The sequence below is a fragment of the Candoia aspera genome, chromosome 7 (genome assembly GCF_035149785.1).
Source record: "Candoia aspera isolate rCanAsp1 chromosome 7, rCanAsp1.hap2, whole genome shotgun sequence".
In the NCBI taxonomy this organism is placed as follows: Eukaryota; Metazoa; Chordata; class Lepidosauria; order Squamata; family Boidae; genus Candoia; species Candoia aspera.
Genome location: NC_086159.1, coordinates 2,698,104 through 2,941,896, shown reverse-complemented (window position 1 = coordinate 2,941,896; position 243,793 = coordinate 2,698,104). Strand labels below are relative to the sequence as shown.

Here is a 243,793-nt window from a genome sequence, read left to right as displayed (position 1 = left end):
TCCTTCAGGATCTGCAGGCTATTATGAATTTAACTGTTGGAGTCTCTGTGCCTATTATATTATTTAAACTTTTGCTTCAAAGCAGTAACCTAGATAACTTTGATCTGGTTTTGAAACACAATGAGGGTGACAGACTATAATACTTCCTTAGGGAAAAACTAGAAAGATTCAGCCTATTTTGCATTTAGGTTTCCTTTGACAGCCTACTTAAAAATACCACTTTGAGACCGGCACAGAAGACACTTAATCATGATTTTTAACACGTTAAAAACGTAGCTCAGAAAAGAAGTAGGAAGGTGTTATTAAAAAACACTAGCAAAGATGACATAAGAAAAATAGCATATATATATTTTATGTATAAAAATCTACAGTATTTAATAATCTCAATACATATTTTCGCAGCTGCCACCTTTCTGCTGCTAGCATCCAGTAAATTGTACAGCTCAAATTTCATTATAATTATTACAAATCACAAAGCCAAAGTTTAAACTTTGAGATTATGACATAATCACATGGTTATATGCATACATTTCTACACTGCAGGAAATGAAACATGAAAGTAAAAGACAAAGTATTATTTGTCAGTTTAGAATAGGGTTAGGAAACATGTGGTCCTGAAGATATGGAGTGGTAAGTCCCATCATCCCTTTCTATTAGCCACAGGGGTTGGAGCTGATGGGACTTGGAGTCCAGTATCCCTTGGAGGGACACAGGTTGCGTAGCCCCTTTAGGACCTTTGCTAGAATGCAAAGCTGCATGCAGCAGGGTTTTTAAAAAAATATAAGGTGGTGAGTTCTCAAATTAATTTTAAAAATTACATCTGACTTGGTATACACACCAAATGTCCATCACGTAGGCTAAATGTTACTTTACCTTTTTTTTTTTTTTTTAAAAAGACCTCACTACCACAAATATGCCATTCTGCAGTAAATGTAGGCACTAAAGCAGAGTAGTTTGTTTAAGGCAGGTCTGTCCAGCTCATGACTCACAAAGCTCACACAGACCACAGACCAGGTTTGGTGGTTGGAGTATGGAAGGGACTCAGCAAACCTGTTGGTTGGTTGCCTGCGTGTGCAAAATTCAGGCTCAATTTGGTGGGTCATAAGCTGTACAAACCTGATGTAGCGTAGAGGGAAAACAATGTAGTTTGACCATTTTCACCATTCATGCAGTCAAGAGGAAGTCTAAGTATTTCGACACTGTTTTGTTTGGCATTTTTATCCTTGAGTGGACCAGTGTAGAACCTGGTGGGAGGGCTGTACTGTTTGGGGGGGGGGGGGGAATATTGCCCTGTAGTGGATCTTGCATCTCTGCAATTAGAGTTGGAAGGCCCTGAATGAAATCTCTGTGCATTTGCTGGCTTAACGTTGGATCTTTCAGTAGGCCTCCGGTCTTTGTGGTGATGTCACTGAGAATTTTAACTTGGAGAAAGGAAAGCGTAATTGACATGCAGCCCTAGGGCTTTGTTGAATAAACCACAGTGGTAGGGTTTACACACTGGACTGAGCTGCAAACTCTGTCTTAATGGAGCACAGAAGTGGTAAGGTTCAGAGAACACACTGAACCAAAAACCAAAATCAGCTATATTATGGCTTAGTTCATTTTGTGAACCCAGGAAGGGGGCCTGGAGGGAAGAGAATATGAATCTCCCATTAAACAGAGATGCAGCTGCTTGGCCAGCTGAAAAGTGTGACTAGATCAGCTTTCTCCAGCCTGGGCAGTCTTGTGATGTAGGAACATCAATGGCAGCTTCAAGCTCATGCATATCCCCATCCATTTCTATGTCACACCACTCATTCCTTCACAAGGAAGCTAAACAGCTGCTGTCCAAATAGAACTAACAAGGGTAACTGGAAACCCTGGGGGGAGAAGGGTTGGATGATGGTCTTTGGGACCACTGCGGGACTACCTGAAGTGGCTGCCCACCCCACCCCCCAAAATCAGTGGGACTAAGATCTCTAAATCCTTTTTCTGACTGCTTCTTCCAGCTACTTTTGCCCTACAAGTGGAAGTCAGAAGAGTGAACGCCAAGATGCAGTAAATTTGCCAGCTTCCGAACAACAACGAAGGAGCACTTCAGCACTAGACTTTATACCTATAATCATCTTTTAAGGGCCAAACAGTACAGCAGCACTAGTCCAATCAAGGGCATAACAGTCTATTGCTCTCAAGAAAAACAAGATGTTCAAGCTTGTTATGGGAATGGACAAGGATGCTCAAGAAGAGAGGAACAGACAAAATTATGAAACAAGAGAAAAGAAAGAGCTCATCATTCTGGAATCACAACAGACCCCTGCCAGGCTAGGGAGCCACTGTCTTTAGTGCTCATCAAATCAAGGCATCAAAAGGTTGAATTGTTATTTGAGCACAAAAGAACAGGCTGTACAGCAGCGTTTCTCAATCTTGGAAACTTTAAGATATGTGGACCTCACCTCCCAGAATTCCCCAGCTAGCATGGGAGTTGAAGTCCACACACACCTTAAGGTTCCCAAGGTTGAGAAACACTGCCGTAGAGCCCAGCTTGGGTCGCCGAGCACACTGTTGAGCTTGTGCAATTTCCCCTCACCAAGCTGAACTCAGCCAATCAGTGGTTTTGCTAGTTTTTAAGGATAGCCAGGAATATGAGGATGCTAGTGTGCAAATCTGTAACTAAGAGCCTGGCAAACCAAAATCGAATACGGCCTATGCCTCCTTGGATTTGTTGTTTTACGTGTTATGGAACAACAGTTTCAGCACTCCCACCAAACACCTTCCTGTTTCACTTCCCTTTCCGTGAAATGAGAGACACCCAGTCCTGGAAGACCGTGTCCACTGTGTCACCAAACCAGCCTGAATGCAACCCTTCAAAGGGCAACCCCAGCAGAAGCCTCCAAGACAATACTGCTGGCGCGTGTGACAGAGGGAGATCAACGTAACCTTGCTATCAAGGCCTTGTGTGAAAGCACCACATGCTTTTTTACAGAAGTGAGGAATGCTTTCAAGGGGTCATATCTTTTAGGATTTTTTTTTTTATTTGAAATGTCTATTTCTAGGGGGTTAACTTGCTCTTAAAAAGGCATCTTCTTTCATCTTTCTGGGCAGGTATGTAGTTGAGGTTGCTCTTCTGCACATTTCCAGAAAGACCGGCTACGCAACCGCTGTAGCCAAAAGAGGCTGCCCAACAGGAGGCACGCAGCCTTTTGTGAATGTACGGAACGCGCTCACAGGCCCCTTGCAGTTTGCCGGTGGGCGTTCATATGCCCGTTACAGGTCTTTGCACAGTGCCATAGCCACGCATACATTATGCGCTCAACAATGCTATCAAAACAAGGGATACGGACTGACGGTTTGGACCAAGGTAACCCATGCTCGGTCTTGGTGAACCCCAGGCAGATGCGTAACCCCACATGGAAAAGGCAGGAATGGGCCAGGCCAGTGCAAAACCAGCCCGGTAGCTCATCTCTTCTGAATCATCAACGGCCAAACCTTGTTAACCCCCTACACTACAAATGCATAAATTGCACCTGCTGCGCTTCTGACCTCCCTCCCCAAAACACACACGGGGCTTTCAAAACGAAAACGACTACAATGCATAGCTGGCTTTGGAGAGGTGAATGTGGAGGAGGGGTTCAGATACCCCGATACCCGATAATGTGCTACAATTCACATACAGTCCTGGTTACAGAAGCACCATTTATTGGCTATATCAGAACGCCATTGATTTGGACACCAAAGTCGTCGTTCTAGCTAGCAATATGCCGCAGCATCCCTCTCCAGAGATGGCCCCCCGATGACCCAGACTTCTCTTTCCTGCAGCTATTGAGGCAGTGTGTAAAAAAACATCCAGACATCCCACCCCCTCCCCACCCAAAATCCCTTCCTAAATAACAGATGATTTATAAATTAAATTAACCAAAAATTAAAAAAATTAAATTAAGAAGTACTTTGTGGGTGGAGTTCCAAAACATCCATGCCTCCATTTTCAGACTCTGTATCCTCCCCCAGCCAAGTGTCTCCTGGGTCGTACTGTCAAGTCAAAAAGCAGCTGACCGAGTTGGGGCGTTGCAAATTTTAGGCAGTGAGGTCATTCCCCAAAGAAGGGACTGAACCAAACAACTGCCACGAGAGCCACAGGGAAGGTATTGCTACATTTATGAGATTCTTTTTGCTCTGCTCATTTCTCGGTGTCAGTCTTTGTCAAAACTTAACACAGCTGTGAAATAGTGTTACTTTCTGCATACAGTTTGAACTGTCCTGTATAAAGAATACTAATCTTAGGTCACTGTCAACCACGCGTGTTCTCTTTCTGGCCTTTTGGGTGAGCACAAGTGACCTCTCAAAGCAGCACTGACTCATTCACAGACAACCCATCCGCTTGGTGTCCGTAGCGGCAGGTGGGGCCTGGGGAACCTGGATACTGATAGGAGGGCGGGCCAAGTTCCCCTGAGGCTGTCCTGTATCTCAGAGGCCTATCCACGGAAACGGTGAGAAGGTTGTGGTCTTCAAGAGGCGTAGGCTGAAATGCTGGATGTTTCTTCAAGTTACCCAAGTGACTTCGGCTACCATCGATACTCCAAGATGGCCCATATGCTCCGTGTTTGTATATTAAATTGGGATCTGACCATTTTTTATTATCCGGCAAATAATCTACTGGAGGAACTGCAAGATGGAGGCCTGTTGGTGACCTGGGATTGCTTGTGAATGTGTCATCTGGGAGAACCTCTATTCGACTAGAAGGAGTCACAACAAGGTTTTGGTGGTGGGCAGAGTAATTTCTATGTGACTTATCAGAGAGCACCTCGGTTGGAAAATCAGGGATATACAACTGAGTAGCGGAGCTGGTTTGAGTCCCATGATTGTACTGTGTGGCCATGAAGTTAGGATGACCTACTTTGGTAATGTGCTTTGGAGAATACCCATGGTAAATGGGTGGATTATTATAAGATGGTGGTGGTGGTGGTTTTATATGAGGTCCACCAACCGATCCATCAGACTGGGATGAGTATCTGGGGACTCTGGGTTGTGAGCTGAAGGCATAACTGTTGGGTATTTTTGGTGGACTAGATCCCTTCTGGACCTGCTTCCTTGAATTGCTGGCGTAAGCTGTGTTTCTTGGGCTTTGCAGAAGAACTCTTTCTGGTGCCTCCTCTACGGAGTTTTCATCCTCCAGGTCAGCATCAGGAACGTTGTCATACACTGATGCGTTGGACCCACGCTTACCTTCATCGACATCCCAAACCCTAATCTTTTGCTTTAGGTTGAGTACCTGAACTTCATCGACAGGAGCAGGGGGTGTTCCTGTATTGTCCTGGTTTGGCGACCTGCTCTTGATCTCCATGGTGATTTTTGTAGTTTTTTCAATTATCTTAATATCGGAAGGTTTAATCCACCTTGGTACAAATTCTTTCCCTGTAGTTAATACCGCATTGGAGTTTTGGTTAGCAGCTGCACTGTGTTTCTGCTTGGAATCAGCCTCTGTTTGGGTTTCAGGCTTTCTTCTGTGGGTCTCCCCATCATGCTTCGGCAACCCATTCTGCATGTTTAGTGTTACAGGCTTTTGCGGTCTCAGTGTATGCTTCTTTTCCAGAGAATTTTTTCTTCTTTGGGGGTTTGGTGAGCTTTGCCGGCCTCTCTCTGCAGGTGCTGTTGGTGAGCCTTGTCGCCCTCTCTTTGCACGCGCTGTAGGTGAGCTTTCTCGGCCTCCCTCTGCGTGTGTTCTTGGTGAGCCTCCTCGGCCTCCCTCTGTGTGTGTTCTTGGTGAGCCTTCTCCACCTCTCCCTGTGGGCACCCTGTGCCCTTGTCCAGTCCTCTGGCTGGCCCGGGCCCCCTTCGATACGCCAGTGCTTTTTTGTCCATTGACTAGATGGGTGAGATTCAGCATGGCAGGTTGACTGTCTGCCGGAATTTTCCCCAACTTCTTTGGAATTTCATCATCTTTACCTAGAAGAATAATGAATAATTAGCCTTTCATATTTATACCAATTAAATGTCTTATTGCTATGTGTTAGCTTTATAAGGCCTCCAACCATAGAGACTCAAGGCAGTTTGCAATTAAAAACTCAACAAATAACAGAATCTCACCATTGCCACATAGACTGGCCTATTTTTTACATAGTGTGTTATAGTGTATGAAATACAGAGAGAGAAAAGGAGAGTGCTGGAAGGTTCACAGATCAATTCAAACCTTAAAGGTCAGGTGTCACAGTTGGTTTTGTGCTCAAATGCAAACAACGCCCCCCCCCCGCCCCCCGATGGTAACAACAACTGCAGTCAGTATGTCTGATTATCAAAAGCTCTCATTCAAGCAAGCAAGGATTTTCCAGGAAATGCAAGCCGTGTTTCTAACCTTGCATGATCCAAAATATACCAACTGGATGTTTTCTATTAAGCGGACAAGTCTTGCTTTCCTGAAACTGCAGCAGATCAAGGCTTAATTTTAAAGACTACTGAACCCAGTTCTGAAACTCTGGCATACACAGCAATTACTTGGGAGATGGAGGTGAGAATGTTCAGTCTGCTGTGAATTCTATATACGTGCATCTTCTAACAGCCACAGGGATGAAACAGAATACTGTATGAACTGAATGGTATTATATTTACTAGAAAATCAAGACCAGTTTCAAATATCTCTCTCTCTCTCTCTCTCTCTCTCTGAGAGCAGACTGCACAGCCAACTAATTTTTTCCCAAAGAATTGCGCGTGGGGGGGGGGGGAAGCCCCTTCCCCATTTCTAGCAGAGTAGCTACACACACCCTGAAATCTTGGCTGCATACCTTAGGAGATCTCCAGTTACCACCAAATTGTCATTGTTAATACAAAACAAGGATAAATTATTAAAGACATAATAATGTCTTTAAAGACATAATAATTTACATTATTAAAGTGATCACATTGCAAATCATTTAATTTTAAGTGAATGGAAGCAGAATGAAATCAGACTCATTTTTATCCTGAACCTGCTTTGGGAAGGGCAGCCTCCAACATGCCTTTCCAAGACCTAACAGGACCGTTGCTTGCTGGAAAAAAAATGCTGCTCTGGAATCGTTCGGCAGGGACCTCCTGTTATCAGATGTGAACGCTCCATGTTCAAGCTATGCCAAGGTACTATCACGTGAAACAACAGCCTGGCAGCTTGCCTGAAAAAGCATTCCTACTGCAAATAATTTCAGTTAAGCTTTCAGCCCAAGTTATTTTCATTCTTCTGGCCACCTGTGCATTATACAGAAAGTCAGGGGGAACTCAGATCTTTATTCGCGTTCCATCAGGCTGCATAAGGGTCACCTCAAATATTTTTTGTATCCTAAAATAATCCCGCCTTAACAATACTAATGGGGGGGAAAGAGCCTTATGGAAATTTGCTCCCTTCCCCTTATTTGCAGGTGGCAGATACCCCATGAAGTCCAGTAACAAAAGACGAACACGGATGGTCTTTCCTGCAGCAGTTTTGTAGCGAGACAGCGGCTTATATTGACTAGCTTTGTACCACTCTGAAAAGAGTGCCAGTGCAAAGCAACCACCCCCAGTGTCCTGATGAATCAGGGATTAGAAAACAAGCAACAGGAAAACATTTCAACGGAATAACATGAAAGGAAGGGGGGTGGGGGGAATCCTGCCCTGATTGTCCGGTAGTTAGCTTTGCAGATGCTGTTGAGGCAAAAGATCTGTAGAATTGGCATAAGCTATGTTAAACAAACAAAACAAGGAGAGCTAGGGGAGAAAGCACGCGGATGGATGGATGGCTTGTGGAAGCTGCAGCCACAAAGGGGTGATGAAACTCACAGGGAACATAGTGCCATCAGCCCCAGTGGTCTGCAGCTTGGAGGCAGCACGCCACTGAATGCAAGCTACTGAGACCGCAATTGCAGGAGTGGCCCTCTCACCTTCAGACATCTAGTAACGCCAGAAGCTTCCTTCTGTGCAGTTGGTCCTGGGGATGTCGGAGGTCGAACCTAAGACCTTCCCACAGCCCAAAGTTATGGTCCTTTGCTAGCTGGCCACTGCGTGCAGGGGAGGGGGGGACATACTGAGCCAAATGTCCCACTGGCCTGTTTCAGGAAGGCCCTTTATGTGTTACAACCCTAGAGTTGGAAAGAGCCATTCAGACCATTGAGTCCAACCTGCCACCCAGTGCAGGAGTCCAGGTTCAAGCATTTGTGACAGTCGCTGACCCAGTCTCTGCGTAACCCCAACCAGCAAAGGATGCATTCTAATGTGCGTAGCCAGGCTTAAGGCACGCCGTTTGTCTGTACGTTTTGTGGGGAGCCCACAAGACTGCTTGAAAACACACACTGTGCCCTCTTATTCCCCCAACCAAAACACACCCATACCTTTCACTCCTATTTGTATCCAGATATCTGTATTTTCCAGGTTCCAGCTGCACCAAAGCTTCATTGTACAGTCAATCCAATTCTTCTCTCTCTCTCTCTCTCTCTCTCTCTTTTTGTTTGTTTAGATTCAATGCATACTTTCCCCAAAAAAGCTTTGAAATCTTCCTAGGTTGATTAATACGGCAGCTTTTATTCTTTTTTAATTTAGCACACTTACCATCTCTTAATTGCCATTAAGCTTTCAAGCCATCCAAGTGAGGATACTACAGACATTTTTACTGAATCCTTTCTTGCTTTGAAGATTGTTTTCTGTAATATCTCTCTCTCTCACATGCCAGAGCAAGAGAAAGTGCATTAGTTCTGGTGTGCATGGTTCAAAGCTGTTTAGATGTGGGAGGCTAACACCTGAATTTTGAACACTCGGAAGAGCAGGCAAGAACGAAGCTAGAATAACCTTGAACTACACCATCAGCTCTCCAATTAAGAAGCCAGTGTTACAATTGAAGTATTAACCATGTATTAACAGCCAAAGTCACAACTGTTGACTGCAAAGATCAAAGCCTGTGCAAGCAGCAGGGCTTGTGGGTTTCTATTAGATGTGCAAAATAATTGGACAGACATTGCACAAAGGCAGACCGATAGAAGGGATCCACATAAATAACACAGTTTAAGGTCCTCGTGGAGCTTCAACCTAACCAGGCTCAGATGTCAAAAGAGGAAGTCTGCCAATATCGTTGATACTTCAAACTTTGCACACACCCATACAATCAAAAGGATGCTTGACCAGATGCACAACCATCATCTTTTGCTTAAGCCCTTTTCCTCTGCAACCCTCTTCCTACAGGGTAAACAGCAATGCACAACTAGACCCTCATGAGGAAGAGGAAGGAAAGGGATGGCAGGAAGAAAATGGCCAGTTAATTAGTGAGTGAAGTCCCCCTTCTTTTTCTGCCTCTTTGCATCACAGCTCTCACTCCCACTGGTTTTACTCAACTTGGCTGCCTATTGTTGGTGTGACAAGGCTGGATTCCATGGATCCCGGTTTGTTGTTAGAACTTAACAAGTGAAAAGAAGACGACAACCTCTCTTGAGTGTTCTGCACTGTGACTCTGAAATTGGCAGCACGTTGCCTCTTCTTCAACGCTTGACAGAGATTGTTTGAAATGAAACTCCCTTGAAATCTGGGGGGCTTCCTTCCGTGACAATATGTTTACAGATACGGTGAAAAGCCAAGTTCCCATTGTGTATTTTGTACAAAAGCAAGCGCCCAATTTGCAGCCCTGTAATTACAAGCAGGATTGCTTTAAACAATAAGAAAATGACATTTATGTTCATACAGTATCTCTTCTTTTTTTAAAAAAACCAGCAACAGGCTTCAAGTGCAGGCTCCAGCTCAGGGTAAAACAAAACAGCCAGGACCTTGAAGGCAGCAGGAATTTTTGCTTGGTTGAGCTGGAAAGAAGCAGTAAGCAGGGATCCTGGGATTTCTACAGGCAACCAAGGAGTTTCATGATGCTCTGCAATTGTTGAAGGATGATTTTTTTTACTGTATTCTACAATGCCCAAAGAAGCCTCAAAGACTTAATACAAGCAGTTTTAGGCTGCTACCTAGCTTGCCACATTACTAACATGCTGTCCGGAACATGCATGATGTCCATGCATGAATAACGTAAGCCAGATGCCTTAACATAAAATATTCAGGATTCCTCACAGAACAAGGGCAAATTGGGTTGTGGGAATGACAATCCCTTTAAAAAGTTGATCCAGTGCCCGAAAATAGCCAAAAGAATAATTCCATCCCTTCACCAACACCACTAGCAATTCCGAACTAATTTCATTTACAAAGTTGGGCTCACCATAAAGAATACTGCTTTGGCAGTCAGATGCCCTGGGATTACAGAAGCAAAGCAAATGGCTTCTTCCATCATTGAGCCAAGGGCCCAACATGGCTCCTGGGAATTTATTCACTTATTAGTTGGATGTATTTGATTACAAAGCAAAGTACAGATACAGAAGCACATCAAGGCCTAGTAGAGAAGTGGGAAACCGATGTTCAACCAGTTACTGCTTTGAACTGAGCTGTCTACAACTCCCAGGCAGCGTGGCTAACAGTGAAGGACTGTAGCTCATAAACACATTGGAAAGCCACACATTTAGGAAAAATGTCCCCACTTAGCCACTAGGATGGGGGCGGGTTGGGGGGAACTGATGGCCCCTATTTCCCTTTTTTGCCCCAATGCAAAATGAGTGTCTTGCAAAAGCTTAAGGTACCACTGCACTCTTTAAACCTTCTCTGAACTCAGCTGATTACTCCCATGATGGTGTCTGTTACAGGGCAAAATTGCACTCAGGCATCTGCAATGTTTAAAGCATTAATTTTTCCCCTTAAAACTCCCTACTCCCAAAGGATAAGCCTTGGCCCCACCCACTCCAGCGACATCACCCAGTCCCCCTGCAGTCTTCCACAGTCAAACGGATTCCCATTCCTGTATAAGAGGCCCATTCTTCCTTAACAAGATAGTCAGGCAACTAGGCTTATAAAATCTTTCTTTCTCCCTTTGGTCCTTATAGGCTGCCTCAATAACAGCTTACGCAAAACGTAAGGGTAGACTGAAACTCTCCTCTGCACGTAGAGAATTCTTGCAAATATGGCCTAATGCAACACAGCGCCCAAGGGGAAAACAGATCTGCTGCCATTCTTGGATAGATGTCTTTATATAGGAGTGACGTAAGGGCTAAATCGTTGATTGAAAAGAACCAAGAATTAAGAACACATCACATTTTTCTAGTGACAAGGAATGAAACTGTAGACAAGCCCACAACTCATGCCTGTTAAGGAATAAAATCAATCCTTGCTTAAACCACAATCACCCCAGAAGTTACAAAGATGGTAAAGATGGGATACCAGGAGACACTTGGAGGATAGTAGCGAACAGGAAGACCACGGTATCGGGTGCTGGCAAATGAAAAAAGAAAACCTCCGTTATCAACTCAACAAAAGCCTCGATTTCAATTTTATTTATTACGACCATCAGCCAGCAAAAACAAAGCCCTCTTTCAGAGTTCAACTGAACCCTTCCAAACCAAACGAAGCCACGCATACAAAGTCAGCCAGGGCACACAAGACACAGAAAGGGGGGCGGGGGGGAGAGCCAAACGCCAAGCCTGCTTTAGAATGAAACTGTAGTATAACACGGCGGTTGCCACATTCTTAGTGATACTTCAGCTTGCCCAAAAATGCCACCATGCCATGTGGAGAAGTGTTCTAAGCTGGCTACATGCACAATGGTGGAGCACTTCCCCTTGTTCTTGGTTCTGCTGGTGCTGTTCTTCTCCATAGGCAGTTTAGACAGGGGCAAGCCCTTGGAGACTGCCCAGTTCAATTCTCTGCTTGGCACAGTAGATATGGGGCTGCAGCATCCAGAACAGATGGTCATCTAACTCAGTTCTAACTTAGAATTCCTTCTGCAGCAAAGCACCACCTTTGCTTCCCTTCCCTCAGCACCTGAAGTTCACACACAAAAAGTTTAATTGATTTGGCTTAGTTCAATAGAATACTTTGAGTCCTAAATGTTATTGCAGTTGGCTGTTTGGCAAAAACACAGCGCCTCTTTTAAAAAAAAAACCTAGTTCTGCTACTAAAGTTGCTCAGATTTGAAAAATACAGTTTGCTGGAGCCCTGCTGGTCAATGTAAAGGAAACAAAAGAAATCAACGGGCTCTTCGTTTCCATGATCATTCTGTGAATTCTATTTGAAGAAATGTTACTGATTTATTCTTGATCTCTGTCACCACCCAGTGGAAATTAATCTGAACTGCAAAACTTTTCAGGTTAATTGTCCCAAGACAGTCAATTGGTCTGAACAGATGCAACAGGAATTTTTAGCACGTAATTTTGTTCACAGCCTTGGCCTCTCATTTCAGAATGCTGAGCACTTATAGAGAGGATACCATGGCAAGAACACATGTCAGTAGAAAAAACATCATATATGGAAGTTGTCATTCAAATTGGTGGGGTTTTTTTACTTTTCAATGTAACCCTGATGTCAGTGAAAAGCATTATTACACTATTCAAATAACTTAAAACTGTATTGAAAATGGAATTTAGCTTTTCCTAGGCATCCATGCCACCGAGCAGATCAGTGTAGTCAGTGATGCGGAAGCAAGGAAGCATCACAGTGCAACATTAAAATAGATTCCACTGGACAGAAGGAAGACCTTATCTTCACAATAGCTATTGTTCCGATAAACCTCGAGTCTGTCCCTAAAACCAAGCCGCTTCTGCTTCTGCTTCTCTGTGTTATTTTCATCAGCAAGGAACGTGGAACTACCAGCTTGTAAAATAGGATACGCAGTGTGTACCATAATGCTTTTCATTGGGTTTAAAACGTTGATAGCAACAACTTGCTTTGGAAACTGCTCAACGGATTAAAAGAAAGACAGTGAAAGAAAACAAATAATGATATACAAGTTTCTGGGAAAACTACATCACTCTTCAGCACAGGCATACATTTAAAGCTGCATGCACTTATAACAAGTCTAAGCTGGTAGTCAGAAAAGTGAGTCGTTACGGTTTACAATTCTAAGAACACACTAAGAAACACAATGGCACAAGTCACACAGCTCAAATCATCCGGGAGAAGCAAAGATGCCATGACCACCTCCAATTTCCACCCATTTAGGAGCACTCCAGAAATCAGGAACAAACACATCAGCACAGAGACCTGTTTGAGGGTTAGTCGGTTAATGAAATAAAATGCAAAGCAAAGGAAAATAGGTACGTGTGGGTTCTCCAAACGTATAAGTGAAAAATCCCATATTCATCTGGAAAGGAAAAGCAAAACAAAAGAAGTCTGAGAAAAAGAACAGAGAACAGAAGAAAAAGTACGGGCTGAATTGAGGATATTACAGATTTGTCTTTAAAAATATTGGCACTTAGAAATCAGGCAGATCATTTAGCAAATGCAGGAATATCAGCAGAGAGAAACAGAGGGAAAAAGTCAGGAGCCGTATTCTGACTTCGCTGAGAAGTCTGAAAGAACAAAGGGCGCACCCACGACAAGCAGGTCTGATGTGATCTTGCAACATCCCAAGCGATGCGCTCCCCTTTCTCAAAACACTTGGGGGGAAAGAACCGTAACACTAGAGTGTCCTTTGCTGATCTGCCCGCAACACAAGAAGTGGGGTGAGTGCTTCTCCAGAGGCTGGGGGGTCCCTGGCTGGGCCCCCCGTTCACACTGCCCAGCATCCACATTTCAGTGCTGAAATGAGAAGGCTGGGGTTGCATACGAAAGTTCCTGCCAGCACCACCAATCCATGACGAAGGTTGCAGGTAGCTGCAGTTTGACAACTCCTGGGGAGCCCACAGATCCCAGGTCTGCTCTTCCCAAACATACGGTTGAGCTGTTGAGTTAGTTTTCTTCACTTCCATTTTTTTTTAAAGTCCGTTCAATCGTGTCAGATTCTCGGAGACCGCCTGGACGAGTCCCTGTGGTTTTCTTGGCCAGGTTTTTCAGAGGCGGTTTGCCATTGCCTGCTTCCCAGGGCTGAGAGGGAGTGACTGGCCCAAGATCCCCCAGCTGGCTTCATGCCTGAGGGGGGACTAGAACTCCCGGTCTCCCAGTTTCTTGCCTGGTGCCTTAACTGCCACATCAAACTGCCTCTCTCACCTCCTTAGCTGTTCTCTATAGCTAGTAGTCTCTCTTAACATCACAATGGTTTTGTTCAAATATAAGGCTGTCAAATGCCTTGGGTATTTTAAATGAAATCCAGTGGTATGTAAGAACATGGGTAAAATCCTGCCAGATTAAACTAAAGCCTCTGGGATCCAACATCCTGCTTCTCCAAGAGGCCAGGCAGATCCTTCAGCCACCAACAGCAATCTTTCCCACTGTCCCTTTTCGAAGACAAAGAATCCCCTTTTTTTTTAAAGCTAGGAAGGTTTGACTGTGAAGCAGATGCTGGGATTTTGTGCAAGTTTAAGAAGCTCTTCATTCACCTTTGTACCTAGGAGTGCAGTTTTGCTGGCGCAGGGAAGCAAACAGGAAAAAGCAAAAAGTTGCAATAGGAAAAATACCACAAGACTGCTACATTTCAAGGGCCTCCTTAAAGCTCTGACCTATGAAAAATAACCAGAGATCCATTAACCTGGTTGAAGTATATTTTTAAAAAAAAAGGGGGGGGGGAGGAAACAAAAGACCATCCTGATGTCTCCAGCAAAGCTTTCTACTTCTTCCTCAAATGTATCCGGCTGCAATCAGGCCATTAATGAAGCTTAAGGTCATGCTGACACACAGGTGGTAACAGATACCTGGCTTAAATCAGCTCTTCTTATTGAAAAAAAAATGGCCTTTTTTGCCCTGAATGCTACCATTTTCCTGTACTAGAACAGGGACGCTGGGGGTATATATCTTCTCCTACGACCCAGATGCTGTAAACTGAACAGTTTTTTCACCTCTCCCATGGACAAAGAGCAAATCCTCAGCAAACCAAGATTGAAGATCTTCCATTTCATTCTGAAGGAGAGCTTAAAAGATAAGAGGGCAAATATCCAACAAATTCCCTTCCAGATGGATTTCTGTTCCTCCCCCCCCCCACACCCCCAAACACTGTGCAAATGAGTTCTCTTTTTTGATAAGAAACCAAAGCCTACTCAGGCAGTTCCTGGTACTCAAAGCATCCTAAACAAAGCTCACCAGATGGAGAATTCCACCAAGCTTAATTAGCTTCCGGATATGTTCAGATGGGAGGGACCCAGCGTATGGGAGAAAGCTGAGGTTGGCAAGCTCTTTTCAAAAGAATTTCCACCCACAACACTGAATAGCAGCTTAGCCAAAGAGTAGGAAGGATTTCGTGCTAACTTTGTGTTGTGCTTCTTAGCTTCGAGCCCAGATTTGTTCAGATGCAAATACTGCTACGTTCAATGGGGTTACACTGGTAAACTGTCTATGGAACTGCCATCTAAGACAATCCTGTAAAAATCAGACTGATTTTTGTTGAGAAGAGGATTGCAAAAACTACCAGCCAGTATATATTCAGGCCATTATGATTTTAAAACAAAACACATACAATTTAAAGATGAATGTTAGGAAGAAGTTATGTGTCACTGCCTGATGACAAAAAGAAAGAAGCCAAATTCCATAATAGGGTTTTACAATGGAGAAGGCATTCCCTGGTAGCTCCCTATCTAATTTCATTTCGTAATTTCTCATGAATTCTTTTCTTCCAAGGAGTTTCAAACTTGCTGCCTGTTGAAGAAACAATGGCACACCTAGGAATTTGAAGATCAGTATATTTCCCAGATTTTCTACTCGATAGAGAGGTACGAGATGGAGGGTGCCTCCCAGGAAGAGCACCCTTTAAAATACCCCACCGTGTAAAAGAATCAGGATTTGGCTTTTTGAAATTTCAGGGCCAGTGCAATTTCTTCCTTGTGAACCAAGATTGTAAAGCAGCTTTCTCCAAAATGGCCTCCTCCAGAGGAGATATAAGTACCTCTCCCATCACTACCAGCCAATGAATCACTGTGGTAAGAGGATCACCTTGGTGTGAGGAGTCCTGCAATGGGCATGGGTTTGGACTAGAGCAGGGTTCCCCAACCTTGGCGACTCTAAGCTGTACGGACTTCAACTCCCAGAATTCCCCAGCCAGCAAAGCTGGGAGTTGAAGTCCGCACAGCTTAGAGTCGCCAAGGTTGAGGAACCCTGTTCTAGGTAACACAAGTGGTCTCAGTGATGCCAGATCAAGGAAAGCTGCACTCGTGCTTTCCTCAGAAAATACAGGAGTAACGTGACGACCGTGAGAGTTCTCGAGAACTCTACCTAGAAGAGAGAAATTTCCATTTAGGGACTCTTCATCCTACTAAAAAGAAGCTGTTCTTGTCTGTTTATCTGATGCATTCTTATTTAAACTTTTCTTGGAAAAGGTGTCAGAAGCACATACAGAAGGATCAGGATACTGAAGGCTCAACTTCCCCTGCCCAATTTCTCCTGCTGCCTGTCATTTTTTTTGGTTCTTCTCCCCTACCCCGAAAGCCCAAGACTTCCCTAAACTAAGACATCAGCTGTCCTTTTTGTGGGTGTGCAAAATGAAGGCCTGCCCTGCAGGACAGAACTTCCTGGTTGCCCTTGAGACAGGCGCCCTCCCCCCGCCCCAGACCTACCTGGGAGAACTTGTCTGTCCAAAACACAGCATCAAAGTGAGGCAATGTCTAAAAAAGGCAGAGCCCATACCTAGGGATGAATAGAATTGCTTGTAGATAATGATTAGAAAAAGATGAACCTGGGGTGGGAAGATAGGACTCAAGGACTGATGACATTTGGATAAAAAATAAAGAGAGGGCATCTACTTCCTGAATAAAATGAACAAGGCAAGAAATGTGCTGGATTTTCTGGGAGGGAGGCAAGGGTGTTTTTGTGACTGTATGCAGAGGAAGAGATTCTGGCAAGAAGGCTGGGCAAGAAACACCACCCACACAACCACCAAGTAGGGTGTGTCAATATGTCAATTTCCCGAAGATACAAACTCACACTTTGGCTGATGCTGATGCTTGGAACCAGAGGACAGCCAGTGTGCTTCTTTCCTGCTTATTCACTCCAGAATATGGATGGCCTTCCATTCCCTTTTAGTCCACCTCTGCCACTTGGGTTTTGGGAGCGATGGACCTCGTGTTCCAACTGAACGTAATGGATGTGACCAGAAGGGGAAGAGCCCAACTGCCTTTCTTTCCTGCCACTCAAGCTAGTTCTAGGCAGGAATCTTGGATGATATGTCTGCATTCCAAAGGCAAGAGAAGGATGGAGGAAAGTAACAACTGGGGGCGGGGGGGGGATGAGCAGGAGAAACTGAGAAGGAGGTTAAATGGAAGCAAGTGGGGAAACAGAAAGAAACTGAATGGAAGGGGGCAAAGGTCTGAATTGTTCTCTCCTCCCCCAAGAAAACATTTTTGCAGGTCCTAAGAAGCATAACGATGTTTATCTGTTTGCTATTAACGATACTCCAGGCATACCAGAACGTGTCATTATAGCACAGTTTGCAATAATCTCCTTATTTAAAATTCCCATTTCACAAGGAAAGGCAAGGACAGCTCCAGCAAAGACCTGAGAATAAGAAAACCATGTCCTTGCAAAGGTTGGCAAATAGATAGCAGTGGTTAAAGAAGAGATACATGAAAAATCTGTTGACGGGAAAAAGGCTGAAAAGGCCACCTGCCATTACCACGGGATTCCAAATTGGGACTGGTGTCTTTCTGATGGTCTTAAAATGCACTGCACCTTCAACAGTAATCACAGATGGGGTGTAAACCGATGGTAACTAGTAAAGCTAGGGGTCCTCAGGTCTTCATTGGAAATGTCAGCAACCTGACCATGAAAAAAAAGGTGCAATGCTAGAACTACACAGGGTGGAAAACAATATGAAACCTATGTGAACCTGCACGGTGCCACCATTCACAACAGTAGAGTGCCTGACACCCTGTGGTTTGACACACATTCTGCCAAATTTCTTCCCCATCTTTCAAAAGAAGTATCTGCACTTGCCATTTTTTACTCGCTTTCCTTGGCTACGTACACTGAAAGGCCCCCTGAAGGACCCTCTCTTGGTGAAAAACTGAAGCCTACCGTTCAATTCCCTCTCCCACCTTCTTCATTTTAGTGGCACAAAAACATCCTTACGAAGGCAAGGTATGCAGAATAAACAACTAAGGCAACGTCCTTCTCTTTCTGCAGAGACTGGCAAAAAGGGTCTCAGCTGTTTTCCCATCAGGGCTGAAAACTCTATTCCAGCGCCTGTTGCCTAGAAATTAACATGACCTTCATTCTAATTAAAAGGATGCAAGGCTGGCTTCAGAATGTGTCAAGATCCATGTCAGAACGTATGCTGTTTGGGGGAAACAGATGCCTCCTACGATGCAAATGATCAAACACGCTATTTTCTTTATCCTTATTCATGGAAAAAAAGGGGGGGATTATTGCTTTTTTCCATTTTCCCCCCATTTTAACATTTTGTTAATTTTTCCTGAGAAATTGGAAAAGTATTTGATTAAGAATTGATGGTATTCCCACCAAATTAAGAAATAAACAAATATGATGGCACAATACTGGGAAACATTCTGTTTCCAGAAATCCATAAAAATGAAGACATGATAAAAATAAGGGATTAGTAGAAATGGAAACCACTGATAGGTAAACGGGTTCAGAAAATGATTGATTAGATACCATTTAATGTTTCAAAATGGGTGTTCCCCCTTCTTTTCTGTGTTTTTTTTCCCCTGAACTTATGCACACTTTGAAGTATGGGCAGAAATGTGCAGAATACAAATTCTTTACTTTACTACAAAGTTGATGGTCTTTTGTTTGCAGAAGTAACTTTCTACCTGCCTGTTTTAACTGAACAGGCCAGAATGAAAAGATGTTACATTCCTTAGAGTCTGACAGACCCTTTTCATACAAAAACTAAACATAAATTGAATAAATGCCACTATACAACTGCACAGACCAAACACACATTTATGAAGAAATTAAGTGTCCATTAAGATTTCATTAACAATAAAGTTATAACTGTAAAGGATTCTAAACAATAAACATGCCTCCATTTCCCCCCAATTTCTATTTCCTTTCAGAGGGGGGAGGCAGGGAGGGAAAAAAAATAATGTCTTCCCCACAGCTTCAAAATTTGCAGAAACGCTCTACTGAGAAGAGGGCCTTCAACACCTTGAAGCAAGCTAGCAAAACCTACTGGACTGCCTTAGTTGCAGGCAAGATATAGTCCACGGGAGCAAAAGAGTTCCTGTTTCCAGGATCCTGTCAGAATATTGCCAAGTTTCGTGCACAAGTGATAATCACATGGATGTGACATTTTGGTAAACGATCAGGGTTTCCAAGGAGAGATATTGAAGTTCCTGCAGACTTCCTTTCCTGGTATTGTAATTTTACACTCCTGGCCAACAAGTGAGGAAATTTCAAAAGGGGTGCACATGAGACATATCAAAATGAGCTAACCGGTATCGCAAAGAGTTACTCACCCGCAACCGGAAGGTCCATCTTTGCTCGTCTCAGTTCCGCCATGGCGCTTTGGAGCTGTTCTATTACAAAATCATCCTCAAAGAAGAAATCTTTGGCAAGACTCTCCTGAAGAAACTGGACCAGTTCTTCCATCTGCAATTTCATCAAGTGTTCTAGGGTTATGGGGAAAAAACAAGTGTCAGACTGTAAAGGTGTGATTGCAATGTAAGAAAGTGTCCTTCTTTACGGAAGAAGGGGATACCTTTAAAAATGGAACCCAACCTACTTCTTAAATCAATAATCCTAGAATCCTGAGTCACCTGGGGTAGGAAGAAATGTACCAGAAACAGACAGCTGACTGTGCTGACCTTCCTCCCCTCCCTCTAATATTGACCGTGGGTGATGAGTGCCAACCAAGATGAGATCGTTGAGAAGCCAAGCATGAGAAGAACGTGCTCAGGAGACCCCATTTTTGCAAAGCTACAAGGAATCTTGTAGGATGAAGGAAGCTACAAGGAATCTTCATTTTCTATTTATATTTTAATGGTAAATTAGGTGAATATGTTTTTAGGGTCATTTGACTGTAAACCGCCCAGAGTCCCCCACTGGGGGAGATGGGCGGTGACATAAATTTAATTTAAAAAAATAAAAAAAGTATTGAGCATCTGAACCCAGGGATGCTGGAAGGTCCTCAGGAGCCATGGTATGCTCAGCCTACAGCGGAGAGAAGAACCGAAGCAACGGGGAAAGGTGGAATTTCCAGTTTGGAGAAAACAGGTAGCTGAGTAAAAGTTCCCAGGGAGGGGGAATACCAAGCTCTCTTTTGTTGCTGGTCCCATTAGGAACATGTCAAAATGGGGACAGCCTCCCCACCCTGCTACATTGGTGAAATAAACCGAAGAGTCAAGTAAAAGTAGGACTTTCAAAACACAACATACAAACTACAACTCCCGAGAACCAGAATGTTTGAAGAAAGATGGGCTTAGCATAGCTTCTAAAATCAGCAATAGTTGGGAGCTGCAGCCCCAACGTGTCTCGAAGGAAACAGACTGGGCTGGGGAACCGGGCCCTTCAGCAACTACAGCGTTTCTTCTCTCTATTGTTGGAATATAATGCAATTCATACACTACAGCTGTTTCTCAATAGCCACTTTATTTGGAGTTTTCAGCCAGCTAGATACAAGCCTGGCCAGTCAAAACAGGGACTGACCATGTCATGCGGCCAGTGAGCGTTTGAAGCCAGGGCAAAGCTCTTACTTCTGTGCAGCTTCAAAATGGTGTAAGCCATTGCAGTAAGAATTCGCTCTCCTTCAAGTATGTAGATATCCCAGATCCTGAGGGTTAACCTAAAGGGAGTCTGCAACGAAAGAAGCACGTGGGTGTGTCAGCAGTCAAACAAAAATCCACGTCTGCAACGGAGGGTCAGCTGGGGAGATAATGAAGCCGACAGCTAAGGCTACTCACACGGTCAAGGAAACACTGGAAGAACCACTTCATTGTGTAAAAGCTGGTGTTGACCTCCTGGGAATCCTGCCGAGAAGAAACAGTTCACCCACCTTAGAGGACAAACTGGCACACTGCCGAATGCAAACTATATTCAAAGTATATTCAAAGTGTGCTTCTCTTCCTCAGGGCTTCGTTTCAAGGCCCTTGTGTCGCCTTGCTGGATAACTACTAGTGGGTCCCTTGTGGGTTCCTCTGGGCCTTTTGGCAGCATTCAATACCACCAACTACGGAAGCTCCCGAGGTGCTTAGCTGGCAAAGCACCCGTTTACGGTAGCTCAAGTGACCAGAGTCAGGTGGCAGCGCTGGGAAATTACCATTCAGCTTCTAGATCAGTATGTTTTGTCTCCAAGCTTCTGAGAGGGTGTTTGCATCCCCCACCCTCTCTCTCTCTTAAGGCAAAACACAGATTTTTTGTGATTTCTCATCATAGATCAGCTTGACGTTACCTCCAATTTTGTGTTACTCTTTGTTGTTATGAGTATCCTGAGTCAACTCTGACTTGCAGTGACTACAGGGACAAGTCCCTGCCATTTCTTTGGCAACATTTTTTTAAAGGGGCTCACCAATACTTCCTACCTAGGGCTGAGAGAGTGACTAGCCCAAAGTTGCCCAGCTGGCATCTCTGCCTAAGGCAGAACTAGAACTCAACACTCTGTTACTTTAAAGAGCTGTTACTCTTTAAAAGGAACTTGCTTAACATAAAAAACAGTGCTCCTAATTATTAAGGGCCTTCAAAAAGCCAAGAACGCCAAAAAGGAGTTACTGTGTGCTTCATCGATCACAGAAAGGCCTTCAATTGTGTCAGTCACGTCAAGCTGTTAAAAGTGCTCAGAAAAATGGGAATCCCAGAACAACTCATTGCCCTCGTGAGAAACCCATGGACAGATCAGGAAGCCACAGTATGGACAGAACAAGGTGAAACAGACTGGCTCCAGGTTTGCAAAGGAGTGTGACCTATATACTGAAAATATATTAAGGGGAGATGAGTGTGGTTTTAAAAATGGAGGAGGAAACATCAACGATCTGCGCCATGCTGATGACTCTACTTTGATAGCCAAAAATGAAAAGGATCTGCAAGCCCTAGTAATAAAAGTCAAGAAGCACGGTGAAAGAAATGGAACGTTAATTAAATATAAAGAAGACCAAACTAATGACTACAGGTACAACAACCAGCCCTAGAATCGGTAATGAAGATATCAAAGTGGCGGAGAGCTTCTGCTTTTTTAGGATCAACCATCAACAGCAAAGGAACAAGCAGTCAAGAAATACGCCACAGATTAGCACTTAGTAGAGCAGCCACGAAGGCCTTGGAAAGTTATTCAGACGCCATGATGTGTCTGCATCTACAGAGATCTACAAAGCCATGGTATTCCCTGTGACACTCTATGGAAGCGCAAGTTGGACTTTGAAGAAGCAGGATAGGAGGTATATTGACGCCTTTGAACTTTGGTGTTGGAGAAGGCTCCTGGGAATGCTGTGGACAGCCAAGAAAACCACCAAAAGGGTCATCAAACCAACCAACCCAGAGCTCTCACTTGAGGCACAAAGGACAAGGCTCAAATTATCCTACTTTGGACACATTATGAGAAGACCCAGCTCTCTGGAGAAGGCTCATATTCATGTTGGCATTTACTTACAAAGTGATGCTTAAGCTTGGACAAAAATTTCTTCATGATTTTGTCATGATGCTCTTGAAATCTCAACAGCTTAGGAAAACCAGGAATAAAAAAACCTAAAATTGGGAAAGGTGGGGAGAGAAAGAACTCATCACGAACAAGTAACAAATCATCCTGCAATACCTTAATTAATAAGTAATGTTAAATTAAATTATAGCATTTTAATAGGATGTCATGCGCTGCCTCCCTCTGAATAACATTCAGACACTGGTTTGCGAATCAGGCTCTGGTTTATTGCAGGGCAGGTACAGCGTTGGTAGAAAAAAGCTGAGAGTGACAGGAGCGCGCCGGTGCGGGGTTTAAATACCCCGCGCCGGTCAGCGCCCCCTCGCTCACGGTCACGTCACCCCCCTTTGTCCCATGCGTTGCCCTGCCGGTGGGTGAGGGTTTCCAGGATCGCCCATCATCAGGTTTCCATTCTTCTGCTGATTGCTTTCAGCTGGGCGATCCCCGTTGTATTGCCGCTGATGGCTTGGGTGGCTCCGTGATCCGTTTAGCTATTGTTTGTTAGCCGTTAGTCGTTGTGGGTTGATGGCTACTTAACTTGTGCCCCTTCACTTATTTCCTTGTCATTGTCATGTGTGCCATTGCGCTGATGACTTTAGCTCAACGGCACTCATGACATACTGCCCCCTTTTCAAATAGTGTTCTCCCCCGGTTTTCTGGGTTTTCCCCGTGGAGCTGTCAAATCGCCACATTTTTTTTTTTTTTTTTTTCAAAGTTCCCGCCGGAGTAGTTGTCGCCCCTCCCTTTGCTCCTCCCTCTGCCACGTGTCTTCCCAGGGTGTGTCCATGGTGCGCATGCTCGGGTCCTGACCTGGCGTGCGCATGCTCCAGCCACACCCTGTTTGTTTGGCTCAGTTCAGCGAGGCGAGAGGCGTGGCTGGTCGGGTGCTTCTCAGCTCCAGGTAGGGCCCTTCTTTTCTTATTTAGAGTGCGTCGCCTTTGTTGTGGCTCCTGGGCGTTGCCCCCAGGTTGCCCTGTTGACTTGCTTGCCACTCCCCCGCGGCCGGGGGGCGGGGGGAGGGTGCTGGCGATCGTTTGTCACCACCCCGTGGGCCCGGGGCGGGGGGAGTGAGTCCCGGGGGGGGGAAGGTCCACCCAAGTCGCGGGCTTGGGGGGGCCCTTTCCCTTGGGGCACGGGAGGCGGGGGGGGGCCTGCGGGGGGGGGTTTGGTTTTGCTGACCTTGGTTGCGGTTTGTCGGGGTATGCCCGGTGAAATTCTCTGGTCAGGTCAGGCGCGTTAACGTTGTGCGCCGCCACCCATTCCGGGTGGGGGAAGTGTTTCCACCTGACCAGGTAGTGTAGAGTTCCTCGTTGCTTGCGGGAGTCGAGAATGTCCCTTATCTCGAAGTGGTGTTGCCCGTCGATCATTAGCGGTGCGGGCTGTGGCGTGCTTGGGTGCCATCGGGAGGTGGTTGCCGGTTTTAGGAGGCTGGTGTGGAACACCGGGTGGAATCTCCGGAGGTTGTGTGGCAGGTCCAGGCGTATCGCTACCGGGTTCACTATTTGCGTGACTCGGAACGGCCCGATGTACTTAGGCCCCAGTTTTTTCGAGGGTTGGGTTGACTTTAGGAACTTGGTGGATAGATAGGCCATATCCCCCGCCTGGAACGTCGGTTGTTGGCGCCGGTGCTTGTCGGCCTGCTCTTTGTAGGCAGCCTGTGCCTCCTTCAGCGCCGCCGTGATTACTGGCCATGCTTCTGCGATCTTCCGTCCCCAGTCGCTAGCGTCCACCTGGGGTTCCGGGGGTTGAGGTAGCTCCGGTATGGGGACGAAGTCGCGCCCCGAGACTACTTCGAACGGAGTTTTCCCCGTGCTCGTGTGGACGGCGTTGTTGTATGCGACTTCGGCGAACGGGAGCAGTTCAGCCCAGTCGTCTTGGTGGTAGTTGGTATAAGATCGTATAAATTGCTCTAAGGTGGCATTAAGAACCTCAGTGGCTCCGTCCGTCTGAGGGTGCCAAGCCGTAGATAGGGCCTGTTGGGTCCCCGTCAGCTTCAGGAAGGCCCGCCAGAATTTGGAGGTGAACTGTGTGCCCCTGTCGGTCACCACACGTGCGGGACATCCGTGTAGCCTGTACACGTGGATGAGGAAGAGTTTGGCTAGCTGTTGTGAGGATGGGACCGACGTGCAGGGGATGAAGTGGGCCTGCTTTGAGAAGTAGTCCTTCACCACCCAAATGGCCGTTTTCTTCTGGCTGGGTGGGAGGTCCACTATAAAATCCATAGAGATTTCCTCCCATGGGCGGGAGGGTTCTGCCACCCGTTGCAATAGCCCCGCGGGTTTGCCTGGTGCCCGTTTGGCCCTAGCGCACGTTGGGCAGGACGCCACGTAGGTTTTTACGTCTCGCCTGAGCGCGGGCCACCAGAATTGACGCCGTGTGAGGTGTAGGGTCTTGAGGAACCCAAAGTGTCCCGCTTGCTTGGCGTCGTGTGACCTATGCAAGATCGCCTGGCGTTGCGAGTCCGGGACGTAGATTCTGCCTTCCCCCCATGCCAGGTCTTGCGCCATTGTTACCTTGTTGGGGTTCGCCAGGAACCAGGGGTCGGTTTTGAGGGCGGCGGCGAGGTCCGTGCGCATTCCCCCTGGTAGTTGCGGTTGGCTTCTTTCCGTCGCCGGTTGTCCCGCCGTCGGCTGCGCCGTAGAGTCGAGCTGCCTCCGTGCGCCGCTTCGGGTGGTCACGGCCATCCCCAGTTGCGAGGCGGATAGGACCGTCCCAATGGTGTCTGGGGCGGGCTCTTCGTCTTGGGGCAGTCGGGAGAGGGCGTCGGCCAGGAAGTTCTTCTTGCCCGGCATGAACTTCAGCTGGAAATCAAAGCGGCTGAAGAATTGGGCCCATCGGACCTGTTTTGGGCTAAGGCGTCTAGGCGTTCGTAGGGCCGCGAGGTTCCGGTGGTCCGTCCAGACCTCGAATGGTTGGGTGGCTCCCTCGAGTAGGTGTCGCCAAGTCTCTAGTGCCGATTTCACCGCGAAGGCTTCTTTCTCCCAGACGTGCCATCGCCTCTCTGTCTCGGAGAACTTCCTTGACAGGTAGGCGCATGGTTTCAGGAGTCCCGTGGGGTCTTTCTGTAGCAGGATGGCTCCCAGGGAGAAGTCTGAGGCGTCGGCTTGGACCACGAACGGCCGTTCTGGGTCCGGGTGCGCGAGGATTGGCTCCGTAGTGAACAGCGCTTTCAGCTTGTCGAATGCGGTCTGGCACGCGGGAGTCCAATTCAGCACTGTGCCTGGGTTCTTGGCGCGTCGGGTGTCCCCCACCCCTTTGGTTTTGAGGAGGTCCGTTAAGGGGAGGGCTATCTCAGCGAACCCCCGGGCGAATGACCTGTAGAAATTCGCGAATCCCAGGAAGCTCTGTAGTTGCCGTCTGTTGCGGGGCCGCTCCCAGTTTAGCACCGCTTCGACTTTTGCGGGGTCCATTTCGATGCCGTCCCCGGAGATTCGATACCCCAGATAGTCTAGGCGCTCTTTGTGAAACTCGCACTTTGTAGGCTTTGCATAGAGCTGCGCCCTTCTGAGCTTGTCGAGGACTTGCCTGACTAGGGTTACATGTTCCTCGTGCGTTTTTGTGTAAATAAGGACGTCGTCGATGTAGACCAGGACCCCTTTAAACAGATGTTCATGCAGTACCTCATTGATGAGCTGCATGAACACCCCAGGGGCCCCCGCGAGTCCGAAAGGCAGTACCTTGTACTGGAAAGCGCCTAGGGGACAGTTAAAGGCCGTCTTCCATTCGTCCCCCTCCCTGATTCGGATGCGATAGTACGCCTCGCGAAGGTCCAATTTGGAAAAGACTTTGCCCGTGGACAGGTGGGCGAGCATGTCCTTCACCAGGGGTAAGGGGTATTTGTTGGACAGGGAAGCCGCGTTTAGGCCCCGGTAGTCGGTGCAGAGCCGTAGGGTCCCGTCTTTCTTCTCCCGGAATAAGACGGGGGCTCCGACCGGTGAGCATGCTGGCTCTATGAATCCCCTGTCTAGGTTTTTATCGATGAACTCCCGGAGGGTTGCCATCTCCTTCGGGGTCATCGAATAGATTTTTGGTCGAGGTAAGGGGACGTCGGGCAGTAGGTCGATCCGGCAATCCGTCTTGCGGTGGGGGGGTAATTGGTCAGCCTCTGCCTCTCCGAAGACCTCGGAGAAGTCGGCGTATTGTTCTGGTAGGTCTGCTGTGGTAGCGGCGTTGTCTTGTGTGGTCGCCTCCGCTCGTCCTACCGTGGGGTTGCTTTTGCCGGCTGGAACTGGTGCTCGATACTCGCCGTCGCCGAATGTGAAGGTGCGGGTCGCCCAGTTGATCCGCGGGTTGTTTGTCGCGAGCCATGGCATCCCCAGGACTGCAATGGGCCGTCCGATGTGCGTGACTACGAACGATGTGCGCTCGGTGTGAGTGCCCATTTGCAGGGTGACCGGCTCGGTTTGTAGCGTGGCTGGTTTCCCTCCCGCTGTAGAGCCGTCCAGCTGGTGGAATGCCAGCGGCGTGGGGAGGGGGAAGCAGCGGAGGTCGAGTTTGGCGACTAGGTCGGGGTGGATGAGGTTTTTTGAGCACCCCGAGTCCACTAGTGCCGCGGCCGTGGTGGCTCCGTTGCCGGTAGAGAGTTGAATTGCTGCCCATATTACGGAGCTTTTGTCGTTTCGTTGAGGTGGTCCGCGTTGCTGTCCCACCGCCTGCCTCGCCACGCGTCTCAGAGCAGGCGGGGAGCATTTCCCGCCGGCTGGTCGGGGTCGGTATTGTCCTCTTCCCCCCCGTAAGCGTCCCAGCCCTCTTCCGGTGTCGCTGTGGCCACGGTCATTCGGCGGTGAGGCGGCGGCCCCGGGTTGGGTGGTTTGGGGCTAATTTTCGGGGTGGGCTTGGGCGCGCTGGTCGGCGGTCGGTTGGCGAAGCAATCCGCCGTCTTGTGCCCTAATTTGCCACACCTCCCGCAGGGCTCCCGGTTGAACTTCTTTTTTGGGTATATGGGGCCGGCCATCCCCCCGTGTGGTGCGGGTACCTTTTTCCCGGCATCGTTTGTGTCTTCCGTGGTTGTCATGAGGAAGGTGCGGTGCGCGTGTTCGGCTTTCCCCGCGAGGTGGATCCACCCGTGTAACGTTTCTGGGTCGTCGCGGTAGAGGGCCCATTGGAGAACGTCGCGGTTGAGCCCCCTTTTGAAGATTTCCAGCAGGGTGGTCTCGGACCAGTCGCTGACCTTCCCCGCGAGGGCTTTGAACTCCAGGGCGTAGTCAGGGACCGTGCGGGTGCCCTGTTGAAGTCTTTGGAGTGCGCTTTTCGCCCGTACTTTGGCTAGGGGGTCTTCGAAGTAGTTTTTCATCTCTTTGATGAAAGCAGGGAAGGTGGCGAGGGCGGGGGAGCTGGCCTCGTACAGTTGGACGTACCAGTCCGCCGCCCTGTCTTGGAGTTTGATCGCCACGGCGGCGATCTTGTCGGCCTCGGAGTCATAGGAGTGTCCGTGCCTCCCCATGAACTCCCTAGCGTTGGTCACAAAAAACGAGAGTTTTGTGGGGGTCCCATCGAAGAAGATGGGGAAGTCCTTTGGGGCCCGGGCGTTTTGTGCGGCCCCGCCTCTCGCTTCTCGGGGTGTGGTGTCGGCCGCCTGTGCCGTCTGCTGGCCCTCCGCTGGCCCGTGTGAGTTCGATGCTTCGCTCGGGGTGTGGGCTTGTGCGGGGACGTCGTTGGGTGGCGCGGGGGGCATAAGCGCCTGGAGCATGGTCCGGAGTTCCGTCAGCTGAGCCCGCATGGCCGCGAGTTCAGCTCGTGCCTCCTCGTCCACAGCCCGCGCTGCCGCTGGGGCCGGTTCCGTTGGCGCGTCCTCGGGGGTGGGTTGCCGGCGGGGTTCATCGTCCCTCTGCCGCGGGTCCGCTTCCTCCGCCGTCTGATGGGTGTCTCCGTCGTCCTCCTCCGTGTTGAGCGCCGTGGGGCTGTCGCTCCACGCCCGTTGCTGGGGTGCGATGTGGGGCGCGGGGTCCTCCGCTGGTTTCGGAAGTCGTGCTGCTCCCTCCCGCGGTCGGGTTGCCTCCGTCGCCATCTCCCCTTGGGGTTGGAGCTGAGGCTCGGGTCGGGTGGGGTGGGCGTCCATGGCTCCGGGAGTCCGCGGTGCCTCTGGCCTTGGTCGGTCCTCCTCTGTCTTTTGCCGCGCGGCTCGCCCTCCTTGCCCGCGCCGTTCCGGCCTCATCTTGCTGGTCTTCTCGCCGTCTACTCCTCCCGCGGCTCGTTGTCGTCCGGTGGGGCTCGGCGAGGCTGAGTTTATGACTCTCAGCTTTATGTCATGCGCTGCCTCCCTCTGAATAACATTCAGACACTGGTTTGCGAATCAGGCTCTGGTTTATTGCAGGGCAGGTACAGCGTTGGTAGAAAAAAGCTGAGAGTGACAGGAGCGCGCCGGTGCGGGGTTTAAATACCCCGCGCCGGTCAGCGCCCCCTCGCTCACGGTCACGTCACCCCCCTTTGTCCCATGCGTTGCCCTGCCGGTGGGTGAGGGTTTCCAGGATCGCCCATCATCAGGTTTCCATTCTTCTGCTGATTGCTTTCAGCTGGGCGATCCCCGTTGTATTGCCGCTGATGGCTTGGGTGGCTCCGTGATCCGTTTAGCTATTGTTTGTTAGCCGTTAGTCGTTGTGGGTTGATGGCTACTTAACTTGTGCCCCTTCACTTATTTCCTTGTCATTGTCATGTGTGCCATTGCGCTGATGACTTTAGCTCAACGGCACTCATGACATAGGACTACTAATCCATACCTAGGCTAATGCAACAAACAAATCCGAGTTATAATGTTGGGAAAAGTGAGAAAGAAAGGGAAAGTGGAAGGAAATAGAAGAGGATGACCAGCAGCAAGGTGGGTTGTCCCAATTACAGCAGTGAAAGGTGCATTGCAGAAGACCTGAAGGCTAGGATGGGGACAGACCATCCTGGACAAGGTCTAGTTAAGAGGTCACTAAAAGCTGACACCAACTTGATGGCACATAATCGATCAATCATTCCAGGCTAAAATGCAGTTGGCCGTTCAGCATCTTTTGGAAGCATGTTATTCAGACTACTGCATGAAGCCGTAATACCATTTGTTTCAGCTTTATGTGATACCCAGACAAGTATCTGTGACTTGTCAACTTGGTTTAGTACAGTCGTGTGAACCCAGCCACAATATTGCAGAGCTGAAAAGCAAAATTCTAAATAGAGTTCTTGAGGAAGGTTTGCCGAGCATTGGTGTTTAAAGGGAAGAGGCCCAGTTTAACTATCATGGCACTGAATGAAGCCTTGGACACGTACCATGCATAGCATGCTTGGGCCCCGAGAGCAGTTTCACCAGAGCCCAGAAAGCATCTTCTTCATTCATATACATAAGGAGCAGTGCTGTTATGTGGCTCATCCCTTGACAGTATCCAACCTCCTGGGAAAAGAAGACAAGACAGTTACAAAATTTCTCAATACATGCAAATACCCCAAAGCAGTTGCACTCACTTTTCTGTAGCAAGGGTAGGAAACAGAGCGAGTTCTGAGATGTTTGGAGGAAGGGTATCCCCGGGGATTAGTTCTCTGTCTGACTTGGCACAGAGAATTGAAAAGAAAAGCTAGACTGGCATAAGCAGAGGTTCTACAGGACAAGCTACCATGGCCTAAATTTTTATCCTGAAGATGTGGAGAAGCCTCTAAGGCAGTGTCTCTCAACCTTGGCTACTTTAAGAGCATGCTGGCTGGGGAATTCTGGGAGTTGAAGTTCACATATCTTAAAGTAGCCAAGGTTGAGAAACACTACTCTAAGGACATGTTGACTATGAAGCTAGAAGAGGACAGGGGAGTCCCTTCTTCCCATCTTCTGCACTGGGGCCTGTCATTATTCCACATTGTTCTTTCTTTCCTTTCTTTCTTATTCACATTTCTATCACCGCTCATCTCCCCCTAAAAGGGGGACTCTGGGCAATTTACAATAAAATTCACCTTAAAACCTAACATCATAAAATCACCAATATTAAAATAGTAAAAATATAAATATAAAATCCATTCCGTTGGGAGAACTCTACATCACCAGCCACCCCCAGGAAGAGCTATTGCCCTTCCCATCCCAGGCGAGGCGGCAAAACCAGGTCTTCAAGCCCCTCCGGAAGGTTGGGAGCAAAGGGGCCTGCCTCACCTCAGGGGGTAGAATGTTCCACAGGGCGGGCGCCACTGCAGAGAAGGCCCACCTCCTGGACCCCGCCAGATGAAATTCTCTTACAGACGGGGTCCACAGCATGCCCTCTCTGCATGACCAGGTGGGATGGGTTGATGTTATGGGGATGAGGCGGTCCCTCAGGTAGCCTGGCCCCATGCCATGTAGGGCTTTAAGGGTGATAACCAACACCTTGAATTGGACCCGGAAGCAAACTGGAACCCAATGCAGCAGTAGAGGTGTTACATGTGCTGATCTTGGAGCACTCATCACTGTTCGCGCAGCTGCATTTTGGACCAACTGAAGCCTCCGAATACTCTTCAAGGGTAGCCCCATGTAGAGTGCATTGCAGTAGTCTATATGGGAGATGACCAGGGCATGAGTGACTGTCCGGAGGGCATCTCGATCCAGGAAAGGGCGTAACTGGAGCACAACCTGAAGTTGTGCAAAGGCCCTCCTAGCCACAACTGCCACCTGCTCTTTAAGCGGGAGTCATGAGTCCAGGAGGACCCCCAAGTTACGCACGGGTTCTGAATGGGGCAGTGCCACCCCATCCAGAACTAAAGATGACAACTTCCCGGATACCGAGAAGCCATCAATCCACAGCCACCCCGCCTTACCAGGGTTCAGCTGAAGTCTGTTGCTCCCCATCCAGGCCCCCACAGCCCCCAGGCACTGAGAAAGGGCATTGACCGCATCACTTACTTCACCCGGGATGGAGATATATATGAGTATCATCAGCATACTGATGGTACCTCATCCCATGGTGACGGATGACCTCACCCAGCGGTTTCATGTAGATGTTAAATAGGAGAGGGGAGAGAACCGAACCCTGTGGCACCCCGCAAAGCAGGGGTCGAGGGTCGGATCTCATCTCCTATCACCACCGACTGGGACCAGCCCTGGAGGAAGGAGGTGAACCAGCGCAGAACCACGCCACCCACCCCCAACTCCCTGAGTCATCCCAGAAGAATACCATGGTCAATGGTATCGAAAGCCGCTGAGAGATCAAGGAGAGCGAGGATGGATGCACTGCCTCCATCCCGCTCCCGCCAGAGATCATCCATAAGCGCGACCCATGCAGTCTCTGTCCCATATCCCAGCCTGAAACCTGACTGAAAGGGGTCCAGATAATCCGTTTCATCCAGAATCCTCTGAAGTTGTAAAACCACCACTTTTTCAACCACCTACCCCAAAAAGGGGAGGTGGGAAACTGGACGAAAGTTGTCCAGGACAGTAGGGTCCAGCTATGGCTTTTTGAGGAGGGGGTGTACCAGTGCCTCTTTAAAGGCAACCGGAACCACTCCCTCCCTCAACGATGCATTAACCATCGCCTGGACCCAACCACATGTCACCTCCTGGGCTGCTTTCACAAGCCAGGAAGGGCATGGGTCTAGATGACACGTGGTGGCGTTTACAATCCGGAGGATCCTGTCCACTTCCTCAGGCCCAACAGGATCAAACTGTTCCCAGATAACCGGGTAAGTACGTTCCCTCAGCATCTCCCCAGACTCTGCCCCACGCTTAGAGTCCAACTTGGACCGAATCTGAGCGATTTTACCCTGCAGATGCTCAGCAAATTCCTCCGCACGGCCCTGTAGGTGGGAGACACAGCTAATGTGCCCCTACCTAATAACGATTGTGTAATTTTAAACAGGGCCATTGGGCAGCATTCTGCGGATGCAATAAGAACGGAGAAATACTGACGTTTCGCCGCTCTTACTGCCACAAGGTAGGCCTTAATAGCAGCTCTAGCTTGTGTTCGGTCAGATTCAGTCTTTGTCTTTAGCTTGATTCACGTAATCTTTGATGCCTTTCCCCTGTTTAGATGACTGGTGACCCCATAAGGAAATACTGCTTAGTGCAAAACAGCCTTCAACACAGAACACTGGTACTTCAGAAGGAAGTCAATGCTACAATGCGCTCTCTCTGATTAAATTTCTTTCCCTTTCAAACTGAGTCACTTGAACATCTGCCCTACAAAGCATTTGGGCTTAGCCTTAACTGTCACATATAAATTTATTCCATTAACTTATTCCAAAATTAAGGCTATATCATCATTTAGGGGTTTATGCTAACTTAGAGTTTAGTTGTGAGTTTCATGGAATGCAATCTGACATTTCTGAGTAGGAAGCCACAGAATTATACACAAAGAGAGTAAGTGATGGATTTTAGCCCACTAACAGAGTTTTGCTTATCCTAATAATGCTATTGGGCACTTCACTTGTTCTGCTCAACAGATTAATATGGCTATCCCCTCTTCAAGTCTTCATACCAGAGACAAGGGGGAGAGAATTTTTGCAGTTTTAGAAACATTTATAACTGCCTGTTCCAGAATCCCACAACTATTTATTGGATTTGACCCACCCCAATAATGCTGTTAAAACTTCTTATGCATCTTAAAATATAGTATTTTATTGGCTCAGTGAGCTTTATTTACTACTGTTTTTACAGTTTCTGATCTTAATGTTTCCAGGCAAGCATTTGCAAACATGCTTTGATAGCATCTGGCCAAGAATCAGAAATATTTTCTTCTACATCCATGGGCAAAATGATCCAGTACAGAATTAGGTCTGTTCAAACTCACTGTTTTCTTGCTGCCCTTTAGAATTCTATTTCCATGAATTCAGTACAGTTTAAGAGTGACCTATGTAACTGACTATGAATAGATGCAGACAGATCTACATGGATGCACAGAGCATCTTACCGTGTTATAAACGGAATATGCAGCTAAGACGTGAAACAGAGACTGTTGCCTGGGGAGAAAAGACAGAACGTAACTACGCAAAATCTTAATGTGTTTTAGAGCCACATTAAAGGAAAAATTACTCTTGATGTAAAATGTTGCTGGCTTAATTACATATCAGTCCCATTTTGTACATCTGAACAGCCCTGCACAGTGGTAAGTATCTCTCAGATACAGAATACTGCATAATTTAATGCGCTGCAAGCCAGGGGGAATAAAGCAACCCAAAGATCACCAAATGTGTCCTGTCCCGTATTGGGAGGAGATCCAGATCTAGACTGCTACTTTGTGGGATTATGCAGATGATACTTAGTTACAGGTAGTCCTCAGTTAACGACGATCATTGGGACCAGACTTTCCATTGCTGAGTAATGCAGTCATGAGGTGCAACACCATGTGACGGCATTGCTTAGCGATGGTAATCCCGGCAGTCCTGGGTGCCGTCGTTAACCAAATCCCGCCCGGTTGTTAGGCGAGGACCCACCCTGATCCAAGCCAATCCCAGCTTGGTCCTTCCCAGCCCCGAGCCTCCTCCTCAGCTCCCCCCACCTGCCTATCTTCCCCCCTATCTCTGCCCATCTGGGTGCTCTGTGCACTTGGGACCGCCCTGCGCTTCAAAGCCTCACAAGGAGGCCACATGCGCTTTGGACAGGGGCAGCTAAGTCGGCGCAGGTCAGCTAAGGCCAGAGGAGGGCAGGGCAGCAAAGTGCAGGGTGGCCCCAAGGGCGGCGATATGGGGGGAAGGTCGGTGGGTGCAAGCAGCTGAAGCGCTTCTGTGTCCCCAGTGCAGGCACCCACATTTTGATGACCGGGGGGGGGGGGTTGTTTCACAGCAGTTCTCTCTCTCCGCTTGTCACAGGGAAAGTGGACACTCCTTATTGACCTGTATGTTGCCTTTCTGTTCAAACTGGACAGGGAAAGCAGCCTATCGCTTAAAGCGATTAACTACCTATCTATAATGTACATGCACGGGTGATAAAGGCAAGTACACCTGCATTCAGTTATACGGTGAAATACTTACAAAAGCTCTCTTTCAAGGGAAATCAAGGACCATGCAAGGTGTGCCTATCTGGAAAGAGCCCTGCTATATCCAAAGACAGTGGGCACTGGAGAAAGGGAAATGCCTTCACGTAGGGCAGTGGTTGTCAACCGTGGCAACTTTAAGACATGTGGACTTCAACTCCCAGAATTCCCCAGCCAGCCATGCTGGCTGGGGAATTCTGGAAGTTGAAGTCCACATGTCTTAGAAGTTGCCACGGTTGACAAACACTGATGTAGGGGAACTATCATCTTTCAGGGCTGAAACCTGGAAACCTGGGGGCACACGTTTCTAGCCATTCCCCCTCCATTCACTCACACCCACATTTTAGCCCCAGTCTGTATTCTGTGCCTGGCGAGTATGCCGAATCCTCACAACTCGTTTTGGCTTCCTTCCCCACTTGCTAACTAGGTTTCTTTATCCTTACCACATGATCCCTTTCCCTTCTGTGGGTAGGCAGGGTCACTCTGGCCATGGACCAACATTTGAAGCTGAAACCATCACCATCATCCTGACAACGTGTAGACGCTTTGCTTAACTACTGCTTAACTATTGTTATCTCCAAGTGATGAACGTTCTCTGACAAGTTTTATTGTAAACGTTTTCTCAAGTTATTGCCTCTCGTTAACTATTAACAATCTGTTGGCTTGATCATCACTGTTCTTGTCTTGTTCACTGTATTCGTTGTAAGCCATTCAAACACAAATTGTGTAAACAAACCAACCCGGGGGGTGGGGGGGGAATGCAATTTATGAAAAAGCATGGGCTTCACCTGCATACAGCTTTAGTCGTAGGAGGTTGCAATGCTAACCCATGATATGGTATTTCCTCTGAACCATCTCAAAGTGAATGAAAAATGTGTTCAGAAATTAGAACATGTAATTTAGATAGATCTAAGGGCTTGCATAATGCTTGGTGGAATTACTGACATTTTATTTTTCCCTGTTGCTATTTCACTAACTGTTCTGATAATTCCCCTGAGGTTAGAAAATGGTTTTAGAAATCGATTTGCAATTTTATCTGCTTGGTTGTCAGAGAGGGGGTTCAACTGTCTAAAATAATCACAGGCTAAAAGCTACTTAGAACACTCACAGAACTAATTAAACAATTCTTTGTACTTTGGGTTTTGCAGAACGGAGCTTAGGCAATACCATATAGTAAACACAGGTGGAATGTAATGCCTAGGAAGCCGTCTGCAACCTGGTGCCCTTCTGATGCTCTGGAACTACAACTGACAGAATTTCTGGTTGTGAATCTGGAGCGCTGTAATCCTACTGCATCTGAAGCTAACTCAGGAAAAAGTGTAACTGGCTTTCATAGCTTCCAAATATCTGTAACCTAAAAGAATATTAAAGGAAGTACTGAATTTTCTTCATAGGTATTTATTTATGTGGCTAAGGGAGGTTACCAAAGACCATCTTTAGATTAATGTAAGGGACTCTGAAAGACACTCCAAGCAGGTATCTGAACACAGCAATTTTGGAAAGCTTCCATTCAAGATAGTTTAGTAGTTCTTCCTGGCATTTCTGAAGTGCAGGGTTACAGCTTTTTTAGATTTGCTTGGACTGTTTTAAAACAAAAGTCAGCATTCAGGATTTAATATGGGAAAATATATCTCCATTTCAAATGTTCATATTTTAAAAACTTAAAACTCTTCTCTTCAGCAAAGGATCGTTACCTTGTCGTGGTGCTGGAGCTTGAGCACCTCAGTGATGCCATGAGCTAAACCGTGAAGGGCCACCCAAGACAGGAAGGTCATGACAGAGAGGTCAGACTAAATGAGATCCCTGGGGAAGGTAATGGCAACCCACCCCAGTATTCTTGCCGTGAAAACTAAATGGATCAGTACAACCAGAGATATGTCGGTATACCATCGGAAGATGAGACCCCCAGGTCGGAAGATGGTCAAAATGCTACTGGGGAGGAACAGAGGATGAGCTCAACTAGCCCCAGTCGTGATGACGCAGCTAGCTCAAAGCCAAAAGGATGGTTAGCGGCCGACGGTGCTGGTGGTGAACGGCGAATCCGATGTTCTAAGGATCAACACACCATTGGAACCTGGAATGTAAGATCTATGAGCCAGGGCAAATTGGATGTGGTTATGGGTGAGATGTCAAGATTGAAGATAGACATTTTGGGCGTCAGTGAACTAAAATGGACTGGAATGAGCCATCTCACATCAAATGACCACCAGATCTACTACTGTGGACAAGAGGACCACAGAAGAAATGGAGTAGCCTTCATAATTAATAGTAAAGCGGCTAAAGCAGTGCTTGGATACAATCCAAAAAACAACAGAATGATCTCAATTCGAATTCAGGCCAAGCCATCTAACATCACAGCGATCCAAATATACATCCCAACCACAGATGCTGAAGAAGCTGAAGTAGAGCATTTCTATAAGGATCAGCAGCACCTACTGGACAACACGCCTAAAAGAGATGTTATTTTAATCACGGGAGACTGGAATGCTAAGGTGGGCAGTCAAATGACACCTGGAATTACAGGTAAGCATGGCCTGGGAGAACAAAATGAAGCAGGACATAGGCTGATAGAATTTTGCCAAGACAACTCACTCTGCATAACAAACACTCTCTTCCAACAACCTAAGAGACGGCTTTATACATGGGCTTCCCCAGATGGACAACACCGAAATCAGATTGACTACATCCTTTGCAGCCAAAGGTGGCGGACATCTATACAGTCAGTAAAAACAAGACCTGGAGCTGACTGTAGTTCAGATCACAAACTTCTTCTGGCACAATTTAGGATCAGACTAAAGAGATTAGGGAAGACCCACAGATCAGCTCACTAATATTCCTAAGGAATATGCAGTGGAGGTGAAGAACAGATTTAAGGGACTGAACTTAGTAGAGAGGGTCCCGGAAGAACTATGGACAGAAGTTCGCGACATTGTTCAGGAGGCGGCAACAAAATACATCCCAAAGAAAGAGAAAACCAAGAAGGCAAAATGGCTGTCTGCTGAGACACTAGAAGTAGCCCAAGAAAGAAGGAAAGCAAAAGGCAACAGTGATAGGGGGAGATATGCCCAATTAAATGCAAAATTCCAGAGGTTAGCCAGAAGAGATAAGGAATTGTTTTTAAACAAGCAATGCGCGGAAGTGGAAGAAGACAATAGAATAGGAAGGACAAGAGACCTCTTCCAGAAAATTAGAAACATCGGAGGTAAATTCCAGGCCAAAATGGGTATGATCAAAAACAAAGATGGCAAGGACCTAACAGAAGAAGAAGAGATCAAGAAAAAGTGGCAAGAATATACGGAAGACCTGTATAGGAAGGATAACAATATCGGGGATAGCTTTGACGGTGTGGTCAGTGAGCTAGAGCCAGACATCCTGAAGAGTGAGGTTGAGTGGGCCTTAAGAAGCATTGCTAATAACAAGGCAGCAGGAGACGACGGCATCCCAGCTGAACTGTTCAAAATCTTGCAAGATGATGCTGTCAAGGTAATGCATGCTATGTGCCAGAAAATTTGGAAAACACAAGAATGGCCATCAGACTGGAAAAAATCAACTTATATCCCCATACCAAAAAAGGGAAACGCTAAAGAATGTTCAAACTATCGAACAGTGGCACTCATTTCACACACCAGTAAGGTAATGCTCAAGATCCTGCAAGGTAGACTTCAGCAATTCATGGAGCGAGAATTGCCAGATGTACAAGCTGGGTTTAGAAAAGGCAGAGGAACTAGGGACCAAATTGCCAATATCCACTGGATAATGGAAAAAGCCAGGGAGTTTCAGAAAAACATCTATTTCTGTTTCATTGACTAATCTAAAGCCTTTGACTGTGTGGACCATAACAAATTGTGGCCAGTTCTTAGCGGTATGGGGATACCAAGTCATCTTGTCTGCCTCCTGAAGAATCTGTATGACGACCAAGTAGCAACAGTAAGGACAGACCACGGAACAACGGACTGGTTTAAGATTGGGAAAGGAGTACAGCAGGGCTGTATACTCTCACCCTACCTATTCAACTTGTACGCAGAACACGTCATGCGACATGCTGGGCTTGAGGAATCCAACGCTGGAGTTAAAATCTCTGGAAGAAACATTAACAATCTCAGATATGCAGATGATACCACTCTGATGGCTGAAAGTGAAGAGGAACTGAGGAGCCTTATGATGAAGGTGAAAGAAGAAAGTGCAAAAGCTGGCTTGCAGCTAAACCTCAAAAAAACCAAGATTATGGCAACCAGCTTGATTGATAACTGGCAAATAGAGGGAGAAAATGTAGAAGCAGTGAAAGACTTTGTATTCCTAGGTGTGAATATTACTGCAGATGCTGACTGCAGTCAGGAAATCAGAAGACGCTTAATCCTTGGGAGAAGAGCAATGACCAATCTCGATAAAATAGTTAAGAGCAGAGACATCACACTGACAACAAAGGCCTGCATAGTTAAAGCAATGGTGTTCCCCGTAGTAACATATGGCTGCGAGAGCTGGACCATAAGGAAGGCTGAGAGAAGGAAGATCGATGCTTTTGAACTGTGGTGTTGGAGGAAAATTCTGAGAGCGCCTTGGACTGCAAGAAGATTAAACCAGTCCATCCTCCAGGAAATAAAGCCAGACTGCTCACTTGAGGGAACGATATTAAAGGCAAAACTGAAATACTTTGGCCACATAATGAGAAGACAGGACACCCTGGAGAAGGTGCTGATGCTGGGGAGAGTGGAGGGCAAAAGGAAGAGGGGCCGACCAAGGGCAAGGTGGATGGATGATATTCTAGAGGTGATGGGCTCGTCCCTGGGGGAGCTGGGGGTGGCAACAACCGACAGGAAGCTCTGGCGTGGGCTGGTCCATGAAGTCACGAAGAGTCGGAAGCAACTAAACGAATAAACAACAACAAAAACCCTTTTCCAGATAACTTGCTAATGATGCTTTTCCTATATGGACACCAACATTTAAATACCGAAGTGTATGGTTCTGCTTTGAATTCCAGAGTATCACATGGATTTCTGGGTCCAGATCTCCTACGGAAAAGAGAGGAACAATAAGCTGGAATCAAGGGGGTGGGAGGGAGGTTTTGATAGGCCTTTCCTATATAAATGCCATTGTTTGTAATGAGCAATGGCAGAGGAGGACCCAGAGTTTTGCTACCCTTCTGAACAGATTAAATCTCCTGTCGTTCTGGAAAAAAAAATAGCAATGAGAACCATATAAAAGGAGTGGATTTAACTTCACTCACTTTACTCCATATCTGTCTCTGAACATTATGTGATCCCGATAGGTCCGATTAACATCAAGATCAATTTGCCGGATATCTGGAGAGGTCCCTCTTGCTTGTGTTTTTAAAGTCTAGGGGGAAAGAGAGAGAAACAATCAACAAATATATATACCAAGGCTTCACAGCTCATCATAAATTCATCATCCTTTTTGATGGCACTCGACTTCTCACAAAGCTGGTAAACCTGTTCTGCTGTAGATGAGGGAAGCATAACAGATTTTCTCCCTTACAAAGTATCTTCTTCCGACAAGAGACAGGATTTCAAGTACAAGCAGTCAACCATAGCAAATATCCCTCTGAACTGCAACAACTGGGAAATTCAAGTGAGAAAGTGTACGGTATTCACGTCCTCCTGCTGGCTTCCATATTTACATCTGGGAGGAACCATGACACGGAATGCTGACGCTAGAGACCATTTTGGCCTGACCAAGCACACCTCCTGGTGAAAGGAATGAAAGGAACATCTTACATTTGTTCTATTTATCAGTGAATGCGGTGGAAAGCCAGAGGTGGCATGAGTTAAGAGAATTAGCTCTGAATTTTCTGCAGGTTGCAGAAGATTCTACACCTCAGTGAACATGCCTTTCCCAATCTGAAGCCCTCCAGATGTGTAAGGACTTCCAGAACCCTAGAGGTCACGTGCCTAGGAAATTCTGAGAGCTGCAGTCCCAGCACATGCAGAGGATGTCAGGTTAGGAAGAAGCATTATATGTACCTTCTGGTCCACAGGCTGTGTATCTGCCCTAAATTACAATTTTTCAACAGCACAATTTCCTGCCAATTCTCAATGAAGATGAAAGGAAATAGATACGCTGAGTCTCCAGTGAGTTTAACCTAATTATTAATCCCCCAAGCAAAACAGTAGCAGATAAATATTTCACTCCTGTATCCACCCCCACCGCCATGCACCACTGCCTCATTTCAAAACTTCCCTGGATTTCCAAGTTAAAAAGTAAAAATTTAAAACCGTGAAATGCATAAACATAACATGAAGACCAAATCTAAAAGCGAATTTAAAAATCAGAATAAAGCTGTCACAAGACTGTTTCTTAGCGTACCGACAACATTTGTTTGTTTTATTAACTAGATCTGTGAAGCCACCCAACCCAAACAATGTGACTCTGGATTGCGTACAACACACACACACACACACACACACACAAATAATAAGCCAGGGCAGGTGAGGGAAAATCATGTAAAAAGAACGAGACCTGGGAAACTGCACTGGTTGCAAGCATAGTGTAAACATGGATAAGCAATACTGAAATCTGCAATCTTTTCAGCAGAAAAAAGGAAAGCTACAAAAATCCCTAGGCATGAGAAATTAAGTTGGAGTTGTACTAAGGTTCTTGCCTAATGGGTAATTTTGATTTAGGGTTTATATACTGTGAGTCAGTACCTTTCCAGAAAAAAGAGATAAAACCTTGGAGACAATGGCATTTATGATAACGTTTTATCCCCCCTAATTGAATTACATGTATTGTTTGCTGCATTATATAAAATAAAAGCTCCACATTTCACTTTTGGGCTTGGAAACTCACGTTATAATAATCTCTCATTTCTTCTTTCATTTTCGGGACATCGAGCAACAAGGACCAGATCTCACCTCTCAGCTGTAATGGAATTCCTTTATAGATTCTTCTGTGAAACTGTGCCAGAAAAAGAAAAGCAAACGTAATAAGCACGTACAGAAATAAATCAGAGAGAAAGTATAACATGATGGCTACTGCAATGCCCAGAGCTATTACTGAAATTCTCTCGAGGCAGAGATGCCTCTTGGGACTGGGCGGAAGGCTACAGCCAATGCAAAATGCCATGATTGGGTTTATTTTAAAAGTACAGGTAGTCCTCGCTTAACGACCATTCATTTAGTGACTTACAACAGTGCTGGGAAACCAATTTGCAATCAGTCCTCGCACTTATGACCACTGCAGCATCCCCACACTCATGCGATTGCAATTCGGCCACTTAGCAACTGGTTCGTAGTTGCGACTGTCGCAGCGTCCCACAGTCACGTGATCACTGGCTTCCGGCAAGCAAAATCAACGGGGAACCACATATTCGCTTAACGACCACGTGCTTCGCTTAATGGCCATGGTTATTCGCTTGATGACCACCACAAAAATGGTAGTAAAATCAGATTGGATTCTCTTAACCAAAATACCAGTCCCAATTGTGGTTGTTAAGCGAGGACTACCTGTAAAGTCTTTCTCAAGTTGCGTTCAGTGCTTGGTGACTTCACAGACACTTCCATGAAATTTTATTGTCAACCAGACAGACATGGTTTGCCAATGCTTTCTTCCAGGGCGGTTCCCTCCCCCTCCCCACACCCCACCGATTTTCCAGACTAGTGGACAGCCCTGGGTTTTCCTGATAGTATCCCATTCAAGTATTAAGCAGGTCTGATCCTGCTCAGCTTTTCAAGGTCAGCCTAGCTCGGCTAGGTGTGTTACCACACACACACAATCTCTGCTTAAAAGATCTGCACCGTCAGCCACTAAGTCAGGATTGAGGCGTTAGTGTTAGTATCTAGTGCCCACTTACAACTGGTCTTTCAACCCCTTTGCTAGCCAGGTTGGAAAATATACCGGATTGTTTATTTTGTATGCCACCCTTCCTCTTAAAAGAAATAAAATGGGGTGGAAGAGAAGAATTAAGATGCTTCTCTTCCTATTCCTTTATTCAACTAGCAACATCTGAAAGAAAAATGAGAAATGAATCAGCTGTCTATTTATGCGCCTTCGGTATTACGTCTACCTTCACCCTGAAATGCACACCTGAAATGTATACATCAGGTAGGACCTTACTGAGATCAGGAATAGATGCTAGTTGAGATATCCTCATTGAATAAATTATGATTTGGGGAAAAAAACATTTAAACAAATCGATAAATGAATAGACCCTTAATCTTCTGGTTTTAGAGGATAATTCACAAATCAAACAGATTCCTAAAGGATTTCAGTTATAAACCTTTAACTACCATGTTAAATAGTACAGGGAAAATGGTGGCAGATTTTGTAAACCAGCCCAGTTCAATTCCAATATATGCCATGACTCTTATTTTTAACTTTGCAGTGAAAACTAAATCCTTCAGAACCATGCTATTTTTCACACCCATGCACGCGAGAATGAAAAAGATGTTGATCCTTCAAATACCAAATTGATAGGAGTTAATAAAGAGACATTGTATTTTCCATCAGCTGTTCCTAATGACATGCAGCCAGTGTACAGTTTTTATACTGTACATACAAATAGCATGTTCACAAGTCAGCTCAGATACTCAGTATATGTCCACTTCACCCTCCCTATTCAAATTTTTAATTCCCACCCCCATCACTACTTGGAAAATGGGAATACCACTTTACAGATGGTCGTGAAATGTATCCATCTTGATAGGAGATGGATAAAATTTAAGAAAAGATAATAGCCTTCACCTGGGATCATTGTAATTGATCAAGACCAATTGGCAGACTCTGGGCAGGGAAATCTACTTTGATTAAAGAACACTGAATGAGCAGATTCAGGGTGGTAGGTGGTGGTGGTGGTTGCTTTGTTTTCTGAAACAGATTTTTTAAATATTTTTCCTTTAATGTACAAAAAGAGAAAGAGAAGAACAAAAAACAAAATCATACAAGAAACAATTCAGCCTAGTGTTTAAACCAATCATTAAACCATGACCACGTAACAAAGCATTCATCAGTCTTTCTATTATGTTAATAATAACAAAATCCATCCACGTAAAACTCATAAACCGGTTTTGAAAAGGTCAAAGTGCCTTATATTCTCTGAATTTATTTACAGCAGTGTTTCGCAGCATGCTGGCTGGGGAATTTTGGGAGTTGAAGTCCACCCATCTTAAAGCGGCCAAGGTTGAGGAACACTAATTTACAGCCATTCTTTGGGGCAAGTTACCGTTATATCCATTTTCCATATATGAATTACAGCTGACATAGCGATTTGTCCGTATGACAAATCACTACCAAACCTAGAGAACAAGAGGAGAATTATAGCTGTTCCCAACCCAAGACTTAAGAAATTAGAATTGCAGAACTGTAGTGCTGCAACCACCCACTTTAAAAAAAAAAAAACCTGCATAATTCAGGACTTGAGTATTCTAATTACAGGAGTGTCAAAATTCAAGATGGCAGCCATGCCTACACAACTGACGCCCTGCCCCTTTGTAATGTGGGTGCAACACAAAAAAGATGCAGAGCTTTGATTGCATGGGCATGGCTACCTTGTCGACTTTCTTTACCCTGACGCCCCCGTGCCACTGGTCATAACTGAAGTGGGAGGGGGAAGTAGATCTGTATGATACACATGGGTTAAACATAAAACTTCAATTGGCAGATGTGTATTCAGGAAGTCAAACAAAAATGTATTGTGAAACATAAAGGCAATCCTATAAAACAAATGTACACATTTCCTGTCATATGGATTTTCCATGCTAACTTTTAAGACTTAAAGGGCTGGAAATAGCTGAAAAGATCCATCAAAGCTGGAAAATATACCAGTGAAGGGACTTTTATAATAAGACAATAAAATATGCGTATTTTATTAGTGATGAAAAGAGTCTGCATATACAAAAAATAACAACAGTAGAGATCAACAAGGAGTTCGCAAAACTCTGCAGTTGGGTTTTCTACTCTTCCCTGCAATTCAATTCAACCTGGTTTTTTTTTTCCATTAAAGCTGTTACAAGATGAAGGTGAAAAGTAAAATTTTGAATTCAATTAAGGACTCCCATTTTTCACCTCAGTTTACTCAGAGAATAACTTATAAACTGTCAAAAATAATGGGACGGTATCCTCTACATACTCATATTGCTCCTACCTGAAGAGTGCCTCTGACCCTGTATCATAAAATGAAGACCTTGCACCACTGTGTTTAGCTTACATTAATTTCCTTTATTACATCTTTTTTTTTTTTATGCCTTCAAGTCAGTGTGGACTCCTGGCTACTGCCTGGTCAAGCCCCTAAAGTTTTCTTGGCAAGCTTTTTCGGAAGTGGCTTGCCATTGCCTCCTTCCTAGGGCTGAGAGAGAGGGACTGGCCCAGGGCCACCCAGCTGGCTTGGTGCCTAAGGCGGGACTAGAACTCACCGTCTCCCGAATATATCCAAAGATTTCTCAATATACAAATAATAAACTGTAAATGCAAAAGCAAGGTCCACTATACGTATTTACTACTTATGAAGTTGGTATTGGTGGTATCTCTCTGCTGAACTCTGCAAAATCATGTTCATTGCCATAAACCCTATAAATCTGGTGCTTAGAATGCATTTGGAACCTGAGTAAGAAGGTAAATAAGAAGTTATTCAGTTGGGAGGATTCTAGCTTTACTATTAAGATTATGCTGATTTTAGTTCATTTATCAGTAACATTAACTAATTTATTAATGGAGGTTTAGCCTGTTTTTATGCTTTCTGCAACCTGTACTGTGTCCCTAGGTTACAGAAAAGTAAAACCACCTTTAAATACCGCTCAACTCCTGCTGATTTCATGGTGTGTATGTGTGTGCATGTGTGCGGGTGTTTATTTGGCAGCAGTACAGAAGCTGTGTGCAGTTCTTCTGGGATTTTGTCTAGTCTACAGACCTGGCCTCTCTTGGTGGTCTTCAATTTAAGTACTAACCAGAACCAAGCCTGCTTAGCTCCCAACCCCAGACAAGATTTAACAGATGCTGCCACCTGCACAGACCTGGCTATAGGGTGGTTTTTTGAAAAATGCAACCATTATCAGCCAACTTACCAACTCTGTAAATGGCTGGTTTTCCTAGCAAGTGTTGAAAACCAGGGCTTCTCTCGACACACAAGAACTTCCCTACTGTATGGTGTCCCGTGCCTGATCTCCTACTTGGAGCACAGTACTGCAGAAGAAAGGTATTGTTTTCTGAATCTGAGCTACTATTCACAGTTCAGATTCTGTGAACGACTGGTTGTTAATTACAATCAGATTCTGAAACAGCCTCAGACAGGCAATGTCTCTTTTGGGCTGCTCCTCCATCTGTAATGGCACTAGCTAGACCTACCACGGCAGACAGATATTTGAATGTGATTATAATCAATGACATTTTTATACCATGAATCCAGAAAGTTATGACCACATAAAGACAATGAGAGCTTTAACTTGCAAATTGACAGCTTGAATTGCCTTAGCATTATGCAAAATATAAATATGGTGGTGACAGGAGCCATAAAGCAGCAGGTGGAGAAGCAAAAAAGTTTCCATCTTCCCTGCTGATGTATTTATGCAATCTGCAAACCATTTTAAATTCTTAATTGTACACTTCTATCCCAAAATGCTATGAGGCTAAGCCAACTGCTTGTATCCTTTTGTTTGCACACAGGGAGCTAAAACTGAAAGAGCGCGCAAAAATCCTCATCAAAACCACCCAAATTATACAATAAATTATTTTAAAAGTATTCCACAGGGAACGGATTCCACAGGGAACAGATTTCACCATTGCTACATGCTTCTGCCGCTCTCTCTCCTCAGAATTTTAGAAAAGACCGGGCACTGAGGTGAAACTGTCAAACATATTCTATGATTAGCACTTCGAGACAGAAAGGGTCACCTCACAAATTGGCAAAAGGGGCTTCATTCCCGGAGCACTTTTCATAAAACATGAGGCACACTCATCCCCTAATCCAAAACTGTTCTAACAGCAGGAAAATAATTTTAAAATGTGACATTAAGAGATATCTGCAATGGAGCAACTGCATCTAGAGATAAAGCTTTGCCTTTTTTAAAGTGATTTAGTGGTAGTTAGGAGGATAAAGTCAAGCTACAAGAAACCCTGGATTTAGTCATTTATTTTTTAACAATGCAAATGGCCACCTTTGTGGAACTTGGGAAATACTTATTTAGTTGTTCATGTGTAGGTCCTGCACTGGAGACAAAGATCTCAGATCACTAGAAGCTGGAACTCAACTACGACCTAAAGGGACTGAATTTGGCCTACTTGCCATCTAAAATCATCCTCCATTTCATCATTAGCTCTTCCATATTTGTTTTACCTACCTACTTCGATGTTTTGCATAAACATGGAAAGAAGTTAACAACTGTGTTTTGATTTTAAAATATAAAGGTTTAGCCAATATTTGTTGTTTCAGTTTTATCTTATACCACCTCCCCACATTGATAGGTTTCAATCTGCATGTCTGCAAGCTAAATACCCTATATGAACAAAACCGGCACTGCCTGGAATCTAAGAGTAAAGACATTTTCTAACCAAGGTGCCTACTGTACTAGACATCCCAATCACTTCTGCAGGATGACTCTGTCACTCTAGTTATCTGCCTCCTTGACTCACTCCTTCGACTACTGTTAAACTGTGCTACTTCCCTTAGCTAACAAGTTTAAGCCACTTACACAGAAACATGTGCACTTCCTGAAAATCAAGCTTTCTTTTCAATCAAGCTTTCTTTTCATCATCTTACACTATTAACTTCATTATTGATTTTTCCAGCACCACCACGTTTTAGTAAGAAAAAAAAAACCTACCCCTTCAGCAGCCTCTATGTTATGCAAGCCTCGATTTGCATTAACGTGACTTTACGCAAAGGATTGTCATTTTATGCATGTTCTGACTTGCTTAGGCAAAGAATTCCAGAACAGACTTTCTTCATACATCGATGGAAACACAAAATTAAAAATAAAAGCCCACCAGTAACATTTACAAGTGTTAATAAAGACAACCTCAAGGTGATCAGTTAAATACCAAGTGCAAATTTCGTCTGCTTAATATTCTCTGATCCTTTTAGGCAGACGTGGGATTTTTTTCAAAGCACTTTTCAGGAGGTATGTGAGGTTGGACAATCCATAATCCATAGAAAGTCTCATGACACTTAATATGGTCCTTCAACAGCCTGAGATTCTGCTATCAAAAACAATGTTTGAACCTGTCTTGCTAAAGAAGCTATCGTTTAAAATAATCAGTTCCTTCTTTCCTTTCCGTTTCAAAGACAAAGATAACCCTTGAGAAGAAGGAAGGGGATTACAGCAAACAATTGTGCTTGTTTATATACCACTAAGCCACGATTCAGCATTCATTAAATCACAGGCTGGCATTATGGAAACAAGCCGGAATGGCATTTTCATTCTGGAGCATTCATAATCTAATTCTAGGTTCAGACACACTCATAAACCTCCACAGTCATATAAAAAGGTCCACTGGCTTGCCACAAAGAAAGATCAGATCCCGAATGAAGATGGGAAACCCAGCTTATTCTCTATGCCTGCACTAAGTTTTAGTGAAGATATGATGCTGATTTGTTCAGCTGCAGTAAGCACATGAAAAGCATTGTGTGCTCCATCTCTCCTGTGTACAGATTTTCCCCTTCTTTTTTGGAAGCAACGATGAGCATCATATCTGCACCAGTTTTAACGCTCCCTGTGGCTAGCTGAAAATTACACTCAACAGTACAGAATCAAGTTAGTGCAAATTTTTCCTCAAAGTAATATTGAACTATATAGCCACATATATAGGACTCTTGTCGGGAATTGCTTCAAGGGGAGAAAAACTAACTTTACATACCTTAGTAACTTTGTAAGAGTTCTCCACTCCTAATATCATATATTTCTAATATTCAGGAATACATTTTTATAGGTCATGAAATGGAAAGGTTTCTATAAAGGAAAAGAGTTTAAAGCAGGCTTGGAGTAGAGCAATGCTGGCAACACAGCACCCATGAGTAGCAGGATACTAACTCAAAATGCTTCGAACTGTGGTGCTGGAGAAGAATCTTAAGCGTCCCTTGGACTGCAAGGAGGTCAAATCAGCCAACCCTACAGGAAATCAACCCTGAAATCAACTGCTCATTGGAAGGACAGATCCTGAAGCTGAAGCTCACATACTTTGGCCACCTAACGCGAAGAGAGGACTCACGGGCAAAGACCCTGATGCTGGGAAAGACCGAAGGCGAAAGGAGAAGGGGACGGCAGAGGAGGAGATGGCTAGATAGCATCACCGATGCAATGAACATGAACCTGAGCAAACTCCGGGAGACAGCGGAGGACAGGAAGGCCTGGCGTGCTACGGTCCATGGGGTCACGAAGGGTTGGACACTTAACGACTGAACAACAACTCAAAATGCCCCACATCCCTGCCCCACAAAACAAACTACCAAGGGGTGAGATTGTAGCACTGTCCCATTAAATCTTGGCCAAATGATGTCATTTTTCAAAGAAGCACCTGAACCTTCAAATGAACCTCAGGAACTGCCAGCTTCTACAATGAAAGGAAGGAAGCAGGTGGATTTTGTAAGAGATTTTTTTAAAAAGTCTTTTTATCAAACCTTTAGGAGTTTTTTCACTCCTATTCCAACAATTAAAGGACAACATTTTCCAAATACATATACTTCAGAAATTCTGAAAGCCAGCTTCTTTGTACTTAGTCCTTATAACAAACATCACAGTAAATGGGTAAAAAAGGAAGTCCAATGCTATAGCACCCAATTTGTACTTTTGCATTCAGTAAATTGCTGAAGGAAATGCTCAACTTTACCTTATCTGTGTTCTTGTATTTCTCCCAGCTTTTTAACATTTTCAGCCATTTTGTAGTTCTTTCAATTTCAAGCTGCTTTTGCTGAAATAAAATCAGAGCCCATTATTCTCTTCACTTCAAATAGTCCAAGGATTCTTTTTCAACATTTATAAGCATTTAGGAACCAACGATGTGATGCTTTCAACAGCCCAAAATCACTAGTATTTTAAATCAAATGTAAAATATTTTAGCCTTTACGTAGTGTTTCTAAATTCTTCTGCTGGGGTAAACCATGGAACTCTGAAATTGGAGGGCCCACTCAACTCCTATGTTTTTGTCTTTAAGAGCATGGGAGTACACAATTTTAAGTGAGGTAATGATTATAGTTGAATTTGTGTATGTCTTACCATCCACTCCATTTTAAAGGCCTTTTTAAACTAAATTTTGTACAAAAGAATTTAATCTAAAATTAAGTATGCTTTTAACACTTTAATAATTTCTGTACCCTGGGCAATAATACATACATTTCCAAGAAACTTGCTGGGTCTCTCCAACTGAAGTATCTGGTGAAAGTGGATCTCCAGCCCAATGAAACTCTATTTTTAGATACTAATCACTGTATTTCCTATTCATGCCTTTTTTTTTTTAAGACTGCTTATGAGAGATCATGGCTCCACTTAGCACAACGAGACCTTTTCACTACTGCTTTTCTAATGATAGTACTCACATTGCTACTTGTATTATCACTTGTATGCTTCAAGGAACCAGTGTTCAGCCATTGACAGACTTTCAGATCCAGGGGGCTGGCAGTGAACTCAAGGAGATTTGATGAACTAGCAATGAGATATTGAAAACTATCTTTGTGCTACCATCTATCGGGTATCTGGATTCTTCCAGTCCAGATATGGGAATCCTAACCTTTAAGCCAGTGTTTTTTAAACTTGGCAACTTTAAGATGTATGGACTTCAACTCCCAGACTTCCCCAGGCAGTCTACACATCTTAAGGTTGCCAAGTTTGAAAAACACTGCTTGAAGCAATGGGGCCCAACAAGACAGGCTCTTTCCCACTGCCTTTCCCTGGTAAGCCAGCCAAAGACTGAAGATTCCTGCATGCTGTCTTTTGAAGAAGTGCCTTCACTGGACGCAGCTCAAAAGAGCATCATTTTAGACTTAGAACCTAACAATCCAACTGAATACAATAGTGTTTAAGAGTTAGGACACTTCTCCCTTGAAGCCTGCCAATTTTAGAAATACCCTTTCAAGGACACAGTTCGATAATTTAAGGCTTTGGGCACAAACTCCCATACAATAATTTCTAGATCCTAGCCATGGCAATAAAAAGTAAAAACGAAAATTATGCAGCTCTTCATCCGCACCCATCTGAGATATGTAATTTGGTTTAAATACTTCGGTATGGCTAGGATTGTGCAGAAGATATAATGGGTAGTGACTGTTGCAAGATAGACATCATTATCGTAATGTTAGAGCGCTTCACAACACTTCAATAAACTCAAACTATAGTGCACACAATGATCTTTTCTTCTGTTGAGAAATAACTGCGGAAAGCCTGCATTAGCTCATCAAACTTGGTAATAACAAGTTCCACGCAACTCAATCATTTTCAAAGCTATACAAGTCTTCCTAGAAACCCTACAGTTTTGAGGCAACCTTCTATTCTGTTAACTCCCATTCACATACACTCTTGATCAATGGGTACAGTGCGATGTGGTTAGAAGAGTTTGACCCCGTTGGTTGTCATGCAGTCCTTGAGGTACAACTAGATGCTGGTTGTGTTTGTGGCATACTGGTCAAATACACAAAACTGACCAGTAGTCTCCTGGCCATTATCAGGGAATGTTGTTTGTGGCATGGATGTGCCTAGGACTGTTGGCCCACCCAACCCCTTCTACGTCTTCCTAAAAAGCACTATGGGAAAGCCTCAACTGACCAAAGCCATAATGAGTCACCGAGATTGGTGAATCTAGGTTTTGCTGTATTTTCTTATCATATACCTTAATTTCTCTAGCTTATTAATTCTTATGACTTTCTGCACTTTGCATAATGCTGCAAAGCACAAGATGGATAAAAATAAAATAAGCTGAAAAGAGGGGATGCTTGTTAGACAGGTGCATAAGGCACTATGGGTTCCTAGCCTTACCATAAGTAACAAGCAGTAATTACAGACTCTCTTCATAAACTAGTATGTGGCAATGTTTTTGAGAAGAACCTGTAATTTACTACAGGAATTACAAAAATAACCTCCTAGAACCTTGATTAACTTAAGAAAAACATTTAAGCAATGCATATCCTCGAGGAGCAGGTGGCAGTCGTGGCCAGGAGGGCCTTTGCACAACTTCGTGTTGTGCACCAGTTACGCCCTTTCCTGGATCAGGAGGCCCTTCGGACAGTCACTCATGCCCTTGTTATCTCCCATATAGACTACTGCAATGCGCTGTACATGGGGCTACCCTTGAAGAGTATCCGGAAGCTTCAGCTGGTCCAGAATGCAGGTGCGCAGGCTATCTTTGGTGCCCCTAGAAGGGTGCATATAACTCCTCTACTACGTGAGCTGCACTGGGCACCAGTCTGCTTCCGGGTCCAATTCAAGGTTTTGGTTATCACCTTTAAAGCCCTACATGGCATGGAGCTAGGGTACCTGAGGGACCGTCTCATCCCCATTACATCAACCCATCCCACCTGGTCATGCAGAGAGGGCATGTTGTGGACCCCTTCTGTGAGAGAATTCCATCTGGCGGGGTCCAGGAAACGAGCCTTCTCTGCAGTGGCTCCCGCCCTCTAGCTCCATCCCTTTTGACCTTCAGGAAGTCCCTGAAGACTTGGTTCTGCCGCCGTGCTTGGGATGGGGAGCAGGGGGAGTCATTCTTGGAGATGGCTGGCACCTTAGAGTGCTCCCCTCATATTTATGATCTTCTACAGCCATCTGGATTTCTATTTTATTTTTTAATCTTGTATTATATTGTATTATATTGCATGTTCTATTATTGTTGTTGTTGTTTTAATGTTTTAATTGATTAATTTATTGTAATCCGCTCAGAGTCCCTCCTTGGGGGGAGATGGGCGGTAGTACAAATTTGAGACATAAATAAATAAATGTGTCATTGCATCTTTCCAGGAAAAAAAATCATACCTTTTTACGGTGATGTTTCATGTAAAAAGGCAAATGTCCTAGAATTGCAAAATGATTCTGCAGTCATATAGCAGTCAATTGCATATGGAATAGTCTTTTCTGTAATACACAGCAAGCTTTATATGAAATAAAGTTCCTATTTTTCCTAATAGTAACCAAAGTTTTTCTCTCTGGGTGTGTATATGTGGAGAAAGCTTCAGCGAATTAGACAACTCGATCCTGACTACAGAGCTTGGATCCTGACCTTTATTGCCCTTCCCTCTGAGTGTCAAATGGGTAAGAGATGCTCCAATCGCTCAGGTCACTGAATTGCTTTGCAAATACCAGTTGCTGACATGCTCATTCATCTCTCTGGCTCTAAGTTGGCAACACTCCACTGCATAATTACAGTCTCAGCATATTAGCCAGTAATTGAGCACAATAACATCTGGCATTTCAACATTTTAAAACAGAGCAGGCATTTCAAATGACTACCATCCCCCCTCAATTACCTCCTTTCTCAAATATTAACTACCGGCCGAAAAGCAATGTTTAATCCAGCAAGGAAGATTATAAACTGACAGGAAGGAATGCACTAAACTAAGGATGGTAATAGTTCGAAGTAGTTTTCTTTACAGGGACTAATATTCATCAAGTTGCATTTAACAGATCAGAAACCAAAGAAGAGGGAAAGCCTAGCTGGGCAGGAATCTGGCTAGTTCAGTGTTTCTCAACCTTGGCAAGTTTAAGATGCATGGACCAGCCAGCAAGACTGGCTGGGGAATTCTGGGAGTTGAAGTCCACGCATCATAAACTTGCCAAGGTTAAGAAACACTGGTCTCATTTAGCCTTGTTTAATGTAGACTAACTGTAACTGGGACTGAGGTTAACCAGCCTTATGAATTAGAAATGTCAATTAGAGGTGTTAAAGATGATCACTATACAGAAGGCCTCTTAGAACCAATTCAGAAAGGCTTAACATCCCCCCCGCCCCCAGCGCTATGTAGAAGCACAGAAGGTTTTAAAGTGGTGCTGGGCAACCACAATTGTGGGTTTCATCTCCTTTTGTCATTCATAGGGATGCTACTTATAAACAAATGAGGAGTAGGAACATTCCTATATGTAAGAAGCAGCAACCAACCACGTGGCTGCAACGGGCCAAGACTTTCTTCCTGCACATCAGTCTTCTCCAACGTGGTGCTCTAAAGAAATGCTGGACTACATTTCCATCACCTTCCAGGCAAACCGACACTATACAGTTAGAACCAAACAGAATGCAGGAATACTTGCAAAAATGCTCTTATCCACATGTGTGTTTGTTTGTTTAACAGAAAAGCAGCTTACATGAAGATTCAGCCAAGCCATTCCAATCCCCAGCATTTCTAGCGGATCCCACTCAGATAAACCAGTATTCCCAAATTACCACCTCTTCCCATCAAGATTTTGGCTTCTAGAAGTCTCAGACAGCACAGCCATACGAGGTGGTAATTTTGAGGGCGATCGCTCAATAAATTACCAAGGCTGGTGGAAGGCTGGTAATGGTGAACTCGATGGACCCATGATCCTGACTTGATAAGAAATTAGAATCCAATATCCCAGTGTCAATATCAAACATTCCAAATCTTGGATAAAAGAGCTGGGCTGGCTAGGCAGGCTCCCCTTTAGCATGATCAGTAGGTTCACTTTCTTTATGCAATTCTTAGCCACACAGGTACTGAGCAAATTTACACCGATTGCCTTCAGATGCCGTACTGTTCCAGGTGCTTCCAACACATGCATGGATGTACGCACCAGAGAGGGGCTCCTTACCTTCTCAGATGCTGCATCATGGACTGGTAACTCCTCTTGGCTGAGAAGGAAGAGGAAGAATGCTAATTACAATGACATCAGATTAAAGTGCAGAAACAACTAAATAACTGATTCCAGAATGGCACGTCATAGTTATTGCGGATGGAAGCACACACTGAGCTAAGCCACAAAATAAATTGGTTTTGGCTTGCTATGAAAGAGGTCACGGCAACCCTGATTTCTGAGTTGGCATTAAATATGAACCCAACCACCTGGGCTTTATTCTACAAATCACTCATAAGCAAGCCATAGCTAAGTATGATATGCAAATCTGGTCTGAAATCATTGGACTACATTTTCTCTATAGGAAATGAGCCTTATTGAAGGGAGAGGAAGCTACTCAGCCAACAGGCATAAGACTGAGCTTTCTGTACTGCAAAATAGTCTAGAAGGCATTTCAGGAGACTATTTCATGGGCCTACAAAAAGGGAGCACCTCCCAAGGCAGAGAAGTGCATATTCATTACATAAAATGATCAGATATTTATGGGGGATATATCCCAAAATTACTTGGCTTCAAGTTCAAAATGAACCATGCTTGAAAGCCTGATAACTATGTCAGATTGCAAGCTCAGTCGTTTGAAACATAGATCATTGCCCAATCAGATTAGCAAGGTGAGAACTTCTGTAATTGGAGAGGATGAAACTGCAATGAATAATAGTTAATCCATCTACTAATTATATTAGCAAGAAGTTCAGCATCTAAATACTGTATGCTTTATTATTTGCCTCCCCATTTGGGCTCCAACCCTACACTTATTTATTAGAAGCCAAGCTACGCTAAGCACAATGGGATTTTGTTCTGAGTAACTGGGACCCACTATAGTGTAATGATTAAGACATTGGGCAAGGACCAGGGAGACACAGTGTTGAAGTCCACCCTTAGCCATGGAAACTCACTGGGTGACTTTGACCCAGTCGCACTCTTTCAGCCCAATCCAGCTCATGTGGTTGCTGTTCTAGGGATAAAATGAAAGGAGGCACCATACAAGATGTCTGGAGTGGTTCACCGTGGAGACAACCCTGGAGAAGCCATTCAGAAGCCATTAAGACAACAACAGATGCAGAAGCATGTGTTGATCCCAGGGAGGCAGGGCAATATTAGAAAAAGACTCAGACTGGCTCCCCCCCCCCCCCCCGATTCCCTAGGATATAAAAGGGAAGAAGAGAAGGGAAGACACAGTATTCTGTTACTGCAGCCAATTCAACAAATTACAGTTCTAGTCTGCCTGTGGTGTGTTTCCTGATCTGGTCTACCTCACAGGGCTGACCAACTTTAGGTTTACATCTTTGGCCCAATTCACATACTCCGTGGTGGCCGTAAAAAGAACTCTTCTTCCTTCCTTGTAAATGTGTGGGCCGTTCCTCTCGGGAAAATTAACAAGGGGAAAGATTGCATCCTACTCTCATAATGGAAAACTCAGCTCCCAAAGTGGATACTTAATGGGGAGAAGCATCCAAAAGAAAACCCACTTTCTCAACTACTTGGCACTGATGTTGAGATTATATTTCATTCTGATAACTAAATATGCGAATCAGCTTTGCAGCATTGACTTTGTGCTATCCCTTCCCATTTCCTTTCTCAGGACTCTGCATTTCAACCATACCTCCAATTAATTGTAATCAATATAATTGATGAGTTGTGGATTTAGCTGGTCTGTCAAGAAAGCAGGAGGGAATGGGCACTATGAAAACTGAGTGTGTTCCTAATCATGCAGATCTCATAACCAAACGAAAATAATATTCTCCCGTGTTAAATTAGATTTTAGTTATTATATTATATTGCTGACTGGCTATTCATATGGTTTAAGTACTTCTAATGGATACATTCCAATGAGCATTCAAAAACTGTGGAAGTGGATTAGTCAGCCTTAATATTAGTCTCCCTCTGCTTCTACTATGTCATCAGTGGCCTTAAATATTTCAGTACCCTTATCTGGCTTTAAAAGCACTCGACTGGGCCAGAACTGATGTGCTGAAATCAGTAGAACTCACACTACCTACCAGTGGTTCTAACTTTAAGAATGGTTGAGGTCTGGACTCAGTCCCTTTCTAAAACAGGAGTGACCTGATTTCAACAACTATTATCAGTGGGATCAGGCATTCTGGCAAATTATAACCAACTGAGCTTATAAGAAGCTATTTGACTTGGGACAAAGCCCATCACACATCAGGCATTATCAAAGTGCCCTTCCAACTCTGCACACACATCTTCACTTCTCCGTTGCCCACTTCTTCTGCAATACAAGTATAAAGCTTCTACCTTATTAAGGTCATTGCTCAGAGGTAGGGCACTTATTTTATATGCAAAGGTCTCCAGTTCAATACCCACAATCTCCAGTTTAAAAGGCCCAGAGGAGAAAAGAGCTTTCTTTGGAGATCCTGCAAAAATGCTGCCAATCTCAGTTAAGACTTTCTGGGGGGAACTATGACCCTCCAGATCCCACTGGACCACAGTGCTGTCATCCTGATCAACAGCCATAACAGCAAAGGCTAAAGGCAACTGGAGATTCCACAGATTCTTAGCTTTAAGGGCTTGCTACACATCACAGCTTCGGGCTGTTAGTCAGCAAGAGGATTAGGATATATACATATGTACAGCCACTATACGTGGTGTTACGTGTGTCTATCAGTGTGTTCAGGACTGGAATCTGCAACGTATTTTGCACTGCAGCAGGGCAGCTTGATCAAATACAAAGCACGTGTATGAATGTGCAGAAAACTACAATATTACTATACTGTTCTAAGGACTGTGCTACAAAAGGGGGAAGCATAAACCTCCAAGGTTACCATGGCACAACAGCAACTTTTAAGAAAAAACTGAATTCCCCATAATACGTGCTTATTAGGGAAGCACATTTAAACTGAATGGGGTTGGGTCTTCAAATTTATTCAACATGCTGATGCAGCTGATTTCTGTGTCTCTTTCAGAAACAATGATATCAAAGGACACACATGTTGTTCATCAGCTGAGACTACTAACTCAAACCTTCCAACACCCAATTGTGCAACGGATCAAGCCATGTGGCTGCAACCATTATTTGCATGAGGCTATATATTGCAATTAAGGCACTTTGTCCTCAACAGTGAAGTTACCAATGGGGCTGCATTAAAAGGAAGACAAAGACTTGAAAGTCGTAGCACATGGTTATACTCCAGCTTTTATTTCAGGCTGAGCATTGCTCCTAATAGAGATCCGCATGCTGTCAAATATAGAAACAGATCTTCTCTATTTACTCCAGCAGATGGGCCAACTCCATGTAAATCCTTCAAAAATGATCAAAATGTGGCCCAGGGGAACATTTAATTCCATTTTACTCCATCCTCTTGGTTTAGGTACTGAAAAATCTACTATTATAGTAGGTTTATTAGAGAGCAGAAGTCTCTAATTAATGTTTATTACCTGGATAACTTCCAAGCGTGTAGACTTCAACTTCCAGAATTCCCCAGCCAACATAGTCATTGCTGAGAATTCTGGGAGTTGATGTCCTCACTTCTAAGAGTTGCCCAGTGGGGGAGCCCTGCTTTCACGCAGAACTAATGCAATCTATAACACAATACAGGTAGTCCTCGACTTATGACCACAAGACGGACCAGAAAACCCTGGTTAATCACTGTGGTAGTTAAACGAGGCATCACCTGACCACACCCAATTTTACGACTTGCTTTGCTGTGGCCACTATGTGAATCACTACGGTCATTAAGTGAATCACACGGTCCCCCATTTGGCTTGTCGGAAGCCAGCAGGGAAGGTTGCAAATGGCAATCACATGACCTCGGGACACTGCAACAATTGTAAATACATGCCAGTTGCCAAGTGCCCAAAATTTGATCACATGACTGCAGGGACACTGCAATGATCGTAAGTGCGAGGACTGGTTGCAAGTCACTTTTTTCCAGTGCTGTCGTAACTTCAAACAGTCACTAAATGAATGGTCGTAAGTCAAGGACTACCTGTACTCCAGTTCAAATTATCTCTTTAATACAAAAACTCCTACTGATAATTCATTAGGCAAAGACAGTAGGCTGGCACGCATAACTTGGAATGGCTTATTTATCCATTTATTTATTTTGGGCATTTCTACAAGTTGCCCAACTACGAATTCTCCAAGTGGCCTGTAAAAAAGAAAACATACAGCGTCATAAACAGCTGCAGCACGAAGATATTCTGAAGTTCAGCAGAGCAACTGGGATGCCATCTGGCTAGGAGAACATTCTGCTTTTCTAGGGAGGTGAGAGAACAGGTTGGAAGGAGACAGAGAGGACCGGGCTTTTCCAAGATGAAGGTTCCCCTGCGCGGCCTCAAGTAACAAAATATGTACCGAGAAGGAACTGCAAGGACATCAACTACTTAGTTTCATAATGAGTTCTGGAAATGGCTGGGAAACTCAGCACACTCAGGGGATTCAGAGCGGAACGTAAGATCTGTGCCCATGTACACAGTAAGAATTTAAAGATAGCGCTATGCTTGTGAAAACATTCTTTGCTAAAGTTATAATTTTAAAAAGAAAAGTCAATTACTTCACTTGGGCATTTAATGTACTTCGGATTGGGCTGAAATCTATTTGGGGGGGGGGGCTCACTCTTTTCATCTTCCCATCTGCTATGGCCACACATTACGTTTAAAAAATACAGACTTTTTTTTAGAAAGAGTATATGCCACCATGCTGGCAAGATAGGAAATACAGATTTCTATTGCCTGCAGTATATTAGAATAAAAGAATACATAATACAGCATTAGCACATGTCACGCAAGAGGGTCAGCAGCACTTCCACCGATGGTCGCAAAGGATAAAATTATGCTGTACACCTAACGGAGCAACAACTTCCAAAAAAAACCTCGCCAAGAAAACAGCAAGGACTCAAAAACTGACTCGAAGGCAGAAACCAATAGAATAAATAAACTGAAGAAAAGCAACAGAGCCCTGCCTAAATGAATGGAATGGACTTGTTGAAAGGAATCAAGAAGCAAGAGAAAGACAATATATTAGCAAGTATATGTAGATTAACTCAAATCATGGGGAAGGTCCCACATGTCCAGTAGAGCAGAGTTAAATTCTTATGCATTTCCTTTCATTCTTCAAAACGGGGGGTTTCATTTTCTTCCGGGCAAGGGATGCTGCATTGTTAAAATATTCTCTTCTGTTGAATTGTTTCTCATTGATTCCAGTGGATCGACCAAGATTCTTGATAGCTTATCCTCTAAGGACAAGTTCATATTTTGAAGGGCAGGTGCTTCTAAACCGAGGGAACAGGGAAAGAGAATCTCTTTGCCTTCCCAAGGGAGGGGGGGGGGGAATAAAAAATAATAATAATTATAACAGAGAAAATCGACTCCTTGAAAACAAAGCCTGGCCAAGAAACTTAGACTCATCAAGTGCTTCAGCATGGACTCAAGTGAGCTTGCATGTTGTTCTCTTCCGAACAGTTCCACGAGCTGCATTAGAAGGCTACTCCCAATGTTTTCCTGAACCCTGGAGGATTCTGATATCTGGAAGGGTACAATTTCAGAGCCTTTACATGCAGTATGTCAATCAATCAATCTTTATTTGGTCATAGACCAGCAAAGCCTTTGCATGTGTAGCGAACCATCCACTCGGACACTGTGTTACTCTTCAAGCAGATAAATCCAGCTCTAGAAGTCAATAAAACAACTAATAAAACACATCTTTACAGGCTACGGTGCTTTGATTTCGGCCTAGAGATTAAATGAAAGAAGAGCTGCTTAATCAGACCAAAATGACATCCAGTCCAGCCTTGTGTCTTCTAGGTAAAACAACCAAACAGGTACCTCCCCAAAGTCAATAAACAGGAAGAAAAAGCAGCAGCCCTCCTCTTCCTTCTGTTGGCTTACCTGCTGATTGACAGTCGGGGGCAAAAGAGAGCGCCTGAATGGTCTTGCAATAATGAATGCCATGTATGGAAAGTAGAACATTGTGTGAACTGGTGCTTTCTTTCATCTGCCCTGAATTGTCAATACCATTACCTGTTCCAGTTCCAGCACAAAAGAGGAGGTCATTTTTTCTCTACCTGCATGGTCTTAGTCAGCCAGATGAGTAAGTGAGAAAGCTTCCCTCTTATTCAAGTGTGCTCATTATTTACACTGACCAAAACATCCTGTAGTTTCACCAAGTGATAAGAAGAAAGGCACAATGATTCTTTATTGTCTTTGTGCATCACGCATGTGGCTGTGTGTATGCAACACATACCAATTTTCTGGAAACTTCCTGTTGAAGAAACAGTCCTCCTTCCTTACTTCACATGCACACAACACAGACTATTGCATCCTTAATGCTTTTGGGTCTACCACTGAAGGCACATCTCAGGAAGAGTTTCCATATTGCTGCACTGTCAGAGCTGAGGATCATTTCTCCCTTTGTTCATTGACAGACGAACAGATAGATTCAATTTATATGGCCACTGAACTCACAGATGTGCCTAGGGGTGGCTAGCATCACATTAAAATAATCACAGTATTATTTCAATACTAATATCATCATCAGCCTCCTCCCTAGTTCTTTGGCTCTCATCCTAGTTATCGTCTGGGGAAGAGTTGACTGCATAGCTTCCAAGTTCTGTGGACTCACTGGGCCCTCACCCGTCCGATAGGTGTTGATTTAGTAATTCTGGCAAGTGATGTTTTTGACTTGTTTATCTTTCTGTTCAACTTGCTCGCCATTGCAAGAACTGGGAGTCTATTGGAATCCTGGTCACAAACAGCGAGTTATGTAGTGAGGTTGCTTGCCTCTCTCACACTTCTGATTTCTGTTGTTCCTGGTCTTTGGCATATTACTAGAAAAGATACTGTCTTGCTCTGCAAAGATGCAACTGAGCAATGGTTTTCATTCTCAGTACTTTGATTTGATTAAACCTCAGCAATATTTAGTTGCTGAAAACACGCCTACTCCACTTCGAAATCTTTGTTTTCATTTATGGGCTGCCATGCATCACAATTCCTACGGAAGCTTGGAACAGCTTGGAATAGTTCCACAAATTATTCCTGAAAAGTGAAGCTATTTTTCGTGTACATTAATTCCTCCATGGGAAGGTGGGACAAAGTTCATTAAACAGAACATTATACAAAACAGAAGGCAGCTGGTTTACGGCTATTTAATTTTACTGTTTCAGAGTCACAGTTGTTAACTTTGCTACAGTGATACGCTATTAGGTTCTCCATTGATTATGCAGGTGTATCTGACCCACTTAACAGGCTGAGATTCAACAGTGCATTCCAGAAGGTCATTCTGAAATAAGAGTACAAGGAGGAATAACCCCTTTCCTCTGCACTGAACCAACTGCATATCCAAATGCAGAATTCTAAAATTGAATTTTAATAATTGATAACCCAGAGGCCATTTAGTTACAATAGCTAGGAACAAAATATTAGATGGTAAAACTTCTACAGTAATGTTCACACAAAGGAGAGAATTCTATAATCATCCTTTGAATGGAATTCCACCAACAGTCAGTTAAAACTAACAAAAGTTGACTCTTTTTCCAGCCCTTAATCCACAAATTTCACACATGGGGAGAATGGCATCAAACCAAGAAAATATTCCTACAATGCCAAAGTACCTCAAAAGTACTACCTATCATGTGCCTCCATACGCAACTACTAAATCCATTCCATTAAGGGACAGCTATTTGCCTAATTCATTAAGAATACATGCAGGGCAGGTTAAGAAAACAGGCTTAATGGTAAACTCACATTAACAAAAGACAGTTGTTCTGTTCGGGATACAAGCAGGAATCTGAACTTACATCAGTCTGGTCCTAATTTGATACTGGCACATGTTGTCTTTGCAACCAATTATTGTCAGTGTTCTGGTTTGGAAACAAGACCGTACACACACACACAGACACAAATACATGTGTGTGTTTAATATGACACCATAGCCAAGGCTTCTGTTGCAAAAACTTAAGATGCCTATCCCACTGTATAAGATGAACATATCCTCCTGGTCTACAGCTGTTTCTGAGCAAGTATATGTTTCAGAAAAACATCTGTTTCTGTTTCATTGACTATTCTAAAGCCTTTGACTGTGTGGACCATAACAAATTGTGGCAAGTTCTTAGTGGTATGGGGATACCAAGTCATCTTGTATGCCTCCTGAAGAATCTGTATAACGACCAAGTAGCAACAGTAAGAACAGACCACGGAACAACAGACTGGTTTAAGATTGGGAAAGGAGTATGGCAGGGCTGTATACTCTCACCCTACCTATTCAACTTGTACGCAGAACACATCATGCGACATGCTGGGCTTGAGGAATCCAAGGCTGGGGTTAAAATCGCTGGAAGAAACATTAACAATCTCAGATATGCAGATGATACCACTTTGATGGCTGAAAGTGAAGAGGAACTGAGGAGCCTTATGATGAAGGTGAAAGAAGAAAGTGCAAAAGCTGGTTTGCAGCTAAGCCTCAAAAAAACCAAGATTATGGCAACCAGCTTGATGGATAACTGGAAAATAGAGGGAGAAAATGTAGAAGCAGTGAAAGACTTTGTATTCCTAGGTGCGAAGATTACTGCAGATGCTGACTGCAGTCAGGAAATCAGAAGACGCTTAATCCTTGGGAGAAGAGCAATGACAAATCTTGATCAAATAGTCAAGAGCAGAGACATCACACTGACAACAAAGGTCCGCATAGTTAAAGCAATGGTGTTCCCCGTAGTAACATATGGCTGCGAGAGCTGGACCATAAGGAAGGCTGAGAGAAGGAAGATTGATGCTTTTGAACTGTGGTGTTGGAGGAAAATTCTGAGAGTGCCTTGGACTGCAAGATCATCAAACCAGTCCATCCTCCAGGAAATAAAGCCAGACTGCTCACTTGAGGGAATGATATTCAAGGCAAAACTGAAATACTTTGGCCTCATAATGAGAAGACAGGACACCCTGGAGAAGATGCTGATGCTGGGGAGAGTGGAGGGCAAAAGGAAGAGGGGCCGACCAAGGGCAAGGTGGATGGATGATATTCTAGAGGTGACGGACTCGTCCCTGGGGGAGCTGGGGGTGTTGATGGCTGACAGGAAGCTCTGGCGTGGGCTGGTCCATGAAGTCACGAAGAGTCAGAAGCGACTAAACGAATAAACAACAACAAATAAAAAGGGACTATAAACAACGCCAAACATCATGCTGCTCAGCCAACTTTGGCTGGAATACACACCTAGTGGGGAGAGTAGTTTTTTGAACAGCCGAGTGCGTCCTCTGCATGCAAATCTTGCCAGTGATGAGCAGAATGTCAGGGAGCTGGGCTGCGACAGACTTGAAGAATGCGTCAGAAGAGATATTGTTGGACCAGTTCAAAGAATAATCTGAATTTAAATTTTGCAGGTCTATCTAGAAGATTCGTTCCCCACAAGTTCTCTTATCCATTAAAGAACTTTCAGAAAGAGTTAAGGCCCCACATGATGGCCATGAAGTAATGGAGAACTTCCATAAGATACCTAGACCACTACTGATGGTTGCTGCTTTGCTGAGGCCTTGCTTATTGCCCTGGCCTGGCCTGTGCACGCAAATGTCCGAGCTGAATTGCCAGCTCCTGTTTTAGAAAACACAATCATTCTGACAGTGAAGTAAATTCCTATATTCTTCTGGGAGCAAACTGTGAATCTTGCCGTAGGTATTCTGAGGAACACCAGAGGCACTATCCAGTCAGAAATTCTGCTTTCTTTGTCAACTGTTCTAACTTCTTGCAATGAGTGATCCCAGATTTGTATCAGACTGTGCAATCTAGTTCATCGGGGACCAATGAAGCACTATTAATATTTCCCAACAATTATACGTAACTTGTATGTGCAAACAGTCCTCGCTTGCTCCTCCATTTCTCCCAAGGCAAATTCACCTCTCACCTCTATTCCTGCTTTGCAGGCTGCAAGAGCATGTGTGCGTCGGCATTCAACACAAAGTGAATGAGGATCATAAACCAGGGTTTGAACTGAGCCAGCAAACTTTGGGAATACACTGATCATTAACCATAAAGGGCATCAATGCAGAAGAGAAAAGGTGTGGCAGAATTAGAGGAAACCACAGAAGAGAGGGAGCTAAGCTGCACTAAAGAGACAAAATGGGAGCATATAAGCTTATAATATACCCCCAGTTATTTGATTTATATTAGACAATGGTGAATAAACATCATTTCAGAAAGTAATGACATTTTCTACCCCTCCTTTCTTATGTCTGATGCAAATTAAAATGTAGTCATATGTGCATATTTGATTACATACAGATGACTGTGATAAGTTAATATAGAATTAAACTCTTTTTCCATTGGAGGAAAAAAAAAGATCAAAGCCATCAGCAGAAACTGCAGCTTTTATCTTTTATTCTTTCAGGTGTTACCCAACATCTCACCAGTCTTCGTTTTGGACAAAGCTTCTCTAGTCATTTTACATACAGAAAGAGGCAAAGGCCAATACTTTTCAATTACCAGGTATGGATCAATTTTAAATCAGTAAGAAAAGTGCTGTGCATAAATAAATGAAAAGCACAGCGTGAGACCATTTAAATTTTATTTGCCAGATGGAATCCTATTCACAAAGCAATTTTTCTGTAAGGCACGCAATCAATACTCTGACCAAACAGGCATGCAAAAATCGAAACTGAAAATACAATGACGCCAACATCGAATGCCATGCCTTTGCCAAGCTATGAAACTTACTGCAAGAAACCGAATCTATCGGTGACTTTGTAAAGTAGGTAGTCTGCATCTTCCCAGGGCTCAATCTGGGCACCTTCACGTCCCTATAGAAAGCACAGAACAAAGATAGATTATTAATTTGTTTTATTAATTTATCTGCTTATGGTACCACATCACAATAGCTGCTGGCATGCTCAGAACCTCACAAGCAATTCCTTATTTTTACTGCTCTAGGAGAGATAATCCAGAAGAGCTTAAGGAGAACCCTAGGGGCAGCGAGTGGGGGAGACGGGCGGTAATAAAAACATGACAGATAAATAACTAAATAGGGGCAGCGAGTCTTTGCCACAGTTGCTACCACACCTATTCAAATCATATATGGATGTGCACAGGTATTCTCTGAATGGCTGCCCATGAGGAAGTTGTCTCCAAACAAACCGAGACTGTATCTGCACTATAATTTTCCCAATCAGCTCTGGTGCCAACTGTTCCTCCCTTTTCTCCAGCAGGAATTATCCCTCTCACATTCAGCTAAAAAAAGAAGCATTAAGGGACAACCACAGAACGACACAAATCAAAGGGGGAATAATTTTACTACATTATGGCTGTTAGCTAAAACTTGGAACCTCTAGGTGCAGGAATACTACAGCTTCATAGCCAGGCAATGGTTACAGACAGCAAGGCAATTAGTGGAATATTCTGCTCATGACGGTGAAGGCCACTTGCCTGACTAGTACTGGAAGGAGAATGCTGTTCTCGAGAGATTGTTAGTTTGAACCTTCACGGAATCTATTCTCTTCTCCTCAAGAGAAACCATTATCTGCTCCTCAAGAGATCCTAAAATACCATTTAAAGCTTATTATCACATCAAATGGTATTTTAGGACCCATTTAATGGGGAGGACAGGAAGAGTCCACCTGAGCAAGCTTCCGTGATGATTGTCACCTTCTTCCATCTCTATGTGGTTAGTTTAATTTATTTAACCATCATATTTTCTCATATTCAAATGTATTTTTCATCATATACTACTTGGAGTGTAGCGCATGGGAGATGAAGAGAAAATATTTTCAATAAATGGATCGATAGAAGACATGGTTTTTTCCTTTTTGTCCCCAGGCCTCCTGACCCTTGTAATATAGAAAATACTATAAAATAAGGTAGGCGCTACTTCCTATCTGGAATTGGAGTGAATCTTTTCACACACTCCTGCTCTTCCCTTATACAACTTGGTGGCACAACAGCTAGCAAGGGAAACGGAGGGCACCACAATGATTGGCTAAGAGTGGGATAATGGAGCAGGTGTTGATGTGCGTTTATTATTATTATTGTATTTATTATTCAAATTTTGCCACCACCCATCTCCCCCAAAAGGGGGACTCATGTTTGTTCATCATCTGATCATCTGAGCTAATCATTACTCAGTCCAGGAGAGTGGAATAGCCCATTACACAACTATTTAAGAATGACACAAACTTACTCGGTCATACTTGGCAACTATCTCAGCACGTTCTTGAGCAAGTTTGACAGCAGCATCCTGTTCAACATCAGAACCTGGAAAAAAGAGAAAATGGATACAGAAGGGCAGGTTCTATCAGCATTTGTTTTTTTATGATTGGTGTAATCGGTATTATATTTATAAAGAAGAAACACTTCTTTTTTATATATTTCTTTAAAATGTATTTTAAAAAGTGTTTCTTCTTTATAAACATAATACTGATGATTTCAAAAAGGGTCTCTGTTGGGCATTTAAACTTAAACAATTTTTCATCTACTTGCACAATATTTTTGCATACCTACTTGAGTATTGGAAAACTATAGTAAAAAGCATGTTTTCAAAATACTGTACAGTAAAGCTGGTACCAGTTAGCCCTTCTAAACTTAGAATCTGCAGTAAAATGCATCCTATTTAAAGAGTTCAAACAATGAAGCAAAATATTTTAATAACACTTCCCATAAAATATAAAGTTGATATATCATAAATAACAACCAAATCATTGTTTATTCTAAAGCCTTCATTTATATAGGACAGTATCTGGATTTGAACCTATTTACTGCTAACAACACAGGATTTATCACAAAGTTTCTTAATCCCAATTTCTGTATTAGAACTACCGTATGCAGAAAACTATTTGTAAGATCTTTTAAAAAATCAAGTTAAAGAGTAATAGTCCACATGTTATTATAGCTGTGTTTACATACTGTGCTAGGGACGCAGTGGCGCTGCGGGTTAAACCGCTGAGCTGTCGATCGGAAGGTCGGCGGTTCGAAACCGCGCGGCGGGGTGAGCTTCCGTTGCTCGTCCCAGCTTCTGCACACCAAGCAGTTCGAAAACATGCAAATGTGAGTAGATTAATTGGTACCGCTTCGGCGGGAAGGTAACGGCGTTCCGTGAGTCATGCTGGCCACATGACCCGGAAGTGTCCTATGGACAACGCCGGCTCCAAGGCTTTGAAACGGAGATGAGCACCGCCCCCTAGAGTTGGACACGACTGGACTTTACGTCAAGGGAAACCTTTACCTTTACCTTACATACTGTGCTAGTTCAGGAAAAAGAACTTGCAGCTGCGTTTATACAATGTACTAACAATGACTAGTTTTAAGGTTGCTTCATATTTACCATGCAAGGTACACAAGACACAACATACTCGCAGACAAATTAGCTTATCTGCGAACCCAAACTGTTCAGCTAGTTCATGCCTCAGTATGCCATGCAGACTCAGAAAATGGGTTAATCGGTCATTCGTAGCCAAGAAAGGGACAGAGCAGAACACAAGAAACCAGAATGTCGTATTTTTGCTATCTGCCCCCCCTCACACGTTTCCCAGACTCTCATTTGTAATCTCAACACTATTAAACTGTAAGAAAGCTTTCCTTCCTGATGCACTTGAACTACAACCAATTCCCAACCAGATGGAGGGCTCTAGTTTAGGAGAGGCTATTTAGATAAAATATGCCATTAAACCATCAACAAAACCTATCTATGCAATCTGGAATAAACAAGCACTCTACCGAAGGATAGAATTTGAAATGACTCTGGTTAGAGCTACAGCTTCCTGGCCACATTGGTGAGATCTCTGGTTCCCAGAGAAGGTCACACTGAGACCCTCTGTGAGATGGGTAGCAATGGTGGGGACCCTAGTCAATACCCATGCTCTTTCCCAAGACCTTGAGGAAGGATACTTTGGTCTGCTTCATTAAGAAGCATTTGGACTTTTGTCAAGCAACATTCAGACTGAGTAGGCCTCATAAATGTTCTAGAGGTGCAGGTCACTTTCCCAGAATCCACTGAGATGCAAAAAGCATTTTGTGACTAAGGTGCAAAGATCCCTTGGCCGACAAACTAGCAAGGCAAAGATTCCAACCATGCAGAAAGTTTGAGAGGGTCTCACTTTCACCAGCCCTATTATTTCTGCCAGAATTGATAGGCCTCACAGCTTTTCAGCAGCACGTGCTCTATTTTTAAATTCTCTCCGGGGTATAAACTGGGCGAGCTTACTGAGGTAGTTAACGAAACACATCTATTATCCATGCTGAGAAGCTGCTGCCCCTAAAGGCTGCAAACCAATCAGACCAGATTCAGAAACTGTGAAGATCAGAACATATTCAAACGGCTAAAGGTGCTCTGTTTTCTCCCTGGATCATTTGGGTCACCTCATGATCGCAGCATGTGCTGTGAGAGAAGACATTAGGTCATACCAAAAAAAAAGCAGTAGAGGCATATAAAAGCAAGTGACGGAAATAATGGTCTGACTCACCAACAGGGTCAACAGGGAAGTAAAATGAAGGAGACAGGGAGATCAGACTCAATGAATATTAATCAGAAGTTAAATAAATCACATTTCTCCAATTCCACTACCCCCTTGAGTAAAAAAGTAAACTCTGGGATCTGGCAAATTCGAGGTCTCTGGGCAAAGTTTGAATCCCTGAAGTTTTTCAATTTCCCACACAGAAATAAGAGTCTTTATGATAATAGGATTTTGCAGATCTCTGCAGGCTGGAATTAGGATTTGGTCCAGTGCATTTTAGGAAGTTGACGAGTATCTTTACCTCTGTATCCCACTCGCTCCAGTGAGCACTGGACAGAAGAGACTAAAGGCCAGTCCTTTCATTAGTAACTTCATCTGTGTAAGTCAAGCCCATTATGAGCTTCAAGGCACTGACCAGTCCATCTTCCTCAAGATGCTACCAACCAGATCGGTTGGAACTATCACTTTCAAAATTCCCAGCTGAACCAGCCAAATGTGATTCTGGATCCCAACATTTAAGAATGTACTAGATTTGGCTTAGGCACACCCCCAGTTTCAGGGAATATATTATACAATAACCAGAAATACTATATAACAACCAAAAGTTCAGGCAATTTTTCAACCTGCAAAATATACCTACCATAAGTTGCTGGGAAAAAGAGAAAGAAAGTGCTACTTCTAATAGTTACCGTACATGTACTGCACCATCTACTGATCTGACATAAAATCCTATACACTCATATAATAAACGATGATTAGTGTTAACAGTGATAGATGTAATCTTTTTGCTGAAGAGAGGGGAAAAAAACAAAGCAAAGGTTCAGTGATTCACTATTGTGGCCATATTATGCTCCCAAACTAAAAAACATGGAAAATCCAGTAGATCATGAACTGGGCTACCCCCAATATATTTATTTTATTTATTTATTCGATTTCTATAGCTGCCCATCTCAGCAAGTGACTCAGAGCGGCTTGCAATAAGAACAATAAAACCATTTGAATTAAAACAATTAAATTACAGAATAAATATACATGACCACCAAGTAAGCAGTGCATAGATGTTAATATAACCAAGAAACAGGACCATTCCCACGCTCAGGGCCCCAGGCCCAGGCACATAACTGGGTCTTCACAGCCTTCCGAAAGGCCAACAGGGTCGGGCACATCCTGATCTCTGAGGGGAGAACATCCCAGAGGGCAGGCGCTGCGACTGAGAAGGCCTGCCTTCTAGTTCCCGCCAACCCACACTCCTGGCTGACGGGACCCGCAGCATGCCCAGCCTACCAGACCGAATTGGACGGGCAGAAACAACTGGGAGAAGGCGGTCCCTTGGATAAAGGGCTTTAAAGGTGACAACCAGCACCTTGAATTGCACCCGGAAGGACACCAGCAACCAAGGCAGCTCCCGTAGCAGCGGTGTTACGTGCGTCGAATATCCGACTCCACTTACTACCCGTGCAGCCGCATTCTGCACCAGCTGAAGCTTCCAAATGCACTTCAAGGGCAGCCCCATCTGGAGCACATTGCAGTAATCAAGACAGGAGATCATGAGAGCATGAGTGACTGTGAGCAGAGCCTCTCGGTCCAGGAAAGGGCATAACTGGCGCACAACCCGAAGGTGTGCAAAGGCCCTCCTAGCCATGGCTGCCACCTGCTCTTCCAGCAGGAGCCGTGAGTCTCTGAGGACCCCCAGATTGCGCACCAGGTCCATCTGGGGCAGTGCCACCCCATCCAGGACCAGTGATGGAAAAACCTTGTCACTGGGAGGCCCACAAGCCCAAAGCCACTCAGTCTTGCTTGGGTTGAGCCGGAGCCCACTGTGCCCCATCCAGGCCCTTACGGCCTCCAGGCACTGGGACAGGACATCCACGGCATCACTCAGACATCCCAGGGTGGAGATATAAAGCTGGGTATCATCAGCATATTGATGACACCTCACCCCAAACCGTTGGATCCCCTCACCCAGCGACCTCATGTAGATGTTAAATAGGAGAGGGGAGAGAACCGAGCCCTGAGGCACCCCACAAAGTAGGGGATGTGGGCGGGACCTCTCCTCCCCCATCAACACCGACTGGAACTGACCCCGGGGGAAGGAGGAGAACCAGCACAACACTCTGCCGCCCACATCCAACTCCTGAAGCCAGTCCAGAAGGATACCATGATCAGATGCCATGCCAGGCTTAGCCCCCGTAGTCTCCACTGGCACTGCCCTAAAGCTGGAGTCCAACGTAGAGCAAATGCAAGTGACTTTATCCGCCGGATGCGCAGCCTGTACCTCACAGCGATCTTTCGAATCCTTTCACATTCTGTGTTTTCACCCTTAGCTGCGCTCTGCATTTAACGTTAGCAAATTGTGCATTCTGTGGCCACTGGTGAACAGAGTGGGAAAGCTGCTGTATCTTTCCCTAAGCCAATCTGCTTGACTACTGCAGCTATTTAAGGTTAACAACAATCCCTTATCTGACTCCTTGAGCACATTCTGCATGCTTAGGTTTACGATGGCATCGTTCTGTTGTGTTCTTCCAACAAAATGCTCATCCTAATTCCATGTACTAACATTCTTAGATCATGAAGCAAACAATTTAATCAGGAAATTGGTGGGAAAATGTCTCATTTCACTCCCCGTTTTGCTGTTTAAATCTACCATTGTAATAAAAGAAAAGACAGGTAAATTCTTATTAACAAAATGAGGACTTTTACCCATCTTGCCAAAACTGAACAGATTAAGGGTAGCCCCCATTCCTTTTACCCCGTAAAGTCTTCCACAACTGCTCTTTGCTACTTCTGAAGAGATGTTGCAGGGAGAAGCAACCAGTACAGCTTTTCTCCCAACTACTGGGAACCTTCCACTGGGCTCTATGACATAATACAGGTCCCTTGAGATCGCAGAGGAACCTTGCAGTGACAGGTAGCTAGGCACTCAAGTCTATCCACACAAGGCTCTAGGAATATGGGAATAGGATTTCTTATGGACGAAAGACTGTCTGCAGAGGCCAGAGAAGAAACAGGAGAACCAGCCACGGAGCAGGAGCCGAGAGCACAAAACCCAACAATGCGGCAATACAGGAGAAGGGAACGAATGTAATTAACCTGTGGTATCTTCTAATGGCTTACCATGATTTAACAGAAAGGGAAAGAAATTATTTCTAACCGCTCAGGACAAGCGGCAGAAATTGCATTCATCGAATTACCACAATGGTTTCTTCCCATCAGGTAACATAAGGCTACTGACACGTTGCTTCTAAGTGTAACTGCCAAATCCAGCCGTGTCTGTGCTACCTTTAAGGGCAGAAAGAACCTCTCCAAACTACATGAGAGAGTAGTGAAGTAATTTCTAGCATGCAACTTTTTTGTTCTGGAATGCTGGGAAAAGGCCTGATTTTTCTGTCTTCCTCAGTCTCTGGGGTTGCAGAGATTACCTAGCAGTCAGGAAACCATGGATACATTTTTTATTTCATGTCATGTCACATTGCTGAAATTCCTTCTTCTTTCCTCATTCAGCCACTTAAAAGATTTAGGTGCATAAGCTACTGGCCACCAGCATATCGGTAAAGGTAAAGGTTTCCCTTGACATTAAGTCCAGTCGTGTCCGACTCTAGGGGGCGGTGCTCATCTCCGTTTCAAAGCCGAAGAGCCGGCGTTTGTCCGAAGACACTTCCGTGGTCATGTGGCCAGCGTGACTACACGGAACGCCGTTACCTGCCCGCCAAAGCGGTACCTATTAATCTACTCACATTGGCATGTTTTCAAACTGCTAGGTTGGCAGGAGCTGGGACTAGCAACGGGAGCTCACCCCGCCACGCAGATTTGAACCGCCGACCTTCCGATCGGCAAGCTCAGCAGCTCAGTGGTTTAACCCGCAGCGCCACCGCGTCCCACCACCAGCAGCATATTGTTAGATCTTTGTTATTTGCAACACAATTTTCAAAGCCTTCCTACAGGGGGCTAGAATTCCTTAGGATGCACGTCAAAGGAACTTAGCGCGGGAATTTGATGAAACTAGGCAGATCTGGGTCTGGTCAGTGGTTGGGTGGGAGATTATGGAGCACACCATGGATACTATCTGTGCTTTTCAGCCTAAGGAATGGGAAGATCTCAGGCTTTGGAGATCCACTGTAATTTTCTCCTCCCCCACCCCACTAATCATATACCAATAGGAGCCAAATACAAAATAGTACCCGGCAGGTTGAGCCAGATGCTAAATGGTGGCTCAGGGGGCAGAGCAAATGACTTACTACAACTAATTATCCATGAAGTACCTGAGTTTCTGTAATACTTGGCGTTTAACATTAGATTTCAGAACTAGCTAGCACACCTACAAAAGTCTTGGTTGATGGCAGCCAGTTTAACACTGAGCATTTCATATGGCTGAGAAACAAGTAATTTGGGTAACAAAGCTATTGTGATTTTTTTTCCCCTTTCTAATAAATAAAGAAAAGTCTGGCTTATGACAAGTCATCTAGCTACCTAACCGCTGATTCCATAGTTCTTCCATTCAACACCATCCAAAAGAAAATATGAAATAGAGATTCAATAACAAAATATTTATGGTAGAAGATTCTTGATATAGTAGGTGTCCTTTTTCTTCTCCTAGAGCCTAGCATTTTCTATTCATAAAGTGCTCCACAGAGATATGGAACCAAATCTGCTCCTCTTTTAAAAGTACGATTCATGGAAAACTAAATAGAAAGAATATATCTTACACTGATAACCATTTCTAACTACAGTTATTTGAACAATTTTAAAGGAAATCAGTTGAAACAGATAAGCAAGAAGCAAAGTGCTATTTTATCAATGGTTTGCTTACGATACTAAGAATAAGTCAGTAAAGCATGCATTTTGAAATTGCATTTTACCAGTGAAGTTTTCTTTCCTTGAGCGGCCCCGAATCCTATTTACAGCTTTAGTCCTCATTGAGCAAGATCCTTTATTTCCAGATCACTGCACAATAATCAATCCATACAACATCCATTCTGTTCATGCATGCAGAAAAATCCAACAAAAAAGGGTGAAGCCCATCTTCCTTCTCCTTCTCCTTCTTCAAATAACTCGGAGTGTCTGAATTTAAATACCTTAAACACTGAGCCCAATGCAGCCACACTCTACTGTCTACAGAGTTTTAAAACAATGGTGCCATTTATGGAACGCGAACTGTTTCACAAAAGACACGCCAGTATTTCCCATACCAGCCTCCACTTCCAGCATTCCAGTCCAGAAGGAACAAGACTTCAGTAAACGGTTTCACAGCAGAGAGATGAAGCTGTCAAGGACAGCAGTGTAAGGACAGAATACCAACTGATATTGTCCTTGGCTACAAAGTATTTTAGTTGAAACTATTAAATATGCACACAGATCAGAATGTTCCCGTTCAAAAACTACTTGTTTCAGACAGGCTTCACAAAAACAAGTTGTAAGATTGTGTTGCCATTTCCTGGCTCTGTTGGAAATACCCAGACGTTCCCAATTCAGCAATGCTTCATGGTATTAAAATTCTTGTGGGCTGCAACTATTGACTCCCTTTTAGTAAACTGTGAGGGTTGGTTTTTGTAAGGATTAAGCTAAAAGGCATGAGAGCACGCATATTAGAAACCCTCTCTAGCAGTTGAGTAGCTTCAGTACTTAGAAATGAAGCAAAGAGCCACCCTATTTCTATAAATATATTTTTAAAAAACCATAAACACATTAAATATAAACTGTAAAACAGTCCAGGCATTCAGTAATGTTCAAAAACAGCAGGCAACATCACACCACAGCAGTTGAAGAACATGGTACCTGCTTGCTTTCATGCCACAGTAGCGTTCCCTGGGATCCTTTAATGGTCTATTAAATATGGCCTAGTTAGCTTCAAACTTGATACCAAACTCTCCATCACCATCCTCTGCAATTAAACATGGCTTCTCATACTGGCAAGGAAAGGAGCTTGCATTGACCCAGCTAGTGACTGATCAGTGGCTAAAACAATTCCTCAATCAATGTTATCTAAAACTGGGATTACTTCAGTTCGATTATTCCAAGGTAACTTTTGATCGTTGCTCGGGGACATTCACCAATCATTCACAGATCCGATAATCCCATCACTGTTTATTTGCTCATATTACTGGGCAGTATAAAAGTGGAGCAAATGAATCAGCTGAATTGAACGAGGGGCTATTGAACAGCTTAATTTTAAAGACACCCTTGAGTCGCAACTGACTCCTGGTGATGGAAGCCGTGCGATTTGTTGGGAAATGTTAAAAGAAATGGTTTGCCACTGCCTTCTTCTGGATTTTTTAACCTCCCTGTCTAAACTGCAACCTTGGCAGCCCCATGTGGCTCTCCCATCCAAGTACTAATCAGGACTGACCCTGCTTAGCTTCCTATCTACCCTCAATGCTTTTCAATCACCAACTGAATGAGTTCAAAGGTTAATTTTGAGATATAAAACAGATCATTTCACCTTTTTGTATAAACCAAACATGTGCTGAGACACAAATGTAACTCTTTATTATCTGTTTCCATGTTGCTATCAAACCATATGGCAATCTCCCACTCCATCTCACATTTACTTGATCAACTAACTGGGAAAATGTTGTCATTGTTTTTTCTGCTTATTTATTCAGCATGTGCGTGAAGTTCATTTATTTTTAGAAAAGGATGTAACAGAAATGGTGTGTCCCCCGCATTGAACACTGTTAAATACAAACAATATGGCTGTTGAAATTACACCAAGGGAACTGAGTACTTGAAAGTGTGCCCAACCCATGAGAGAGAGGGGGGGGAATAATGGTGAAAGAAGAAACCACCCATCCTTTCTCCTCCTATTTTCCTAATGCCATTACCTGTCATGTTCTCATTCTAATGTATGGTTAACATTGTAACGTTTCACATGTCATTCTCTGTTCCGTGTTCCTTCACCCGGGGTTTTTCCATTCTTTCGCCCTCCTTTGTTTTGAGGGCTTGGAATGCATGTTTGGGTTTGCGCTCCTGTTCAAGGTTACTTTCCCAGGCGCGTCTAACGGCTTCCAGCACCTGGGAGGGGGAGCGTCCTGACGGGCGACGGGGCGGGACCTGCTCACAAGCAAGGCTTTTAAGTTTGTATTTGGCGCGCTTTTGCTCATTCTCAGCTTTCTCTGTATTTGCATACTATTCCTTTAATAAATCAGTTATCTTTAAGCCCGAGCTTGTGAGACTGAGTATTTGGGTTTAGGCAATCGTTACATAAAGCTGAGAATCATTCTATCCATTTTCCGCTAGCCCCATCCAATCATTGGATAAGAGGGAACGCTAGCGATGACAGAACCTCAACCCCGTGCAAGTGAGGGAAGCGAAGAAGAGCGGGAGGCGGTCAAAAGCCGGCCAGTGCTAACTTCGAGAGCGCAAAGAGCAGCACGTCGGGAGTTGCGAGATATCCAATTGGACGAGCTGCTGATATCCATGCAGGAGAGTCTCAGGAGTGAACATAGAACTGTCATGGAAAGAGCACAGGGGAGGGGGTCTCCACAATTGACCTGGGAGCACGAAGTCCCCTTGTCACCGAGGGTGGTGGTAACCAACCCACCCTCGGAGGAGCCGGTCACTCCGGCCCGTATGAGGGCATTAGAAGATAAAATGGAGTTAATAGTGACGATCCTCAAGGATCTACCCAAAGAGGATCCACCCGGAGAGGCAGAGCCCACCCCGGAGGATTGGGAGGAAGAGCCGTCACAGTACCCCAGGCAGAGTACCATGTTGACCCGGGGGAGAAGCAAGACTCGATCAGCCCGTCAAGGGGGGGAGCGAGAGGCAAGACCTCCTAGGGATCGACCACCCATGGGGGCTCGGCGCACGCTGACATTAGCGGCACCGCCACAGCCAGCTGAGCCGGCAAGGTCCTTCCCACCATTTGGAGTGAAGTTCGATGGGGATCCCACCACGCTCTCCTTCTTTATTACTAATGCCAAGCACTATATAGAAGATTGGGGTCGAAATTTTCGGTCTGAACATGGCAAGGTCAATTTCATTGCCAACAAGCTGAGAGGAAAGGCAGCGGATTGGTATGTGCAACTATGCCAAGCTGAGGCAACTGAGTTAGAGGACTTCGATGACTTTTTGTGGGCACTTAAAGAGCATTTCGAAGACCCCCTAGCTCAAGAAACAGCCAAAAATGACCTGCGGAAACTTTACCAAGGGTCCCTCCCAGTTGCCAAATATGCGTTGGAGTTTAAAGCCTTGGCAGGAAAAGTGGAAGACTGGTCTGAGCCAACAATCATCGAATTGTTCAAGCAGGGGCTTGAACCCGAAATCCTTCGATGGGCTTTGGGCAGAGATGATCCTAAAACGCTATATGGGTGGATTCAGTTGGCGGGAAGCGCAGAAAATGCCCTACGAACCTATGCCCATACCAAAGAGCTTAGACAAACACGTCTCGCTAGAGGAGCGCGCACATCTGGACTTGCCAGCCGCCCCAAACCAAAAACCTGGGAAGAAGAGAGGGAGCAACGGTTCTCCAAGGGTCAGTGCCTCAGATGTGGGAAAGAAGGACATCGAGCCACTTCGTGCCCAAGACGCCGTCCAGAGGAACGACAGACGAAACCCACGGTAAAGACGCCTGCTCCTGCTCCACCGCGAAAACTGAAGGCAGCCCTCGCGGAACTGGACCCCCCAGACCTTCCCTTCGGTGAAGAGGAGGAAGAGTTGCAATTCGAGCAGCCGGCGGGAAAAGCCTACCACCTGCCCTGAAGGGCGCCCTAGGGCAGGTGGAAGAAACCGGGCGTAACCATGATTCGGTGAGTGGAAACTTCCCCACACTGACTGTTAAAGTTAAACTAAGCTCAAAAACCAAAACGGTGGAAGTGTGGGCCATGCTAGACTCGGGTTGCTCCCGTTCCCTGATGCACCCTGATGTCGTAGCGGCTCTGGAACTGCCCACGTTCCCTTTGCCAAGACCCATGATTTTCACCCAATTGGATGGAACTATGGCGGGAGGGAAAGCAGTCAATCTTTCCACGGGACTGGTCGCCTTGCAGATGGGCTCCCATCAGGAAAAGCTGCCATTTGTGGTAGCTCCAGTGGGGGGTCCTCTGGTAATCTTGGGGATGCCCTGGTTTGTGCAACAAAACCCTTTTATCAACTGGCTGCATAGAACTGTGACATTTGCAGATGGATTTTACAAAGTACCCGAAAAGGACCTACTGGAGGACATGGAGGGTGGAGGGGTAGCGTATACCACTGTGCAAACGCTTCAACCTCTTGAGGGGCTACCCAATCAGTACCAAGATTTTGCTGAAGTATTTGGGGAAAAGGAAGCGGATCGCTTGCCACCCCACCGAAAAACGGACTGTGCCATTGAGTTTTTACCAAATGTAAAATTGCCTCACCCAAAAATATACCCCATGTCTCCCAAAGAGCTTACCACGCTAAGGGAGTTCATTGACAAAAATCTGGCTAGAGGTTTCATTGAGCCGGCAAATTCCCCGGTAGGAGCGCCTGTCCTCTTCAGGCCAAAAAAGGATGGGTCATTAAGGCTTTGTACCGATTTCCGCGGGCTCAATGCGGTCTCAATATTAAATAAATATCCTTTGCCCCTGATCAAAGATATGTTATCACATCTGGCCAGAGGCAAAATTTTTTCAAAACTGGATTTGAGAGAAGCCTACTTTCGCATTCGCATAAGGGAAGGGGATGAGTGGAAGACAGCATTCAACTGTCCTCTTGGGGCTTTCCAATATAAAGTCTTACCATTCGGTTTATCTGGGGCACCTGGGGTTTTTATGCAACTGATCAATGAGGTCTTGCATGACCACCTATTTAAGGGGGTACTGGTATATTTGGATGATGTATTGATTTATACTGAAACCATGTCAGAACATATCCACCTGGTGCGTCAGGTACTGGCTAAATTGAAAAAAGCACAACTGTACGCGAAACTGTCAAAATGTGCCTTTCATCAGTCGCAAATTGATTACCTAGGGTACCGGATTTCAGCTCAGGGCATTGAAATGGACCCTGCAAAAGTAGAAGCCATCGTGGCATGGGAACCTCCCCGTACCAGGAGACAATTACAGAGTTTCCTTGGATTCTCTAATTTCTATCGGGCATTCGCCCAAAATTTTGCGGAAATCGCCCTCCCCCTTACTGAACTGTTAAAAACTAAAGCACAGGGGGATACGCGACGTTCAAAGAACCCAGGCGCGCTCCTTAAATGGACTCCAGCCTGTCAGCAAGCGTTTGAAGCGCTCAAACAAATCTTCACCACAGAACCGATTTTACAGCATCCAAACCCCTCTAAACCCTTCGTGGTACAAGTCGATGCTTCTGATTTTTCCATAGGAGCAATTCTATTACAATCTGACCAATCGGGCGTTTTAAAACCCTGTGCCTACCTCTCTCGCAAATTCACGGAAACAGAGAGAAGATGGCATGTTTGGGAAAAAGAGGCTTTTGCTGTAAAAACAGCGTTAGAGACATGGCGACACCTATTGGAAGGCACGTCAAACCCTTTTGAAGTCTGGACTGACCATAAAAACCTGGAAGCTTTAAGCACCAGTCGTAAACTCAGTCCCAAACAGCTGCGCTGGGCTGAGTTTTTCAGCCGCTTTGACTTCACCCTTAAATTTATACCAGGCAGAAAAAACTTCTTAGCTGATGCACTCTCGCGCAGACCCCAAGATGCTGGCCCAGGGCCAACGGTCCAAGGTACCGTCTGGACCGACAAACAATTAGGTTTGGCAGCAGTGACTCGCAGCCAGACCCGAGCGCAATCAACTCCGCCTCCAGCCGCTCCGCCTTTCAGCCACCCGCCTCCCTTGTCGATTCCCTCCGATTTGCAACAACAGTTGCTCTCCCACCTTAAAACAGATACTTGGTTGCAAGCCAATAGACACATGTTAACTTTCACCGATGATCTTGCCTGGCGCAACGATCGTCTCTATGTACCCGAAGCAATGCGACAAACCATACTCCAGCGCTGCCACGATGACAAACTAGCTGGACATTTCGGCTACGTAAAAACTTTGCACCTCGTTCGCCGCCAATTCTGGTGGCCAACTTTACTCAAAGACTTGAAGGAATATGTCACTGCGTGCCCTGTATGTGCGGCGATAAAGCGCAAACCGGGCAAGCCCCAAGGTCTCCTTCAACCCGTGGCCACTCCATCTGTCCCTTGGCAGGATATCTCCATGGATTTTATCGTTGATCTACCCCCTAGTCAACGCAAAACTGTCATTTGGGTTGTCAAAGACTTTTTCTCCAAACAAGCCCACTTTATCCCATGCGCTTCTATCCCCACCGCGCAACAGCTGGCACGCCTCTTCCTCATCCACGTGTACCGCCTCCACGGTATCCCCGCCCGTTTGGTGAGTGACAGAGGCACACAATTTACGTCACAATTTTGGCGGGCATTTTTGAAACTTTTGGGTACAAAACAATCGCTTTCTACCGCCTGGCATCCGGAAACGGACGGATCTACAGAGGCGGTTAATTCTACATTGGAACAATACCTCCGAGCTTTTGTTAACTACCAGCAAGACAACTGGGTCGATTTACTCCCATTTGCTGAGGTCGCTTACAACAATTCCATTCATCAAACCACTGGTCAAGTTCCCTTTAAAACAGTTTTTGGACGTGAATTCGTTCCGATTCCTGAACTTCCTCATCCTCACCCGCTCCCAGCCACCCTCGCTGGCTGGGCAGACTCTCTCAAAGACTCATGGTCTAATATTTTACTCGCTCTCCACCATGCCCAGGCTACCTACAAACGCCATGCCGATGCAAAGCGTTCCCCAGAACCATCTTTTGCGGTCGGAGATAAAGTCTACTTGTCAACTAAGTTTATCAAGTCCCCACAACCCTCTAAAAAACTTGGTCCTAAGTTTGTTGGTCCTTTTCCCATTGTTGCTCAACTCAACCCTGTTACGTTTGAACTTGATTTACCTCACAACCTTAAACGTTTGCATCCTGTTTTCCATTGTAGTTTACTCAAACCCTGCCTGTCGTCGGACCGTTGGCATCCACAACCCACTCCTCCACCTCCCCTATCACTGCCACAAATAGAAAATTCACGACCAGCGATCCCTTAGAAGCGATCTTTCCTCCCTCAACAATTAAATTAGCAAGACCGATAAAAGTTACAGAGATCCCCCAGAAGAAATGCATTTCCCTTATATGCTCAGTCCAAACCTGATCTAGAAGCTCTCTGAAAGAATCACCAGCTCAACACTGGCCCGTTACTGCTAAGATATATCTTGGGGAACCGCTCTCTTGCAACTTCTAGCCTAAATGTTAAAGAATGGGCAGTGCAGAAAAATTAGGAATGATAAGAGACACTCAAGCAGGGTGGGGTAGGGGTCAGGAAAATGAAATTGTGCATATGAACAAAAAAGAGTAAAGATTTAGATCTGCCTGAAAGGAAGAGGTGACAGAATCAAATTTCAGCGTTGTAGCACGCTGATAGTTCTAAGCCATCCTGGGAGATTCCGCATAGTAGACTGATGTGAAAAAGATGCACAACCCCCGCAACAATTCAACAATAAGGAACAGCAATGTGCCACCAAAGCACTCAGTATGCATTGCCCTCGTTGGCTTCTACGCTTCCATGAACAAGGAGCACTGATACGAAGCTGAGCAAAGGCAAGGGTCTAGAGCAAACTTTATGTTCCCAGTAAGTTCAGCCACCTTCCAGTTTTTGGTGGAACAAGTGAAAGAAATATAACAAACCATATTGGGTTTTTCCCCCTCTACTTAGTTCAGAGAAGACAAAACCAACATCTCTGGTTCCCATAATATGGAAAGCCTAGCTTGATATCCACAAGCAATAGGCCAATAGCTCTTAGGGGTCATGGGAAAAGCCAGAGTTGACTTACTTGCCACTCAGCTATAATAATATTTAGCATATCATACAAAACACACTAGGCTGTAAAACTCCCTTAGTTCTTTGATGACTCCTGGGGAGTCTTCGCCTTCATCTTAATATGCAAGTCTCAGTATGGCATGCCAAATGACCAAAAATAGAAGAGTGTTCAAACGCAAAATAAGAAGTGGGTGCTTTTCACATTGCTTCTACAGTACAGTATATAATGAGATGCCCTCATGCCACTAATTCTATGCTACTTCTAGATGCAGTTTGCAGTGACAGAAAGCAGCGTGTATACTGTTTCTGGACAGGGTTATCAACTAAAATTGCTTATTTTATTTGTTTTATTATTAAATGCGTATGCCACCCAATGCCCAATAATTGCATAGTTTGTGAAGTGCACTACTCTGGCCACTTGTGGGCACATGTGGGGCATTTGAATTTTTTACAGTTAAACATGTTGCGTGGAAGTGCCTGTAATGCCTTCTCTAAGCCTGGGAAAGAGCAGCCTGTTTCTGAAAGCACTCCAAGTTCAGAAGATCTGGAGATCCCTCCCTCAACTGGTAAATGGTTAGCTATATCTCCTCTCCATCAAAGACTGTTACCAAGAAAATGAAAAAAGGTCTGCCTTAGTAAACTCAGAATTAAATGGGGTCCTAAGATTTATGTTACGGGATGCGGTGGCGCTGCGGGTTAAACCGCTGAGCTGCTGAGCTTGCCAATCAGAAGGTCGGCGGTTCAAATCCGCGTGGCGGAGTGAGCTCCCGTTGCTAGTCCCAGCTCCTGCCAACCTAGCAGTTCGAAAACATGCCAATGTGAGTAGATCAGTAGGTACCGCTTTGGCGGGCAGGTAATGGCGGTCCGTTCAGTCATGCCGGCCACATGACCACGGAAGTGTCTTCGGACAAACGCCGGCTCTTCGGCTTTGAAACGGAGATGAGCACCGCCCCCTAGAGTTAGACACGACTGGACTTAATGTCAAGGGAAACCTTTTACCTTAAGATTTATGTTAACATTATGCTGCCTCTTCCTTTTCCATATAGTGGTTAAAGAAGTCTCTGTGAGAATCTTGCTGTTGGGACGTAACAGGCTATCAAAAGTATGCCAACACCCTATCCTTTTTGGCTCTCTCAACAAACTAGTCCAGATAACAGAAGGACTTCAAAGAAACAAAGAGTTTCGTGGTCTTGGTTCACACCCATGTTCTACAATAAGTGTAGAGTTGAAAGCATGACATCTGATGATTTCTTTCTTTCTTTCTTTCAGTTTTCCAATCTAGCTACCGACCGGGGATCTCCTGATAATTTTTCATCGAGTACTAACAAAGCCCAACCATGCTTAACTTTTCAAAGTAAGGCAAGGCCCAGTAGGTCTGAGAAATTATTAATGAAAGGCAGAGATCAGAACACGATCACCTACACTCCACCAGTGTAAGCACAAACAAATATTTGTACATATTTGTCATAATGTACAAATAATACTATGATGTCAGAGTTGCTTGTGCAACCCAAAGGAAAGAGAAAAACATAGGACACTGAGAAAAGGATTCAAAGTTCAGACACAGTGTTTGGATTGCACATAACAACAGGTGGAGCTTTGATCACTATTTGCGGCCACCATCTTGATTTTTTTACCACATCCTGCAGCCACCCCTGGCTTGGATTATGGTTCTACACTGACAAAGGACAAAATAAACACTTGTTCTCAGTATAAGTGTTGTCAGTGTTTCTGGACTAGTTTGTCTTGTGCATCAATTGTTTAATCTATTCCGCCCACCCAGAGATTAAGCCATCCTTTGCTGTTTCCATCCCAACCACACTTGAAGGGTTGGGATGGAAACAGGTGTGGTCTGAAGCCACCCACGCTAGAAACTGATTCTTTTTGCCAGGTAAACACTTTGCTTTTTATGAAGTAATCAGGTATCACTTCCTCATTTAGATTTACACAAATGAAAGTCAACCCGTCACCTGTGACCAAGCTGTCATTTTAAAATAATTTGTTAAACAATGGGCAGCATTCATTGCATGCTTTTATATTGGACTCTCTGAACAACAGTCTAATTCCTATATCAGCCTTCTCTGTCCTGGGCAAAATTTGCATTATATTTATATTTAGAAGACTAGATAACATAGACAGTATATGTTTTAGCAATCTATCTATTTACTACTAAAACTCTGGCGTCTGTTTGTAACCTTTAACTGGGCGAAACGGTGCATCATAGGCCAACAAGTTTTGAGCCAAGGTACTTCAAATGAGCTAACTCACATAATGCATCCAAAATCCGGGACCCATGACCCAGGAATAGAAATTTAGCGAATTCTATAAAGCATTTTATGACATAAAAATTATCATAAAACATTTTATGATGTAACACAAAATGTCATAAAACATTTCCTGTGGTCAGCTCCTCATGTTCATGCTATACAGTTCAACATGGGCTGCTTTCAAGGCAGATACATCTCTGAATGTCTCCCTGAATTTTTAAGAACTTTTCCAGTACATTAGAAGCTCTGTCACTGTTGAAGGTGCTGAGCAATCTGGTAAGGAAATATCTCTGAAACGATGACCCAACGGGTCACAGGTTGTCTAGTTTGGTAATAAATGGGATGGCCAGGAGAGAAATGGTAAGTGAAAATACAGGACAAATGAAGCTAAAACTGAGGGGTGTCAGGAGTCTCAGGATTACAAGTTTTAGTGTAACCTGTCGCAGAATCAGATCAACCCTTCTAAAAATGAGATAATTTTCTGTTCATACTAAAGATCTTTCTGAATTCAGTATCGGTTGAGGGGGTGGGGCAGTCAGGTGGAGGAGTTATTACTGCAGTAAAATGTCCCATATTTTTACTGATATGAAAAGTGTCTCCAGTTGGACTCCAAGAGCAGAAACACTCTTATGACTGTTCTAAATAAAGGAAGAAAAAAAAAATCTGATTTTAAAGCCACACTTCTGAAAAGGTGAATTTCTTCCAACATTGATTTGTTAGTTACTTTTATACTAAAGACGCTGCATACTGACCACAGCAACAAAGCTTGAAATAGCTCTATAGCTGTTGGAAACATACAGGTTTAAAATAAGAACCTCATGATTTGACATTAGCCAACACAACACAACAAGTGCAATCCCCAGTAGTATTTTAAGCACACTCGAAATGTTGAAGATGTGCTGCTGAATTTTTTAACACCAAACCATCACATTCACAATTTCTCAACCAAGTTCATTTGAGCTTCAAGACAAATTATCCCTGAACTTTTCTGAGTTTCCAAAACAGGCTATGTAGAGTGTGAAATGGTTACAAAAAATAAAAGGAATGAGATAGTGGCAAGTAGTAGATATGCAGAAGAATTAAAACCTTGAAACACAAAACCAAGGGAATAGGTAGGCAAGATAAATCTATCAGCATTTGAAATTATTCTCAAGCCATAGGAATGTCTCCCATGGAAATATGCCAACACCTTCTCAAGAATCAATTACCCTCTCAGAAGGAAATAATATGAGTCTTATGGCACCTTCATGTCTAACTAATCTACTACAGTACTGCATAAACATTTATGGATTACCACCTACTTCATCACATGCCTGGAGTAAAGATTTCAAGATATCTGAAGCCCTGAGAAAGGAGGACAGAATTGTGGGGAAGGGGAACAAGACTTGAGCAAGAATTTTTTGTATTTGTACAAAGATCCGTCTCCTCAAACTATTTTTTTTCCATTAGTCTGTCCATGCCTGCCTATGTGCATGGAGGATAAACTGGGAAAACAATGTTTATGTTCATCAGGGTAGGTGTGATTAACATCAGATCAATTTAAAACAGCATTTAAATCACTAGTCAGGAAAACTCTGTTGAATAATTTAAGTCAAAATTTATTCACTACTCAGGGAGATTCTCTTCTAGCAGTAGTAGTCATCGTGTATTCCAGATGTTTGGTCTAACCAAAGTATATATTCTTTGACAGAAAAAGAGATGTAGATTTCATTTTTAGACAACGTACCCCATATAAAGCCATTATTCAGTCACATGACTGCGTAAATCAAAATACGAATAAGCTTAATACCAAGCAAGTGTATACATAGTTGTGAAATCATTAGGAGCTGAACCAGTTCCACTTCCATTAACTCCTGTGAGAGCTCTGGAAGCCACTTTCCCATGTTAAGAGAACAACAATCTCTTCAGTGAAAATGCTGGAGGAAAGGGAACCTCTTTGCTGGTCCCAAAACAGAAAAAAAGGACCCACAAAGAATTCAGTTCCCATTCTCCAGCCACAGCATCTCCAGCCTGCTCCAGGGAAATTCAAGTTCTTTGTACATGGTGAAAAACTAGAGCAAGTGGATTAATTTGTGTACCACGGTAGAATGCCCATTAAAGATGAGGACGTGGGTGGATTTTATGATGTGTAAATGTTGGTTAAAAGGTTGTGGGTACTATGTAGTCTACTTTAAGGAAGGAATGTTTGTCAGAAGAAGTAAACATGCTGTATGCACACTTGGTTTTACAGAAGTGAGAGTTGAGCATTGCAGGAGAATTATAAATGAATTGCGTGGGGGTGGGGTACCCTTTTATTTATTGATTGATTTTCTTATTTATTTAATTATAGAATGCTCCAGTCCTAAGGATTCTTAATGGCTAGCAATTCCCCAATATAGTAATCAGACTAAAAATTAAGATTAAAGAAGAATCAAAGCAAAACCAAGACCTGGCAGCCTCATTCTCATTCATTTTGGGAAAAACAAACAAAACCCATTACATCCCCAAATCCCTAGTGGAAGGTCTAGGTCCTAACAACTGTCTGAAATACTTAACACTTAAATACTTATTTTTAGACGTAAACTGCTACTCTCCTCCTTTGGAACAATATCCACCTGAGATTAAACTGGTATCAACCCTAATGGAAAACCATTAAGACCTAGCCGCTCAAATAGGCCTTGGAGGAGTGTGACTGAACCTCTGCTACGTATTTGGGGGGGGGGTGATTTTGGATTATTACTCTGTGGGTATGGAGGAATGGCTTCTTGAGAAGCGGATGAAGCACCACCTCTTTCATTCTGGCAGCAGAGCCCCATCATTCAAAGTACCATTTACCACCAGTTGGACCTATCTTACCATCACACACCCCCCACCAGCTTTCACAAGCCAAGTAAGCCAGGGATCAAGTCTAGAAGCACAATGGTGGAACTATGATCAGGGAGAAACCAGTCCATTTCTTCAAAAGGAACAGGTTCAAAAAAATCCCAGAAGGCACTACAAGGTTTCATCCTATCTTCTCTACAAGATCTGTCCAACTAGCTTCCAGCTCCAAGAGAATGTGAGCAATTTTATCCTCCAGATGTTTTGCAAATTCCTCACAAGTAACCAAACATTCTATTGCCCTGTCCTTAACTCTAAACAGCATCACCATATAGCAATCTGCTGATGTGGTAAGTTTGGACAAGTATTAATGCTTTGCTGCTCTTCCCGCCAAGCTGTAAGCTCAAACCAGAGCTTGTATTTGGGTCTGGTCATATTCGTTCTCTGTTTTCTGTCAGCATCTCTTCAAGCATCTCTTCTGTTACCATCTCCCAAAGCTCCTCAGTAAATCAAGAAGCCCCTATGGATTCATGATCAGCAAGAGTCCACTCAGGCCATACCCATATTCCAGGGGTCAACCAGACAGCTACAGAACTATCTGCTAGGCCATTGGAAAAATCCCCACACATTCTAAAAATCAAATGGATCAGGGGAACCAACTGAATAAGTCCTTCTTCCCTGCAGAGGTCAATGGCACAAGCATGCTCCCTGGATATCAGAGAGCAATATGACCGTAACAGAAGACTGATGACAACACCTCCCACTTCTAGATCACATCTTACCTGTTCTACGATAAAAATCAGTTTGCAGCTTCCTAGGTTAAGTCGAGTCTGCGATGATCAGAGATAAACCCACAGAGGTCGTGGTGGCTATGGAATCACAAGGCTCCCCCACCCGCTTTCATGGAAGATAGTAAATGAAACAACCCAGGACAAGAAGGCTGGAGGAATTCAGTGCAAACCTCCAGACAAGGTCCAACAGCTCAGACAGAACACTGCCTCTGACCGTCTGCAGAGCCTCCTGTACCAAAATAGCCACTTCTCCTCCCCACCCTGGGGCTGCAACTTTCCTTCTCACCCATCCAGGTCCCAGTTATACAAGCCAGGTATGTCCTTTCGTGTGCAATTAACTCATGGATGAAAGCAAGAAGATCTGGCAATAAGCAAGAGCAGCTAGAGCCCGATTCCCAGTATCTGACACTTGGCTCACTTCAGAAATGTGTGTCATTAAAACAGGTCAAATATAAAATGGGCACTGAATGAATGTGGATTTAATACAAAAGTGAATGACCAGGACAAAAGAAGTATCTTGAGGTGATTTGGTTATGTAAAGAGAATAGGGATCAAATAGTTAGGGTTAGTTTGCTGTGTATATCAAAACATTGATAACAAAATTATCATTCTCAAGGGAACAATAATTTTCCCTTCATAAAAAATGGAGAAAAATGTAACATATTTGCTTTTATATCTATTCCAGGGAATGGTTAACAATTCAGCTGTGAACATTTTACTAGCCCTAAGATGCACAGAACTATTACTTACAGCTCTTATAAAAGCAATTCATACATTTTAAGCAGAAATACAGAACTCTGAAGGCATCTCGCAGAGAGCTGTACAGCACTTTCACAAAAATAACTGCAAATAATAAAAAGCACAGAAAGACAGTATTTGGGGGCTTAATATTTACACCGCTCAGTTCATGTTCGGCACGAAAAAAATCCACTAGCAGAAAAAATCTCAACGGTTGTTTTCTTGATCATATTTCTGACCACCACAGCCATTTGTCTTACAGGCTTTTAAGATCCTATAATCACAAAGCAGAGCTGGGCAGTATTTTTGGAACTATGCCAAAAAGCTTCACCAAAAAAGAAAACTTATAAACACACAGGGAGTAGCATCTTAATTAATCTACTGATCAGTATCTACTAGTCTATCAGCTGAAGTAATGTATTATTTATCTCCTAAATACAGTATCATTGCTTGTTAATTTAATTTTTAATGTATCTGTTGATTATGTGCTACTTAGCATCGGATAAGATCGTACAGCATAAAAGTTAAACAAGCTCTCATGAGTACTGATGGTGAACAGGAGGGGGGCCCTATCCAGGGGGAAAAACGCATGTTCTCCAAAAGTCATCTAAAATGCAAATGTAAAATCAAAAGATTATAAAAAGAAAAACAGCAGCACAGCTAAGCAAAATTTGAATGGAAACCATAGTCTGGAGTAAGGGAAAGGAGAAAGAATTCCTAAAATTGTGATTTTGTTGTTGTTGTTGTACACCCCCCCGAGTTGCATATTTATGAGTTGGGAAATCTTTAAATCAATCAATCAAGCAATAAGGATGTAGACAGGGAGGAACAATTCACCTGGCAGTTTTCTTCTCCTGAATTTTCTCTCCCCATCTTTCTGCTAAAACTGCCACTAACAAGCCATCTGGAAAGCAAGCCAAGCCAAGACAAAACATGTCTGACAATTATTTTGGCTTACAAGTTCTTGTTAAAAGATACCCAGCTAGCTCAACTTTCTGTCTTTACTTGCTAACAAGGCAATGGGGAGGGGGCCTACTGCACTGTGCCCAGCCGCCTTTGTCAAGCATCGTTTCTCCCATGAAACTGACAGGATGCCCCTTCAGAAAAGGTACATGCCACATCTTTCGCAGCTCCGGCTTTAAAAGAGGTTATACTGAAAAGGAAAGAAAGACCGAGATCCTAGGAAAACGTTCCAAAAATGTTAAAGGCAGACTGTCTGCTATTCCAGAAAATGCACCACTCTGTACTGGTCCTGAGCTCCCCATTTTAATATGTAATTAAAACAGATTCAGGCTTGCATGCTAAAGCCCACCACTTATGATAAACCTAAATTGGAGCGTATGATAATAGTAGAGTACACTATGGAAAAAAAAAAATCAAGAATGGGGGGGGAGACAGACAGACCGACTCTGGAGGCACAGAGTTACATGGAGCAGGCAAGTGAAGAGACAAATAGGAAACTGAATTATTTCCTCTGGTGGTGTAATTTTTGCCCCATCTGTCCAAGAACAGCATTTCTTTTGTTTTTAGTTGAATGTATGGCTGTTAGGCAAAAACACCTGTTCTTTCTTAATTACCATCCTTGTATTAAATCTGACAGAAACAACGAAATACAAATAACAACAAGATAACAGGATGCTAATGCGAAGAGATTAAAATTTTCCATTGTTTCAGGAAAAAGCCATCCAAACTGAAAAGATGCATCTTCTCTTCAATGTGTGCAGCGTAGCCCGGCCGAGGCTTGCACAACACTGCTAAAGCTTCACGTTCACGGTTAGATTTATCCATTTCTTTTAAGAACCACTTCTTTTATTCAACTGATGTTCCTACAGCAAACTGGTAATTTAATTCTTTTCAGAAAACAGAAAATACAACAATCAGAAATCTGGGCTGAAATATTAGCAATGCATTGTTTGGCTCCAAAGAGAATGTTGAGCCATAAGGCACAAGGGCTATGTTAGCACATAATGCTAAGTCTTAAATTATTGTTTACCAAGTACCATGGCTGGGTTCACTCATCATGTTAAACTGAAGTCAAACGCACACATTTTGAGATGAGTGCCAAAAGCAGCCACTCTGTTCTGCCTCTTATTTTGACCTTCATGTTCCCAAGAATCTGGATGGTATGTAAAAGTTAGAAATAACCTGGGCTTCGAGTGAGTGAATATATGCATAGGTCTAACAACTGCACAGGTACAGAAGGGTTCCTGAGTCCTGGGCTACTTTATTATAGCACAGTTCAAAACTCATTTTGTTTGTTATGGCTACGCCTGGCCCAACTGCTGAGTTATGTGTCTCCCCCGAACACACTGTTTTATATTATCACCATCTTCTTTTAGTATGTATCATTTGGCTTTGGCTAGATGTTTTCAATCCCTGTTAGCTGCCCAGACTTGCCTGGCGAGTGAACAGCTATATAAAGTGAACAAAGCCAATAAATTACTGTGAAGCCCTGGCCCTGGCCCTGGCCCTGAGCCTTAAGATTAAATGTGGTTGATTCAGATTATTACATGAATAACCATACCTATTCCCAAGTAGTTTCCTCCTCCAGGCCGGTTTAGACTACAAGAACAGAATTCTAGCAGTTGTGCTGTCAGGACATCTGGAGGGCACCAAGTAGCAGAAGTCTGTGTACAGCATGCACGCTTACAACTCCAGCATTAGAAGCACCTGAGAGGGATTGTTCAGGAGGATCTCAAAAGTGGGCCGCAAGGAAGAAAATACCTCTCTCAGGATGGTCTCCAACTCCAAAAATAGGACAAGCCTCCCCTTCAATAGTTCTCTAGATGATAATTTATGAGCAACCAAGGTTGACTGTCTGACACAAATCAAGTGCTTTTAAAAAGGCAATTCTAAAAGAAGTTGCTCGTAGACAGTAGGCCAGCGTTTCTCAACCTTGGCAGCTTTAGGAGATGTGGATGTCCACGTCTCTTAAAGTTGCTAAGGCTGAAGAACACTGTAGCAGACTGCGAAGCACTGCGTATACCGCTGTCCTTTAGGAACGGCACATTCCATTTCCATCCTTTTCTCCTCCCTGGTTCAATACCGGAATAGTAAATGTGTGGTGTGTGTAGCCTCTGCTCTTCCAATATTTACTCTGTTGACACAAGTGCATCTCTTTCACCAAGCTTTTCATTAATAGATTTTGTCTTCATCTGAATACTGATTTTGAACTGATTTTATTGTATTTTATATTATAAAATGTACACTTTTTATTGCTGTAACCTGCCTTGAATGCTTAAGTAAAGGTAAAGGTTTCCCTCGACGTAAAGTCCAGTCGTGTCCGACTCTAGGGGGCGGTGCTCATCTCTGTTTCTAAGCCTTGGAGCCGGCGCTGTCATAGACACTTCCGGGTCATGTGGCCAGCATGACGACTCGGAACGCCATTACCTTCCCGCCGAAGCGGTACCTATTGATCTACTCACATTTGCATGTTTTCGAACTGCTAGGTGAGCAGGAGCTGGGACGAGCAACGGGAGCTCACCCCGCCGCACGGTTTCGAACCGCCGACCTTCCGATCGGCAGCTCAGCGGTTCAACCCGCAGCGCCACCGCGTCCCTTGAATGCTTATACAAGCTAAAAAACAGAGTATTATCATTAATAGTACTGCTGTTGCTATGCAGAATTTAGTTATTTGTCACAGGGATGAACAACTTTCCTTGAGATACTGCAATTTTCTGGTTAACGTAGGGTCTGGCTCTAGTTTGTAAGTTTTCTGGAAAAGGCAGGATGGCAACAAGCATCCACTCTTGAATAGGAAGCTTTGTTTCTTTTGAATGGTGGCCTGACCCCCAAAATGGAATTTCTGTTGCAGGAGAGGAAAACTTCTTCCACTGTAAATTCTAGCTTTTGTTTGTGCTACAAATCAAGCAGTTAAACACTGAAAATACTATCAAACTGATGACCAAATTCTCATAATCATATCCAGGAACTAGATAACAGGCCATTTGCAAGCTACACTCAAGAGAGAGATTCATTTTGGTCAAGTCGAAAGATAGCAGCACATTAGAAACCTGTCTAGAGGGCCAGCCTCTTTTAATCCAATTAACTGAACCAAAAATACGACCTGTATATAATTTTCCTTTTAATGCTGAACAACAAAAAGGGCAAGCAGGTTACGGTTGCCAAAGACCACAGTGGCACAGAATTCTTAAAGGAAGGTACAGTATCAAACACACCCACCAGCTCTCCATTCTCCTGCCAGTTGCGTAGTGTGACCAGCAAATTAGATTATGGCTTAGAAGGTTGGCCAACCAGAAAACATGCTATCTCCAGCCTCAGCTTACTAAAGAATATAGCTATTTTTACAGGCTATGGCTGCCTTCTCTAGTTAACTGAACCCATGAATGCTGTATGTTCTGTATCTGGATGGCATGCTAAATCATAAGCTAACTAATGATAGCCAATGGGGGCATATACTATACTTACCCAGTCAATGCAGTTGTGACATGTAACTGGCCCATAGAATAATTACACCCTTCTCTTCTGACATAGACAAACTGGGGCAAGGTCAGCTACTCCATCATAGCTTTTGGAAATCAGAGAGGTTCTGTTTTCTGCTTTAAGCAATGCATCTCTCTCTCAACCAACCTGCTGGATTTTCATACCAGTCAACAGAGAGAGACCCTTATGTATGACCAACCTGGAAACATGGGCTGGTAAAAAACCTTCATGCTAACACTCTGTGAGCTTATTTTCAAGGCTTCTTCAATATGATTAAATTATATTCATTTTCCTTCTCGATAATTATTTTAAGCTTCAGCAATTACCTTCATTTAATTATTTTTTCATATCTGAATCCTATGACACTTCTTTCTCCTTCAATGGGATCCTCTATTAAATTACTATTTCTGACTTCTGAGCGTTCTTCCCTGTGCCAATTCTTACAGCTTTTCTATATCCCTAATTAGACCCTTCAGTCATTAAATATAAATTTTCTTACTAGCTTCCATGCTTTCCAGGACCTTTTCATCTCTAAATGTTCTCTCAAAGGTGTGAGAAACCTCCCCACCCCTACCCCCACTTTTAGATACTGGCAGACTTTATTTTACTCCTTCTCTCTTGCATTTTCATTTTGACATTTTATTTAAAGCTGGTTAAGTTTTCTTGTGTAAAGTTACCTACTGAATTTGCATATGCTTTAGCAATTAACATTTCAGTAATGAAATTAGCTTAATAAACATTCTTTTTCTTTTTTAAAACTCTAAGTAATGCAATTTCCTATGACCCTCAGGACTCTTTCTGCCACTAGCCAAGTTTTGAGTCACTTAGTAGAACTCCTGATTTTGTACTTGTACAGCACCCAGTTATTTTATAAGTGAATGATGAACTAGACGCTTTTCCCTCTTGTCTGTCTTAATTAAATACATGGCTGCCACCAAAGTACTGTGCCCTTTGGGCATCTGTCAGATGGAAAATCAAAGATGCCTGTTCACGCAGTGTGGCCACAGTCGTCTGCCCTGTGCTTTTCCATCTTCTGCCTTCAAATCCTTTGAACCCAGGAGGTAAAACGTGACAAACTATCCCTTCAGCAAAGTGAGAGGAAGCGGCTGGGTCACGGGGGGCAAAAAAAGATGTACCCCCTCTTCTGGCTCTCAGAGGGCAGCCTCCATTTGTCAGCATCACGCAGCTGTATGGGTTTTTTCTCAACTGGCACCAAAAGGCGGAAAGCAGCGTTCTCCACTCAAATCTATAGCTACGCTCTTCCAACCACGGCCTGGCTCTGCACTGCGATATTTCACTGTTCAAGCAGTCACAAACCCACACAGATTCTGCCACAGTTAAAGTGGGGAGGGGGGGAATCAGGCTGTGCTGTGTTTTAGCGGCTGGGGAAATGCAGCTGCCCCTTTGTTTTTTGGATGACTCGATAAAAAGGAGCTGCTGAGTAACAACAGAAAGCCTCTTACAAGCTGATTTCTGAGCCTGGGAGGAACAGTCTTGCTTCGTTTCTGGCGTGCTGTCGCTGTACTTTGAGCCCTGGCAATGCAAAGGTTTGAAAGTCATAGCAGCAAACCCAAGAATTGAAAAATTCACTCCTTTTTTATGCATTTTAGTTTTTAGTTTAGTTTTTTTCCTGAAACTTGGGGCATGGAATGCAAGTAGATTGTCAATCCCACTACAAAAAGCCAATCAGGTGGTTGAAGGAAGCAGGAAAGACAGACAGTGCATGAAGGGGATGGATGGGAGCAGAGGGATGACTGGAATATCCTTGGAAGAGCTACAGATTATTGTCAGAGACAAATCAAGATGGTAGGCATTTGTCCATCCTGTCACCAAGAATCAACTAGTCCAAATGAATCTTTTAGCCATCATAAACCTTTGTGCAATCTTGAAGTCTGGAGACCTACTGCCTCTATAAAGACTGAAGGGAAAGAAACAAACTTTTCAGTTAAGGAAGTATGAGATTTGGAGCAATCATATACTTTCGTGAACAGCTTGTAAGAGCAAAGTAACTTTAGAAGAGTCCTGCTTTTGAGTTCTACTCTGAACATGTATGTTTTGAGGAACGTACAAAGGATCAGCCAACTAAGTTCCTTGAGGTTTCATGTGAATGGAATTTGTAGCCAATGCAACCCCTCTACATGACAGATGTCAGTTTTGATTGGCAATCAATGAGCTACTCTCTTAACAACTGTCTGACCAAGATCAAGATTTCTTCTTCAAACCAGAGACTTGTGTTGACAGACTTCTTCGTTTCTTGCTTACAGTCAACTCTCTGAGCAAGACAAAATTTAAACATAAAGTCCCCACACAGGATTTGAGACAAAGTAGGAAGAGAGAGAAAAAGGCATATGTGGGTTTGCAATGTAACATTTATAGCCTACATAAGCCAATATAATGCAGTGGTTAAAGTACTAGACTAAGTCTAGGGAGATCCAGATTCAATTTTACCCTCAGTCATGGAACATCACTATGCAGTCTGAGCTAGTCATTTCTCTTTGAGCATAGCCTACTTTACTGCATTGTTGTCATGCTGATAAAATAAAGGGAGATACCCATGGAAGCCACCTTGAGTACCTGGAAAAAGACAGGATAAAAAGTTTAACCATCAACAGAATGACAGCACCCAGAAATAGCAAGTGTCACAATTCAGTACAAGACAGCAAGAACTGAAGCCAGAAATGGAAACTCAGAGGATTTGAGCTTGCAGGAACAGCCGTTTTTCCAGCCAAAGGCAGAAGAACAATATTGTGGGTATCTATCTACCTGGGCAGCTGGGAAAAGAAAAAGAAAAATGATGCGCAAGATTCTTCCCAGCCCTTCGGAACGCTCCCCCATCCCACTCTCACATCAGAACCCTGCAGGCAAAAAAAAAATGCTATTCAAATCCATTTGTGAAGCTAACTCCTCACTTTCTGCTAGAATCACAAGTTTGTTTTACTGTTTAGCAACAGAAGAAACCAAATTTTCCAGTCATAGTCTAGAATGACAAATCACCAAGTTGGAAGGGACCGCCTAAGCTGCTGTGTCCAACCCTTTGCTCCATGCAGGAATCCCAATTAAGGCAGGTCAGTCAGATGGCTGCCCAGCCTCTGCTTGCACCTCCAGGGAAGGAAAATCTGCCCCTGCTCTGGTTCCACAGTGCAACTGCTCTTACTCCTAAGAAATACTCTACTAACATTTAATTGGAACCATCCTCTTCACTGCTGTCTCCTTCAGTAACTGGTTATACTGCCAACCTGCTCCTACCGTGGGAAAGTTGGCCTTCACGTTCAGTTGGGATCTGAATTAAGAACCTTATTCTGGGTCCTTCCCTCTGTAATAGTAGGGAAGAAATCTTGTGCCTTCTTTGTATGATTGCTTTTCAGATACAACTGAAAACTGTCTTTTCCTTAACTTTGTCATGTTCACTGTTTCAATGTATTTTAAAACATCGTAATGTTTCCCATGCCATGGCACTGACGCGCGTTTCTGTTTGGGAAGAAGCTGCTGTGAGACCTTGTGCCAAGCTCTGTATGTGGAATCAGGGGAATGGAACGTGTTTGGGTTATGTTCTCTGCTTGAGGCCTTTTCCCGCAGACCGTCAGAAACCGTTAGGAGCACCTGGGATTGTGGACTTGAGAAGGTTCTACAGGGGGAGGGATTTCGTTTGCACCGAGGGTTTTTAGTTTGAATTTGGCGCGCTTTCATCATTCTCAGCTTTCTCTGTGATCCTGCATGCTATTCTTTAATAAATCAGATATCTCTGAATTCCTACTTATGAGTCTGATGGTATTTTAGAATAGGCAACCATTACAAACTTATGTTCAAAACAATCAGTTGCTTTGGTCTCTCCTTGCAGGACTAAACTTCCAATGGCCTGATCATCCTAGTTTCACTTCCTTCTGATTTAATCCCTTATGTCTGAATCTGTATAAAATTCTGGAGATGGACCCAGGATTCAAGGTGGGGTTTCACCAATGCGGAACAGAGAGGGACTCTCCCTGGAATTTGGAAGAATCCCCTCTGAGCTCAGCTTCCCTGCTCACTCACTCCCACAGAGAGTTCTCAGCATCATCTGTTGGGAAAGGGAAGAAGTGATTTAGGCCCAAAGTACCCCCCCCCATTTCCAAACTGAGATCTGCACTCAACCTGAGTGGTCTTCTGGCAACACATTCCAACAAGTAATGGATGAAGCCAGGACCAAAACTAAATCTGATGTCATTTACATTGACTTCTAATTAGAATTAACTAGAGTTCATTTTACCCTTCAGTTGTATGCTTAACAATAATTAAATGACAAGGAGGTATTGTCTGGAAAGCATCCAATACTTTCCAAGGTCAGCAGGGGACTTAAGCGCCTTAGGCTGATAAATACTATTCTATCCTTTAAGTCATTGTGCCATGATGCTTATTAGCTGAATTCAAAAGGCTGCACTTTCTGGGCAGCTGAAATACAAGTAAAACCATAATTCTACAGACCAGATGAGGAAGGCTGTCCATTAAAGCTGAGTGTCCGTTAAATCTGAAGTGATATAATTTATGTCATTTGTGTTAATTGTGTAATACACAAATGACATAGATTGACCCAAATTATGTAGATTACAATTGTCCAGACATACAGTAGACTTTTGGGGGGTGGATGAAGTTGAAATTAAAATTTTGTCTTTCCACTGAAGGGGGTTCTGTAAAAATCAAAGCGTTATTGTGCATACATATACACACGTTTATGGACATACACAGACAGAATGAAATAGCTGAAAAAATCCACAATTAACCCCACGATAACAAGACATCTAAAAAGGCCACTGCTGCTTTTCCAAAGAGCTGCCTTGAAATCTTCCAGACCCAAAAGCTATCCCTTGATGTGTTTGGGTTCAACTCAGCATGAAGTATGAACTGAGCTGTTGGAAACTAAGGTCATGGTTTAGGGCAGCATATGAACACCACAGTCTGTTCTATCTACCTAGTTAAAACAAAGCATAGTTTAGTAATAATATGGAAACACAACAAATGCAAAACTAGTTTGAGCAAGGTAGAATAATACCTGAGAACTCATACCATCAGCCAACACTGGAAGCTTAAGACTAAGATACTCAATTACCTTCAGCAATAAACTGTTACGACATGGTCACTCATGCCTTAGCCACTTAGCAATTAGACTACTGCAATGTGCTCCAAAGGAGGCTGCCCCTGAAGTGCATTTGGAAGCTGCAGATGGTCCAGAATGCAGCGACACAAGCAGTACAGTGAGCACACCTCAGTCCACCCGTGTCACATCACGGTTGCATGAGCTGCACTGGCACCCAGGCGGCTTCCAGGTTCAATTCAAGGGGTTAGTTGTCACCTTTAAAGACCTCCCTGGCATGGGGCCAGGTGACTTGTGGGACCACCCATGCCCCACGGTTTCTGCCCACCCTGCTCGATCTGGCAGAGTGGGCATGCTCTGGGTCCACTCTGAGTCAAACCTAGCGGTGCCTTGGAAACATACCTTCTCTGTCATGGCACCTGCCTAATGGTACAGCCTTCCCCCAGAGAGACAGATGGCCCCGTCCCTGTTGGCCTTCGGGAAAGCGGTGAACACCTGGGCCAGGATGTTGATAGAACTGATGTTTCCTGGATGGATGTAAGTTTTATCGGGGCCTCATAAATAATAAACATACAGATCCCATTGATAGGAAATTTACATATACTTAGGGGGAAACACTTTGCTTAAGAAGCTTTAATTATTTCTTGTTCAGCTATTCTTTTCAAGCAACTGGGAAACTGCTATTATATGTTTCTATATTTCCAAATACCACAAAATTCCTTTAAGTATCAAAAAGATTAGGGCTGATACATATTAATCTGGTTCAATGGTAAATTAAAGTGATGAAAACAAATTAATTTTAAGGTATGTTGGCTCCACAGTATAGCTGAGAAGAAAAAAATTAAAGATGACCTTTTAAAAATGAGCCACAGTTTTTATTTTATTAAACTGCCAGTTTTCACGTATTTGCTCCCACACCTCAAAAAAAGAATGGCTGTTAAAAAATTCTGGTAATATGCAGATTTATTTAAATGGAAATGATTACTCCATTTATGTAATCAATCAGCTGAAAATTCTATAAGCAACTAATAGCTCTAAAATTGTTTGGCCTAATGAAGACAAAATACAAGGAACGAATAAAACAGCAAGTCAAAAGGAAAAGTTTTAATATATCTAGAACAAATTGGGCTTCCTTTTTATTGAATGAGGGTTCTCAATCACAGATCAGAACCAAGACAACACAGTATTTCCAGTGCCTGATTAAAACCAATGGCTGTTAACTTATTTTCATTACAGCACCAATTACTTTTTCCTCTTTTTTTCCTTTTAGACTCTCATTAGACCAATTCAGAAGAAAAGGAACAGCACTATGCCCTAACTTACAGCAATGGCTTGAAGGACTGGAGCATTCAATTACATTCCTTGAAGATTAAGACTATTTTTTCATGGGTAATTCCCAGCGACACCTTTGAAAATCTTCACTACCCTGCTTGAGGTGGAAAGGCCTTGAAACTACGCTATGTCATTACCAAATATAGGGATGCTATCAACTCCGTGGATCAGAAGCTAGCTATATGCGTGTATATTTAATATACTACTGACACGACACTTACATATGTATATACAGTACACCAGACAAATACACACCTGCATACGTGCAAGACCAGGCTTGAAAAAAAAACAACTACTAAGAAAGGCAGCAGACAGTTTAAAAACAAGTTTAAATCACTGATTTTAAATCCTTGAAAAAGCTACACGATACCAGCTATTGCTGAAAAGCTGGCAGGACAGATCAGGTGAGGAAGTTCTAGATACCTGGCACCCCCCACAAGGCAGCCCCATCTCTCCTTAGGTGGCACGTGGGGATTTTTAGTGCTTTTCAACCAAGTACGTTGCACTTACTTCCAATATATACGTGGCCTTAGCCTAACGAACTATAGTCACGTGCATACATTTCCATACAGAGCTTTTTACACTTCCTCAACTGCCTCATTCATTTCCTCCCTTATTCCCACAGAGGCTCCTTATCACAGTTTTGGTGCGTTCACTTTGTTAGACAGCTCCAGCACTTTCACTTCACAAGCTTGCTTTTTGCCTGGAGAAGACGATGGAAAGGAGGAAAATAATTCTTTCCAGGGATTTTGGGGGGGGGGGGGGGGGTTCCAGCACCTTTATCAAGCTGGCCTTGCTGACATCAGATTTGTCCCTTCCAAAGGTGGTGGCCTTTTCCACCAGCCAGTCTGCTCTGCAGATCTCTTCCTGATCCTGCTGGCTCCTGAGCTGCAGATTCCTCCACCCGCTATGCCGGGATTCACACAGCGCCTCCAGGCCGCCCAGCACAGATACAACTCCAGAGCGCCTTGGTTTATTTTAACAGACACAGGCCTTCTGAAGAGAAGGTGCAGCGAGAAAAGGTGCACGTTCGAAGTCAGGCCATTGCTACCTTTATTTCAGAACTGTTTACTTTGATCAGCAGTGGCCTTCCCGGGTGATCAGCCAGGGGCGCACAAAACATGCCATTCTGCGTAATATTTGAAACAGTCGGAATGTTCCGTCTTCTTCGTCAAGTGCACCAGTCTCGCCATTCCCAGGAGGAACTCTGGCAGTTTCCTAGAAGTAAATCTCTCGGGACAGGAAGCAGAAGCAGACTTCTAAAGGCTAATGATATCCACCTATCATGGCCTGAGATTTTGTGTATTACAGTCAACTTCTTCAGGCACAAAATAAAGCACACATTTCTCCTGAACTACTTGGGAAAACTATAACCAGTGATATCAATCCCTTCATCATAATTGTATAGTCTGCGTATTCCCAGTTCAACTCAAAATAACACTTCATGTATCTGAAAGTTTTTGATAATCTCCCGCTTGCTTTTGCTACAATCAGTAGCTACTTGAGCTTCCTCAGATACGTAAGAATGGTCCATCATACAAATGAGAATCTTGAGCCAAAAACTCCCATCAGGAACTTTGTGTTCAAGCCCCAAGCCCTTCTCACAAGACCAAGCAACATTTCCCCCTTGAGTTCAAGAGAAGATTCAACGGAGAGGTGGGAATAATCAGGTTTATCTGAGAAGCAGAGAGCTGAACAATAATGATTTTTAAAATGCTTTCTCCTTGGCCATAAATTTACCTTAAGAAAAAGCATGCTAAATTATTTTCTAAATATGCACACATGCACCAAGTTGATTATTAAAGGAGCACCCAGACTTTCATGTAGCATAACCAAAAGAACGAGGTTACTTTTTATGAGCAATCCAAAGAGGGGGAATGCATAAAGGCTACTTGCCAGAAACTTCCTGAAAATCATTAAAGTTAACTTCCCATTCTTTATCTGATTAAATTAACCTTTTGTTTTAATGTCCTGGAATTCGCAGCGTGAAGCCATTTACAATGTTTTTTAATTATTAAAAAATGTTAACTGGACTGACTTATACCACACGGTATTGTGTTGACATATATCAAATGCCCAAGGTCACATCCAATTAGAGCTCCAAGAAAAACCATGACGCTCTAAGCAGTGTTTACAAGTGAAGTTATGAGACTGTGTAATTCATATTTCATGGCATTCCCTTGAAAATACTACATAATGCTCTACGAAATAATCAAGTGACATTATCTTGTGAAATATGGCTAGGTATTGGACATGATATAGCCACAGGGTAGAGACTGATAAGTTTATCCATCCATCTTGACTGATGTACAAGTCCACCTGAGTGCAAGCAAGCTGACTTCCATGTAAGTTCCATCTATTACAAGAAAGCAAGCTAATTTGCTTCAGTGGCAAAGCACCACTCTCCTACTGGCTTAAAAATGCTGGATTACCTCCACAACAAACATTTATAAAATCAAAGAGTTTTTCCTACCAAAAATCATAAAACCTAATTATAGACAAAACTCTGGCTTATGGATCCAGACAAATAGACAAAGAATACTCTTAAAATGTCTTCTCAATGAGTAAAAAACAACTTTGGGTTTGATTTGGGTAGTCAAGAAAGGAGAGTTCTCTGCAGCCAACATTTTCACTTTTACATCAATCCATGCCTGTTCCGTTACAGACAATATACCCACACAGCAATGGCTGATGCTGTCAAGCCACATATAAAGGACGCAACTGCAAATTAAAATCAAGAACAAAGTTAGGGAGTGGCCCAAAAGAATATGTACATGTACATGTATAAGGATTCCATCATTACAGCATTTCACGTTATCCAAAAAGCAAGAAACTGATCTTTAACATTTTCAGTTTAAAATGCCTGCTGCTTACAAATGGGTTTAATTAGAGAAACAGCTGTTTAATACTGTAAATTTAGCCATACCTGATTAGAAATAAATTCCACTGAAACCAGAGGACCACCTTTATGTATAAAGGATTATTTGAAAAAGGTATATTGATTTTAATTATGTGATCAAATTAACAAATACTTTAATCTGTGAGAGAATACAGTTTTGATTCCTTTACTAGGGTAAACAACGCAAGAAATTCTAAACCAGTTTTTTTAGGGCTTCAATGTTTTTTCCTCCCCCCCCCCCACATGTATCTATAAAACAATGACATATATTAAAAAGGATGGCATTTTCACTAAACTCTCATGTATAGTAAGAATCAACAAAGGAAACATAAAATTGAAAATATCAAAACAAGTAGTGCCATGGGATTAAAGACATACTTTTTGCAGCTTTTTAAAATGAATGTACAGTGGGATTTTACAATTCTTATTCCCAAGAAATACAGATACTGGTCCTTTATTTAAACACAGTGTTGAAGTTATACAATTATCTGCACAGTATTCAAATATTCAGAGAAATTTAGTATTCTCATCAGCTACCCTGACAGTTTTAGCTAGGGAATGGGGAAGAGAGAAGAGAGAAGAGAATACGATCCTTGCAATAATATATTATTAAACATCCTTAGCATCCATCTTTGGTTTTTGAAAGTGATTAAAATTCTCTTTCATTGTTAATCAGACTGAATTTATCATTGCTCAAAGCAAGGCTGCAGCAACGGAATCCAACATGCAAACTTGAAATAAAGACGGCATAAGCTCCAGGCGGGAAATCAAGTGCCCAACCGCAAGGTAAGGCTTAGGCAAGAACAAATCATGGGAATGCTTAACTATGAGGTTTTCAGGGCTTCTCCTACCTTTCTTGGCAGTGTCTGTTCTACGTCTAGCTGGCGATACCAGCTCCTTCACAATCTGCAAGACCTGAATCATTGCTAGTTAACAAAACCAAAGCCACCAGCTGCTCCTCTGGAACGTCAACAGGTTTCATCCCTTCAGACCGTTACACGTCTGACTCCGGATTAGCTGGAGCTACAGCAACGCAGCAGCTCCGTTACCTTTCTGAGCATATGCGTGACAACATACGGCAATAGATGAGAGATTTGAAGTGGCTTGGATCTGTGGATGCAGAAGCAGCAAACAAGCTGGGCATCTTGTATCAGATCTCTACACAGCATTTCAAAACGTAGCTCAGAAGTTAGCATGGCCCCTTTTCAAATAAGACTTTTACAGTACAGATTGGCACATCTCCCCCAGTTCAGAGCATAAACCTCTGCTTTTTACAGTGGCACAGTGAAAAGAGTAGATCGAACTCATAAAGGAAATCAATTCTAGTGGAGGCTTAAACATCAGCATGCTCCAAGTTCCTGACTTCAAGCCCAAAGTAAGGCTGCAGTAAATTGAAAAGAAAATACTCTTAAGTGTCTTGAAAAAAGCCCTTTGGTTTCCACTCTTCCCACTTCATGCACATACCAGCCTCCTTCATGCCTGTACATAAGTAAAACTCTGATGCATCACATTGCAAACTGAAAACCTTATGAGCGTTTCAGAAGCAATTCAATCTTACAACCAGGGAACAAAATGCACATTCCTCTGAGCCATTCCTACCGCATCTGGCAGGTAGAGCACCAACAATCAAAGGTTTCCAAACCATTACACTAATCATCCATGACACCTGCTCAGGTATACAGCCCATGGAACTGAAACAGGAAAAGGACTGCCACTCCTTCTTATAATCTTGTTAGAACCTTTTTAAGGAACACACATTTATAGAGAATTAAAGCCTATGCAATCTTTGATTCTGAAAAAGACATAATTATAAAGCTAACGACATTCTAGAAAAAATGTATTTAAGATCAAACTATGAAACACAGCTAAAAGAAAGCAAAACTGGTGCCTTTGGGGTTTTGGACCTCACACAGTATGAAGATTAGATAGAGCCACTTTAGAAAACAATTGTAGTAGGTGCGTGACCCAGATACGTGTACAGCCAAGAATATCATATCAACAGGAATCCACCCTCTCCCCCATAATGTGGGTCTTGTCCCTGACCTAATGTTACACCTGTAGCATTGCAAGGGAACACAAAGTCCATTCTGCAGATCTACGGTTGGAGACGAAAAGGGAAATTCTGTCCAACGTTTAAATAAGCCATCATCACCAGCATAGCTCAGAGCTGGAGAGAGAAACAGACTTTTTTTTTTGGTTCTCCTGCACTTTCACCTGGGAATTATAAAGCCTAAACAACCCCCAGCATTCAGCTTAATGTGGATGCTAGAGAGAAGAGACAATCTGTCCTCATTTCTCTGTAATTCCATGGTTTGATGGAAGCCTTGGCTCATCTCAATTACCAATGCCTGCTGGGCCCTTGATGGCAAGGAGTAAAGTAATGTTAGTAAACCTACATGTAAATGTTTTTCTCTTAGCCCTTCGAGAACACAGTTGGCAATAAATGTTGCTCCCTTGTGAGCATGTAGCTCTACATGCAGAAGGCTCTGAGATTCAAACCACAGCAATTTGACACAACACTGACTCCTATCTGAAGCCGGAGCAGCTGAAGCCCACAACAGTGAGCAAGGTAAGGGAAAAATCTGGCTCAGTATAAGGCCATTTTTAGAGTTTTAATTATCTATGCTTTATAGTGGATTCTCTCATATGTCCCCCTTGCTGAGCATGGAGGACTTCTTCCTCATTCAGTTTTACTTTGTATCTTTACTTATACATGAATGGTGGGTCAAAGAAATTGCATATGAACAGAATCCGCCTAAACATAGCGACATGTATCTCCTTCATGCTGCATGTATTCCACATGAATGCTTTCTCCAGCTTCTATCACCAGTTTCAATGTAAATATGTGATTTGGGGTAAGAAGGCAGGTCGAATGGTATTCTACCATGCACGCTGTATTGCCTATTTACATTCTCAGCCACAGCTGCTAAGAATACGTGGGGGTGAACTAGAAGAGGAGGGATATTTTGGTTTTGCAGCTGAACCATTAAGGGAGTCCTCTGCGTGTTGATATTCTCCAGATTATTTGAATTACAACTGCCATCACTGGTTGGGGATGATGAGCAATTGGATAACATGTTTGGAAAGTGCCAAGATGAGGGCGGGTGATTTAAGCGGGTGGAGAAAATCATTTCTGCCTGCCTCTAGCAAACATTATTAATTAATTCTATCCTTGGGAAGAGCCAACTGCCCAGGTGGTTACGACTGGTGGCTAGATGGGTGAATACTTCTGAGGGAGGGCTATTCTTCACAGCGGTTACCATGGAGGCCTTGAAGAGCAGTAGCACAGAAAGCAGCAGCATCCGCAGCAGCAGTAACTGCAGCAGAAGGACTGTCCTAACAAGCAGGAACCACGCCGAGACGAGGACTAGGTCTCTAGTGTTTTATTACTGCTACAGTAGGCAGAAAATCCTAACAAACTGAAGAAGCGTGAGAAAACCCAGACAGATCAACCCCAAAAGTCAAGGCGGGTCTGTTCTGTGTCTCTTTGAATGGCTGCTCAACTCCTCCCTACTACGCATGCGTTTTCCCCCCTGCTCGCCATCCATACTCATGACAAGGACTAATGAACGTGAATAAAAACATTTCTTTGATGGCATCTCCCACGCTTCTCCAAGGGGCTCTCCCAATTTACTGGATTCCACCGATAATTCCTAGGGTCTCCCTTCCTGGCCCACTGGCCTTAACCAACCCTTCTTAGGGATTTTTTTTTCTTTCTCCGGCCCCTGTTTTTTCTTCATTCCTGGCTTTATCCAGCCCTTTGAACAGAACTTTCCTGGCCTCCACCAACTCGCTCCAAGTGACTCTCTTTTTTCTGGTTAACTTGCCACTTCCAACTTTTCCTACAGACTCTTGCTAGCTGTCTATTGTTCTGTCCTCTCTACAAACAGCCACCTTCAATCCTTGCAAGGGACGCTTCCGATCTGTGGATCTGCCCCAAACCCACATAGGAAGTTTGCATCTTTCAGTCCCTCTGGCATTTTTTAACTCTTCAGAACTAACTTCTTTCCTGGTCTGTGGCCTTCTGCAACATGTGTGTGGGGGGGGGGGTTGCTAGTCATTAGGCTTCTTCTAATCTTCTCAAGGGAACTCTCATGCTTCCTAGCCAGCTGGCTTTTGTGGATTCCTTTCCACTTATTACATGGCCCTTCTCAGTATGCCCATGGTAACTCTGATCACCACTTTTATGGCTGAAAAGGAATTTTATATCAGGACAGATTAGCCAGCCATCATGGAGATTTTGGCCTTCCTCTGCACATTCTCCAGGGGCTTACTTGCCATCTGTTAATAAATTTGTGTAAAGACAGAACCTTTCAAAACTAATCCAGATGATATAAAAAGGAAAAAATGAATTACTGCTGAACCGTGTTTGCTTCCTTCTTCTTTTATTGCATGACAAGGTCAGATTCTGTGGTTGTTTATATTATAAACCTCCCATGCTCCTACCTCTTTTAGAACAGTGAGCCCACTCCACTCCCCAAAAGGACGAAACGTTTAAAATTAAAGACACCTTGGAAAGACGCCAGAATATTAAATAAGCATCCTGGTTGCAACAACCATGAAAAAAAGGAACGAAAAAAGCTGCATGAAATGAAAGCAACTGCCCATTAGCTTTCATAATAAACAAAGTGATGAATAATTTAGGCACGCTGAGACCCAAGTTTTACCAATCCACACTTGTACGATGCCAGTATAGGATGCTGCTGTTTTTGAAGAACTACTATTGGGAAACAGTATCTGAAAAAGGGGCAGAAACAGCCTATCAACAGATGGTATCACTACTAACAGTAAGCCAAGTTCATTAAAAAAAAAAACACCTTCAAGAAAAAATTTGAACAAGCCAAAAAAGCACTCTCTACTACTAACTGGAAAACAAAAGCCGTCACATCCACACAACTCTATTTCCCACTATTAAACCCTCCATCACTGATGATTTTCCTATAAAGATGTTCTGACTGCAGGCAGGTGCCAAGTTTCAGCAACAGCGCTAAGAGCAAAAACAGCTGCACGCAAGAGGCATGGAAATCATTCCACGGTCAATAGGATGCCTTCAAGGGACAGACTCTGCACAAGTCAAGGCAACGGTAAGTATCACCTTACGGGGAGGAACAAATGGTACGAGGCAGGTATTTAGACCCAGACACATCTTGAGATACTGTACAAGCCAAGTTCTTGGGGAACATGTAATACAAGCTCACTTTACCCATGGTTTACAAAGATTTTGGTCAAGCTTTTCAGCTGAAATGAAATAAGCAAGGAATAGAGGACTCTTGTGACATCTTGGTTTCCAGCCTCAGAGCTGATTTCCAAATCTTTTCTATTTCAGTTACAATGGGAAGGGTGGTTTAGTTCTAAATGAACCAGCCCTAAAAGAACACTTGAAATCTTCTCCTTGCATCCCATAAATCCTTCCCTGCTACAGCCTACCTGCTGATGTATTCATGCACAAACCACAGCTTGCTCAGCCTGCAATCATGTATTAACTGGTTTATACACTTGCTTGGTTCACAGTGGTAAGGCACACTATACAAAAAGCTGAAAAGGTGGAATCATTTTATCTATCTATCTATCTATCTATCTAATTTGTCCCTGCCCATCTGCTCCCATCGGGGGACTCTGGGCGGTTTACAGCGATCAATTAAAACAACAATCATAAAATATACGGTATAAAATTACAATAATAAATAATATAAATAAGAGTAAAGATAAAAAGGCCAAGTGCTGAAAGAATCTAAAACAGTCCAAGTGTGGGAGGAGTGGTCTATAGCAGCCATCCCCATGTAGATCTACTCCCCTCTCCGCCCCAAGCGAGGCGGCAGAGCCAGGTCTTCAGACTCCTCCGGAAGGCCAGGAGCGATGGGGCTAATCTCACCTCCGGGGGCAAGATGTTCCAAAGGGCGGGTGCTACTGCCGAGAAGGCCCGCCTCCTGGACCCCGCCAGACGGAATTCTCTTGCAGACGGGGTCCGCAGCAGGCCCTCTCTGCATGACCGGGTGGGACGGGCTGATGAAGTGGGGAAGAGGCGGTCCCTCAGGTAACCTGGCCCCATGCCATGTAGGGCTTGAAAGGTGATAACCAACACCTTGAATTGGACACTTGAATCATAACCTAGGGGGATGATAAATAATTTAAAAGCAGGCCGCAGAATGACAGACTGCAGCTTAGCAAATCAGCTGAATTTAGTCACAGTCCTTATCATTGGGTAACTGCTGCCAACTTCACTGACTCTGACTTTGACTTCCAAATTCTTGGTAGAAACTATCAAAACATTTGCAAGTTTCTTGCATAATGGCCAGACACTTGTTTTCTGCACCTCGTGCAGAGCAATCCCTAATTTTTCTTCTTTTGTGCAAGACAGCCATTTGCTATTTCTGGTAGCAACCGTGGTGTTCACACAATTCTTGTGCTGAATTAACGTCCATTTAAGCTCGTATCTTAGCCTTCAATGGTTTCACTGAACAAAAATACCTTTTTATCAAGCAGGGAATGAGCTATTTAGGTTAAAGAAAAAAGAGATCCTGAGATTAAAATGCCCATTTAATAGAACCATGCATGCTTCAGAGGAAATGCTTTGGAATGTGCACACAGACAGGCACGGCGCTTCTCTGCTAGTCACCAAAGCAGCCCCTGCAGAAGCCTGAGAATGTGTGAAGTTAATAGACTCTTAAAGCAGCTGCGCCTTATTTTTCCAGCTTTGCACGGAAGTCTAAAAAGAAGGGGCTGCTTTAATGAAGAGAGAAGTGCTGTGTTCCTGCAAGATCCAAAATCTTTTTGAAGCACGAACTTTCATTTAAGACCCAACTCAACCGTTGCTGTTTTAAGCATTTTGATGTTCGTTACTTTGGAGTGTAAGAAATAGCGGCCTCAGTTCTGATTATTCAGCTGTCATCAGTTAAGTTCAAAAATGTCTTCGTTAACAAAATGAGAATTAACTGTTCTTGATAAACAGCTTCTATGGATTTTCTTGCCAGAAGACCGATACATTTACAGCACAAAGCAGAGCCAAAAAACTGTTATTCAAACCCACCATTCAGTGGGCATCTGTTGAAATGCTTGTAGGGTTGACTTGCATGTTGGACGTCATGCTAGCAGATCACATTCTTCTTCCCCCACAGGAATAGATGGAAAGGTTTCCCATCAGCTACAATTTAGAAAGGTCTTGCTACAACATAGCATGAAGAATGGAGACAGTCACTTGTAGCTTGGGAAAACAGGCTATAACTGCTACTCTTAAAAAAAAAAAAAAAAAGCATTTACCAGAAATATTTACTACTAATTATGATTACTTTTATTGTTATCCCAAACCAATCCATTTCAGGATAAAGGCCTCTTCACTGAAGGTATGGCCTGTAATTTACTACACTGGTCCAGAGCAGGTTGGTAGACAGATATTTTCCAACTTCTTAGTCTAGGAAGCTGGAAGAGGGAGATTTACCCAAAGCGACCCAGCCGTTTCCATGCCTCAGGGAGGACTAGAACCTGGGTCTCCTGCTCCCAGTCGAGCACTTCAACTACTTCCTCTCATTGGCTCTTGTTATCCCCGTGTGTTCCTCTAAAGACACAGAGATAGTTTCAGACTGAAAATAGAAGAACAAGGAAAAACATCCCCACCGCTAGGGAGTCAGAGGAAACGCATCCAAGGAAACGCTCACCCATCACCCCAAAAATGCAGTAAATAAGGTTAGTTATTTAACACAAATCTCTTCACTGGCCTTTCATGTGCAGTACAAGATCATCCAGTCATGATTTAATGATGGTTATGAGAACGATAGCTTAGCATGAAGTATGAACTCAGCTGAGAGACTTAACATTTCATCATCCATTTAACAGCAACAGCATTAAGCTGGAAACATATATATGAGTGTTATGTGAGGTAAATATAACTGCAGGAGCAACATCTGATCTTTTTTCCCCATTCAAAACGACAATATCCCTCTAAACTGGCTGGTGAATTCTGGGAGTTGAAGTCCACGCATCTTAAAGTTACCACGGTTGAGAACCACTGCTCTAAATTTTAAGGATGATTTAGAAGACCCTGGAGCATAAAGTACAAGAGTGGAACACCATCTGTGAATGTCCCAGAATCAGAGATGTTAGGGCAAAGTATATGGCTTGTTATTTGCAGACCTCTACCCTTACACACATACTGGAAACTCTCTTAATTTCTCTTGAAATTTGTGTACCTGCATGGTTAGAAACAGTGTCACCAAAGAGTTGCACGTGGGCCACGTGTATCTGTATATAAGTACTATACGTAGATCACATTTATTCAAGCACACAGGAACACGATCAGGCAGTCTAAAGCAAAGCCATCCATTCCCTCTCTCAGGACTTTGCCTCCATCCTATCATCAACCTATGACGACGCTGCAGCTATTAACACAGCCACGTATGTTTGATGGGTTGTCAATTTACAAGCAGGGCATCCGGAGGGCTGTCAGAAAAGTTAAAAGGGCAAACAATGACTTTGTGATGTACGTGGAAGTAGAAGCTACTGAAGAATCTATACAGCTGATTCAATTTGCTTCACCACTAAGTAGCCCTAAATCTACAACTGTTACAAGTAAACTACATTTTGTACAGCTGACTATGTACTAATGACCAGAGATCATGTAGCTCTAGAGCAGAAACAGTTAATTAACCAGGACTCCCAAGACTCCAGCCAGTAGCCAGACCATTCAGGGCTACTTGCATCTGAAGTCAACGCGCCCGAAAGACGCCAGGCAGCATAACTTTTATGTCAGCGAGAGCTGAAGACGCTGTGCTCAACTGCCTCTGATGGCATCAGTCAAATGAAATGCAGACTGCAGCACTGGGATTAATCTAAATTGTGTTGGGTGAACTTTCCTTGAGGAAATGCCAAGGAGTTACGGCCAGCAGCTGGGAAAACTAATATTGTACCTGTCCATTCCTTCATCCTCAACTCCAGCACCATGAAAATGCCGTAAGTCTCCTGTGATTTCTAAATCCAAAATAAATTCTATATAACTTAATTTCTCTGCACAGGAGAAAGTGAGTACTGTAGCATAAAACCAGATCACCGCAGCAGTTTTAATTCCTTATCTGTATTACATAAGAAAGTATTATGAGTGATGTACATAGACTTTAAAAAAATATTTAGTACTGTAAATATTCACTACCTATTAACCACTGTACTTAAAATCAAATTTCATTTAGTTCTACACAGGAGATGCAATAAGCAAATTCAGAAACAACACTGCGGTTCTGAACAGTTTGCAAACTATCCGATCGAATCCTGCTCATGGGCAAATTGATCTACCTATTAGGATTCATAAACTTTAATTATTTCCTGTAAGGTAATTATATTCAATCCTTTATATTGCCATTTGGGAATGGTTAACTACAAAACATTCTGAACATTTAAAAGGACCGTATAAGTGCAATATCTTATTGACTAAGAGGCAGTTTGGTGTAGTGGTCAAGGCAGCAGGCTAGAAACTTGAGAGACCAAGAGTTCCAGTGCCCCCTTGCACACAAAGCCAGCTGGCTGATGTTGGGCCAGTCCCTCTCTCTCAGCCCTAGGAAGGAGGCAATGGCAAGCCACTTCTAATATCTTGCCCAGAAAACTGCAGGGACTTGGCCAGGCAGTCGTCAGCAGTCAACAGCGATTCGAAGGCATGCATAAAAAAGGCTACAACTGCAATTTCATGCATTTATTTGGGATTGTGACTGAATTGGTATGTCTTCCTTGATAATCAACACATTTAGAACTGAACTCAATATGACCCAACAATGCACATTATAAGTGGGACTCCTCTAAAAATCAGTCAAAACAGTAATTTCAAGGACGGCACATCACCATTAACCTACACATCCACTGCTGAAAAGCAAAGTGGTTCTGTCAGAAATAAATGAATCAGGGAGAAACTGAGAAACGGGGAAATTCAAAGAGACATCAGGGAAACCAGCTTTGCCATTTCCCTTATAAATCAACATTTTTCTCCTGAAAAAGATGTGAATGAGACCAAATCCCCCCCACTTTTACATCATCCAGAAAGATGAAGCTAACCACACAGTTCCATCTGTCCGTTTGCTGGCAAGAATAGAATATTCTGCAGCATGCAAATGTCTGTGGCGGTACTAATCTAAGGCATAACGGGACGCAGCCACTACAAAGAGGACATCAGCCTTCCTTCATCTGCTGGAAAAAACAGATTCGTTAGGAGCTTGAGGCAAAAAGACAGTTCTAATAAATTCTGCCTGTTAAAGTGTGCACTTTACTTTATCCAATAAAACCCTGATGCAGTAAAAGACATATTGTCAAAAGGCTCCCTGTTAAATACATTGTCGTCTAAAAGCTTAGAAGACAAAGGAATTTCTCTTTCGAAAGTAATTCAAATGCTATCTCTACACAACGATAAAAGAAAGGCATGTGGGGAAAGGGGTAAAGACTTATGGATTTCCCCCCTGCTAATCTAAGAATAAAAAATGGCTCCTTAAGTGAATGGGCCTATTAAGAAAGGTCCACAGGGGCTAAGCCGTCGATCAGGAGATGGAAACTTAATGGAAGGGCCACGTAGCAGCAGCAGAATGTATACACCCCATATTTATTTTTTTAAGAAAATGGTAACTATGATAGCTGAAGGGGGGGGTTATACTGTTAATGATATGAAAGTTGCTTGCCACTGCTTTCTTCCAGGATGTTTTTTCAGCTTCCCAGTCTATGCCCTAACCACGGCCAACCATGATTGGCCATGTGTTACCCCTGGCTGTGACAGCTCAAGGGAACATTTATACAGTTAAAAACTAGGAAGGAGGAGGTGCCCTTATCCCCACTGCATCACTGGACGCTAAAATGCCAAGCTTCGCAGCACCACGTGCTTAATGGATAAATTCAAGGGCAGCGAAAGGGGACAAGACTGAGATAGTTAATCTTCTGTCCCTCTTACCACTATGACAACCAGCGTGCCACATGCAAGGCATGTCATGCAATGACCTAAGGAGGCAGAAGGACCAGGCAGAAAAGCAAGCATACATCAAACCTCAGATTCTGCACCAAGCATGCCATATTTTGTAGCCTGAATACTTTTTGCTGGCACATCATCTGTTGGCCTAACGTATTCTGCTTTACTTTATAAAGTAGTAGTGGCAGACATTGCTAAACTACAATTCCAAGCATCCATCAACTTTGGCCATTCTGCCTGGAACAACTGGGAATTGTAGTTCAGCGACATTTATAGACCTACAGATCCCCCACCCTTTTTATAAACCTGCTGGATCTGGTCTGAGCATAAAATTTTCAGTGGACTGCTGCAATCCCTGGGTCTAATGGGAATTAATTGTTCTTTACCTCAAATATTATGGAAAAAGCCTGACATTCAAATAATAGAGTGGGAAGACAGCAAAAGTAGCCTTGAGATGACACCCAGAGATCCTGCATGGAAAACTAATCTGTAAAACAAAAGTAATCTGTTGACAGATCAAGCCTTTCAAAGGGAACAGTGAGACATCACACCAAAATGACTGCATGCAACCAGCTCCTTAAGCCATAGATCCAAGGAACAAAAGCATTTTGTTAGATTTACAAGCATCGCAAACATTGGTCATCCCCTTACATCATTTCATGTGAATCATTCTATTCCGGTTTTCAATCATATTCCCTGGCATAAGGATAAAATTCAAATGCCACAGTCAAAAAAAAAAAGGCAGAATGAAGCAGTCATTATTTTAAAAAAATTAAACCCTGCTATATTAAAAACTTTCACACAAGATTCTGCTTAATGAAGGACCTGCCTCTCATCCACTAGAAGCATTCCTGCAATAGTGACAAACCAGCTTCTGCTCCACACCCATACCCACTAGGAACCAGGTTTCCCCAGCGGATGTGTAATGACACATATGATGGTGGATGTGACTTAAGCTTGAGTACTATCATGAGAGGTTTTCCCACAATATACCCATCTTATCCTGCAAAACTGCCTGGGCCAGTCATTGGCTTGGTGCACAGATCAAGCTAAATCCTGATTTAACCCTGGTTTGTTGAATAAGCCACCATTTACTGAGTTTATAGATCATACTGAACCAATATCAAGCAAACCGCTTTATAACTTAGTACAATTAATCTGCCTATCCTCTCATCTTACATTTACAAAGCAACCACTATAACTACATGAGATCTGAACACTGGATGTCCTGGTCCAAGCCCAGATTTGTACAATATGCTGGTTTGAAATTACAAAGGTTGGGTGTTGAACCAATTAACCTTAAGCCAATTTAGGATATCCATCTCCTGTGGGCACAATAGCCACAGAAAAGCAGGATAGTAGTACAACGACAAACACATTATTCATTCAGATTTCGGTGAGAATTGCCCCTTTAATCCACTTCTCAATTCCAGCACAAACTGCCCAGAAATACCCCTGGTCAACCCCACTGTTTTCTCAGCAAGGTAACAGGGAGGCCTCATTCTAGCATGGCAGTGACGGGAGAGAAAAGGTAAGTTAATATAACATTTGGAACTTCTTCACTATTATACAGTTAGGGCCACATTTCCATTACAAGCGTTCAATAAAACCTATGCAGTAAATCCACAATTTGTAATAGCTGAAGCCCCATGGACACAAGGCCCACTGAAGCATGGATGCATAATAAATAGCTATGAATGTGTATTTCTAAGAAATAGAGCAACGGTGGCGTTGATTGCCATAACAAAGGAAGACTTTAGAAAAACCGACTTGATGGCTGCTAATGGGGTCGAGTTGCAGGCAAGGTCCTGGCTCTCCCAGAATTCCCAGCTGCTCTTCTAAACACTGAAACTCTGTTCAGAAAGAGCACAAATGTGGGAACAGTGAAAAGCCGCAGCGGAGGTTCAAGGAAAACAACAACAGCTACTACGGCTAAAAATAGGCGCAAGTTATTTCATATCTTCTTCTGAAATAGGAACAAGATATAAGCATTTTAAAATTGAAAAACAGCTGTGCGGCCATGAATTATTCAATGCACAGATAGGAAATATGCTACTCCATCTGTCCAGGTAATGCATTTCCTCAAAGATGCACATAATGATATTCGCTGGCTCATGACAGAGACTAACCTCCCGGCTGCTCCTTCGGTCGGCTTGAAAGCCGGGCTAGCCTGCTCGCTTACGGAACGGTTTTCAGCACTTAAAAACCAGACTAAGGCTTGGGCAGCACACCAAGGGCCACACGTCAAAAGTGGGAAGGGCCCCTTTGGAGGACGTATTGCAGGAGTTTAAAAGGGGGGAAAGGCCACCTTAAGGACCTGCAATTCTTAAAGCACTAATCCAGTTCTTTAAAGCCCCAACTGTAATGATTGCCTATTCTGACATACTCAGCCTCACAAGGAGGTTCTTAATGAAAACTGATTTATTGAAAGAATAGTATGCAAATACGAAGAAAGCTGAGAATGAGCAAAAGCGCACCAAATACAAACTAAAAACCCTCGCCTCAAACCCGGTTCCGCCCTTTTCCCCCCTTAGCAACCACCCTCTCCCAGGTGTTAGCAACCGTTACCCACATCGGCCTGAGAAAGTAACCTTGAACAGAGTCACTAACCCAAACATACATTCCACAGTTGCAGTAAGAAGATTACAGCCCGGCACGGCTGGAAATTTCCAACCCGCAAACACAGGTTAGAAAAGTGACATGCGAAGCGTTACGATGTATACAGAACATTGAAACGATGAACATGACATATTGCCCCCCCCAAAAAATGCAAAACTAAGGAGCAGGCTTATCAGGATAGGCAGTATGAAAACGAGTAACGAAAACAGGTGAACGAACATGGTGAGCAGCAACCCACTCAGGCTGTGGGAAATGCTTCCATCGGACTAGGTATTGTAAGGTAGAACGAAGGCGGCGAGAATCCAGGATTTCTTGGACCTCAAAGTGTTGCTGGCCACCAATCATGATAGGAGCAGGCGGGGAGGGGTGTGGATGCCAGCGGTCCGATTTGTGGTAGGGTTTGAGCAAGCTGCAATGAAAAACAGTGCAAACGTTTCAGATTATGAGGCAAGTTCAACTTAAAAGTAACAGGATTGATCTGGGCAACAATAGGAAAAGGGCCCACGAACTTTGGTGCCAGTTTCTTAGAAAGTTGTGGTGATTTAATAAATTTCGTGGAGAGGTAAGACTTTATCTCCAACTTGGAAAGGTGGTTGAGGTGCCCGTTTGGTGTCAGCATAGCGTTTATAAGTGGCTTGGGCATCAGCAAGAGCTTGCTTGATTTTCGGCCAGGAGTCTCCCAGATGTGCTGCCCAGTCGGCAGGGGACAGAGGAGGAGTAGGTGGTTGGGGCAGCTCAGGAATGGGTACAAAGTCACGGCCAAAGACAGTGCGAAATGGCACTTGACCAGTACTCTGATGCACTGCATTGTTATAGGCGACTTCAGCAAAGGGGAGAAGATCGACCCAATTATCCTGCTGATAATTAACAAAAGCACGTAAATATTGCTCCAAAGTAGAATTAAGAGCCTCCGTGGCTCCGTCAGTCTCAGGATGCGACGCAGTGGACAGCGCTTGTTTAGTGCCCACCAATTTCATAAAAGCCCGCCAAAATTGCGAAGTAAATTGTGTGCCTCTGTCAGTCACCAAACGGGAGGGGCTCCCGTGGAGCCTGTACACGTGTACAAAGAAAAGCCGGGCAAGCTGCTGTGCCGAGGGAATGGAAGTACATGGAATGAAATGGGCTTGCTTTGAGAAAAAGTCTTTTACGACCCAAATCACAGTTTTTCTCTGACTTGGAGGCAGCTCCACGATAAAATCCATAGAAATTTCCTCCCAGGGGTGAGAGGGACTGGCCACTGGTTGGAGCAAACCTTGAGGCTTACCCACCTTCCGTTTGGAAGCAGCGCAAACAGGGCAGGAGGCAACATAGTCCTTAACATCCCGCCTTATTGTGGGCCACCAAAATTGGCGTCTAACCAAATGAAGTGTCTTAACAAACCCAAAATGCCCCGCTAGTTTGTCATCATGGCAACGGAGCAAAATGTCTTTGCGTAGAACTTCAGGCACATAGAGGCGATAATTTTTCCAAGCAAAATCCTTGTCAAAAATAACATTGTGTAAATTTGCTTGCAACCAAGTGTCAGATTTCAGCTGGGAAAGAAACTGTTGTTGCAAATCTGAGGGAACTGGCAACCGTCCCAGACGGGGTGAACCTGAAGCGTCTGGGCGCTGTGCACGAGTCTGGCTGCGAGTGACCGCTGCCAGACTCAATTGCGGCTCCGTCCAGAGAGTCCCTATTACATCCGGCACAGTGCTGGAGTCCTGGGGTCTGCGGGACAGCGCATCAGCCAGAAAGTTTTTCTTCCCTGGAATAAATTTCAACTTGAAATTAAAACGGCTGAAGAATTGCGCCCATCTGATTTGCTTTGGGTTAAGCTTACGAGGTGCACTGAGTGCTTCGAGGTTTTTGTGATCAGTCCAAACCTCGAACGGATGGGTAGCTCCCTCCAACAGATGGCGCCAAGTGTCTAAAGCAGCTTTAACAGCAAAAGCCTCTTTTTCCCAAACGTGCCAGCGCCTTTCAGTCTCCACAGTTCGTGTGCGGGACCCCAATTTCACCTTCACCGTCAGCGTAGGGAAATTTCCACTCACCGAAGCGTGATCGCGCCCCTCCTCTACCACCTGCCCCGTGGCGCCTCTTAGGGCAGGTGGCTGGCGTTTCCCACCGGCTGAGATGGCTCGAGGTCCCTTTCGTCCTCATAGAAAGGAATGCTCTCCGGCTCTGTTTCAGCCATCGCTGCCTTCATCTTCCTGTGCACAGAGGGGGATTTTCCTGACGGCTTTGCCGGGCACTCTTCGGTCTTCTTCTGCGGGCACGTCGCTGCTCGGTGTCCCTCTTTCCCACATCGCAGGCATTGCCCTTTTGCAAACCGGCTCTCTCTTTCCTCCTGCCCGGCCGTCCATCCCGCCCTGCCAGTGGTCCCAGGTGCCTTGCCCATCTTTGTCATGGCCATCTGCTTCAGGCCCCTCCTGGTCTGCGCGAACTTAGCCTGGGCTTGCTCGACATTCGCCGCCAGCTGTATCCAGTCGTATAGCGTGCCTGGGTCTGCCCTTCCTAACGCCCATCTCAGTAACTCAGGTCTCAGTCCATCTTTGAACATTTCAATTAGAGTAGTGTGCGACCAATCGTCCACTTTCGCCGCTAGGGCTTGGAATTCGAGGGCATAATCAGCCACGGACTTAGACCCCTGGAATAGCTCCCGCAGGGCCACCTTTGCTTTCTCCTTTGCTAACGGATCAGCAAAGTGCATTTTTAGCGCCCATAGAAAGTCTCTGAAATCATCCAACTCCAGGGCATCCATCTCGGCTAATTGGACAAACCAGTCAGCTGCCCTCCCCTCCAGTTGGGTAGCTACAGCTTTTATCTTTGCCCTTTCCGAAGGAAACAGCCTCCTAAACTCCTCCATATAGCTTTTTGCATTAGTCAGGAAGAATGACAGTTTTGTAGGATTCCCATCAAATTTGACAGTGAAATCCCTATACCTGGCTCTTTGTGGGCTGCTCTTCCTCTCTTTCCGCCCGGCTCTCCGCCTGGGCTCTGGAGACCTCCTCTCTCGAGGGGGAGGGGGACTCACAACTCCGACTTTGGGACTTTTCTTCTGATCCCTGCTTCGTCCCCTCCCTGCATTTTCCACCCGCCGCAGGGGCGATGGGGACGCCCACCTGGGACTGCGCGGTGGTGATCCCCCCCAGTACCTCCTCCGGTCTTTCCTCCTCACGCTTGGGGGGGAGGAGGGAGAAACAGATGGGGATGACCGTCTGTAGCAATATTCCCTTCTTCCTCTGTCCTGGCTGCCCCTCGCAAATGACATTCTTTCCATCATGTCTTCCAAAGACTTTACTCTGGCTTCTAGCCTCTGGGATTTCTCACTGGCCTCGGAGCCGTCCGAATCACTCCTCTCCCTTATGGTCACATCTGGGGACAGCGGATACTTTGCCTTCACAGGTGCCTGGGGTGCTCCGGACAGGGTTCCCTCATCCTTTCTGACCACCTTGGACTTTACCGCTTTCGCCGTGGCTGAGCTGGCGTCCGAGGCTTCCGACAGTTCCTCCGATTCAGGGGTGAGGGTCCTTTCCCTTCTTTGCCTCATGGAATCCGTCTCCCCCACGCTGGAATCCCCTCTCTCTCCCGAGCGGGAAGTAGGTTCAGTCATCACTAACTTCATTTCCTCACAGTAGCACTGGAAGGAGGTTAGTGGTAAGGGTTTTATGATTCTCAGCTTTATGTAATGATTGCCTATTCTGACATACTCAGTCTCACAAGGGGGTTCTTTATGAAAACTGATTTATTGAAAGAATAGTATGCAAATACGAAGAAAGCTGAGAATGAGCAAAAGTGCACCAAATACAAACTAAAAACCCTCGCCTCAAACCCGGTTCCGCCCTTATCCCCCCTTAGCAACCACCCCCTCCCAGGTGTTAGCAACCGTTACCCACATCGGCCTGAGAAAGTAACCTTGAACAGAGTCACTAACCCAAACATACATTCCACAGTTGCAGTAAGAAGATTACAGCCTGGCACGGCTGGAAATTTCCAACCCGCAAACACAGGCTAGAAAAGTGACATGCGAAGCGTTACGATGTATACAGAACATTGAAACGATGAACATGACACCAACGCTCTGAAAAATGCAACAAGGGCCCAATCTTTAGCCTCTCCCACTCCGGAGGGGCTACAAAAGCTATGCGAGGGCTATGCGTCTTGCACCTCTGCCCTCAAAACTGTCGGGCAGCTCCGAACAACTCGAAAATCCACGGACCAAGGCTACGTGACGCATGACGAGCCCAACCTTACAGGCTGCGAGGGAAGGAACAGTACCCTGTGGATCTAGAACACGGGACCACACATTCTGGAAATCAACCTGAAGGTAGGAAGACTCAACTTCTGCCAATCTGTCTTCTCCCTACAACTCAAGCAGTATGCTCCACTGCTTCTAATCAAATAATGAGCATCATGTAAACTCCCTGTTCAGAAGGTACATGATGCTTCTATAAAATGGACCTCCAGTTCTTCAGCAGCATCCTGTTATGTCTGAATTGAGAATGACGACTTCCAAACAAGCCATGATTTAGAGGCCAACTTGAGAATATGATTCCACATGCTGGCCTGCTGGAAAGCCCCACAGCAATTTCCTGGCTTCGAAGTTACTGAGCTTTAATTGCAGCTTCCTGGTTAGTTTGCCAATTTGCGCAAAGTGGAGAACAACAGGTGGCATGCAAGATAATCCAACCATCAGGAAATCACCTCAGAAATACATACTTCATGTGCTTTTATGTATGAGGAAAAGAAAGGCTTCCAAAAAAGATCTCAGTTGGTGCCAAATAGATTCCTAGGGGAACTGCCAACCTTTCAGGGATAGAGATCTCAGGATATTTATGGCTTTATGAAGTTGAAGCCAGCATTTTGAGTACTGCTCAGAGCTGATTTGGAGCTGTAAGCTCTCAGTCCAAGAGGAACCTGTTTCTTCTAAAGGATGGGCCTCCAACCCTTAATCACAGCATCCTGTTATGCCTAAATTGGAAATAATTTAATTTCCCTTCAGCTCCAGTCATTAAAGCCAGATACCTGGAAGATCGTTAGTAGGATACAACAGGGGCCACAGCCATTGTAAATTATCTTATGAGGAGGTTCTGAACCTTGTACTTCTACACGGAGGCAAATATTTGAAAAGCCTGAAGACATTTCACTTGATATGGGACTAGGGGTAACAGAGCTACCAAAGACCAAATCACAGATACCTTATACTGCAGCAGCTCAAGCTGAGACTAAACTTTTTCTGTGGCTAGATCAGTGTTTCTCAACCTCAGCAACTTTAAGATGGGTGGACTTCAATTCCCAGAAGTCTACCCATCTTAAAGTTGCTGAGGTTGAGAAACACTGGACTAGATAGTCAAAGGAACATCATTCTCCCTATAGCTGATGATCAGAATAGGAAGCCATGGATGCACACCTCTGACCTGCACAGACACATCCATGTGGTTTTCTTAGCAACAGTATGAAGTGGCTGTCATTCTTTTCTTCCAGGATGTTTTCTGACTTCCCAGTCCAGTCCAAAGCCCTGGGAGTCATGGTATTCTCCCATTCAAATACTAACCAGGCCTAGCACCCCTGAGTTCCTAAGCTCAAGCTCAGAATACACAGGCAGGGGCTATCACCCACTGAGGCATGACTGTATTCATTGGCTACATAAATTTATTAGATTTGCCCATTTTCAGCAATTAATGTCCAAATCATTTTGCAAAGCTACAGTCTCATCATAGTACAGTGAAAAGAACAGGATGGCACTGGCATGGAAAAATACAACCATCTGCATGTATCAACTAATAAAAATATTGTTGTTTGTAACCGAAGAGATGTTTCTAGATACCAGCACTGCAATTAAGGATTTGCCACAAATACAAAATGGAAATGGTTTGTTATCTATACTTTCCTTTAGCTAGTTAAATGTTCTCCTATACCAAAAGAACAAGCCAGCTTCTCCAGTCCCCTACTTGCTTCGTAATAAGCTAGCCTCACTAATGTCACTGTATATGTCTTCCACGAAACCAGATAGTTTTGGATTGAATAATAAGATTAGAATTAAGGTAATACACTGTGGTTAGTGCTAAACAGTTAATTATTTCACTTCTATGAACATCACTGCTAGGAGCACTAGCTGTTTTTTCAAATAAAAAAAAACCAAAACCTAAACATCGTAGAACTCTACATTCAAACTTTTAGTACTGGCATATCATGCTGCCTCTTACAGGTAATACAGAGTATCAACAGACACCAATATGACCCCAGATAGCTCTCGTGGTGTTCAAAAGTCTGATTCAAATGTTAAACTTTAAATTCTAAACTTTAAATTTTTAATTTTATTGCAAAGAGTAAATAATCAGCTGGCCGGATGCAAAGCACCAGTCACCAGCATCCCAGTTACGTGGAGCAGTGCCCCTGGACCCCACAAAGGATGAGGAAGAACACCGTGGGCACCCCGGTCAATTTCATGACTGTTCTGTGACTGGCCCTGCCTCCCATGGCAGTCATTTCACGGCAAGCAAGTCTCCAAGGCGGCCAGTTTCTGAGCACCATCTGCTGTTAAAACCCCACTTGTGGCCCAGCCCCCAAATCATTGGCCACCCTGTTATAAATCCTAACCCACATTCCTCCAACCATTATCTTAAAAGCAGCATTTGCAGGCAATGGTAAGGCAAAAAGTATTTGTTGTTGCGTTATTCAACTTTTGCCTAAATGTTTTCAGTTCGCATTTTCATTGTCATTCCCCGCACATTATTGGAACACCCAAGGAACAATGCTAGATAATTTGTTAGAGGCTGCCTTTCTGTATCTCTAGCATGACCTTTCCATGAAGGAACTAAGTCTACTAGGTTCCTACAAAATCCTAGAATATGGGGGGGGACACATAAAGGAAGGGTGAAATTTTATTCTGCATTGAAAAAGTGGAGCAACTTTGACTATTCTGCTTGTGGCCTTCAGCTCCCACAAGGGAACAATACCTCACTGTAACTTTTTTCTATTTTTTTTTCCTGCCAAAGGAGATGCCCTATTTGACTACATGGTTTTTTCTTTTCTATGCAGCAACCAGCAAAGAAGCACAGCTATTACGGTTTCATCTGGGTGGTAAATGCTATCTGTCATTCAATACATCCAGTTCTGTGAGGACAGTAAGCCAAACAGGCCATAATTTATCAACCCACCTACTTTTCTCACTGAGACACGATCCAAGAATCACTGGCTTCTTCCTAAGTAATCTCTGTCCCCCAAGAATAGCATTTACGGAAAGAAGTAACGGAGCCCCTCTTTAGCTAGAGTGCCATTGGAGAAAGAAACGGGCATAGGGGCCATGTCAGTTAAACAGCCACTGCCTAGACCCTTCCGTCTTGAACATCAAGAGGTACATGTTTACAAGCTGGAAGCAAGGAGTAAACAATGACAAGAGAAATTATCCCATCATGATAACTCTTAGGAGTGCTTGCAAACTGGCTTTGTAAACAGGAAAATTCCATTCCAGTGCAACATAAAGCATTATTTCCGATAGGCAATCGGCAATCTGAAAGCAGCTCTATCAACCATCACTCCTTCCTATGTCACATGAAGGTCACATAGGTTGCGTCTATCCTACATCTTATTCCCATAAAATTCCCTTTCTTAGTAACCAAAAAGCTGCAGAACAGACCTTGCCAAACACTCGGATTTCTTCTTCAGTGAATGGAATTTTCAAATGGTCCTTGTGTTAGAAAGGGGAAATTTCAGTATGGTACTGACTGACCCAAATTAACCAACCAGGCTGTGCAAATTCAAGAGATTTTTGTATCTGACACAATACCCCTTGTCAAGCACCTAATCCAACAGCATCCTCACTGGACTCATGCCCTGGGTATCTACGGTGAGCTGCTCCATGAGACATTGCTGTCTTCTCCTGCTAGTGTTTTCACCATCATTTTATTTTAATGTTTGTAGGCCATGGAGAGCCTTGTCTGGATTAAAGCTGAAAAACCAAAATCCAAAGGGAGTACTGAGCATAGAGTGTGCATGCTAAGCTCACCTCTATTACAGGGTTTTCCAAAGTGGGAGGGATCTCCCAAAAGTTTGCATAACCATTTCTAATAAAAGTATATTCTCATTGCTTGATACAACCCGAGGGATTTTTCAATTCTCACAACAGATGTAACATTTTCTTTTCAAAAGAATATACCAATTCAAGCAATTTTAGTTCATTTTTATTGAGAAACAATAACAGGATGATGGCCTTAATTCCAAGGAAGCAGTTGTATATTTGTGAAGTCTTTAGGCATTCAAGTTGTTCCAACTGAATTAAGTGTTATGGACATCTGGAGGCTATTTTTGCCACAAGATTCTGGCAGAATTACCATCCCAAGCTTGTAAACTGTATTAATAACTTCACCTATTTATTTCTCTCTCTAAAATGAAGATAAGAGGTAGTTTATTTATTTATTTAATAAATTTATATGGCCACCCATGTCATATATATGACTTTGGGTGGCTAACAATTAAAAGTTATCAGGTCTGTTATTCTATCTCTGATCAATATATTAGCAAGTATCTGTAATTATATCTCCGAGCATCATTCACTTTTTAGGGAAAAAAATAGGAAAGCTTTCAAAACCCATTTTAAATTTTAAAAATGGCCTGAAAAATTGTAATAATCCTGCGCGGTAGTAAGGCTGAGAGAGAATGACTGGCCCAAAGTCACCAAGAAGCTTTGGAACTTCCACAGCTTTGGGTAGATTTGAACCTGGATCCTCCAGTCCCAGTCCAATACCTTAACCAGTACACTACATTGTTTCTCTGTCTTGGACAGTTGGGGATCTCATATTAGAAAGCTGTAGCAAAGTTATGAAATTCCCACTGCATGCCCAGACAGCCATTCGTGCAGAGTTAGATATTCCCAGTTCAGTTCTCAAGAAGATACTTACACTCATTACAGTTTCACACAGTCCCCAATCACTTATAGATTATGACCCATTCAAGTAAATGGGGGATAAATGGGAGTCACCAATTCCCCAAATAGATTTTTGTGTTTACAGATTTCTCTCTCAAAGCATTAGCTTTTAACAGCTAAGAACTTCATTTCATTTTAGGCATTGGACCTTGAAGATTCTCTTACAAACTTTTTACTCACTCATGACTGGTTGCCTCTCTGCATATAGTTCCAGATAGATATAAAATTAAGGTGGCTTGTCCAAGAAGATCTCTCGGAGGTATACATGTCCTAACCAAAAGGAAACAAAACAATGAGAGAAGTATTACTTTAAGACTGAATCCACCCGACTGCATTAAATGCAATTCTTTTAGCAATAAAAAATTAACTGTTGAATCACACTCTCAAGAAACTGCTGGACCAAGAGAGCTAGTTCTTAAGCTTAATCAATCCTTCTCAAATGAATATATTAGATAGTCCTAATATATTAACAATGGAAATAACTTTTAGAGTAAGTTGGTTTTGAAGGAACAGAGAAAAACCAGCAGTAAATGCAACCTTACGTATAACCTTGACCAATAACTCTTCAGCATTCTCACATTTTTCCTGGGACATAAAGCAATTTCAGACCCTCCCTTGATTTTTCAACCTCTATTTTTACCCTGAAAGAGGATATAGACAGAACGCAGCAAATCAATCCCAAGTTTGGACCCGAACAATCCTGTTCAGTAGATTCACAAGATGCAATGCATCTGGTACCAATCTGTGTTTCTGAAAAATGGGTCAACCCTGCAACCACATCGGGCCTTTCACAGTTTTCAGACCAGCAACACAGACCAAAGCTAAGGTATTTGGGCTGAGCTAAAGAGTGTTGCAATCTTAACCCTTCTCCTTTCCTCTTTGCTTACAGGAAGGTAGCACCTCTTTGAAGTTCAGGGGAAAGATCCTGACATCAAGTACTGGAGAAACCTTATGCTCCCACAACAGTCAACTGGTGCCAGATTTCCCAGCAGCTATTTCTGAGGATAGTAGACAGAACAGGATATGCAAGGGAACTAGTAATCATTTCAGATGGAAGCTATCAGTGAGAGGAAATAACTCATTATAATTTACCAAGATTTTATGTAAACCGCTTTGTAGCCATCTGAAAAGTAGCTGGAAAAAATCGAAAATACATTAAAAAAAATAAAGATTCTCAAATTAATTTCAACAAAAGTGTAACCCCCTTTTTATTTATGATGTCCTCTTGTTCAAGATCCTTTGCTCCAGCAGTGGTTCATCTGAAGCATTTCACCCTGTTCAAAGTAACTCCCAGAACAGCTTACAAAGAATTAATAAAAGTAAGATAAATATAAGCTTGCCAGTATTGACTAAAAAAATACAAAAGGAGGCAAGAATGAGGACAGAAAACCACCCAACTTAGGTACCTATCCTTAAAATAAAATAGTTCTTAGAAGTGGATGGAACAGGAGGAAAATTCAGCAGAGCTGGACTTCTGTACAGCTGATGGGATATTTGAGTTTTAATCTCTTTGGGATCAAAGTGCACTTTAGGCAAGTTTGGTGTAGTGGTTAAGGACCAGGCTAGAAACCAGGAGATGGAGAGTTCTAGTCCCACCTTAGGCACGAAAGCCGGCTGGGTACCCTTGGGCCAGCCCCTCTCTCTCAGCCCAAGAGCCAATCAGGCGTAGTAGGAGAGTTCTAGTCCTGCCTTAGGCACGAAAGCCGGCTGGGTGCCCTTGGGCCAGTCCCTCTCAGCCCAAGAGCCAATCAGGCATAGTAGGAGAGTTCTAGTCCCGCCTTTGGCACGAAAGCCGGCTGGGTGCCCTTGGGCCAGCCCCTCCCTCTCTCTCAGCCCAAGAGCCAATCAGGCGTGGTAGGAGAGTTCTAGTCCCACCTTAGGCACGAAACCCGGCTGGGTGCCCTTGGGCCAGCCCCTCCCTCTCTCTCAGCCCAAGAGCCAATCAGGCGTGGTAGGAGAGTTCTAGTCCCGCCTTAGGCACGAAAGCCGGCTGGGTGCCCTTGGGCCAGCCCCTCTCTCTCAGCCCAAGAGCCAATCAGGCGTGGTAGGAGAGTTCTAGTCCCGCCTTAGGCACGAAAGCCGGCTGGGTGCCCTTGGGCCAGCCCCTCTCTCTCAGCCCAAGAGCCAATCAGGCGTGGTAGGAGAGTTCTAGTCCCGCCTTAGGCACGAAAGCCGGCTGGGTGCCCTTGGGCCAGCCCCTCTCTCTCAGCCCAAACCACCTCACAGGGTGCTGTTGTGGGGAAAAGAGGAGGAGGAGGGAGAATTCAGTATGTTTGCCGCCTTGCGTTAGTTATAAAAATAATAAAGGTGGGATAAAAATTCAAAAAAAAAGTCCTAATAAAAATACACCACTTACGAAAGGTATGATTATCCTCTGATCAGTTGGTAATAATCCAGTCCAACTTTCCTGCAGCCAAACATGTGTTTTCAACCAATTAAATAACCAATTAAAAAATGGAGGGGGAAATCCCAGATGCAGTTGTATTTGCTTCTCTCTGTCAGAAAAAGAGTTAAATTCATTAACCAAATGTTTGCACTGAAGCTAGGCAATACACCCTGTTTTTTTGGCTTGATGTGGAAGAAGTGCAAAGATCATGGCCCAGCTATCAGAGACTACCTCTGCTGTTGAGCCATTAAAATCTGCAGAGAAGGCCCTTCTCAAAATGCCAGGCCTGATACCCGTGCAGTTTTTCAGGCCAGGTTTAATGCTGCTGCTGCTGCTGCTATTATTACTATTACATTTAAAAACTAGTCACTGGCTTAAGCAAAAAGACGTGTTCCTGGTCTTTTCCATAGACCTGTCTTGATTAACCTGGGCTCCATCCTGCCTTCACTGTCCTGGAAAAGACTTTCTGAATCTCTGAAAGTGTTCTCATTCAGTTCATTGCCCCAAATCAATACAGCCAGTTTGTTCCACTTGGAAACTCCCTTGCATAAGAAACAATCAACTGACACAATTTCACCATCCGTCTAAACCTAGCCAGCTAATTCTATGCCAAATCTCTCTTCTCTGATTTCTTACAACTCAAGAATAAAAAGCGAACATAATTATCTAACTTCCTTGAAATGCGACTTAGCATTTGCAGATCCAAAACAGATCCATGAAAAAAAGCTGGAAAGACACCAGATTTTTCAACAGAAGGCTGCCAGTTCGTCAACTGCAAAAATTAGCAAAGTAAACTGCTACTATTACAGGAACAGGGGAAATTCAAAGACAACACTGCTTAGAAAAGCAAGTATTAAAAATAACTTTAGCTAAGAGTTGCCAACAGGTAACCCTCAAATAGATTTTATCTATCCACCTATAAGACCACCAAATTTAAGGAAACATTTCATTTACGGTAAAATTATCCTCAAATTGCAAGATGCCAGGGATCATTAATCCACCTTTCTCTTTACTTTCCAGAACTCAAAAGCAGGGAAAGGAACCCACCTTTAGAAATATAACAAAACCCAATTAACTTATGGCTGTCAGATCCCCCGATCAAAGGTTTTACTTCCAAATTTTGGCGCGCATTTTTGAAATTAATTGGTGTCCAACAATCCCTCAGCTCATCAAGCCATCCGGCCACAGATGGGGCGACTGAATGAGCTCAGTCTACTCTAGAGCAATTCTTACGCTGCTACAGTAGCTTTCAACAAGATGACTGGGTGGACCTTCCACCTTTTGCTGAGGTTGCTTATAATAATGCTGTTCACCAAAGCATTGGGTTTTCCCCTTTTCACATTGCTTATGGCCAGGACTTTGTTCCAATACCTGAACTCCAACTGCCTGACCCCTCCGTAGCCAACTGGGCTGCAGAGATTGCCACTAATTGGCCGGTCATCCGCCAGACATTAGATCACACTCATGAAACTCAGAAAAAGTTTGCTGACCGTCACAGACGCCCAGAGTGGAACTTTGAAGTGGGAAATCTGGTTTATCTCTCTACCAAATTTTTACACTCCCAACAACCCTCAAAGAAACTTGCTCCCAAGTTTGTTGGACCTTTTCCCATTACTAAGTAATTAATCCTGTGACTGTTCAATTGCAATTACCCCCCACCCTAAAAAGACTTCACCCTGTTTTTCATTTGTTTGATAATTGTTTGATTTTTGTTAATCTGTCTTGGGGGGCATAGGGACGCGGTGGCGCTGTGGGTTAAACCGCTGAGCTGTCGATCGGAAGGTCGGCGGTTCGAAACCGCGCGGCGGGGTGAGCTCCCGTTGTTAATCCCAGCTCCTGCACACCAAGCAGTTCGAAAACATGCAAATGTGAGTAGATTAATTGGTACCGCTTCGGCGGGAAGGTAACGGCGTTCCGTGAGTCATGCTGGCCACATGACCCGGAAGTGTCCTATGGACAACGCCGGCTCCAAGGCTTAGAAACGGAGATGAGCACCGCCCCCTAGAGTCGGACTCGACTGGACTTTACGTCAAGGGAAACCTTTACCTTTACCTGTCTTGGGGGGCAGTATGTCAGATCTCCCGATCAAAGGTTTCACAGAAACCCTTATCAGGGCATCTCCCATCATTCCATTCTCCCATGTTGCCAGATGGGAGGGGGTGTGAAGTTGGAGTGTAAAGTGGTTTATTATGACTATAGAGCACATCAAGGACATGGGGTGAGATACGACAGGAATACCATCTGGATGGGAGGGGGAGTGACATGCTTCTTGGGAAAGGGGACTAACTAAGGGGATGTATTTTAAATTAGGTTTGAGCGGGAAATCTTTATTCGCAGCTTTCCTTCTGTACCATTCATTATGCTTCATTAAAACAGTTTAAAGAGATCCAGCCTCTTGACTGCGTATGTGTGAATGCTCGAATGATCAGGTGCTGACAATGGCTATGACAATGGTTGTAGTTCTTTTTGCTGGTAAACCAAGTATGCCAAAGCTGTCCCAGATGATGAGGGACCTGAGGAGGACACAGTGTGGTCTCAGTCTCTCTCTCTGGGGGACATTTAAGGTGAGCTCCATATGTAGCAGACCACAAATAATAGTACTAGGAAACACACAAAAACTGTAGCATAAGCCTTAAGATAGGCAAATCACAGAACAGAACCCCCACTCACCAAAAACAAAACAAACTCCCCTCTACACCTACATGAGTGATGCAGTGCCAACCAGCTTGCAGCTTTCAACTCTTCTAAAAATATTAAATGTGGTTCTTGGCCACCAAACACATGTCTACTCCTATTACTACACGGGAAACCTCAGCTAAGGTCCCTCCATGTAATCTGAAAAGAAAGCTAGGAAGGAGCTAAGGAGTTTTGTTGTGATCTTTTCTGGAATATTGTTATTTATTTAGTAAGATAAAACAATATTGAGTGGTAGCAGAAAGGTGGTTTATAAGTGCAACTACAAACATATCATATAAACATAGCCAATTATCATAAATTATATTTTATATTAACAATCAAGAGTCTTATGTCAACTTAACAACTAACACATTTCTTGTTGCAAGTATTTTATAGATCAGAGTCTGCAAGACCTGTGAACCTGATGAAACAGACCGTGATCCATGAAAGCTCTGCTATAATAAACAAACAAAAGACAGATGTTGCTAGAAATTATCATAGAAGAAAATTGGTCCTCCATCCCTCTTCATTGCATAATTTCTGGAGATCTGCAAACTGATCAACATTTCCTGTGTTTTTGGTAAATACCTCTACAATCCCTTGGCAAGCATGTGTGATTATCTGACTAGACGACAGGAGTTACTGGTACATCTTTAATATGCTTTCACCCACGTTAAGTACATGCACACTGCACACTACACAAATTATCAATGTTCAGGATTTTGCTCTTGATTCTGTCCCCACGTGAAGGAAAGGAGAAATCCTGCACTAAGGGAAGCATCAGGTCACCAAGTACAGTACTGCGAACTCTGGCAGAGGTAAACACATTTTATTCCATTCACCTTTCTGCTTTTTATTCTCCAACACTTTGGACAAATTTTTTAAATTTACCACTCGCCTTTGCCGGTATCAGCAGTGTCCTTTTTATGATTTAGCTGACTTATTATTGGCTGTCCAACCCTACTGATGCAGGATGATAAAGCACCCTGACCTGTACCGGCTTAGAGAATACAGATTTGTTGCTGTGGCTTTAACAGAAATGCTGACAACATTGATTTCTCCTCCTAAAGCTTTAGTGGTTTCAGTTTGTCTTTTAAGGAAACAGGCTAGATGTCGCTGTGGGATTTTCAGCGAAAACCGCAGAGAGAAGTAGTTACTTCTCGCTGCTGGGGTTCAAGGCATGACTGCTGTCGTGACCAAGGTGCTATGTAGGCTTGCTGCTGAAGAATGCCACCTACCAAAGGCTGCTTTCTACATTCATCAAAAGCAGCAGCTCCGCCAGAACTGCGAGACTTGTCCAATACTTTCCCACCCCAAGCTGCCACTGTGTTTTTCAAGCCAGCAGGTTGGTAAGCAGGAGAGAACAAAGCTTGAGTTAGCCCAAGCGAACAAGTCTCTGTCCCTCTTTAGCCAACTGAAGACTGAGTCTACACTGCTGTCCTTTTAATTAATTTTAATTAATGATTCTAAGGCACTGTATATCCTAGAGGTGACGGACTCATCCCTGGGGGAGCTGGGGGTGTTGACGACCGACAGGAAGCTCTGGCATGGGCTGGTCCATGGAGTCACGAAGAGTCGGAAGCGACTAAACGAACAAACAAAAAGACACTGTGTGTAACTTAAACAGCAAGAGGCAAATAGCCACCTACCGTAAGTCACAACAATAACTGGAGCAGCTATACCAGTGTTTTTCAAACTTGGCAAAGTTAAGATGTGTGAACCTCAACTCCCAGAATTCCCCAGCCAGCAAGTTGCCAAGTTTGAAAAACACTGAGCAAACCGTGGCAGCACCCCACTGTTTTAAAAAAGCCCACCGTGGAAAACCTTGCCAAGGGAGCCTCAAATTGAGGCCAGTGTTCAGACCAACGTAACCGTTTTTCTGACATCTGTATACAACGAACCGTTTCTTGGACACAATGCAGCATATTCCATCCCTAGTCCAACACGGTAAAAGCAGAAAAGGCTTTACCCAAAAGTCTGCTCAGTGATTAAGCTAATTCTCACATGGCATTTGCTATTCATTATGGAACCGAAACTGCCGCTGTACAAGCAGGTGTGTCTTCTATTAGAAAGATGGTGTTTTGCAATCTCAGATTTTGGATAATCTGCTGGACATTGTACAACACCTGCACCCTACATTGGCATTTACTCCAGGATGTCACTCTTGAGCTGTAATTTTGGCACAGACATGATAAACACCATAAGAGACCAAGCTAAATTATATGATGCTAAAAATGGGCTCTTGCAGAGTTTGGCTACTATAGATAAACTTATTAAAAATACCATCCTAATTACAACTCCACCCAGCATGAAGGCAAGTGCTACTTTAGCACAGGCGATGTCTCCTGGCAAGTTGTAACTTCCACAGAAGTACTGTGCCTTTTGTTAAATCAGTAAAAGGTACACTTTTTTCAATTACATACAGAAGGTCCACATAACTTCCTAAGTTGCGTACAGTATGGCTTTTAAACCTCCTGAATTTTTTTCAAAAAGCAATCAAGACTCAGCTTTTCCAGCGTGCCTTTGCCACCTGAGATGCTCGCTCCTGCAAGAGAGAACGTTAGACGTGACCAGTTGTTAGCCATGCCTGGGATATTTTGAGCGACAGAGACTTCTTGTATATTTTGTTTTTAATCCAATTATTGTATTGGGCATGAATGCAGCTCAGCATCAATTATAATAGGAATGCCATATAAGCCCAGTAAGTAAATAAACAAACAAACAAAAATAAAGACAGCTGTGATTCACAGCTACAAAAATGACCATTTACATCAGCAATGGCCGTGCTGGCTGGGATTCTGGGAGATGTAGTCCCAACATATCCAGAGGGCCAAACAAATCAGCTTTTACCAAAAAGGGAAAAAAACACTGGAATCTATAACCAGTATAGAATCCATAAGAAAATAAATGAAATTATTTTTCATTCATATTTTTATATATATATATATATATATATATATATATATATAAAATTATAAATGAATAATTTTATTTATATAATGGACACCTGCTTTTCACATAGTAGGGCCTGAAGCAAAGAGGGACCAGAAGTCCTCAAATCCTACTTCCACCACTTCTCCTGCACATTTCCCAGGTATCATCCATCCAAGTATTATTCTCAGAAATACAGACTATTTTGGTTTTACTAAATCACTGTCATTGCTATTAACAGTTCAAATGTCTAGGAAACAACCCTCCTTCATTTCTAAATATGGATTACTCCTATGTATAGTTCACTGGCCATTAGAAGGCCATAAATAGATTCTGCAGCTAATGATAGATTCTCTGCACTTTGAAAAAGTAATAACATGTATAAATACTGTTCCAGCCAAACATAACACAATAAGAAAATAGCAGACAATACATTTTTCCTGAGCAGGAACACCTGTGCTCATTTAAGTTGATTCTAATTTGCACTACAACCAGCTATATATGTGTGTGTGTATGTGTGTACACACATTATGACTGTTATCAATCTGAAGATAAACGTATAAAATGAGAGACGAACGAGACCTTTTGCCAAGTGGGACCGCCGCTCTCCAGTTATGTGTGTGGGTCCTATTAAGAGCTGAACCCCAGATATGGCCTTTCTATGGCCACACCTGCTCTGTGGGATAATGTCCCCTCTAAAACCTACACATCCCTAACACTGCTGTCATTTAGGAAAGCCCTTAAAACATGGCTCCCTCTACAGATCCTGAGGCAGGGGACTCTGTGAATCTGCACTCATACTGGGATTTTACTGCTTGGTTCTGATATTTTCTCACCACCACCACCTACAGGAATAGAGCTTTTGGTTGTCACCTAATGCTTTATTTATTGAATGTACACAGCTGTCCACCTTGACCAAGTAACTCTGGGTTAAGCTGACAAAACATATAGGTAAAATAATATAAAAGCCATAAGGCAACACAGAATTTTTTAAAAAAATAATGAACAAAGCTCCTCACAACATTGTCTCACAACGTAGAACAAAGTTGCATATTGGGCTCTACTAATTCGTCCCAGCTCTTGTTTTCTACTTATTTTAACACGTTACACACCACCTAGAGATGCATGGAGGATTGAAGCAGCTTATAATTGAATGAATAAATAAATAAATAAAGGGCAGCCTTCTGGTAAGGGAAAAAACCCAAGGAGAACAGGACATAGAAAGCTATCCAGATCAAGTTTCCATCTAATAAATGCAAGAAATGTTTCAAATTACAACAACCCCAAAGTACTCACTAACATTCAACAGCCATTCCTAAGCATCTCACCGGTGAAACAATGTACCAAATATTTCCAAAGACACTCCCTCTTCCCAGTTCACAGTTTCAGTGTATTTACATATCAAAGAGTCACGGGGCAAACGGCATCTCCAAGTTGCCAAGCCATGAGCTTCGGGGGAAAAAATGAAGAAAATCAGGCCTTGGCAGTTAAATTACTAAAATTCCTATTCAAATAGCAGGTGGCAGCTCCTAGGAAGCCTAGGGTTGAGTTTAGAAAAACATAGCAGTGGAAACCTGCAATTGGCAGGGGATTACACTACATCAATGTTTTTCAACCTTAGCAAGTCTGGACTTCAACTCCCAGAATTCCCCAGCCAGCACGAGGGTATGAGTTTGAGAAACTGCACTAGATGCTCTCCAAGATTCCTTAAGCAGGGTTGTTTTCAGATGAGAAACCACCTGGCAATCCCATGGCTTCAAGCTAGGCCAGGAGGGTTTCCGTTTAATTGCCAAGAAAACTAAATGGACTTCATGAATTCACAAGGAGTCCAGCTCACCTTGAAGGCGGCTTCACCTTTATTGTTCAACAGTACAGTAATATGTACTGCTGACCCCATGCAGGTTACTCAACACCAGCAACCTTACTGAGCTTACTCACTCAAGGAAATATAGACGACACCGCAGCCACCCCTAAGAGCAAGCACTACAAAATGTAGTCTCTTTCAAGTAAAACAGAACTAGGCTGAAAGAGACCTTGGATCAATTGTACACAACACACTCCAGTTCCCCACTCCGCCCCATTTAAGAGAGGCCATTCTTTGCAAGATAAGCCTAGTTTAAAAGGCTGGATTTTTTTTTTTAAAGCCACCCTAAACTTCACGGAACGATACAGGAGCGCTCTCTGGCTTCTTGCTCATTCGAGTCAGCAACACACCCGGCGGCCGAAGCCTAGTTCCAAAGGAGGGATAGAGCCGTCCAGGAAGGAAGGATACCAACGCGAACCATCAGCACTTCCCTACACGAAGCCTCGGGAGCTCAGGCCTGATTCTGCTGCCTGAGGTTTTTCTTTGTGAGAGAGAGAGGGGCGGCCCCCACGAAGCTGCTGTACGGCTCCCTTCCTACAGCCACCAAGAAGGGGCATCCAGGCGGTGCTAGCACAGCGTTTCTCAGCCTCAGCGCCTTGAAGAGGGGTGGACTTCGACTCCCAGAATCTCCAGCCAGCAGCCTGAGAAACACCGCTGTAAAGGCTGGCCGGGGGATTCTGGGAGTCGAAGTCCACCCCTCTTCAAGGCGCTGAGGTCGAGAAACATGGCATTATCACAAGGATATCCCTCCCCCCCCCCGCCACTGCCCGCCCGTTAACCCCGGGACGGAGGCAGAGCAGCGGCAGCGGCATCTCCCGACCATCCGCCAAAGGCACCTGCCCGCCCAGCCTGGGCGTCCCCCGCAAGCGGAGACGTCTCCCCCCACCGCCCGGAGGGAGCGGGAAGGAGTCCCCGGCCAGCCGCGCCGTGGCTCCCCGGCGCCCTCTCCTCCTCGCTCCCGCGGGAGCGCTTCGCCGACGCCCCCCCAGCCGTCTTTCGCCCCCGCCGCCCCGCCAGCCCCCCGGCTAAGCTGCCGCCGCCGCCGCTCTCCTGTCCTCCGGCCCCGACCACCCGGGGGACCCCCGCCCTCCCCCAGACCCACCGTGAACGGGGGCGGGGCGCCCCCCTCCTCAGAGCGAGGCGGGCCCGAGCGGGGCAGCCTCGGCCCAGCCCCGCGCCTCCCTCGGAGGGAAGGTCCCGGCGCCGAATAAAGGGGCGCTTTCCCCGCCCCGGAAAAGCCCGCGCCGCCCTGGGCTGGCCACGCCTCCCGGCCGCCGGGGGGAAGCCGCCCCTCGCGCGCACCCCCCTCCCGGAATGGAACGGCCCACCCTCCTTCTTCCTCCGGCCCCCTCCCCACTGGCCGGATCCAAAGCATAGCGGGGCAGCGGCTCCTCGGGGCCCACTCAGCTTCCCCGTCCTCACCTCCCGCCTCGGCCCTCACCGCCTTCCCGCGCCTCCGTCCGCCGCCGGCCCGCGGGGCTTTTCCCAGCTCAGCGCCCGGGACCTTGGCCTCCAACCAGGAAGTGGCCCGGTGTGACACCTACTCCTCGCTGCCATGACAACGCTCCCCCGCCCGCCGGGCTCGGGCCAGGAAAAGCCTCGGCTCCCGGCCACACGCCGCCGCCTGGAAGCGTCGAGGGCGTTCCCAAGCTGGGCGCCATTTTGCATTCCAAGAAGCTACGGCGGCCGGCAGGGGCGCTCCGGCGTAGCGAACTTGCTCCGGCTTCGCGATACGGCTTTATCAGCAGCGCCGCCATCTTGAGTCGAAAGCGAGGCGAGGCTCCGCCTCCTGCGCGAATGGCTGCCGGAGATCGCCTAGCGCGCTGTTCAATTCGGCAACTTTAAGATGGGTGGGCTCCAACTCCCAGAATTCCCCAGCCAGCCATGCTGGCTGGGGAATTCTGGGAGTTGAAATCCACCCATCTGAATAGAATAGAATAGAATAGAATAGAATAGAATAGAATAGAATTACTTTATTGGCCAAGTATGATTAGACATACAAGGAATTTGACTTCGGTGGAAGAGCTATCAATATATTTACACAACATCAAAAATAAACAATGGAAAAGTAATAATGTTATCTACTAAAACTATACAATCAAGAAAGGAAAAAGTGGCTGAGTTTGAAAAACACTGATCTAAATAAATGCGTCACTTTAAGAATCATCCCTAACAGAGCACTTAAGCAAAAGGTATCTAAAATAAAATTTAAAAAAATTATCCTACACAGTCATTAGAAAAGCAAGCAGGTTGATAATCAGTTCTAGCTCATGTTAAACAAGGGCTGGTGTTTCATTTTGTTTTGAAACCTTGTCTGAAAGTTCTTTCTGGGAAAGTTAGTGGTGCGAAAGCCTCCGGCAAAGATGAATATAATTACCATCTTATTTAACCCACTGTTTCTGATTTTGCACAATACACACAACCATCCATGAGCACATTGGTGGGTTCACAGAGAGCAAACACAACATGGGATGTGGACAAAGGCTGAAGATAAATCATGGACCCAGCCAGTTCTTCACTCTCTGTCCTTACAACAACCCAGGCAGGTTGGCCAAAACTGGTATGCCCATTTTGCAAAAAGCAGGGAATACTGAAGAAAGGTTGCCCAGAATTATTAGCACTACTACCAAAAAGCACAAAGCAGATTAACCCAGGCATTTTAGATTTTCTGGTAGCATTAAAAGGCAACGTAAAAGTAACGCCAGCTCACCAGAGAACAATCAGACACCGAGCTTGGCTATAGGGCAGACCCAGAGAAAGGCAATTTGGCCTGCTAAGCTCCTGCATCGCCCCTGAATTGCTGCAGATTGCACTCTGGAAGACAGGGGGCATTGGGGGAGCCAGCCTCTCTAACGGGTTGGGAGATGAATGTGTGAATGCAGAGCAGAGGTCTGGCAGGGCTAAAGGTTTCGAAGCAGCTGGAATTTGGGGTGGCTTGCAAGGAGCACCTCCCAGATTGCAGGTGGGCAGTAGGAGAACCCACAGGGGGGAGCATTTTCAAGAGAAGAAATGGGGCTCCCTCCCTCACGCGGGGAAGGAATCCTCTCAGTAAAGTCTTCTTTCTTTGCCATTGCTATGAAATTGCTTTGGTCATCTGCGTTAGAACGTAACAGGGAGCGAAAATAGGAGGGTAACAGAAACTCCATTGACCTCGATGATGGATCCGTGAGTGAGTCAGGGGAAACTGAACCTGTATAACCGAAAGGAAACAACAGCCCTCTGGCCAAAATCTTTGGCACCCTCTCTTGGGAAACCGAAAGCACATTCCAGAAGAAGGCAAGGGCAAACCACATTTGCCACACTGTTGCCAGGATTGATTGATTAATCGAATTTGTACAGCCGCCCATCTCACAGTAAAGTGGCTCTGTTGCTCCAAGAAAGCAACACGTACATCAACTATCAGTATAAAAAAATATAAAAATGAATCTCAAAAGATAAATACGATAAAAAACAAATATACAAACCCTAGGCAAGAGAGAATAAGTGTCATGAGTAAGGATGGCGAGCAGGGGGCTCCCATCCAGACTGTCAAGCGCATGCGTAGCACTGAGGAACTGTTCAGCCATTCAAAGAGACACAGATTGGGCCCGCCTTAACCCTTGGGGGTTATATGTCTGGGTTTTTCCCACGCTTCTTCAGTTTGTTAGGATTCTTGTTAAGTACTAGTAATAAATATTAGAGACCAGTTCCTTGTCTCAGTGTGTTTCCTGGTTGTTAGGACAATAAGGATAGCTAACTCAGCAATGGAGCCGTCTAAGCCGGTCTCCGGTTCCCAAGGAGCCCCAGGCCTGGTGGCATAACCAGGTCTTGAGGGACTTCTGGAAGGGATGGACCTAATCTAGTATCAGGGGGAAGAAGGTGGGCGCCACAGCAGAGAAGGCCCGACGCCTGGGACCCACCAGAAGATAATTACACCAGTGTGTCCATGTAGTGATAATCAAGGACGGAACTTCACTTGAGACTTAAACTGGCTTTTCAGGTTATCCTGGACTTGCATTCTAGGAGCAGGATTAGGGTGAACTGAAGGCAGTCCTACCAAAGACGGATAGGTGTCCTGCTAGAAACACCCCTGTTGCTGGATGGCAACAACAGTGGAGTTTCTGGACACCCTCGTGGTTTTCGAGCATGGCTAGAGTGCATCTTCCAGCTGATTCCTCCCTTCAGAAGAGAGGAAGTGGTGGAAATGAGGCCTAGTAGGTTCTGCCATAGACCCTTTCCCTTCCACTTGTGACCCCAAGGTTAAGCCTTCCACCAGGTCCTCCAATACAGGCTAGTTTTCCCCACAGCCCAGCTCAGAGAGATTGTGGCCAGGGAGGTCAAAAAAGTCAAGATGGTGCCATGATCAAAGCCCCGCCCTTTTGTGGCACATGAGAAAAGGGGCAGGGCTTCAGCTGCATGGCTGTGGCTGCCATCCTGACTCTTTTTTGGCCCTTCCTGTGGATATCCCTGGGTGGCGGCCTTGCATTAAGGACTTTTGGAAAGTGCTGTCAGCGAATCAGAGTGTAAACCCAGTTCATGGGCTAATTCAGTAATCACTGAAGTTTGTCATATAAACACATCACTGGGGCTTCAGTGATGGCCAATTCACCCCACCAGCTGATGGCTGAGCAACCCAGTCGCCTAGTCTGTTTATGTCAGTGTTTCTCAACCTCGGCAACATGAAGATATGTGGACTTCAATTCCCAGAATTCCTCAGCCAGCAAGGCTGGCTAAGGAATTTTGGGAGTTGAAGTCCACCCATCTTAAAGCTGCCAAGGTTGAGGAACACTGCTTTAGATGCTGGGAGTCAAAGTCCACCCATCTTAAAGCTGTAGAGGTTGAGAAATACTGCTCTAGAATACCCTGAGGCTTGGATGTCCATGGATGGAGCTGCCGGTACCGCAAACCGATGTTCTCCAGATGTTGTGAATGAATTCTGACAGTTGCATTCACTGATATCTGGAGGGTTTCAGGTTGGGGACCTCTGGAATCAAGGTGTCCCCAAGGAGTCAAGGTGGTGGCCACGCCGCTGAAGCCCAGACGTATCGTTGTGGCTGCCATCTTGACTTTTTTGACCCCCCCTCCTTGCAGGCACCCCTGCCTGGGAGTGTTGAAACAGAACCATAAACCCATCCACTTAGAATTAATTCCAGCGGCTGGGTTCAGACATCACACTGAGCCACAAGGTAGTTTGGGCTTAGTTAAGGTTGTTGTTATATTTGGGCCGCAGCGAACACGCAGATGGCTGGCTGGAAAGAGACCGCAATTCTGACTTTCATAGCTCCGGATCTGGGCTGTCCCGGGAACCCAGCCTTTGTCCTTGAAAATGCACGGTCCGTTCTTCCACGCCTGGGGTGAATCCCCGCCCGTTTGCTCAGAAGCAGGCACCTCTGGCTGGGCTCACACGACACGCGCAGCCCCCTGCCCGGCCGGGCTGGGCTGGGCTCCCCAACACGCTCGCCTGCGACCACAGCCGGCGAGGCACGCTCCCCGCCGGGACCACCACAACAGGCCAGCCCCGGAACGCGCAGAGCCCGGCGGCGCTTCCCGCGTCGTGCGAACGCGGCGGCGGCGGCGGCGGCGGCGGTGCGGTCTTCTCCCGGGCGCCGTTCCGCGGCCGGCCGGCAGGGGTCCCCCCAGAGCCGCGCCGCTGGAACGAGCGATGGCCGCCGCCGCCGCCGCCCGCGGGGCGCTGTGCCGGGCCAAGCTGGCGCGGCTCGCCCCGGGCAGCCGAGCGGCTTCCTCGGCCGGCGGCCCCGCAGCCCCGACGCCCGAGGGCCCGCCGCGGCGGCAGCGGCAGCAGCAGCAGCAGCAGCAGGGGAAGCTCACCCGCGTGTGGCAGAGCGAAGGCATCAGGTCGGGCGGCCGGGAAATGCCCGCAGAGCCCGGGAGGTTCGGGGCGGGGCGGGGCGGGAGGCCGCTTCTCCCCGCAGCCCCCTTGCCGCGGGGTCCCCCTCCTTGGCTGCGCCCGGGATTTGGGGGCGGCTCGGCGGGCTGCAAAGCTGGCGTGGGCTGCGGCGGGAGGAGGCGTGCAAGCCTGCGTGTGACCGTGCAGGCGCGCGAAAGCACCACCTCGGGCACCCGCTGCCCGTCCTAAGCCAGGGTGTTCAGCCGCGCTGCGCTTCTGCCCCGGCGGGGCACCTGGCCGGGTAGAGGAGGGACCAGGGCTTCTCCTTCGCCTCCCTCAGGAAAGTTTTGAAGCAGTGTTTTTTAAACTTGGCAACTTCAGGAGGTGTGGACTTCAACTCCCAGGATTCCTCAGCCAGCATGCTGGCTGAGGAATCCTGGGAGCTGAAGTCCACACCTCCTAAAGGGAGCAGCTTGCAATGCCTTCCTTGCCCTGATAGTAAAGCTGCCCGCCCCCCCGGGTCAGAGGCCCTCCTGCAACTGTGTGCAACCCAGAATCTGCAGGGTGCCTGGCAGGCCACTGCAGATGAAACCAATCTTTTTTACATAATTATTGAATACTCTGTAATTGACCGAGTTCTCACAATGGGCAAATGCCCATAGCTTGTCTGGATCGGAAGGAGAAATCATCACCGCCATCTCTTTTTCTGTACAACTCCAGGTGGTATAGACATGATGTTCTCACCTGTTTCCCCACAGCAACCACCCTGTGAGGTGGGTTGTGCTGATAGAGGGACTGGCCCAAAGTCACCCAGCCGGCTTTCATGGGGGGGGGGGCACAAGAGCACCCTGGTGCACGCATAGAACCTGCCAGCACATTTTAAACCAATGCATCTTTTCCTGGGATCCCCCTGCAGCTACAGAAGGCAACACTGCAACTGCTCTAAGAGTGCTGACAGGGGGCCTTAATGCAGCCCTTCAAATTCAAAGTACCAAGAGCCCTGCTTCACGCACCGTGATGGCTGGGTTTACACCATGCAGTAAACTACAGCATAGCGTACAAGTGCAGCCCTGGCCTGATACATCTAGAATTCAGGTGACAGCCCACAACACCCACACTAATGAATGCATTTTTTGCAACCTGCGTAACTGAGTTACTGAATTATCCTCTTTATCTGAGTCAATACAAGCCATTGAACCATTACCTAAGCTTTTGGAGTGGACGCCCTGTTTTTTCCATAAGGTCAAGTTTACCAACTGCAAATTTAGCAACCAGCATTTTTTCAAAAACACGCCTCAAGCAGTTGGTGGAGGGTTACTGTATTTAAAGCTAAGTATAGATAGCACTTAATGCTTGAGAAATTCCTTTTTGGGGAATGTAAGATAATGATCACTCTCTGAATAGGCGAGTGAACTGAACTGGACGAGGTGGAGGAGGAGGAAAGGATATGGATTAACAGTGGATTTTATCTAGAGTGGAGAAAAAGTAACGCAGAAGTGAGCCCAACTTTTTGGTTCCCTGACTTTACTATCTGAGAGGCTATGTTTGGGGATTATCTCAAATTTCCAGATTTTGCAGTTTAAGGTAAAGGTAAGGGTTTCCCTTGACATTAAGTCCAGTCGTATCCGACTCTAGGGGGCGGTGCTCATCTCCGTTTCAAAGCTGAAGAGCCGGCGTTTGTCCGAAGACACTTCCGTGGTCATGTGGCCGGCATGACTACACGGAACGCCGTTACCTGCCCGCCGAAGCGGTACCTATTAATCTACTCACATTGGCATGTTTTCGAACTGCTAGGTTGGCAGGAGCTGGGACTAGCAACGGGAGCTCACCCCGTCACGCGGATTCGAACCGCCAACCTTCCAATTGGCAAGCTCAGCAGCTCAGCGGTTTAACCCACAGTGCCACCACATCCCATTTTGCAGTTTAGAAAACTACAAATTTACAGACTGTGTATTAATTGGTTTGGGGCCAAATCACTTCCTAGGCATCTCACTCAGGAAAATATTCTCGGCTTGCAAAAATATTTGATCTGAATCAGTGAAATGCAAATGCAAGAGCGATTACCAGTTATTCAGTTGAACCAAATGTTTTCTCTGAAATGTTTTCTTGCTCTATGCAGACCTCCTTGAATTTTAATCATGCGTTTTTTCTGGCCTGAAAGCCTCCATAAGGCTGACTGCAGCCCTCGAGTTGAAGGAAGTTCGGTCCTCTGTTACAGTGATTCTCAAGCTGTTTTCCATGACGTCTTTTAAAAGTTATTTTTCTCTGCAGGAACATTGTCCTGAACAATCCTGGGAAAAGAAACACGCTTTCCCTCTCCATGCTGAAGTCCCTCCGTCAGGATATTTTGCACAATATTGACAACACGGATCTGCGAGTCATTATCATCTCAGGTATTTTATTCACCCACATCCGAAAATGAACGAAGAGGGCATTTGGCGGAGGGTCTGAATGGACGCCTCTTCTTAATAATTTGGATCTCTTTTGCCTGAAGTGGGGTCTGTAAGACTCAGTGTCTAAAATACCATTTCTTAAATCCATGTGGTCTTCAATTACAGGCAGTCCTTGACTTACAATCACAACTGGGACTGGAACTTCTGTTGTTAAGCAAGGTGTTTGTTAAGCGAGTCATGCCTGATTTTATGACCTTTTTTATCTCGGTTGTTAAGCGAATCATTGCGGTGGTTAAGCAAAGCCGGCTTCCCCCGTTGACTTTGCTTGTTGGAAGCCAGCTGGGAAGGTTGCGAATGGCAATCACGTGACCCCAGAATGCTGCAACCGTCATAAGTGTGAGCCAGTTGCCAAGCGCCTGAATTTTGATCATGTGTCCACAGGGACGCTGGAACAGTCATAAGTGTGAGGACTGGTCGTAAGTCACTTTTTTTCAGCGCCGTCATAACTTTGAATGGTCGCTGAACAAATGGTCGAAAGTCGAGGGCTACCTGTATATGTCATCCTTGCCAGTTATAAGAACCTAAGCCGTGCCCAGCTGGATTGGACCCTTGGCCCCATCTAGTCCAGCAGTCTGTTCTCACAGTGGCCAACCAACTGCACATGGAAGCCCACTCATCTCCCAGTGAGAGGCCCTCAGAAGTCATCTAATAGCATTGATCCCCACGACTTCCATGAATTGGCCCAACAGTTTTCTGAAGCCAGCCAAGCTGGTAATCAGCACCACATCTCATGGTCTTCTGCCTTTGTTTCACAGTGTATCAACATTTTCCCCTTCCCTCTTTTCTTACTCTGTTCTTCCTTCCTCTCATCTCCCTCCAGTTCCAAATTTATTTTGCTGGATTCTCTCACTTGTTTCCACTTCCTGGCCAACAAATTAACTCTTTGAGCTCACAACTTCATTACAATCTGTATTCTCCTTCCCAGAATCTTGACTTTTGTCATCTTCTGACCAGCCCCATCCTTGAGCAGTCTCCTAAACATTTGTTTATAGATCAGCTTTCCCCACCACTTTCTGCAGAAGCGCAGACTTGAATTCCCAGCCTGTAAGCCAATGTTTTTCAAACTTGGCCACTTCAAGATGGGTGGACGTGCTGGCTGGGGAATTCTGGGAGTTGAAGTCCACCCATCTTAAAGTGGCCAGGGTTGAAAAACACTGTTGTAAGCTGTCTAGAAATCCACACTTCTATAGGATACTCAGTTTAGAAAAGGTATTCTAAATTATGTGTTCACCTCTGAAGGGAGGAAGGCAAGGAACGGTGTCCTGCAGCAGATGATGGCAGGAGATCTTCCTGCATTCTAATAATTGTATCTAATGCAGGATGGGCATTTTGCTTTGTGGAATTGGAAGGAGGAACACAACCTTTTAAGTAGTGGTGGTAGTTGCTAATTTTGAATGGCTAGCTAATAATAAGGCATGATTCGAAGTCATATGTGGCCCATAGACTGTAAATTGTCTACTCTTGCTGAGTTTTACTTTATACCTGGGGGGCACAGGAAGTACGGCATTATTGGAGTGGTGAGATCTAAAATGTGTAGCCTGCTTGTCTCAATTTTTTGGAGATATGAAGGGTTTTAAGGATTAATGGGGAGACTCATTTGCCTCTTAAAGCTCCCATGAGAAAAATCAGCCCAACTCAATCATGATTTCAAGGTTTTAAGAGGTGTCTTCTGATAGATAATCTCTTTCACCCCTTACTCATCCCACCATAAAAAGTATTAAGACTCTTTAAAAAATGGTTTTGTCCTTTTGGGGACCACAGATTAATTGCCAGGGGCAACATGGCTCCTAGTCCACCTTCTTACGCTGTAGGAGAAGCTACAAGTTCCTTTGTTACCTTGACTTGACTTTTGGAAAAAGGAAACCACGACCAGCATCTTGGGATCAACATGTGTGACAATAATTAAAGATAACATGAAACTTGCTTTCTTTTGGTGGGGGGCAGTTTGAGTGCTAGTTTAGTCCCTACCATCAGTTTTCTTCCACCTGACCTTGAGCAATGGAAGAAGGTAGCAAACTCTTTTATCATCTTCAAGAGTGGGTTAAATCCTCACCAAGCTTGATCTGCTGAATTCAGCAACCCAAAAGCAGGGTTCACACAACACTCTTAGCCATAATACGGTTTGGCTTGGGCTTACCTATTAGCAGAAATCCAACCATTATGGCTTGTGAATCTTCTTTCGGCATGTCATGAGAACGCAGGACTGGTGTTTTTTCCACTAAGCGTGCCCTAGTCCAGTGTGATGTGTCAACTAGGTCATTGCGGTACCCTGTGCAAACATCTCCTTCTTTTCCCAAACTTCTATGAAGCTGAAGGTCCCGTTTTCTCCTCTGGACATGACTTGAAGGAATTGACTGAGAGGGAAGACACAAAGCAGCACATGGACATCTTCAAGACCTGTTCAGAGGTGAGTTTCCACGTTGGTTTGTCCGGAAATTGGAAATAGATCATAAGACTCTTTGGATTTTACATTCAAACAATTGCAAGGATGGAAGGAACCTCAGAGGTCATCTAGTCCAACCTCCTGCCCAGGGCAGGAATCCTCATACCATCCCTTACAAAAAGCTGCCCAACCTTCGCTTGAAAGCCTCCAGTGATGGAGCCCCCACAATTTCAGGAGGCAGGCTCTTCCATGGCTTCATGGCTGTCATGGTCAGAAGATTCCTCCTTATTTCATGGATCTCTCTCTGTGGGATGCTTCCACCCACTGGTTCTTGTCCCACCATCAGGAGCTGTGGAGAATAAATCCAAACCCCCTTCCCTCTGATAGCTCTCCAAGTCTTGGAAGACTGCGACCCTGTCTCCCCTTAGTCTTTTTTCTCCAAACATACTCAGCTCCTTTCATCTTCTTCACAGGATTTAGTGTCTAAGCCCCTCTCCATCTTCAGCACTTTTCTCCACCATCCTTCCAGGTCTTCAGTGTCCTTGATTTCTGATGGCCACAGCTGGACACTGTATTCCAGGTGTGGTCTGACCACTGCAGTGTAGCGTCAAACTGTCACTTCCTCTAATCTCCACATTTTAAGAGAGACCTCTCTTGTTTTCTTTCTTTCTAAAACACTTCCTAACAGGTCATGACGTTGCTTCCAAAGCTACCTGTGCCCGTGATTGCCAAAGTAAATGGCCTTGCCACAGCAGCTGGTTGCCAGCTGGTGGCAAGCTGTGACATCGCCGTGGCCAGCGAGAAGTCCAGGTTTGCCACCCCTGGAGTAAACATCGGTCTGTTCTGTTCAACACCAGCAGTGGCCATTGGAAGATCTCTGCCTAGAAAGGTAGGTCTGACCAACCAGTGGTCCACGGTCTCTTCTGGCCCTTCCCTTTTGCACCCCACGTTCCACTGTTTGCCATTTTTGTGTTGCCTGAGGCCAGCAGTTCTGAAAGGAGAAAGCAAGCCCTATTTCACACAGGGCAAAGTTGAGCTGTGGAAGTGATGGCCACAAGACCCTCTCCCACGCTTGAAGCTGCGTATCAGAGGGGCAGCTGAATCTTGAAATGAGCCGACCGATGTGCCTCCGTGTCTTCAGCTGCAGACCTTCTCTTCCAGGTGGCCCTAGAGATCCTCTTCACCGGAGAGCCCATGTCAGCTCAGGATGCCCTTCTCCATGGACTTATCAGCCGGGTGGTACCTGAGGACCAGCTGGAAGGCGAGACCCTGAGAATTGCCCACAAGATCCGCGAGAGCAGCCGGGCTGTTTTGGCGCTGGGGAAAGCCACTTTTTACAAACAGATGGAACAGGACATTGGCACTGCCTACCAGACCGCTTCGCAGGTCATGGTGGACAACCTGGCTCTGAAGGATGGGCAGGAAGGCATTGAGGCATTCCTTTCTAAACGCAAGCCCAACTGGTTCCACTCTTGAAAGCAACGTTTTCAAGGAGCATCCAGGACCTCTGAGAGCCTTCTGCATTTGATGAGGAAAACAAGCTTCAGGGTTTCCAAACCTGCTTTGGAAATCATAGGGACTTGCGGCTTATTTCATGGGATCCCTTAGTCATATAGGAATATTTGCTTCGAAAGGGTCTGCACTTTTGCCCGCACTAACTGGTTCCTTCAGGCACTTTGATTTGTAGACTAGGAAAAGGTGGTATTCACACAACACGCTTAATCAGTCACCTTGTGGCTGCATTTGTATAGCATGCTAAGCTGAATTAGCCCAACTTTGGTTGTTTTCTTATAACTTGGTGGATTGTGTGAATCCAGACCGTTTGGTTACTTTACGATTTAAGCCAGTTGTGTTTCAAACCTGGCAACTTTGCGTGGACTACCCTTTGTGTGGCCCTGGGAAGATGTGTGGGCTTCAACTCCCAGAATTCCCCCACCAGCATGCTGGGTGTTGAAGTCCACACATCTTAAAGTTGCCGGGTTTGAGAAACATTGATTTAAGCTGTCATGTGAATCCTGAAAATGGGTTAAATCAGTAGCTAGGTTGGTTAGGGATGTTGTACCAATTCAGCCCGTATGTTGGATGGCCTTAAAAAGAGCAGCGGTTCATAGATGCTGAATTGAGAAAGGCGACACGGTCTACTACGTGGCTACCAGCTTAATGGATATATATGAAGAGACCATGATTTGTAGTGCTAAGCCATTGTTTGCAACCTAATATATTAAACCAAAACCCAGCCAACCATATGATGGACTAATTGAGCTAAGCCATTGTTTGCCTAACCACTATTTACTAAATAAACCACCTTGTCTGAATTTATCTAATACATTAAACCGAAACCCAGCCAACCATATGATGGCTTAGTTGAAGCAATCCAATAACCTAGGCTTATAAACTGCACTGTCCCTTGCTGTGATTTGCTTGGTTTATGGGTCTGGATGCTTTATGGCTAATGCAGCAAACTGTAGTAAAACAAATTGTGGCTTAGCACACTTGGTGGAGCTGGCTACTATGTCTTCTGGGGGCATGTTCTGGGAAACACGAAGATGATGCCATGGCACCCCTGCCCCAATATTGGGTTTCCCGTTGGCATCTCCAGGCACCGTAAAAGCAGTCCTGGCTTAGGTCTGATCCAAAATGTTGTGGGCACTGTCACCAAATGGTTGTCATGAGGGAGATAGAGCATCCATGTGTCAGAAGACAAACAGGTTACGTCTCCAAAGAAAGCCCAGGGCTGCAAGCGCAGACCAGGAGTGCGGAAGTGATACTCTAGGGGATATTTTGCTTCGAAGGGTGCCAGCTTCTCATTTTTAATTTATTTTAACTAGATGAACTATTTTTGGGGGGGAAAACACTTTTTTTTAACAAATTAAATGAGGCAGGTAATCTGGTGGCAGCCAAGAGAGATGTGTTCAGCCATATGGGTGGCTCACAAGGAGCAGTGAAGTGGCTGCTTCAGTAGAAAAAGGTGAAGTTCTTTCCGCTGAGCCAGCCCCTCCCCTCTCTCTCCCCCCTTTTCCACTTCATTGCCTTTGGGATGTTTTACGTTGTAAGATTGCCCTTTGAGGTAGCCCAGGTCAAGAAGCAGAAACTGCCAGGAATCCAGACATCCTACTTTATTGTTGTAGGGCATAATATAGGTGGTCCCCATTTAGCGACTACGATTGGGGCCAACAACTCGGTCGTTAAGCAAAGCAGTCACTAAGTGAAACATTACGACTTTACTTCAGCTTTCCTTTCCTTTACAGACCTGCGAAGGTTGTAAATAAGAGGATTGGTTGCAAAGTCACTTTGTCATCACCATTGTAACTGAGCGGTCGCTGTCCAAGGCAGTTGCGAAACGAGGACTACCTGTAACAGAATCTTGAAAGCCTGCACAAATTTCTCTCTGCCTCCTTTTACCCTAAACAGGATCGACAGGTCATTTTTCCTTAACCTAATCCTTCATCAGAGTTATTGCCATATTCTTTGACAACGTGGCACTCTGTCCACATAAAGGCCCTGAAAGTGGAGCTCACCAAGACAGATGGCCAGGGCATGAGTCCTTTAGGATTGTTCTACATGTAGGATTGGCCTAGAGGATGACCCACGACTCCAGTGTTTCTCAACCGCAGCAACTCCAGGATGTGTGGACTTCACTCCCAGAACCCCCCAGCCAGGTTGAGAACCACTGCACCACTCTATAAAGCAAGCCAGAATGCATTGATGATTCCCAAATTGGTGTCTCCCTGGCTAAAGGCATCTGGTGGGGAAGACGTTTCCATCGATGTATGGAGAAATGCTGGCCCTGCAGATGTTCCTGAATGGCAGTTCCCCTGTTCCTTCGCATCCTTTCCTGCTGGATGGATTTGAATGTGGTCAGGGAGGCACTGAGCTACTCCAAGGAGGACCACTAGGGGGGGATATTCACCTATGTCTAAACCCCCAGTATCTCTCTCAAATCTCGGCAGCAGGAAGAATTCAGACCATTTTTCGTAAAATGCAAACCTTCCGGGGGCAAAACAAGGCAGGAGAATTAAGGAAGTCGTTTTCATTGCCTTGTTTTCAATGTCTGAAGAGAACTCACCATTTTTTCACCAAGAAATGGCTCTTCGCTAGATCAGGAGCATCCTGAGGGGAGGGTCTACCATGTCAAGATGGCACCCAACTTGTTACAGCCACAACTACGTAAAGGGAAGCTTTGTTCATATGGCTGCAGCCACCATCTTGACTTTTTTGACATCCTCCCCCCCTGCAGATGCCCCTACCTGGCATTCATCATTTTAGGGTTCCAAGATACTTTTTTCTGCCACCCCATATTACACAGCCTGAAATAATAAAGATTCCCATTCATACCCTTTCACTGTTAGGACTGTAATGTTGGAAGGAGTCCTTGAGGAGTCCCAGAGTGGTACAGGAATCCAAATTAAAGAATTCCAGAAAGATGGATGTTCATCCTCTTCTTGATCGCATCCAGTGAAAGGGAACCCACCACCTCTTTCGTTCTTTGATCCCACCATCAAACAGCTTTTACCAGTAAGAATTCTTCTTTAACCGTCCACCAGAGTCTTCCCTCCTATAAGTTAAGGTCATTATTCTCAACCCTGTCCTCTGGGACAATGGAGGACAAGTCTTGACCACCTCCTTCTGGTCATCCTCTTGGGGATTTGAAGAGTGCTATCCAATCTCTCTTCAACCTTCTCAAGGTCCAGCGTGCCTGGTTCCTTGAATCTCTCTTCGCAGGACCTTTGTTTTGTTTCCCCTTATCCTCCTTGTCATCCTTCTCTGGAATGGTTCCTGTTTGTTTGAATCCTCTTTAAATTGTGGTGAACGGAACTAGGCCAGCACACTGCTTGTGGTGGGAGTCTGTCCAAAGCTACACAAAGATATTCCTCTGGTTGCTTCCATTGCAGCTTGAAACTACATCTGTCTTTTTGCAGCCACGTCACCTTGCTGGCTCAAATTTAGCAAGATAATGAACTGCTATTTAAAGATCTTTCTTACAAGTACAGGTAGTCCTCACTTAACAACCATTCATTTAGCGACAGTTCAGACTTACGACAGTGTTGAAAAAAACTACTTATGACCAGTTCTCACACTTATGAGACTGTTGCAGCATACCCGCAGTCACGTGATCACCATTTGGGTGCTTGGCAACCAGTTTGCATTTATGACCATCGCAGCATCCCATGGTCACGTGATTGCCATTTTCGACCTTCCCAGCCGGCTTCTGGCAAGCAAAATCAATGGGGAACTGCATCATTTGCTTAATGACCACGTGGTTCGCTTAACACCCACGATGATTCACTTAACGACCATTGCAAAAAGGTCATAAAATCAGGTCAGATTCGCTTAATGACCACCTCGCTTAGCAACCAAAATATCAGTCTCAATTCTTGTCTTTAAGCGAGGACTACCTGTATTACCACCAAGCCAGATTTTCCCACTATCTATGCCTGTGCGTTTAATTTCTGTTACCTGACTGAAAACTTCACATTTGTCCTAGTTAAACTTCATTCAGTTATTTTCAGCCCTTTACGCTACCCCCACAGAATTCCAGCGGTGTTACCTGGAATACCGGGGTTCCATGAGAATCATCCTGGGGTTCCACAGGACAGTGTTGGCTTAGACCGTATGAAATGTATCGTTGCAACATTAATTGTAACATTTTGTTCAAACAAACTGTATTACACGGAATACCTTTATTAATGGGTCCCGCACCGACTTTTCACATTGAGAAGGGTTCCTCGGGTATCTTAAGTTTGAAGACCGCTACTCCAACCCATCAAGGTTGCTTTGCATTTCCATCTTCTACTTACTTCTCCTGTCCAACTTTGCGTCTTCTACAGACTTGAGAAACATTCCATCCACCTTCTCTCCTGCAATAGAAATCAAGCTGTTGAAGAGTACAGTCGTCTTCAGATTGTGACCCTCATTGGGACCGGAGTTTCCATCGCTAAGCAAAGCAGTCGTTAAGCGAAACGTGGCCACGCCACTTAGCAACGGCAGTTCTGGCAGTCCCAGTTGCAGTCGTTAGGCCAGGACCTCACACTTCCCCTGCCCTGCACGAACTGCTTCTCCTTCAACTCCCCCCACCCTCCATCTCCCCCCCCCATGTCTGCCCGCTGGGCCACCCTGCAGTCCGCCCCTACCTCTGCAGCCCCCCATGCCCCCAGCTGACCTTCGCTGTGTTCTTCCTCCTGTTGCTGGCCCAGGATCCAGGTGCCAGGTGAGGGCACCGCCTCAGGGCATGCGGGGCAAGTGCGGCAGGTGGGTGGAGCCTCATCTGCCGAAGGGGGCTTGCTGGGCCCAGCCAGGGAGGAGGCAGTGGGACCCATCCCCCGCCGCTGGTGCCAGGAACCATCGCCCGCAGACTGTGGAGAGGGCCAAAGGGGGGCGCTGAACCAAGGGGGCAGCTATGCAGGAGATGCTGTTCAGGGTGGGAGCAGAACCGGGGGAAGCGAAGGGGCAGGGCCATCCTGGGGGCGCAGCGTGTGCCCTGCAGCTCACCACAAAGGACCCGGCCAGGCATGCCTCAGCAGCAGCGGGAGGAGAAAGATGGCAAAGGCCAGCTGGGGATGGCAAGGGTGGTGGAGCGCAGGGTGGCAGGGTCAGCGGAGCATAAGGCAGCAGGGGTGGGAGTAGGCAGCACAGGGGGTGCAGGGCAGAGCACAGGGCGGTGGGAGCAGCAGGCGTGGCAGAGCACGGGGTGTCCGAAAGGGCAGAGATGGGGGAGTTGAAGCACACCTGCCCTGTGAAGTGCCCAAATTTTGACCACATGACCACAGGGGCACTGCAACGGCCATAATGTTGAGGACCAGCAGTAAGTACCATTCAGGGCTGTCGTAACTTTGAACGGTCACTGAACAAATGGTCGTTAAGCGGGGACTACCTGTAGTCCATGCTTTGGCGAAACACATTTTACCAGTCTTCATGAAATCTTCTGGCAACCTATAAAGTAAGCCATTCGGGATCCTGTGTGTTAAACACAAGAATATACACCTTGGTGCTCTCTGAGCTTGGTTGTTTGTAGATGGCTTGTGGATTTATGGGACCTCTGGGATGAGGCGGGGCACACGATAACAGCCCTCTCTCTCTGGTCAGAGTGCTCAAATGAGGAAGGTGCCTGCCATTCCTAGATCATCTTGGGAAAGGAGGCTTATGACGTAAGTATAGCAATGTTTGAAGAATTCTGGGAGTTGAAGTCCACGCACCTTAAAGTGGCCAAGGTTGAGAAACTCTGGTTTAAAGTATCCAAAAGCTCCCCCCGCCCCCGCCATATATGTATACTGTATATAATGTACACTACATGTTTCATGTTTTCACACAATGTGTTTAACCACACTGCTGAGTTGATCCCTCTTCTGGGTCTGGCGCAATACATTGGGTCATAAACTCACCAAACAGGCCTACGTCACACAACTCACCAAGCCACAAAAACCACATAATCTAGGTTAAAGCTAACATAAGTCAACCTGTTGTGCAAAAGGCATGCCCCATTCTTAACTGACCTAGTTAAGCAAGTTGTACGAACCCAGCCTTGGTGATCCTAGCTAGGGCTAGTTAACACACAGGGAGAATTGGATCGTTTCATTTGTAGCACCAATTTGTTGATGGAGAAAGCGCATCACCGGTAGGTGCAAGTAGGACAAATGAAATCTGACCTAGCTTTATCCCATTGGCTCCCCATTATGTGACTAGGATAGGACAGTGCTTTGACTGTAATTCAGATTTTCTGCAAGGGCACCATTATTTCTATAGGGCAAGTAAAAAGTAAAAAGCTTGCTGCAGCCTGCAAGAAAAAAAAATCAACCTTAGTATCTCTAAATCTAACTAGAATTGATTTCCTCTGTACCTGATAAGCAAATAAGGATAGTACCTTTTCTTAGTCCTTTGTGTCTTGAATGTTGAATTTAGGCTTCACGGTTACTTTAAAAATATAGTTCATGAAGCTTTTCTTTTAATGCTTAACACTTCAGACTTTAAAAAGTGGATACTTGAAACTCCTTTCCTTTCATACTGTCCTTTTGTCCATTTTTTAACAATTCTCCACCAGTGGAAGAAAGGAGAAAGGAATGTATGGTCTGCACTGATTTAAGTTTGTTCTATAGTCTGGGGTGAGGCTAAAATATTGTTTAGTTTGCAGCTTAGTGTGTCCTATATAGCCAGCTGGCTTACTATCCATGTGTGGCACGAATCCAGAAAACTGGTAAACTCAATTTCAATTAGCAATTGTGTAAATAGTTCACTTACCAGTTGTTATGAACACAGTTATTGTGGGACAACCCCACAAAAATAAAATACTGTTGTATGAGTGTGCCATTGTATGAAAGACAATGTCAAAGGTTGATCACAGTACATGTTTTTCAAAAGCATGTTAAATCTTTTATTCCGATGGGGAAAACATCCCACGGTCTTGTACACCCCTCCTGCCCTTTGGGAACCCACAATATTGCAACTCACCAAGGTGGTTATATTAACAAAAGAAAATAAAAGTATCTAATCTTCCTAATCAATGTATAACACAGTTCTCAAGAACTCCAATATGCCAAATGCTTAAAGCATCAAACCTTTGCAAAATAAAGGTGTGGCCCATCATTGTTTGTACTTAGCAAAAGTCTTGAAGCTGAGGCGTTTGCTGTGTTGTAAAAAAATAAAACTGGTCATCAGAGCAGTTTAAAAGAGAAAAAGCATAATCAAAAGTTTTCTTTGAACCAAACCTTGGGCTTGCTGAGGGATGCTTTTTTCCATTAGAGATGTTCATACCCAGACCCCAACTTCACCCCAAATCAGACTAGACTTTTCAAAATATTCTACCCTATTTTTCCAGTGAATTATATGAGTCACACAGCAAAAAGGGATTCCTTTCAGAAGATCCTCTATACTGCGGAATTTATTGCCTGTGGAAATCTGACTCCATTTTAGCCTGAGCAAATCCTTGAAAGGTCCTTCAACTTCACCGCCAGTTTCATTCTTCAAATCCTCAGTTTTGAGCTGACCTGTGACCATTTATCCTCACTGCCATGAACCTCAACTCAGAGAATGCCACATAGCCAGATGAATGCATCCTAGCTGATGAAGAAGGACCAACACTGCTTCAAGTTGAGTTTGAATCCTGGTGACTTTAAGGACATGTCCATATTTGGTGAGTATCCGGTTAGAAAAAAGGCCCATCTGTTGCTTCTATTACGTGGTTTAAGCATAAGTTTATTCAGGCATCTATATGGCAAAGCAATGAATATAAATCTAGAAGCATGACTGATTTGATTGTTCATAATGAAAGACTGACAAAATCAGTGAAGGATGTAAAGGAGATAAGAGGTTCTGAATGGAGGAAGGTTCATTTTTAAGTAGTGTCAGAAGTGGGTCTTGGAGAAAAAATGAACATGGAGGAAAAGGAAAAAGGCATGAGGTTGAAAGTAGGACTTCCAGAAGAGGAAATATGAGTCCTGTATAAAAAAACTAAAAAATATACTGATATCCCAACAGTCTGAGAACATAAAAGAGACTTAGGAAAAGAGGACATGGAAGTTGTTTGGAACAGAGTGAAGTGAATTAAGTTAAAAAGTGCCACAAAAATACGTGGAGTTACCTTAATGGGAAATGCGAAAAAGGATGCGTGGTGGAATGATGAAGTGAAAGAGACTGGATGAGAAAAGAAAGGTGTGTAAGAGAAGGATTGCTGTAAAAATGAGTGTGGGAGAAGGATATTGCATAATGTATACAGAAAGAAAAGGGTAGCTGCAAAGAATGTAAATGGTTAAGATTAAAAGAGGCCAAGAAAATGCAGGCAATTTTGCTGGATTTTTTAAAAAACGAATGCTAGTGAAAAGCAGTAATAAGTAATAAGGAGCTTCCAGCAGAGAGTATGGAATTAAAGATGAAAGTGACAGCACACTTTGGGAAGAAGCTGAGTAGGAAATGCTGGAAATAGGTTTTTAGAGATCTGTATAGGGATGACAGGGAGATGCTGAAGAGCGAGACTGAAAATAATACTATAAGTGTAAGCATCTGAGGAAAAAATGCTGAAAAGAAGGTCAAAAACGCTGTAAGAAGGTTGACATGCGATAAAGCTGCAAGCGTAGATGGTGTAGTTGAGGAAATGTTAAAATACAGAGCGGGGGGGGGGGTTGCATCTCAGTCCGCATTGCTGAAACTGCCCCAAGAACCTGGAGAAACTATCTTCCCCATTGCTTCCTGATGTTAAGGAGTTCCAGTTCCCATTGCCTCCAGGCATAGCTGGAACAATCGGTACAACGGGAGTTGAAATCCAGTAAAATCTAGAGCGCCACTGATCTGCCTCCCTTCTTCTAGGTGGAAATGCCAAGGATCTAATTGGGATTATGAAAAATAAGAGTCTTGGGATGACTTCACAGCAACCCCTCCCTGTACCATTAGTACATCTGCACTGCCATTAACTTGCCATTTTTATGACCTCCTGCTTCCACTTCATTCTTCCAATTTTACCAGAGCCTGTGAAAAGATCTAAGCGTAGAAAATTATCCATCTCATGCTCAAACTGTAAATGTCATTCCTTGTGTAACTGAAGAGGTGCCAGTATACACAAGGGGGTAGTATTAATATTCTTAGGGACTGAAGTTTGCAACAAGGTAACCTGGTTAAGCCATAGTTTGCTTACCTATGGCTTACGGAATAATCCCAGTCGGCTTGCAAGCTCTGGTTTGCAAATTCCAGTGGCTGGCTGGGGAATTCTGGTAGTTGAAGTCCACACATCTTCAAGTTGCTGAGGTTGAGAATCACTGAACTACACAATTGTTTAATGTGTCCCTCAAGGGAGCTATTTGCAACTCGCTGGGCACGTGTGCTAAGCTGGGCTTTTCTAAGCATGACTTGTTCTCTGGCTGAAAGCAGGTGCTGTTCATTTTAGTTCAAAACTCTGTCTTTGGAGAGCTGAGATATATAAAGCCTTCTTCATTCTGCAGAAAAGACTTGATAAGGAACAAATGGAGCTTGGCGTTTCTATCTCCGCCTTTTAACGCCAGCCGTATCAGAAAAGGCTGGGCGTCTTTACTTCTATGAATCATTTTTGTTAGAGGCAGAATGTAGAAGGCCTTTCAGGAGGTCCAGAACAGGGTGTCTCCTCTCTAAATATTGCTACAGGTAGTCCTCAACTTATGACCACATAGGGACCAGAAAATTCATTGTTAAGCGGTGTGGTCGTTAAGTGAGGCATCACATGACTGCTCCAATTTTACAACATTTTTTGCGGGGGTCGTTAAGTGAATCACGTGGTTCCCCATTGATTTTGCTTGTCAGAAGCCGGATGGGAAGGTTGCAAATGGCAATCATGTGACCCCAGGATGCTGCAACTGTTGTAAATGCATGCTGGTCGCCAAGTGCCCGAATTTTGATCACGTGACCGCGGGGACACTGCGACAGTCGTAAGTGCGAGGACCAGTCATTAGACTTTTTTTTCAGTGCCGTTGTAACTTCTAACACTCGCTAAACAAATGGTCGTAAGTCAAGGACTACCTGTACAAGGACAGAAAATGGGAACACTAAAATGCTGGGGAATTCTGGGAACTTGAAGTCCACACAACTTAAAGTTGCTGAGGTTGGAAAACACTAGGGTTATCAGATGCCTAGCAAAAGGAGGATGTGTCCTTTTTGTCCTCGTGTCCTCCATTCGTCAGGCGTAGCCTTAAAATCAAGCATTGTCCAGCTTTTTGAGTGTCCTGGTTTTTTTTCCCCCTTGGACTGTTTTCACAACAGTAGTCATTCAAACTTTCCTGTATTGTGACCTTGTAAATTGTCTTCAGGCTCGACAGCCTAGCTTTACATTATTTATTTCCTGATTCCAGCAATCGGCTTCAATCCAGCCCCTTCAGATCTACGGTCATGGACTCTGTGGATCCCATGACTCTTACATTTCGAAGAAAGTTAAACAGTGTGTCCTCCTGTCCCCTCCATTTGTCCTTCTTTCCAATTGTCCGTGTCCTCCTTTGCCTGTTGAGGTATCTGGCAACCCTAGGTGTAGTTGACACCAGTGTGAGCATTTGGGTTCCACCTGCAATGTGTGATCCTCTCCCAAAGTATTAGGAGCAGAGAGACTAAGAAGAGGGCCGGGTGAGGATTATGGCTTCCAGGCAGCTAGAAACCACCATCCATCATTCACGCACCCCTACAGCTATTGTGGGGTTTTGGAGGATATTTCAAGTTTATTTCCATGCTGTTTTTATCCGTGGGTAAAAATGGAATGTTCCCCCAGTGTACACCTGGCGTTATAACAGAGGATCTCTTAATACAAGGATCCTCACTGTTTCACTACTTCCTGAGTTAAAAACTACTACGGTACTTGATAGCCACAACCTAAATATGTAAGCATTTTTCTTGGATTCCTGCTCAGTGCCGTTTGCTTCATGTTACAGCAGGAAACCACAAGAATAAAACTTCCTTTTGGTTACCAAATCCAACTGAAACAGAAGCCGGGTTATAGTGTTTTCCTCTACATAAATACAATTTAGAACCCATATTCTTGTTTTCAAGAAAGGGATTGTCAAAAAACATGCCGCGTTTGTTGAAAACACATCAGTTTAGGTACCATTTTGTCATCTTCTTTGTAAAAATGTGAAAGTTTTAAAAGTTTTCTATTTCTTCAAGTAATTCCTAGCTGCTAAGACTTGCTTTCAAGTGGAGAACTGTCTTGCTGTCCTCTGTGCCATCCTTTTCAATTTTCAGCTTCACTATACCAACCTGGCTGTTTTAATCAAAGTGAACGGTCCACAAAGCAAAACAAAAGTCAAATAAAACCCTTACAAGATATGGTGTCTGGGGTCAGGCATGGCACTAAGCCATAAATAAACCACTTTGTAGCAATGTATAACTTCACTGCAAAAAGACTATATTCCATTTCTTTCTCTAGTAATTGTGTGTCTCAGAGCTACCATTTCAGCAATGCACAATGTAATGGAACAGAAAAAAGTTGCTAAACTTTAAATCGACCGTTCCTTGAACAATCTTACCCTTGTTCAGCTTTGCTGAACTTTGCAAACGTCCCTGTGAAGGAAAATATGACAGCGATTGATAGAGGGGCTAAATCCAGTAATTAGGTCACTTGGCTCTTCGTGAGAAACTCTCCCATTGATCTATATTTAGGCTTAGCTCTGGAGAATCTTTATCCTTCATTTTCCAGCCAGGAGTAAAAATATAGTATTATTTTCATTTCACCATTATTCTCATTTCTTGCCCACCCTGCAAAAAAAAAAAAAAAACCATAGCTCAGTTCAGCAACTTATATTTAAGATTAGGAGCCAGGCATGTTTTGAAAAGCGAGCTCTGCCCAATGGTTCAACCTTCCCAGAAGTGGAGACGTGGGCAATGGGCTCAGGAACCCTGACGAAAACTGCAAGCAAAGTTTAGTCAAACCCTGCCTTTAGATCGGTATCTCCCAACCTTGGTGAGTTTAAGATGGGTGGACTTCAACTCCCTTTGATGAAGGCTAGATTGAGAGAGAGAGGAATATTGCGTGACCCAACCAATGATAGCTTATTCAATAAACCTGGATCAAGCAAATCCTGGCCTAGAGAGCTGAATCAACCTTGCTCCCCTGCGTGTCCTTGCACAGCACGCAACACACTCTGCTTGACTGAGCAGAACCCCCCAAGCCGAATAACTTTGTGGGTCCTGCAAACTTCATGCAAATCTCTTATTCTCCGCGAACGTCTCTATAATTGTCAACTGCCATGGTAATATTTCCTTCTCCTCAGCCCTCCTTTACCACCTCCGTCACTAGTTGCTATTTCCAGAGGCAGTGGGTGTCGTTGAAATGTGGGGAGGTGTGTCACTTGCTTGGCCTTGAAATCTGTGTCATACAATTTCTGAGCCTGTTATTGCTATCGCTGTGCACCCCAAAACAGGAAAAAAAAGAAAGAAACCAACTCGCAGCCACCGGGACTTGTTCAGCTGGTTTTTAAAACCATGCGTGGAATGTGCCTCCTTCCTGTCCCGGAGATGGCCAGCAGGCATGGGGGGTGTCTGGTTGCTCCTGAACTACTCATTATGGGCTTTGGAGTGTGATTGGGAGCCGATGGAATCATTCCAGGGCAGAAGAGAGACCCTGCCAACATGGCTCCCCCATTGCAAAAGGACCCTCGGGGCTTATGAGGAAGGATTGACTGTCTGAAAGAAACTTGCGTCAGGAACTGCTTCTCCGTAACGTCAGCATTTTTGCCCAAGTGTGATCAAGGGTTACAGAACTATGAAATGTGTAGAGATAATGAGGGATGCTGCAATACCAGGGGAGCAATTAGTTGGCTCAACTGATAGTGTGCTCAGTCATTTACTATTGTTATTTTTGCATAGGGAGAATATTACTTTATGAAGCCCATGCAAAATACCTGGGCTAATCTCCCTCCAAATTACAATCCCAGCACATTCAACTGTGTGTTTTGGGACAGGATGAATGTAGGAGTTTGTTACCAGAAAATGTCTGGTTGATGATCAACCATCAGAAAGAGCATTCATTGGTTCCTGCATTGCATTAAGTCATGGTTTGCCTTTCTATAGTTTTCAGATAGCTACAAAGGCTGAATACACAGATTGCATTAACTCGGGGGCCGGCTGTTCTTGGTTGCTTGACCATGATATAAAGAGTTTTGTTTTTAATTTCCAAATACTTGCAAGACCCTGAAATCTCACAGACGTTGTGCAAGAACAGAAGATGCCCAAGGCATTGTGCAAGAATGCTCCCATCTCATGACATCTCACAGAAATCTGTCATTGTGGTACATTTCAGGATTTTGTGAAACTTCAGTGTTATCGGAGAAGGCAGCCCAGCATAAGCTTGCACTAAGCCATGCAAACCAGAGAGGCTTGGTTCACATGTTACGCTAAATCATATAAGGCGATTTGTTTGGTTTGGCCTTAATGCTTGTGTGAACTCCACCAATTGCAGTTTATTCAACAAACTATAGTTAAAACAAGCCATGGGTTAGCACAATGAATGAACTCAACCACAGAGAAGAGGAAAATAGAAAATATAACCTGTTTGGTTTCATACAAGGTGCAAGTTTAATTTCAGGTTATTTTAAGTAATATTTAAGCTACTGGCTGTGTTCACACAACACTCTGAACCAGGGTTTCTCAACCAGGGTTGTGTGGTACCCTAGGGTTCCACGAGAGGTCTCTGGGGGTTCCCTGGGAGATCATGATTTATTTAAAAAAAAAAAATTAAAATTTGGGCAACTTCACATTAGAAAGGTAAGTTTCATGCTTTATTTTTAGTTTAAGAACACTGTTAATGCATATACACAGGCCTACCCAGGAAACAAATATAATAAGTTTGCAATTTCTGGCCTATAGTTGAGCCTGAATGTGCAGGGGTTCCCCGAGGCCTGAAAAAATATTTCAAGGGTTTCTCCAGGGTCAAAAGGCTGAGAAAGGCTGCTCTGAACTATAAATAAAAAAACCAGTTTTAGCCCGAACAGGTTGTGTACATATGACTGTGTAGATAGCTTATGATTCAGTATGTTACACCCCCCCCACAAAACTGGTTTATGTAAACCATAGTTCAGTTTAGGTAAGCGTGCCTTGTGAACACAGCTACTCTGTGGTGTGTTACCAGGAACCATCTCTGGAGTGCAATATCCTCAAGCTTTCCTATAAGAGTTGAATCAGGAACACATTCCTGTCGCATAGTTGAACAGGCAACCCGTGGTGACAATTCCTGCCCATAATGGCATAATGGGGTGATTCATCCTGGCAAAAGAAGGTGGAGATATAGACTGGAAGTGGCATGAGGTTTGCCCACCACATTCAGGTGTTTAGTACATTCCCCGCTCATGAACAACTGACAGCATGTGTTCTCCTCACATGCCCATGCGTTCAATGTTCACGCATGCACACACATGCACAGGCATTCCAGCTATGCTAGAAATGTAATGGGACATTAAGCCTTCATATCAGGAGAGAAGCGTTTCTGTTTGAATTTAGACGATGGATGCATCCCTGTTAAGGACCCATATTTCTCTAATTATTTGAAATGTTAGTACTGGACTTTCACTATAAATATCAAGGAATTTATCTTCTTGGGCCCGGCAAAGGAATGGGGGTGATAGGGAGTAGAATAATCTGTTTTATTTCCTGCAGAGAAATGCAGGTGTTCAGGGTACAGTATGCAGATGAAAACCTAAGGAACAGAATCAAAAAACAGCAATCCTAGAACTGGCTCAGCTTGCATTCATTTGGATTCCGATTATTCAAGACCGGGTCCTGCAAGAGAGAGAAATTTCCATCCCTGACATGCTTAAAACCAGTGAGGCGCTTTCTCTATATAAACATAGGAAGGACAATTAACACATTTGCATCATAATGGTCAATAACCGCTAATGTTGCCTTTTTTGCTTTTTAACCATAAGCTGTGGTTTACAAATTGCATCCATTAAGCCACAAACAAGCCATGTTAGGACTCGGTGTCCAAGCTTGGACGCAGTGTTTTGCAAGGCATCCATGGGGAAGGGGCCAAGAAGTCAAGATGGTAGCCATGATGACCCAACAGGCATTGCATGTGTGGCATACACAGAATGGGTGGGACTTCAATTGCCTTTTCACAGCTGCCATTTTGACTTTTTTGACCCCATCCTGTGGATAACCCTGAATTGTTTTGGAAGTAAGAGTGGGGGATCAGAACAGACTGGGTGTCTCACACAACTCCTGCCATGGAAAGAATGAGGCCCTTTGCATATAAACTGTGGTTCAAACTACAAGCCAAGTTGTGTTGTTCAAACCCAGCCACCACAGCTTGCCAACCATGATTTGTGACTTAGGATGTTGTGTTAGCCTAGCAAGTCATGAACTGTTGAGTAAGGCATGACAAATTGGGTTGTGTGAACCCAAGAAATTGAATTCACTGAACCTGGTTCAGTTAACCACAGATTAGCACTTTGTGGGAACACAACCTGCATATCAAACTAGACCAGGATCATCCAAGTTCAGGTCTCCTCTTGGGCTTGACACCTAAACCTATTTGGGGATTTTGGCTGGATAGTCGCTGGCTAGATTCGCACAATACCTTAGGCTAGCCTAAAATGGAACGGGATCATTTGTGGTTCAATGTGTCATGGGAATCCAGCCACTCTCTTAAAACAGGGTCTCTCCACCAGGGTTCCGTGGCACCCTCAGGTTCTGCAAGAGGTCTCTAGGGGTTCCCTGGGAGATCTCGATTTATTTATAAAATTATTTCAAAGTCGGGCCACTTCACCTTAAAGAGGTAAGTTTCATTCTTTATTTTCAGTTTAAGAACACTGTGAATGCATGTAGACAGGCCTACCCATGAAAGGAATATAATTATTTTGTAACTTCTGGCCTCTCTCGGAGCCTGAATGTGGATTCAGGGGCTCCCCGAGGCCTGGAGAATATTCCAAGCGTTTCTCCAGGATCAAAAAGTTGAGAAAGGCAGTCTTAGAATGTTGTGTGAATTGGGCTTTCGCGTGATTTAATGATACAGTTTCTTGGTTTGGGCATCACACCTCCTATAAACACACACATTGCTTTGGGGTACCCCAGGCTCGACGTTTGGTGTGTTGTGTGAACACAAGCCAGCCCAACCAACCCCCGAGCTTAGCGTTCCCTGCAGCGGCTGCATTCACACAACCCATCTCGTCCCGCTACCTTTTCCGGCTTCGCACAAGGCACCCAATCGCAAACCAGCAGGACGGGCCGGGATGCCGCCCCTGCCTCGCGCGTGGTGCGAATCCTTGGACGCGGGTTGAACTGACCCCGGGAAAGAACGCGCGTCCCGGTGGGAACCACAGCGGCGTCCGCCTCGCGGGGAGGCTGCGCCCGTGCCCGAAGCGTCCCGCCGACCGCCGCGGGGCAAGCGCGGACGCGCCGTCCCCGAAGGCGAGTCGGACCGCGGCGCGACCGCGGCGGGGGGCGGAGCCCCGGGCTGGACGGAGCGGACCCCGCGCGCCGCCGCCGCCGCCGCCTCGCCCGGTCCGCGAGGGCAGCGGCCGCCGGGGGGCGGGGCGGCGGGGGCGAGTCTCCGCCTGAGCCCCGCCCCGCCCAGGCACAGCGACGCCGCGCTCTTCTCGCCCGCCGCCCGCACCTGTTCGCGCCCTCGCCGGCCGAGAGAGCCGCAGCCCGCCGCCGCCGCCGCCCCGCGAGCGACCCCGCGCCCGGGCGAGCAGCCGGCGCCCCAGGTGAGCGATCGCGGCGCTGCGGGCGAGGCGGACGGGGGGCGCCGCGTCGCCTCCCGGGCGGCTTCCCGGACGGTCCCCCGGAGCAGGCGCGCCGCCCGGACCCCGACCCCGCCCCGGTTCCCCCGCGGGCCGCGCGATCCCCGACCCCGCTCAGCCGCGACCCGCGGGACGAGCTTCCCGGAAGGGCGGTTGGGGAGGCGGTTGGGGAGGGGCGAGTGGGGGCGCCGCAGAGGCTCCGGCGGGTCAGGGACCGGACGGGTGGTACCTTGAGGGCTAGTGACTTGAGCTCTTGCGGTCCGAGTTAGGCTGGGAGAGCCGTTGCCCGGTTGCTCTTCCATCTCCGGTCGCTGGGCTGAGAGTTCGCATTTGCTCCCTCTTTCTTGTCTGGCCTGGACGCAGAAGGGCTGATTCTGGCTTCTGGGGAAGGGCCAGTATCCACCCATCTCTGGCTTCTCGGGATCTGGTTCTTGACTGCGTGGTGCTTATTCCCTCTCTCTGTTTTCAGATATAATCTGCCAGATTTGATGAAGTAGCTTCTGTAACCCATCTTGAGTCAGGAGGAATCCTCTGGTCCTCACTTGGCTCCCTCCGCTTCCATTATTTATTGTTGTTGTTGTTATTTAATCAATCAGTCCATTATTTTAACCAACTACCCCCTTTTTCACTCCATTTTCTAACTCCCCTCTATCAAAGTTTGATTTGGAAGCTCAGTGGGATGCGCCTTGTTACATCTTGCCAACCATCAGGACAGCCCTCTGTTAAATTTGTCTGGACTTCAACTCCCAGAATTCTCCAGCCAGAATTCTGGGAGTTGAAGTCCAGAGATCTTAAAGTGGCTAAGGTTGAGAAACACTGGCCTGTATTCTCGAACAGTACCTTAATAATTCTTAGGTCCTTGGTTAGGACTTGAAGTATTAGGCTCCCTATATTTAGACTGTGAATTTAGTTGTAGATTACATAATAATGATGATGATGATAATAATAATAATAATAATAATAGGATAAAAATGCCAAATCCAGTCTAAACATCTGGCTGACTGTGCAACATTATAATAATAACCAATAATTCTTTTTTTAGAAACTCTTCTTTCCCCAGTCCTCCACTGGCTCCTGCGGGCAGGGAGCTAGCTTTCATGGACAAGGAAACTAGATTTGTTCAATTTCGCCCTCTGCTCTTAAAAACAATCATTTCTTTGTGTCCTATTGATTTTACTGGTGGGCTCAAACAGCAAAGCTGAAGGCTCGCCATATAGAAATGGAAGTTACCTAAAAAATGACATTTCTTTGTGTTCTGCTGTTGGTGTCTTTTCCTTGTGCAAACTTGGGTACGGGGGAAATATCCTTGCCTGCTCTGGGCAGACCATGCTCAGGAGGCTACAGGATTTTTTACCTGCTGAAGACAGACCAAACGAAATCCCCGGTCATGCGTCATTCGGTTCTGCCTTCCAAATAGACCAGTGGCCTGACTCGGAATGGGGTGGTTCTCACACTGGATCTTTTGCAATCCTAACCCTAATCCTATTTGCAAGGAAGGCCAGATTCTAATTAAGATCCCTTTGGTGCAGTTGGGATGGAGGGCAGATTGGCCCTGAGGATATAGGTACCTTGTGCCCCCGGTCCTGGGGTCAGCAATGGGTTCAGCCTTCAGGGCTGGCAAATGCCTCATCTTGAAGAAACATCTTTTTGGGCAGCACATTGTTCGCCTGTGGAATTCATGGCCACCAGACACAGGAGTAGCCCCTGACTCGGAAGGCTTAAGAGGGATTGGACCATGGGGTGGGGGTGGGGGGGGCGTGGGGGACAGTGACAGAAGCTCACAGCACAAACCGTGTGGCTTAGAGACTTGTCTCTGATGTCAGGAGGCAAATACGGAGGGCTAGGCTTGTGTCACAATGTTGTGAAGTGTGTGTCTCCATTTTTTGTCACTGAGGTTTGTGTCAGACATCTGTGGAGGGCTGGTCTTCCAAGGGCCATTGGCCTAGATTGGTGTTTCTTAACCTTGGCAACTTTAAGAAGCGTGGACATCAACTCCCATAATTCCCCAGTTTTTGAGATTTGCAGGTGGGGTTACCTTTTTGGATAGTAGTGTAGTTTGAAAACTGGCAATCCTGCTCACATCAGCCTTTGCTTGGGTAAAAAATACAACCTTGCCTGTTTGCACCAGCTGAACTTCTCCAAGGGTGTAGCTACAAATTTGCACAAGCAGGGGATTCTTTGACTCAAAAGCAACAACTGCGCCCCTTTGTATAACTCGCACAAGATTTGATTCCTCTGTGTGCGCCTCGCTGGAATGTCTGTATTGACACTTTGTCCGTTGCTACACCAAGACAGTTATAAAATCCCCAGCCATCCACTCAGCTAGCGAACGTTCTCCTGCGCCACCTTCACTTTCTATTCTTTTTATGCCGTTTCCAGGTCAAAATAAATTCTGCTGTTAGTGCTGTTCATTGGCGGCCGTCTCCTTTTGCAGTCGCACACGGCTAGGCTTTGGGAGAAGATGTTGAACTGTCAGAGGCCAAGCAAGTTGGAAAGCGCAGCTGTAAAGGGGGTGGGGGGGCGGGCTGGTACAACCGCAGGGCATCGGAGGAGATGCATTTCCCAATCTGCAGTGGCTGAGTTCATGCAAAATTGCAGGGAAGTTGGGATAATGTATTTGTTTATTTACTTTATTTATTCATTCATTCAATTTATACTGGCCTTCTTGTCTAGTCTCGGCACCCAGCTGGAAAGAATAACCTTACTTTAGAGGAAAATTGGCCCAGGAGGTCTAAATCACTCCTGCCTGATTCCTGCGTCCTCCCAAACCCAAAATTCCCACTCCCCTACTGGCTCATTATTCTTGCAAGACAGCTACCACCCTTGGAACCCCCGCTGTCGAATTTAGCACGCTGTGGGGCACTGGGGAGAGTGAAAAGTTGCCCTGCCTGCTGGCTGGTTCCCCCTGACGTTAAATCAGCTGGGCGTAAAGATGCTCTCGCCCTGGGGGAGTGGGGGGGGCGCATTTTCTGTTTCCATTGGAAACCAAATCCAATCTCTATCCTTAAAATACTTTTGGCCTCCCCAGAACGTGGCCAATTCCTCTTCTGTCCTTTTACAGGCTGGTTTTGCTGAAACTTAATTTTGGTTAAGTCAACAAAGATTCTTGGAATACCAGCAAAGGTTATTGACATAATAACAGATTTATTATTATGGGAACGGCAGCAAGCTTTTTGTACGCACAAAGATAGAAGAATAACGAAATACCCGCAGTAGAAGGTAGGATTATAACATTGACGGAGCTCCCAGAAACGGCAGAGCTGACCAGTTTGGTCAGAGGAAAGAAAAATGATAAAAGACCTTTTTAAAAGGCTGGAAGCCTTATATGGACTTTTTGCTGAAAGGAGAAAAGACTGAGTTGATGATTTATGGATTTGGGGATTAGAAGGGTCAAAGAGGGAGGGGCAAGGGTAAGATGGCAATTACTTGATAGAAAGAAGGGCAGAAGTGAAAGTTCTGTGTTTTCCTTCTTTTTTTTCACTTTTTCTTATTTTTAAAATTTGTTTTAAACTTTTATTGTATTGAAAAATTACGTATATGGAATACTAACAGATTTTTTTATCAGGATACTAACAGATTTATCAGGATGCTAACAGATTTATTATCCTCTGAGCTTCTGCGACCCACACGTTATTTCATCAGATGCTTGCAGGAAATTATTTTCTCTGTGTTTTTTTTTCCCCTGTTCCTTTTTCCTCATCTCCTGTTTTCTTCCCCTCTTTCACTCTCTCTGCCCCTTCTTTAAAAATCTTTCATCAGAAATGCCGTTTCATTTTGGGGCCATTCCTTAGATTTTTTCTGTGCCATTGATTGATACAGAATTTTCCCTTTTGGTTTTTGAAGTATGTTGGACTGCCACACCTGTTGTTCTCCACCTGTGTATCAAGGGAGTTGCATGGATGCAGGGCCGGTGTGCAACCCTTTCCGGGTGTTCTCGGAAAGGCATTTGCTTTGTGGCATTTACTTCTGGGTTAGTGAGGATTTGCAGACTTGGCATTCCTGTGATCTTTCTCCCTCCTTTTTAAAATTCTGGCAACTCCCAGTCTGATATATAATTTTCAGTTTTGCTTTTACAGTGGTGGCTTTATAACAGATGCAAGGAATGCAACAGTAAGTTACTGTGCTGATTCAGGAAAGTGTCTGCAAGGCAGGGCTAGGAAAAATTCAGATGCCAGATTTAGATGCTCTGCTTTTTTTCCCCCCCAAAAGTGAGGTTAAATATCTAGGAATTATTTTTCCCAGCCTTGCCAATAAGAGTCCAGGATGATTGAGAAGAGATGCTGCTTCTGCAAACCAAAGAGATGGCTTTAAGAGGTAAATACAACCTCAGTTTGACTCCTGCTGGATAAATAAACAAATCCATGCAGTTTTCTGATGAAAAAAACATGGAAGCAGCTTGTTCTTGTCACCTCTCTGGGATGGTTTTCTATTTCCCTGCCCAGCCTATGAAGCTGATGTTCTCAGGGAGTCCCCCCTCCAAATACTGACCGGATCTGCTCCTGCTTAGCTTCTGAAGCAGACAGGGTTGACTATTGCTTAGACCAGTCTTTCTCAACCTTAGCAACTTTAAGCTGGGTGGACTTCAACTCCCAGAATTCCCCAGACAGCATGGCTGTCTGGGGAATTCTGGGAGTTGAAGTCCACCCAGCTTAAAGTTGCCAAGGTTGAGAAACATTGGCTTAGACCTTGCTGGCTTTAGATTGTCTTCCAAGTTGGCTGCCTAAAGAAGAATCCAGTGTAGTTCAGAAGTCTGCAGCCTTATCCATGTTGTGTTATCTGCAGGCCATTTTTAAGAAGTAGGTTACTTACAATCTGTCATTCCAGCCTTTTTGCTTTTGAGTTGCTGACTGAAAAATCTTGTTTAATGTATGCTAAGGAGAGCTGGATTTGGCAGGGAGAAGCTGATTCGGAATAAGTCAGGCGGGTTGCATTGCATCCACCAGCAACTCCTAAAGGAAGCTGTTTCTTTTGCTGTGCTCATGCACGATTCTAGACCAATAATGTTTGGGTTAAGGAGGGACCAACGGTTACCTAAACACTTACTCCGAGTCAGCCTGAATGTGATGGCGGTACTTGCTAGCAGGCCGGATACATTACAGGGAAGTATTTTAAACGGTGTGCAATCCATTTTAATCTCTCCCAGCAAGTGTGGGAAAGAGCACTTGGAGTTTGAACTTGACCTGTAGAATTGTGTGTTGGACAGGTCCACCATCATCTAGGGGTTAGGTGCTCCCAGGTGCTTTTATTGTGAAAGTGTCCTACTCAGAGATAGACTTTTATTTGCAAAGTGGGAGGGGAGGGGTTGGTCCAAGATAACATTCCCTTCCATTGGTAATTCTCCCCTGTTTTCCTTCCCTCTTGAATAGTTCTTTTTCTCTGACTTCGACCAAGATTTTAAACGGATTCTTTCTGATTCCTACCAAGTTCTTATGCAAGGCATTCAGGACATTGTAGAAAATATGAGGTCTAAAATGTGTCATCTGATTGGGGATGTCATGGATGAAACTGAGGAATTTAACAGCGACAGAAATGTCTCTTCTAAGAGTGAGATTGGGACTTCTGTTGAAATGCTGGATGAAGATTGGATAGTCGAGTTGGAGAAATTTAAGGGAGAGATCGAGTTGCAAGCCATAAGTGAAATTGACCTTCTGATGGAACGCCGTGGAAAAGAAGGGGTCATTGTGTATGGGAGGTCTCCTGAAGAGAAGTTGGAGTTTTTGAGGGGGGCAGTTGGGCTCTTTGATCTTTTTAAAGAAAAAAGTTCTGTGCGCATTGTGGGGATATGAAAATGCTCTGGTTTATTTTGAAGTGGGATAAGGGTTTAAGAATATTTATCTGGATTGCTTTTAGGGTTTGGCTGATTTCATTTATCTTTAATTATTTGGATTAAGATTAATAAGGTCTTTAAAAAATGTCTACTTGGAGAGTTTTGGGTTTATCAAGATCAAGGTCATTAAAATTGTTGTATTACAAAGTATAATGGCAGACAATTTATGTGTCCTGTTCAGACTATGAGGCGGCCAGGCAGGTTTAATATCAAAAAATACTCTTTGTTAAATAACTATTTACAATAAATAAGTCCTTATGGTCAAGAGGTAGACTGGTTTCGATCAAGACCAACTGGGTAACAACGGGATAACCGGCAAGGTTGCAGGAGGAAACTGGTAAAACAGCAGGGCAGGATTCGCTGACGGAAGCTGGAAAGCTGCAAGAAGCTAGGGCACGCGTCATGGGTACGGATGCCGAGCAGGAGGAGGCCCCTATCCCGGGGGGAAAACGCATGCGTCGTTTAGAGAGTTTGAACTGTCATTCAGAGAAGCCCAGAACGGACCCGCCTTGAGTACTGGGGTTGATCTGTCTGGGTTTTCCCACACTTCTTCAGTTTGGCAGGATTTTCCTGTCTACGATAGCGGTAATAAAACACTAGAGACCTAGTCCTCGTCTCAGCATGGTCCTTGCTTAGTCAGGACAGCACGTGGCACTACTGGAACTGGAACACCACTCAAACTAGGCTGGGACTGGGAAGCTGGGTGAGACTGAACGGGAACCACTGGACGAGGCTTGGCTTTAGAGGCAGGACTGGACTGGGCTCGGTGACTCAGGCTGGGCTGGAGACTCGGAAGCAGGCTGAGAACTCGAAGCAAGGCTGGACTCAGCTGGAGATTCCAGGCTGGGCTGGAAGCTTGGCACACAACTAGGCTGGGCTGGAAGTTCTGGATTAGGCGAAGGGCTTGGAACACAACCGGACTGGACCACAGGTTCTAGACAAGGTTGAAAACCCGATTCACGACAAGATAGCTTTGAAGTTCCTGAACAATGTTGGGCGTTGACTGGACTGAAGTTCTGGGTTAGGCGAAGGGCTTGGAACACGCGGCTAGACTGGACTGGAGATCCCAGCCAAGACTGGAGGTCAAAAGCATGATGAAGCTGTACTGGAGACTCTGGACAAGGCTGGGAGCTAGAAGCATGACAAGGCTGAACTGGAGGTTCAAGGCACGGCTGAGGGCTTGAAGCATGACGAGGCTGGGCTGGAGACTCTGGACACGGCTGGAGACTAGAAGCAAGGCTGGACGCATGTCTGGAACACACACAAGGACAAGGAAGGGCTCCAAAGCTGGATGCGAGGCTGAAGCTGATGGGTTTGGCAAGGAGAAGATCCTCTGTGGCAGCAGATGCAGGATCCAGGTCCTCTCCGACAGGAGACACTGGCGCTGATTCCCCTCCGGTTACAGACGAGGTTTCCGACGTAGGTAAGGATTCTTCTGCTGGAACTGCAAGCTCGAAGGATTGGTTCTCTCTGGCAGCTTTTTTGCGCGTCTGCCTTTTATGCCGAAACTTTGCGTGCCTGGACCCTTCTGCAGCCAATCAGGCTGCTTTCTGATTCACGCACTTTTCTGCGCGCCTTTCCTGTGCACTGATTGGCGGATTCGAATCCTCCTCCGAAGACTGGCCAATCAGCGTCTGTGACTTCTTCCGTGCTGCTGAGTCACTTCTGGGTTTCGCTTTCCCGGTTTCTGCCTGGTAAGTTTTGTTTTCTGAGTCAGAAGCCGGCTGAAACCTCACAATATGTGCTTTTTAGTTTGATTTTTATTATAGTAGACAGAAATGTATAGAATAGTAGTAGGAAGGGAATAATTAAATAGATTTTACCTTTGGTGGGGGGAGTTGTTTGGGAGGTTTATATGAATTTTTCTTTCTCTTTCCTTTTCTTTTTTTCATTTAATATAAGGAGGGGGAGAAACCGTACTTAGTGTTTTTTATAATGTGCCAATGTGGAATGATTTATAGAAATAATGTGGTTTTGGTTTAATATAGAGTAAGGGCCTGACTATTGACAATTGTTGTCTATCCTTGCTGTTAAAAGTCGGAAGTCGCACTTCTTTGTAACTTTGAAAAGTTTTTCTCTTATGTTTTCACACCATTTTGGTTTATTTTTCTTTGTAGTTTTTTGTTTTTCCTTAGCTTTTATCTTTGCTTGAAGCTTAATGAAATTCTTATTTAAAAAAAAATAAGTCGAGGACTACCTGTAAATACCTTGGATTTATGCATTTTGCTATTCTTCCTTCTGCTTCGGCTACCCACCTCCTCAATCTTCTGGACGTCTTCTGTGCTCTTTCTCATTGGTCACCTGCCATGCACAGGTGCAACCTCCCTCATTTGCTTATTCTTCAGTTGGGGTGACCAACTTGCCCCATGCTACTGCTCTTCAGACATCTTCAGATTTAGGTGCTGGAACTCCCTGCCCACGTAGACAACTTTCAAAAATAGCACATTTTTAAAATTCATAAGGTTTCAGAGGACCAGTATGATGTAGTGGTAAAAGTGTTGGACTAGAACGGTTTTTCAAACCTGGCCACTTAAAGATGGGTGGACTTCAACTCTCAGAATTCCTCAGCCAGCATGCTGGCTGGGGAATTCCGGGAGTTGGTCCACACCTCTTAAAGTTGCCAAGTTTGAAAAGCGCTTGACTAGAAGCTCCCTGGGGGACTTTGAGCTGGTGCTTCTCTCTCAACCCACGTGTCAGATCCCCCGATCAAAGGTTTCACAGAAACCCTTATCGGAGCATCTCCCATCATTTCCTTCTCCAAGGAATGACCTCCGTGTCACCAGCTGGGAGGGGGTGTGAAGTTGGAGCGTGAAGTGGTTTATTATGGCTATGGAGCACATCAAGGACGTGGGGTGGAGATACGCCAGGAATACCATCTGGATGGGAGGGGGGTGACATGGTTTCATGGGAAAGGGGACTAACTAAGGGAATGTAGTTTTAAGTTAGGTTTGAGTGGGAAATCTTTATTCGCAGCTTGCCTTCTGTACCGTTCATTACGCTTCATTAAAACAGTTCAGAGAGATCCAGCTTCTTGACTATGTATGTGTGAATGCTGGAATGATCAGGTGCTGACACCATGTGCCAGGCTCAACTCCTGGTGGTTTGGTAAACACACCCCTATGGTTTTCTTAGCAGCAAGATGGTAATGATTTGCCATGCCTTTGGGGATGTTTTCAACTACCCTGTGAAGCCCGCAGTTCATGGTGGTCTCCCATCCAAGTATGAGCCAAGACCAGTCTTGCTTAGCTTCCAAGCCCAGATTGGGTTGTCCAGGTGCCACCACCAGCTGAGACAGACTCTGAATATAATCCCTTAAAAATATAATAGGCTCTTCTTTGAGACAGAGAACTGTCCATTGTCTATCTGCATTGTGCATCAAGGTATTTCAGGGTTCTTTGAAACATCGACCATTCAGCTTCAAAATACAGGTGAAATTTGGAAGCCCAGCCTCTCCTGGAATCAGTTCTTCAGTTGTGCTTTGGACCAGTGATCTAGCCAACAAGATCTTTGATCCAGTGTCCCTGGAGCTTTCGCCAGCAAACTGGAGGAAGGAAGTTGTAGGTGTTGATGTGCTTCTAGATCTTAGCAGTGTGGACCTTCTGGGGCTCCAGCCAGCACGGCAAACAGAAATGCTAGAAGTTAGAGTTCAGCAACATCTGGAGAGACTTAGATTCCCTATCCCTGGATAGACCTTTTTTCCTAGGGTGTTTCTGCATATACATGCAAAACAGGGCCTATCCTCCACAGGAATGCATTTCAGAAACTCCTTTGCATATATATTTGCATATCCGTCCTCAAAGACATTCTTGAAATATATTTCTCTGAAGGGAAGAAACTCAGAATAACTATGGAGAGTAGGAAAAAGGTATAACTAACAAGGTGGCTCAGCCTTTCCCAACCAGGTACCTCTTCAGATGTGTTAAGACAACAACTCGCAGAATACAAAGGCTCCTTGGGAATTGTGGGAAATGTCATTCCAGCTCATCTAAAAGCCATCAGCTTAGGAAGTGTTAAAATTGCAGGTTCCTTCTTGTTTCCTGTCACACTGCTTGGTCTCAACTCTTGGTGGCCAATTAATTTGACATAAAAATGACATTGGTGGCCTCCAAAAATATTACACAAGCTTGTGGTTTGCTTACAATTAACGTCTCTGGCATGACAAGTAGATGTTAAGCCTTGGAGTGGGGGCTATCCTGTGACTTCAAAATACTCACAAACCACAAAGTCCATAATTTTGTGGCTTTGCAATGACTTCTTAGTTACGACTGCAGAGGACCATTGTTTAGAAACCACAGCAAAGGCAGTTGTTGAGACTCAAGCTAAATAATAGTACACTTGGGCTGCTAATGTCCATCCTGGTCAGGACAGCAGTGTTAAATGAGTAGAAGAATGATGGTAACTGTCATTCATAGCGATTAGGAAGGTTGCAACGCAACCTCGGCAGAAGGAATGAAGAGATGGCCCTTGGCAATGAAAACTCCCAAGTTCAAAAGAGAGGTTGTTAATACCTAGATCTTTATTCTGTGGATATCTGTATTCCCTTTCTTCAAGGAGCTTGAGATCCTACATGGAGTGTTCCTCTCTCATCCCCCATAATATTCCATGAGATGGGTTATACCAGTGTTTCTCAAGCTTGGCCACTTCAAGCTGTGAGGACTTCAGCTCCCAGAATTCTGGGCGTTGAAGTCCACACAGCTTGAAGTGGCCAAGCTTGAGAAACACTGAGTAATGAGTGGGAGGGATGCTGGTCCACAAATAATCTTAATATCTTTGTGGGAATTCAGCGTCCTTGGTTAAAGCCAGGGATCCTCAGATTTTTTTTTAGCTGGAGGGGGGGGGGACTTTCTGAAATGTCAGCCTGTATACTGTAGCGGTCACCCTTATAAAATGATTGCTGTGGGTGGAGACTTGTTCACAAGATGGTCATCATGCAAATAGATTTATCTGAATGACTTCAGTTCCCTGTGAGAAGATGCTCTGCTCCCTACGCAACTGGCCGGATTCCCTTTCTTTAACTGATTTTATTGATGTTAATCATTTATTGTTGTTGTTGTTGTTGTTGTTGTTTTTAAAAGCCGGGCAGAGCAAACCCCAAGGAACGTTTCCAAGGGCCTGTTTGCGCACTTGAGTACCATATTGATTAATCCAGGTTGAAGCCAAGAATTTGCCTATATGCCCTATGAGAATCCACCTATGTGAGCTAAACATGTGTATTCTGACATTCATTCCTTCACTCACTCTTGTCTTTTTCTTTTTCTTTTCTTTCCAGTTTGTGAAGATCTTAAGGAGGGTTCCCTCTAATCAATGAATAAGTGGGGGGTTATTTTTTAGGTGGAACAGACTGGAATCCTCCCCCCCCCATGTTTCATGCAATAGCTGTCAGTGTGGTCAAACATGTCATTTCTGAACTCTGGTACACCGAAGTCTCTTGCTTGTTTACTTTGGGTAATTTGTTTTAGCAAGGCAGCATTTTCTGGGGATCGGGCAGCTGAAGTTGGGGGGGAAAGGATGGAAGATTGCACCTTTTCCTACAAAATGGAGGGCACCTGACCCAGTCTGGAAAAGATAAGAACGCTTTGCCTGTGTTTTTTCTCTCCTGCCTCCCTCGAGTATTGAGATCCAAGGCGTGGCTTGAACCCAACCCCTGCTCTGCTCTTTGTTTACTGGATGGCAAGTGTCTTCTGTTTCTGTAATGGTCAGTGGGAATGACCTTGGGAGACGGGGCAAAGAGATGCTGCTTAGGGAGGGGCGGATAAGAGGGAGCATAGCCCACAGCTGCACAGTGGGTGAAGCAACAGGCTCAGGAGGGGCCCTCCCTAAATTATTGGGCTGTAAAGGTGATGGCGGAGATTAATCCAGGTTGAAGCCAAGAAAAACTGTTCAGCTTCCGTATGTACCTTTTTTTAATGAGGGTCTTCTCCTCCAGTCGCCTTATTCCCCAATTACAGCAGCACCTGAAATCCTTGAGGAATGTTTTATTTTAGCTGACTGCCCTAGAAATGCAGCTTTCATTGGTGACTTAAGATTTGTGAGGGCCTATTTCAAATCTGCAAGTCATCACCAAGTGTTGCAATCAGGCGTGGCGAGAAATAAGCGTGCAGAAACCAACCCCGTAGCTCCCTGCGGTTCTTATCTCTTGTGCCTTTGCTTCATCTATTGCACACTCACATCTCTAGTTGGGAGCCACTAATTAACTACTAATAGAGCAGACTCTTATTTTGATTTCCCACTTCCATAGAGGTTGAGTTTCCTCTTTGGGCAACGCTGCGATGTGGCTGGTTAGATTTTGGCTTTGCCCAATTGCAGTTTATTGGGGGGGGGGAAACTGTGGTTAAAAAGTACTTGGTACAATTTGTTCAGGCTTTGGATGGCGCTCAGATCTGATAGCGTTTATTCAGGAAGCTCTAACTGTACTATTTCCCACCATCCCAGCAAGCCTATTGGACCTGTTCCAAACTGGGGTTTGAACTTCAAATGCAGAATTCTGACAAACCATCATCATGCTCAGGAAAATATGGGTGTTTGTTTAGCAAAGGTCTGTTTAACAAGCCCCAGCTGGTTGGGCACCCACAACATGATGACCCCATTGTAGCTGAGCATGACGTGATGTAAAATATTTCTAGCTGTTGTGGAGATTTGCTTAGACAGGATGCTTGTTAGAGTAGAAAACACTGCATATGCTTTAAAGTAGAAGTGAAAATAATAATAATAGTAATATCATCATCATCTCCTTGAAGTGAAACTCATTCATGGAAGTCATGGGGATCAATGGCTATTGGCTTTGATGGCGGTGGGACTGCCGCTGAAGGCCATCTGCTGGGGGACTGGTGGGCTGCCTTGTGGAGATGATTGGCCACCGTGAGAGCCCATTGCTGGACCAGTTGGGCAGGGGCTTATCCAGCACGGCACGGCTTATATTGTTCTTACGTTCCTGACTTCTTGGACACTGCCTGCTTCTGGAAATTTTTTTGACTTGTCAGTCTAGCCTACAGCCCTGGAATATCGTGGTGATCTTTCATGGCCCTGTGTAGCTTTTTCAGAACCAGCCAAGGTCAGCTAGTTGTTGCCATCTGCCGTAGGAAAGGCAAATTCTCCTTGAAGGAGACAACCTGGTGGACACATCCATGCCCTAACACCTCCTCCTTCCACTCGTATCTTGCTTGCGACCTGCCATTTGGTCTTGTTCTCTAACCTAATAATAAATTAGGTTAGAGAACAACTAGTTTATTAAACTAGTAATAAACCAGACTTTACCAAATTACTGAAACTTGGTCATTAGTTCCCCTGTCTTCTGTTTTACTGTCAGGAAGTTCAGACCAACATCTTCCTTTCTATAATAGGAGTATGGGTTATAGAGATTATGCAGAATCTCTACATTCTGAGCAAGTTATTTAATTAATATGTTTATACAGTAATTAATATTCACTGAATGCTTCAAGCATCTAAGGAGGTAAATAGAAATGCATTGCTAATAAACAGTATTTCTGATTGAATCCGGGTGGATGAGGATTGTCTGCAGAGCACCGTTATTAACAAAAAAACCTTTAGGGAACCAGTTGTTTGATATCTATGTGAGTTGGATCGGATGGGAAAAGGGAAGGAAATATGGTCTGTTGATCTGTGTGACACCGTACTCTATTGAAATCATTCATAATTTCGTTTCAGAGCAATAAATGTTGGAAGTTTCGTTATCACTTCAGTGACCTTTCTCTCCTCTTCCTTTTCTCCTTTTCCTGCAGAGCTGCTGGGGAAAAAATCGAAAACCTCCGCTTGAGATTCGTAAGTGCTCCACATCGCATGAGGAAGAAGCTTCCTTACAGGAGGAGCACACGCTTCGGGGGACGCAGGTGGGATGCCGAGAAAGATGATGTCAGGGTTCTCAGGAATGGGGTATGAGCTTCCTCCTGAGGTTCAGTTTGGGAACTTTGAAAAGAACCACCATCTCGAGAGTGGAAAAAGTTGCCCAAGACAAAAATGCTCTACTTTGGTAAGTATCTGGAGACAGAAGAATCTCTTAACTTTTATTTTGTATTATAGTGCTAGATTGTAGTCCTTGGACACGGAATGAGTCCTTGCTGGCAAGTTATCTTGTTGATGGCCTGCTTTGAGAAAGAGAAGCTTCTTCTGTCCTTCAGTATGTCTATTCAGTCACATCTACCCCTTCATACTTCTAAATCTGGGGGATTACAAATTTTCCAAGGGTGCAGGCATAATGATTGACACAAGGTCAGATATCACCAGTATGCTGATGTATCCAGCTGTGCATCTGGACTTCAAGTGGAACAGGAGATGCAATCAAGCACTATCCCAGTGCCTGGAGACTGTATGGAGACCTCTTGAACATAGTTCCTGCCAGAGATGGCAGAGATGGCTAAAAGGGCCTTGCACAGTTTCATCTTGCGCACCAGTTACAATCATTCCTGGACAAGGAGGCCCTGCATGCAATGCCTTAGTCACCTTTAGTTTGGATCACTGCAGCGTGGTCTGTATGAGGCTACCCTTGAAGAACACTGGTCCAGAATGCAGCAGCTTGAGTACGTTATGGATGCTTCTCATGCACTTTGACAGCTGCACTGTACCAGTTGGCTTCTGGCTGAAATTCAAGGTCCTAATGGGCATCTTCAAAGCCCTTTATGGCTTCGGATGAGGTATCGTTGAGATTGTCTACTCCAAGCAGTATTTGCTCATGCAGTGAGATCAGTGAGGGAGGGATCTCCCTGCTTCGAAGGAGCATCATTGTCAGAGACCTTGAAACTGGGTCTTTTCTGTTGCCGCCCCTCTCGTGTGGACAGCATTCCCCCATGATTAGAATTCCAGCCTTGATGGAATTCCAGTAGACCATCAAGACCTACCTGATCCAGGAAACCTTCGGAGAGTGAAACACAGGTAGTCCCCCTACCGGTGTTTGTTTTAAATTTGGGATAATGCTTTTGCGGGACATCAGGATGTTGGTTGTTAGTATTATTTCTTATATTGTTTCAACTTTTGTTTTGAAGGTGGAATGTTCACTGCTACAGTTGTAGTGGCCTACAAGCCAAATAAGCAAACGAACAAATAAATATACTTTTGTAAGAAGTCAGATTTGGGACCAAATCCTGCAGGTTCGGTTAGCAAGCTCACTCTAGATGGCTTCATATCTGCTTATGGTTTCATGTGAGAAAATAAGAAGGCCAAGCTTCCACAAGCTGGGTTGGTGATGATTTTAATAAGCTTTCAGATCCATCATTCTTGGATTTCAAGCCTTCCTCCAGAGATTTTTCCACTCTCCGTGATGGAAATCCATTCTATCCTTCTTGGGAATTTCTGGTATCTTAAATGGGGCATCGGTGATCACAACCACCTTGGTTTCTACAGAGTAAGAGTATTTTGAGTACTTGGTCTGTTTTTTTGGATCACCTAGCCAGAAATCCCAACAGGGTATTGATGGAAGGTGTTCCTGTTTGACCGCTCCAATAATGGACAGTGGAAATTGGTGGAATACGCCAGCAAATGAATACTATAGGCAAGAGCAGGTGCGTATCCAGATATTGGGGAGGGGGCAGACAGTGGGGTGGGTTTTCTCCCTGAAATTGTGATAATCATCTCCCAATCTGTTACCTGGTCAAGTTTTCAAGGTGGGAGAAGTGCTTCTCCTTGGGAGCAACAGACTAAGTAAAAATGAGAGAGCCCTCAACTTCTTGAGCTACAGGAAGAGTGTGCAAAAGCCCCCAAACCACACATCTTCCCCCCTCCCCACAAAAGCCTTGGATGCATTCTCACAGCCCTTCCAAAAGTTGACGCCGAACTGCAGTTTTTCATGTGACTGAATGAGCAAACCATTGCAACACGAAGAGTAATGCAAGGGTAGCACAACGTGTCCTTAGCAAAGGTGGCATGACTGGAGCATCTTTCGCACCCTGTGAGATTTCACGAGGTGAAAAGGAGCTTCTTTGAGAAGAATTCTTTGTGCCTGGCAGCTGCCCTGGTAGGTTGAGCAAAAGCGTCTGACGTCAAAGCAGAGCTGATTCTCTGTCTGTGCATATACTTCATTGGCCTGGCTGCGTCTGCGTGCCTGTCTCATCCGTAAGCGTGGACTGAGAAGGGTGAGGATGTTGCTTCGAGCCACGCAGATTGCTCTACTGTTTAATCACCCAGCTTCCTCACTTGGTCTCTGGTGTCTAATTACTTTTCAGTTTTTGGTGCTTCAGATGATTGCATTAATTGACATAAAAGAGGGCTGGGTCATGCTTCTACTTGCCTAATTAGCATGTGGGCACCGAGCACCCAAGCCAACTGTGGTTGCTTTGGGCTGCAGACAGACGGGGTGATTTAAAAAAAAAGATCATTTTGTCTGCCATGCGACAAACCAGATTTCAAAGCTGAACTATCTGATCTGCAGCAGTCCAGTGGCATCATTCTTGGCCCATGGCGTTTTTTTCTCCTGCTTATTCCTCCTCCATGTTTTGCCTGGGGAGAGTAGATATAATGGAGTTGCTTGCCCATTCATCTGGAAAACAGGGCTGGTTCTAGGCTGTGTCCCCATTCCTCTCTAAAACGGGTGGTTCTAGGCTGTCAGCATCATCTGCATTCTTCCATAGAACAAGTGTCCTGTAGGCTTTCTGGATCTTCCCCATCCACCTCTAAAAACAGGTGTGGTTCTGGGCAGCCCATATCTGCCCCTTCATCCCAAATGGGGGTGGTTCTAGGCCAGTGTTTCTCAACCTTGGGAACTTTAAAATGTGTGGACTTCAACATCCAGAATTCTGGAAGCTGAAGTCCATACATCTTAAAGTTCCCAAGGCTGAGAAATACTGTTCTAGGCTGTGCCTCTGCCCCCATTCTTCTCTAAAATGGGTGGTTCTAGGCAATCAGCCTCTGCCTGTTTTCAAAGCTGGTCTTCTCTTCTGTTGGTTCTACTCTCTCCCTTTGCAGGTTTATTCTGCCCGCTGTTCTTGCAGTCTGACCATCCTAAAACACCTTTTAAGTCTGTGCTTCATTTGTATTGAGATGTGTTGGTCATTTCTGGGCCCTTTGTCTCAAAGAGCTACTGCCAGATGAAAGCTGCCTGCTGCCAAGACGAAAAAGCTGGTTCTCCCAGTCTTGTAATTCCATAATTAAGCTGCTCTTTTGGATGTTGTGTTAGGGTAAACTGTGTGAAGGGCTTTATTTGTATGTGTTTTAAGGCAGCATTTAGGTGGGTGGAAACAAGATAATTGCGCACTGCACCTAGCAAGTTGCTTTGGTGTACTGTTTCAGTAGGAATTAAGTGATTTCTGGTGATAAATTGTCCCAGTAATTTGACTGAGAGATGTGAGAAAAGTTGCCTTCTCTTCCCCTCCCACCTCAAAACAATCTACAGTAGAAAATCAGATTTATTGCAGCTTTCTCTCAGTAGCAACTAGTAGTATCTCTAGTAGGAGGCAAAATTAATCTTTCACAGTTTGTGCGCCTTCCAAATAGGTGGTCTGCTGCTTTCAGAATGTTTAGAATGGCCACGATGGCTGGGGGCTTCTGGGAGTTGAAGTTCTGGAGAATCGCTAGTTTGGGGGAAATCAGAATCATCTGACAGACTTGGGAAAGAACTTGCAGCATGTGCAGAAAAGGTAGAATGACAACATTATTTAAGTTACCTTAAGAAAAGCCCTACAAAATCAGATCAGAGGCCTGCTTAATCAACCCATCTAGTCCCACAATAATTGAGCAAATCCTTCTGGGAAGCCCACACACAGAAATGGGCACCACTGGCATTTACTTGCTTATTTAATTTCCTATCACTTTCATGCCACTTCAGTCGACATCTTCACATAACACATTAAGCCCAGTAAACAAAACCCAGTTAAGGCGTAACATGATGGCCTGGTTCACACAATATGCAAAGACAACAGTGGGTTCCCATGAGACGTTGAATCATCAAGGATCCACCCTTGTTTTAACCTAGTCTGGCTGGTGTGCAAGTCCAAGTGTGTTGAGGAGAATCAAGTTGACATTGGTACCACTGTCCTTCGATGATTTTACCCTCCATTAAATTTGTCTGCTCCCTTTTTAAAGCCATCCAAGGGGATGACCATCATAATCTCTATAGATGAAGTCTGCTTTGGTCTGGCTTGAATCTTCCTCCTTTCAGGTTGATTTGATGACCCCGGTTCATGAGGGAAAGACAGATCTCTCCTTAGTCCTTCCCTCCATAACCTGCATGATTTTATGTGCCTCACCATCTTCCTTCTCACTCTTCTTTTTCCTGAGCTGAGCTGAAAAGTCCCAAACACAGTAAGCAGGAAACTCCCTTTTCCCTCAGACAGAGGTTGTCCCAGCCTCTTGGTTACTTTATTGGTTTTGCAATGTTCTTTTTTTTGACGTAGAGTCCACAGATGTCCCAGTGTTCCAAATCTTGTCCCATTCAGCATAGATTAGAATAAGGACATTACAGGTAGTCCTCACTTAACGACCATTCGTTCAGCGACCGTTCGAAGTTACGACAGTGCAAAACAAAGGGTAGTTATGGCAGGTCCTCAAAGTTACGGCCGTTGCAGTGCCCCTGGGGTCACGTGGTCAAAATTCGGGCACTTGGCAGCCCGCCCGCACTTATGACCACAGGAGCGCTTCAACTCACCCCACCCGCCTATTTCCCCCCATCTCTGCCCCTTTGGCCACCCTGCACTCCGCTGCTGCCACCCCCTGCCAACCCACGCTGACCGTCGCTGTCGTCTTCCTCCCGCTGCTGGCGAGGTGCACCCGGCTGAGGCTGCTGCTGGTCCTTCACGAGGCCTTGCGTGGCATCACAGAGGCCTCACGAAGGTCCAGCAACCGCTTCAGCCAGGTGCGCCTCATCAGCAGCGGGAGGAAGAAGATGGCGAAGGCCAGCGGGGGCCGGCGGGGGTCCGCGGTGGCAGAGTGCAGGGCAGCCAAAGGGGCAGAGATGGTGGGGAGATGGGTGGGTGGGGGCAGTTGATGCAGAGGTAGGTGCAGCAGGGCAGGAGAAGTGTAAGGTCCTCGCCTAATGACAGCACAGTCTTCACCTGATGACCACAACCGGAATTGCCGTTGCTAAGCAGTGCGAGCACGTGATGTTTCACTTAACAACCGCTTTGCTTAGTGATGGAAATTCCAGCCCCAATTAGGGTTGTTAAGCGAGGACTACCTGTATAGCAAGGATAGACAATCCGTTTTTGGAGACAAGTGAGTACATTAGGAATTTGGGAAACTCTTACATCTCATTCTTGCTTTCTGCTTGCTTAGCATCCATCCTGCTTAATTCTGAAGCTTTCTTACTATTTTATGACTCTGGCATCCTATTAATTACAATATTACAAATTGATTACATAAATAAATAAAACTATTGCCCATTTTTGGCCTTTTTCTTTTTTACACTGACTTGCTGTCTCTCAGGGAAGGCTTTTTAAAAAGCTATACTGCTGTCAGATGGATTTTGTTTCATTTCCTTATCTCTGATTTGAACAAGGGGCCCTTAGATTCCTGTAAATGCCATGGAAAGGGTCTCAGAGAAGACAGTTGAAATGTGCATGTCCCTCACTCACAGGTTTATATTCAGAAGGACTTAATGAGGCACTCTGGATAAGCGTGTAGTGATGAATGGATGGATCCCAATGGATCGAAGACCTAAGTGTATTAGAACCAGTTGTATTATAGTGATTAATGGGTTGGACTAGGACCAGGGAGACCTAACATCAGATTCCTGAGCAAAGCATCCCATGATGTCAGCCTTGTGAGGTAGTCCAGGCAAGAAGCACACCCAGAAGTACTAGCTCTACTTTGTTGTAGGGTTACATTAACATAGCCGTTCTCCACCTTTTGACCCTGGAGGAACCCTTGAAATATTTCTCAGGCCTGGGGGAACCCCTGCACATTCAGGCTCCAGTAGAGGCCGGAAGTTACAAAATTATACTATTTGTTTCATGGGTAGGCCTATACATATGTATCAACAGTATTCTTAAACTAAGAATAAAGGATGAAACTTACCTCTCTAATGTGAGGTTGCCCAAATTTGAAATAATTTTATAAATAAATCGTGATCTCCCAGGGAACCCCTAGTGACCTCTCACGGAACCCAGGTTGAGATACCCTGCATTAACAGAATCTTGCAAGTCTGAAAGTACATCTTTCCCCCTCTTGCCTTTACAGTCCAAGAAACTAGGGAGGGTCCCTTCTGAGATGTTTGCTGTGGCCCCATTTCTTCTGCAGACTCAGCTGCCATTTGTCTGACCATTGCCTAGTCTGCAGCTCTTCCACCTGTCTCCCAGGGACATTCCCACAGAGTCCCTGAACCAAGCATCCCATCCCAGTTTGTTCCTGTCTCTCTCCTGTGTGAAGAGGAGGTATTGTTTTAGCTGCTTAATATTTTTCCCAATAATTCCTTGTGCCGTTCCTAGAGACTCAAGAGATTTCCAGCACACAGCTGCAATTTTCATCCAAACAGGTCCATTTCTCCCCTGAAGGCCTTGGTTGCACTCTGTATAAGTTGTGGGTTTTGCTGCTATTCTCTTGGAAGAAGGAGGAGCTACTAGATCTGGGATGATCACTTTGGTTCAGACATTATATTGATTTTGTCTCCTTTGCTCAGTCTTTTTGAAAACTGTAACATGTCTGACCCTTAAATTAATTGGATATTGCCTACTTTAGGTGTTCCGCTCAAAAACAGCCTTGATTTTTGTCTGTAAGTCCAGGACTCATCAAATCTTGTGACTTATCAAATCAAATCTTGTCACATCAGAATTCTGCTCTTTTTGTTTGTTGCAAAATTCTCTGTAGTGAAACACTGGAAAACTGAAGTATGACTCTCCTTGGATCAGTAATACTTAAAAGTGTGAAGAACCGCACTGGTTAAACTCAGGGAAGAGTGTGAAGTCCTTGGTGCTCTCTGAGCCTGGTGGTTTCCTTGCGGACGTTGGCCAGACTAGGCAACATCTTCAGTGCGAAGAGGGAGGGGGCCTTGCTCTCAGTTTATAGACCGTGACTTGCCCTGCCTGTGTAGGTGGGGGTGTTGTTCTCTCCTTGGGAGTTCTTTGGTTGGGCTGTTGTTTGCTGCTTGGTTGACTGCCTGAGTTAATAGTTCCTTGATTGAGGTGTATTGTGCTGTTTGATGGTTCATCTGGTGTTAATCCTGGTGTTAATCTTCGCTTATCTATCAACTCAATCAATCAAGCAATAAACAACAGCCCAATCAAGGAGAGAACAACACCCCCGCCAACACAGGCAGGGCAAGCCACGGTGTATAAACTGAGAGCAAGGCCCCCTCCCTCTTCGCACTGAAGATGCTGCCTGGTCTGGCCATGAAACGTCTGCAAGAAAACAACCAGGCTCAGGGAGCACCCAGGACTCCACCGTTCAACCCTGAGCTACAAACGTTCTCTTTGATTGATATCAAGATAGAGTCCTGAAGAATCCTTCAAGGGAGGGATGCTGTGTTCAAATTTGGTCACCAGTTTTGAACTCCATCAGAGTAATACCTAATAGTTTACTTCTGGGTGGCAATACAGCATATGAGTGCTTAGCACTTCGTACCTGTCTTTCAGATTTAAATATCTCTTTGCATGTATTTCTATTCTTATCATGCATTTTTTTTTATTTTTTGGTAATTGATTTCAGATTCCTGGTTAAAGACTGTTGCTTCATTAATAATGTTTTTAAGATCCAAATTCATTTGAAAAGTGTGCCTTACCATTCTTATTTATGAAACCTGAGTTTGCATTTGTGGCTAAATCTTAGGATGAAGACGAACGCATGAAATACCTAACTCATGAAGAAAAAGATGTCCTGCTTTTTTTTGAAGAAACTATTGACTCCTTGGAAGAGGACTTGGAGGAACAAGCCTTGCATGACAGTGGTGTCTTCTGCCCTTCTCCAAAGTTGGTGGAAGAAAACACATCTAGCCATTCGGGGTCTGAAGATATCATAGACTTGGTCCCATCAGCACCAGAGCACAGCACAGAGCCAGGTAAAGTGAGGTGATCTGGACAGGTGTGAATTTATGTTCTGGGAACTAAACAGGTTGTCTTCCAAGGAGCAGGGCTGCCCAATGATCTTCACGGTGAGAGTTGGCATTTGTCCATTCCATGACATTCTGGGCATAGGGATCTAAAGGGGTGAGAAAGCAAATGAAAACGCGTGCATCTTGATGGCACAAAGGCCCCAACTTACCTACTTGCGTCAGACACCATCATGCAACTGCATAAGTGAAGCCTTTGTGTAACAAGCTCATGACACACGTATCATACTTTTGACATTATAGTGGCTTGTTATGAATCCTGCTTATTCTGGGATGCATTCCCCCAGGCAGATCAGGCTAAGGCAGACCCAACTCTTTATTTGCTTTAAACTGAAGCTTAATTAAAATTAAGTGGGGCAAGTTTGATTATTTCTTAGGCATTTCATTCCTCCGTTTTACTATATTAAAAACTGCAATCCAGAAACCAGATCTGGAGATGTCTTGGGGGCTACAGCAAGGACTTAGGGGACTGAACTCTGTGACCTCAGTTGTTCATTTTTTGCTACAAATAATCTTGTCATGAAGGGATATAAAGTTGGGCGCACAAATCTTGGGTAGGCTTAATACGTGACACCCCATTCCCCTGTTCCCCCAGACTGAATTTAGGGAACTCCCTTTTCAGAAAAGGAAACAGAAGCAGTTCGGTTGCAGCTTTGAGTAAAATCATAGGGATGCTTTAAAAAAAATCTAGGAAGCATTTTGGGATGAATTTTAGGGTGGTATTAATGTGTTATTTGTGACACTGGGCATCTTTCTTTTTTGCAACTAGACCGTTCCACATAACTTGTAAAGCAGATCTAATGGGTTCCTTTCTCTTTCTTCCTAGCACCGGGAGAAACTTGGAAACTGGATAAGCCAAAGCTGGAGGATGTTGAACGGTCAGGAGAAGATGTCCATGTTAATTCAGTTTCTCCTCAGCCCACACAGCCTTCAGCACCCCCGTTGCCTGTCTGTGAGATGTATCCTGTTCAGCCTGCTATACTGCATCCAAAACTCCTTCGCTCAATCCCCACTCCACTTCTGATTGCTCAGAAACTGTCTGAGCAGCAGGGAGAAGGCAGTTCTTCCTCTCTTCGTTCTCCAAAGGAAGGGAACACCAGGGAGAGCAGGAGCATCCCTGCTGCTTCCACCCCCTGCAGTAGGGAGCATGTCAAGCCATATGCCCCCCCTCCAGTTGCTCCCAAGCCCCAGAGGTTCCCAAGCAACATCAGCTTCACCAATGCTAGCGAGCGGGAATTCAGCAAAATCATCTCCAAGGCAGCCGTCAGCATTCAAGAGCGCAAAGCTCAGGTGTTGGCCAACGTCAATGGTTCAGCCTTCCAAGTAAGTGAGTTGGAGGAGAGACTACAGAAGCATGAACTTCTGGGTCCCACTCGGAGCTCATCCTTACAAGATTTACCTTCTGAGCCAGCAAGCCACAAAGCTTTGAGTAGTTTAAGCCTGGTTGAAAAAACTCTCGCTCGTGCCCAACTGGTCTGCCCTCTCAGCATCTCCCCCACAAAGGACAAGAGGCTCGAACAAGGACACGTTGCACCAAATGGCTATCGAAATATCCATGACATCTTGAAAAGCGATCCTAATCTGTTCCCCACCATGAGCAAAACAATGACTTTCAAGCCAGCTGCTGACCTTGTGGATGGCACGTCTGCTCAGCCAAACTCCATCAAGAGTTTTTCCAGACACACCCAGCAAGACCTCATCCTTGACATACAGAGGAGGCCTGGCTCATCATCCAAACCGTCAGGACTCCAACCCAGAGGTGTAACAGTACAGTTTTCCGGCCGTGAATCAACAGAAGAAGCTCGGAGGGAGGCTTTGCGAAAACTTGGACTTCTGAAAGAATAGTGGAATGAGAATGACATCCAGAGAACATTATCTGCCTGAAGACAGATTCCAATGAGATCAAAGACAATTCTCTCTATCATGCAGACTAAGGAAATAACAAGTATTGAAACTCCACTGTTCTGTGCTGGCATTTTTTGGTGGATGTCCTTGACATGAGGTCATAGTGCTTATTGAAGACTTCAAGGCAGTTAGTTAAAGCCTGGCTGAAAGTGACAGTGTCAGGCTAAATGAAGGTCAACAGGCAGTAAGTGTGTAAGTTGTGTATGCGTGTAACTGGCCAAATACATCTGAGTACCTTGGACAAAGCCCAAAAAGTCCCAGGAGGGACAGGATTAATGAATTCTATAAGGATAAGTGTATACATACACACATATTGGACAGCTCAAATCTGTAATTGAGCTGCTATCTCTGATGGTCCCAGATATTTAATAGCGCGCACACTGCTGATCATTCCTTCTTTTGCAGAGGAACTGACGAGAGTGTAGCAGTCTTTTTCAGGATGGTTGATAACTTGAAAAGCATCGGGTCTGCTGGATTTGACAAAAGGTCCCATTATACCCAGTATTCTGTTTCCTGTAGCCGCCCAGTGCCTGTGCTTCTGAAAACCAATTGTGTTGAAATGGAGGGGGACCCCAACTTGCCATAAGTCAGGGTTGCAGTCTTGGGCACCCCACTTTTCTGACCTCCTAGGCATCATGTTGAACCATACGGAGACCTCCTTCTTTTCCCAGCACCTTTCTTAGGGTAGTGTATCCCAAGCTGAGCACCCTCCAGATGCCCTGGGAGCTGAAGTCCACACATCTGGAGAGTGTCCAGATGTAGGCTCATGTAAGCTCCTAGAACTGGGCACAGAGTTGAACGTGGCACCTGACGAAGAGCGAAGGAACTGAAGGAATAAATAGCCGATACTCATTCCAAGTAGTACAGGGGTACACAATCTACAACTGAAGGTCCACAGGTCATTCCCTTCCCCCCCAGCTGTTGAAACCCACTTTAGCCAGGTCTAGCAGGATTCTGCTACAGGGGAGTCCCGCAAAGTGAGGAAGGAGCTGTGCTATCACACTTCAGCTAACTGGACCATACTTTTTGTTCTTTATAGCTCAGATATTACCGAGTTTGGGGAAGTGTTCACAGATCTCTTGGGAAGTGGCATTAGAAGGTAGGAGGCCCAAGAATTGTCCTGCCTCGTAAGAAGCAGAGCCTTTCTCAGACTCAGTGTCCCTCTTGCATATTGGATCCTTTCAGCTGAGGCGTCTTGTAGTAATAATGCTGTGAATTCTCATTTTAGCTCAAGTCCTCTTAGTCAATATGGTGTGACAACCGCTGTGAATCCAGAGTGGGCTAGTCATGTTGACCTCACGCTGAAACAATAGCACCTCCTGTGACTTAAAGAGAATAAATATCCATCTGTTGCCATAACTGTCTCACGATATTTCTGTTGGGGTGCTTGAAAAATTGCCTTTATGAAATTTCTCCGAGGGTTATGTCAGCCTTGTGAGGTAGGCCAGACAAGAAGCACGCCCAGTAGCACTAGCTCCATCTTTATTGTAAAGTTGCATTAACAGAAAGTAAATCTCTCTCCACCCCCCTTGCCTTTACTGTCTGAGAAACTAGGGAAGGTCCCTTCTGAGGTGTTCGCCACATCCCCTTTCCTTCTACGGACTCAGCTGCCACTTGTCCGACTGTTGTCTAGGCCGTGGCTCTTCCACCTGTCTCTCACGGTCATTCCCACAAAGCTCTCCAAGTTAGTGGCCACCACCATATCTTCTAGAAGTAAATGTCATGTTTTTCCCACAATACTCCTGTGGTGTAGGTTAGGTTGAGAAAGCATGACTGGCCCAAAGTCAGTGAGCTTTCATGACTGAAGGAGAGACAAAATTTTCTCTGTATTCAAAGTGAGGAAGTTTGTCCTTCAAGACATGGCCTCAGACTTCAAGCCTTTAAAAAAATGATAAAAGGACCAATAGCTTAATGAAGCCTCCAGCTGTAGTGGCAGTAAACGCCTGAATGCTAGCTGCTGGGCCCAGAGATTTGTTGCTATTAGCCTGCTGGTAAACTTCTGAGACGTTTGTGGCTGGCAGTTGGCAAAAGGGTGCTGGATGCAATCAGCGTCTGGGGTGTGGTGTCCGCCGTCTGGGGAGACATTCTCTCTCTGGAGAATTTTGCCAATGAAGCTGAGATGCCTTGCAACTGAAGTCAGCTCAGTTCACATTCTTCAGCCCTTCCCCTCAAATCCAATGTTATCATTGGAAGAAAAAGAACATTGGCAGGAAAGAACGAAAAAACACAGCCCTTTCTCCGGACCAAACAAACAAGCCATTTTTTCTGGGAGAAAATGGGATGTGGGGGTTTAAATGTCCCCCCAGAAACACAACCAGGTCTTTTTTTCCTAATGCCTCTTCCAGTTTATTCTTAATCTTCCTTGCTTGCAACTTGATGGGCTTTGTGACGAGATCACTCTCCAACTGAAAAGGAAACAGCTGGAGGGAAACAATCTGGGAGGGCTTTCAGAGTGGTGATGATGATGATCATGGCACAAATTTGATTTTGTGATTTTATGATTCCTGTTCATTTTATTTTTAGAGCAGACATTTTATTTATGCCATTGATGTTGATGTTTCTGTTTAGTTGTTAGCCACTGAAGTCTGGCTACTTGCGATGGGTGCAAATTAAATAAATAAATTTTTAAAAATACTGATAGAAAAGAGCCTAAATAATCTGCTCCTTCTGGAGCGCTCCATAGTTGTCCAGTGGTCACCGTGCTAATAATCTTCCCTAAAAAAGGTAGGTTAGAGACAGGGTTGGACACATTATGCAAAGCCTGTAACCCCTGAGAAGTTCATCACGCTAGGAAAGTGAAGAGGATGACCAGCAGCAAGGTAGGCTTGATTACAGTGGCAATGGGTGCACCATGGAAGATCTGAAGGGCCAGGTTGGAGATAGATCACCCTGGAAAAGGTATACGTATCTATTTGGTCACAAGGAGTTGACACCAACTCGATGGCACATAATCAATCAGAGCCTGGGTCATAGCTGCACCACAACCTCTGTCAAGTCTGCCAGCACCACCCCATCCCAAAATAAGGCACTAATACCCTCCCAGGTCCAACCCATCACCTCCTGGCTCCATGGAGGAACCAGGAGGGGAATGGATCTAGTTCATGTGTGATTGCCAGAGAGCATCCTATCCATCAGAGTTCACAGGCCAAATTTCAGGTAACATGGCAAGGCGGTGCCTCAGTCACCATATCGGGAGTTAACAACCAACAGGGAGTTAAGAGACTGAGCAACTTGATCAGCACAGTGCTTTATAAATGGGTCATAGTGGCTAGGTGGAAGATCTGCCTCCTGCCCTCATGCCCAAAGTTGGCCTCTCTAGACAAGGTGCCTGGGCAACAGCTGCTAATGCAATAAAGACGTCACATCACTTTGCCTACCTAATCACGATGATGTAGACCAGGGTTTCTCAACCTTGACAGCTTGAAGACGGGTGGACTTCAGCTCCCATGCTGGCTGGGGAACTCGGGGGGTTGAAGCCTACCCATCATAAAGTTGCCAAGGTTGAGAAACAGTGATGTAGACAAATTTGGACTTCTACCTATACAGGGTCAGGGCTCCTTCCCATTTCTCCCACTGATGCTCCAGGCATCACTTCTGCTGAGCCCCTGGTCGGCCATCGGAGAGAGGCCAGTTGGGAGCAATAAAGTCGGGGGTTCATGTCTCCTGTTTGGAGTGGGCAACTAGCTAAACTTCTTATGGTGTCTAAGGAGGGGGTACACATGAGGCAAGCAATGAATTTAACTATATTAATCAGAAAGTGGGTCATAACTCAAATTTCTAAGGCCAAGAGTTTCCAACAAGGGGTGCTCCATGATTAAAATCTTGAACACACACACCCAACATACTTAGGACATCCAGTACAGCTTCCCTCACTATGTGCCCTTCAGGTCTGTTGGTGTCAGCCCTTTGGGGTAGACCAGACCTGAACCCCAAAGTTACGAACACTAAAACTACTTTTATTTTGGGTTACAGTAACAGAATCTTTCAAGCTCCTCCCTCCCTCCCTTCATCCTAAAGAGAACTAAGAAGGGTCAAGTCTGAGACACTTTCTCAAATCACACTTCTGTCCTGGACTCAGATTTCTCTTACCTGGCCGTTGCCTTGGCGGTGGCCCTTCCTCCTGTTCCTCAAGGTTACTCTTACAGGCCATTACCGTTGGACTCCAGTTCCCATTATTCACAGCTAACTGCAAGTCCCATCATTCCCATACCAACTGATACCTAGATACCTGGAGCGCGCCAGATGGCTGAAAGCTGCTCTGAGATCAGGAACTGTGTTGTATCCCTCATTTGAGGACATGAAAAAGTTATTAATGTTCCAATTACATTTTTAAACAAAGGAGAATTGCCCAGATGAAAGATTGGGCACCGAGACACCAGGAAAGAAGATTCTATTTAAAGCTTTCATTAGGAAACAGTTCACAACACGGTTCAATTTCCAGCAGAAGAAGTTACAGCTTGAAAATTGGGCCATCAACAGACTCCTTCCGCTCAACTGTTCCTTAAACTCATTAATTTCAGGAGCATTTCCTATCTCCTAAGTCGGCTTTGTCTGGGCAACACATTTTTCCTTTCATCTGAGCTACCTTTGTCCAGAAAGGCAGAGCCAGGAGAAGACCCTGGCCTCCGGGATCGACAGTTTCCAGCTTTTCTGCTAGCTTAATCCTCCAGCTGTGTCTCCAGTAATAGCTTGGGTTATCTCACAGCCTCTGGAAAATTTGGTGGGGATCTTGTTGCAAATCAAACTTACAAACTGGTAAAGACAGAAACTGCCCACAACAACACATCGGGCTGATTAGACCAGCCCAGCCCAGACCAGCCCAGCAGAAATTCAGATTCCTATCCATCCAGCAAGCTTTCTGTTGGGAAAAATGAGAAAAAGCACATTACTTCAGGAGCTTTTCTCCATAATTTTTCTGTTGTTGTTTATTCATTCAGTCGCTTCGGACTCTGCTAAAAGCTGTTGGGCAGACCTGACATTATTGGATGGGTCCCTTATATGAATGCTGTCAAACCTCCCCAAAAATGTCCTGTAGCAGACATCAGGAATCAGCACCAGTCCAGCTCCCCTACCATGAAAGGGGAGCTGGAAAAAGATCCAAGGAGCTTTCTCCAGCTCCTCTTGCATGACCCCCTTTTGGTGGCCAAGACCATTCATAGAAGCCCATCTAGCAATCCACTGGCCAACCATTTTCAGCCTGTTTGGGGGGATTCTTTGGAGATTTAAGGATAGGAATGGGACTGGTAGATCTTTCAGAGATGACCACCCACTCTTCCAACTCTTAATCCTCCCCCCTGGAGCGCAAAAGAGCCCTGCAGAATGGCCTGAAATTGCACCAAAATTTGGCCACCTCGTGTTGCTAGTCCTGTAATATTGCTGTGAGGGGGGCTGTAAATGAAGGTTTAGGGAGCTGCTGGGATGCATCTTTGCCACACACACACCCCGGCCTTAAACATTACATTTCATTGGCTCCGTTTTAAGAGCAAAGCAATGAGGAATCACCCAGTTAATGTGTTTTATTGGAAGCCCCCAGATTTGGGCATTATAAGAGAGAGAGAGAGAGAGAGAACAATTTTTTGTGAGTTTATAAATAACAGGAACTCCCTTTTTCAAGATCTACCTCATCCCCCAGATTTTCACCCTTTTCTGTTACAGCACAGAAAGAGATACTGGACTGCTTTCTCTGCTCCTTATTTGCAATACTTGGGACAAACTATTAAAATTACAGACGATATTCCCAATGTCCTTGTATATAAAGGCATTATTACATAGCCCATTTTACTGCTCGTATACAGGTAGTCATCACTTAACAACCATTCGTTTAGTGATGGTTCGTACTTATGACAGTGTTGAAAAAAATGACTTATGACCAGTTCTCACACTTATGACTGTTGCAGTGTCCCCGTGGTTACGTCATCATGATCTGGGTGCTTGGCAACTGGTTCGCATTTATGACCATGCAGTGTCCTGTGGTCACATGATCGCCATTTTTGACCTTCCCGGCCAGATTCTGGCAAGCAGAATCAATGGGGAACTGCATGATTCACTTAATGACCATGTGGTTCACTTCAAGCCCGCAGTGATTCACTTAACGATCACATCAGGTTTGCTTAATGACCACTTTATTTATTTATTTATTTTTAAAATTTCTATCACCACCCATCTCCCCCAGAAGGGGGACTCTGGGCAGCTTACAATAAAGTTTGCTTAGCAACTGAAATTCCAGTCCCAATTGTGGTCGTTAAGTGAGGACTACCCATAGCTAGGTGGCATAGCAGTGCCTAGCTGAGCTTGGATTATCTTGAAAAGCTCAACAAAACTCAACAGTTTGGGTAGGTCTGTCAGCCATTCAAGGTGAGCAGAGGTGTTTGTAGGGCATAGTAAAAAAAGTCAAGATGGCGGATGGATTGACTTTTTTGACCACACCTTACGGACACCCCAGAGGTGGGTAAGATCAAGAAACGGAAGCAGCTGGGATTCGGTGCTATTCATGCCGCCAAAGGCACCGGTAACAGCACCCTTCAGAGATGTCCCATTCAAGATTAGCTTAGAAGACAACAGTCCTGAATTTTTGGGCTAACCTATTAATCTTCAGCTTTTGTCTACCAAACAACACGAACAGTGTCAGGAAAATGATTTAGTAACTTGCACCATGGCATTTTTGTAGCCTGGAAGAAGGAACACGGCCTCTTTGTGTTTCAGCCCCAAATTGAGAAGAAGGAATGCTTTGATATGATTCAATCTATCAGCAATCATCAACTGCCAGGAGAACGATTCAGGGCCGGAAGGTAGTAGAAGCTTACTCACGGGGATGACTGTAGAATTGTTCTTTATTTTCTAAAATATGTGATTGCCAAAACAGATTTCCCATTCATACAGCCTTTGATTTCTCCCAATTGTGTGTAGTGGGGGTGGGGGTGGGGAATACAATAGCATTTTGCTATCTCATGCAGTACTCAATTTCTGAAATGAAAAGACAGCTCTTTTACAGGACAAGCTGAACAGTTCAAATCTGATCTGGGTTCTTTTCTAAACCCACACTGTAACCTCAGATGACCTCATATTGCACCCATGGTTCCCTTCTAAATCCTGGAAGGATTATAAAGACGACCAGCCACCGAACATATGTATCTAAAATGCATGAGATGAATAGTAATTTTTATTAAGTACTTGGTAAATTCTTACACAAACTTGCGCCCTTTGCATGGGAAGTTCCATCTGGTTATAGCATGTGGCTACATGGATAGTGCCGTTCCATGGTTACGTCACTAGGTGGCACTGTATTTCAGTGCTGTCAGGCATTTCTTATGCAGACTTTGCTCGTTTTCAAGACTGCCAAAAATGTTTCCAGTTAGTTTCCTGCCTAGTTTGTCCCTCAAAACCAATTACGACAACAGGTCTGCACAATTTGTCTTCATCATGTTGAACACAACACTTTAATTGTGTGCTGTGATTAGCCAATAACTTCATGATTTGCATCAATAATAATTGTTTTTGCACTTCTACATAGGACCAGCATACACTTCCTTTTACCTTTAATGCTTCACAGGCTCCAGTGAAATTACACTAATCATTCTCATACTCTGGAGAAGAGAAAAATGCTCTGCATGTGTCCCAGAGCTGTTTTATTGCTTTGCATATTCTCTCAAGCATGCCATCTTCTCCACTTTGATACTCTTCAGATCTCCTGGGGTTGGAGAACTCCAGGCTAGGGAGGCTGGTACTGTATAATAATTCCCTCAAAGCTAGAAGTCTTCTGGAATTGCATCCTTCTTTATCCTTGAAGATCAACAAATCTGGAGCCTTGGGAAGGAGCAGCCTTGGGTTGAAGACAAGGTGGTGTCTCTTGTGGGAAAGAATGCAGAAACTGCAGAGGCCAGGGGTGGTGAGAAAAGGGAAACCTGATTTGTATTATTGGGAGGATTAGGATTTGGAGTTAGTGTGGGAAAAGGAACAGAGTCATTTTGATCTGTTTATATACCAGGAGAGCTTCTCTACAACAATCCATCCTGTTCAATCTTCCCTGGACGCTAATCTGCATACAATAAAGCTAGTCCTTAGCTGTGTCTTGATTCCCTGGAGAAAACAGCTGCTGTGGTCCTCTCAACCACCAAGACTACAGAATCAGATACCAGGAGATGTGTACTATTACTCCAAGGAGTAAAATACCAGGATTACCAGCTGGTGAGTTCCCTGACTAGAAATACCAGTGAAGATTTGATGAAACAGATTCCCAGACTTTTGGGGCAACGGATCAGTTTGTGTGGGTGGACTTCACCCCCCAAAAGAGACCCAGTGTGGAGTACTGGTGATGAAGCTGCTGGACTGGCACTGGGGAGACCGAGTTTTAGTGCCCTGAGTAATCACTAGTTCCTCTCTCTCAGCCGAACCCATCTCACAGGATTGATATTGTGGGGGAAATATGGGAATGCTAAGGATGCTGCCTTGCGTTCCTGAACAAAAGGAAAGATATAGATCTGATAAAACAAATAAATAACAGAGAAGTCTGTTGTTTCCAATGGGTACCTGGACAACTGATTTAATTTGCCTCAATTTATATCTTTAAAGGTACTTTCCCTTTTTTATTGCCAGTGTTGCCAATCCAAATTCCATTTTGATGTCATCTCTAACTGCAAATAGTTTTTAAAAGACACTTTTGCTGTTGTTCTTATTAATGCTATTATTATTATCTTTTTTTTAAAAATCCATTGAATCATGTCTGATTCTTGGACTGCCTGGACAAGTGCCTGCAGTTTTCTTGGCAAGGTTGTTCAGAAGTGGTTTGCCATTGCCTCCTTCCTAGGGCTGAGAAAAAGTGTCTGGCCCAAGGTCCCCCAGCTGGCTTTGTGCCTAAGGCAGAACTAGAATTCATGGCCTCCCAGTTTCTAGCCTGATGCCTTAACCACTACACCAGACTGGCTCTCCATTGTCTATTAATCTAAGGAATGTTAGTCTTTAGACTAGATATTTTCCTATGTATTTTCCGTTGTTTCGACCAAGAACCCAGGAGTTGTGGAGGTATCATCTTAATATCTTCTGAACTGGATTTTATATCTATATTTATATTGTTATTGTTGTTATTGTTATTTAAGAATACTGTTTTTATTGTATTTTAACCTGTATTTATTTTAGTTTTATTGTAAACTGCCCATCTTGAGTGAGATGGGCAGTGACAAAATTTGAAATATAAATAAATACATTTGAAGCTCTAAACATTGGTGTCAAGTCCAGTAAATTTAAAATTTCAGAATATTTGGTGAATCCATTTGGTATGGCTTCAAGAACTTTGATTGCTAATTTTTTCTTCCAAAGTCTTTCAACTTCCATTTGCAAATCCCAATATTGTTGTTGTTGTTGTTGCTATCTCCACATTAGGTTTGTGGGAACCCCCCAAATATTCAGAAGTTGACAAAAAAAAATTTTAAAGTGGGAAAACACTCCCAAAACAGATCTGTAAGGACCAGAATGCCAATGATGATGATGGTAAAGATTCCAGGAAGGGATGTAAAATGGAGGATGCTGCAGCTTTCTGTTGCAGCTCTCACCCGCGGCCTGTCTTCCCAGCAGGCTTTTCTTATCACAGCCAGCCAAAGGAACTTTTGCCCCTTTATAGACAAATAAAGCGTATTTATTTACCTACATTATGCAACTACAGAGATATGCAGCCTTTGACTTTAAAAGGCTTGCAATAGAATCAAGGCTGGAGTAGGTGAAATGAGATATCACAATACTTTCCTGTCCTTTTTTTTTTTTTTAGCAATATTTTGCCACCCATCTTGGCTCACTTTAAGAATAAAGAAAAGCCATCTGGAAAAAGGATTCGGTCCAAGCAATCAAAATACAAGGATTTTCCACTGAACTTATTTTTTTAATTGGAATTACATGCGTCTTTGCTCCTCATAAGCAAAGTGCCAGATGCATGGGGTTGACTTTCATTTTATCTTGAGTAATTAATTAATCGCGCACTGATTGAAACTTCTCCAGTCCTAATGTAACCTGCTTGAAGGATGCCATGCATGAAAGATCAATGTAAGCCTTCAAGCTGAACGATTCCTTTTTTTTTTTTTAAGGCTCATGAGGACCCCTTAAAAAGTCAGACTGTTCGATGAAGGGCAGAAAGGGGCTGAGCGTTCACAAGGCCTGCAGCATTTCTTCCAAATCGTTTCTGGATTGCAGTGGCTCTGTGTAATGGACTGTGAGAATGACCTTGGGAGACAGGAGAAAAAGCCACAGCAGGGCAAAAGTCAGACAAGAGATATCTGAGCCCACAGAAGGAATGGGGGTGGAGAAGGCATCTCAGAAGGGACCCTCCATAGTTCTCCTAAAAGTAAAGGCAAGGGAGTGGGGAAATGCTTTCTGACTTGCAAGACTGATGTCAGCCCTTCAGGGAAGTCCAGACAGGAAAGCAAAACCATGAGTCTTAATACTACTTTTATCAGAATCTTGCATGACTGATTCTGGGGGCTGCATCCAGGCCTGGGGCTTCAGAGTGTGGTGTTCATCAATCTCAGGGGTATATGCAAGATGTATTTTAAAAAGTCAGGATGCCAGCCTCAATGATACAATTGAAGCTCCACCCATTTTTATGTGCAATACAGGTAGTCCTCGCTTAATGACCACAATTGGGACTGGAATGTTGGTTGCTAAGTGAGCAGTCATTAAGCAAATCCAAGCCAATTTTACAACCTTTGTTGCAGTGGTCATTAAGCAAATCACATGGTTGTTAAGCAAATCATGCAGTTCCCCATTGATTTTGCTTGCCAGAAGTCAGCCAGGAAGGTCGAAAATGGTAATCACGTGACCATGGGATGCTGCGACAGTCATAAGTGTGAGAACCAGTCATAGGTCATTTTTTACAACACTGTTGTAAGTCCAAACAAATGGTTGTTGAGTGAGGACTACCTGTAGGTGGATTTTATGGGCAATGGTCCATCTTATGTGCAATGGGTGGATCTTCAATCCTATTGTCATGGCTGCCATCTTGACTTTCTTAACCACACTCGGCAGATCCCCTTGAGCACTCTAATTGGTTTTGGTTGGTAAGCAAAACAGAGTTCTCTACCAAATAAGCCTCTCGTATCTGAGTGCAAAATCTGGGGTGACCTCCTTGCTACTGGGACAATTGTTTTAAACTGTTACATCTCTGGCTACAAGAAGACAATCTCAACCGTCCCATTCCAGATATTTCTTTTTGCTATTCTTGGGAAATTCTGCAGGCTTTTATCAAGCCTGGAAAACTCCACAGGATCTTTGTGCTAGGAGGCAGCCAGCGGTAAATGGAAGAGGAGAGCCTCATTACAGCAGTCGGGACACGGGATGAGTCAAAGTCAAGTCTGCTAAGTTATGCAAGAGGACCCATAAACGACAAGAGGAAGGGGGGGCCACTGTCTTGGGCAGAATGCACCAGCAAGAGACCACCGCACTTTCTCCAAATGTTTGCAGGTTGATTCAAATGCAACCAATTCTTTAGTTAAATATTTACATATTTAGTAAGTGGGGCCAGGCTGGAAGATGTTGCATACACCTAGCAAATCTAAATCTATTTAGTTTAGCCAGCCAGCCCCACCTGATCTTGAAAAAGCTGAGCAGCATTGGACCTTGTCGGAATTTGGAAGGGGGACCACTAATACCAGGGCTGTAACAAACTGGAAAGCTGAAAAACAAAATCTACCAGAAAATAAAACACCAGTAAATTGCCAAGAAAGCCAAAAGGATATCGCAAGATGTCACCAGGGTTTGTGAGAGATTTTCATTTTTTCTATACTTGCCCAGGGAAAGAGGTTAATTAATTAAGCGCTGCAGGAAAAGCTTAGGGTCTGGTGACTTTGCAGTGGGAGGCAGATACGTAAAATGGAGGCAGTTGCTGAATCCTATGCCTCCTGAACTTGCAAATAAAAATTTAATGTATTCAGTTTAGGCACCACTAGAGCGCAAAAGACTTCCTGGGGTTGACACATCCATGTAATTTCTTGGAAATAAGAGAGAAATTGTTTGAAGCTGCCTTCAGACAGCCTAAACTGCAGTGGGATTCCCTAGTGGTCTCCCATCCAAATACTAACCACACTTTGCTTTTGTGAATGTAGTCGAGGTTAGCTACGTGCTGCCCCCTACAGGGCTGGTTGGATAGTTAACATCTTCTTTAGCACAAATGATAAAGGAGCAATACATGCACAGCAATACTTCCAGAGTAACAAAATATAGTAACTGTAAAATAATATGTCCCATGTACAATGTACCACTCAGCCTAATTTTAAACTAAGATCTCAAAGCTTGGCCACATGAAATAATAATCTTGCCAGTTCACAAACCCATGATGATAAATCAGGAGAAACTCTTAACTACCCAAAATTGAGTAACTGTTACCTCCCTGCAGGATAAATCCATGTACTATTGTATTCCAAATTGTTGATATATAATTCAAATATTCACTGCACATTCACATTAAAAAAAAAAAAACCAGTGGTCTTTGTAACACCATATTAACAATTTTGTGGCTGTCAAACCAAGAGAAGGAATAAATGAAGGAGGGAAATGTAATATGCTGGTAAAAAGATTATGCCAGTTTTCCTGCTTGGTCTGGATGCTCTAATCTCTCATAATTGCAGTCAATTATGTTCAGAGCAATGTACCTCTGTTCTCTTAGTAACGAAAGTTCCTAGCTGACAAATCAATTTACAAAATGTAAGTGCCTTGTGTTTGCTAGAGCAGATATTCGGATGGGTATATGTTGCAGCTTCCTTAACACAGGCCTGCACAAAATGATTAGTGGCATCCAATTAGTTCGAAAAATCAAAATGTTCCAAATGAAATGCTAACAATAACAATAGGAAAGTTTCTATCATTCCCCAATGGATAGGCTGACCATACGTCCCGTTTTGAACGGGACAGTCCCGTTTTTTTTAACATTTCCAGACCGTCCCATTGTTTTAATATAAATGTCCATTTTGTCCCGTTTTCTTAAAAACCTTACTTAAACATTTGAAAGTTCCCGCGAACCTGTCAGAAGGCAGTCTGACTTTGAGTGGAAGGAGGGGGAGCTCGGCAGAAATGGGGGGGGAAAAGCTGCAGAGCTCAACCCGGCAGGAAACCTAAAAAGAAAAAAACAGGATCGGCTGATAGGCGGTGATCAGAGGGCAAGCCGATTGGCTCCTGCCTTGAAATGGCAGGAAGAAAAGAACGTAAAAGCACGGCCAGAGGAGGAACGGCTGGTCGGGGACAACCGTTCACTAGACCCTCCAGCCCAGCCTTGCCTCTCGCAAACGGAGGAATCCGAAGATTCCCAGCCAGAGAAAACCGGAGAAGTTCCTGCCTGCTGATCCAGCCCATTGCCCAGCCCTGCCCCATTTTGCCATCCCAGTGTCCCGTTTTGGTCTCAAGGAAATGTGGTCAGCCTACCAATGGACCCCACTGTCTGGAAAGTGATGGGAGACCAATTCCACCAATTTGTGAGGGCATCAGCTTGGGAAAATTTGAAGAAAGATTAAAGATAGACTCTGGTCAAGACTGACACCTGCAGACTACAGAGACGTATCAATGGTTTTCCTTTGGCCTTGGTAGAAAAGTGGTTATATCCTCCCCTTCTTCTTCCTCCCCAAGGCAGCCTATACCTCTCATATTTCCTAGTGGTCTCCTATCCAAGTTCTAGTTGGCTCAGCCCAGATCAGCTAGGTGCTGTGTTGCAGAAGGTTAGGAGAAACGCTGCGTCTTTGCTTCTGCTTCCAACACATCACTGGTTGATTTCGTTCTCGCTGACAAATGCAAGCCTGTTTGGAAAAACACAACATTTGTAAAAGATAATCAGATGCACACAACTACTGACTTGTCTGTGCCGCCCTCTTTCTAAGAATGGAGGTGCTCATCTTAGGAGCTGAAGAACCATGGACTTTCAAGGGGGGCAGGTGCCAAAATCTGCAACCTGGCAATGATGGCATCTCAAATGAAGCCCACCCCTTTGGTACATGCATGTGGTATGTGTACAAAACAGGGCCAAGTTTTGATTGAGTGCTGCTTTGGACACCTTATGCAACGACCCAGCTCTCTAGAGAAGGCTCTGATGCTGGGAAAGGTGGAAAGAAAGAGAAGAGGAGGACCAGCAGCAAGGGGGATGGCCTCAGTTAGTGGCGATGAAGGCACCATTGGAAGATCTGAAGGACCAGGTTAGGGACAGATCCTCGTGGAGAAATTCTGTCTATGTGGTTGCTAGGAGTTGAAAACAACCTGATGGCACATAATCAATCCATCAATCATAATATATTAATACTATACTACAAAAGGAACAAGAACAATAATATAATTTCAAGACACGCTACATCAGCTGCCTGAGGTGGTTGCCTCCCTCTGTCTAATGGCAGGGCCTTGTCCTGAATTCAAATTCCGAGCAGGCTGGGAAGAGTCTGGATGGTTTTGCACAGCATTCTCATTTTTCTCAGGGCAACCTGCCTCCCAAGGCCGTTGTGAAGATAAATGCTACCCAGGGCAAAGAATTACGCATGCTGTCATTAAGCAGTTTGGAAGAGGATCCAAATAAAAATGGAAAAATACGTAGAAGAAAAGGTGCAGCTATGTGGGAATATTCCAGATGTTGAGTTTGCCTTCACTGCAACCACACTTAGGATCTTCTGTCCCATCTCTTGAGTTGGCTTGGTGACACGCCTTAAACAGCGTCTCTTCCCTTCCAGCTATTCCTCTTTTCTAAGTTGGCTACCACCATTCATGGGTTTTGTAACATGGAGTCTTCGACAATGCGGTCTTTCATGGTTTTTTCCCCTCAAAGCAAAGCCCTCTGTAAGAAAATATTTTTTTAAAACGGATTTCTAGGATCACCAATATTGCTTTGGCAGGAAGGAAGATTACGCCCAAAAGCAAATATTGGGGGAAATTAACCTTAGAACAAAATCTGCTCTCTTTTCAAAACCGTAAAACTCCAGTGATAAATTTCCCCCCAAATTACTAAAATCCAGCATTTTGCTTCATTTCCTAACTATATTTCCAAGAAACAACCAGCCTCCCTGACCTCTTTGGGTTGGCAGCAGCCATGCTGCCTGTCAGCAGCAGGACTGGTAGAAGTCCAATTTTGGATACTTCTTAGAGGTTGGTACCCTGACTGTGGACTCTGTCAAGCTTGAAATCTTTGCTCGGGAATAAATCTGATCTCCTGACATGTCACCCTTTGCTCGGCTTCTTAGACAGCCCAGGCAGGAGGCCCGCAGAGGCAGCCCGGCTAGATCAGAACCGTCCTTGCAGGCCAGAATGAAGCCACCGGCCCCACCGTTGAGTGCTTGGGAAGTACGGAAGAGGACCTTGGTGGAAATGTGCAAGACCTGTTCCCTAGGCAAAAGGGGCAGAAGCATCTTGTAGGTCCGGAACAAGGAGATGACATTCGAAAGCGGGTCAGGCATGAAGCCATTTTAGTGGCCTGCTAGAACCACTGAAAGGGAGCAGAGCTTATAACACAGCTGAGAAGCTGGCACAGAGAAAGAAAATTATCTTAGATAGCTTCAGTGAGCATGCCAGAGAAATACAGGCTATGGATCTTACACACTCAGCCCTCCCAAGCATAAAGAATCACACACTTAGACAGATTAGGTTAATAAGTAAAAGAATTTCTTACTGACTTTATTCTTTGTTGCTTCTGTTACATCCATCTTGGTGGAAAAGATGAAGTTCCTTTGTTCTTCTTTTCTTTCTAAGTACTTAGTTTTGCCCTAAACTCTCAGCCCTACAGCTGCCAAGAGCTGCGTGGAAGAGAGGGGAATTCCAGGCCCACCACATGGTGCCCAGAATGGAGGAGAGCAGCACACATCCATGCGCTTGCTTCTGGGGGAGAAGAAGGAAGAGAGCGAGAGGAAGTGGGAGTGGCACCAAACAGCTTCCTCAGAGTTGCATTGTGGGACAACTCAATGTACATGTTAATTCACATGCAAATGAGGCGTGCTGGATTTGCCAGAACTTCCGACAAGGCAGACACCTCCCCAACTCACTGGAGTAAACGAAGAGGTCCAGCACAATCAGATTTGCAAGACTGACGTCAGCCTCACTGGGTAGACCAGACCAGGACATCACCGCCACAGGAAAGCTGAAGCTACTTTTACTTAAGTTGGCTGTAACAGAATCTTGCAAGTCTGCCTGTGCTGGACTTCCTCCCCCTTTTTATACTCCTGCGAATTAGGGAAGTGTCCGTCTGAGCCTCTTCCGAAAGTTATCTGATTCCTCACTTCATTGAACATTCAAACTTAGCATCGCGTCTGTTCAACACATTTTAAAATGACCAACTTGTACAGTAGTCAGATAGGAAATTTAAAGAATGAAGGCTTTCTTGCCTTAACTTTGGTTGGGGGGGGGGGAGAATCCATGGGAAAAATTTCCACTGCAACTAAAAATTCCTTGGAGCAGGAAACGGAAATTGGTGGCTGCTTTTCACGAGAGAGGCAGATGGGTAAGAAGAAGAATTGTGACGAAGTGAAACTTTCATTTGAGTAAGAATTATTTAAATCTGGCTAGAAATTCCCAGTCTTTTAAAAATTATACTTTTGAATTTTTTTTAATCTGTTCAGCTGCTTTCTTGGCATGTGTACATGTGTGTGTTTGTGTGTGTGTGTGTGTGTGTGTGTGCACGCACACATGAAGAAGGGAGAACCATGCTGTCTTGGAGGACAATGTTTCTTCGTAATTTTATTAATTCAGCCTCGAGCAACATTTAATTATTTGCCCGACTTTGCAGTTCAGAAAGCCAATATTAACCTAATGCACTTCTAGCTAGCCGAATCAATCACCATTCAATTACAGAGTCCGAGTTATTGATTGTTGATGGAATGGTCAGGCAAGGAGCAGAATAATCCATTCCAAAAAAGTTCTCATTACAAACCCATCTCTGAAATATTTGACGCTTCCCTATGTGGCCAGGGAGAAATATTTCCACTCTGTGTATGGATAATTTGATTAGTTATTGAAGAGCTGGCTCAGTCTCTTTTCATTAACTCAAACTTGAATTAATCTTGAGGGGCAGATCAAAACATGATTTGATTTTTCCAAGGTGCCCGATTGGATTCAGTCCACTGCATCTCTCAGGAACCTGGCTGCTGGGCCATTGCTGCGTTTGTTCAATAACTGGTCTCAAATTCAACCTCACCTTACAGGGAAGATGAACATAACGATTTTCACATTCCAAGATGTCAAACTGGATTGGTTGACTATGTCCATAAGAAGCAACCAGTCAGACTTTTATTCTACCTGGCAACAGCATGGCAGGGTTTCAGATGGGTTCCTCACAGGCAGCCAGGTACTGGATCTAAACTGGTTTTTCCGCAGAGGGCTGGAACTTCAATTAGCAGGAGAAACATATGATTGCTCTGGCTAGGGCAACAACAGAGGATTCAGTGGGCTTCTCTGTGCTTTTGTGAACATGCTGCTTGATGTTCTGAGGTGGTGCTGTCTCTTGGAATGTTCGGCTGAGTTTATTGCGGCCATAGGCCAGCTCAGCGTAAATTCAAAACAAAACATGTCATTCCCAAATAGCGGGTCGTGAAAATAAACAATGGTACACAGAACTGTGAAACCTAAATGTCAATAAGTAATTGAAATAATCCAGAATAAACTGAAGATAATAATCAGCTTGTCTGAGTGAAAGGGGCATCCAAAATAATGATGGATAGGTTACAGCAAATATTACAGACAGCGAACTAACATTTGGCTATGTTCAGTGCGACAGAGTCAGATTGATTAGAGAATAATTATTGATTGATTACATGCCATCAAATCATTGTCAACTCTTAGCAACCACAAAAATCTTCTCCGTGACAATCTGTCCCTAACCTGGTCCTTCAGATCTTCCAACAGTTCACCCATCACTGCTGTACCTGAGTCCGTCCACCTTGCTGCTGGTTGCCCTCTTCTCTTTCCTTCTACCTTTCCCAGCAGGAGTCTTCCCCAGATAGTTAGGTCTTCCCATAATGTGTCCAAAGTAGGATAATTTGAGCCTGATCATTTGTGCTTCAAGTGAGGACTCTGGGTTGATTTGTTTGATGATGCATCGGTTTGTTTTCTTGGCTGTCATATGATAATTTTATCTAGATGATAATAGGTCAAGATAAATCTGAATGACCCGGGCATTTGTCTAGAAAGAGGGATAACAGCTCCTGATGTGAAACAGCATAATAAGGACAGTACCATACATGGTGACTCAGCATCTTGATTACTCCTGTGTCATTTGAGCAGAGGTTTAGTTCATGTGGAATGTCCCAACATCTCCCTTCAATGACAGCAGTCAGGAAAGTTTGAAATCTCACCAAAAAAAAAGTCCTTCAAAATTTAGGGACACTTATTTGATTGAAACGTCATGTTGGTTGAGATGGATAGGAAAAACTTCTCAAAAAAAGGTTTGGGAGCAGGCCCAAATCAGTAATATTTCCCTTCCTCTTCCAGAGATGAAGAGGGATAATTTAGACTGTAAGACAGTAATTTGTCTAAGTTTTGAGGACTTTGTCAGGCTGAGTGGAAGAACAATAGGAGGGGTGGTCAAACACCACAAGAAAGTTGGCCACTAGGGATGGTTGATCAATTGATTTTTGACCTGGCTTGACACACATTAATTCAAAACCTTGGCCCTCTCTTCTGGAACCTGCAAATTATTGTGCAATTTTTTCTGGGAAACAAATAGCAATTATTGAGTATCTGATGGACATATGAGCAAAAATATTTTTTGAACTGTGCTGAAGTTTGTTTGTTTGTTTATTTTCTATCCCACCTTTATTATCTTTATAAATAACTCAAGGCAGTGAACATACCTAATACTCCTTCCCCCTCCTATTTTCCCCACAACAACAACCCTGTGAGGTGGGTTGGGCTGAGAGAGAAGGACTGGCCCAAGGTCACCCAGCCGGCTTTTGTGCCTAAGGCGGGACTAGAACTCTCCGTCTCCTAGTTTCTAACCTGATGCCTTAACCACTAGGCCAGACTGGCTCTCTTACTTTAACTCTGTGATGGAAAAATGTAGTGTCCTTGGCCCAACAAAGCCACCCAAAGGAGACCCAATTGCTTTCTAGACTATATGGCTTGTTCATAAATTTTGCATATTTTGTTTCCTAATCCCTGTAATGACTATAGTTTATGGAATTGAGGTTGGTGCCTGATTTGGCCACTAATGATGGTTAAAGCCGAGCCAATTCAATGGAGGCAACTTGAGTGCTATACAATAACACAAACTGTAAATTGTCCATCCTACCTATCTGCTTAGGGCAGTGGTTATTAAATTGGGGAATTACCCCCAAGGGCAATTAATTATTTTTAATAATTGATTAACCACTGGCTTAGGACCTACATTTTATTTCAGCTGTCCTGAAATGAGGACATTTGTTTTCCTTCTGAAGAGCTATATTGATCAAGGGCAAAGCTGTATGAAGATCATTGTATAGACATGGCCGACGAAGTATATTTTGGGTGTCTATTCCCTACCTGCAAAGTTGTCCTACCCATTGTTGCAAAGCATGGTACTAGGGGGTTGGCAGGATGGGAAGAATGTATAAGCATTTTTAACATTTCCTTGCTAGCCACATGCCAGCTGAAAATAACTCCTTTCAAGCAATCTTTGCCACCTATCAGTTCAAAAATAATAATAAAATCCTGGTGTCTTTCTTCATGCCCTCCCAACTGAGAGAGAGAAAGAAAACTTTCAAACTCTCATTTGAAAAAATTCTGCTCTTCGGAGGAATGTGATGTTCTCACACCTTAGGGCTACCATATCTAGGCTGCAGTAATCCCAGATGATCTCTTGATGGCAGCAGAGATATAGAAAATGCTGATCCTTTTGCTGCCATCTGCTGGACAACTGGATTTGGCAGCCCAAATATGGTAGCCTTGAATGGATGGATGGTATGCCTCTTATCCAAATATTTGCTTTGGCTATCAATTCAAAGATGGCTTTGGCAACACACTTGGCAAATACTGTGTGATTGGCAAGCCAAGACAACACCTGGGACATTACATAGACACCTTTGTGGCAATTTCTCACCAATGGGGAAAGCATCTTTCAGTTGCCTCCTTCCAGTAACAAGGAACTGAACTTTTTAATAAGGAGCTGGGGGGGGGGGGGAATACTAAATTTCAGCCAAACTTTCACGGAAGTGGCACTTGATTTAACCGCTTAATTGCTGTTATTGACTACCTTGTTAAACAATAACCAAATGCTTGTTTACTTTTCAGAGCTTGCCCAAAGCTCTCAATCAAGCCTGATTAGTCCCAAGCTCATTATTTACAAAGCTGTTAAATGCCTATTGATTAACTTCCAACGAAAATAAGCTGGAAAGAAATACCCACTGGGCAGCATCCATATGTATTCAGACTGGTTGGAGCCTAACCCAGTGTTTCTCAATCTCAGTCACTTTAAGATGGGTGGGCTTCAACTCCCAGAATTCCCCAGCCAGCATGTCCACACATCTTAAAGTGACCAAGGTTGAGAAACACTGCTCTAGGACAGCAAACTCAGGAGGAGAAATCCTGCCATCTTGTGTGGGACAAAGAACCTGAAAACTCCCTGACTGGGTTGGTTTTGTTCTCCTGTTCTTTCCTCACCTTCGCTGAAGACACCTAAAAAAGAAGGCCAAATCTCTATGTCCTGTAGACTATTAGCTTTCTGGAGAAGGCTCTGATGCTGGGAATGGTGGAAAGAAAGAGAAGAGGACAACCAACAGCAAGGTATGGATGGATTTACTTGCAGTGGCGATGGGTGTACCATCGGAAGACCTGAAGGACCAAGTTAGAGGCAGATCCTGATGGAGAAAATCTGTCTATGGGATTCCTAAGAGTCAACAATAATTTGACAGTACACAGTCAATCAATCAGTCAATCCCTAAAAGAGTGGCATTGTGAAATCTACCAGGTGAAACAATATCCTTATGAGAAAGGGGAACTTTTTCCTACTTTCCTGTGACTCTGAAGGAGTTTCTAGTGAGGCCTTGCTTGAAAAGTCCTATCTGGTCCTGACAAATTTGAAGAAGCAATGCTCCTACCTGATATTTCCCCTTTTTCCAAGCTGCAACTGCATATTAAACAGGTTATCTTGATCCTTTCCAGTCTGGTTGGAACAGCTTTGATTCAGAAATACCTCTGATCACCTTGATGGATGAGCTGTACCAGCAGAGTAAAGAAGTGAGGCTTCAGATGCCTCTGTGCTGAACTTCTCCGCAGCTTTTGCATCATTAACCATGGGACACCCTTGAAAAGCTTGTGGGCGCTGCCATCTTGTGATCATCCAGAGTTTTGCAGCCCAGATAGAGCAACCTAGCGAAACCATCAAACTCCAGAGATCCAGAGTTTGCATAAAATTGCAGAGACCACGAGTGCCACCCGGTGGTATTGTGTTTTTAATGCATATCTTAGAAATAGAGAAATGAGACTCACCCCTTAGTGTGGCATATAATACTGAATCCAAACTGACTGCAAAATGGAAAACGTTAAACACCTCCCTAATTAAAGTAAGAACATGAACAACAGGAAGAAGAAAATGAAGCCAGAGAGATAGCAGGAAGAAAAACAGACCACGATTACAAAGTTGGGAAGAGGGAGGATCCTGTAACTTACTATTATTTGTCCAAGGAGTGCAAACTGATTTCAGCCCTGTTGATTAAGCGTGACATACAAAATAGTTTCAATAGCAGCATTTAAAGGCAGATTCTGAAGATGGAGACAAGGTCAGTATGCAGACAGAACCAGCTTGGTCAACTAGGTAGGACTCACCAGCTTCACTGTCACCCAGCAGCCAGGATTACAACTACTGCTGTTATAACACACTTCTGCTTGAAGAAGTCTATAGCAGTGGACAACGATAGGGGGGACTAACGAAAGTAGTCTCATAGAAAGGACAATGAAACAGGGTCCCATAAGACAAAACCAATAAAACAACAAGAGGATGATTATTTAAACCAGGGTTTCTCAACCCTGGCAACTTTAAGATGTGTGGACTTCAACTCCCAGAATTCCATGCTGGCTGGGGAATTCTGGGACTTGAAGTCCACACATCTTAAAGTTGCCAAGGTTGAAAAACACTGGTCCAAAGACTTAGATGTTATTATTATGGTCACGGACCAGAATTACAAATTTAAAAAAAAAACATTGTAATGTGTTGAGATACATTAAAAATACATTAAATAAAATGAACAAAACATGATAATATATTTACAAATTGCTAGAGTCGTCAGTGGGCAGTTGAGGTCTGCCTAATTTGCAGACAGTATAGCAAAATTTAGCTACGTTCAGGGAGACTAAATCATTCTGATTAGGTAGCAACAACTGAACATAAAAAAGATCAGAATTTCCTGGATATTTTATCAAATGAGGAGTTATTAAATGGGTTCGTAAATCCTTATAGAAAGTACAGTATAGCAGGACATGTACTATAGTTTCAATAGCCCCTTGTCCACAGGGGCACAATCTTAACTCTTATGGGACTTTTTTGTAGCGGACTGGTCTAAATAATGGGAAGGTACCAGAAATTACAGGAAATCTAAGATTGCACCATTCCTTTAAGTCAAGCACAGCTGTCGGGAAGACAATCCACCATTGTGGATTGTGTCAGCAGACTAGAGAATTTAATTGAATAAGAAGTGAAGTTGTCTTTCAATCAAGCTCAATTAGTGACTTCCTTGATGCTATTGAGTCTGTTGGCATGCAATTAAATTCTCCCTTCAACCCAAACGGTCTCTGATGGATTGGTGTTGAAAAAGACTCGTAGGACTGATCCTCTGGAAAGGGTTTCCAGGATCCGCGTTCCAAAGTTAAGCCCTGGCATTCAGAGAAACAGAAAGGAACTTCCTGCATTGACACAAAACAGGCCTTGAGGAGAAAAAAAATGCAGAATGGCTCAGGAGGATAAGAACATCTACAGCCCGCAAGGCTCAGATGGCTAGCCGGCTGTTCAGGATGAAACTTGATCTTCTTCGCCATGATGGGAGGATGACATACTTCTCCAAGTTGAGTGTGGGTAACAGAGAGGAAATAGATACACAGGGACACAAGGCTTTTGCAAAAAATAACAACAACCAAACTGCTGTGCTGACTTCAGTTATAATTGGAGACATAAAAGCAATTGTAGCTTCATTGGTCAATGAAGAAGAAAATCTACAGTGGGTAATATCTTTATTAGGGCCAACAAAAATGGCATTATTATTATTATTATTATTATTATTATTATTATTTCAATATATATGCCACCAAATTGCAAGCAACTGAAGGAAACAAAAGTTTAAAAAGAAGTGATTAAAACATCATTCAGATCTTAGTATGATCAATCACCAGAACTGTACGCAATCTTATAAGAGCGTGTATGTCCCTTCAAGTCAGTGTTGACTCTTGGCAACTGCCTGGACTAGTCCCTTTAGTTTTCCTGGCAAGGTTTTCCAGAAGTGGTATGCCATTGCTTCCTTCCTAGGGCTGAGAGAGAGGGACTGGCCCAAGGTCCCCCAACTGACCTCATGCCTAGGGTAGGACTAGAATTCAGAGTCTTCTGGTCTCTCGCCTGGTGCCTTAACCACCACACCAAACTGGCTCCCAATGTTATAAGACAATTAGAATAAAGTGAACTGAAGTATCATATCTGAGATTACAAGAAATCTAAAAGACACAAGCCTGGTTTACTACAATTACTAAAATTATTAGACAAATTACTATGATGCTGCTTAACACAGTGATGTTAAGATACTTAAATTTAAACTCTCAAACCAGAGGGATATGTGGAAGTTGCATTATATTCACATAAGATAATATACTTTGTAAAAATAGGGTAATTCCCCCTCCCCACTCCAAGAGGGGAGGTAGAAGTCATGTAAAGCCATGCACTTAAGGGGGTGATCTCTTTTCTGGGTGACATCCTTCCATGGATTTGAAGAATGTGATTCTATCCGCCTCAGTCACTTTTTCTCCATGTTCCGCATGTCCCGTTCCCTCCATTTCTCCTTTTAAATCTTATTTTCCAGCTCCTCACCAGCCTCCTTGCCTTCTTTATATCTGTTCCAGTCTACCTGGATCTCTGTAGGGTTGATGCCCACAAGCAGCCACAGAACCCTTTTTTAAAGTAATTTTAAAAACCATTTTAACAATAATAAAAGATGATACAAAATGAAATTAAAAGAAAGAAGAAAAACAGAGAAACGTAAAGACAGAGAGGGCAGAAAATAAAGAAGGAAAGAAAAAAGAAAAAAAAAGAGAGAAAGAAAAAGATATTTAAAGAAGTGACTTCCAATCTTCTTTACAGCAGTTACAAGCAAGTTTAATCTCTTTCCTCCTCCTTTGAAATTATATTACATGGAACCCTTCTTCCCATATCCCAACCCTTTTCAATCTGCAAATCCAAAAATCATTAACAGTTCTTTCTGGTTTCTGCAAAAAGTCCATAAAGGGTTTCCAGTATTTTATAATTAATATCTTATCCCTGATCAAACGAGTCAATTTTGTATTCTTTTCTCTTACGCAGTATGCTGACATTCTTAATCCTTAACCTGACTTTAAGATGCTTCCACAGGACCTGATCTCCATCCATATCTTCCCCCTCTCATCCTAAAAGTGTTTTTAAAGCTTCAACAGCCCTCCCCTTACTGTTTTCACCAACTTCCTCTTGAAATACTCTCGGTCTCGAACAAGATTCTTTCTCTTGTAAATCCAGTAGTAATCCATTATCTGTATCATTTTTCATCTCTTGGTTTAATATTTGTAAGCAGCCACAACCTGAAGCAGGGTCTGATCAACCCACATGGAAATCAGCCTTAGCCATATCTAGCTTTATCTCCTAAACCCACAACACTTTTGGAGTGCAGAAACAACCCCCCAGAAGTCACTCAGACTCCAAGGATGGCCACAAAAAAATTGGTGCATCCCTGCTGTAAACCTGGTTTAGAAAACACAATGGCGGTTTCCACGCAGGAGGCTGAGCAAAACCCAGGCAAATCCCATCATAATGCCTGATAATGCCTTCATGATCACACTGTTGTTCTCTGTCTGGCTGCGAATGGATTGATAGCAACATTCCAGAGTGTTGGCATTTAGTCTTTCCCGGGCCTGCTTGCAAATACAAGGAACTAAACTGAATTTTCAAATCCGTACAGGGAGGAATCTTTCTCCAGGGATATCTTATTTTACACACAGAAGCCGACCATGACTTACTTCACTTTTAGAATATTCACTGATCCATTTTTCCAATTTGGTGGAAATACTCAGGGAAATACTCAGCTGCCAATGTTAAGTAGAAAATTCCATTGGTGGAAATACTCAACTGCCAATGTTTTTTTTTTAAAGCCCACAACCTAAGAATAAGACGTTAATAAAATACCTGTGCTGCAGCAGAGCAAAGCCATTCCCTGTGTAAAAAGGAGATCTGGCTGTTTTTAATTAATTTTGTCTTTAAAAAGAGAGGGGAAAATAGAAATCAATAAAAACATCATCAAGGCTGAGGAAATGTTTTGGGTAGGGAATTCCACGATTTGGTCTGTTTACCTATCATTGAACTATTAGCATTTACCGGAATAAAATAGAATATTTTGCTATTTTTTATCAGTCAAGACCTGTATCATTAGTCCCTCATGCCCATCACATTATCTTGATATTCACCTTTGTTTTCCTTCCCCTGTTTTTAAACTGCTGTTTTAAACTGCGTTGATCCCGTGGAATAGCTGACAAATATTCCTACCGTAAGAGGGCAATCTCTCACTGAAATCTAAAACTTTCTCCAATTGTTGAGGAGACTTGCTGTGTGCAGGAAATGTTCAGTGTGGTTTTAGTTCTGACCTCTGCTTTGGGAATTGTGAAATAATGGCAGTTCCTGGAACACCAGGGATTAACAATGTTTGGCTTTCTGAACGATTGTTTGTTTGTTTTTCAAATTTCTATTACTGCCCATCTCCCCCCAAAGAGGGGGACTCTCGTTTACACTAAAATTATGAATGAGTTCTACAAAATAAAGGCAGGAGGATGAGAAGGAAGGGGAATGGGGAGAAAAAGTGGTGGTAGAGGAGGAGGAGGAGAGGAAGCAGTAGCAGAAAAGGAAATGAAGCTGAAGGTGAGGAAGAGGAAGAGGAACAGAAGGAAGGAAGGAAGGAAGAAGAGGAAGAAGAAGTGGAGGAGGAAGAGGAGGCGGTGAGATGGAAGAGGAGGGCAAGGAAGGGGCTAGAAGTTTGTGATTAATACATCAATCATCCTAAAGTTTGTTGCAGGAAAATAACCTAGGTCTTTTAACTGTTCCTCATAGGACTTGGTTTCCAGTCCTTTTACCATCTTGGTAGATCTTCTCTTATCAATGTCTTTAAAGTGGGGTGTGCAGAACTGATCTCTAACCTATCTGGAGAGTTACAAACCAGGACAGGCTAAAATGCTAAATGCACTGACACCCACCATTCCTCATCCTACTTGAACTGGGATGGAAGCTTCTGAATCCCACAGAATGCTTCATCTCCCAGAGGTGCACATCTGGATCTCTGAAAGGCCCAGATTTAAGTCTTTACGGAGAGTTCTGCTTGACTTCCAAAATTCTTTGCCAAAAACATTTGGACAGTATGACAGTCTAGTACAACTGAAACGACATATAACTGAGGCTTTGATGGAATTTTGCCAATTCAGATACTGTACTGCAGGCAAGCCAGTATGGAGTTAGGCTGGTGGGAGCATAATCCTAATTTTTTAGATGACTTTGCAAACCCTGCCTGCTCTACCCTCAGGAATATGCCTTTCCATAAAGAGAACCTTCATACAACAGATGGCAGCATCTAACCAACCACGCTTGATTCAAAAAATCTCAACAAGGTCAAATCTGATTAATACTTGGATGGGGAACTGCCAGAAAATTCCAGATTTGTTAACCAGCCTGAGCAGTTAAAAAAAAAAACCTGAAAGGCGGCAGTGGCAAATCACTTCCATCATATTGCCGAGGAACCTACATGATGAATCCATCAAGTCTCCAGGAGTTGAGCTGGTCTCCATCTTAGCATCATTTGGTCACAGGTTCAGCTGTCTCTCCTCCAAGTCCTCGTGGTAATCTTTAATAAGCCCTGCTGACTTTGTCCTCATATGCACTGAGTGCAAATATTCCTGCATGCAACCTTCCCCCAGTGCCTGCATTAATTCTTAAGGAGAACCAACAAGCTTTGGAAAAAACCTAGTTAAGACTGGCTTGTCCTCCCCTGACCCTTCTTCAGCTGTGCTTCAGTAGGCTGAAGGGAAGAACAGAAAGGCTGGTTGATACCAAGGCACTGAATCCACTATTCTTATCAACCAACTTTTAGCCAGGCGTATAGGGCAAATGGAGCGAATCTGGCTGATTATTGTATGTCGTGTGAACCCAGTCAATTAAGGTTTATTCAATAAACCACCATTAAAGAAATATCTCACTTCAGCATTTGGCTGAAAGACTAAAAATGAATTGAATAGATAGCGTAACATGTGAAATTGGTTTAAAATATGTTCAGGATCATGCTACACATTACAAACCAGTAAAACTTATTCTGTTGTTTATTGCAGGTTTGATAGGAACCTACAAGCAATTCTGAATCTTTCCTAGCTCTATTGTTAAGGCACACATATTTCAGAAGACAAGGCTATCCCATTCAGATATTAGTCGTTTTCTATATAGATGTTAAAAGCAGCAGGGGTAGACCTAGAGAATCTCAGCAAATACCAGCACTTAGTTGATCTGTCAGGCCTTCGAGGTAGATTAGGTCAGGAAAGAGACCCCACCCCCCAAATATATTAGAACTCAAGCCCGACAGCATTTCTCCTTTTCCCTGTCTTATACCAAAGAGAGTCAAGACAGGGCAGTCTTGATTTTCTCTCTCACCCTTTCCTGTTTTCCTGGGCTAAGCTTGTGTTTGCTAATGGTCTCCACATACCTTCTCAAAGGTAATCTCTGTGCTTCCCTATACGAGCTAAGTAGGCTCAGTCTTGGTTAGTATTGGGACCCCATGAGGAAATCCAACGCCTGTAGGCTAGACTGGCTATTTTAAAAACTACATCCTGAAAAAAGGGAATGGCAAATCCATTCTGCATTGTGGCTAAGAAAACAGCACGGGTGCGCTCATGCCATCGTCAGGAGCTAAGTGTGACGCCAGGGATCTTTATGCATTGCACAGAAACCAGTCATGAACGAAAATTAGAATTTATTCCTTTTTTCTTGCAGCTAGCCTCAATTTGTTTTGTGGGGTAATAATCAGGACAGTCTTAGAACCTCACTCAGCTCTGAACAAATTAAATCCAAATAGAGCTTCAAACCAATCTCCCCTCGGCTCTGCCTCTCACTACACCCCTTTAACAGCAGGGCTTGTGTAGAAAAACTCAGAACAAAACGCGATGCTGGCCATTCCCTAGCATCAGCAGCTTTATCTATCTTCCCTACGCTGCGCTTTAGGAATTTCACGAACTCGTCTGTCTGAGAAAGAGGTCAAAAGAGGAGGAAAGAGACGTGGGGGAAGTGGTCTGCTAAGGTCACATTAGATGCCAAAGCTGTTTGTTCACTAGTCTTCAGTCCCATGGACGTCACACATTGCAAAGCTTTACATCTGAGTGAATGCACACAGTCCGGAGTGCCAGTGATCCCTTATCTTTTGAGGAGAGCAAACACCCTCCAACAGAGTTGTGGGAATACAGGAGTGTCCATGGAGAGGAGAGGTGAAAAAAGTCAAGGTGGCAGTCACATCCACACAATCAAAACCCCATGCCTTTTTACGCATGGCTTCCATCTTGACTTTTTTGACCCCCAGGTGTTTTCCATTTGCTGAAGAGAACAGCCAAGCCACAAAGATGGAGTAAACCATGACAGCCAGGAGCAAAAGCCTTGGTGAACATCTGACACAATGGTTAGAACAGTGTTTCTCAACCTCGGCCACTGGAAGATGTGCGGACTTCAACTCCCAGAATTCCCCAGCCAGCAAGGCTGGCTGGGGAATTCTGGGAGTTGAAGTCCGCACATCTTCCAGTGGCCGAGGTTGAGAACACTGGGTTAGAATGTTATGCATCTGCAACAATTTAAGTAGTTGTCAGGGCATTTTACTATGAGTACTGTAATAAAAATTCCACGGGAACAGAAGCATTAGAAGCACCAATGGAAAGTATGTGACCAAAGTTTTTCTGAGGAATATAGGAAAAATATATTTTATTGGAAACAAGCCCAGCAGATCTTGAGGAAAAATTCCCATTAATCAAACTGTCTGAAAGCACCTTCTGGGCTCAGTTAGAACTGCAATGTGGAAAGGGTTTCTGGGGGTCATCCCCACCCTCCGCACTCACTTCAGCATCTGCAAGGCCGCTGAGGAGTAGCTTTGCTTACGACGACGTGTGCAGCGCCAACGCCGGTGATTAAGTTTTGCTTCAATTCCTTATGCAAACCTAGAAAATTGGGTGGAGTAAGCAACGGCTGTCAACTACAGTCGCGTCATGGAAAGCCAGCCCAAAAGAGCTTCACCGCCTTAATGCTGACTTCTAAGCTTCAACAACGGTGCCAGACTACATTTCCCATGCCGGCAGAGATGGGAGCTGTAGTCCCAATACATTTAGAGGTGCCCAGGATAAGGAGCAGCTGCACAGAGTTAGGTTCGTAGGGGGCTGGGGCTCACACGTTGCCCTAGGGCAGTGTTTCTCAGACGTGGCAGCTTTAAGACAGGTGGCCCCATTCCCAGAATTCCCCGGCCATAACGTTTCTTTTAGCTTGGTTATATGAAGAGAGCGCTTGCCATTTCTAAACCATCACTTCCCATCTCGCACAAACCCAGCTGAACCGCAGTTAACCCAGGATTTAACCCAATACACAAACCCGGTGCATGAATGCGTTCTGAACCCCACTGCAGGAAGAGGCAAAGTTTTCCAGTTAGGGGCTTGGGGGCACAGCCAGCCCAAAAAAATGAAGGGACCTTCTGACCATGGCGGAGGGAGGGAGGGAGGGAGGGAGGGAGGGAGGGAGATGAAAGGAGGAGGGAAAGAAAGAAAGAAAGAGGGGAAGAAAGAAGGGAGGGAGGGAGAGAAAGAGAGGGCCGCCGCCGTTCCCCTGCGCTTTTGCAGGGCGCCCGGCTGAAGGCGCACCAGGCAGCGCCTCGCCGCCCTCCCCCGAGGCAGGCTCCGAAGGCAGGGCCGTGGAGGAGAAGGAGGCGGAGCCGCCGTTCCCCTGGCCCAATGGCGGGTCGCCCTGGCGCAAGGCGCGCGGGGCCAGCAGCCAATGGGCGGCCGGCCTGGCCCTCCGTATTTATAGACCCTATTTAAGGCGCCCGCGGGAGGCGCCGCCGGTCCTTGGGCGCGGCTGGCCCAGGCGGGGAGGCGGGAGCGTCGCGTCGCGTCGGCGCGCCCCCCCTCCGGCCGCGCGGGCCACGGGCGGCGCGCCGCGGGAGGGCTGCGGGGCCTTCCCGGGTGCCCCGCCCGCCGGCCGCGCTCAGGAGCGAGCGAGCGGGAGGGCGGCGGTCCGGGCTGGGTTCGCGGCCGCCGAGCGCGGAAGGAGCTGGGCGGCCCGGCTCGTAGGACGTGCCCGGACGGCGGCGGGGTCCCCGGGGATGCCAGTCCGCGGAGCGCCGGCCGCGCTTCTGGCGAGCGGCGCGGGCCTGGGTTTGAGCTCCGGAGCCGGGGCGGGGGCCAGCGACGTGCGAGGCCGCGGGCTCGAGGGCGGGCGGGCGGCGCGTTGCCGGCCGGGGCGCCGCGCGAGCCTCCTCCCTGGTTCCGAGGCCCCGTTTGGCGCGTCCGCCGCGGCTGAGGCTGCTCTGCGACCGCAGGCAAGCCGGGCAGCAGGTTGAACGGCCACGGCCGGGGGTCTTGTGGGGACGCTGCTTTGATTCCTGCTTTACAGCCGCCGACCGTCTTCACAGCTGCTTTTTCCAGAGCAGCTTAAGCTCAGCGTGTTAGAAGTAACACCCGCTACTCAGAAATAACACCCGCGAGTCGGTTAGCAGTAGCCTGCTGGGCAAAATGGAGTTGGGTGGGCTGCCCCACCCAGTGTGCCCTCAGCTGCCCTCACAGACACAGAAGCTGTGCGTCCCCAACATGATAAGCCAGAGCTGACTGCTCCCCGTGGCTTAGGGGAATGAGGGAGGCGGCCTTCCCCTGACTTCCTTACACTTGATTATGTGAATTAAGTAAATGGACTTTGGAGCACATCCTGTATTGACTCAAAAATGCAAGCGTTCCTAGTTCGGTGGTTTCCAGATGTCAACAGGAATTTCATTAGCTTGGTTGGGCATCTGGTGGTCACCAAGTTGAAAGCCGGGGTATGCGTTTGTAGGGTATGGTTTAAAAAAACAATCAGGATGCAGCTTGGACAGCCACCCTCTTGCCTTTGTTGACCGTGCCCTACGAATGGTCCAACAGGATTCCCATTCTGGCATTCTTCATGCAGAGGTAGTCCCAGTTCATGCTATTTCCTACTCAAAAGATCAGGTACAGCGTGATAGGAAGTAGCAAGCCAAACTATCCATCTGGGCCGAGATGAACGGTGCAGACAAGCAGGGTTAGGCCAGATGGATCCGTTTTTGGCTTGCTGTCAAGCCAAGTTAACAAAAGATTGGTGTTCATATTACAGCGTATAATGTAATAGTGCGCAAGACAGTATTCGAGGGTAAAGGCTGGATTCCCACAAACTCTCCAACCCCGTTTTAGCCTAATCTGTTCTGTGAGTCCAGCAGAGTTCATTTAATAAAGCATGATAGAGTAAATCATAGCTTAGCCTGTTGGCAGAAACACAGCCTTTATCAGGTTAGTTGGGTGCCTACTCTGTCCTGAAGAACAAATGGCTGGTTTTCCTGATTCATTAGCTGGACTTGCTCTAAGACAATTGTCCCCCAGTCCTCCTTTACCCTGGACCAAAATAGCAGGCCTTTGGTTATCTATCCATACATTACATCTCCCAGTTGACTCGGTCCATTCGTTCATTCTCCCCTGGTTCTGCTATTGCTTTCCCCATTTTCAGCACAAACAGCAAAACATAAAGCTGTCACATTGTTCAGTTGGCAGAACATTTTGATAACGTTAACATGGATACAGAAAGATCAGCGGGAGGCAGCCTTGAGCCCACAGATCTTCTGTTGCTAAGTTTTGCTATGTGAGTAAGCCGATTGTTCCTTTCTGGGCCCTGTGTTAAATTTGGGGTGGAAAAAGGTTGAGAGCTCACTTTAATCATCTCCGGGAGAGGTGGATAATTCTCATGTGACATCTGTTATCCATGATGAAACTGAAATTACATTCATCTGGAATGGAGACATCATAATAGCGGCTTTTCTCTCTTCAGCTGGCTCCCAAGTGAGGCTTACCGACTGACATCTTTATATGCTTTTTAAAAAGTAGTTAAGGGGTGACTGCCAACTTCTGTAAGAGCCTGTTTTCCATGTGTCTTCCGCAGTGGTTGACTCCAGAGACAAGAACATCTGACAGATTATACCCATGCAGTGGAAAAACTTCATCTGATTTTTGGAGATCAAGCTGCTGAGAAAGCACAAGACAAGGATTTTTTTTTCCTTTAATCAGTTGGCAATCATATGTTAGAGCTTGCAAAATTTTAACAAGGTTAGTTCTGAAGTCCAGAAATTAGCAAAGTAGTGGGTGCCCTTTCAGATATTGGTGTTTCCATCAGTTGCTTATCTCTGTAGGCTTCAGAAGTACCTTGAGGAGAAGATGTGATACCAGTTCAGAAGGCCAGTTGGTTGGGGGGACTATCTTGGAATGGTTTGGCTTCCTGCAAAATCAACCCCCCCTATAAATCTGACAGGGAAACTCACAGGATTTCTGCTGGATTAAAAAAGTCTGCTTTAGATGTGGGTGCTTCACACTACGGTCAGCATCTGGCTGGTTTGATCAGGTTCATGGGAACTCCCTCCTTTTCAGAACAGGACCTCTAGGCTCAGCCTCCCATGGGTCATGGCAGGCAGCATACAACCTAATTTAAATCATATCTGCCCGGGTAGTTATTGGTGCCCCAAGATCGGCACATGTGACAGCGCTGCTGTGCGAGCTGCATTGGTTGCCAGTTTGCTTCCAGGTCCAATTCAAGGTGTTGGTTGGTTATTACCTTTAAAGCCCTACATGGTGTGGGGCCAGGCTACCTGAGGGACCATCTCATCCCCATAACATCGACCTGCCCCACCCGGTCAGGCAGGGAGAGCATGCTATGGACCCCATCTGCAGAGGAATTTCATCTAGTGGGGTCCAGGAGGTGGGCCTTCTTGGCAGTGGCGCCCACCCTCTGGAATATCCTGCCCCTGGAGGTGAGACGGGTTTCCTCGCTCCCGGCCTTCCGGAAGAAATTGAAGACCTGGTTCTGCCGCCTTGCTTGGGATGGGGAGGGCCATAGCTGTTCCTGGGGGTGGTTGGTGCCATAGTGCCCTCCCCTATTGAATGAGAGCTTTTCGCCACAATGGTCATATATTTATTTATAATTGATATTTGTATTGTAATTTATGTTCTATGGTTTTAATTTGTTGTGTTGTAAACCGCCCAGAGCCCCTGCTTGGGGGAAATGGGCGGTGACAGAAATTTGATAAATAAATAAATATCCCTGCCAGCTTCCAATTTCATTTATCCTTAAGTTAGAAGAATTGTTAAAAATAGAAAATCAGGTGATGACAGGGAGACTTTCAGGTATGTTGGCGCATTAAAGCTGGAGGTCTGAAGACGGAAATGGCTGTCTAGGAAGGGCCGAACTACTGTCATGTGACTTGCCCCCACAGTTTGCAAGCAGGAAATTAAAACCATTTTCCATGTCATTAAATTGTTCCCACCTAAAGCAAACCCAACTTTTGAAAACTCTTGGAAAGAAATCCCACAATGCTTTTCATTGCCTGTATTGGCAGAGGCCGGCTGCTTTTCAGAAAGAATATTTATTTTGTTTAATACTGGGATCTGCTGGCACTGCAGCGAAAGAAAACCTGTTGGGTTAAGTCTGGGTCAAGCTGCCACATCATGAATTAACATTGTGGTTTTAGGCGCAGCAATGTTCCTTCTGAAACCAGGGTCTTTGTGGTTAGTGGTTAGACTGCTGACTGTTCAAGATTCCTCAACAGTAGCCAACGTACTTGAGTAGGGCTGGCAGGAGCAGGCAGGCAGCAGAGCCCTGCCTTGGAAAAGTAAAACCGGAGTGAAGATGGGCTTGCTTTGAAACAGTTTGGAGGAAAAGATGTTTAGACTTCCAAGGAGAGTCAGGCAGCGGGCAAATTTGATTGATAAAGAAATCAAGGAAGTTCACCTGGCTCAGGAATAGAGCCACAGCTGTATATATATTGCAGTTGCACAAGAATGTCGAAACAGCTAAACACGGTGCTCTGTGGAAGAAAACCGAGAGCAGTGGTGTTCCTTAACCGTGGCGGCTTGAAGATGTGTGGACTTCAATTCCCAGAATTCTCCAGCCAGCCTTGCTGGCTGGGGAACTCTGGGAGTTGAAGTCCACACATCTTCAAGCTGCCATGGTTGAGAAACACCGACCTAGAGCAAAAGAGTTAGATTCTGCACAAGTTTCTTCCACCCATGTCTGGGAAGAGTGCCAGGTGGGGGTAGGAGGGAAGGTGTTGGCCTAACAATGGGGAAACCCAGGTTCTAGACCCCCTTCAGCTGCAGGGGCTCCCTGGTGCCCATTCCTAATTGCAACACCAACTTGACAAAATGTGGGTCAAGATACAGGCTCCTCCCTTTCACCCTTGGGTCACGATGTCACAAGCGTAAGAGACGGGGTGTCACAATTTTGCAATGTACTTTTTGTCACTTGCGCACACACCCCAAACATCTGTAGTTCCCACGTTCTTCAAAGCCACAACGGTGCCTGGCTGGTTTTGGCTTCAGTTTTGTGGGAGCCCAGTTCTTGAGGTTTAATGTGTGCTGCATGTTACTCAGTAAACTCTGGTTTAGCACAGACCCTCTCTGAAAGGGTCACTTGTTGTCTGTCTTCCTTGAGGTAGTGAAGAAGGGTAGAAAAGAGAGAGATGGTCCAGAGTGCAAAAAACTGGCCGACTAGCATGCGGACTGTCCCACTTGGCAGAAAAGATCTACAAGAAAGCTTTTCAAGAGGCAATGGCTGGGTTTGCCCACTGTGCTAAGCCAGAATTTACTGAGTAACATCCTGGTTGGGGAATTCTGGGAGTTGAAGTCCACACAGCTTGAAGTTGCCACGGCTGAGAAACACTGATCCAGAATCCCTTCTGATACAGCGATTCCTTAATAGCACGCTGGCTAAGGACCAAGGGCCCAGCATTGTACCTGCAGTTACAGAAATGGCTCTTTTGGTTTTTGCCCTTTAGAATTGACTGTGCTGTACATCAAAGCTGCATAGGCTGAAAAAGAAGATTCACTTGATTTGTGGTTGCAGTTTCTGTTTAAAAAAAAAAAACCTCAGAAACATTGCTACATGTGCAAAGCCGGCCTCAGTGTGACTCTTGCGGCAGAAAAAAAAAGTAACACGTTTACTTGTTTTTTGCAATCCGCAGAGAAAAAGCATCAAATTCGTGCCGTAATGACTCAGCTGTTATTGAGAGAAGTGCTGGATGCTTAAAAGAAGGGAAGGGAGTTAAGGATAGAGAAAAAGGAAGCCCAAGTGAGTTATGAGTTCCTCTCTCAATGCACATTGACATCACTGGAAGCGAGACCTGTGCATTTTCCTTCCTCCACCCGTAAGGTCTGGAAAAATCCAAAACAGGGATTGGAGAGGATCAACAGCCCTGTGTGTGTGTGTGTTTCCTTGCTTCTTTGAAAGATCTATGACTTGTTATTCCATCACAGTATTTAAACTGGTTTATAATAGCTGCAAAAAAGAAAAGAAACAAAGCACCTTGGACTGCATTCATCCCAGAAAAAGCTGAAATGAGGTTAGGTCGTTTGTGGTCCACGTTTTCACCCTTGTCTTTGCATGTGGCATGAAGGGAGCCCTCATGCAAATCCATGAGGATTTTCCTTTGTCTGGACATAATGTATCCTATGAACACACCCTTGGTGTTTTGTTCATCTGTGTTGCACGAGACCAGCCAAGATTTGCAGTTTGAGTTCCAGAAGAACCAAGGCAGGAAGTCCATCGTGCGTGGTCTCTCACTCCATGGTTGATGGTTCCAGAGGACTGACGATCCATCCACTTGTGTAGCTTCTAACCAAGTTTGGCCAGCTTAGTATTCTTCTGACATCTCTTGGTATTTTTTTTAACTTGAATGCCATTCCCTCATTAGTTGACGTGGGGGCCGTTTCTTTGAAGAATTACCTTGTGTTCTGAGAACCATCCCTTGTATCTTCTCAGAAGATTTTCAGAAGACTTCAAACCCTGGCTTGAACCTCCTAATGGAGGTTCACATACTCCAGCTTTCATACATGCTCATTCATATCCTCACACAAATACACATCTATTTATCAATCAATTAGGCAATCAAACAGCTACGAATCAATACATACAATAACTATGGAGTAAGACTAGGAACAATATAGCCACAGCCCAAGCTGGAATTTTTAACATGATTGAAGAGAAACATGATTGAACAGACCATATTAGCTGTAGTTCATTAATTTATTGTACCTGCATTTACCTCTACTTTTCAGTATATAACCAAACTCAATGAGCCAGCAGTATGTTACCAAACTTGGTTAATTTGAAAAACCTAAGCAGGGAAGAACCTGGTTACTATTTGGTAAGAGGTTATCAGGAAATCCCAAGATTGAGGATTCAACTGAAAAAATATCCCCGGGGATGTCCTCGGGGTATGAGCAAAAAAAGTCAAGGTGGCAGCCACTACCATGCGACAGAAGCTCTGCCCACTTTTTATGCAAGCACATAGCCATCTTGACTTCTTTGCCCATGCCCCCATCCCGGAAGTGTATCTCTGTGTTATTCTTATCAGAACAATGTGAATGTTACCTATAAACTCCCCAGAAACTTGATTCAACACAAGGGCCATTTTACTTTACTTTGGTGCTTATTTCTTCATCCTGACGCTACCTACTTTTTGGAATGGGGTCCCCTGCCTACAGCACCCCCCCTCAAATATTAAGGCAGTCCTCAGTACCCCCAAAATTGCACACTTCCATACTACACAATAGTGCAAATCGACAAAATAAACCTTGGGCCCAAACATTTCCTGCCAACAAGACACATTTGGGGCATGTGAAATTAGTTTCTATGAACAGAACGTTGAAGAGTTAATTAAAAACAAAAAAAATTGCCCCCGAGCGGGAGCTGCAATATCCAGTGTCCTGAGGAAGCATGTTGGCACCACAAAGTTTGACTGTAATTGAGTTGGGATAAAAAAAGAAACTTAAATCAGACTTTTTAATTGAAACGTTATGAGTTTGCAGACTTCAGATCTCAGAGAAGAGAGCAACATAGGGGAGAAATGAGCGGCTGGTTGCAAGATCAAAACAGAATTAATGATGTTCCTTACCACCATCACAATCACCATCGTATTTGCATCCTGTTGCAGATGTGCAAGTGGGAGCAATCTCCACCAGCCTGGGAAGGATTATTTGCAGCGTCTTATACTCTGAAATTGCAAGCGAAGGGAAGGTTAGCAGACGCCCTCTGGCCCCAAAGCCTTAGACGTTAAACCAAGCTGGATGGTCTACTGAGGGACCACCTGGATGATCGGGGCCGTGGCTTATTAGATCAAACGTCGCACGTTCAATTACAATGTCAACTAAAAATAAACATCCAAGTGTGCATCAGCTTATTCTCACCTGTCGACCAGCAGTGACACAACTGTGATGTCCTGAAGCAAAACATCTGTGATAGCAGACAAGGAAAGGCTCAGCAGAAAGTAAACCCTTTCATTTTCACAAAAAGATGATGCGAAAAACAGAACTGAGGAAGGGTGCAAATATTTCTGTATGCATCCTTACTACAGCCTAAGGAAATAGACTTTCGTTTTATTAATCAATTGGATAAGATGTCTCATGCCTGGGCTCCTTAAAGTCTGGTTCCTGCATCCATTTTTGTTCAGTCACGGTTTACTATGTCACACCTGCACAACCTGGTAAGCCATCATCAGCCAGGATCACACAGTAAGCCACAATCAAGCAAATCTTATTATGGCATAGACCAGTGTTTCTCAACCTTGGCTGCTTTAAGATATGTGGACTTCAACTCCCAGAATTCCCCAGGCAGCATGCTGGCTGGGGAATTTTGGGAGTTGAAGTCCACAAATCTTAAAGTTGCTAAGGTTGAGAAACATCGGCATAGACGATTTTAAGTCTCTAAAAACAGAAGCCTAAAGCTTTTTTGAAAAGAAGAAGAGATGGAAAGGGCATAAAATACTGTCCGGAAGAAGGAAAGAGGGCAGGTCTTAGTGACGTCCTTGTCCCCATTTCTGTGAGAAAGCAAAGTGAGAGTTTAGCTTTCTCTAAGTGGTCTCAGGCCAGGGACATCCACAGGATGTGGACCAGTGTTTCTCAACCTTGGCAACTTTAAGATGTCTGGATTTGCTGGCTGGGGAATTCTGGGAGTTGAGACATCTTAAAGTTGCCAAGGTCGAGAAACACTGGCGTGGACAGAGATGGTGGCCATGAAGCCCCACCTGTTTTTAATCTGCAAAAGAGGTGGGGGAGCTTTGATCCCACCGTCTCAACTTCTTGGATCGAACCCTGTGACTCCCCTGTTTCAGTGGCAAAGGTATTACAAAGACAAGGAGCTTCTTCAGCTTAGCCATTCTCTATTCATTGGAGCCCAGCTCCCAATACACTTTATGTTATCCTACGATCTGCTTTCATTTAAAATCCAGCAGTGATTTTTGTTCAGTTGTACAGCCAGAGACACACAGGTCACATTCACACAACGCCCTTACTTGGCTTTCTGAGTTGGCCTTCTTTCTAGGCTGGCATCATACAATAAACCCTAAAGTCAAGAAGTTAATCGGGGGCAACCCTAACCCGGATTATAACGAGCCCAACTTCAGAAGTTATGCAAACACGGTCACTAATTTTTTCACCGGACTGGGTAAGAGTGTTTTGTGAAAACAGCCCCTTGCAAGCAGAGGGGAGGGTGGGCCTCTAGATAGAAAGGAAATAAGGCTAAAAGGCTGTTGGAGGAAGACGGAACTCCAGATTAGACGGCAGAAAGACATAAGCGAGCAGCTTACTCACGGCAGGCCTAGCCACGGAGATGAGTGACACGAAGTGCAGAGAGATTTATTGTCAATTGTAGGCTGAAGTGAGTTTCAGAGGAAGCAAAGGGGAAATGAATCACATCACAAAGAGGAAAATATTCCATTTGGTATTTATTAAAGGAGGTGGCAGGGGGGAATAAAGACAACAACTGGCTATCAATATGCAGGGAGGAATGAGTTGCAAGGTAGCTCTGAAGCCTGCGTTGGACGGAAACGGGCTGTGCAAGCTGCAAATTTGAAAGCCTGCATATTCTTCTTGCTTAGTCTTAGCACAGGCCTCTGAATCGTTCTTAGGGAATTGATTGCTCAGGGCCCTCTGAGGGTCATCCCCCTAAAGCAGCGTTTTTCAAACTTGGCAACTTTAAGATGCGTGGACTTCAGCTCCCAGAATTCCCTAGCCAGCATGTACTAGACACTGGCCTAGTACAACTCACACACAGAGAAGGGGGCTGTTTGGTGCTAAGAGTTGTTCACTATGGGAACAACCCAGCCCAGCAGAAAATATAAATAAATAAACCCAACCCATTTGTGATATAAGTAATCCTCGCTTAACAACCATTCATTTAGTGATGGTTCTGACCTACAACAGTGCTGAAAAAACCAACTTACAGCCAGTCCTCGCAGTTACAACCATTGCAGCATCCTGTGGTCACATAATCACCTTTTTCGACTTTCCCAACCAGCTTCTGGGAAGCAAAATCAATGGGGAACTGCATGATTTGCTTAACGCCCGCTGCAAAAACGGTCATAAAATCGGGTCGGATTCGCTTAATGACTGCTTCGCTTAGCAACCAAAATTCTGGTCCGAATTCAGGTTGTTAATTGAGGACTACTTGTACTCTAAAAGAAATTACCATGATGAGGATTGGGGTCAATATAGCACCAGCATCGACCCCAGGGCAATCCCAAAGCTGCCTTACTGTGCCACAGCCTGACTCAATTCCCTAGCTTCATGCTTGGCTACCACACTGCAGGGTCCCCCATGGGAATGAATGGGTGATCATTCACTTTGATGGAGGAGGATACGCAAGCAAGCCAATGGAGTGAGGATAAAACCTGCTCTGGCAGGTTCCCTCATGGAGAGCAATCTACTTTTAGCTGCATAGCCCAAGCATTTCATGGGGTGCAGCCCCTAGAACAGCGGTCCTCAAAGTGTCCCTGAGACCCTTTCAGGGGGTCTGGAGAGTCAAATAAATATTTCAAACAAATATTTGAAAATTCCTCAGCTTTAATTTCTAATACAGTAAATATCAACCGATATAACCCACGTAAACCGAGGGGTCCTCAGTCATGTTTAAGAATGTAAAGGGGTCCTGAGACCAAAATGTTTGGGAATTGCTGCTACAGAGGGTTCCAGTCTGGACACAGGCTGAGCTGAACTGGGCCAGCTCCAGTTCGAAACACTGGATAGATTTCGATCGTTGAAGCAACTGAAATGCCTGGATCCATTTGATCCTGGTTGGAACAATCAGTGTAGGTCAGCTCAGGACTCTGATTCAGAGAAACAGATCTTCTGTGCATGTGCAGAGAATCCTTTTAAATGCATGGGTCAAAAGAGATCATAGAATGCAAACTGACTCGCTCTATTGATTAAGTGCACTGACGTGTCAAATCTTCAACACATCAATACAGTACAATGAAAATTTGCACAGCTTTGGAGCCCTCCTTCCAATTTTAAAATACCAAACTCCTTTCAACAGGTACTGAGGCCTTGCATGAAAAAAACTAGGTACCAAGGAGGAGGTTTCTAGTCCGATTCATCACAGCATCCTCGCTACATGCAAGGATCTTACTTATGCAAGCATGTAGAGTAGCGTTTCTCAATCTCAGCAACTTTAAGATGTGTGGACCAACTCCCAGGATTCCCCAGCTACCATGCTGGCTGGGGAATCCTGGGAGTTTAAGTCCACACATCCTAAAGTTGCTGAGATTGAGAAACACTGATGTAAAGAAGCTCCCATTACATGCTCTGGTTTTAATTTCCCCATTCTGAAGTGCTTGAGAGAACTAAAGAATTGAAGCAGGGACCTTATCTCTCCCATTATGCTTCTTATGCTTTTTATATATGGCTCACAGGACTCTGAACACTATTGTTCCCATAAACCCCAGGAGAGACGGTGCTGATTAAACATGCAGGGAGACCTACAGTGCCAGAAAGTGTGCATGAACCGTAAAGAAGGCTTTCTCATTCCCATCTTCACCTGCATTTTTCCCCTGTAACTCAACCACAGAAATCATCCAGGAGGCTTTCTGGTTTGATCATTTTTAATCCCTTCCCTGCCCTCTTGCTCTATTTACACTGATCCAGCTCTCTGGGGAAGGCTATAATGCTGGGAAAAGATGCTCAGATGCCAGGACGTGTCCATGCCTACAAAGATCAGAACTGTGCAAGCCATGGTATTCCTTGTGCTGCTCTATGGAAGCAAAAGTTGGACTCTGAAGAAGCAGGATAGGAAAAGTATTGATGCCTTTGAACTTTGGTGTTGGAGAAGACTCCTGGGAATACTGTGGACAGGCAAGAAAACAAACCAATAGATCATTGAACAAATCAACCCAGAGTTCTCAAATGAGGCACAAATGACCAGGCTCAATTTATCCTACTTTGGACATATTAAGCAAAGACCCAGCTCTCTGGAGAAGGCTCTGACGCTGGGAAAGGTGGAAGGAGAGAAAAGAAGAGGGTGACCAGCAGCAAGGTGGAAGGACTCAGGTCCAGGGGCGATGGGGGCACTATTGGAAGACCTGAAGGACCAGGTTAGGGGCAGATTCTCATGGAGAAAACCTACCTATGTGGTCGCTGGGAGCCAAAAGCAGCTTGATGGCACCCAATCAATCAATCAATCAATCAATCTAGATCAAATACTTTTCTTGCAGTGGTCTATTTCCTTGCATGTCACACTTGCTCCCCTTCCTTTCTGCAAACACAGGAGGGGGTCTGTCAGGGGAATTAACACCGCCTTTCAAGGCTTCTCTTCATCTGGCACATCACCCTTGGCGGGGGGGTCCGTGCGTTCAGCTTTCTGCAGGGCAGTTCATCTAAAGGGCCATCGGTCCTTCATTGAAAGCATCTTCCATTTGGAGGGCTGTTCCCTGAAAGATAAAAATCCTCTGGAAAGGAGAGAAGACAGAAGGGATGAAGTTACCGAAACAGACTTAAGATGTAGCAGCAGACCAAGGAGCCGACAAATGAGTAACTGCGTAAATGATATCCAGTCCTTGCGTTACCCACAGAACACACAGCAAACGCTCTCCCTGTCCTCTGAACACCATTTCTCTTTTAAAAAATAACTGAACCAGATTTTCTGCTGCCTGCTTCTAAACCAAAGGAAAAGAAATAAGATTCTTACATAAACAGGGAAACTCGAGTCAGAGCGTTTTCTACAGGCTGACAAGCTGGCTGAAAAGGGTTATGATCAGTTGGCAAAACTGACAAAAGTATGGACAAGATAACAACAGATGAAGGGAGCAATGTGGGGTGACCATTTCCCCCCCCTGGGATCCCTAATTTGGACATCTCCAATTGTGTGGACTTCTTTAGGCCACTGGATGTGTTAAATGGTTGTTTCTCACCTCAATATGATGTATAGATTCTCATGTATAGTGTCAGTCCTCCAAGGTAGATCAGCCTAGGAAACCAGCGCCATGTAGGTCAGTACTATTTTTGTTGCAAAGCTATAGTAACCCAATCGTGCAAGTCTCCATGTGCTTCCCCTGTCCCTCCCTTTATCTTCGTATGAACTAGGGAGTTTACCCATGTTACTTTTTTGGCCTGGACTCAGGCACCTTTTATCTAATTGTTGTTTTGGTAGTGGCTCTTCCTCCTGTCCTTCAAGGCCATTCCCTCTGCCCTCTACATATAGGGACTGTGTGCCTTTTCAGAATGGGTTGGAAGAAATGCTTCACATCTCATGCAGGCATAGCACCTCTTTGCTACTCATTACAGCAGCCCAACATTTTTCAGTCTTCTGAACAAGGCTGAACAAAGGATTGCTTTGCTGAGTTGACTCCTTAAAGCAGCCACCTCATTTTTTCAGGCTTGTGTTGTACAGACACCTGAAAAGAGTTGGGTTGCTGTAATGAGTACCAGAAAGGTGCCATGCTTGCGTGAGGCCCGAGGCACCTCTTCCAGATCATTTCTGAAACATACCCAATCCAACTCTCTTGGCTGATCTCAAAAAAGCTAGGGAGCTGGTTAGTAGAATGGGAGGCCAATAGGAGATCTCAGAGTGGTAGGCTAGTCTAGTCTAGGAAGTTAAAAAAAAAAAAATAGAAGGCAATGGCAAGCCACTTCTGCCTAGCTAACAAGAGAAGGATACAGTCGTGTCAGCCCCAAGAACTGAAGCTGACTTGAAGAAGCCTTTAATTAGATGGATAGGTATTATATTGTGGCAGGGGGTTTGGACTGCAAAATAAAGGAAAAGAAAAGAGAAAAGAAAAAAAACCACACGCACCGAAGTCGAGATGAAGGTTATCAAAAGCAATATACAATTTCTTTCCAGCTACTGTTCCGTTTTCTCCATTTCCATCTCCCCACACTCAGCCAAACATCTTTCACTCGTCAGAGCTGAACATGGCTGGCTACAAAATTTCAGAGGAAACAGAGATGGGGCTTGGCAGCTCTGCCCAGGAAGGGTCCTGAATAATTCCGCTCAAGCCATGGTCTTAGTCTCCAGCCTATGCGTCTCCCAAAAGGTTGGACCGAGGAGAACATCCACACCAACTTACAGGATGACCGTCCCTCAGCTAACCCACCTGCAGCCCATCTGAAAGGCGAATGTTGGCAATTTAAAAAATCACCCCAGAAAACAACCCGTGCAGACGTTGTGGATCAAAGCAGCATGCCTTAAAAGATGGGCTCCAGAGAACAATCCTGCTGTAATATTTACCATACTTCACTGAAATATGAAATTATTATATGTGTGTGTGCATGTGTACATATCTACACAGAGTCTCACATATCTACATGTGCACACATACTGTTTGAGCAGTATTATAAATCAAACAGAGGCCTCAAGAAGTCTAGTAGAAAGCTGGAGATGTGTGGGGTGGGTGTGTGGATGGATAGACAGAAAGACAGACAGACAGACAGATGATTGATAGATAGATAGATAGAATATCAAGCCCAGCCTCCAAACCTAAGATTTCCTTGCATCAACAGCTTTGCTATGAAATATATTTTATGTGTTAGTGAAAGAGGCTTTATGAAGTATCATGCAGAATAATAGAAGCAGTCGTGCAAGTAAGCCCTGGATCATTGCTCAAAGACAGAGCTATTCTTTTCCCAGCCTGGCACAACTTTATTTTTTTCAGTTAACTGTGCAGCACCCATGTGGCTTGTGCATAGCTGAACTGATTTTTTTTTTCTGGGAAAAAACTGGTATTATGCAACTCTTTGGAGATGGTGCCTCCAGGTTTGTACTGGTGAGCAGGCTGATGAAAATAAAAAAGAAAACTGGGTATGTTTCACTCCGTGTGTGTGTGCGCGCGCGTGTGTGCGTGTGTGTAAGTAATAACAGTCTTCAAAACAGTCCCCTTTGTTGGATATTGTCATGTTCACCGTTCCAATGTTGCCGGTACATCGTAACGTTTCGCATGTCATTTGGCTGATGCGTGTTTCGTCTGGGAGGGGAGGAGGATTCCACCTCGTGGGATTGTTATCTGTTGGCAGCTGGATTGGAATGTGTTTGGGTTATCTCGTGTGTTCAAGGTTCCTTTCCCAGGACATCAGCAGAAACGGTTACCAGCACCTGGGGGGGGGGGGGGAGTTTGCAACGGCAGGGCGAGGGGAGGGATTACGTTTGAGCCGAGGGTTTTTAGTTTGTATTTGGCGCGCTTTTGCTCGTTCTCAGCTTTCTCTGTATTTGCATACTATTCTTTAATAAATCAGATATCATTAAGTTCCTGCTTGTGAGTCTGAGTCTATTAGGGTAGGCAATCCTTGCAGATATGTTCAAGCAGAGGCTGAACAGCCATTTGTGGAGATGGTTTAATTTGGATTCCTGCCCTCAGCAAACATTTGGACTCAGTAGCCTCAACTTGATGATCACGCATAAGAGATTCTCTGCAAAAAAGAACATGGAATCTAGAATATCCAAAATCAGCTTTTATTTATTCTTCTAATTGAAAAGGTGAGCTGAACTGAGATCATTCTGCTGAGAGAGGTATGGTTCAGTTCTTTGACCCTGCACTTCTTTCCTGAACTAAGATGTGCAATTCCTATTTATTTCTTTGTGCTTCAAGTCTCAGTCTTGACTCCTGGGTCTGCCTGGAGAAGTCCCTGCAGTGTTCCTGGCAGCATTTTCTTTCTTTCTTTCTTTCTTTCTTTCTTTCTTTCTTTCTTTCTTTCTTTCTTTCTTTTTCTTTCTTTCTTTCTTTTTCTTTCTCTCTCTCTCTCTCTCTCTCTCTCTCTCACACACACACACACACACACACAGCCCTCCAGCCTTCTACTGGACTTATTTAGACCTCCGTTTGATTTATAATATTGCCCAGAGTGTGTGTGTAGATATGTTTGACTGTTTGCCCTTGCTTTCTTCTGAGGTCTGAGAGAGAGGGGCTGGCCCAAAGTCACCCAGATGGCTTTAGTGCCCAAGGCAGGGCTAGACCTCATGGATTCCTGGTTTGTAGTCCAGCATCTTCACCACTAGACCAAACTGGCTGCCAATCCATGAGCACATCCCTGCAGTTTTCTAGGCAGTATTTTCTTAAGTGGCTTGCCATTGCCTCCTTCCTAGGGCTGAGAGAGAGTGACTGGCCCCAGGTCGCCCAGCTGGCTTTGTCCCTAAGGCGGGACTAGAACTGGTGGTTTCTCAGTTTCCAGCTCAGTGTCTTTAACCCCTATCCAAGCTGGCTTTCAGGTCAATATCACCTCATCTTACATTCACACAGAGAAGTTCTGGGACTCTAGCATAGCCTGTGATGCCCTGTTCCTATGGCACAGCTGCTGATGTAAATGCCTTTTTCCTGTTCTTCCAAGCACCAAGAATCGGGTAAAATGCAGCCAGAATAGGGAGGCTCAAATGTAACCCAGAGAAATCCCATTTACAAAATCCTGTTGCACATCCAAAAGATGCGACCTAGGGTTTTTTCCTCCCCTATCCGTACCTTCGCATCGATGCATCAGGGACAGTGTTTCATTGCATCTTCATCGTTCTAGCAATCTGAAAAGCTTGCCCTGTTTGGTGACCCTTGATGTGACCGTGAAAAGGCATGGCCTTAATCCACCTTGCTAACTGGGAGTTTATGGCTTCTCCACTCAGTAAGTGAACTACCAGATTTTTGAGAGGGGATGAGCCAATCACAACCTCGCTGCAATGTGCTGCTTGGCCTGATGCCTGGAGTCTTGCGTGTCGGAAGGATGACCAACACCCAGCATGTCTTTTAAGTGGAGCTCGTAACCCAGTGACCTGGAAACCCCAGCGTAAATGAGAGGGGGACACACAGAGTTGACAGACCCAAGGAGAGAAGACGGCCAAAGACATAGGAGGGGGAAGAATGTGTTGCACCGCAGAATGTCTGGATCAGTTTCCCTTTCATCTCATTCCGCCCTCCCCTCTCCATGTCCTTGAAGGATGTTCAAAGCTCTTTTGAATCCCTGCTTACGGCTGTCTTTCTGGCCCATTTCTGCCACAGTTGAGGTTTTTCCCTCTTGAATTGTATTTGCAGTAAGAGACATTCAGTTCAGTTTTTCTCCTGGCTCAACCACACCTTTATCTCGGCTCTACCAGTTGGGAGCGGCCGGGGAACAATGGTAAACATGGCTTTCAACCTGTGGTTAAGGTGCTGGGCTAGGAGCAAGGAAAGGCAGGTTCAAGTCTACCCTCAGCCATGGAAGATCTTTAGAGGACGTTGAGCCAGCTGCTCTCCCTCAGCACAACCTACCTCACAGAGCTGAGCTGTGTTCCCCCCCCACCTTCTAAGCGCTTCTTAAAAATGTATGTATATATTTTGATTAGATCAGGGTTTCTGAACCAGGGTTCCATGGCACCCTCGGGTTCCGTGAGAGGTCACTAGGGGTTCCCTGGGAGATCACAATTTATTTAAAAAATTATTTCAGATTTGGGTAACTTCACATTAAAGAGGTAAGTTTCATTCTTTATTTTTAGTTTTAGAACTCTGTTGATCCATTTGCACAGACCTACCTATGAAACGAATTTTGTAATTGCCAGCCTCTATTTAAGCCTGAATGTGCAGGGGTTCCCCGAGGCCCTGAAAAATATTTCAAGGGTTCCTCCAGGGTCAAAAGGTGGAGAAGGGCTGGATTAGAGAAAAGACAGTATCTACTTTTACAGTTGACTGGAAACCCCTTATGGACTTTTTGCATGAAACAGAAAAAAAATGCTTATGATTTATGGATTTGATTAGATAGATTATAGAAAAAATGGACATGTTGTAACCATAGAGCATGAAGTAAATTTTTAATTGTACTTATAACTGCTATAAATAAAATTGGAAGCTGCTTTTTTTATATTTTCTTTCTTTGCTTTTGCACTTTTAGCTTTCTTTGATCTTCTTTTTCTTTTTCTTGCCCTATATTAGTTTCTATTAGTTTTTTATCTTCTTTCTTAAAAGTTTTAATAAATGTATATTTTTAAAAATGTATGTATATGTAGGTACATTTTTTATATACATGCAGTAATCTATGTTAAGCATTCAGCGCAAACCCAAGTATTATACGGATACTGGAAATTAAAAAATGCCAATGTGAAGGATGAATTTTTTTCCTTTCGGTGTGGATGCTTGTGATTTCATTGCAAGCATTTGATAAACAAGCCTTCCACAAGCTGGTGTTTCCAGACATGTCAGACTACAATTATCAGTCCCCAACCAGCATTCCAACACATTTGAAGGACACCAGATGGGGCAAGTCTACTGCAACCCATGCATGCCAGTTTGAAAATGGTGCATAAAGTAACTCATCCCATTTAAAATGGAGTAAAACTAGGGACCAAAAGAGGTTGCATTCCCAGGGGCTGAATTTAATAAGCAAACAAATATTGTCATTCCTGCTTACCATAAGTTGCCCTTCCCATTCTAAGCCACCAGCAAGCCATATTGGGGTTTAGTGCAAGGTATGAACTCCAAGGGACGCGGTGGCGCTGCGGGTTAAACCGCTGAGCTTCTGAGCTTGCCGATCGGAAGGTCGGCAGTTCAAATCCGCATGACGGGGTGAGCTCCCGTTGCTAGTCCCAGCTCCTGCCAACCTAGCAGTTTGAAAGCATGCCAATGTGAGTAGATTAATAGCTTCGGCGGGAGGCAACGGCGTTCCGTTCAGTCATGCCGGCCACATGACCATGGAAGTGTCTTCAGACAACGCCAGATCTTCGGCTTTGAAACGGAGATGAGCACCGCCCCCTAGAGTCGGACACGACTGGACTTAATGTCAAGGGAAACCTTTACCTTTACCTTTACTATGAACCTCCACCGTAACCAATCCAAAGCTTTGAGGCTGAACATTTTGCCTCTGAGCCATTAGCCAAGTCTCATTAGCCTCTGAAATGTGACCACGCCTTGGAATACCTCAGAGCATTGTGGGAAATTCAGGGGCAAGCAAGACCTGCAGAATAGGGGCTATCAAGGACCCCCGCTGATGGCCAGCAAGGGATGGAGTTTATTATGGATTTTAATATTGTAAGCTGCCTGCAGTCACCGTGTGTGAACTAGGTGGCTATATAAATGTGTTAATGAATGAACAAATGTTCGGGGGGGCATGGGTGGCCAAGGAACTAAGATCTCTGATCACAGAACTGCTTTGATCAGTGGAAATGCCATTTGTGCTTATTGCAGAATGATGGTCTGTCTGGTGCATTTTTCCTAGTGTGCTTTTATCATCCATGAATCGGGCCCATGGCCCCTTTTTTGCAGACCTCCCAGCCCCCTGGCCACTCACTTTACAGCCCCCAGCCCCAGCATAAACTGCGGCCAAGTTTGTGTTTTGCTATGCTTAATTCTGATATTCTAGAGGTGACGGACTCGTCCCTGGGGGAGCTGGGGGTGTTGACAACCGACAGGAAGCTCTGGCGTGGGCTGGTCCATGAAGTCACGAAGAGTCGGAAGCGACTAAACGAATAAACAACAACATGCTTAATTCAGAGAGTTTGCTCCTGCAGCTGGTTGGGAAAGCAGTAATTAAAGTGGAAACACTCAGAGCAAGACGGGTTCAGCTTCTGAGCCTATTAACTAATGTAAGGTCAAAATGTTCCAGGAACACAAGTGCCCGCTAAATTAAAACATAAATTGTGTTCTTCTCCAATCAAAGCTACTCCAGAGAAGGCTTAGTAAATCAAATAGAATAAACTAGTCTGATCAAGTTGAATTGTTTTATTACAGCTTTAATAACAGAGAAATCTCAGAATTATTTCATGGTGTGCTCAGAAGACAAAGCTCTTTGCTCTACTGAGGCTGTTCAGACATGTTTTAGCATCTAAGTGAAAGATCATGCATCAGCATTCACATCATAGGTTAGGCCTGATTAAAGCTCACCTTGCCTGGCTTATTCATGGCTTAGCCCATTTGCAAAACCCCGCTGTAAACTTAATACTGGGAAAGATGGAAGGAAAGAGAGGAGGAGGAGGACCAGCAGCAAGGGGGATGGACTCAGTTACAGGGGGGATGGGGCACTGTTGGAAAACTCGAAAGACCAGGTTAGGGACAGATCATCTTAAAGAAAATCCATCTATTGGTCGTCAGAGTCAACTATGACTTGATGGCACATAATAAAAAAACAGGGCATCAGGAGGGTACCAAAGACCCCTTAGCCCCTTTAAAAGCAAACCCCTAGGGCACACCTTCTTGGAAGAAACTTCTGAATCCAAGAAGAATTCGTTCCCAAGGAAATTTGACTGCTTTCCTTTCTTTCTGTACATGTACGTATTCTGATTTTCATCACCGCCCAGCTCACTCACAGAGCAACTCGGGGTGGTTTACAATAAAGCTAAGATAAATAGAGACTAAAACACAATAAAAACAATATTCTTAAATAAAAATATAAAATCCAAGGAAGAGATGTTAAAAAGTTCTTAATCTACATTCACTTAATTTATGCTCCTTCCCTACTCTTAGCCCTAACCACAACCCTATGCTCCCCTTAGAAATCAAAACATATTATGAGACTATTCCGGTTCTCTTACCAGCTGGTGAGGAAAACTGGTAAGTTAAAAAAGAAGGAAAAGAATGGGACTACTCCTCCAGGATTAGGTGCCAATCCGGCAAGTGAAAGCAGCCTGCCAGAGCCCGCCCACGCGCGCGGTCACAAGCACGATCCGGCCCACCGGACCACTTGCGACACCTACTCCCAGTGCAGACCAGCCGGCGCAGCCGCGAGCACCTTTCCGGCAGGTGCGCCCGGCCAAGCTTTTGCCTCCCGCCCATCCCGGCTCCCAACCTGGAGCCTGCCGAGAACAGAGGAAGTCGCGCTGCGGGGGCGGGAACGTCTGAACGCGACCGGCGGCGGGCGGACGGACGGGAGCCGGGGGTAAGGCGGGGGCGGCTGGGCCGGAAACCGGGCTGGGCGGAGCGGGTGGGCTTTCGGGGGCAGCACGAGGGAGAGCGGTTGGCTCCTCCGCCGGGCACCCGCCAGGCTGCCCTGCCCACCTTCCCCCAGCCACCCCGGCCGCTGGGCCTGCTGGCCGGGGATGATGGGGCTTGTTTCCCGACGGGTCTGGGGGCTCCCCGCGGGCCACCCTTCCGGGGTCTCGGCTTCTGGGCCGGGCGCGCCAGGACCCTCCGTCCCGCGCGACGAGAGCCCGGGCGCAGGGCGCGCTCCCGCCGTCTCCGCCCGCCTCGTCCGCGGCCGGCTGCAGCAGGCGCGCCCCCTCGGCTGCGGGGCGCAGGCGGCCGGCCCCGGGCAGAGGAGGGCGCGCCGGCCCCGGGCCCCGGGCCGCCCCTCCGCGGGCGCCTCTCGGCTCCGCGCGCCGGGTTGGAGCGCGCCCGGCCGAGCCTCCCGCGCCGCCCTTCCGGGCCCGGCTGCGGAGCGCCGCCCCCGCGCCGCGTCGGGCTGAGCCGGGACCGGGACCGGCCCCGCCCCGGCGCCCCCGCGGTCCGGCCTGCTCCCAGCACGGCAGGAGCGCGGCGGCTGCGAGGCTCCGGCCTGCGCGTCCGCCCCGACGCCCCTGCGCGCTCCCGCGGCGGCCTCCGGGCTCCCCGCCTCCCTCCCCGGGCGGCCCCGCCCCCCGCCGCGGCCCCCCCGCCCAGGGCGTCCAATGGAGAGCCGAGCGCCTCGATGGCGCTTGCGGAAAGGAAAAAGGGAGGAACGGAGGGAGGGAGGCGCCCGCTCGGCGCTCGGCAGCGGCAGCCCCGGCTCCGGCCATTGCAGCCCCGGAGGAGCCGAGCCGAGCCCGGCCGAGCCCAGCCGGAGAGAGGCGAGTGCAGGCGATCCGGGGGGGCCGCGGGGGGCCGACTGCCTTCGCCTCGGAGCTGGGCGCCGCCGGCCGCCGCTGCCGCGCGGCCTTCCCGCGGGGCTCCGGGGAAAGCCCGGCACCCTCCGGCGGGAACTTCGGGAAAACTCCTGCAGAGCGAGCGAGCGAGCGAGCGAGCGGGCGGGCGGGCGGGCGGGCGGGCGGGGAGGGGCTCGGGTCCCCGCCCCGGGAGCGCCTGGCCGCTTCTCCCGGCCCGGGCGGGCGGGCGCGCAGGGTCCGCCGTCCGCGCCGCTGTCGCCCCGCGGGCCTCGGCGGCGGCTGCCGGTCGGACCGGCTGCCGGGCTACAGAGCCGGCGGGAGGGCCGGGCGCGCCCCCTTCGCCCCGGCCGCTGCCCCGCGCCCCGGCGGGCCCCGGCGGCCCTTCCCCGCGGCTCTCGGCCCCGCTCCTCCGGCAAGCCCCGAAGGCGCGGCCGCCGCCGCCCAGCCCCGGGCCGCCCCGCAGCCCCCCGCGGGCGAGCCGGTCTTCCAGGTCGCGCCCTCCCCGGGGCGGCCCCGCCTGCCGGTCCGGCCGGCCCGGGCCCGCGATCTTCGGGGCAGCTTGTGCAAACTCAGGTTTCCCCGGCGGGGGAAGAGGAGTGGGGCGGAGAGGGACGGGCGATTGAGACATAACGCCGGGGCTGTTGATGTGCAACGTTGCATCACTAAAAGAAGGTGAGGCTTCTTGCTCCCCGGGAGCGTGAAGGGTGAGGAAAGCGGAGCGCAGGGAAGAGAGACGCGGGGGGCGCGCGCGTGAAGCCGGACCGGGCCCCAGGCGAAGGCGCGGCGGGTGCGGGCGTGGCCTTTTTCTCCTTGCGGGTGGCCGCCGCAGCCGCCACCTGCTGTAACCAGAGCGGGGCACGGGCTGCGCCACGCAGGGGCTCTCTGGCCGGCCTGGGTCGGCTCCGGACAGGGAGGAAACGTCAGCTTAATCGCAGATGTGCAAAAGGCCCATCCTGCAAGCGGTGACTTTCCCAGGAGATGAACTGGCCTGCCCCCTTCCTTATGCTCTTTGTGCTTGAACCAAAACCGTGTTGCAGGGTTTTCTGCACAAGTTCCCAAAACTGGGCAGAAATTTTTACTTTGCTCACTGCTGTCTGAATGTGCTGGGTTTGCCCAGCATGCTAACCAGTCATTAATTGAACCACGGTTTTCTGAAGGAACCCAACTGCCTGGATTTGCAAACTATTCTGGACCCTAAAATAACAATGTGGTTGACTTTTGGCTATGCAGAACTAGCCAGCTGCATGTTTTAGGAGCCCAGCCTAATCTTGGGAGAACCTCCTGTCTGCAGAGAGTTGCTACCTAAACTTTCCTGCGGCATTAAGTGCATTTCTCCACGGCACGGTGGCTTTCAAAAAGTAAAAGGGAGGAAACTTCTCTGTGGTTCCCCATCTGGAGTGATTGAAGTTGGATTGCCTGGTATGAACATGATGCAACATGATCCTGAAATTTTGGACAGCCATTCCCAAGATCTGCTGGGGGAATTACTCCTATAATTCTCAGCCATCATACAACTCTAGCATATCTGAAATTATTCCTTTTGGGAGTTGTATTTTGTCATTTATCCTGGATGTCCACATTTAAAAACCATTTATCCTGGATAGCCAGATTTAAAAACCACAGCTGTCTCGAGATGTGAAGGGTTTACTTTATTTTCTGTTGGATTTCTACCTCCCTTTTCTCTAGAGCAGTGTTTCTCAACCGTGGCAACTTGACGAAGCATGGCTGGCTGTGGAATTCTGGGAAGATGTGAAGCCCACACACCTTCACGTTGCCAGGGTTGAGAAACACCTAGAAGTTCAAGCTGGCTTACAACGGGACCTCCCTTCCTCTTCTCCCTATGACGGTAGTCCTTCGTGGTGGGCTGAGCTGAGAGGGAAGGACTGGCCCAAAGTCATGCTGGGGACTTCAGTGGCTAAGCAGAGACCAGAACCTGGATCTCCCAGTTGTGGTCTGACGCTTCCATCTCCATGTTATGCTTGCTCTCTGTGTTTGCTGTGGACTTGCTCACTACATTCTGAAACAAAATTAGCTGTTCCAAGTGTTTTGAACCAAATATGGTAGCTTTCAGAATACATTCTGAAAACGTCTGGGGAAGTTTGGAATGAGAGGAGACATGATGGCGGACGAGGATGATGGTTGAAAATAACTTGTCTACCATTACCTGTTTTGTTCATATGGAGTGAATTCTCAGCCAGCCTTTCAGCTCAGTGGATCACGACGAAGCTATCATTGTGTGACTGCACTTGGCGTGTTTCCTGGGGTATCTTCTAGAATGGTGGTACATGACTTACTGGTCCATAGGCTGTTGAATGGTATGAGAGAGCCCATATTTTAAGAGTGGATGGGGAAGGGGAAAAACGGAGTTTGCCTTAATGGATTCAATGCACTTCGTATGGTTACAGCTGATTTGTAATCAGACGACAACTTTAGGAAGTGAAATCCAAGTTGTGGAGCACTGAAATCACTGACTGTGCATCCATGTTCTAAAAATTACATTCCCCAACTTACCAGAATTTGGTAGCTGAATGCTTTTTGTCAGATACACTCTTTTTTTTCTGATCTTTTTTGTTACTTTTGTCGGTGAAATTTAACAAAAATAAAAATGATGCATCAGTGATGCTATTTTAGTGTGTGTGTGTGTGTGTATGGGTGTGTATATATGTATCTTTCTCTCTGTGTGTGTAGGCCAGTCACTAGCCTACACACACAGCCATAGGCCAGTCACAAAATGTTTCTTTAATTAATTTTTTCTTTCAGAGAAAATGTTACAGTACTTGGGAATGTTCAAAGGTCATGCGTCAAACGAGTGAGGAAGTGTTTAGAAGAAAATGACAGCCAATTCAGACAGTGGATGTAATTTATATAATAAATTGTCTGTGGGGCCTGACTTAGGGTATGTAAGTGTGTGTGTGTGTGTGTGTGTACAGTTACATATGATAAAAGTGAACTGACACTTAAGGAAAAAAGATACATATAGGATTAATGTTCATTTGTTTATTTATCATTAAATTCGTACACCGCCCATCTCACTATAATATCAAGTCGTTCCGGCGTTTGACATAGTATCTAAATCTAAGGTGGTCAGACGGCACTTGAGGAGGATCTTGGGGGAAATGGGTTATCTGGGCCCGTTCCAGTCGGGCTTCATGCCAAGACGTAGTGTGGGACAGCCTTGGTCACACTTGTCAAGGACCTTTGGTGGAGCTGAATTGTTGGGGGAAGTGTGCATCCTTGTGTTCCTTGATGCAGGCGTGGTTTTCAAGACTATTGATCATACTTCTGGACCAGCTGCAGTGGTTGGGAGTGGGGGGCACGGTGCTGCACTGGTTCACCTCTGTCCTCAGTGGTCAGTCACCCTACCCTTCCTGTTTCACATCTGCATGAAACCCTTGGGTGAGGCTATCCATCAATTTGGGGTTCATTGTCATCAGTATGTGGACGGTACCAATTGTGCATCTCAACCCCAGGCTGCGTGGGTGAAATTGTCAGTGTGGTGGCCAGTGTCTGCAGTCTGGATGGGGGAGGAACAGGCTTCAGCTTTAGGGCTGAGTGGCTGTGGCTGTTTTGTGGCTGCATCCCCTTGGTTGGGGACATTTTCACTGTTGGTCTTGCATGTGGTAGCAGTCCTCCCTTGAAACTAGTGTGCAGCTGTGGCCAGGAGACCCTTTACACAGGCTGATCTTGGGCACCAATTGCGCCCTTTCCTTGACTGGGCGGCCCTTCAAGTGGTCGCTCATGCCTTAGTCACCTCACGGTTGGACTGTTGCAATGTGTTTTACACGGGGCTGCCCTTGAAGACCATCCAGAAGCTACAGCTGGCCCCAAATGCAGCAGCATAGCAGTAACAGATGCTCCTCACTATGCCCGTGTGTGGCATTGGTTGCCAGTCAGCTTTCGGATGCAAGTTGAGGTGCTGGTTGTCACCTATAAATCTCTCCATGGCTTGGGGCCTAGTTATTTGAGGGGCTGCTTGTCTCCAGTTGCTTCTGCCCATCTGGAGTCAACATGGAGAATATTCTGTGAGGTCTTCCAGAGGGGAAATAACTTTTCTAGTACATTAGCTAAAAGTCTTGAGTTGAGCACAACTTTTGGTGACTTCATGAATACTTCCATGTGTTTTTCTTGGAAATAGGACAGAAGTGACGCGGTGTTGTCTTTTTCCATTTCCCAGCCTAGCCCAGAGTTCTGGTTCTTCCTGGAGGTCTCCATCCCAACACCAGCCAGAGCTTAGCTTCTAAGCCCTGTTAACGTCAGTGAGATGTTGCTATCTGCTGAGACTAGATTAGGCTTGGGTATGACTAACCTAGTTATATTCCCACTTTACTCAAGGCTGGGTTGGGTCACATCACCATTTGACTCAGCCTGATACATGTAACAGTTACTTTTGTGAGAAGACGTCAATATGGCTTAAGAGCTCATTACTGAAAACATTCATGGTTCAAATTCCCTTCAACTCATGGCTAGACCAGCCCCATAATAGGTTACATGTGACTCAGTTTCCAATAATTTCAGTAAAAGCTATTTCACAGTAACAAGCATCAAGTACAAAGTAGAAGGAAAGTCTGTGCTTATTTCTCTTCCTTTGTTTCATAAATGGCCAGCCTAGATTGAAGGTAACTCTAATAGGACTAACAAAACATGATAACCAGGAGCAGTAAGTAATACAGTCCCTGTTGTTCGAAATCTGAAATGTAAAAATAGCATTCTTGGTTCCAACAGAGTGCAATTAAATATACTGATAAGACAGGACATTCAGTTGGCTGGCTTCAAGTGTCAAACTTCGTATGTTCCAGGAAATACATCACTGAATCGCTTTCACTGATTACAGTGGACTTTAAAATGCTTGATTCCAGCTTGGCTTCCTTTACCTTCTATTCATACAATCCTCAGTTAACCTCTCCTGATATCCAGGTGGATTGTAGGGTACATACCTGAGCAGGAGGGTGTGACCTGCAATTTTCAGTGTGACACAATGGGCAATACAGGTTGAATAATGTTATCAATCATGTTTGATTTATTAGGAACGTGATCGCACCTTCTCCCACAGACAAATTTTATTAAAAGGGATAAGCTTTTGTGACTTACTGTAATTTTAAGGGCCTTAGCAAGGGGCAATTCCTAGCTATCATTGCTGGTTTGGAAAAGCAAAGATAGATAATGAAGACCCAGATTTCCCCCGCAGGCCTTAGAGCCAGGTGTTTGTATTGTGGCTTTGTTATGCAGTATCTTGGTTCTATGTTGGATTATTTTACACACACACTTGTGTACTTGGTCTGTTAGCTGTGTAGAGTTATGTATTCAAGATGCACAGCGCTACACATTTTTTAATTAAATAAATACTTGGATGGGAGACCACTTGGAATGGCCAGTGTTACAGGTTAGACTGCGAGACTGGCAAGTTTTAAAAAAATTCTGGAAGGTAGTGGCAAACTACTACTGCATTGTTGCCAGGAAAACTGCATACATCAAACCAAACATAAGAAAATCTTTAACTTTAACTTTTAATTAAATTAAATCTAGTTTAGTTTTTTTTCCTGGCTTGCCTGTATCGGTCTCAGGGACTCATGGATTCTTTTGCATGTGGCATCTGGCGTGCCACCAAAAGCAAAAAGGGCCCTTGGTCAAGAAACAGCACCCTCCTGGTTTACAGTTGCTGAGCTCAACTTTTACCATTTCTTGGGGACCTGATTACAACTTTCTAAGAAATCTGTAACTTGCTAATCAAGCAAACTGTTTTAGCTTTGTGTGCGTGCCTTTGAGTGGGTTTTTGACTCCTGGCAGCTGCCCAGACCAGCCTTTCTCAACGTTTTGACCCTGGAGGAACCCTTGAGATATTTTTTTCAGGCC

The 243,793-nt window shown here is 44.9% G+C and overlaps 3 protein-coding genes across 4 annotated transcripts; 2 read left to right on the top strand and 1 right to left on the bottom strand.

Moving 5' to 3' along the window:
- Positions 1–327: 327 nt before the first annotated feature.
- On the bottom strand, positions 328–135,575 carry USP6NL (USP6 N-terminal like). Of its 2 annotated transcripts, XM_063309180.1 has the most exons (16): positions 135,045–135,124; positions 126,442–126,580; positions 124,266–124,355; positions 66,227–66,300; positions 64,771–64,853; positions 54,072–54,111; positions 49,156–49,236; positions 41,191–41,298; positions 39,611–39,720; positions 33,325–33,373; positions 29,738–29,858; positions 22,448–22,542; positions 20,769–20,834; positions 20,562–20,661; positions 19,326–19,478; positions 328–5,919 (listed from the first exon to the last, which is right to left on the bottom strand). In XM_063309180.1, exons 3-16 carry the CDS (start codon positions 124,267–124,269, stop codon positions 4,316–4,318), a joined length of 2,688 nt encoding a protein of 895 aa, XP_063165250.1. In that variant the 5' UTR covers positions 124,270–124,355; positions 126,442–126,580; positions 135,045–135,124; the 3' UTR covers positions 328–4,315. The 2 variants fall into 2 exon arrangements, with proteins under 2 accessions (XP_063165250.1, XP_063165251.1); XM_063309181.1 differs by lacking the exons at positions 126,442–126,580; positions 135,045–135,124 and adding an exon at positions 135,365–135,575.
- A 4,008-nt stretch (positions 135,576–139,583) lies between these two features.
- Positions 139,584–146,178, top strand: ECHDC3 (enoyl-CoA hydratase domain containing 3). The gene is made up of 5 exons (XM_063308794.1): positions 139,584–139,777; positions 142,041–142,162; positions 144,532–144,629; positions 145,294–145,494; positions 145,767–146,178. The coding sequence occupies exons 1-5, from the start codon at positions 139,584–139,586 to the stop codon at positions 146,079–146,081; spliced, it is 930 nt and encodes a 309-aa protein (XP_063164864.1). The 3' UTR covers positions 146,082–146,178.
- Positions 146,179–176,359: 30,181 nt separating this feature from the next.
- Positions 176,360–187,851, top strand: PROSER2 (proline and serine rich 2). The gene is made up of 3 exons (XM_063308482.1): positions 176,360–176,592; positions 184,308–184,536; positions 185,414–187,851. Exons 1-3 carry the CDS (start codon positions 176,458–176,460, stop codon positions 186,430–186,432), a joined length of 1,383 nt encoding a protein of 460 aa, XP_063164552.1. The 5' UTR covers positions 176,360–176,457; the 3' UTR covers positions 186,433–187,851.
- Positions 187,852–243,793: the final 55,942 nt, after the last annotated feature.

Excerpts from the sequence above, each read along its gene's own strand:
- USP6NL (XM_063309181.1), bottom strand. Across the intron at positions 39,721-41,190 it reads AAATGAGAGATTATTATAAC|ACTTTAAAAACACAAGCAAG; the intron begins GTGAGTTTCCAA and ends CTTTCCCCCTAG. Across the intron at positions 22,543-29,737 it reads GCCCAAGCATGCTATGCATG|GTTTTTTTATTCCTGGTTTT; the intron begins GTACGTGTCCAA and ends TCCCAATTTTAG.
- ECHDC3 (XM_063308794.1), top strand. The coding sequence starts at position 139,584 with ATGGCCGCCGCCGCCGCCGCCCGCGGGGCGCTGTGCCGGGCCAAGCTG. Across the intron at positions 142,163-144,531 it reads GCGAGTCATTATCATCTCAG|CTGAAGGTCCCGTTTTCTCC; the intron begins GTATTTTATTCA and ends ACTTCTATGAAG. Across the intron at positions 145,495-145,766 it reads GAAGATCTCTGCCTAGAAAG|GTGGCCCTAGAGATCCTCTT; the intron begins GTAGGTCTGACC and ends CTTCTCTTCCAG.
- PROSER2 (XM_063308482.1), top strand. The coding sequence starts at position 176,458 with ATGCCGAGAAAGATGATGTCAGGGTTCTCAGGAATGGGGTATGAGCTT. Across the intron at positions 176,593-184,307 it reads GACAAAAATGCTCTACTTTG|GATGAAGACGAACGCATGAA; the intron begins GTAAGTATCTGG and ends GCTAAATCTTAG. Across the intron at positions 184,537-185,413 it reads AGAGCACAGCACAGAGCCAG|CACCGGGAGAAACTTGGAAA; the intron begins GTAAAGTGAGGT and ends CTTTCTTCCTAG.